Source organism: Budorcas taxicolor, chromosome 14 (genome assembly GCF_023091745.1).
Source record: "Budorcas taxicolor isolate Tak-1 chromosome 14, Takin1.1, whole genome shotgun sequence".
Taxonomy (NCBI): domain Eukaryota; kingdom Metazoa; phylum Chordata; class Mammalia; order Artiodactyla; family Bovidae; genus Budorcas; species Budorcas taxicolor.
The window spans coordinates 29,292,955-29,581,312 of NC_068923.1; the positions used below are offsets into that span (position 1 = coordinate 29,292,955).

The 288,358-nt window shown below is 42.7% G+C and overlaps 2 protein-coding genes across 2 annotated transcripts; both read right to left on the reverse strand.

Annotated features, from left to right (window-relative positions):
* Window positions 1-21,352: 21,352 nt before the first annotated feature.
* On the reverse strand, window positions 21,353-151,207 carry FER1L6 (fer-1 like family member 6). Its single transcript, XM_052651744.1, has 40 exons — window positions 151,125-151,207; window positions 146,500-146,620; window positions 142,932-142,986; window positions 142,331-142,462; window positions 137,979-138,041; window positions 136,058-136,136; window positions 134,322-134,478; window positions 133,561-133,747; window positions 132,141-132,333; window positions 128,073-128,425; window positions 124,123-124,231; window positions 123,070-123,253; window positions 117,191-117,311; window positions 115,659-115,759; window positions 110,349-110,439; window positions 107,281-107,400; window positions 105,531-105,683; window positions 98,388-98,565; window positions 94,711-94,835; window positions 86,845-86,979; window positions 83,044-83,193; window positions 73,564-73,674; window positions 73,137-73,298; window positions 71,619-71,799; window positions 69,960-70,186; window positions 65,891-66,013; window positions 63,103-63,142; window positions 61,467-61,579; window positions 60,312-60,443; window positions 59,268-59,393; window positions 54,490-54,617; window positions 49,921-50,091; window positions 46,631-46,791; window positions 43,870-44,012; window positions 40,494-40,582; window positions 39,938-40,036; window positions 35,958-36,199; window positions 34,067-34,230; window positions 23,270-23,370; window positions 21,353-21,536 (listed from the first exon to the last, which is right to left on the reverse strand). The coding sequence occupies exons 1-40, from the start codon at window positions 151,198-151,200 to the stop codon at window positions 21,353-21,355; spliced, it is 5,580 nt and encodes a 1,859-aa protein (XP_052507704.1). The 5' UTR covers window positions 151,201-151,207.
* Window positions 151,208-229,948: 78,741 nt separating this feature from the next.
* FAM91A1 (family with sequence similarity 91 member A1) lies at window positions 229,949-268,088 on the reverse strand. The gene is made up of 24 exons (XM_052651767.1): window positions 268,017-268,088; window positions 263,132-263,216; window positions 261,848-261,999; window positions 260,219-260,276; window positions 259,463-259,530; window positions 258,661-258,774; window positions 257,347-257,437; window positions 256,875-256,937; window positions 254,021-254,127; window positions 253,443-253,481; window positions 252,826-252,938; window positions 252,291-252,406; window positions 251,355-251,467; window positions 250,949-251,035; window positions 248,415-248,547; window positions 244,508-244,656; window positions 242,784-242,918; window positions 242,494-242,607; window positions 238,819-238,891; window positions 236,712-236,861; window positions 234,285-234,389; window positions 233,636-233,759; window positions 232,401-232,470; window positions 229,949-230,225 (listed from the first exon to the last, which is right to left on the reverse strand). Exons 1-24 carry the CDS (start codon window positions 268,086-268,088, stop codon window positions 230,040-230,042), a joined length of 2,517 nt encoding a protein of 838 aa, XP_052507727.1. The 3' UTR covers window positions 229,949-230,039.
* Between the last annotated feature and the right edge of the window lie 20,270 nt (window positions 268,089-288,358).

Here is a 288,358-nt window from a genome sequence, read left to right on the forward strand (position 1 = left end):
ATGAGTCAGCTCTTCGCATCAGGTGGCCAAAGTATTGGAGTTTCAGCTTCAGCATCAGTCCTTCCAATATATTTGCAGGGTTGATTTCCTTTAGAATTGGCTGGTTGGATCTCCTTGTAGTCCAAGGGACTCTCAAGAGTCTTCACCAACACCACAGTTCAAAAGCATCAGTTTTTTCGTTCTCAGCCCTCTTTATGGTGCAACTCTCACATCCATTCGTGACTACTGGAAAAACCATAGCTTAGACTATCCAGACCTTTGTCAGCAAAGCAATGTCTCTGCTTTTTAATACTCTGTCTAGATTTGTCATAGCTTTTCTTCCAAGGCAAAGCGTCTGCTTCCAATGCAGGAGACCCGGGTTCAACTCTTGGGTTGGGAAGATCCCCTGGAGAAGGAAATGGCAACCGACTCCAGTACTCTCGCCTGGAAAATCCCACGGACAGAGGAGCCTGGTAGGCTACAGTACATGGGGTCGAAAGGAGTTGGACACGACTGAGTGATTTCACTTTCTTTCGATTTCACTTTCTTCCAAGGAGCAAGCGTCTTTTAATTTCATGGCTGCAGTCTCCATCTGCAGTGATTCTGAAGTCCAAGAAAATAAAGTCTATCACTGTTTCCATTGTTTCCCCATATTTTTGCCATGAAGTAATGGGACTGGATACCATGACCTTAGCTTTTTGAATGTTGAATTTTAAGCCAGCTTTTTCATTCTCATCTTTCACCTTCATCAGGAGGCTCTTTAGTTCCTCTTCAGTTTCTGCCATAAGGGTGTTGCATGCATATCTGAAGTTATTGATATTTCTGCATATCTGAGGTTATTGACATTTCTCCCAGCAACCTTGATTCCAGCTTGTGCTTCATCCAGCCTAGCATTTGTCCTGAGGTACTGTGCATATAAGTTAAATAAGCAGAGTGACAATATACAGCCTTGACATATATCAAAATATACAGTTTGACAATACCTGCCTTTTAATTGGAGTGTCGAACCCAGTTTAACTTATTTATATGACTGGACTTCAGTCTGACATTTTGCTATTTGCTTCTTCTTTCTTGTATTTGCTTTTGTCCCTCTGTTGGAACTATACTAAATTAAGTTAAGGGCAGAAAGAAAGTGAAAGTGTTAGTCGCTCAGTTGTGTCTGACTCTTTGAGACCCCATGGACTACAGCCCGTCAGGCTCTTCTGTCCATGGAATCCTCCAGGCAAGAATACTGGAGTGGGTTGCCATTCCCTTCTCCAGGGGATCTTCCTGACCCAGGGATCAAACCCAGGTTTCCTACATTGCAAGAGCTATTCGGGAAGATCACCTTATCAAATCAGGGATTGAAATTATTGGAAGCCTCCGTCCTTGGGAGGGGTATTTCATTTCCCATTTACTGTTGCTTCTAGGATGCCTTTCTGTTTCCCAACTAAAATCTCTGCATAATTTTCAAAGCTCCTCCTCTTTGAAGGATGGTGAACCCATTTTATTTCCCTCTAGTCCTATGAGAATCCCAAGAAGTTCTACTCTCATGCCCAGCTTTGTTGTTGTGTTGTGCTTAGTCACTCAGTTGTGTCTGACTTTTTGTGATCCCATGGACTGTAGCCCACCAGGCTCCTCTGTCCATGGGGATTCTCCAGGCAAGAACACTGGAGTGGGTTGCCATGCCCTCCTCCAGGGGATCTTCCCAACCCAGAGATTGAGCCCAGATCTCCCTAATTGCAAGCAGACTCTTTACCATCTGAGCCACCAGGGAAGCCCAAGAATACTGGAGTGGGTAGCTTATCTCTTTTCCAGGGTATCTTCCCAACCCAGAAACTGAACCAGGGTCTCCTGCATTGGAGGCAGATTCCTAACCAGCTGAGTCACCCTGGAAGCCTTGGAATCAACAGTTGAACTTAGTAGTAAAGGAGTTCTAGGTTCTGGTGTCACTTCCCCTGGTTTTGCTGGACCTTAATCTTGTAAATTATCTTTACCTTCGTAGCTCTTTGATTCCTTCAAATAATCACTGTTTGGTGTAGATTTTCTTGTGGTCCTCAGTCGGATGGTTGGTCCTAGTCATTGATGATAGCAAAACTCACCATTAATATTTGTAGAAAAGCCAACTCAGAAATGTCAAGGCCTTATCTGGAAAATCTAAGCTATATAACTTATTGCTATAAGATTTGGGTGAGTCATTGCCCTGCCCTGAGATCTGGGTTCCACTACTGGCCAAACACTCAGAAACTTCTGTACTTCATGTGTTTTGGGGGCCTGGCAGGAGCTCACCTTGAAAAGGAATTATTGTTGTTTAATAATTTTTTCCTTTGTATGGAATGAAACTGCTTCATCAGTCATCATGTAATTAAGTTTCTGAGGCAATTAACAATTTTTATTATCTGGAAGGGTCAATTCATTTGACTTAATCAAAGTGTGGAGGGACAGCAAAACTTAATTCTGTTCTGTACCTATAGTGCTCCACAAATATTATTAGTTTCAATTTATTTTTGCATAATAAAGATTTACCCAAACCTCTAGTGACATTTTCAGGACATAATTTTAAGTGTCATCTGTTTTCTCATCAATTTGTTATGTTTTTGTTGTTTTCTCATAGTTGATTGATTTATAAGAGTTTGGTTTAAGGATACTTACACTGGAAATATACAAGTAATTAAGTAATTTTTTGTTTCAATCATCCCACTTGAACTATTTATCACTTTATAGACAGAAACTTAGGTTCTTTTTTAATTGAAAGGCGGGGGAGGGATGCATTACATAAGAAATCAATCAGTGAAAATGGAGCTCAGAAACAGAATGGGAGGGGAGCAGCTGGCTGGGAGGGTGAAGGAAGAGATTTTAAGAGACTTTGAAGTTCCCAACAGAATAAAGCTTAAGAGTTCTCATCACAAGGGAAAAATATTCTGTACTTGTGTGAGGTGATGGATGTTAGCTAGACTTATTGTGTGATCACTCTGCAATATAATCAAGTATCAAGTCATTACGTTGCATACCTGAAACTAACATACCTCAATTTTAATAAAAGAGAGAGAGGAAAAAAAAAAAGCAAAACAGGGCTTCGCTGGTAGTCCAGTGAGTTAAGAATTCACCTGCGAATGCAGGGAACGCAAGTTTGATCCTTTGGGAAAATCCCACATGCCCCAGGGCAGCTAAGTCTGTGTGCTGAAACTACTGAAGGCCCCTCATGCAGAATCTGTGCTCTACAACAAGAGAAGTCGCCGCAATGCGAAGGCAGCGCACTGAAATGAAGAGAAACTCCCGCTCAACACAACTGGAGAAAGCCTGCATGCAGCAACGAAGTCCCAGCACAGCCAAAAAAAAAAAAAAAAACAAAGCAAAACAAAAAAGAGACTTTGGGGACAAAACTTGCCATGGAAAATGCAATGGGCTGGGAGTTCGGAGACCTGAGTTCTAGTCTCTGGGCTTCTCTTGAACATCTGTGAAGCTTTGGGCAGGTCATTTCTGCCAATAGGAAACTCAAGAGGGTGAAACTCAGGAGGAGAACAGGTCTTAACAAGGTGGAGTGTCTCTTTCCTCAGCTAACTCTGAGGAGGATGCCCAAACAGTTGATATTTCATGCCTTCTGTGTGTGCACCCTAAAATCAATCTGCCAGTAACTCCCTATCTCTGGTCTTTGGTTTCATATTTGTAGAAATAAGGAAATTGAAACCAATCATCTTTAAAGCCTTTTCTAGACCCTAAAACTTAAAAGATTTTAGAAGAGATTTTCAGGTTTAACTCAGTTTTAGGGGCTCTGGGCACCTGATGAAACTGATGCACAATTTCATGAGCTTGTGTGCATTTGTATAGATGTGCATTTTTCTGAGGAGAGGGTTCTTAATGCTGTTATTCAATTTGGAGATATTCCATGAGTGTGAAATATCAAGAAACAAATAGATAATAATTAATCATACTAATTCATTTAATTACAATAATCTAACAAGTGACTTACTGACTATCTTTTATGTATTCACATGAATATGTAGATGAATAATACAATTTAGTTACTAAATCATCAACAACATTGTATTGTTTCTCCTGGAATGTGTTGAATTGGGTCAATGTTAGAAATTCTGGCATCTAGTCCTGTCTATGGTGCTTGGCTGTGACTCTGACCCTCAATTTCCTCAAATGGGAAATAGCCTTAAATATGTCTCACTTACTCCTTAGGGATGACAACTCAGTTGATAAACATAACACTATACATTAGGCACCTTGCTAAGTACAAGTGATTCAGCCATGACACTGACAACCTGTTCCCATGGAACATAAAGACCATTTGAGCTATGGATGTGATTTTCCTGGGGTAAATATGCTACCATGTGGGACTGAGAAGTGGGAAATATCAATAATCCTGTTATCCACCTCAGATTATGAACATGAAGAGATGTCTTTATACCTCCTCCTTTTCTTCTCTCTGTATTAAATTGAACCAAGGAAATAAAGAAACATTTAGACAAACCGTGGATATACCATGGGACTTCCCTTGTGGCTCAGCTAGTAAAGAATCTACCTGCAATGCGGGAGACCTGGGTTTTATCGTTGGGTTGGGAAGATCCCCTGGAGAAGAGAAAGGCTACTCACTCCAGTATTCTGGCCTGGAGAATTCCATGGACTGCTTCCTGAATAAAGAAACGTAACTGAAATGGTAACTGTGGGATTTCTCTAAAAGACAGCAAAGGGAGTTCTGCAAACTGATCTCTGGGCTCTTTGGAGATGGACTTCCTGGAGTCTTCTGGCAATAGAAAAGTGTTGAGAGCAAATGGTCGTACTTCCCACTCCAGATGATAGAATGAGCATTGGGGGAAAGTGCCCTCATTTCAAAAACACATAGAAATAATAAAACTATTTTTAAATATTTACATATAATTAATGAAAATTTAAAAGTATAATTATATGTATAATTGAATCAATTTACTGTACACCAGAAACTAACACATTGTAAATCAACTATACTTTGATTTTTAAAAACATAAATTTTTTAAAATGTGAAAAGGTAAAATTTTTAAAAAGAGTAAAATCATGTAATAGTATACTAAAATAAGGTAGAGAAATATTAAACACATCAGATACCAGGAAACAATGGAGGACTGGCCTCCAAGTTTTGAGCATATGTACTTTGGTGTTTTTTTAATGATAAAATGATGTTATGACTTATTTTATACAAATATGAAAACTAACAGGTTATTTCTTACATCAGATAATTGTGTAACAAGGATAATATATCATAAGAGTGTTAATGTACATGACTTCAGAATATTCTCAGGAAATTTCCAAAATACGTTGGCTGTCTAACATAAAACCAAGCTCTTTATTGAAGATATCTGTTGATTTACTTGATTGGCAGTGCCAAGGAATTCAGTGTATATTAAAAATGAAGAGAAAGTAGTTAGAGGATATGTACCTTTGAAACTGAAATTCTTTATCAGCAAGGGTGAAAGAGCACTGGATTTCCACAAGCCTTTCAGGTGATTCTCAGGCACATGAAATTTGAGAACCACCAGGCTTGAGCATTCTCCTGATAGACATCCTGGGAGGGCTTCTGATTTCTGACAACTCACTATTAACGTCTTCCTTCCTGCAAATACTTGGAATTTGACTCACCTAATTTTGCCCACTTTTGTCAGCACCTGAAGTGGGTTATATATCAGAGAATTAAGTAAACACATTTATTCTAGACTTTCTTGGAGTATGGGGACCATGAATTAGAATTCCATGTGTGTGTGTGTTTTTACAAAATCATACCCAAAATTCATGATCTGCACTCTCCAATTCTGCTTATTTTGTTTTTAATTTCCCTATTCTAAACTCCTTATTTGTACTACTTTTAAAATTTTTAACTGGAGGATAATTGCTTGACACTGTTGTGTTGGTCTCTGCCATAAAACAACGTGAATCAGTCACCTCCCTCCTACCCACCCCTATCCCACCCCTCTAGGTCATCACAGAGCACCAAGCTGAGCTCCCCAGGGACAATGTCTTAATCTAGAAGAATGAAATTACAATGATATTGAGTTTCAGATACCCACAAGGCAGGTGTGAGTGCGACAGGAGGGGCTGAGTTAAGATGTGATGTCCGGGGAGCTAGGTAACTTCCAGCAGTCACCTTGTTCCATGAGGGTGTTGCCTGCTTGTGAAGCAGGTCTAGTCCACGGGAACATGAGTCACCCTTGTCTTCCCTCAGCCTCAGTCCTCAAGGAGTGGAGGTTCCTCCGTCTGAGTGTGTCTGCCTATGTGTGCTAAATTATTTCTTTGCTCCAAGACAAAGCTTGAGATGAAATATGTCATAAATGTACATGGAGGGAATGAGACCCATCTGCTCTGTACTTAAGAGGGTTTATTTTCAGCCTCTTCAGTGCATGCCCCACAGAAGCTCTTTAGAGAAGATCTTTTCTCCTTGCTAGCTTGAGTGTTTACTGTCTGGTTTTTCTGAGCCCAGTTTCCTGGCTTAAGGACTTTTGTCAGTTTTAAAGTGTTTATTTTTCTCTTTGGTAAAAGGAGAAAAAAAAATGTGAATTTCTCTGTCAGTAGTGGAGAAGTAGTTGGAAGCTTTGCTTTTCAATCCTGGCAGACTTGTCTCATTACAGTCCCAGTTGTTCAGTTACTAAGTCATGTCTGACTCTTTGTGACCCCACAGACTGTGGCACACCAGGCTTCCCTGTCCTTCACATCAGGTGGCTTGAGTGTTGGAGCTTCAGCATCAGGCCTTCCAATGAATATTCAGGATTGATTTCTTTAAGGATTGACTAGTTTGATCTCCTTGCTGTCCAAGGAACTCGTGAGAGTCTTCTCCAGCACCGCAATTTGAAAGCATCAATTCTTTGGCACTCAGCCTTCTTTATGGTCTCACATCTGTACATGACTACTGGAAAAACCATGTGTGTGTGTGTGTGTGTGTGCGCGCGCGCGCACATGCACACGTGCAAGTTCAGTCATGTCTGACTCTGAGATCCCATGGACTGTAGCCCACCAGGCTCTGCTGTCTATGGGATTTTCTAGGCAAGAACACACTGGAGTGGGTTGCCATTCCCTTCTCCAGGGGATCTTCCTGACATAGGGATTCAACCTGCATCTCTTGCATCTCCTTCATTAGCAAGCAAGGTCTTTACCACTAGCGCCACCTGGGGAGCCCCATTTGACTATATGGACCTTTGGCTCAGTGCCAGAGCCCAGACCTAATAGGGGTGGGTAGAAGGTTGTCTGGGAGCCTGTAGGATCACTGCATACTCTACCTCTGAGACTCAGTCTCAGGTTATAAACTACCTTATTCATCAGCAGCCAGCTCCAAGCACTGAGATGATGGTGGTGACCAGGAAATGCCTTGTGGATACGTGAATGAATAAGTGAATGAACAAACACATTTCTAATTTTCTACTTGAATTGGTTTCTATGTTTCCTGGTACCTGAAGCAAAAAGTCAATCCTGTGTCGCTAGTTGCAAATATGTAAACAGTGACCTACTGTATATAGGGCAGTTCCGCATCCACTGTTTGTGATTGATGTCCCAGGGGGCACTCTGAAACTTGGGGGAAATGTGCTTTCCAACTCCACTCGTTGGATGAAGAGCCTGAGTCCTGGGAACATTTAAGAACATACATTCAGACTGTACCTGAATCGAGACCAAAGATCCATCTCTTTAGAATCTTCCCCTCAGTTAGGTGGGCAATAGATTAATTGTATCTTCAGCCATACTTGCTCAAAAGGTGAGAAATGCTGCTGAAATGGAGAGCATGACTTTGAATCCTGGTTTCGTCAGTGAATGTATTTGGTAACAAGACAGGGAAGGAATAGAATAATGTAGTCTGTGTTTTGGGAGAATTCAGATAAATACTTAGATTCATTATCATTGAGAAGGGGAAAGTCACGGAACAGAAGCTCCTTAAAAACTGCAGCACCACCACTGGATAATCCAAAGGTCATCCAGGGTAACTTTGGAACATATTTTTCATTTTCCTTACTCATTGTTCTACGTCAGTTGAAAAATACAACTTTGCCTCCCAGAGTATACACCCCATCTGGAGAAAATGAGCACATTTTAAACCACTTAAAAAAATAGGTTTTATTATTTAAATCACTGGTCTTTTCTTATTCCTTTTGTTTAACTATAATTTAGGTGTTTGCTTTTTTTTTCCTGAATCCCATGCTACAGATGTTTATTGTTGAAAGTTGGGGAAAAAACCATAGAAGCAGAAAGAACATACAATTCACCAGCAGTCCCAACACTGAGAGCAGTACTTTGAAACCGAGGGTAAGCATCAATTAGATCCATTAAATTTGTAACCTGTCCCACGGCCACCCTAGTCTCTGCCTCTGTCCACATATCTGTTCCTGCCCCACAGCTGGAGATGAAATGAGGACGGGTGAACTGTCCTAGGTCTGGTTTAAGGTTTTATTTAAAAGCTTCTGGGGCTGAGTAAGTGAATATGACTTTTTAGGAGGCTGAGTTCCTATAAATCAAACTGAGTTGAAAGAGTCCTGACCTTGGGGTTGTTACTGTTACTGTCATTACATTTCTACACATCAGGATGATAGGATCTGAAGAATCTCAGTACACAGAAGTGCATCAGTCACACGACAAGTGCACGTTGACCCCAGAGCCAGATAAAGTGTGTCTGGATCATAGGAGAGGCCCAAGCCAAGTGCACCGGGGCTTGGCAGAAGGAGAGGCAGCAGGACAAGAATGAGCAGAGCATGACATACTTTCGAGGCCACTTATTTTAAGAACTGACATCAATGCAAATTGACTTCTACTTCATGGCCTCTGTGGCTGCCTCTGCACGCCTGGATCCTAACTGCTAAGACTCCAGCTGAGCTGCCTGAGTCAAAGGAAGTAAAGAGCCACTGGGGGTTTCCTAAAAGCCCCAGGTGGACCCTCAGGAGTTGTAAGTGGTTCTGGTGAAGGAGCTCAGGAAAGCCGTAAAAATGATTCACCACCATCTGAATCATGGTGTTTTACTGAAAATCACTTGGCTTAGACTTAAGACATTTCATTAAATCATCATAAACATCACAAAGACTGATACAGGCAGAAAATTAGATAATTCTTTAGGGAGAACGTAGTCTATATCTAGTATACTAAAATATAATTATGTCACCAGCAGAAATTCTCTTTACTATATATTAGAAGGAGTGAAAACAATGTCAAAAACGCCACCACATCCGTTGACCTTCTAATAGCTACTCGTGACATCGTCCACATTTGTAGCTCTACTGCTGCGGAAAGTTGCTGGATTTCTAGAGCCATGGTTAAGAGTTCCCTGATAAACTCCAGGTTTGGAATAAAACAGCGCCAGACTCCCCAGCAAAGTCCCTATGTTCTACATGTGTGGTGACACCTCTAATTGTAGGTTTAAAAAAGTGGGAATAAGGAGAGAAGGTGCTTTAGAACCAGACAGAACTTCACTATAATTAACTTTGGAGCCTTAATTTTTTGACGTGTAAACTGCAAGTGTTCATACCCCCGTGCAGAAAGCATTGCTATTGTTCACCAACATCTAGTTCTCCTCTGTTTCTGAGCACAGGGTCCTTGTTGTTTTTCAGTCACTAAGTCACATCCAACTCTTTGCAACTCCATGGACTGCAGCACGCCAGACTCCTCTGTCCAGTACCATCTGCTGGAGTTTGCTCAAATCCAGGTGTGCTAGTGGTAAAGAACCCGCCTGCCAATGCAGGAGACATAAGACACCTGGGTTCAATCCCTGGATCAGGAAGATCCCCTGAAATTCCATGTTCAGGGAAGCCTGGTGGGCTATAGTCCCTGGATCACAAAGAGTTGGATATGACTGAACGATTGAGCCACGTTGTATTGTCAGTGTTGACATGGAGAAGAAAGTATTTTATTTTATTTACTTTTTGGTCATGCCACGTGGCATGTGGGATCTTAGTTCCCAGACTAGGGATCAAACTCACATCCCCTGCACTGGAAGTGCAGTGCCTTAACCAGTGAACCACCAGTGAAGTCCCAGTATACAGTATTTTAGACCCTTTATGATCCCTTTTATAAACCCAAAGAGTCGGACACAACTTAGCGACTGAACAACAACATGATCTTCTACCTCTGTCCCTGGAGAGGCCCACTACCCAAATGCCCAAACACAGACAATCCTATAAGATCTTACATATCGGAAAGATAAGATTCAGAGTTGCTGAGTAACTCATTCAAGGTCACACAGCTCCTGTCTATGCCCAAGTTTCATGTGCTATTATTATCTGAGTCTCCAAAACCCATTTTTCTTTCCACTAGTAAAACAATTCAGTGAAAAATAGAGTGCTTTTTTTTCAGATTGCCCTTTTTGAACTATGGAAAGCCAAGACACAGGTTTTCTCCAGATTTGGAAGAAACTACTGCTATGTTAAAGGAAAGCTGAACATAAGAGGCTTATTTGAAAATTCCTGAGGCAGAAATGTAAAAGGAAATGGCAGAGTCCTTTCATAGCCAGCTGCAAACACACCTCATCTACTATGCTTGAAAGGACTTTAATGAGTCAGGGAAGGGTGGAATGGATCTTACCTTTTTCCCTGAGATAATTGTTGCTTGAGAGACTGAACGACAAATGCAAACATCTTGTTCCAGAAAGAAAAGTGTCTGTGGCGCCTCCTTCTTTCCATACATTCATATAATCACCCCATCAGCTTTCAAATCTCTGTTGAAATGGTTTTCAAATTGAGCTGAATTAAAATACCAGTGTAATGCTCAGTGTGGTAGACAGAATAGTGCTTCTGTCTGCAAAAAAAGAAAAAGTCCAGTCATAATCCATAGAACCCATGAATATGTTATTTTACTTGGCAGTAGGGTATTTCAATGGAGATGAACTTGGGCAAACTCCCGGAGTAGTAGGAGACAGGGAGGCATGGCATGCTGCAGTCCACGGGGTCCCAAAGAGTATCAACAACAACAGGGACTTTGCTGATGTGATTAACTGAAGGACTTGGGGTAGGGAGATTATCTAGGATTATTGGGTGGGTCAGATGTAATCACACAGGTCCTTGAAAGCAAGAAAATTTCTTTCTACAAAAGAAATGCACAGAGGGATGTAAACTTGCTGGCTTTGAAGATGGAAGAAGGGGCCACAAATCAAGGAATGCAGCCTCTAGAACAGCAATCCCCAACCTTTTTGACACTAAGGACCAGTTTCATGAAAGACAGTTCTTCCATGGATGGGATGGAGGGGGATGGCTCAGGTGGCAACATCAGTGATGGGGAGTGATGGGGAACAGCAGATGAAGCTTCCGTCCTTTGCTCGCTATTGCTCACCTGCTGCTGTGCGACCTGGTTCCTAACAGTCACCTGACCCATACAGGTCCACAGTTTGGGGGTTTTGGAACCCTTACTCCGCTAAGTTGCTAAGTTGCTTCAGTTGTGTCCGACTATGTGCGACCCCATAGACGGCAGCCCACCAAGGCTCCCCCATCCCTGGGATTCTCCAGGCAAGAACACTGGAGTGCGTTGCCATTTTCTTCTCCAATGCATGAAAGTGAAAAGTGAAAGTGAAGTCGCTCAGTCGTGTCCAACTCCTAGCGACCCCATGGACTGTAGCCTACAAGGCTCCTCCATCCATGGGATTTTCCAGGCAAGAGTACTGGAGTGGGGTGCCATTGCCTTCTCCCTTACTCTAGAAGGTGTAAAAGGCAAAAAAACAGATTCTTCCTTAGGCACTCAGGAGGGAAGATGGGCACAATAAAGGACAGAAATGGTATGAATCTAAAAGAAGCAGAAAATAATAAAAAGAGGTGGCAAGAATACACAGAAAAACTATACAAAAAATATCTTCATGACTCAGATAACCATGGTGGTGTGATCACTCACCTAGAGCCAGACATCCTGGAATGTGAAGTCAAGGGGGCCTTAGAAAGCATCGCTACAAACAAAGCTAGTGGAGATGATGGCATCCCAGTTGAGCTATTTCAAATCCTGAAAGATGATGCTGTGAAAGTGTTGCACTCAATGTGCCAGCAAATTTGGAAAACTCAGCAGTGGCCACAGGACTGGAAAAGGTCAGTTTTCATTCCAATCCCAAAGAAAGGCAATGCCAAAGAATGTTCAAATACCACATAATTGCCATCATCTCACACGCTAGCAAAGTAATGCTGAAAATTCTCCAAGCCAGGCTTCAACAGTACATGAACTGTGAACTTCCAGATATTCAAATGGATTTAGAAAAGGCAGAGAAACCAGAGATCAATTGTCAACATCCACTGGATCATGGAAAAAGCAAGAGAGTTCCAGAAAAACATCTACTTCTGCTTTATTGACTATGCCAAAGTCTTTGACGGTGTGGATCACAATAAACTGTGGAAAATTCTGAAAGAGAGGGGAATACCAGATCAGCTGACCTGCCTCTTGAGAAACCTCTATGCAGGTCAGGAAGCAACAGTTAGAACTGGACATGGAACAACAGACTGGTTCCAAATTGGGAAAAGATTACATCAAGGCTGTATATTGTCACTCTGCTTATTTAACTTACAAGCAGAGTACATCATGTGAAATGCTGGGCTGGATGAAGAACAAGCTGGAATCAAGATTGCCAGGAGAAATATCAATAACCTCTGATATGTAGATGATACCACCCTTATGGGAGAAAGTGAAGAAGAACTAAAAAGCCTCTTGATGAGTGTGAAAGAGGAGAGTGAAAAAGTTGGCTTAAAACTCAACATTCAGAAAGCTAAGATCATGGCGTCTGGTCCCATCACTTCATGGCAAATAGATAGGGAAACAATGGAAACAGTAACAGATTTTATTTGGGCGGAGGCTCCAAAATCACTGCAGATGGTGACTGCAGCCATGAAATTAAAAGACACTTTCTTCTTTTATAGAAAAACTATCACCAATCTAGACAATATGTTAAAAAGCAGAGACATTACTTTGCCGACTAAGGTCCGTCTAGTCAAGGCTATGGTTTTTCCAGTGGTCATGTATGGATGTGAGAGTTGGACTGTGAAGAAGGATGAGCACCGAAGAATTGATGCTTTTGAACTGTGGTGTTGGAGAAGACTCTTGAGAGTCCCTTGGACTGCAAGGAGATCCAACCAGTCCATTCTGAAGGAGATCAGCCCTGGGATTTCGTTGGAGGGAATGATGCTGAAACAAACTCCAATACTTTGGCCACCTGATGCTAAAAACAGACTCATTGGAAAAGACCCTTATGCTGGGAAAGTTTGAAGGCAGGAGGAAAGGGGACGACAGAGAATGAGATGGTTGGATGGCATCACCAACTCAATGGACATGATTTTGAGCAAGTTCCGGGACTTGGTGATAGATAGGGAAGCCTGGCATGCTGCAATCCACGGGGTCACAAAGAGTCGAACGTGAGTTAGCGACTGAACTGAGCCCCTAGGCCTCCAGGAGGGAAGGTAACTCTGCTGACATCTTGCATTTAGCTCAGTGGACTAAATCTGATGGACTTCTGACCTACAAAACTGTATGATAAATTTGTGCTGTTTTAATCCACTGGGTTTGTTGTAATCTATTACAGAATGATCTCTGTTCGTTTCCAAGGCAAACCATTCAATATCACGGTAATCCAAGCCTATGCCCCAACCAGTAATGCTGAAGAAGCTGAAGTTGAATGGTTCTATGAAGACTTACAAGACCTTTTAGAACTAACACCTAAAAAAGATGTCCTTTTCATTATAGGGGACTGGAATGCAAAAGTAGGAAGTCAAGAAACACCTGGAGTAACAGGCAAATTTGGCCTTGGAATACGGAATGAAGCAGGGCAAAGACTAATAGAGTTTTGCCAAGAAAATCTACTGGTCATAGCAAACACCCTCTTCAAACAACACAAGAGAAGACTCTACACATGGACATCACCAGGTGGTCAACACCGAAATCAGATTGATTATATTTTTTGCAGCCAAAGATGGAGAAGCTCTATACAGTCAACAAAAACAAGACCAGGAGCTGACTGTGGCTCAGATCATGAACTGCTTATTGCCAAATTCAGACTTAAATTGAAGAAAGTAGGGAAAACCACTAGACCTAGATCAAATCCCTTATGATTATACAGTGGAAGTGAGAAATAGATTTAAGGGGCTAGATCTGATAGATAGAGTGCCTGATGAACTATGGACAGAGGTTCATGACATTGTCCAAGAGACAGGGAACAAGACCATCCCCGTGGAAAAGAAATGCAAAAAGCAAAATGGCTGTCTGGGGAGGCCTTACAAATAGCTGTGAAAAGAAGAGAAGTGAAAAGCAAAGGAGAAAAGAAAAGATATAAGCATCTGAATGCAGAGTTCCAAAGAATAGCAAGAAGAGATAAGAAAGCCTTCTTCAGCGATCAGTGCAAAGAAATAGAGGAAAACAACAGAATGGGAAAGACCACAGATCTCTTCAAGAAAATTAGAGACACCAAGGGGACATTTCATGCAAAGATGGGCTCAATAAAGGACAGAAATGGTATGGACCTAACCGAAGCAGAAGATATTAAGAAGAAGTGGCAAGAATACACAGAAGAACTATACAAAAAAGATCTTCACGACCCAGATAATCACAATGGTGTGATCACTCACCTAGAATCAGACATCCTGGAATGTGAAGTCAGGTGGGCCTTAGAAAGCATCACTACAAACAAAGCTAGTGGAGGTGATGGAATTCCAGTGGAGCTATTTCAAATCCTGAAAGATGATGCTGTGAAAATGCTGCACTCAATGTGCCAGCAAATTTGGAAAACTCAGCAGTGGCCACAGGACTGGAAAAGGTCAGTTTTCATTCCAATCCCAAAGAAAGGCAATGCCAAAGAATGCTCAAACCACCGCACAATTGCACTCATCTCACATGCTAGTAAAGTAATGCTCAAAATTCTCCAAGCCAGGCTTCAGCAATATGTGAACTGTGAACTTCCAGATGTTCAAGCTGGTTTTAGAAAAGGCAGAGGAACCAGAGATCAAATTGCCAACATCCGCTGGATCATGGAAAAAGCAAGAGAGTTCCAGAAAAACATCTATTTCTGCTTTATTGACTCTGCCAAAGCCTTTGACTGTGTGGATCACAATAAACTGTGGAAAATTCTGAAAGAGATGGGAATACCAGACCACCTGACCTGCCTCTTGAGAAACTTGTATGCAGGTCAGGAAGCAACAGTTAGAACTGGACATGGAACAACAGACTGGTTCCAAATAGGAAAAGGAGTACATCCAGGCTGTATATTGTCACCCTGCTTATTTAACTTATATGCAGAGTCCATCATGAGAAACTCTGGGCTGGAAGAAGTACAAGCTGGAATCAAGATTGCCGGGAGAAATATCAGTAACCTCAGATATGCAGATGGCATCACCCTTATGGCAGAAAGTGAAGAGGAATTAAAAAGCCTCTTGATGAAAGTGAAAGAGGAGAGTGAAAACATTGGCTTAAAGCTCAGTATTCAGAAAACAAAGATCATGGCATCTGGTCCCATCGCTTCATGGGAAATAGATGGGGAGACAGTGGAAACAGTGTCAGACTTTATTTTTCTGGGCTCCAAAATCACTGCAGACGGTGACTGCAGCCATGAAATTAAAAGACACTTACTCCTTGGAAGAAAAGTTATGACCAACCTAGATAGCATATTCAAAAGCAGAGACATTACTTGCCAACTAAGGTCCATCTAGTCAAGGCTATGGCTTTTCCTGTGGTCATGTATGGATGTGAGAGTTGGACTGTGAAGAAGGCTGAGGGCCGAAGAATTGATGCTTTTGAACTGTGGTGTTGGAGAAGACTCTTGAGTCCCTTGGACTGCAAGGAGATCCAACCAGTCCATTCTGAAGGAGATCATCCCTGGTATTTCTTTGGAGGGAATGATGCTGAAGCTGAAACTCCAGTACTTTGGTCACCTCATGTGAAGAGTTGACTCACTGGAAAAGACTCTGATGCTGGGAGGGATTGGGGGCAGGAGGAGAAGGGGACGACCGAGGATGAGATGGCTGGATGGCATCACCGACTCGATGGACATGAGTCTGAGTGAACTCCGGGAGTTGGTGATGGACAGGGAGGCCTGGTGTGCTGAGATTCATGGGGTCACAAAGAGTCAGACATAACTGAGTGACTGAACTGAACTGATTGATCACAGAATCAATACAAAAGAAATACACTTGGGAATATTATGGTTGAAAGTTTTTCAGTGCATGTGCCAGAACATTTCTGAAACATAAGTGATCATCTTTCCTCACTTCCAGGTCCAGTTAGACCCCACATCCTGCTGGTTCCACCTGTAGAGATAATATTTTTGACACTAGCTACTATCCTTCGAGGACTGGCTTCATGCCAGGCATGTGCTAGACATGTTATATACCTTTTCTCCAATCTTCACAACTCTTCCCAAGTAGGTAATCATTCCTTTATATCAGATGAGAGAACTCAATGAGACTCAGAGATCAAGTGACCTGCCAAGATAGAGAGGATTCAGTCAGGATTCAAGCCTTCCTTTCCTCCTTTGCAGTTATCTTGGGTGCCAGAGATAGGGGTGGTGGTTGGGGAACTTCACCAGTGTTCCAGAATCTGGCTCTTCCTGTCCATCCCCATGGCCATGGCTTTGACACTGGTCCTCCCACCAGGGTTTTGGCTCATGTCATGTGTCACGTGTCACATGCTCAGGCATGTCTGACTCTTTGCTGCGACCCCATGGACTAGTCTGCCAGCCTCCTCTGTTAATGGAATTTTCCAGGCAAGAATACTGGAGTGAGTTGCTATTTCCTCCTCCAGGGGATCTTCCCCAACCAGGGGTCGAACCCGTGTGTGTCTCCTGCATTGCAGGCGAATTCCTTTCCCACTGAGCCATCAAGAAAGCCCAGAGTTTTGGTTACTGCTTCCTGAAAAGTCCCCTGGCCTCTGGATCTCATCTTCATCGGTCCATCAGGAACTGCAGGGAGAGCAACTTCTCTAATACCTTGACTGGTTCTTGTCACTTCTCTGTTTAAACTCTTCCAGGGGTCCCCACTTTCTGCTGCAAAAAGTCCAACCTTCTTGCTTGGCATTCAAAGCTTTTCATAGTCAAATTCTGATTTAAATCCATCTGCTCCATGATACAGACCCATCAGTACCTGTTTTTCACTGAAATATGCCATGGTCTTTTCATCACCATATATGTGAACCTCCTTATAACACAGACAAGGAAAGTATAGATCAGAGATGTGAAGTAGATGCCTTAGGTCACACAGCCTGTATTAAGCAGAGTTAATACCAGACCCCCAACTCCCTATTAGACCACCCTGGAGCCATTAAAGTGATCATCTCAGATCCCTTCTCTTTCCTTCTTTGCCACAATTGTTGAGTGAAAATAACCATTCTCTCTTGTGGGAAGGATGACCTCTGATCTGTTCTCCACATGAAATAAAAATCTAGTCATTCTTTTCCACTTCTTAAAAATCCTCACTATCCAGTGCCTTAAAGTGAAGACTGAAGCCTTTAAGGATGTGACCCCTACATGACTTTTCAGCTCCGTCTCAGGACCCTCTGCTTCTCACTTGGTACCCACTGTCTTTTGCTTCCTCCCACCTCAGGGCCTTTGCACATGCTGCTTTCCTCTGCTAGTGTGTTCTTCCTCTCCATCTTTCTTCCTGACTGCCAGACTGGCTATGGGTCCTTGTTGAGATGCTCTTTCTGATCCCAGTACTTTGCTCCTATTAAATCTATCAGTCTGTATTTATCTGGTTTTATGTAATTATTTGATTAATCTCTTCTGTCTAGCAAACCCTATGCTCCTTTAGAGCAAAGATTTACTTTATCTAGAAGATTGTGTACTTTTGAGTCCCAAGAGCTGATCACAGCCATTGGAATGAGGATGGAACTCAATAGTTATCTGTTGAATGAATAAACACCAACTGGCCCCAGCTGTGACAAAGACAGTTCAATTTTCCAATTTCCATTCATGTGTCTTTTGAGGGAAAAGAGCAAGAAAGGCACAGGCCATTTCTATTACTGGAGAATTGGATATCATATCCCATGAGTTGTTTCATGATGTTGTTGCTGGTATTCCATTTTGCTTAGTTAGTTTGAGGGGAAAGATTTAAATGTTGTTTTTTAAAAAAACATAAGCAAAACCACTCTGAACCAGATTGAAGCAGTAAGAACAACTCTAATCAGTCAAATGAATAGATTTAAATTAATCGACCCTGAGGGGTGGGATGGGGGTTAAGGATGGGGAACACATGTACACCCATGGCTGATTCATGTCAATGTATGGCAAAATTTACAATATTGTAAATTAGCCTCCAATTAAAATAATTAATTTTTTTAATTAAAAAAATAAATTAATCCCATTGAAGAACACAAGTAGGGACTCATGACAGCTTCTTGGGAAATGGGTATTCTGCTTTAATTTTTTAAACTGTTTTAGTTTTTGGTTGTGCTGGGTCTTCACTGCTGTTTGTGGCTTTCTCTAGTTGCGGCGATCCGGGGCTCCTCTTCATTGCGGTGCACGGGCTTCTCATTGCAGTGGCTTCTCTTGTTGTGGAGCACAGGCCCTAAGCGCCCTTCAGTAGTTGTGGCCCGAGGGCTCTGAAGTGCGGGCTCAGAAGTGGTGCAGGGCTTTAACTGTTATGCGGCATCTGGCATCTTCCCGGACCAGGGATCAAGCCCTTGTCTCCTGCGTTGGCAGGCAGGTTCTTAACCACTGTCCCACCAGGGGAGTCCTAAATTTTTTAAATTCTTAAGCTGTAGTTCCCTAAGGCTAGCTGTGCACAGTTGGCCTAGAACATTATTTTGTTTTATTTATTTATTTTCTACACAGGATAGGCCATGAATGATAATCTATCTGTAAAACACCAGACAGAGCTGATTCCAAAATTACCCTCATTTACCATTGCTCCTCACACTTTTCTTATAGCACCATCTGATCTGAAAGTGTTTCAAATACTTTTGCTTTTCAGTATTCAATATGACCTCAAAGAAAATTTGAGCTGTATTTAACTTAGAAGAATTTTCCGTTTTTATTGTGGATTGAACAATGTGTATTGTTTCATCAAGTGTTGACTTGGCATTTCACTGTCCAGAATCCAGCAGAAAGCATAATACCTTCCTCCCAAATCTGTCCTAAAAATAAAGTTGTTCTTTTGCTTTTCAACATCACCGCAAACGTGTGTTGTGCTTCTCCCTAAACTTCATCCATGAAAATCACATTCCTTACTTAGTGCTCTTCTTAGACAAACCATAATCTAGAGATAAACAGTATCTTGAGGAGGTTCTGGATGCAAAATCCACGGCGACAAAAGGCTGTGTTTATCTTACCTCTGCTGTATCCCACTGCTCAGCACATAAGGGACACTCAATAAATAGTTTTAAATGAAAACCTTTAAATTTATAATTGTTCATTAAACATTTGATATTCAAAATAATGCATATTTATTTTAGAAGTCTTAGGAAAAATAGAGAAACAAGAAGGGAAAGAAAAAATACTGCTACTTAATGTGAAAGTGAAGTCACTCAGTCGTGTCCAACTCTTTAAGACCCCATGGACTGTAGCCTACCAGGCTCCTCTGTCCATGAGATTTTCCAGGCAAGAGTACTGGAGTGGGGTGCCATTGCCTTCTCCGACTGCTACTTAAAGATGGCCACTATTAACACTTTGGCATATTCCTCCAGACATTTAATTTATGCATATGTACATATTTTTCCTTTTAAATCACACTATAGTTTTTTTTTTTAATTTACAATATACTCAGTGTATATATTCCATGCCTTCAAGTAATTTGAGCTATATCATTATTGATGTCTGTTATTTCACAATAAGAATGATCCATAGTTTATGTAACTAATCACACCAGGAAACATCGTCAATGCTTTAAATGCTCTAGTTTTTAGCACGTCAGAAAAATAGGACTTATGTTTACTAAAGAGTGACTGTCTAGGGCCAGAATTCAGGGAGCAACACTAATACTTCAATCTTTGATGAATCAGGAACATTCTAAATGACTTTTCATGTGGAAGTAATATGCTTCATTTTACAGAAGTAACATATGTGTGAAGTGAAGTGAAAGTCGCTCAGTCGTGTCCGACTCTTTGCGATCCCATGGACTACAGAGTCCATAGAATTCTCCAGGCCAGAATAATGGAGTGGGTAGCCTTTCCCTTCTCCAGGGGATCTTCCCAACCCAGGGATCAAAGCCAAGTCTCCTGCATTGCAGGCAGATTCTACAAAGCTGAGCCATGTGTAAGACTATCCAAAGGAAACAGTAGGCCCAGTGCTTCTGGTGTCGGGAGGGGAGCCCCAATCCAGCTTCCTCCATACCGCCAAATGGCCCCTCAAGAAAGAAAGAAACAGCTGCTGTACTTATTCGTGTTTAAGGCCAAACATTCCAATTCCTTTGTTTCCTATTTCACCTGAGAACACTAGTCCCTCACTTCTGCTCCCTGCTTTAGATGGGATGGCAGATCTAGACTGTGTTACTTTGAAGATCAAATAATTAATTTAAGAAAAACAGACCCCATCTGACAAGTGTATTGGGTATTGTTTCTAAGACTGCTTTTGAAATTAATCTGTGCTTAAGAGTCATGACAGAACCTACCATATATGGTGGTAAGATTGAATAATGCGGATGATGGTTATTCACATCACGGTGTAGGGCTAGGGGGCACCATATTTGGTGGGGATTATATATCTGACTAAAGAGAATTCCTACTGGTCTCATGGAGCTCCCCATCCTATTCACACATACCCAGAATCATAGTTTAATTCCCACTTGGAAATTGCCATATGCTAAATAAATACGCATAAATACAAATGGATTTCTCCAGAACTCATTACTACTATTGAGCATGTTCTACAAGCATTTAATGGAAAACCAGCAACATCTCCTGTTTAGATGGGACCGTCAGTGATGAAGTATTTTAAGTGGTGTATGTAAAGTTTATTCCAAGCCAGCTTCTCAGCCTGAATAAGTGAATGTGTCCTGTAAACTGTAAGGATTAAAACAAGGTTAAGATATATGGGACAGGTTAAACATCTAGTAATTTGCTAAAATGCTTTTAGTTTAATTTGCAGTAAAAAAAAAAATTACTTAATACTTAAAAAAAAGTGTTTCCAATAATATCTGAGACCTAGAATTAAATTTCTCAGAATAAAACCAATTATGGAATATTCACCTAAGTCAATTTGAGGTCACCAGTGATTACTATAGGGTAAAGGAACCATTATTTCATGCTGCTCATGGGCAAAACCATGACTTAAGGCTTTTCAGTTGGAAAAAGGGTAGCAGGGGTTGGAGCAGGGAGGGCCTGTTCCTCTCCCATTTCCTCCAAGAAGAGCTGAGGTGTCCTTAGTTATAGGGAGTGGTGCTTAGGTCTTTGGGTTTACCCCCTTAGCGCCCAGTATGGTGCCTGTGCAGAGCACACATTCCTATCTATTTACAGAGGAGGAAGAAGAGGGGGTCAGCAGAAAGGGAAGGTCTGGATTCTCCACGACCCTCTACGGGCCCCCAACAATCCTGTGGCTGATGGCTCCCGGCAAGGTATAGATGAAGAGGACCAGGAAGATGATGAGGATGATCAGAATGAACCCGATGATGATGTACTTCTTGTAATTCCTCCAGATGAGGTGGTACAGGCACTTGAAGGGGCTCACGAACCAAGAGAAGGAGGTGTTCGGGCGGCTGAGAAGGAAGCAAGAGAAGATCAGGGAAGGTGCCAGGTTGTGAACACATACGAATTTCAAGATCTCAGGAAGGATTTCTGACTCTCAGTTTTGTGAGGACCCACAACGAGAGGCCTGAAAATGGGAGAAGACCGTGCTGTCTTCAAGCAGGAGCACGCTAACTTTTTATGTGATAATGATTCCTCATCATTTTAGAGTGGTCCTGAGGAGGGCAAGAGCTTAGTTAGAACCTAGCCAGAGAACTGAGAGCCCTCTGTCTGTCCTGCCCTGACCAGTTCAAGCCTCACCTCTTCCATGAAGCCCTCCCTGACTACCCCAGTCCACAATAATTCCTCTGGCTCTGAATCCCTGCCTCACTCATTGCTTGACCTACCCCCTTTTTGAACCTAACATGTGTTTTCCACACTGACTATTTTATGAATCTGTGTGCTCTCCCTAAACAGACTGAAGGCTTCTGGAAGGCAGAGTTTATATCTTATATTTCTCTGGTGTTCTTCAAAGTGTTTCCAACCATTATGTTCCCAACACTATGACAGATTAAATATAGGTGCAAAGAAAGGAACACCTACTCATCAGGAGACACTTGGGTCCAGGGAGGAACAAGATAGCTGCAATTTGAGAGAGTATTCTGTGTACATATTTCATATCTATCGATACATATGTTTACTTTTTTAACTTTTTGTTTTAGTTTTTCTGATTTGGACCATTTAAAAAGTCTTTGTTGACTTTGTTTCAATATTGGTTTTGTTTTATGTTCTGATTCTTTTACCACAAGCCATGTGGGGTCTTAGCTCCCCAACCAGGGATTAAACTCATACCCTCAACATTGGAAGGTGAAGTCTTAACCACTGGACCACCAGGGAAACCCTGTATGTTTACTTTTTAATTGATGTATAACCGTGATTTAAACTGAATATGGTAACCTTTGCTGCTAGTAATTCTACTTCTGGAAATTTATTTTAAGTGATAATTTATAAAGGGCAAACATTTTTATCATATTGTAATAATGGAAAAAGGTAGAAGTAAACTAAACATCCAACTATGGGATGGAAACCAACTTAAATATGGGTATCGAGTCTGTGAACGGTTCCACAGCCATTAAAAAAACTCCTCTGACAATTATGGCAACAAGGTAAAATTTTTCAGCCAAGGATAAGTGAAATATGAAGATAACTTTGTATGCATGATTAGAGAAAGACAAGGAAAAGAATTCTTGTGAAATTCACATTCCCATACAAAATTATTGAAAGAATATATGAAATTATTCTGGAATTGCCTATTTGGTAGTATTATGATAAAGTGTCCTTTTCATTTGCTGGATACTGTGTAAGATTTTTGGAATATTTTTCAATTATAGAACCATGCCAATAAAGAATCAGCCTGCAGTGCAGGAGACACGGGAGACCTGAGTTCGATCCCTGGGTTGGGAAGATCCCCTGGAAGAGGAAAATGGTAACCCACTCTAGTATTCTTGCCTGGAGAATCCCACAGACAGAGGAGCCTGGCGGGCTACGGTCCACGGGGTTGCAAAGAGTTTGACACAACTGGGTGACTAAGCACAAACAAACACAAAGAACCAAAAACTACACGAACTGGGTAGTACCCGTTGACTCCTCCTCACTCTCGCTTCTCCCAGAGGGATGTTTTGGAGCAATGCTTGCATCCTCTGATATGGGGACCACAGAGGGCCTTTCCCATGTCTGATCCCCTCACCCCCGTGACTTCACTCACTTGGGCTTGTCCAGGGGCTCTGGCTCCTTTCGGGCTTTTCCAACAGGATTTTTCTCGGCTTCCTCTGCCGTCACGAGGTGGAACTCGGCTTCAACCTTGCCCTGCACAGAGACACAACTCTTGTTTCCAGTCACAAAGAACTGCGGGGTGGGGGTTGGGGGGGCAAGGCCAACTTTCTAGAAGAAGTGTTTTCATGTGGGAGAACGCCAGGAAGGATTTCGGCTGCTTTATTATCGACGAAATATTATCTTTTTGGTCCCGGGAGAAGCCATTTTTATGATGGAAAATAAAAGTCCTGAAATAATGTTACTCGAGTTTTCTGAGGCAAGGGTTCCCATGTGTACGCATAGACACACAAATTTCATTTGTAATCATTTAGTATCTGTAGAAGCATTATGAATTATAGAAAATAGAAAAGGAGACTAATTACTTGAGTAGCAAACCCTTTCGAATGTACTACCATCTTTCTTCTCTGTTGATGGCTCTCAAGAGGAAGGACTATTTCACTTGTAATCATTTAATATCTGCAGAAGTAATATAAATTATAGAAAACAGAAAAGGGGACTAATTACTTGAGTAGCAAACCCTTTTGAATCTGCTACCATCGCTCTTCTCTGTCAATGACTCTCAAGCAGAGCTGGGTGTGTGTGGACCTACATTTGCCAAATGGCTTTTCTGTCATCCTTGCTTTTGTTGTGCCCTCTAAGTATTTTAGAATTATCCTTTTATTCTAGCACTCTCTTCCCTTCTCTCCCCTCAGTGAGAAACAGTCTCTTTGGTTTGAAAATTGTGAATCATATGCTTCTTCAGAGCACTGTGCCAAAGTTATTGGCAGGGATGTACGTCTTGGGGTATCAAAGGATGAGACAGGACTTCTGTAAAAGGTGAGCGTCATTCTTTCTTGTTCATTCACTACTTTTGGAGGCTCCTTGTATACCAGGCACTGTTCTAGGCCCTGGGGATTAATGATTAAGAAAAATAGGATCCTTGATCTACTAGAGCTTCTGTTTTTGGTGGAGGAGACCCTCTCTCCTGCTCCTTTGGTTTTGTGGATCAAGATTCAAGGTGAGGGACTTCCCTTGTGGTCCAGTGGTTAAGACTCCATGCTTTCAATGCAGGGGACACAGGTTTAATCCCTGGCCAGGGAATTAAAGTCCCACATGTTGTGTGGTGTGGCCAAAAAAACAAAATTAGAAAAGATTCAAGATGATAGGAGGGACACAGAAGTGGCAGGAGACTGGAGCAACATCAAGGAATTTTAGCACCGACGTTTGCTGTTAAGTTTGCCTTTCTGAATCCTGTGTAGATGGGGCATTACCTGACTTCTGAGGTTGATTTCCTACCCAGGAAAAAGGTCTAAGGTTCTAATGAACCAATGATCTAGCGTTAACTTATTTATTCTTTCTGAAAAAGCCTCGTATACATATGTACATATATTTCATTTTTCTTTATTTATTTTATTGTCTGTGCTGAGTCTTCATTGCTGCACACGCTTTCTCTCCAGTTGCGGTGAGCGGGGCTCACTGCTGCTCTCCAGTTGTGGCAGGCAGGGGTCTCATCGCGGTGGCTTCTCTTGTTGCGGAGCCCGGCTCTAGCTCACATGGGCTTCAGTAGGTGTGGTGCGTGGGCTCTAGAGCGCAGGCTCGACAGTTGTGACCCGCGGGCTTAGTTGCTCCACGGCTCGTGGGCTCTTCCCAGATCTGGGATCAAACCTGTGTCTCCTACTTTGGCAGGTGGATTCTTTACCACCAAGCCACCAGGGAAGCCCAAGCCAGGGCTTCTTAACAAACAGATTTAGTTGCTGGCAGCCACGAAAATGTAATCATGGGAGAAATTAGAGAGAAGTAGAGTATTTGGGGTGAGTTTGGATCCCTGGGTTGGGAAGAGCCCCTGGAGAAGAGAAAGGCTACCCACTCCAGTATTCTGGCCTGGAGAATTCCATGGACTGTATAGTCCATGGGGTCACAAAGAGTCAGACACCACTGAGTGACTTTCACTTTTTTTTTTCACTTTTTTGGAGCAGGCGCAGAGAGGTAGTGTCATGGCTGTCTGAATTAGTAAAGAAGCACAGTGGGCTTTTATTACAAGTGAAGTCATGAGTTCAAATCTAGGTAATCTCATCCATTCTTTAGACTAGTACTGTGACCCAACTCAGAAGGGATTAAATTCATATGACCCAGAAATATTCCTTAAAAATATGTGTATATGTACTCATTTCTATTGAGAAACTTTGGCTCCATCAGCAATGCCTTGCACATAAAGGGACTGAGGAAATGCTTGGAAAGAAAGAATATAAAGCTTTTGTCCATTCTTGTCACTCCTCTACACATCTATCAACAGTACAATAATAGTAATATAACTCTAACTGTAATTGCAACACTTTATTGAATGCTTGTTTCGTCCCAGATTTGTTTTTTTTTTTTTTGTCTATAATCTATCTATCATAGTGACTAGCAAAGTAGGTCTCCTTTATATTGATAGAGAAATAAAGCCATAAAAGTCAAATAACTTTCCCAAGGTCCCATAGGCAATTAGCTAACCAACTGGAATTTGAACCAAACTCTGTATGATTCCAAAGTTCATGCTCTTTCCTTTATAGCAGGGCTACCTTCCAATTACCAGATAATTGGACTAAAATTGTTATGGGACCCTTCCCAGCTCTAACATGAGATGATTCTATGATTGTCTTCATCATTGCCACCTAAAGGCGTTTGTCTTCTTGGGCCTTAGTTTCCTCATCTATCAAATGGCCAGAGGCTCTTTAAAGCAACTTGGCTCTAACTGCTAGTTTTCATGAAAGGCAGAGTTAGAGCTTAGGGTAACTGTGTAAGATTTCATGGCTGGAATAAACCCAAGAAGCCAGCTCCCAATGCATGGCAGAGAGGGCTTCCAATCTGCAAGATAAGACCCTCTGGCTGATTTCCAAAGGTTTTCCAGCAATGATCTGGGCTCCAGTGTGCAACACTTTTATATGCTAGGAGCCTCATTCAACTCCTCTATACTTGACAGAGTTTAAGAGTCACTAACCAACTGCTGGGCTCCAGAATGTTTGGAAGAGGGGACAAAATCCAATGGAGAACAAGTGAGTATGAGAGTGAAGGGATCATAGGTGCCTTTTTTTCTTCATTGCTTAACAATAAGCTTAGCTAGAGTGCTGTATAACTTGCATGGTGGTATATTATTCCATTTAAACCACTTGACTGCTTGGAAAAATAGATGACATTTTTATTCCCAGTTTATAGCCCAGGAAACGAAGGCTTGATGATGTTTGCTAACTTATGCCACAAAACTAGGATTTGTACCCAGGTCCTCTGACACACAAATCCCATCCTCCGCTATCTTGGAAGAACAGCTATGACAAACCTAGAGTATTAAAAAGCAGAGACATCACTTTGCCAACAAAGGTGCATATACAGTGCTGTGATTTTTCTAGTAGTCATGTATGGGTGTGAAAGTTGGGCCATAAAGAAGGCAGAGCACCAAAGAATTGATGCTTTCAAACTGTGGCACTGGAGAAGACTCTTGAGAGTCCCGTGGACAGCAAGGAGCTCAAACCAGTCAATCCTAAAGGAAAGAAACCATGAATATTCATGGGAAGAACTGATGCTGAAGCTCCAATACTTTGGTCACCTGATGTGAAGAGCCAGCTCATTGGAAAAGATACTGATGCTCGGAAAGATTGAAGGCAAAAGAAGGGGGCAACAGAGGGTGAGATGGTTGGATGGCATCACTGACCCAATGGATATGAGTTTGAGCAAACTCTGGGAGACAGTGATGAATAGAGAAGCCTGGTGTGCTGCAGTCCATGGGTTGCAAAGAGTTGGACACGACTGAGTAACTAAACAACAACATCTTCTGCTATTGTATGTGTCTAAGTGGTTTCATTCTGTGGAAGAAGTGAACCAGCCTATTTATTTAACAATCAATCAATATGCCTTTTCTGAAATGTTCAAGAAGAATCTCACAATCACCGCCATTCCCCAGCATTAGAATATATTTTTGACATTAAATGTTGAAAACACACACTTGCTATAAAGAGGAAAAATGTTGCACAGATGAGGCCAGATACAAAATAATACACTATGTGTGATTTCATTTAGCTAAAGAAGGCAACAGATCAATTAATGAGGTTAGAGGTCAGGATAGCGGTCAGGACAGCGGCATGAGGGGTCTGGGTCACTGGAGAGATTCTGCTTCTTTGTCTAGGTACCGATGGGAGTGTTCAGTGTGTGAAAATTCATGGTCGGTACGGCCTGGCGTGCTGCGATTCATGGGGTCACAAAGAGCCGGACACGACTGAGCGACTGAACTGAATTGAACTGAACTGAACACTTTTCTAGAATGTATATTACTCTTTTCTGTATGTAAATATATTATGTATTAATGAAATTGGCTTTAAAAAGAAAAGAAAAGCATGTTTTTCGCTTCCACCTAATGGCTGGCCTTCAGTAACAGGGACTAGTAGAGCAAGGCCTAGCATAACAAGCACAGGGATTGAGTGAGTAGGATTTGGTGCAGACAGATTTATATCTGAAGTCAGATTCTGCCACTTACTAGCTGTGTGACCTTGGGTGAGTTACCTGCCCATTCTGAGTCTCACTCATCTGGGGATGTTAATAGCATGTACCCCATAAAGTTGCTTTGAAAAATAAATAATATTTATACAGTGCTCACCCCAGTGCTTGGTGAATATCAAACTTTTAAAAAATCATAGTTCTTACTTTCAACACTACTTCATGGACAGAAATGCATAATTTAACGAGAAATATATTCTGCTTATTCAAAAAACCCTCAAAGAAGTCCCAAGGACCCATATTCTCACAGAAAAAATTTAAAGAAAAAAACAAAAAGGAGGCAGAGGATATGAAATGAGTTCTGCTCAAAGCATAGGAGTCATCAGCTAATATTATGAAGAGCCTCGACCCCGCTTCACTGCCCTGCCTGAGTGGGCATGAGGCATTTATCTGGCATCACAAAGGCAGCAGGGGGAAGGTGTTTACTGACGCAGTCTGATAAACACTGCTCCTCATTCCATATCTCTCCACACAGAGGCCATATGCGATTTCAATCATCAGTATTCAACCAAGCACCAAGGAGAGGTCTTAAGCTAATAATATCCTCCCAATGTAATTTTGAATCAGAGCTGGAAAAAGTGGACACTTTGAGAGACTATCTGTTACCCTAATGACATCTATGGATGGGAGAAATGATAAGGAAAGGCCCTGACAAGACTAATCTGTGGTGTCACGGCCATCGCTTACAGGCTTCACACTTCACTGAGCCCGGACGGTGGAAGCTGCGGGAGGCCGAAAAGTGATTCTGTTGAGGCTGGATATGCTGCTTTAGCGATCACGACTGCTTTCTAAACACAACTCTCCCTTGTATGAGATGAGGCATTCTCATACATTAATGGTGGGAATGTATGCTGGTTAAATCCTTTAGGAAGAGGAATACACATATACACATACATATATACATGAAAGTGAACGTCGCTCAGTCGTGTCCGACTCTTTGTGACCCCCATGGACTACACAGTCCATGGAATTCTCCAGGCCAGAATACTGGAGTGGATAACCTTTCCCTTCTCCAGGGGATCTTCCCAACCCAGGGGTCGAACCCAGGTCTCCCACATTGCAGGCGGATTCTTTACCAGCTGAGCCACAAGGGAGGCCCACATACACATATATATGTACGTGCACACATATGCACGTGTGTGTGACTGTGTGCATTACAGTACACGATCATACTCTGGACCTCGAACTCCATTTCTCGATAGCTAATTTAAGGAAAGAATTCAAAACTCAGAAAAAGCTTTCACACAAAACACACAGTCATTATTCTTTTGGATATTCAAATTGTCCTGTTTGTTATAATGAGATGTCTCAGGGTTACATTGCATTTATCTACCCCTGACCTGGAGTCAGCCATTTCCCCAAAGATATATGGATTCTGTTACTAGGAATTGGTATTTAGAAACAACTGTCAGGGTGCTAGGAATCTTGTTTGCTACTGGGTTAGAAAAAAATATTTTTAAATTCACGAGTCAATGATGATACAAAAAAAAGCAAGAGAAAAAAATCTCATTTACCACCACTAAGTATGAATCTTACACTAATTCTTGATTCAAAAACTTGATAGTGAATGGAGAGAATTAAACATTTATCTGATTTTTTTAGGGGATGTGGTGACTATAATATATCCATTTGATGAAAGAAAGCTCTTCTTAACACATAAATGCCAACTAATAAATGAAAAACAATGATATAGTTAGATAATATATGGATGGATCGATAGATAGATAGCCAGATAGATAGATGCTAGATAAAAATGGCTGGGGGCCTATTTGAAAATAAAATAGATCAAAAAGATAAGTAATAGCAACATATCAACTATGACTGAATCTTAGTTTTAAAAAACAGCATAAAATACATTTGAGGACAATAGGGTATCCTTTTTACAGAAGGAGAAATGAATATGATATGGGTATCAAGTTATATTAGGCAATATTATTAATTTATACGTGATGATGGCATTAGAGTTATGTAAGCGGATGTCCATATTCTCAGGAGATGCACATGGAAGTATTTAGGGGTAAAGTGTTAGAATGTCTACAACTTACTCCTAAGTGGTTCAGCCAATGTATGTGTGTGTGTATCTATACCTATACATATATATATATATATATATATGCACACACATATATATATTCTCATATACAGGCAAAATAATTATGGCAAAATTTCAACAAATGCTGAATCTAGATGGTGAGTATGTGGCTGATCCTTGTCCTGGTCAACTTTTCTGCACGCTTAAATTTTTTTAAATGAACATATGTTGAGGAAAAACACATGATTTAACTGTGGCATTTCTATTTTGAGAATATAAAGAGTTAATCATATTCATAATACTATGTAGAGGAATGCTTATTATAACACTGAATAAAACAAAATGAACAAGGCATTATTTTTAACATAGAATGATCAAGACTATATAAAATTAACCAAAATCTATATATATCGGGAATAACAATATGTATTAGCAATTGTTTTTTTGAGTAATGTGCATATGGGCACTATTTCTTCCTTTCTGCATTTTGGTGTCTTTTGAATTTTCTATAAATGCATATAATATAGTTTGTCTTAAAAATGATCTTCAGGTGAAAAATATCTCCCCTCTCTGCTCCTGTAGAATCTGAATTTGCCATGTACTCTTCAGATAGGTTGTCTGTCTACAGGTCTCCTCAGCTAAACTGTTAATTTCTGGATGGTAGGAATGTGTCTTATTGATTGCTGAGCCTTTAGCGCCTAGCATATGAGTATAGAGCCGTAGTAAATGCTGACAACTGTTTTTTCATACTAAACTGAGGGCAAAAATAATCTCTTTTAATTTTAGTTATCATGCTCTTGGGACTTACCTGGGCTACCTACCTGTAGACTCACAAGATTAACCTATAAAAGAAGCTTCCTGATCTTCATCTCCTAAAAGAGTGATTTCTTTGAAGGTTGCTTTTAGCAGGATGATTAGATGTATAATGCAGTGTGTTTCATGAAAAACATGTTCTATACATATTCCTGTTCCTTCACCAAAGGATGCCTGTGCTTTTGCAATTCCATTTGGAGCTGTTTTTCATTCACTATCCATATTCCACACTAGGAGCTGTGTGATCCAAGTCTCTCCATTACACCACTTGGGTGTACAGATAAGTGGCTTTAAAAATAAGCCCGGCAGGTGGCAGAGCCCATAAACAAACCCCTCCTGGCTGCTGGTAATTGGAATAAGAGGACAGTGATGTTCTGACTGCTGGCTTCAAGGCACAGGAGGGGAGTTCACGCAGAGCTGGAAATAGAGAATGTCTTTGCTAGAAACACATCTTGGAGGCACCCAGTCTAAACTACTCATTTTACAGGCATGGAAACTGTAAAAGTGAGTAGACAGAAATCTCAATTAAAATAGAGTGGAGAGATCAGAAAAGGGGGCTGTCATGCCCTATGCAGACAGAAGAGCCTAACAGGAAGAAGAAAGACCTCCTCTTCTCGCCTGGCCACAGCTCGTCCAATGAGAGACAGTCACGACTCAGCCAACGAAAAGCCATGGAGTCTTTGTTAACTGTAGCACTCCCAGCTGCCTTTTTCCCTCCATAAAACAGTTCTGTCCATTTTTTTGCTGGGGACTTGCACACGGCTAGTCATGGTTGCAGACCTCAAACTGCAACTCTTTGTTAATCCCAAATAACCTGCTTCTGCTGGAGAGATAGCTAGCAGTCTACTGTTGGAGCATGTATGAACACTTTATACTTTTTTGTGGTTAAATTTTATTCCATTATATGGATATACCTGATGGTGACATATTTAAAGCCACTTAAAACTCAAAATGGACTAACTATGTTTCAGGCATCCAAAATGGAACCAGGTGGTTTTATGGATGCAAGTTCCTAAATCATTGAGAACTTCACTCTTCTGAACTGTAGCAAATTCTAAGACACCACTCAGTTCAGTTCAGTCACTCAGTCATGTCTGACTCTTTGCGACCCCATGAATTGTAGCACGCCAGGCCTCCCTGTCCATCACCAACTCCCAAAGTTCACTCAGACTCATGTCCATCGAGTCAGTGATGCCATCCAGCCATCTCATCCTCTGTTGTTCCCTTCTCCTCCTGCCCCCAGTCCTTCCCAGCATCAGAGTCTTTTCCAATGAGTCAATTGTTCGCATGAGGCAGCCAAAGTATTGGAGTTTCAGCTTTAGTTTCAGTCCTTCCAATGAACACCCAGGACTGATCTCCTTTAGACACCACTGCTGCTGCTGCTGCTGCTGCTAAGTCGCTTCAGTCGTGTCCAACTCTGTGCGACCCCATAGACAGCAGTCCACCAGGCTCCCCCGTCCCTAGGATTCTCCAGGCAAGAACACTGGAGTGGGTTGCCATTTCCTTCTCCAATGCATGAAAGTGAAAAGTGAAAGTGAAGTCACTCAGTCGTGCCTGACTTCGCGACCCCACTCAGTTCAGTTCAGTTCAGTTCAGTCGCTCAGTCGTGTCTGACTTTTTGCGACCCCATGAATCGCAGCACGCCAGGCCTCCCTGTCCATCACCAACTCCAGGAGTTCACTCAGATTCACATCCATCGAGTCAGTGATGCCATCCAGCCATCTCATCCTCTGTTGTCCCGTTCTCCTCCTGCCCCCAATCCCTCCCAGCATCAAAGTCATTTCCAATGAGTCAACTCTTGGCATGAGGTGGCCAAAGTCCTGGAGTTTCAGCTTTAGCATCATTCCTTCCAAGGAAATCCCAGGGCTGATCTCCTTCACTAGCCATCTTCAAAACAGTATCTGCCATCAGCTGCTCCCTGCAACCTTGCAGTTTCAACGATTGCCCCTCCTTTTGCAACAATGTAATCATTTCAAACTCCAAACAATCCTTGCTTAAAAAGCACCCTTCTCGCCAGCTGGGTTTCTGATTGGTAACCAAAAAAAATCTGCTTAATTTTGTGGTGTTTTGCCTTTACCAGGCTCCCTCATTTTGTAGTGGAACAGAACACAACTCAAGTGCTTCTTGAATCTGCCTCTCTCTGGCTGTAGTCCTAACAAACCTCAAATAAATGCCTCTTTACTTCAATCAGGTCTGTGTTTCTGAAATTTTTATTAACATATCCAATTTGTTTATCCATTCATCAGTTGATAGACATTTGGATGGCTCCAATCTGAGGTATTATGAATAACACTGCTATGAACCTTCATTTCTGAACTCATCCATTCATCAATCAGTTCACTAACTGAGCATCTATTATGTGCTAAGCCATGAAGCTCGGAAGGGAGTGCAGAGGTTGCCATATAGTAAAACCTCAGTGCATACTTGAGGGGACAGGAAAGAAGGAGCCTGCTTGAATTCTCACTCTTCCGATCCCATCTCACAGAGGGGACTGAAGTGAGAATGGAGGGAAGAGAAAGCCTCCAAGAACACACACTAGAACTAGACCCTATGGAGTCAGGTCAGCAGCTGCCGTTTACCCAGTTAGGCTCAAAGAAATCCTTGTCTTGCCCCCACTGAGTCCGTAGAACAGAGACGGAGAACTCGGTCTCTACCCAGACCTGCGACCTGAAAGGTCCTGACTTGGGTTTGTTTTGACCTCTGGGCACTAGGAGCAGAAGGGAGAACACGCTCCCCCCAAGACAAGGACAGAAGCGAAAGGGGGCCATCCATGCAGTCCTGGTCCCCTTTCTCAGTTTCACTCAGCACGGGAGTCCTCCATCCTCCTTTACACAGGAGTGATGAGGGGGCTCAAAGAAAGGGTAAGAGAAACTTTCTTCCCACTACTCGTGAAATGTCTGAACTCCTACAGTATGTGCCATGCAGGATGGAGCAAGTTGGCAAGTTGGGAAAGGGGCGAATGGCTCTGCTTTCTGCCAGCATCCTCTGGAGCAAGTTTTAAGAGGATGGATCACTTTTTAAATTGAGTTTTTCGTTTGAAGGTGAAGGGATGAAGCATTTGCATTAAAATTGCACATTTGTCAGGAATGTATGCATAATTTCAAGAGATGTTGAAAAAAATTAATGCCAGAGGCATATGTTCAAGCCAAGAGGATGGAAACCCACCCCGACACAAATTGCTATTAAATCAAGCATGCTGAAATACAGAGGGCTTAATGCATTTATAAATTTTTCAGAATTCTTGCTTCTCAGAAGAACCTTTGCCCTAAAGGGCTCTCTGTCATTTCAAGTCATTTTTCTTGAAGTTTACAAAATGACTCATTTAAAGAGCATGGGTCCTCTGCCTGCCCCACCCCATCTTCTACGGCTCTCACTTACTGTGAGTTCTTTGCTTTTAGCAAAAGGCCACCAGCCCCGCACACGCTTTTGCTGGAATATGGAAATCTTGCTCTCCTCCCTTGCATCTTCAAATTTGGTGAGATCACAGGCTTTGGCGGACTTCGCTGCTCGGGGGAAACTATTGAGGTTCATCTCCAGGGAGCCTGTGAAGAGATGCCCTTAACAGGTTAGGGAAGGGCTTTAAAATCTGTCATTATCCTCATTCAGCCACCCATTCATCTATCCTCTCACTGGTCATTCAGTCAGGACCACAAGGGATCAATAGGTTGTGCTAGGTATCCAGGACACAAATATGGCCAAGACATGTTTGTTGCATTTAAAGCATTAATAATGTGGCAGCGCACCAGGACTTCCCTGGCAGTCCAGTGGTTGGGGCTTTGTCTTCCAGTGCAGAGGGTGTGGGTTCAATCCCTGGTCAGGGAGCTTAAGATCCCACATGCCTCGCGGCCCAAAAGTCAAAACATAAAACAGAAGCAATATCATAGCAAATTCTATAAGGACTTTAAAAAGTGGTCCACATTGAAAAAAAAAAGTATTAAATAAAAGAAAGTAGTGTGGCAGCAGGTAGAAGACCAGGGCAGAGCTACCGTATGTAACTTTCAAGTTCAGTTTTGATGTCATCTGCTGGGCCTCTTCTCTGTTCCCCGAGTATGATCTAGATTCTGCGTCTATCCTCTGAGCTTTTCCCTGCCTTAGCACTGATCAGCCTAGAAGAACCTCCTCCCCTCACCACCCCTCCCTCTCTGAGTCCATTAAACTCCTCCAGGTTGGGGACTAAGTCTTACTGTCCCGGTAGCTACTCTTCCAGTACCTTCGTGGGTTCTCAACAATGAATTTTCTCTTATAAGAAAATTTATATACAATCTTTAAGGGATTAGTTTCCACTCACAGTTGTTATAAAATATTTACCCTACTTCCCTATGTTGTATAATCCATCCTGGAGCCTATCTCACACTCAATGGTTCGTACCTCCCACACCCCCACCCCTGGGTTGCCCCTCCCCCTTCTCTCTCCCCATCGGTAACCACTAGTTTGTTCTCTGTATCTGTAAATCTGCTTCTATTTGGTTACATTCACTAGTTTTCAACAAATAAATATAAGTCATAATAAGAGAATGCCATGAGATGACATTATATTTCTCTCTTTGATAATCTTTCCTATTGCAAAAGTAATACTTGTTAACTGTGAACACTTAGAATGTGTACATGAGCAAAAAAAATAATTTTCATAATCCTACCTCCCAAAAGTTAACCACTGCCCTACTCAGTTCATATCCTCATGTCAGTCTTTCTGTCTCTTTGGCTGTCTCTGACTATCTCTTTCTGCTATACAAATAAACATACTTTTTACCACAAGAGGATTTTTTTTAAACATACTTTTTTCATTTAATGCACCTTGCCTAACTATCCAACTAGTTAAATATTCTTCTAATTTATTAATGGCTTCAGGGTTATTACTTATTGAACACTACTATGTATGAAACACTGTACTTCATTTTTAAATTAGATTATCAAATATATAGCTCCCAATACCCTCTGAAGTATATATTATTATTTCCATTTTACAACTGAGGAAAACTGAGGTACAGAGGAGACCAATAATTAGCTCAAAATTTAACAGCTTCTTGGCATTGGAGCAAAGATCAATTTAAGGTTACTTGAATACGTATCTTCTACCATAGGGATGTACCATAACTTACTGAGTCAATTACCTTATATTAAGGGCTATTTGGAATGTTTCAATATTTTGCTATCAAAATTATTAAACCACATCAAAATGATTATTTGTGGAGCAAACTCAGACTAAGCTCTCCAGAAGCTGGGATAAAACCCTCAGCATTAATATGACTTTGATAAAGCCTCCACCTTACCCAGAAAATCATCTGAGGACAGCCTTTCAAAATCCCAAACCTGGAGCACCAACACAGCTGGCGTCTTACACTCCGTCTTCTCTAATGAAAATATATGCTCCCTCTTGGAAATGACCATTTGCTTCTCTGCTGGGAGATACTGAAATGGAAATAGAAAGCGCCAGTTGAAGTTCCCCTCTCCGGTCAGGGAGTTGTAGTGCACGTCTGTCTCCTGCTTGTCATCTTCCAAACCCTTTAACCACCTGAATAAAGACAGAGAAAGAAGTAAACACTCTGAGCACACTGTTCATGCATCAGCATCACCAGAGTGATTGAAGTAGCTTCACTGTGGTCATGGATCACAGTTTTAAAATTATGATATAGTTAGATTCAGATGGAAACTTTCATTGAATCTGCAAGCAATAAATAGGGATCAAAGGGTCTGAAGCACTTTGAAAGAAGACTCTCGTTCTAAGTCAGGTTAAGGAATTGTCTTTGGTAGTTCTTGCGTAGATTTGAAGCCCCATGCAACGAAGAGGGAAAACTCAGGAAATGAGAAATGAAAGTTTAATATGAGTTTCTTCTCACCCCCATAAAGGAGACTTCTTTATGGGGGAGGGGGCATTTCCGCACCCACTATATTACACTACATTTTATTACATTACTCCATTCCATAGATAAGTTATCTAAACTCTCTGTGCCTTTGTTGCATCTGGAACATGGAAGCAATCACCGAATCTAGTTCATGGGCATTCTGAGGAATTACATGAGATAATATAGGTCCAGAGCTTTGTGTACTCCAAATGATCTATTATGTTATTTCCTCTTAGTATTATTTGGTCTTTCTCCTCTGTGCTGAGTATAAAGTAAGCTATTATAAATACATTTTCCTCTAGTACTTTATCCATGGCTAATTAACTCTTGAGAAAATAGGTACTTTTAATTCAAACTAATTGATAATGCCATACTACTTACTTTCTGAAAGCAAGTATCCCTTCCTCTACCCCAAACTACCCCAGAGCAGATAAAGATACTTCTCTTCTGAGAAGAGTGGTACCACTCAAGGTAAAGGCACAATTATTTAGATAAGGGTGCCTTATTTAGGTAGTGAAAGTCGTTCAGTCGTGTCTGACTCTTTGCGACCCCATGGACTATAGAGTCCATGGAATTCTCCAGGCCAGAATACTGGAGTGGGTAGCCTTTCCCTTCTCCAGGAGATCTTCCCAACCCATGGATCGAACCCAGGTCACCCACATTACAGGCGGATTCTTTACCAGCTGAGCCACAAGGGAAGCCCAAGAATATTGGAGTGGGTAGCCATCTCTTCTCCAGAGGATCTTCCCGACCCAGGAATCAAACCGGGGTCTCCTGCATTGCAGGCAGATTCTTTACCAGCTGAGTCACAAGGGAAGCCCTAGAATATTGGAGGAGGTAGCCTATCTCTTCTCCAGCAGATCTTCCCGACCCAGGAATCAAACTGGGATCTCCTGCATTGCAGGCAGATTCTTTACCAACTGAGCTGTGAGGGAAGCCCTAAGGATACTTTTATTTAGGTAAGAGTACCTTTATTTAGCTAAAGATGGTGCTTGGCCAGTCAAGGTATGTGTCGTATCTGTTATGAGGCAAGGGCTGAACCAGATGTTGGGGGTGATGGGGAGCAAGCAGAGGTGATCTTTGCCTTTGTGGAGGCATGGAGGGGAGAGGATGGAGGGAAATGAGTGGGGTGGAAGAAGTCACCAGTGAGGGATATGCAAAGCCCTATGGAAGAAGAAGTTAGGACACATTCTAAGACAGGAGAGAAGCTCAGTGTGACTAGAGAAGGCAAGGGGGAGAACTGATCCAGTGAGACGATGGGTGGCAGCTCATTATATGTGATATTTTAGGACTTATGAGAGACTTTAGATCCTTGTCCAGAGAAAATAGGATGTCATTAAAGGGTTTTAAGTACAGGACCAATGTGATCAGATTGTGATTTTAAAAGATAACTAATTTTTCAATGTGGAGAACAGATTATTGGAGGTAAGACTGAATATGGAGAGACCAATTCAGATAGTACTGACCCCAGCAAGAAATGATGGAGGGAAAGATGGTGATGGAGCTTTCCTGGTGGCTCAGTGGTAAAGAATCTGCCTGCCAAAGCAGGAGGTGTGGGTTTGATTCCTGGTCCAGGAAGATCTCACATGCCTTGGAGCAACCAAGCCTGGGCTCTAGAGCCCGGGAACCACATTTACTGCAGCCCACATGTCCTAGAGCCTGTGCTGTGCAACAAGAGAAGCCACAACAAGGAGAAGCCCATGCATCGCAACAAAGCAGCCCTGGCTTGCCGCAACTAGAGAAAAACCCACACAGCAATGAAGACCCAGCACAGCCAAAGATAAACAAATACATAAAATTATTAAAAAAAAAAAAAGATGATGATGTGGTGACGATGAAGAGAATGGATACTGCTGACAGCTAGTTGGCACCTAAAATGAATAAGACTTAATGGCATTCAGAAATGAGAGTGTCAATGACGAAGATGGCTTCTTTTTGGGGGAAGACAAAGAGATAAAACTGAAAAGAATTTATTGTTTCTGAGATGAGTTTTATCTGAGGGCATACTTTTTGTTGTTGTTGTTAAAAAATTGGTACACTTTATTACAATAATATTTATGCTTTATTGTTTGCATTTGAGAGTATACTGAATATTTTGTTTGAAAACAAGTAGTTTATTGATAAGACTTTGGATGAGAAGCTATCTATAGTTATTATAGATAAGTTCTATATGTTATTATGATTATTATTCTATTTTTATTTTTTAAATCATAGAATACCTTAGGTTATGCAATGTTTATTTCAAAAACCTCTAAGTAATTTCTTAACTTCCTCAGAGTTTGTGGAGAGAAAAATTATTGTTTCTTTGAAATCTTTCTGTCAAAAGAACCACAGTTCTTTTCTTATTTTTTAAATTGGAGTGTAATTGCTTTACAGTGTTGTGTTAGTTTCTGCTGTACAACCAAGGGAATCAGCTATGTGTACACGTATATCCCCTCCCTCTTGATTAGGGTACATGTTTAAGTCATATTGTTTCTGATTCTCTACCACCCCCTCTCCTGACTAGGGGCTAAGGGAAACCTACAAAGGCATTTGTGTCCTAGCCAAGATGTAAGACAGAGATACAAATTATTTAGTTTCCTAGGTCGGTAAATTTTTTTTAAATCAAACTAGCAAATGAAAAGGTAATAAATTTCAACTTTTGTGTTAGGCTGTGGCTCAGCTGGTGAAGAATCCACCTGCAATGTGGGAGACCTGGATTTGATCGCTGGGTTGGGAAGATCCCCTGGAGAAGGAAACAGCTACCCACTCCAGTATTCTGGCCTGGAGTATTCCTTGGACTGTGTAGCCCACGGGCGTTGCAAAGAATCAGACACAACTGAGCAATCTTCGCTTCACTGTGGGCTTCCCGGGTAGTGCTAGTGGTAAAGAACCTGCCTGCCAATGCAGGAGACATAAGAGCCTCAAGTTTGATCCCTGAATTGGGAAGATCTCTGGAGGAGGAAATGGCAACCCGTTCCAGTATTCTTGCCTAGAGAATCCCACGGAAAGAGGAGCCTGGTGGACTACAGTCCATAGGGTCGCAAAGAGTCAGACACACCTGATGCAATTTAGCATGCATGCTTATAATCTTAACACTTACTCTTTCATCAATAGCACTATAGCTCACTACTTCCTGCTGGTGTAAATGTATTTTGAACGTCATTCAAAAAGTTTAGGCATTCAACATTCAACAGGAAGAGACATTTATATAAACAAATTTTTCTCACAAAAATATTTCATGAGATAATCATTCTTAGTAAAATAACCAAATATTTGACAAAGAAAGTGACCTTTCTAACAAGGTGAGTAAGAAAGCCTCCTTTTGTGAGGTGTGGGTGGAGTGCCTTCATGAGGCATAGTTTGGTTGGGGGTTAAAGGGTGAACAGGAGAAGGAAAGGGTGGATGGAGTTTGCTGATGATCTTACCCTTTAACATAAATATCACTCGATTTTTGTCCTGTGAAGATATTCTCATCCTCCAAAATGACATCTTCTGTGTTCCAGATGGTTACTCTCAGTTCATACCTGGGATAAGGGAAGGGAGACATAGGTTGACGACCCTTCAGGTTGAGTCGATTGGTGTCTATGTGATTCTGGTATTGCTTTTGAGTCTATAAGCTTCCTCGACTTTACCAAGTTCAAAACATTAAGACTTAAGGTCTTCGTTCCATCAAAACCAAGTGTCCCAGCTGGAATCATCAAGAATATGAATTTCTCTGAGCAGACCCTCTGTCCATTAACCAACATTTTTCAGAAAGTGGAAGAATGTTGACACGCAGGGCTCTTACCATAAAACAGGGGCCACTATTTCCACCCCCACTGCTACTATTACCACCACCACTCTCCCCCTGATGTAACTGACCAGGTGGAAAGTCAGGCATGATTATCAGGTGTCAGCTGACTGACGTAATGTGTCAGACACCAGGTCTTTTAGTCTGCCACCACAGTCTCTTTCCTTGAAGATGAGGTTCCAACTACTTACCCTTTGGGTTTCCTTGGAGAAATGTCAACAGGAGGTCCAGGCGGAGGCATATCTTCAGGAAACATATCCACCCACATCTGCAGACGGCCCTTGTTAAGAAAAGAAGACTCTAGCTTTTTTGGGGAAAGTGTGGTTACCACATGGACACTGACCATTCACAGTTGTAACAGATCCCTTTACTAGGGTTGAGCCTCCGGTGGCTCAGATGGTAAAGAATCCGCCTGCAATGCAGGAAACGTAAGAGACTCGGGTTCGATCCCTGGATGAGGAAGATACCCTGGAGAAGGGAAGGGCAACCCACTCCAGTATCTGTGTCTGAAGAATTACATGAACAGAGGATCTTGGTGTGCCACAGTCCATGGGGTTGCAAAGAGTCAGACATGACTGAGATACTAACACTTTCACTTTACTAGGAATAGTTATTAGGTAAATATAATATAATAATATTATCCATACTGTATTTAGAATATTTGTTGACAAAGACAGAACTTACATTTTTATTAAAAATTTGAGCATATATCAAGAGAAGGGCAAACCTTATTGAGCACCTACTATGTGGTAGAGGCAGCCCTGTGCAATTGAAAGCATTGTCTCATTAATGCCTCCAATATCTCCACTAGGCAGAAATTCCTACTTGGCAGATGAGAAATGTCTTGCACATATTTACACAGGCAATATATAGCAGAGCCTGGATTCAAATCTTGTCTGCTGACTGTATAGCGACCTGGCTTTTCTTACTAACCCCTAAGGATTATGAGATTCTACTATCTGTCAGAAGTATCATGCTCCATTGCCTCCAATGTACCTTAACATCCACCAGCTCCACCAATGCTCACCCCTAGCCATAAGAAAGTAAGGTTCAGAGAAGTCAAAGAAATGATCCAAAGTCCTGTGGCTAATTAGTGATAGAATAGGACCTTCCATCCATTGCTCTGGACTCCATACACCAAAATTTACCCTGTTTCAAGGGATTTGAAGGTCCAGTGGATTCTGTGTTCAGCTCTGTTGTATGTACTCTACGTGCTCTGTCAGCGCAGGCAAGAAGGGGAGTGATCAGCAAAGGCTGGGATGGCCAGGGAAGGTTTCATATTAAGTGAGTGGGGCTGTCAACAGAGTGGGGAGGATTCGTAGGATTTGGGTGAAGGAGGAGCTTTGGCTAGGGGAACAAAAAGAGGATTTCCAGAGGAAGGGACAATGTAAGCAAAGAGCTAGTGTTTGGAAAGTGATGAACCAATTCTGGGCTTCCCTGATAGCTCAGTTGGTAAAGAATCCACCTGCAATGCAGGAGATCCCGGTTCAATTCCTGGGTCAGGAAGATCCACGGAGAAGGGATAGGCTACCCACTCCAGTTCAATGAAGGATTATATTCCTAGGGTCTCTAAAGAGACATTATGTGCTCAGTGGCTCAGTTGTGTCTGACTCTTCGCAACCCCTTGGACTATAGCCCACCAGGCTCCTCTGTCCATGGACTTTTCCAGGCAACAGACATTAACATTCACCTTTAACCAAGAAGCCACATCTGACAGGCAAAATGAGGGATGCTGCTGCTGCTGCTGCTAAGTCGTGTCCGACTCTGTGCGACCCCAGAGACAGCAGCCCACCAGGCTCCCCCGTCCCTGGGATTCTCTGGGCAAGAACACTGGAGTAGGCTGCCATTTCCTTCTCCAGTGCATGAAAGTGAAAAGTGAAAAGTGAAACTGAAGTCGCTTAGTCATGTCTGACTCGTAGCGACCCCACAGACTGCAGCCCACCAGGCTGTTCCGTCCATGGGCTTTGCCAGGCAAGAGTACTGGAGGGGGCTGCCATTGCCTTCTCCGAAAATGAGGGATACCAGTAACCAAAAGATTTCAAAGATCTCGGAGTAAATCTTGAGAAATAACCATAAGCTTCTACAGTTGATAAAAGTGCATTCTTTCCAGATACTCCCACACAAGCTAGTGTGATCAGCAAAGGCTGGGATGGTCAGGGAAATTTTTATATGAAGTTAGTGGGGCTGTCAACAGAGTGGGGAGGATTCTTAGGATTTGGGTGAAGGAGGAGCTTTGGCTAGGGGAATCTAGTGAGACTAGGTTTATATTCCACCATGCCTGGGATAGCAGGGAGGGTCTTCCTGCCCCATTATAGTCAAGCTCACTTGCTTTGCCCAGACAACACAGTGAGTGAATTCAGAGCTGGGACAGAACTAGGGACTCAAGCTGTCTGGGTTAAATCCTAGCTCTGTGTTGTGCTGTTCCTAGTTGCTCAGTCATGACCAACTCTTTGGAACTCCATGGACTGTAGCCTTCCAGGCTCCTTTGTCCATGGGGATTCTCCAGGGAAGAATACTAGAGTGGGTTGCCATGCCCTCCTCAACGGGATCTTCCCAACCCAGGGATTGAACCTAGGTCTCCTCCACTGTAGGTCAATTCGTTACTATCTGATCCGCCAGGGAAGCCCAAGAACACTGGAGTAGGTAGCTTATCCCTTTTCCAGGGGATCTTCCCAACCCAGGAATTAAATGGGGGTCTCCTGCATTGCAGGCAGATTGTTTACCAGCTGAGTAACTTTGTGCAAGTTACTTAAACTCTCCTAACCACAATTTCTTAAAAGTAAGGATCATAATAATTTCATCATGAAGCAATATTAGGAAATAAGGCTTAGGTGATCCCTACATCTCTGGTTGTCTAGGAAAACCTTTGTAGCAGCTTAATTATTAATAATGCCCTCTTTTATTCTCAGAATGGCCATAATATGGATAAATATATCCTTGGTTATCCTAACTGAGTGATATTATCTTCATAAGGGGTCTAGGACATTAAAAGTTTCTTAATAAAGGTATTTTCTTTTCCCTTCCAACTCATAACCCAGGTCTCTAGTTATCTTCCACACAGCTTGTTTTTGCTAATTCTTCAACGTAAGCCTCCATCTATTGCCCCTCTGGGAAAACTAGTGGGCTGTGTGGTTACTGATAGATTTTGGACAAGTTCTTGGGTACATCCAATGGGTTTTGAACTTTCTTAAATGCCAATATTCTTCTGAAAGAATTTGATTACTCAAATCATAAAAAGGAGAGAGCAATAAATCCAACTCTGATTTTAGGGCAGAGTTTCTCAATCTTAACCTTCACTTGGGGCTGAATAATTCTTTGTTGTGGGGGGCTGCCCAGTGCAAAATAGGATGTTTAGCAGCATCTCTGGCCTCTTCCCACTAGAAGCCAGTAGCACCCTCACCCACTTGAGACAACCAAAAATACTGATATTTCAGACATTGCTAAATGTCCAGGCTAGGAGGGAGAAAAATTGTCCCTGGTTGGGAACCGTTACTATATGGCACAAACAAGCTTAACTTTTAGGGCAAAAGTCTCATTTGTTGGGGATGAACATTTCTTGGCCACTACCTGCTCCATGCCAGGCTTATCCTTGTGGTACAGTGGCCGTGTTTCTATGTGCTCAGGAACCAGCTTACACCCAACCTCTGGAATATCCTCCCAAGAGTGTAAAACCCTGAGGGCCAAGTGCTCATACGACTCCACCGTCTCATCTGCATGGAAGAGAGAAAAATAAAGGGACTTGTCAGATGCATGTTCCTGTAAGGGGACAGTGATGAACTGTCAGATACATTTTCAAACACTCCCTTAAAGTGTTTGAAAGGTTTATTTAAACATACAAGTAGAGAGAAAATATACAGGTAGAGAGAAGAGATAGCGAAAAAGAAATAGGACAAATAAAATGGAAAGAGGTGGGAGTAGAGTGGTGGGAGGGGGAAAGAGAGTGAATCTATCTATGAAATAGAAATAGACTCACAGACGTAAAGATCAGGCTTGTGGTTGCCAAGGGGGAGAGGGCTAAGCGGGATGGACTGGGAGTTTGGGTTTGGTAGATGCAAGCCATTATGTTTAGAATAGGTCCTACTGTATAGCACAAGGGACTATAGCCAATCTTCTGGGATAAATTATAATGAAAAAGAATATTTTTAAAATGTGTATATGTGTATAACTGAGGAAAGACTTTGCTGTATAGCAGAGACCTGGCTTTTCTTACCAACTTTGCTATATAGCAGAGACTGGCACAATGCTGTAAATCAACTATACATCAATTAAAAAGATAAATTAATTAAGAAAAAAAGTTAAGAGATTGGGAAATGAGATTGGGTTGACCAGAGGACTCAGAGTACAGTCAGGGTCTTGGAGTACAGGACTCCCTTCACCCCTTGAATCAGACTCCTTCAGTCTGTGAATCACAAACTTGGCTTCAAGGGACAAGAGAGGGTAATTTTTCTGGAGACATATAGCTATTTGCTAACACTATAGTGGGAGAGGGCCCAGGGGATCAGAGTGCCCCTAAACAAGGTGCTGAAATAAACATAATATGTGCTCATTGATGTCTTATAACTCTTCTCATTATTGCTTGAGATCTCTCACTCCTACCAACAACTACTCAGGGAAAAGATTCTCTGATGTATCATTTTATTTTTAAAAAAGGTAACTCATGATAAAAACTATTGGTAGAAAAAACACTTGCCAAATAAGACAAAAATTGTTGAAAGAATAAAATCTTCTTGACAAACTTTAGAATGGCCAAATTTGACATAGGAAAGTTGAACCTGGTTTAACCAAAGAAATAAAAAGCTACCAAGAGAATCTTCCAACAGCAATAATTATAGTCAGTAAAAGTCGATAGAGATGAACAAGTAATCGATGAATTAAATCTTTGTCATAAAGTTTAATCAGTCAAGAACTGATCTTGATGAACATAATTTCAGGTTTTTGGTGGGCAAATAAATTGTTTAATCATGAAATGCAGAATAGTGACCAAGGGACTAAATTGGCTTAATAGAGTATATTGTGAAAAAGTATTTTTCTCACAGAAATTAATCTATATCGTTAATACACTAAACGTCAATAACTCTGCATGACAAAAACCTCTTAGAATTTCTTGGAGCCAAAACAAGGTAAAAAGGAATCTTAAAAGGAAATCATTAAAGTGGTGGGATCAACAGAGTGTCAAAACATCCTATAGCATGTACATTGGAGAAGGAAATGGCAACCCACTCCAGTATTCTGGCCTGGAGAATCCTGTGGACAGAGGAGCTTCGTGGGCTGCTATCCATGGGGTTGCACAGAGTTGGCCACGACTGAAGTGACTTAGCATGCATGCATGCACTGGAGAAGGAAATGGCAACCCACTCCAGTATTCCTGCCTGGAGAATCCCAGGGACAGAGGAGCCAGGTGGGCTGCCATCTATGGGGGCGCACAGAGTCAGACACAACTGAAGCGACTTAGCAGCAGCAGCAGCAGCAGCAGCATGTACATAATTTGGCTTTTTGCATCAGAAGCACTGCACCATATATAGGTAATCTTTAAGCATCAGATGGATAGGTGTGATAGTACAGGAATTGTTTTATATCCTTAAAGGGGATTTTTTTTTCTCATCCTAAATTTATGAAAGGGTTTCTGGGGTCCTCCTGATATGTTCTATGTTGCTCATATGGAAAAATCTATTTCTTGGTGTTGGAAAAGGAGAGTTGTTGGTGTAACACTTATGGGGGTAATTTGAGTTGTGTCCAAGTATTTATTCTATATAATATTCATTTTAAGGTATTGTCTATCTTCTGACACAACAATTCTGCTTCTCTGATATGTACTGTAGACTCATCAGAAATATGCAAAACTATGCGTAAGGAGGTTCATGCAAGCATTAAGTGACACCATAAAAATGGACACAAAGGAAATGTCACAGCCATAAAATAGAAGATTATCAAAGACAGTTTCAAAGAATAAAGGAGAATTGTCATAATCTATTGGAAGTAGAAAAGGCAGAGTACAAAACTATATATATGAAAACTCTCTCTCTCTCTCTCTATATATATATATATATATGGTATATTAACGTACCATATATATAGCATATTTAAAATTATGTAAAAATGTGGCATATTGCATGCGCACACACACACCCACACATACTGTGAAGAAATATACCACCATGCACCATCATTATCTCTGAATTTGGGGATTACAAGTGATCTCCATCCTCCTCAGTACTTTTCCATGCATTAACTTTACAGTAGATGACCATTTCCTTCAGTCATCAATACCACTGAAAGCAGGCTTTTCAAAAGAAGAACCACTTCAGCAGGATACATCGTGGGGAGTTACCCGTGTCCTCCTCGGTAAAGGTTGTTTTTCCAGAAAAGACCTGGTTTCCTATCTGTATTTTCCCAGGGCGGAAGTAGGGACCATCCAGCTTGCTGTCTTTGCAGAGCTTGGCGAGGATTTCGGTAGGTTTGGATGTGTTTCGCCAGGCATTGTATCCTTCTCTGAAAAGTGGACAAAGGACAGAGGGTGAGGTCTGGGCTTCCTCAGGAGCCGCCGCCCAAGATGTCTGTGAAAGGACCACCTAAGTATGACCTGCGTGGTATCCTTTAGCTTTTAACTTGACATTCTACATGCTTGGGGCTAGTGGTTTTGTTTTTGTTTATTTTGCTTTCTCTCTTTTCTGGTCAGTACCTCTGCATACGTGTGCCTGTATGAAAGGCAGAACTTCGGAATAGCTAGATAGAACATTTCTTTTCAGGTAGTTTCATATATATTTTTTAAAACAAATGCATCCGTTAAAAAACTGAAGTGAAATTCACATAACAAAATTGGCTATTAAAAGTTGACCAATTTGGTGGGATTTAGTATATTCATGGAGAAGGCAATGGCAACTCACTCCAGTACTCTTGCCTGGAAAATCCCATGGACAGAGGAGCCCCTTAGGCTGCAGTCCCTGGGGTTGCTGCGAGTCAGACACGATTGAGCGGCTTCATTTTCACTTTTCACTTTCAGACATTGGAGAAGGAAATGGCAACCCACTCCAGTGTTCTTGCCTGGAGAATCCCAGGGATGGGGGAGCCTGGTGGGCTGCCGTCTCTAGGGTTGCACAGAGTCAGACATGACTGAAGCGACTCAGCAGCAGCAGCAGCAGCAGTATATCCATAATGTTGTGCAAACACTACCTCTATCAAGTGCCAAAAAAAATTTTTATCACCACAAAAGAAAACTTGCTACCCTTTTAGCAGTCACTCCTCATTCCCTGTGCCCAGGCTAGCCTTTGGCAATCAGCAATGTGCTCTCTGTCTCTATGGATTTCTTTGCAGGTAGTTTTGGCTTAGTTTGTCCTGTCACTAGCAGGATAGCTATTTGGCTGCTACTTCTAAGAAAGTCAAGCTCATTCTTTTAGTTTCTCTGCTTCTTTCCTCCCTTCTCCTCCTCTTCCAAAATCATATTGTAGACTCACATCCCGGGCAGGAAGTCTTGAGGCGCCATTTCTCTAATCAGTCATTTCCTAGTGGTGAGTTTCCAGATCTTTCCAACCCCTTCTTTCCTTAAAAACAAGCTATTTGGTTAAAAAAAAATCATTAACTTGCAATGAGATGCTCCCTAGGAACCATGATTGAGATAAGCTTGGATATCTCTGCTCCCTGGGATGCGGGATTCATCAGAATTTAATCCATTTAAACATTGAAAAAAGCCAAAACATGGCTGTAAAACAGTTTTCCTACCTTGGTTCAGAAATATGAAGATCCTGAAAAAGATTCCAAGCCAGGCCCATACATAGACCTTCCCAGAAATAGGTGTTCTTGTCTATTTTTAAGACTTCAGTGAACAACTTACCTGACTAAACTATTTTGATACATGGCAATTCCACTGTCAGGAAGTTCATCTGAACAGAAGACACACTACGTTTATGTGTGGTTTCCTTTACTGACTTCACAGTGCACACAGCTAATCATTCTCTGAATGGTACCCTCTCAGGTACTTGAGAATGATATAAATACCCCAAAAGGCTTCTACATTCACTGAAGTCCTCAGACTGAAATGGCATGCTTGGCTCAGAGAACAGGCCAGCACTAGAGACTTGTCTGAAAATCATTCCATGGAGGAAATAGATGCTTTGGACTATGTTAATGAGAGTCTAAATTGGTCCACCCCTTCTGGAGAGACATCTGGATGTTATTATTAAAAGTTTTTAAAGTGTGCATTCCTTTCAATGGAATAAATCCATGTCTATGGATGAACACTGAATGAATTATCAGAAAGGTTTGCAATGGCTTTTGTATGGTAATGCTCATAGCAGCAATATTTCTAATAGAATAAGGAAGAAAAATGTAAATACCCTGAAATTCAAGAATGGAAACTGGTTATATAATTGTACAATAAATTTATATAAGAGAATACCAGAGAACTGTTAAAATAATGATTCTGAAGAATATTTAATATCATAGAATGCTTATGATATAACATATAAATGCAACAAGAAGCTTAGGAAATTGCATGGTTAGTATGAGTCCAACTCTGGGAGGAAATAACATAGATAAAGAGCCTCTCTGATGTCTCAATGGGTAAAGAATCTGCTCGCAAGGCAGGAGACAGGATACACAGGTTCGATCTCTGGGTTGGGAAGATACCCTGGAGGAGGAGGGCATGGCAACCCACTCCAGTATTCTTGCCTGGAGAAGCCCATGGACTCAGGAGCCTGTGAGCCCAAAGGGTCACAAAGAGTCAGACACAACTGAGTGACTATACACACATGCAGCATAGAAAAATACTGAAAGGAAATACATACACATCTTTAATGTAAGTTTTATCTGTGAGTGAAATAATTTGAGCATCATTTTGTACTTTCTGTATTTCCTAAATTTTCTACAAGGAATATATGTTACTTTATATTCGAAAATATTTCTAAAATTACACCATGGAAGCCTAATGGATGTTTTTATATAGCTGATATTTATAAGAATTTTCTCTTAAGATATCAAATAAGCCATACTTTAAAAAAGAGTAAACTCTGGGAGTTGGTGATGGCCAGGGAGACCTGGCGTGCTGTGGTTTGTGGGGTCGCAAAGAGTCGGACACGACTGAGCAACTGAACTGAGCTGAACTGAAAAAAAAGAAATCTAGTATACATTCTAAAATTAAGCAGAGCTCAAAAACCTTTTTAAAGAGAGAGACTTGGACCCACTTCTCCCTCATGTGTTAAGATGGGAATAACACCTCAATGGGTTTTGAGGAAAACTGAATTAGATATACCATGTGAAGTATATGGTATATTTTATGTACTTGTGAGTGTTGGTTGTAATTAACTAGAATATTGGCATTTGTGTTATGTTAATCATACTTCTAGCATCATTCCCCACTGAGAGCTCAGTCCACCAGGTCCAGCTAATCAACTGAACAAACACAATTCAACTCTTGACTCGAAGAATCTGCCCTGGGTTCCAAATTAGTGTTGCCTCCCCAGCCCCAAATACCCTCAAGTGCAGTGAGCAGTTTCCATGTCAGCAGTGAACCCTGCTGACATGAAGCCCATCTGAGATATTAAAACTGAGTCTTAGGGGGTCTTCCCAGTGCCTGGGCTGCAGCCTCAGGACACCAACAGTGACTCCACAGGAGGAAGAACTTACATCTCGTACTGACTCTGCAAGCCACAGATGGCTCGGTGTTTGCTGTAGAAGCGGTTCTCCAGGTCAATCCTGGTCTCACCAATGAGGTCGTCTGTCCCAATCAAGTCATGGTCGTAGATCAGCACGGAGAGCAAGGACTCCTTTGGGAACGTGGCCTGGATCTCAAATGACCTGCCATCCAAGCAGAGGCTTTAGGAATCAACAGCATTTGGTGCTGCAGAGAACTTTTTCCTCTTTCACTTTTAGCTTGCCTACAGTCCATTGTTGCTCACACACTAAGTCGTGGCCAACTCTTTGTGACCCCATGGACTGCAGCACGCCAGGCTCCCCTGTCCCTCACTATCTCCTGGAGCCTGCTCAAACTCATATCCATTGAGTCGGTGATGCAATCCAACCATCTCATCCTCTGCTGCCCCCTTCTCCTCCTGCCCTCAATCTTTCCCAGCATCAGGGTCTTTTCCAATGTGTTGGCTCTTTGCCTCAAGTGGTTAAGTATTGGCCTACAGTCCATAGGAACTCACTAAACATGGAGCAACCCAATTACTACTTAATGGATATTTATGTAGTTTAATTTTTCATTGAGATGCAAACAATTTCCAACCCTCTGGTCAATTTCCAGTACCCAATCATCTACTCTCTCATGGGTCACATCTTATAGTCTCAACTAGGGTGACAGCAAGAGGAAGAGCAAAGTCCCTAGATTTTGGTCTCAAACAGGACTGATTTCTAATCTTGATTTTGAATCAGCTACTTCCTGGTTGTAAAACATTGGGAAAGTTATTTCAACTCTTTTAGCCTCTTTACATGTACACGAGGATAAATATGTCTTCTTTATAATATAGCATAGTGGTTAAGTGGGATCTTGTTTATACAAAGCACAGATTTTACTTCCAGGCATTCAACTGGTGCCCAGTAAATTGCCATTTCCTCTCCCCTTCATTGTTGATTCGTCAGGGAATATCAGCTGGGTTTATTTGAGATGAAAATCCTATTGACGATGGAAAACCATGAAAACATAGATGTGTCTCTACAAGATTCTGAGCCCCTTGCGAACAGAGACCTGCCCTCCTCAATTCTGCATTGTTGGAGCCTGTACTTCAGCTGCAGAAAGCAGACACAGTAAATGTTTCCTTGACTTGTGCAGGATCTCAGAAATCACCACATCCAATCTCTTCCTTTTACAGCTAAGGAAACTGAAGTCCAGAGAACTCAGAGGACTGGCCTAAGATCACAGATCATGTCAAACTAAGATAAGTATCAGTTTCCTTCTCCTAATTCCATGCTCCTTCCATAATCCCACCCCAATGCAGTGTTGAGGGGAATAGGCATGATGTCGGATTTCCTGTATCAATGCGTTATCTGTTCTACTGAGCATTAGAGAAGGTAATTAAGAATTAAATTGGGAGTGTACGCCTGCATTTTAGGCAAATGTGTTCTTAAAACACCGATGTTTCTCCAGCTGTTCTGACTCTGCTCTGGGACAACACGGGGAGGGTTGGTCTGGGAGCAAGGGACAGAGAGGAGGCAGGGAGGAGAGGAGACTAGAGGGCTCGTTATTTCCCGAGTTGTCCTCAGGCCTGTCTGGGCTGTGGCCTTCAAGGTCAGGCCCACTTAGCCCAACTCTCACTCTCCAGAGTGGTAGGGAGAGCAATCACAGCATAGCCCAGAGCCAATTAACCCTCCCCAGAGAGAAAAATGCAGAGATGCTGGACAGCTCCTGTAACTGACTGAGGCAGCCCTAGCAGGCCAGGGATACAGCTGTGCAGAAAATGAGTTCATTTCTTCCACCTGAAGACACAGTATTGCCTCCCTGGGTTTCCAAAATTTGGATTTGAAGCTGTAATGGATATTCTAGAGGCATCTCACCAGAAAGGCCCCAGCCACCTCTGAGCCTGGCCATCACCAAGCTGCTGCCACCAAGGAAAGACTTATCAAGTGTTTAACTGCCCCTGGCAACCATGACAAAGGACAGAGGGCTCCAGTGTTCTGATCCGTCTTTCAGGATGGTGTGCTGTGCGCTCACTGGTTCACCTCTCCTGAATTTTCATTAGTGCTGTCCTTAGGAAAACTACCAAAGCAGCTTGCCGTGATTGGATCTCCAGTCACTCAGTGTGGGGTGGGGGGTCGGAGAATTAGACTTACACGAATGTGGGTGTCAATGTGATACGACCTCTAGATACAACGTTGGTGTGAGAAAAGAGAATGCATCACGAAATGGGTAGAACCTGAGCCTTTTAGAAACATTCAGTACTGTGAACCTTCAGAGAAAAGATGTCCCTTTGTTTCTTTGTCCCATTGTTCTTTATTCCTTCTTTTTTGATTCATTTGTTCATTTGACGTTTATGAGACATCATAATATGTGTGATGTGTTTCAGGAGCTGCGGTTATTAAAAAAATGAGGAACCTCCAACTCTTTAGACATGTACTCCCTCAGGATAATGGGGTCCCCTGAAATCCCACTGAAAAATGACTGAAGGATTGTTTGCCCATTATTTATTCATTTGTTTATTCTATAATTCTACAGATACTCAAAGAGCATCTGCTCTAGGCCATGCCCAGTCCAAGATACTAGGGTTACAGCACTGAACAGACTTGAATGAGCCTCCATTGGAATGGAGCTCACATTCTAGTGGGGAGATGGGAAACAACCATAAACACATAATAGACACACCAATTCATGCTAGAGGTTATGAAGAAAATTAAGGCAGGTCAGGGCCAGGACATCAGGGGAGGAGCCTGTGACATCCTCTTATAAAGGGCTCAAAGAGGGTTTCCCCATACCCCAGGCCAGGCACAAGAGCCCTGCATGGTCCCTGCTGGAACTTTGCAAGACTGAGCCAGCAGTATCTTTCCCTGAGTAACAATTAAATACACACCCAACAAAGCACCCACACCTGGAGGGCTTCTGGAAGAGGCTCTGAAATGTCAGAGGAAGGAAGGAATATCCCATCAGCCTCTCTTTTGTTTACCATGGCCATAAATGGAGGTTATACAACCAGTCTAATTCATGGCACTGTGGTGAGAGCAGCTCATAAAAAGCGACTACAAAGCACTTGGTAAAATGAAGTGCTGGTTGCATAAATGGCAGGTAATGATAAAGGTCATCTCCGGATCAGGGAAGCAAGGGTACATCTCCTTAGCAGATCGTTTTAATCATTCTCTTTAATCTGAACAAGCAAGATCGTTTATTGTCTTATTTCCTGGGGAGCAATAACATGTAAGAGGCTAGTTCTGATCAAATGTCAAAAGTTCCAAAGCGACCACAATTGTGTAAATGAATTTAAATGAGGCAGATAGAGATTTCATCCCATGGTCCTTAGGGCTCCGGGAATAAAGGAATTAGATACACTTGAGATGTGTACATTGCTAAAATGATCATCAAGGTGGAGAGGAAGGAAGCCAATGCGTTCTGAGTAGCTACTATGCAACGTCATAGACAATGCTGGGTGCTTGTCATACTTAATCTTCTAAAGGCATATGAGGGTCGATTGTCACTGTTATTGCTCTACAGATCAGAGAGCCATCTGTGTGATGTGGCAACGTGAAACCCGGGTGTGCTTGACTCCAGACTTAATGGCAGTCAGGCTCACAAACACAACCCTTTTAGAAGATAAATGGTGTGAGGGGGTTGCTGAAGGGCTTTCCTTGTGGCTCAGCTGGTAAAGAATCCGCCTGCCATGTGGGAGACCTGGGTTCGATCCCTGGGTTGGGAAGATCCCCTGGAGAAAGGAAAGACTACCCACGCCAGTATTCTGGCCTGGAGGAGGGTTGCTGAGAACTGGAGAATCCCTGGCTCACCTAAACATACACAAATGGAATGCCTTGTGAACACTTTGCAGGAAAACCGGGGGTGCAGTTCAACTTTTTGCCTGCAGTGTGCCGCGTGCTACATCACTTCAGTCCTGTCCGACTCATTGCGACCCTATGGACCATGGCCCACCAGGCCCCTCTGTCCATGGGATTCTCCAGGCAGGAACAGTGGAGTGGGCTCCCTTGCCCTCCTCCAGAGGATCTTCCCAACCCAGGGACTGAACCCAGGTCTCTGTCGTGTATCTCATTTGCAGGCAGGATCTTTACCACTAGCGCCACCTGGGAAGCCCCAGTGAACTGCAAAATGGTACAATGCAAAAACCCCTTTGGTAACAGACAAAGACTAAACATCTGGCCCCTTCTCTTCTACTTATGAGAGGTGTGAACCTGACCAAGTTTCTAAACTGCTCTGGGCCTTGATTATCTGGTCTGTAAAAAGGAACTCTCTTCAAGGCAGAAGGCTGAACTTGATGGCTGTTCAAGGGGCCTCTTACATTTGAGATCTGGGAAAATCGTTATTGGAAACCATGGGTGTGAAGATCATGCACAACCAAATTGCTAAAGAAACCAAGGAAAGAATCCGGGCCTTCCTCATGACTATTGGCTTGATTGGCTGTTATCATGAGCAGGAGCCAGCATTTAATCTGCACTGTGTACTCAGACCCACACCGCTCTCTACACACCAAGCCCACTCTCAAAGAAACACCACAGCAGCAAATGCAGAGAGGACAGTGCAATGACACTCAGATGGCCACTGACCTTCCAAATACTGGGTTCAGCTGTTTAGGGATGTATTTGTCCCGGTCTTTGATTTCAGTTTTGCCAAGCTTGATCACAATGTAGGGATCCGATTTGCCATCTGGATCAGCTGGACTAAGATTAAATGCCTGGAGAAGAGGAAAAAAAAATCCTTCAGTCCAGTGGTTCTCAACACTGTGCACAGGGACCGTCCGGGAATTTTAAAAAATACTGATGCCTGAATTCTATCCTAAAGAACTGATGCTTTTGAACTGTGGTGTTGGAGAGGACTCTTGAGAGTCCCTTGGACTGCAAGGAGATCCAACCAGTCCATCCTAAAGGAAATCAGTCCTGAATATTCACTGGAAGGACTGAGGCTGAAGCTGAAACCTCAATACTTTGGCCAATTGATGCAAAGAACTGACTCATTTGAAAAGACCCTGATGCTGGGAAAGATTGAGGGTGGGAGGAGAAGGGGGCAACAGAGGATGAGATGGTTGGATAGCATCACCGACTCAATGGACATGAGTTTGAGTAAACTCTGGGAGTTGGTGATGGACAGGGAGGCCTGACGTGATGCGATTCATGGGGTCACAAAGAGTCGGACAGGACTAAGTGACTGAACTGAACTGAATTGAGTTCTATCCCCAGATAATCAATTGTTCCTGGACTTTGAGATTTTTTAGATGCTTCCTAGATGATTCAGCCTAAGATCATGGCATCTGGTCCCATCACTTCATGGGAAATAGATGGGGAAGCAGTGGAAGCAGTGTCAGACTTAATTTTTTGGGGCTCCAAAATCACTGCGGATGGTGACTGCAGCCATGAAATTAAAAGACACTTACTCCTTGGAAGAAAAGTTATGACCAACCTAGAGAGCATATTCAAAAGCAGAAACATTACTTTGTCCACAAAGGTCTGTCTAGTCAAGGCTATGGTTTTTCCTGTGGTCATGTATGGATGTGAGAGTTGGACTGTGAAGAAGGCTGAGTGCCGAAGAATTGATGCTTTTGAACTGTGGTGTTGGAGAAGACTCTTGAGAGTCCCTTGGACTGCAAGGAGATCCAACCAGTCCATTCTGAGGGAGATCAGCCCTGGGATTTCTTTGGAAGGAATGATGCTAAAGCTGAAACTCCAGTACTCTGGCTACCTCATGAGAAGAGTTGACTCATTGGAAAAGACTCTGATGCTGGGAGGGATTGGGGGCAGGAGGAGAAGGGGACAACAGAGGATGAGATGGCTGGATGGCATCACTGACTCGATGGACACAAGTTTGGTTAAACTCCTGGAGTTGGTGATGGACAGGGAGGCCTGGCATGCTGCAATTCATGGGACCACGAAGAGTTGTACACGACTGAGTGACTGAACTGAACTGAGATGATTCAGCCAAGTTTAAGAACCACTGGTTTAGCCTTTCCACTCGATTGTCCGAAGTTTCCAGCTTTGCTCAAGTCCTGCTTTCTCTGGAGTTGTCTTCCCAGTGGAAAGCACTGGTTGGGACAGAGTAAAGAGGAATCTGCTGGACGAGGAGGCAAAAGGCATGAATCTGAGTTCCAGTTCTAAGTAGTCATGTGATCTTGGACAAAACAAGTCATCTCTTTGAGATTCATCTGTTAAATTATGGGCTAGACATAAAAGCTTCTCCTAAAACCAGTTGGTTTTGAAATGCATGAGCCCGTCAGTCTTGCATTGAGCACTGGTCAGCTAAGTAACAATCCGTTTCCATCAGGAGGACCAGGGTAGGGAGATGGTAAGGAAAGATATGGAAAAGAAGGAGAAAGTGTGGAGTTGAGAGCTGGATAAGAAACAGGCTTATTTTTAGGACTCTGTCCTACAGACAGAAAGGCATAAGCACACAAGGCTATATTTTCAAGGTTGTTCATTAGAATATTGTTTAAAAACTAAAAATGATGAACAACTTATATGACAATTACTTAGGAAGAAACTCAATTCAAAATTGGCCCTTCCCCATTTTCACATCACCAAACTTATTTTTGTTGAAGTATAGTTGATTACATCACCAATTTTAATTCTTTATGTGGCGGTTTACATTTATCTTGCTTATTTATCTGTCTGTGGTTATTTTTATACCCTCCTAATCCTCATATCATCTCCAACTAGTTATTATCTCCATGAAAGCAAGACTACTATCTGTCATGTTCATTACATTATCTCCAGGACTAAAGATAGGGTCTTCCCAATTTTGATGAGTGAATGAATGAATGGATACTATGTTAATTCAGTAAAACATTAGGTGGTTACTAAGAGGAATGAAAAAGACCTGTATGAAGTGATCTAGAAAAATGTCCATGGTACTTTACTAACAAAAGAAAGAAAATAGAAGATCACCATGTAATGCATGAAGTGGGACTCCATTAAATATATACCTGGATGTAGCTGTAGACAAGTGTAAATAGACAGAGTTGTGTTTGCATAGAGTATATATGCATAAGAAGGGTAAGCTATTTCTGGGGATGGAATTGCAGAATTGAGGGGATTTGATTTCTTTCTCCATGCAACTTTTAAGTAGTATAATTTTTTACTTCTTTGGTATTTTTATCAAATTAAGAGATTTCAATTATTTAGTTAGTTAAATCAGTGTGAGAAAGCAAACCACACACAATCACTGTTACTAGAAATGTCAAGGAAAAACACTGGCTGTCTGTAGTCTATCCTATACCCTAAAACTCAGGGCTGATGCTCTCTGACTCTTCATTTGTTCAAGACCTGCCTGTGCTCCAGTTTCAGTCCCAGTCCTCCTTCCTCCACGCTGTTTCCTGAGCAGGAACCTGATGTGCGTTCTAGAGGGTACCTGTATATAAATACAGATATATGCATACACATATACACGTACGTATGTATAAATATGAAAATGTGCTGCAGGTATTTGCTAAATGAATACACAGATCATAATCCTTCTCTAGTCTCTGTGGTCCAAGAGATTTCTCCCTCTCCTTCCTCCTATACAGATCCTATGTTCTATCTGATTCATGAAAAAGATGGCAGGGTTTTCTGTAGGGAGGAGAAATAGGTGTGGGCAGTAAGGTTTGAAAATGCTGTTAAAGAATCAAGCTGTTAAATCAGTTTCTTTGCTTCTGGAATTCTCAGAGCATTCAGCATGCTTATGAGCTTTATGTATCTCAGGGGTTGGACAAGGGAAATTAATTATTATATGCATAATATTTCCTCAAATTTATTTGAACACATGGTCTATTTCCTGAGGAATGCACATTAATTATCTCTCCCAAGACATGAGTGATCTCTCGAACAAAATTTTGAGATTTATCTAAATTCTCCTGTGGCTGAGTATTTAATATAGACCACTGGCATTGCCAGTAACACTCTACAAGTACTTATCATCTTTCCAACTAGACCATGACTTCCTTGAAGGCAAGGACTGTTTTATTTTTTTTCCCCATCACAACATCCTTAGCGATTAGAACATGCCTTGCACATGGTGGTCATGGTGATGATGGCAGTGCTACTAATAATGCGGGAAGCATGAGAACTTCATGATGGAAAGGGGACATTTCATTCTACCTTAGCAATAAAGAATAATCCATCTTTGTTTTATGTTTCATTTCAGTTTCTTAAAAATATTTTATGCAATGTAAGCAAAAAGTTAATACACAATAAGATGGCTATAAATCAACTCCAAGGTCAGGAGATCAATACAAATACATGAACCATGAAAGTCGAGCACATGGTCACTTTGATCAAGCACCAGATTTGGCCCCAAGCTTCCTGGCAATCAGGCTAAGAAGTTTCACAATGAAAGATCAGTGCCCTCACTGTCAGAAAGGAAGCCTAGGGCAGACAATAGTTTTCTTGGAAATATACTGGAAATGAAATGTCCGACTGCAGCAGAGCAGAGGCATAGCTGGGTAGGAGCGGGAGGCTTGAGCAGCGGCAGCTGCCCTGTTCTGCCCTGGTTCTCTTCACTGCTGACTTGCCTGGGAGCTTCCTGCTTCAATGCCACTTGGTTCTCTGCTCAGCTAGCAGCCAACCACAGAGAGCAAACAGAGCTACACAGAGTGGTCCTGGCAGCTTGGGAATATTTTTGCTGAGTGAGCCAGCAAACGTCCATGTAACCAAGCAAACTCTATCCGACTCTGCGACCCCATGGACTGCAGCCCACCAGGCTCCTCTGTCCGTGGGATTTCCCAGGCAAGAAAACCAGAGTAGGTTGCCATTTCCTTCTCCAGGGGATTTTCCCAACCCAGGGATCAAACCCATGTCATCTGCATTGCAGGCAGATCCTTTACCTGTTGAGCCATCAGGGAAGCCCAACCAAACTTTATACCCCTTATTAAGGACTGCGTTATGTTTTCTCAAAATTCCTGTGTCGAAGCTATAACCCCCAATGTGGTTGTATTTGGAGACAGGGCTTTTAGGGAGCTAATTAAGGTTAAACGAGGTCCTAAGGGTGGTGTCCTAAACTGGTAGAACCAGTGACCTTACGGGAAGAGGAAGACAACATATCTCCTCTCCTCTCTCTGTCTCTCTCCTTCTCTGTGTGTGTGGGTCTCTTTCTCCCTCACAAACATACACAGAGACACACACACACACAACACACACACAAAGGAAAGGCTTGTGAGGACACAGGAAGAGGGTGGCCATTTACAAGCCAGGAAGACACGCCTCACCAGAAGCCAGCTCTGGTGGCACCTTGATCACGGACCTCCAGCTTCCAGAACTGGAGAAAAGGAATGCTGTTTACGTCACCCAGTCTATAATACTTTGTAGCGGCAGCTCTTGGCGATCCCGACAACCCCTCAGAGTAAACGAGGATGGCTTACCGCAACAATGTACACCCTGATCAGGACTTTGACGGGGTGGTTGGGTGGAATCCCTTGCTGGATTCTCAGCTGCCCGCTGTCCTCGATGCTGGAATCCTCCGGGCTTTTGTAGATGCAGAAGGAGCCCTGGAACCACAAAGCACCACCCGTTGAAACAAGATGATATGCTCCACTGAAAACCGTATAGGGCATAGTGCTGGGAATGAACCACAGCCTGGGACCCAGCAGGACCTGCGGTAGCTCTACTGGTGCCCCTGGGTGTCCTTGGGCAGTTCATATAACCTGCCTGCATCTGCACTTCTTCACGGTACATCAGTGAATCAGTGTTGGTACAGCAACACCCTCCTCAGTGGGCTGTTACATGAGAAACAGGAATAGGAGCATCAGATGGGATCCTGAGTGCCTCTTACATGCGAGGTGCTGAACCAGCATTTTCTCCCATTATCTCATTCCATTCTGACTGCAGTATTTCTATTTTTAGATGCTACAGTCGAGGCTCAGGGAGGTCAAGTACTGCTCAAGATCACGAAGCTGGTTGGTATCACACTGAGGATTTAAAATTCAGATTGGCAAGCTGCAATGCCCATGTGATTTCCAACACTTCACTTTCATATAAAGGGCCCAGGCATGCAGTAGGTTCATAGAAAGTGTCACCTATTATTTTGTGAGGCTGACACCGTAAGTCTGCCAGTTGAAGGGCTTGTGTTGTTTGATCAGTTTAATCATTCAGCTGGTAGGTTTGTGTCAATCAAATGTTTGGGAGGCCAGGGGTGGGGAAAGAAGAGTACAACTCAGTGATCTTTTTAGGTAATGACTCTGGTTCCTCACGATCCAGAGATTGAGCTCCAATCTACTTGACTGGCCACAAATCAAATACTTTAAAAGACTAGGGCTTGGACTTGTGGAATTCTAGAAAGGGAGGGTCTTGCATAGAGATCAGGGATTTTCCTTACCCACATTGCACACCACAGTCCCACAGAATGAAGTCATATCTGATATTTATAGACAGGAGAGCCAAATACAAGAGTTAACTTTGGAACCTGCCTTAAATTTTCCTATCACTCGGTCTCCATCGAGGCCTTGGTCATCTTCCATAGACTTGCCTCTGAGCAGGTCAAAGGTTTTCACCCAGTCTTCAAAATTGTTGAATTCACTCTCAAGATCCCCATCATATATCTTTAGGAAGAAGGGAGGAGACAGTGCTTAGAGGAAGGAAAGCCCAGGATTGATTTAATGAAAAAATGCCAAGATTCTCCAAAACCAGTCTTCCTATACACCCCTTGGAAAAATCTAAGGGGGATTGTTAGTTTATCTTTAGCAAAATAAGAAATATGATTGACTTGACATTCCTAGAACTAGCTACCACTTTGAAATGTATAAAACATTTCTGATAAACTTTCAAATTCTAAGAAGTATAGCTAAACCAAAGTTTTTTTAAAATGTAATATATAAGTATAAATGTGGCTAACCTTTTTATAGCTAATTGATGTCACTGATTGTCAGATACAGACTGCCATATTTTGAGGATATTGAAATTAAAAACTGTTCATTAAACATTTCATTCTTAATGTACATAAAGTGATGGAATATTTGTTTTTATTATAATGCATATAGCTGTGAATTTTCCAAGTAGAAAATTACATGTATATTTTAGAAATGGAAAACTGAATTGAGTTTTTGGTTTAGTAATATAATTAGATCACTTCTTCAAATTTCCTATCAAAATAACTTAGCTAAATTCAGTATCTAAGTACATAATTTTCATACTCCCAATTTTCATATCCATCAATTTGCCTCTAGCTAACAACCTCTGGCTAATGTTAGTATCGGTCTGATGGAGCTGACTTTAGTAAGAGCTAAGACTCTTGCTATTTCGAGTCTGGGCACATCTGCATGATGATGTCAAGCCCCGAAGAGTGATCCCAGGGGAACTCACACATGTAAGTTACGTTGCTGGATCCAGGCTAGCCAATGTAAATTATGCCCCTTCTCAATATGGGCATGCAGAAAATGGAGAAAGAACAAGCTCTCCTGTCCTGGCTTGCATTCTCGTCAGTTTGTTGCTTTGAATCAGTGACGATAACAAAGACAAAGCAAGTTCGTTCAGACAAAGGCATTCTGAAGTTGACTGAAGGACTGAAAGAATCCCCTTCTGAGTTTCCCGCCCTAACCGTGGCCAAGATGGCTGTGTCCACACACCTGCAAGACGGCCAGGTTGGGAATTTCATCTTCTTTGGGTTTCTTCTTCAGTATTTTGTCTTTCTTCTTCTTCGGGCTGTCTATATTTACCGCTACCTCATCTGGTTTTGCCTCTGTGGATATTTAGTGGAAATGATTAGACTTCTTACGGCTCTTTAGATGAGAAGAGACAAGGTCAAGCTCCCTCTTTTCCTTTGCCCTGGCATGCGTCATGACCCTTCTTTTAAAAAAGGAATAGAGAGACTCCCCTGGTGGCCCAGTGGTTAAGCAGGGGGCACAGGTCCCATCCCTGGTTGGGGAACTAAGATTTCCCCATGTGCTATGGCACAGCAAAAAAAGAAGAAGAAATTGTAACATTTCATAGTAGGATTTCTGCCCTGAGTCCTACAGACCATGCACTGCAGGAGCGGAGGAGATTCCACTCAAGTAGCGGGGCAATGTCAGCAGATGCCTGGGGCTAGCAACGTGCAGGCCTTCCTGCGATATGTGAGAACTCATTATACTAGGCATAGAGAGGGTGAGTAATTTGCCCAGTCACCCAGCTAGTAAAGAACAGACCCAGGATAAAGTGACACTAAAACTTGAGATACATTCCCCCTTGAGAATTGTCTAGTTCAACAACCTCAGTCTCAGGACTTCTCTGGTGGGCCAATGTCTAAGACTGCTCTCCGGTGCAGGAGGCCTGGGTTTGATCCCTGGTTGGGGAACTAGATCCTGTATGCTACAACTTAAAAAACCAGCCCACATGCCAGAACGAAGACCAAAGATCCTGCATACTGCAACTGAGACCTGGTGCAGCCTAATAAATAAGTAAAAATAATAAGCATTAAAAAAATATCTTCAAACTCAAATAGGTTAATAGTCTTAAACAAAGTCACAAATGTACTTTGAGAGATTATTTGCTAATTTTTTAGGAGCAGGTTCTGGAGTAAAACCACCTGAGACAAACTTCTAGCTCTGACATTTTCTAGCCAGATAAACTTCGGCAAGTTACACAACCTCTTTGTACTTTTGTTTTACTATCTGCAAACCAAGATACTATTGTTTATGTCCTGGGGTTGGTCTTAGAATTAAATATGCTAATAGGAGTAGCCTGAGGAACTGAACTTGACTCTGGTCTTCTTACTTTTGTGTTACCTGAAACAGCACTTGGTGTTCCCCTTGTTTTAAGCCTTGCTGGCTTACATGAAGTTTGCGGTCATTTCAAATCCCAGGGCTCTTTCACTTGAGCTTCTGCCAAACCAGCTCTATCCAGTCCTTGTCAGCTGAGTTTTAGAACCTAAATCCAGGGCACCTCTATTAAAGCTTATCACTTGGTTTTGGCCTGCCATCCCAGTTTGTTCCTATTTTTACTCTGCTGGTTCTACATTAAGACTTTAGGGTAGAGATTTGAGCCAGTGGGTCGACTTCAGTACTGAACTGAACTCAGGAGACCTGGGCTCCTGGGATCTGCTTCCTGTCCAGCTCAAATCAGCGACACAGTCTCTGTAAAGTGCTGTCATCTTCCTAGGATTATTTCCTCACTTGGGAAAGGAGGGCGTTGGGCTCCAAGGTTGTTCTCATGGCTCCTGTTTTATCATTTTCTCACTCAAATGGCTTCATGCTGCATTTGCAAGTCCCCAGAACAGCCACTCACCCGTGTTGCTTTTTTGTTCCTTGGAATCGCTCTCCTTTTCCTTTGAGAAAAGAGGGGAACAAGATGATGACACTCTCACATCTCATTTATTAACCCAGATTGTTAACAGTTCTCAGTGGATTATCTCAGCCCTCAGCATTTTAAAAGAACATGCACACAGTCCTTGCTGCTGCTGCTAAGTCGCTTCAGTCGTGTCCAACTCTGTGGGATCCCATAGACGGCAGCCCACCAGGCTCCCCCGTCCCTGGGATTCTCCAGGCAAGAACACTGGAGTGGGTTGCCATTTCCTTCTCAAATGAGTGAAAGTGAAAAGAGAAAGTGAAGTCGTTCAGTCATGTCCGACTCTTCGCGACCCCATGGACTGCAGCCCACCAGGCTCCTCTGTCCATGGGATTTTCCAGGCAAGAGTACTGGAGTGGGTTGCCATTGCCTTCTCCGAAACAGTCCTTAGTAGCTCCCAAAGGAAGCCTTGCTGTAAAGGCCTAGGACTTGAGTGCAGGGAGATGCCCTGCCTTAGAGAAGAGGTGCCCACACATCCAGGACCAAGGCCACCAAGCTTGTCGACGTCCTTGTCCTCTAGGTGCAGTCTCCTCTCAGCCGCCGGAGAAGCAACCCCTGTCCCTGCTGTTCCTCCACATCCCTGGAGCATCATCCCGATCTGCAGCTGTGAGTTGCCCTGCTGACATTTTGGGCTGCTGGGTTTGTGCTGGAATTGCGGAGCTTAACAGAGAAAGAGGAAGGGGCTGCACACTCACCCAAAGAGCTAGCGCCCACTCCAGCAGAAGGAGGGGGCTTAGAGGCGGGGACTAACATTTGGTTGTTTATTTATTTAACTGTATATCAATATTTATGGATAGTCCTAGATGGAGAAACTATGGTCCATGTGTCTTTTTGAGTTAAGTTTTTCTTAGGGTATATGCCCCATAGTGGGACTTCAATGCAGTTTGCAGTTCTGGACCCTGATCATATGGTAGTTGTATGCTCAGTTTTTTTAAGGACCCTCCATACCATTGCATCACTGTTTACAATAGCCAGGACATGGTTAACTGTCCATCGACAGATGAATGGATAGAGAAGACATGGTACATATATACAACGGGATATGACTCAGTCATAAAAAGGAATGAAATTGAGTCAGTTGAAGTGATGTGGATGAACCTAGAATCTGTCATACAGAGTGAAGTAAGTCAGAAAGAGAAAAAATAATCATATATTAATGTATATATATGGGCTTCCTTGGTGGCTCAGATGGTAAAGAATCCACCTGCAATGCAGGAGATCTGGGTTCCACCACTGGATTAGGAAGATCCCCTCGAGAAGGGAATAACTACCGACTCCAGTGTTCTGGCCTAGAGATTTCCATGGGCTGTATAGTCCAAGGGGTTGCAGAGAGTTGGACACGACTATATATATATAAGACTTCTCTGCAGGCTCAGTGGTAAAGAGCCCGCCTGCCAATGCAGGAGATGCAGCTTTGGTCCCTGGGTCAGGAAGATCCCCTGAAGAAGGAAATGGCAATCCACTCCAGCATTCTTGCCTGGGAAAGCCCATGGACAGAGGAGTCTGGTGGGCTACAGTCCATAAGGTCGCAAGAGTCAGACATAACTTAGTGACAAAACAACATCAACCCATACAAAGGGAATCTAGAAAAATGGTACTGATGAACCTACTTGAAGGGCAGGAATACAGGCTCAGACATAGAAAATGGACTTGTAGACACAGTGCAGGACGTTGTGGGGGGACAAACTAACCTATGTACACTACCATATGTAAAGCAGAGATAGCTAGCAGGAAGCTGCTGTGTAACACAGGGAGCTCAGCTGGGTGCTTTGTGATAACCTACAGGGGTGGGATGGGGAGGGTGGGAGGGAGGTTCAAGAGCGAGGGAATATATGTATATATATAGCTGATTAAGCAAGTGTGAGCAAGCTCCAGGAGATGGTGAAGGACAGGGAAGCCTGGTGTGCTGCAGTCCATGGGGCTGCAAAGAGCTGGATGTGACTGAGCGACTGAATGAGAACATAGCTGATTGACGTTGTTGTATGGCAGAAACTAATACGACGTTGTAAGGCAATTATACTCTAATAAAAAAAAAGTGGGAAAAAAGGAAATACAGTCTTTCCAAATAAAGAATCAGAAGAGTTCCTATTCAATAGAAAATGATGATAACATCAGAATTACTTTCCTTTCCATTTCTACTCAAGGATGAGAAGTCTCATCAAACTCAGCCACTGAGCTTTTCCCTAAATCTCCAGACCCACTACCCACTGGTTCTCTGGCTTTATACCTCAATTCCTTTCTTATTCCCGGAGCATGAGGATCTGCTGATTATTGCCATTTGCTAAGGCCAAGATCCCAGCCTTTACTTTGATAGTTTCCCCTTTGAACTTAGAATCCAGCTGGAGAACACTTAAACTTGGGTGTCTCCAGGTGAACCTGAAGCCCCCTTCACTGATGCCCACCTGCCTAGAGACCCCATTTCTCCTGGCTGGACCTCCCTGAGGTGGGCAGATTCTCTGGATGCCAAGATAGACATCACATCCTGCCAGCATTTACAGCAGAACCTGTGTCCTAGGGCCAGCTCCAGCCAGACAGTAAGGAGTTTTCAGTTCTGGACCCTGGTCCTTCCAGGCGTGTACCCTTCAGCAGTTAATGGAACCACACCCAAGTAAAGCCTACCTAGAGTGGAACCGAAAAGAGGGAAAATCGCAGGATTTTAGAGGGGAGTGGCAAAGGGTATTGTGTGTTTATGGAGGCACGTGACTGTCACAGCCAAGAAAGAACCTGCCTTCTGTGCTGTCTTCAGGGAGGCATAGTATTTTGACCACCAGTCAATGACATTTTCAGCCGATTCATCAGCGATGGTCCTCTTTCTCCTTTTAGTAGACCTCCGAGAAGGTTTCCTGGGGTCCTGTCAAGGAATGAGGGATGGATTATTAGTTTGGCAGCAAGAATCTACATGCTGGTGGCTGAGCAGTTTACTAAGGAAGAGGATACATGGGTACCCTCAGGAGATGGATGGAGGCGCTGGCAGGTTTTGTTATTACAGCTCCCTGTTCTCCTTAATAAATAAAAGTTTAAAAATCTGTCACCCATTCATTTGGCATTTATTGAGTAGTTATGAGATTTATATCATGGTTGATATGGGAATCTAAGGGTTAGACACAATCCCCACCTTTGAGAAGTTTTGACTTGTATGGAAGGGACAAGCAATCTATATGATATAATGTGGTATAGTACAAAGTGAATGAACTTGTAAACACAATATAAACAAAAATAGAAATTTTGTGATTCTCGGTTTCCTCAGCTAGGAACAACGATACCTGCTCACTTCACTGCCATGAGGATTCAGTGGCATAATGGAGAAAATCCCCCTTAGCATCACATCTGATTGGAACTGGTGCAAATAAATGACACTGACAACACAAATGACTGTGAGATGGAGAGGCAGTGTGACGTATGCATGGCAGAAAGCAGGCATTTAGGGAGAAGACAGTTGTGTCATGACAGATTCATCATGACATTGTACACATCATTTGTTTGCTCTCATCTCCTGGCTACCTACGATGTGCCAGGCATTCTGTCTGGTACAGTGGACCCAAAGATATATATATATATATATTTTTTTTATTTTTCATTGAAAGATAATTGCTGTAAAGAATTTTGTTGTTTTCTGTCAAACCTCAACATGACAGAGATATTTTTTAAAATCATCTTTGAACTGGTGAAACCCACAGATTTATGGTGGCAAAAACACTTCAACTGAGATTTGTAACACCAAGCGGCAGGTACATTGCTGGTGGGACAGAGAGAAATCTGTGGGTTGTCAGAGAGTCACATTGAGCCTGGATGAGATGGGAAGAGCCCGAGAAAATATCGATTCATCTACCTCACTCTGCCTCTTATTTCAGTTTTTACCATTTGCTGGGCAGGCCCTCTCTTAGGACTTTCTCAAAACTGCTTTCTTCTTTGAATCAATTGGTAGGTACACAAAGATTTTGCATTCAAAATTATGACTTAAAAGATTACTCCTGCCCCCGTTTTATGGTCTTATATACTGGAGTAACAGGCAAATTTGGCCTTGGAATGCGGAATGAAGTAGGGCAAAGACTAATAGAGTTCTGCCAAGAAAATGCACTGGTCATAGCAAACACCCTCTTCCAACAACACAAGAGAAGACTCTACACATGGACATCACCAGATGGTCAACACCGAAATCAGACTGATTATATTCTTTGCAGCCAAAGATGGAGAAGTTCTATACAGTCAGCAAAAACAAGACTGGGAGCTGATGGTGGCTCAGATCATGAACTCCTTATTGCCAAATTCAGACTCAAATTGAAGAAAGTAGGGAAAACCACTAGACCATTCAGGTATGACCTAAATCAAATCCCTTATGATTATACAGTGGAAGTGAGAAATAGATTTAAGGGCCTAGATCTGATAGATAGAGTGCCTGATGAACTGTGGAATGAGGTTTGTGACATTGTACAGGAGACAGGGATCAAGACCATCCCCATGGAAAAGAAATGCAAAAAAGCAAAATGGCTGTCTGGGGAGGCCTTACAAATAGCTGTGAAAAGAAGAGAAGTGAAAAGCAAAGGAGAAAAGGAAAGATATAAGCATCTGAATGCAGAGTTCCAAAGAATAGCAAGAAGAGATAAGAAAGCCTTCTTCAGCGATCAATGCAAAGAAATAGAGGAAAACAACAGAAAGGGAAAGACTAGAGATCTCTTCAAGAAAATTAGAGACACCAAGGGGACATTTCATGCAAAGATGGGCTCAATAAAGGATAGAAATTGACCTAACCAAAGCAGAAGATATTAAGAAGAGGTGGCAGGAATACACAGAAGAACTGTACAAAAAAGATCTTCACGACCCAGATAATCACGATGGTGTGATCACTCATCTAGAGCCAGACATCTTGGAATGTGAAGTCAAGTGGGCCTTAGAAAGCATCACTATGAACAAAGCTAGTGGAGGTGATGGAATTCCAGTGGAGCTATTTCAAATCCTGAAAGGTGATGCTGTGAAAGTGCTGCACTCAATATGCCAGCTAATTTGGAAAACTCAGCAGTGGCCACAGGACTGGAAAAGGTCAGTTTTCATTCCAATCCCAAAGAAAGGCAATGCCAAAGAATGCTCAAACTACCAAACAATTGCACTCATCTCACACGCTAGTAAAGTAATGCTCAAAATTCTCCAAGCCAGGCTTCAACAATATGTGAACCGTGAACTTCCAGATGTTCAAGCTGGTTTTAGAAAAGGCAGAGGAACCAGAGATCAAATTGCCAACATCTGCTGGATCATGGAAAAAGCAAGAGAGTTCCAGAAAAACATCTATTTTTGCTTTATTGACTATGCCAAAGCCTTTGACTGTGTGGATCACAATAAACTGTGGAAAATTCTGAAAGAGATGGGAAATCTGAGAAATCTGTATGCAGGTCAGGAAGCAACAGTTAGAACTGGACATGGAACAACAGACTGGTTCCAAATAGGAAAAGGAGTGCATCAAGGCTGTATACTGTCACCCTGCTTATTTAAGTTCTATGCAGAGTACATCATGAGAAACGCTGGACTGGAAGAAACACAAGCTGGAATCAAGATTGCTGGGAGAAATATCAATAACCTCAGATATGCAGATGGCATCACCCTTATGGCAGAAAGTGAAGAGGAACTAAAAAGCCTGTTGATGAAAGTGAAAGAGGAGAGTGAAAAAGTTGGCTTAAAGCTCAACATTCAGAAAATGAAGATCATGGCATCCGGTCCCATCACTTCATGGGAAATAGACGGGGAAACAGTGGAAATAGTGTCAAACTTTATTTTTTGGGGCTCCACAATCACTGCAGATGGTGACTGCAAGCCATGAAATTAAAAGATGCTTACTCCTTGGAATAAAAGTTATAACCGACCTAGATAGCATATTCAAAAGCAGAAACACTACTTTGCCAACTAAGGTCCGTCTAGTCAAGGCTATGGTTTTTCCAGTGGTCATGTATGGATGTGAGAGTTGGACTGTGATGAAGGCTGAGTGCCGAAGAATTGATGCTTTTGAACTGTGGTTTGGAGAAGACTCTTGAGAGTCCCTTGGACTGCAAGGAGATCCAACCAGTCCATTCTGAAGGAGATCAGCCCTGGGATTTCTTTGGAAGGAATGATGCTGAAGCTGAAGCTCCAGTACTTTGGCCACCTCATGCGAAGAGTTGACTCATTGGAAAAGACTCTGATGCTGAGAGGGGTTGGGGGCAGGAGGAGAAGGGGACGACAGAGGATGAGATGGCTGGATGGCATCACCGACTCGATGGACGTGAGTCTGAGTGAACTCCTGGAGTTGGTGATGGACAGGGAGGCCTGGCGTGCTGCAATTCATGGGGTCACAAAGAGTCAGACACGACTGAGCGACTGAACTGAACTAATACTTATCCATCTCCCCTTCCAGAATCTCAGCCAACTGAAGATAAGTCTCATTTCTATTTAGAATCCAGAAGACGCATCTTTTTGGTCCCACGAGATGTTATACAAAGTAGGTTGTAGGTTCAAAATATTTGTGGAATAAGCCTAGATAAGGAAATCATTTTCTTTCCAAGCCAATGAGTAGAGAAGTATTACTGTTTAATTAAATACGATGTTACATTTGACTAACACTTTAATTCCCTATACACTGACTTATCTGATTCTACGGCAATGCTGTGAAGTGGGTATCAGTGTCCCCATTTTACAGATGAAGAAACTAATGCTCAGAAATGTGACGTTTCTTGCTGTGCTCACACAACTAATAGGTGGGAGGATTAGTATCTAGAACGTCGTCACCAAACTCTAATGTGCCTTGTAAATATGAAGACGGATGACATTCTGACCTTAGCTTTTCCATCTTTTGGTGGCTCCTGGGCTGCAGGTTTGTGTTCTGGCTCCAGCATAGGGGACGAGTCAGGGATGTCAATCAGGTTGGCTGCCTGAACCTGGGCTGAGTCAGGTACCACTGTGGGAGGCGGCTCAATATCCACAAAGACATGATCTTTTGGTTGCTCCTGAGTGGAGCTGAGGGTCTCAGAGGGCTCAGTGGCAACTGATGAATCTGAAATATCTGAAATGAAAAGACATTGGATCAGGCAACTGGGCTACAATCAATACAGGGCAATCATTTCAAGGATCCAGTACCAGCAATCAGAAAGATCAGGATTCAAATATGACAAGTTCCTAACAACTCTGAGCCTAACTTTCCATATTTATAAAAGGACAGTAAAAATATCCATGTCTTTGGGAAATAAATGAGATCATGATGTAAGGTGTCTGGGGCATAACTGGTCATCAACAAATGACTGTACTTATTATTGATCCCCCAGAGTAATTTTAAATAACTGTGGTTGTAGGAGTCAAGATTTTTATCAAGATTTAGTGAACAGATCCTATGTGTTGATTGCCCTCCCCCACTGTGTTAACCAGGGGAAACCTTAGAAACTCCAGAGGTCTGTGAACTCCCAAAGTATTGGCAGAACTTTGGCCACATGAGTCCATCTGCATAATAGGGAGCCTGATATAGACTGGTGTATACTTGAATAGGTTGGCACAGACTAGTGTAATCTGATGTAAACCAGTACTGCTCTCTGGAGCACACTCTGGAAGTACTTGATAAAATTACATGTATTCATCTCCTGGGAGCCAGTAATCTCACCCCTACACAGGATTCTCCCTCAGTGAACACACACAGGATGTTCATCACAACACTGCAGAAGTGGGGAGCTGGAGGCAGCCCAGTGGTCCAATATGCGGGGATAATGAAACCAACGTAGGGTGGATGCACCAGATCATGGTAACAAGTGAAAGTAACCATAGCAACACGGACAGATCTTAAAACAGCTTTGAGTGAGGAAAGTGGAAAACCAAGTGAATATTATAGTATCATATAATATATGTTAATCAAATAGATTTAGATTTTACAAAACTTCAGCAGTGGGGGGCATGCAGTGGGGAGACCAGGAATAAAGCATGGAGGGGCCGGTGAATATAATGAGACAGCAGTCTCGCAGAGACAAGTGATGACCGTACAGCAAGAACCACATCACCCAGTGAACTCAACCCTGCACCTGGATCCAAAACAGAAGAAATTCCAGTAACATCAAGCAAAGAAAATGTCAGGGAGTAGGGGCAGGAGGGGAGGAGGGCATGGCAGTGCACTCTGGTCTTCCTGCCTGGAAAACTCCATGGACAGAGGAGCCTGGCGGGCTACAGTCCATGGGGTTGCAAAGAGCTGGACACTACTGAAGAGACTTAGCATTCACGCAAGCAGGGGCAGAATGGAGCTCCGGTCACAAAGAGCCCTTCTTAGAAGAGTTGACCCTGATGTCAGGCTTCAGGTCAGAACCTGGCAGCTAAGGAGCAAAGGGGACCACAGGAGCAAATTCTTCAGAAAGATCCATTTGATCTTGGGGCATTTGTTTTGTGCTGGGGTCCCGAGCGGACATCTGCAAGTACCACAACTTTGTAGCCCACAGCTCCAAGATCTAGAATCTTCCTACCTTTCCCAACTTGGGCTCCGCCCACCTGTGAGGTGAGGCTGAGGGGCTCCCTGGATTTACACAAAAACTGTTTCAAGCAGTTGATGGTGTAAGTGCCCACCAGGGTGCTCCTCCCAAAGGCTCTCCAGTCCACCACGCAGATGCTCAGGGGCGGGTGCAGAAGCTCGTTCTCAGGCAGTTCCTGCAGGGAGAGACGAGGATGGAGTGGGGTATGACCTGAGCTGACCTGTCTGGGAGCAGGACCAAAGCCAACCAGACACCCATCCTTCCTCTGAGCCTGCCTTGCCCTATCCCTCCGGGTCATGCCTGCAGCTGGCCAGAGTCTGGAGCACTGTCTTCTCAAGTCAGGGAGTCATCACGCAACATATGAGGGATGGCACTAACAATTCAACCCACAAATAAACTGCAAAAATCACACACTCCTCAAGTCTCTATGGCAGTCGTCTTCAGTCCTCTTATTTTGTCATTATCTATCCAAACTCTCATCTCAGAGAAACATGGATCCAGGATATAAAACAGATGAGAGTTGAGCCACTTAAGATGGAACTGAGGGGCCAGTGCCCCATCTATTTCTTTACCCTGGTGACCTCCCCCACCCCAAGCTCAACAAAGCCTGGGGTGGAAGTTTTGCAAACACAGTACACATTCTTTCATTCTAGTTGTGACTCAGACAGTAAAGAATCTGCCTGAAATGCAGGAGACCTGGGTTTGATCCCTGGGTCAGAAAGATCCCCTGGAGAAGGGAACAGCTACCTACTCCAGTATTCTTTCCTGGAGAATCCCATGGACAGAGGAGCCTGGTGGGCTAGAGTCCATAGGATTGCAAAGAGTCAGATACAACCGAGCGACTAACACTTTGCTGATAGAAAATCTGTGTCTGTTGGAGCTGACTGGGTTGGACAAAGCAAACTTTGATTTCACAGTTAGTTCCAAATCAGAGCATAAAACAGTACTGAAATAAAGAAAAAGCACAGGTATCAAACATCACTTTAAAAGCATAAGTTCAAATGCAAACTGCTGAGATGCTATGTACAAATAATTTTTAAAACATCTGATGATAAGTTTTGTGACAGTATCTTCCAGGCCAGTGGTTCTCAAATGTTAGTGTGTATCAGAGTCTCCTACAGAGCTTGTTAAACCAGAGGTGTCTGGGCCCCAGCTCACCCCTAACAGACTGATTCAGTAGTCCTGGGGCAGGACCTGAGAATCTGCATTTATAATAAGTTCCTGGGTGATGGTGATGAATTGGGGGCCACACTTCAGGAACCACGGTCAACCTGCTTTGATTTACTAAATGATCTTCACTTGGAAGCTTTAAAAACAAAACAACAACAAAAGTTTGTCTTATCTCATTCTGACATTCTGGCTTTTCACTGAATTAGAATGTTCTTTCCTGTGAGTAGTGGACACCTGAAACTCTAAAACATCCCCCCGAATTCATGAAGGAGTGAGTTACATCTTAGGGAATGAAGGGAATGAGCATGTAGGGGCCTGGGGGTAGGAGAGGGGGACGCGCACCACTTCGAAAGCATCTGCCTGGACGTTGAAGTTTGGGTTGTTCTTGTAGCTCTGGATCACACAGGACTTGACGCCGCGTCCCGCACACTCGATGAGGACCTGGGGACGATCCACCGAGAGGAGCTGCACCTTCTTCATTTCTCGGACTCCCCAGAAGAGGACCTGAGGAGAAAACGGGTAAGACTGTCGCTCCCAGGCCCAGGGAGGAGTCAGAGGGTGTGACTCAGGGGTGGGAACGTCAGGTGCCCCAGCCTGGGAAGCTTGGTGCGCTCTTCCAGGAAGGGATGCTGCGCTCCTCGGGGGCTCCCTCTGAGCAGCTGTGTCCGCCCCCGGGACCCCACCAGGCCCCTCACACAACCCAGCCATGATCACAATGCACCAGTGCGCTTAGTCCCAAAGAACAGCCCAATCCTTCCCGGCCCCCTACCTCCACGCGGTATTTGCTCAGCACCGGCCGGATGCTGGCAGGAACAGGGTAGATCTGGGTGACGTCGGGCGGGTCGAAGGGAGGCAGCCCTTGCAGCCCAGACGCGGGGACCTGCCACACAGATCAAGGCTGGTTAGAAATCAGGAGAGGCAAGGAAAACGAAGGCTGCCGCACAATCTTGCCTCAAGGGGAAGACTGCCACTGTTTTAACCACAGGAATGTTTCCGGCTTAAAATGTAAATCAAGACAATGCATTTTTATCACAATTTCTTAATCGACAAACACATTCATTCATGAGGGTAATCCAACATTCAGTGAGCCCTTACAATGTGTCAGGAGTTAATAGGTTCATAAGCTTTCAGTGAGCTCACAGTAGAGAGGGGAGGGAAAAAAGACAAGTAGATGGAGCTTCACAACCACATCAAGTGGTACAGGAACTCCAGCTGTGGAATGGCAGAGGGACTCTGATAGGATTCCAACCTCTGAGACTTCACTACTCCCCTGGTATGCACTACAGGAGATTCAGTCAACCACACAGACACTACATCGTAATCAGTGAAACAGAAAATGAAGTCTTTTGAAGGCAGACCTCTGGGATGAAAGGTGTCATTTCCTGTGCCTTTGGAGTGAATGAAACTGCAGGAAGGCAATCACTGTGCTTCACTGAACTCTCACACAAAGGAATTCAAAAGTCTCCTATGGAAAGGGACTTCTCCCTGGGTGAGCTACTGTGCGTTACCTTCAAGACCGCACATCTTTTAAGAAGCCGCCACTGCCACTGGGGCTTCCCAGGTGGCGTTAGTGGTAAAGAACCTGCCTGCCAATGCAGGAGACCTAAGAGATGCGGGTTTGATCCCTGGGTCAGGAAGATCCCCTGGAGTAGGAAATGGCAACCCACTCCAGTATTCTTGCCTGGAGGATCTGATGGACAGAGGAGCCTGGCGGGATACAGTCCATGGGGTCACAAAGAAAGGGACATGACTGAAGCGACTTAGCACACAGTACACACTGAGCCATTCTACTCTGCAGTCCTTGGCACACAGTGTGTCTTCCCAGTAGGCTCAGTGCAGACTTTGGTGGACCGAGTCCAGAAACCAGGCTGCACTGTGTGACCCTGCATGAGTCCTTTTCCTTCTCTGGGCCTCAGATGTTGGGCCAGCTGACCCTTGCTTTGGAGCTGGAAGTTTTCCTCATGGGGGAGTTTGTCAGACTTGGCCAAGAGGAAGCCTTTGTTTACTGCATTTCCTTCTCAGACCCTCAAGTGATGCTCCAGCTTCAATGGATTCTTGATAAATGTTTATTGGCTGACTGACACATTAGCTCCGTATGCTCGAAAAAGTCTAATTGCTCATCAAAACCTGCAAAGTACAAACATATCACCATTTCTTTTTTGCAGACATATTCTAGCTGGCAACAGCAGATGCGGTTCAGTTAATTAGAAAGAAGCCCGGAAAAAGAAGACAGCAGTCACTGGGAATGCCAAATAGACTCAAGATAATGAAGCTGCAGAATGAGCCAGACCAGAAAAAGAAGCTTGGAAAAGATGAGGTGAACACTGCCTGGTGACGAGCTATCCAGGCTGCAAAACATCACCTCTTTGAGAAAGCTAATTGCTCCTGTGGTTCCAAAGATAAAGCCACAGAACAGCTGTGGTGGTGGCATAGGATGGTGCTGCTATATGCGCTTTAAAAAGTACCACGTGTCTGCTCATCTTGCGGCTGCTGAGATGTCAACCTGGGAAAGGCTCTAAAGAAGCTCATTCCAGAAGCACCTCAAAGATGCCCTTAAGAGTTTAAGCTACCCTGCTGGCTCAAATAGTAAAGAAACAGCCTGCAACGCAGGAGACACAGCTTCGATGCCTGGGTTGGGAAGATCCCATGGAGAAGGGAATGGTAACCCAATCCAGTATTTTTGCCTGGAGAATCCCATGGACATAGGAGCCTGGCGGGCTACAGTCCATGGGGTCACAAAGAGTCAGACACGACTGAGCAACTAAATCTGTGAAGGATCCCACAGCATGGTGGAGGTTGAGTGACTTTGCTCCCAGCTTTTTCAGAGTGAAATGGGTTGGCTGCGGGCCTATAAAACTACATAGTGTACGGTTACTCAGGAGGGTATGATAAGGAATTGTTATGAAGGCAAAGTACGAAGGATCAGGGTAAGTTGGTCCAAAAGCCTGACTGTTCTAATATCCTAGGACATATCTAACGTAACAGGACCTCGAAGGAGTTCCAGCAGCAGGACAGGACAGGGGACCCAGGCTCAGACTTTAAGGGGGTACCACACTTGGAGTCGTGTAGGACCCTAATCTTAGTTCCTGCCCATCTGAAAAATCACTGATGCTCAGAAGCCTTGGTCCTTTCTCTGTCTCCCCCAGCCCGTCATCCACACCTCCATTATCCTTCATTCAGTATAATAGCTGGATACCAGTCTTGAGCGTCATCACTTATTAGCTGTGGAATTTGAAATAGTCACACAGTGTCACTGAATCTCATTTCTGTTATATGTAAAGATAATGATATCTGATTCATGACTTGCTGTGAAGAATGGACGAGGCAGCATGCAAAGCACTTGGCAACATAGTAAGTTCCCTAGGAATGAGAGTAAACTGGAAATGGACAGATCTTTGCAACGATTAAGGCTCAACCTTCAATCATCTTAGCCTCCAACGGGACACAGGTGCTCAAGGACTGCTAGTTCCTGAAACTATCCCAGAAGCATATTTAAAGCCCCTTTCAGGTCTTGGCTTAAATGCCACTTTCTCAGGGAGCCTTCCCTGGATGCCTAAAGTGTTAACTCTGCTCGCTCCCACAACACCCACACCTGCTTCATATTTCACGTGCTTTCCCTTTCTCTTCAGCATTTACCACACTGCTGCTATGTTACAATTTACATAGTGTTGTCCATTATCTTCCCTTCCCTAGAATACAAGTCCCATGAGGTCAGCGAGTTTGTTTTATTCACTGATGAATTCTTAGGAACATTCTGGGACAAAATAGACACAGGATAATATTTACTTAAGTGCATGAATGAATGGGTGAAGTAGATCTTGCCTTCAAAAAAACTACAGATTAAGGGAGGCAAGCCTGTAAACAATGGACTTTATCAAAGCCGGGATTAAACCGAAAAAGAGGCAAAGTGACATCAGGTGGAAGAGGAGAAAACATTTGATTGAGGTGGGGGAGGGGGAAAGCTTCCTGGAGGAGGCCACTCTGGTCCTGAATGGCGGTGATGATCAGTTTTCTAAATAGTAAGTAGAGTGCAGGGGTCGGGATGGGCAGAGTAGGGAAACATTTTGGAACAGGATGACAGTGCGGCTAGAAACCGAGGACGTTTGCATGGTGAGGTCTGAGAATTCAGAACAGTCTGCTATAAAGAGGCCACAGCATGTGCAGAGTGACTGTGCTGACATGTGAGGCTGAAAAAGCAGTCTGAAGATAAATTAATTTGGGGAGAGCTTAAATGCCAAGCTATGGACACCTGACATTCTCCTAGGGGCTACATTTTCTTTTCATGAAATATTAAGAGTTGTCATGCAAAAAAAGAAAAAAATTGTACTCAAAAACATTGGCGAAATGTTGAATTTCAAAAAAGAATTTCAAAAGTTTCTTTGTAATTGACTTCTCAGAGTCTTTACTATGGTAATGGGCATTTCAAGGCCCCAAACGGGATATATAAAACAATGAATAATTTCTCAAACTTTCTTTTAACCACAGATACCCTGGAGGAGGTCATGGCAACCCACTGCAGTATTCTTGCCTGGAGAATCCCATGGACAGAGGAGCCTGGTGGGCTAGGGTACATAGGATCACAGAGTCAGACATGACTGAAGCAGTTTAGCAGCAGCAGCAGAGGAACTCATGTTCCAAAAATATAGTCTTCAGGAAAGTTTCTTGGAGGTGAGAAGCAAACAGACATTGATCATTTCTTAAGAGGAGAGTAGTATAGAGAATTGTCTTCTGGAAGGAATGTGGAGAATTGAGTGAACAAGGAAAGAGGAGTAGGTTAGAGTAGGTTAGACCAGGAAAGAGGCAGGTGGAACAATCCTGATGAAACGAGGGTCTATGGGAACAAGGGACGATCATCTGGCTAGAACACTTGGCCTAGCCATGGATATAGACCCAGAGTGAAGAACTACATTTGAATCTGAATTCTCAAGGCAGAGAGTGGGAGAATGGGGTGGGAGGGGGTGTGGGCCAGGACTGGGAGGACAGGGGGCAGCTAGCTGGGTAGGGGAGGAAAATGGAGATAAGGCATTCAGTCTGGGGCATCGAAGAACCCGGGTACCAAACCCTTCTTCTGAGACAGGGCAGCATTTCAGTAATGGAGAAGGAGAGGCTGAAGGTAAACCCTTGCAGATAGACGCTGAGAGCCACAGGTGACAATGAAGGAATTTTCCAGCTCCTGCCTGCTCAGCTTGTATGAGATCCACCAGCTGAGACAGTTGTGTTGATGCTCAAATTACTTTTTGGACAAGGAATCAGCTGAGAGGAAGTCCACATGAAACCCTAATGAATTGTGTCGCTTAGGCTGCTAGCCTCTGACAAGGCTGCCTCCATCCACCCTGCCGTCAGGAAGCATTAGTCCACCCGGCTCATCGCGGAGGGAGGGAAGGAGGATCAGAGGTGGGACCATGGCATTTGGAGAAAGCTCAAATGAAGGCTCTCTCCTTCAGAGAGCCTGTCGGGATCTGCTGGTCCAGCCCTCACTGATGGATTAGGGCAGGGGTCCCCAACATTTTTGGCACAAGGGACTGGTTTTGTTGTGGAAGACAATTTTACCATGGATTGGTGGTGGGGCGGGGGGGGAGTTGGGGATGATTCAAGTGCATTACTTTCATTGTGCACTTTATTTCTAATCTAATGCCACCGCTGACCTGACAGGAGGTACTAGTCTATGGTCTGGAAGATTGGGGACCCCTAGATTAAGGGACATCCTTCAGGAAGATTTGTGCAGTGAAAAGAGCAGTTGACTGAATCCAATCTAGCCAGACTTGAACCTCAGCTTTCTGCATGTAAAATGAGAGCATGACGCTAGAGCTGGTTTACTCACATCAGTCCTTCTTCTACCACTTAAAAAGCAGAGACATCACTTTGCTGACAAAGATCTGTATAGTCAAAGATACAGTTTTTCCAGTAGTTGTGTACAGATTTGAGAGGTGGACCATAAAGAAGGCTGAGCTCCAAAGAACTGATGTTTTCAAATTATGGTACTGGAGAAGACTCTTGAGAGTCCCTTGGACTGCAAGGAGATCAAACCACTCAATCCTAAAGGAAATCAACCCTGAATATTCATTGGAAAGACTAATGCTGAAGCTGAAACTCCAATACTTTGGCCACCTGATGCGAAAAGTCAACTCATTGGAAAATACCCTGATGCTAGGAAAAATTGAGGGCAGGAGAAGAAGGGGGTAACAAAGGATGAGATGGCTAGATAGCATGGACATGAATCTGAGAAAACTCCAGGAGATAGTGGAGGACAGAGAAGCCTGGTGTGCTGCAGTCCATGGGGTTGCAAAGAGTCGGACATGACTTAGCAACTAAACAACAATAGCTACCACTTTTATCAAGTGTGCTATTATCTACTAAACATTTTCATTAGATATCATTTCATTTTCAGAAAAGAAACTTCAGGTTCCTAAGTAAAAAAAAGCCATTAGCCATCAGTGGAAAGTAACTTTAAAAAGAAAACCAATGAAAACAAAACAATGTTATTGGAATAGGTCATGTGTAGCATTTCTTAAACTTTCTTTTCACTCTGTCTGGAGAGGCTGGTGTTCAAACAAGCAGACTCAGAGAAATGTTCCTGTAGATAATATTGATGTTTTTTTAGAGGCACTGAAACTGAAGCCTGTGCTTCCTTAAAAAAGACGGTTGCAAGTTGAAAGAGGGATTATAAGTAGCTAGAAGGATCAAAACAGGCAAAATTCCATTTGCAACAACATGGATAGATCTTGAGAGCGCAATGCTAAGTGAGGTAAGTCAAAGACAAAGACAAATACTGTATGACATCACTTATACATGGAATCTGAAAAGTAAAAAACCACATAAACAGAGAGTAGATTGGTAGATTGACAGGGGTGGGGAGGTGGGGAAAGTGCGCAAGGGTGGTCAAAGGGCACAAACTTGCAGTTGGAAGATGAGTAAGTTCTGGGAATCTAATGCACAGTGTGGTGACTATGGTTACAATACTGTGCTGTACACTTGAAAATTGCTATGAGAGTAGATCTTAAAAGTTCTCTCTCTCTCTCTCTCTCTCTCTCTCTCTCTCTCTTTCTCTCTGTTTCTCACACACTCACTCACACACACACACAAGGTTAACCACATGAAGTGATGGCTGTGTTCATTAACTTTATTGTGGTAATCATTTTACAATACATACATATATCAAATTACCATATTGTCAACCTTAAAGCTCAACATTCAGAAAACTAAGATCATGGCATCTGGTCCCATCACTTCATGGCAAATAGATGGGGAAACAGTGGAAACTGTGGGTGACTTTGTTTTTCTGGGCTCCAAAATCACTGCAGATGGTGATTGCAGCCATGAAATTAAAAGATGCTTACTCCTTGGAAGAAAAGTTATGACCGACCTAGATAGCATATTAAAAAGCAGAGACATTACTTTGTCCACAAAGATCTATCTAGTCAAGGCTATGGTTTTTCCAGTGGTCATGTATGGATGTGAGAGTTGGACTGTGAAGAAAGCTGAGCGCCAAAGAATTGATGATTTGAACTGTAGTGTTGGAAAAAACTCTTGAGAGTCCCTTGGATTGCAAGGAGATCCAACCAGTCCATCCTAAAGGAGATCAGTCCTGGGTGTTCATTGGAAGGACTGATGTTGAAACTGCAACTCCAGTACTTTGGCCACCTGATGCAAAGAGCTGACTCATTTGAAAAGACCCTGATGCTGGGAAAGATTGAGGGCAGGAGGAGAAGGGGACGACAGAGGATGAGATGGTTGGATGGCATCACCGACTCAATGGACATGGGTTTGGGTGGACTCCGGGAGTTGGTGATGGACAGGGAGGCCTGGCGTGCTGTGGTTCATGGGGTTGCAAAGAGTTGGACATGACTGAGCAACTGAACTGAACTGAAGTACCTTAAACTTATACAAAGTTATGTCAATTATATCTCAAAAAACCTGGGGTGGGGGGGGGAAGCAAAACTCCACCAATATCAATTCAATATTACTTAATACTTGACCCAATTTTGACCTAAAATCACTCATGGACAGCCTAAAATCACCTGGACCCTCCCTTGAGGAAAGACTGGACCAGCTGGTTTTGAAGGTCACTCTTTCAGTGCTAAGAGTTCATGTTTCTGTGCAGCACACATCTATCTGCTGAGAGCTGGTTCTATTCAACTTTCACCTGATTGGGCATCCTGGAATCCTAGAACCTAAGATTTGTAAGACAAAGATTTCACCAGTCCTCTTCTCCCCTCCTAGACTACAGTTGCTGCAGAACTGAAGCCGATGCCTGGGTTTCTGCCACTCTGGCCCTTTAAAAGTTCATCCTGCTTCAGTTCCCCAACAGATAGATTGTTCTTTCTCCAAGGCAGCCATTCCAGCATTAAAAAGTTCATCCTTAAATGGAGCCAAAACCAGACCACAATCAAAGTCTGATTAGCTGTACTTCAGAGCTCATCTCTAATAGTCTTAAGCAACTCCCAAGCTACACACGTGGGCAGTTTGGATTTGAGTACAGGTGTGTCTAACTCAGTAGCTGTTCCCTTCCTCTTATATTCTCCAGGCCCTCCAGCTCTTGGGGGAATTGGTATACATGAATTCTAGGCTCCAACCTGCCATATCAAGTAAGCCATTGCCTTTCTATCCAGCTCAGTTTCTTCACCCGAAATAGATGGGACTAGATATCCTGAAATATATGGGACTAGACTAGGTCCGTCTAGTAAAAGCTATGGTTTTTCCAGTAGTCATGTATGGATGTGAGAGTTGAACTATAAAGAAAGCCGAAGAATTGATGCTTTTGAATTGTGGTGTTGGAGAAGACTCTTGAGAGTCCCTTGGACTGCAAGGAGATCCAACCAGTCCATCCTAAAGGAAATCAGTCCTGAATATTCATTGGAAGGACTGATGCTGAAGCTGAACGTCCAATACTTTGGCCACTTGTGATATGAAGAACTGACCCTTGGAAAAGACCCTGATGCTGGGAAGGATTGAAGGCGGGAGGATAATGGGATGACAGAGGATGAGATGATTGGATGGCATCACTGACTCAATGAACATGGGTTTGAGTAAACTCCGGGAGCTGGTGATACGCAGGGAGGCCTGGTGTGCTGCAGTCCATGGGGTCGCAAAGAGTCGGACATGACTGAGCGACTGAACTGACTGAGATATCCTGCGTTACTATTCCATGGTATAATAATAATAATAAAATAGGTAGCATTTGCTGCATGTTGACTTCATGCCAGGCACTTTAGGGAGATTAGTTATCATCTCCAGTTTTGCAGGTTAAACAGAGACAGACTAAATGGCTAACCCAAGGTTGCACACTAGTAAGTGATGGGAACAAGATCCACACCCATGGGATCCACTTCTAACACCCTCCCTCTTACTCGCTTGCTGTGTCTTAGGATTGCTTGCTTCCTAGTTTCTGTACCAGGTGAGATTTTTCTAAAACTGGGATTTTTGGAAAACAGGCTTTCTAGAGAGGATTGATCTGATCCAAAGGGCAGGTGCCCTCTGCCCCCAGTGAATGGGATGGTCAGGGAGAGAAACCTCTCTGATGCAGGCCCACCAGGTCATTTCTTCCCAGGTCCTCTCTCTGTCCCATTTGGTCCTTGATGATTCAACCAGACTCAGCTTCCCTCCCCAAGTATCCTGCCTTTGCTTTCTGAGAAGTTCTTCCTAGATGTATGTTCCTAAACTCCCCAAAGTCATAGTAGGACAGATTAGGAACTCGAGGTCTTTGGGAAACTTTGTGATACAGTGTAAGGAGCAGAAGGCTTTAAAGGTCTTAAGTTCAGCTCTCAGTTCAACCACCAACTGATGAGGTAAGTCAATCGATTACATGAATCCTCAGTTTACCATCTGTAAAATGGGAATCATAATCCCTACCTCATCAGGATTGAGGGAGATTTCAGTGTGATGAGAGGGATGTGAGGCAACAACCACAACACGGGGCATGTGGGAGTGTCCACAAACGTTTGCTCCCTTCCCCTTTTATATGCTCTCATGGTTTGAATGGAGCACAGGGCTGCTCAAGCTTTGCTGGCCAAATCCACAAGGACCTTTTGTCCTGGGACTCTGACTTGTAGAACAGGGGCTCTGGGAATAGCTGGTCACCTGAGTCCTTAAATGGTATCTCCCAGGTCCCCAGAAGGAGCCATCTCCAGACACAGGACAGCAGGCAGGGCCCAGGCACAGACTGACGGATGTGCACCTCCTGTGAGGCTGCTTCTCTGGCCGGGTAGACTAGATGGATGGCTAGTGCAGCTGTCGCTTCCAGTCCACTTACCTGCAGGAGTTCAAACACAGCAAGGAGGTCCCCTCCAGAGAGGTTCCCACAAAAGATGGGGTGATAGCACAGCCTGGGGGGCTCGTAGTCCTGGTCAGCTAGCTTCACCACAGGAGCAGCCACAGTGGCACCCAGATATTCTGGCTTTCCCTAGGGCAGAAAAGATAAGAATTTTTGTCCCTGGTGGTCACCTACCTGGTGTCTCGGTGTGATTTTGTAATTAATCGTCACAAAACTGTCAGCCTCATGTCTCCCTCCTACTGCTGTCTCCATGTCTCGCTGTCTTCTTCTGCTAAGCCCCACTAGTCCTTTTCCATAGGCTCGGGGAGCAATGGAATCTATCTGGGCTCCCAGGGAAAACTCTAAGGTCATCTCAGGGGCTTCCTGGCTGAAGACCATCTTAGGGGCTATCTTTTTTCAGTGTATTGAGCTCAGTGGAATGAAGATAATCACCCAGGGTAGACTTGAAAGGGAAAAGGAAAATAAAGTGGCAGCACACATTCAGAAAGATCTCCAGGGCAGGGCACCATTGCGGCTGAGAACACAAGTTTGGAGCCCAGGCAAACATGAGCTGGAGACGCCAAATCTACTACTTTCTAGATCTCTGGTCTTGGACCCTTTACTCAGCCATTTTGATCCTCATGCTTAAAAACGGGTTAAAAGTACATTGTTTTGAGAGCAAAAGTAGGGTACTGCGCATGTTCCCTGCACACAACATCACCTAAGGGGGGGGAGGCAAACCACCTAAGGACAGAGTTACCCTCTCCCCATATAAGGAACAAGTTTGCTCCTCCTTCTCAGGGAGCAAGTCAGCAAGGGAACCTGTTGATTCTCACTCTCCCACTGCTGCAGCAGGGGCCCCAGTAAAGGGTTGGCTGAATTTCTTTTTTAAAAAAAGGTACATTGTTTATAGGGCCATGATGATTAATGTAATAATGTATGTGCTTTGCACAATAGCTGGTAAATAGTAAGTCCTCAGTGGCAATCCACTCCAGCATTCTTGCCTGCAGAATCCCCATGGACAGAGGAGCCTGGTGGGCTACAGTCCCTGGGGTCACAAAGAGCTGGACAGGCCTGAGTGACTAAGCACAGCACAGCACGTAGTAATATGATGGTGATTAAGATCAGCATGTTTAAGTAATAGAGCGATTCTGCCCAGTTGTTCTTGGCAGTAAAAGAGTATTAGAATGGCTTTGCTTGTAAGTTTCTTGAAGAACTACTTGATGGTGTATCTTCTGCCTTTTCCTAGTGCCTGCTCCCAGTTCTGGTTCCACCCCAAGCAGCCTGGGGCTGGAACCTGGGGCTGCTTTGCTGTTTATCTCAAGAACTGCTGTGATGTAAGCCCCAGGCAGGCAGGCAGGACTGCCTATTTTATTCACTGCTATGTCCCCTTGGCACAGGGCAGGCACTCATCCAAGCTCTTGTTGATCCAAAAGTGAAAGAGCTTTCACTCTTGGATAAATGACCTCCAAATCCAAGGACAGGGCCCATACTCTCTTTGGCTGAGGCTGGGTTTTAACACCTGTGCTGCTTCATGGCCTTTGGACTCATGAACCAGCATTTGCATTCCTGGCTGTAAAAGGAAGCTTGGTGAGGGGAAAAACAGAGGAAGCTGCCTGCTGATATCCAGTGGCACCATCAGACCTGTTCCGGGGATGAGTGGAGTTAGGGCAGCTGGATATGAAATGAATGATCTTCTGCATAATTATTTTGTTCATAATCCTAGCTCAGAAAAATTAACTTAAAACGAGCCCTGGAAACAAAAAGAGTAAACATAAACTCAAGCACCTGCATGCCAAATATAAACTAATCTCTTACAGAGCCGGCAGACTTGAATAAGGGCACAGGCACCGTGTATCGAGAGAAAGCTTGAGACTGGAAGCCAGGTCCTGCAGAGTCAGAATCTAAAATTTGATCATCACCATGGGACTGTGATGGCTGCAGCCCACGGGTGTGAGCAGAATCTTTTGCACGTCAACACATATCTCAAGGAAGAAAGTGCAAAACACAGTTCATATTTTCTTTCTCTGCTACATTTTCTTTTCCTCTAGATGTGAGAATGTAGGCTTGCTTTTCTGGACAGAGTTTGGCTTGGGGTGGGGCCCAGGAAGGCAATCAATGAACGGAGATCTAGAAGAGGGTCTGAAAAGCAGACAAAGGGAAACCCACTGTAGTCCAGTGGGTGGGTCTCAGTTTTTAATGATGACTGATTGCTGTTGTGTTTATTTGTATGTGTGCGTGTGTGCGTCCGTGCTAAGTTGTGGCCAACTCTTTGCAACCCCGTGGACTGTGGCCCGTCAGACTCCTCTCTTTGCCCATGGAAATTTTCCAGGCAAGAATACCGGAGTGGGTTGCCATTTCCTCCTCCAGGGGAGCTTCCTGACCCAGGGATTGAACCTGTACTTCCTGTGTCTCCTGCATTGCAGGCAGATTTAGTGATGAGCTACCTGGGCAGCCCTTGATTGTTGTTATTGGTTGTCAAATAAAAATACTTAAGATTGGAATCATATTCTTATGGACTCTATTAAAAAGGTGCTTATTTTGTGACCTTCTTTACAGAAAGTCTATATTCTAGGCACAGCAATAGAACACACATCTACTGGAGTAGGTTGCCGTACCCTCCTCCAGGGGATCTTCCTGACCTAGGGATTGAACCCACATCTCCTGAGGCTCCTGCATTGTAGGAGGATTCGTTACCACTGACCCACTGGGGAAGCCCATAAATATACCGCCTAGCCCAAACTTACAGATGGGGGAATGGAGTCCAGAGAGTGACAAGGAGAAGCTGTATATGTATGCCTAAAGGGAGACAGTCACAGTGGCCATTCCACTTGTGCAGGAAAGACTGGACACAGGAGGCTAAATTCAAGTTCTGGCTGTGCCTCCAGCCAGCTGTGACCTTGAAAAGGCATTTGACCTTTCTGGGCTTCTGTTTCCTCTTCTCCAAAGCCAGAAGGGGCTTCATGCTCTCCAGTTCTCCCATCCTAATTTCCTCCTGACCCTGGATGAAGGTCGGAGCTGCCAGGTTTCTCTGAGGAGGTGAGGAGGCTTTAGGAAGTTTTCTTGCAACAACTCTTGTACTTAATATATCTGTGCTTCTATAATCTCCGAAGGAGGTAAAGACATTAAAGAAAACATTAAAACAAGCCTTTGCCTTTCCCTTTAGACTTCTTAGTTTAAAAAAGAAAAAGATTTGTTTCAGTGATTAAAAAAAAATCCTCCAGTAAGCTTTAGAATCTGCCCAGCATTTCAGAACACAGACATCTTTGGAGAGGAAGCGGTCTGGCTAACATCATAACAGAAATGAGATGGGGATAAATGCATTGTTTCAGGGCTTGGAAGCAACAACCAAAATAAGAAGATCCAGTTACAAGACTGAATCGGTGACAATGCATCCATTTGCTTCCAGCCAGGGAGATCAGTAAAGACCTTCTGTTTTCAAAAGGCATGGACTTTTTTTTACCAGCAGCAATAGAATATAGAGCCCACTGGGGACTGGGGAAAACTGTGGGTGTCCTTAATAATTATATTCCTAAAGAAATGAATGTCGATTGAACTTTTGTGAATCAGATCCTATTTTAATTGTAATCTAAAGGGTACTCTAAGCAAAAATCAAAACAAAACAAAAACCCATTAGTAAAACAAATAATCGTCACCGATTTCCCTAGTTCTGTAAAATCAGTGTTTTTCCCAGGTGAGGACTGCATCCAGGCACCATCCCAGACCGCATAAAGAAAGGAAGGTGGCTGAAAACAGAGTGTTTTTGGTGAAGCCGGGTCGGCGCAGCCCTGAGACACTCACCACCGCATCACTGTCATACAGCTCCACCACCACTAAGGGCGGGGATTCTGCCAGCTCCTTCTGGTCTCCATGCAGCACCAGGTCATTGAACAGGAGCATCTGGTTCCAGGTCGGGGAGAGGGTCTCGGGAATGACCTGTAAGGTGGGGCCAAGAGAAAAGCCAAGGCTCATTCGATCAAGTTGGAGGGGGCTCGGGGAAGGGTAAAGAGGACACATCCTTAACAGCATTGCTCACCTGATCAACACTCAAGCAACAAAGGAAATTAACATACTACTAAGTACGGGATACTAGGCTTGCAGACTCCCTGCCCTGGAGGAGCTTACCTAAATTTCCTGAGTAGTACCCCACCTGATTGCCACCCTATTTGCAAGCACGAGTGTAAGAGTGAAAGTCACTCAGTTGTGTCTGACTTTTTTGCGACCCCATGGACTGTAGCCCACCAGGCTCCTCTGTCCTTGGAATTCTCCAGGCAAGAATACTGGAGTGGACTGCCATTTCCTTCTCCAGGGCGTCTTCTCTACCCAGAGATTGAACTTGGGTCCCTGCTTTGCAGGAGAACTCTTTACCGTCTGAGACACCAGGGAAGACGTTTGCAAGCGTAATTCCAGCTTAATCCTCGCAGTGGTGCTTCCATCATGACACCAGCTACCCTTCCTTGAGCATGTACTGTGCGTTGGCTGCGGTGCGTCACATACACTGTCTTGCTCAAACTTCCCAACAACTCTGGGAGGTGGAAACATAAACCAATGCTCACTTGTCCAGAGTGAGCACATGGCAGAACCAGGATTTAACCTGGATCCTTTGGCCCAAACTGCTAACTTCATCTATCCTCACCAAGTAGACGCTAATATTATCTCCATTTGGTTGTTCTTGTGCTGTCATGTCCAACTCTTTGTAACCCCATGTCCGCCAGGCTCCTCTGTCCATGGAATTTTCCAAGCCAGAAAACTGAAGTGGGTTGCCATTTCCTCCTGCAGGGAATCTTCCCGACTCAGGGATCAAACCTGTGTCTCTTGCATCTCCTGCATTGGCAGGCAGATACTTTTACCACTGTGCCACCTGGGAAGCCCAGTGAAAGGCTAAACTGAGGATGAAGGCGATTTAGTGATTCTTCATTTGTTAACAAATAAAATTGTGTCATCAAATACTCGAAAGCAGATTCTCAAGTTAATATTCCTGTGGAATTCTACTGCTGTTGGCTACTTAACCTGACTGTATTGAACTGACTAGGGTCTTCAAAATAATCCTTACCATTTTGCATGACATCATTCTTTCCTCCATAGCAAACTGTGACAGTGGAAATTAGCTGCACCCATTATGCAGATGGGAAACCAAAGGACAACCAAACTACATAATTTGTCCAGAACCACGAACATCTCACCAGAAGTGGCTCAGAGCTCCCTGCCAGGCCATTCAAGCAGTACCTTTAGAAGGTAGGGTGTGATGGACTTGCATCCTCTATTTTATTGGATGTTTGGAAACATGCCAGTGTCACAGAGCTAGAAGCTAGGCCTGCTTGCAGGATGCGTGGACTTTGCAACTAGGCAAAAACTGTTGCCTTCATACGTGAGTACTGGAAAGAGGCCACAGTCACGGCCTCCCAGGCAGTTCAGGCAAATGGACGATTTCACAGCGTAATGCAGACCACACAGCGGCTGCTGGGTCCTGAGGAAATTTCCACTGCGCGCCACTCTCTCTAGGAGGGATTAGAGAGAGCCTCTGGACTGAACTAACTAACTGCTCAGGCTCCAAGGTCCAAATAAAACTGTCATCTCAGAGTTTTACATCAAGAGCCATTTCAAGTCACGGCCTTAAATCGTTTGCACTGTGATCATGAAATAATATTTTTATGGCTCTTTTTTATGTGAGCCATAAAAATATTGTGCATTCCACAACTTCCTTCCTCACTTTTTTCCCTTTGGAGTATTTTATGTCTCTCACACAGTGAGGTTTTGAACATTACGTTCCAGAGAAAATCTTAATTCTTTGGACAGGAAAAGAATGGCTTCCACCAACTCACGAACAGACGTTACGGCGTTGCAATGCTAAGTTCCCCTGTGAAGGAGACTGACATCACAATAACCGTGTGTTTTCAGGTGGCTTTTGAAAATAAAAATGTGATCATTTTTGCAGGCTGCCCCCAAGAGAGTGATACCAAAGCAATTTATGATTCTCACTGCATCTTTCCTACAGAAATGTTCTGATGGCTTCCTTGGCACTTGGGGCTATAATTGCCACTTGGTAAGATTCCAGAGGCTAGCATTCAGTCTTTCATTCATTATATATCTATTCCTTCAAAGTGCTGGCATGGTGTCCAGTATCACATGGCATCCTGTGCTGAGCAGGTATTCGATAGCTACTTGCATGAACTGAGTGGGTATTGGCTTGTCCCATGAGTGAAAGGACATGTGGCCACCTTTGAGAGGTACTGAAAGGCTCAACTGAGCAAAAGTACATTCTCCCACTTTGTAACCAGGAAGGGTTAAATTTAAATTTACACTGGATCTGCTTCTCTGACTTTAACCCTTTTTTGTTATTATAAACATACATAATGGCTTGCTTCAGGGACATCACCTGAGCCCTGCACCTGGCAAGGACTCTAAGGAAATGAAACTAACACGTCCCCCTGCCTGAGGCTTGCCACTCTAGGGGATATTTGCAAGGATTGAATAGTCTCTTTACTTTGTTTCCTTGCCTCTCCCCATCTCTGATCCATAAAAGCACCTGGCAACCAGGCCCTGACAAGATGGTTATTTTGAGGTGATAGCTGCCATCTTCTCATCAGCTGGCTCATCGATTAAAGTCTCTTCCCTGCCTCAACCCGTCGTCTCTAGGATTCACTGGCCTGTCATGCAACGAGCAGAGCCAGCTTGGACTCCATAACAACATCTCTGCCAAGGTGAACACAACTCACCTCACTTTCTCAGGGCTTCCTTCAGAGGTTATGCTTTTTAAAAATTGGTTCAATGACATTGCTGGAGAGATTCGAGTAACACTGAAGTTTAACACAGAAGGAGAAGGGGACAACAGAGGATGAGATGGTTAGATGGCATCACTGACTCGATGGACATGAGTCTGAGAAAGCTCCGGGAGCTGGCGATGGACAGGGAAGCCTGGCGTGCTGAAGTCCATGGGGTTGCAAAGAGTTGGACATGACTGAGCAACTGAACTGAACTGAAGTTTAACTCTTTGAAGAAGGAGTGAGATGTCATGGATGGAGTGTGGCTTTTGTCTCAGAGACACCCCTAGAATGGAGCCCTGGTTTCACCATCCGCCTGTGTCCAACTTGACCAGGTGATTCAGCCCCTCTGAACCTTAGCCTCACTCACTTCAATGGAGTTAGTACCTACCTTGTAGAGTTGTTATGACCATAGTCTAAGATAAAGTGTATTAAGTGTCTGGCATACAGTAGGTACTCAGTAAGTGCTTACTGCCCACCCCAATCAACCCCAGCCACACACATTTATAAATGAGTGAATATTTATTGACTACCTACCGCATGCCAGTCTTGGTCACTGGGTAACTCGTGTCTAATAAGAGACCACCTGTTCCTCAGGACTCAGCGTCCACCTGATTGTTTGAAATCCCAGCTTCCACGCTCCCCACCTGCTAAGATCCCCGTCCTTCTCCTCCAAGCTCCATCTTAGCCACACAGTCTTCCTCCCCTTCCATCCCCAAAGTCTTTCTCTCTGGGAGCTGTCTCTCATTCATTCCCTTTACTCTATCACCACAAGATTTCCAAGTTCCATGTCCTTGGTGGTGTCTGGAATAGCTGGCTTCCCCTTCTGAATTATTTTATACCATTAAGTCACATATAAGGGGCTTCCCACGTGGCGCAGTGGTAAAAAATCAGCCTCCCAATGCAGGAGATGTAAGAGATGTGAGTTTGATCCCTGGGTTGGGAAGGTCACTTATAAAGGACTGGCTGCAGAACCCATCCTTCAGAGTCAGTTTTCCTGGACCAACACATTCAGGCACGTGCTTACAGGTGAATGGTGGACCAGCTCAGCTATGACTGTAGGGCCCCCCAGCTCAGCCTTCTCCACCCTGAAGAATGCAAGAGCTGGGCATGTCACACAAAGACTAATCCTACGGAGGCAGCACACACTGAAACAGGAGAGGGAATCTAGAACCCTTTCTTTTTTTTTTAGTTTTCTTTTTTTTAAATATAAATTTATTTATTTTAATTGGAGGCTAATTACTTTACAATATCGTATTGGTTTTGCCATACACTGACATGAATCTGCCACGGGTGTACCCGTGTTCCACATCCTGAACCCCTCTCCCACCTCCCTCCCCATTGCATCCCTCTGGGTCATCCCAGTGCACCAGCCCCAGGCATCTTGTCTCATGCATCGAACCTGGACTGGTGATTCATTTCACATATGATAATGTACATGTTTTGGTGACATTCTCCCAAATCATCCCACCCTCTCCCTCTCCCACAGAGTCCAAAAGACTATTCTATACATCTGTGTCTCTTTTGCTGTCTCACATTCAGGCTTATCATTATCATTCTAAATTCCATATATATGCATTATTATACTGTATTGGTCCAAAATGGAAGCAGAGTGGTTAAGCAAAATGACTTTGGAATTGGACCAACCTGGGTATCCATCTTGGCTCTACAGGTGTTAGTCACTCAGTCGTATCCAACTCTTTGCAATCCCATGGACTGTAGCCCACTAGGCTCCTCTGTCCATGGGATTCTCCAGGTAAGAATACTGGAATGGGTTGCCATGCCCTTCTCCAGGAGATCTTACCAACCCAGGGATCAAACCCAGGTCTCCCTCATTGCAGGCAGATTATTTACCAGTTGAGTTCCCAGCATAACTTGGCTCTACCAAGTTAATAACTAAAGAGTCTCCAAGCCTTACCTTCCCCATCTGCAGATAGAGGACACTAACAATATCCTAAACCTTTGGGCTGCAGTTAGATGTAAACAAAAATGCATATAAAAAGCTTAGCATTGTGCGTGGCACAGAAGTAGTTTTCAATAAATGACAGTTGTTATTATTATTATTAATAAAAATTAGGTACTTGGTTCAAAAGTGTTACGTAGGTAGAACAGGGAAAAGGAGTCCAAAATGGCGGTGGCTACAAGACAAGGAAGGGAAAAGCCCGTGAAAATGAAACAAAAGAAGGTCTGAGGACCGGAGTGAGGACCTCAGGTAAAACAAACAACACTCCTGGCTGGCCCAATTTACATGGGACAGGCCCAGGGAGAGATAAACAGATAAATAGAGGAGCCAAAGCTAGCTCGCTCTGTCTCTCTCTTGCACGCGCGCGTGTGGGTGCTCTTCTCCTCGTGTCTTTAGATCGACGTGCCCTCATGCCTCAAAGATGGATTTTCCTGCTATCTTCTAAATAAAATAGAGCTGTAACACTGAGCTGTAACACTGATTTGTCTAAGAGCTATAACATGGTCCATTCGAGACCTGAGAGCTATAACACGGTCTATCCAAGACCTGAGAGCTGCGACTCGCCGAGGGGGCTTTAATGTCCGTCACTCCAAATCTTTGTTGTGACGAGACAAAGAACCAAGGAACATACACATGTGCGACAGCAGTATGAAGGCCAAGTCCAGGATTCAACAGAAACTGTTTTCTCTTTCAAATGATTCTTTGGTAAATAAATGTCATCTGTCCCTTTGGGAAAAGAAGTGAAAGTGGCTCAGTCATGTCCAACTCTTTGCGACTCCATGGACTGTAGCCTACCAGGCTCCTCTGTCCTCAGGGATTCTCAGGCAATAATACTGGAGTGGGTAGACACTTCCTACTCCAGGGGATCTTCCTGACCCAGGATTTGAACCTGTGTCTCCTGCATTGCAGGCAGATTCTTTACTGTCTGAGCCACCAGGGAAGCCCTTTGAGATGTGAGTCTAAATCAAATGAAGAGACTGTACAGAGATGCAAAATAGAAGGAGAATTACACATCAGCTGAGGGAACTCACTCAAACCCACTGCCTACCCCCCTCCACCCTCTAGCCCTGAGATCACCTCTGAGGACCTGGAACTCCAGGCTGTGCAGGCAGAGAAGGCTTCCAGGGGGCCCCCTTTTGAGAATCTCCCTTGCTTCTGGTGGCAAGCCTCAATGGCGATATTAACAAGCAGTTACCCAGGAGCTGTTATAAACAAGACACTGTCCTGGATGATGCACCCTCTGGGAGGCAGATACAATACCACCATCCCTATTTTACGGAAACAAATACAGAAATGAAGAAACTGAGGACAAAGAGGATTTTGCTCAAGGTCACACAGCTCATAAATGGAAGGGCTCAGGCTTGAACCCAGGCACTAGGGCTCTCAGTTCAGTCGCTTGGTCGTGTCTGACTCTTTGCGACACCATGGACTGCAGTACGCCAGGCTTCCCTGTCCATCACCAACTCCCGGAGCTTGCTCAAACTCATGTCCTTTGAGTCAGTGATGCCATCCAACCATCTCATCCTCTGTCGTCCCCTTCTCCTCCTCCCTTTAATCAAGGGCTCTGGAGTCTATACTCCTAATCACTATACTACATAATGCCTCTCAAAACACAGGGAAGAGAAAGGAGTCTGAAATCTTCAGGTTTTCATGATTATTCACTAAATGAGGATGAAGTCAGCTTCCTTCTGAGGTCTCTCTTGACTTTCCTCCCAGGCAGAGCCAACCCTTCTCTCCAGTGGCTCTTGGGGTGCAGTACCATGGGGTTTAGCATAGTGTACCCAACTCACCTGCCAAAGAACTGCCCAGCCCCACACCCAGATCCTACACTGTGCGTGCTCAGAGTCTGGTGCCCCAGCTCCTCTGGGCCCAGCCTGGGAGCTGACACAGAGCAAGCGCTCCTCACTCCTCTGGAGCTGGTGAAACAGACAAGATGCTGGTTCATAGGATGATCTCAATCTGTGTTGTAAATCAAAACACATTCTCCCAGGTTACGGCCTCGATTTGGAGAGAAACGTCAGCCCTCTTAATCCAAGCCAATGGAATGGCCACTACTTATCAATCTCTTTGTACACTTAACTTTTTGATTCTTCTCAACAGTCCTATTTTAAGAGGATGAATGAAGGTTTAGTGAATAAAGGCAGCTGGAGAGCAGATAAAATAGAATATAAGCTCAGGGCTCTCTGTGTCCTAATTCTGTCTTAATTCCCAGAGTTAGGCAAAGCCTTTACTGAGCTCCCCTCCCTCAAAACAGTGAATCCTCAGAGAACAGAGTAAACCCTTAGAGGACATGATCTCATGAGAAAAGCAGCCTGTTGGACATGTGCTGATTAGGGCCTCTTTTCACATGTCAGGACTCAGTGCACAGGAAAGGAAGAAACCAGAGGAAACAGGTATAGATCCATCTCCTTGAATCCTCATCGCATCCATCAGGAAGCAGTATTTTCTAGAGACACTGAATTGCAGAGGGGTTAAAAGTGTGCCAAGACCCCCAGCTGGAAATACAAAGTCTAGGGCTTCCTGACCACAAAGCAGGAAAGCTTTCCTCCCCACTGAGACCCCTCAGTAGAGACTACAGCACAAGCCTCATGCCGATTGCGCTATTTTCTCGTTCATTTGTTTTCCCACTGTGATGCCCATCACTCCAGGAGCAGCTCAGGATGCCAGCTTCCTTCCGTCCTCATCCCTCTTTCCTCCCCCAATCTGCCTTTGCTTCAGGTACTTGACCTCTTGGCTTTAGGACAACAGATCATATTGGATCAGTAGACCTTCCCCATATCTGTCCTTCTTTGCATCCATGTTTTTGGGTCTAAAATACCTACACATCTAGAGACACAAGTATTTGCCATGTTCCCTGTTTTGTTTTTTTCTCTTTTCTTTCCTGGGGCCTGCTGTGGCTCAGCAGTGGGCTGCAAGGAGAAAGCAGGGGGCTTCCCTGGTTACCTTTGTGGTCTGGCAGTGGGAAAGGAACGTGACCTTAGCAAAAGGGTCTGAGAGTCCGTTGCTATCGGCTGCAATGAGGCCCCGGGCTTGGTACATGTGAGCTCTCAGCTGAAAGACGTGACGATCTGTGGACAAATAATGGGAAAGGGTGTGTATTAGCGGGCTTCTTAGGAACGGTGAGTGTGAGTGGGTGGGTGCCTGTGTGTGCTGTGTGTCTGTGAGTGCATCCAGAGACAGATGAGGGAGACCACGAGCACTGACAGCCGCGGAGACCGAAATGGTCACAGGGAAGATGCGGGAAGGGGTTGTGGTCGGGGGTACTCTGGCGACAGGCATTCTCCTTGCTGCTCTCACCACATTCTGGGATTTAATCTTCATAACAACTCGTGAAATATACATCAGTATCTTCATTTTCTACATGAGGGAAATGGCTCACAAAGAGGCTAAGATACATTTCCAAGATTGCACAGCTAATGCCAGAGCCCGGATTTCATTTCTGTCAGGTTACAAAGTCCAAATCTCTTTCTGAAATATCATGGTGTTTTGAATCTATATGCAAAATGGAAACAGATTCACAGATATATTAATAGAAAACAAACTTGTGGTTACCAAAGAGGAGAGGGGCAGAGGGAGGGACAATTAAGGGCCATGGGATGAACCAATACAAGCTACTAGGTATAAAATAGATAAGCAACAGGATATATTGTGCAGCACAAAGAATTATAGCCATATTATTTTATAATAACATAATGGAATATAATTCAGCAAAAATACTGAATCATTATTCTGTACACCTAATGATATAATATTGTAAATCAACTATACTTCAACTAAAAAATAAAGTACCATATTTTATCTCTTAGTAATTCTCCTGTTTCTACTGGTGTGTGTATGTGTGTGCGTGTATGTGTGTGTGTATAAGAAAGGGATGGTTCCACAAATTGTCTTTGCTTCCATAAACCCAATAAGGGAGGGGAATCTGGGGGAGAATGGATACATACATATGTGTGGCTGAATCCCTTTGCTGTCCACCTGAAACTATCACAGCATGGTTAATTGGCTATGTGTGAATGCATGCTAAGTTGCCTTAGTTGTGTCCGACTCTTTGTGAACCTATGGACTGTAGCTTACCAGGCTCCTGTCTCCATGGGATCCTCCAGGTAAGAATACTGGAGTGGGTTGCCATGCCCTCCTCCAGAGGATCTTCCTGACCCAAGGACCGAACTCATGTCTCTTACGTCTCCTGCACTGGCAGGCAAGTTCTTTACCACTAGTGCCACCTGGGAAGCCCAATAGTCCAGTATAAAATAAAAAGCTTTTACAAAATAAACTCAATAAAGTCTTGAGCCATCCATCCACCATTCAGCCAGCCAATAGCATTTTGAGTGCCTACAGTGTACCAGGTGCAGTTCTGGCCTCTGAGGGTTCTGAAGCAGCTTAAAGAGCCCCCACCCTTGGGGAGCTCCAGGGAGGAGGCAGATGATAAGCCAAGCACATCAATTCGTGACAGGGGCCGGGGCTGAGTGTCCTGCAGGAGATATGGGCAGAGGACACGGGAGGTGAAAGGCGGGAGTGAGCACAGCTGCTTGATGGGCTGGGCAGCAGAGAGAGCGCTGCGGGCAGGGGGCAGGCAGACCAGGGGATGGTGGGGAACCCCAAGGAGGAGGTGACTCAATCATATTCCTTGGTCCATGGACTTAGTGATCCTTGACACATGGCCTCTCTTGTTTTTTATATTCATCTGTTGCCTTTAACTCTCGTACACAACAGAGCTTCTTAAAAGGGACAGTAAACAAAGAAATGTTCAGCGGATGGTTTAGGAATTTCCTTAACGGGGTTATGTCAAGAGAGAGCCCAAGTGTGATTGGTGGCACATCTCTCAGCTGGGTGGGAATTTGAGAATGGCTCATCCCCTGAGAACGTCCGCCAGCTCCCCCCGAAGTGCCTAAACCCCAGAATGTCAGCAGAGCCCCCAGTGCAGCCACACAGACAGGGCCCTGCACAACTCCAGGAGGCGACATGGACTTAGACATGGACTTTTGTTTTCCTGAAACCTAGAGTCTTACCAGCTCTGCTCCTTAGACTAGTAAAGTGGCTTCCTCTTTGCTTTCATACGTGGTCCACCTCTGGGCTATGGCTCGTTTTCCACGTGTGGTCATTAAAGACACGTCTCACGGCCCCCTCAGGGGGCCAGGATCCGCTCTCACTCGGCTCGACATGCCCTCGTTAGTTTTCCCGCCGTGCCTTCCATGCGGCTGCTGCTAAGTCGTTTCAGTCATGTCTGATTCTGTGCGACCCCATAGACGGCAGCCCACCAGGCTCCCCCATCCCTGGGATTCTCTAGGCAAGAATACCGGAGTGGGTTGCCATTTTCTTCTCCAATGCATGAAAGTGCCTTCCATATGCAGGGGCACACTAATTATTGGTTGAATGGATATGTTCTGAAGCATTAAATGAATGAAGAGACCAAATTCTCCAGGAGGTGTGGAAGGCGGCCAGAGCCATCAATGTCAAGGTACAGCAGAGAGAGTTTATTAGGTCACCCCATGCAAAGAACATGCTTCAGAGGCTCAGAAAGCTTTGGGGAGAATCTCTCCTCTCCTCTGAATTGTGAATAGGTGGGACAGCAAATATGTCCAGGGTCATATATGTACAAAGTAAATATGTACTTTGGGTCTCTAGAGATAATGTCTATAAACATAAAAAGATAAGTTGATGTGGATGTTTTCACCCAAAGATGAAAACTCTCTAACGACAAGATGGGAAGCAATGGAAAGAAAGAAGAGTTTGGAGATAGTTTACTAGCTGGGAAAAGTGAAAATGTTACTCACTCAGTCATGTTCAGCTCTTTGCAACCCCATGAACTATAGCCTGCCATGCTCCTCTGTCCATGGGATTTTCCAGGCAAGAATACTGGAGTGGGTTGCTATTTCCTCCTCCAGGGGATCTTCCCAACCCAGGGGTTGAAACCCTGTCTCCTATGTCTTCTACGCTGGCAGCAGATTCCTTACTTCTGAGCCACCTGGGAAGCCCTTGCCACTGAACTGTACAGTTAAATATGATAAAAAAAAAAAGAGTGTGTTTTATATTATGTGACTTTCACCACAATAAAAAAATGGAAAAGAATTATGTGAAAATGTGAACATGATGGCACTCATTGAAAATATCTGTATAGAAGAGGGATTACATAGACCATGCTGAATTTATAAAAGTAGCCAAGCAAAGAACCAAAGAAACACGACTGACCCCAATGATATCAGTTCCTATTGGGGCATTACTGGAAAATGTAAATGCCTGCTCTTTTTGGGTCAAAATCCCAATGCCATGTAAAAGAAAATCTGCTTAAATTCTGCAGATCCTACGAACACAAGAATTTACTGATGTTTCTTTAAAAGACACCTTTTGCTTAAAATACAAACTCAATCTATATCGTCCACCTACAAAGAAACTCATTATACTCTATGCAATGAGAAAGATGTGTACTCTAGATATGCTTAATGACTTCATTCTTTTTAAATGGACATCGGAAGGTCAGAAAGAAAATTTAGATATTGTATTAAGAGAGGCAAATCAGTTGATCCTGTGCAAGCAACTCACGCATTTCACCTCTCCTTACTGCTTTCTTAGAAGCCCACCAGAGACAGCTCATGACCCTCTTGGCCCAGTGGGCATCATACCTTTGTAGAGCAGATTGGCTGGTGGCTGATGGGTGCCAGCCGCTTTGGAGGACATTTCTGCTTCATAGCCTGCTGGCAAGTTGTTCAAAATGGCGCTAGAGTGTTTGGTGGAGCCCAGCCACAGGTACACGTCAATTTTTGCTTGTACTGACCAACCAGCCGGCCGTTTTCCAGGAAGCTGGGAAAAGGTCACATGGAAGATTGCCTCATTAGTAGGAACCAAATGGGTCTCACTCTTTGAGCTCCTTCCCTGGGGCTCGTATTAAAATGAGACCAATGACCCTAGTTGGCACAACACACAATTTTAGAGAAGGACCCAGGTTTAATGGGCCCTGAAGCTTAAACAGGCCTTGCATGAAGCACTTCCAAGCCCTGAATCATTTAAACCTAACAGGTAAGTGTGGTTATTGCCTCTATTTTAGAGAGAAGAAAACTCGGGCTCAGAAAGGCTTACTATAATAAGTTCCTAATATAACATAGCTCTTTTTTTTTTTTAACTGAAAGAGTATTCATTTTACTGAAAATCTTCAATGTCTTACACACCAAACATCAATAGGCTTAGCAAAGCTTTTTGTATCCATCACTGGCTTATGCATCGTTCATGAAGAAAGTGTCCTGGATCCAATTAACTGACTAGCTGATCTGAATCTTTTGGGTTACTCAGGTAAGCCATTTCTAGTGGCTGAGATCACTCAGCTTTTCAGGGACAGAGCCAGGACTCAAATCAGGGGAGATGAAATCAGATCTGGGCTCTGGACCGTGAACCCACACAGACTGCCTCTCCCCACACTGAGCTGAAATCTCCCTTCCCAGAGCTTCCAACAGCCCAGTTTCAGCCGTAGCCTCTGCCTCTTTGCTTCATTCAGAAAAACTCAGACGCTCCTTCCATAGGTCAGGCCCCTGTGAGCTTGAAGGAACCTGCCTGCCTTATCACACCCTTTCTACCTGGCTGGTCACCTCTCCTTCCTTCACCCCTTCTTCACACAGTGTGATTTCAAATTCCCTCACTACCCTGTTTTCCCTCTTTGAACATACTCAGATTTGAACTTGTATGTTTATGTGTGTACTAGTTTGAGTGGTGTGTATACACAATATACATGTTGTAGATGGGTGCATGCATGCTCAACATGTGAAGGACACAGCTCAATGCAGAGTGGCTCCGTTATTTCTCCACCCCCGGGATTAGGGGATCCCTTGGGTCGGGAACCCCCTGGAGAAAGAAATGGCACCCCCCCTCTAGCATTCCTGCCTGTAGAATCCCATGGACAGAGGAGCCTGGTGGGCTACAGTCCCTGAGGTGGCAAAGAATCAGACAGGACTGAGTGACTAAACCATCACCAGCATCCCATCTAGGGAGTCCCAGGGCCCAGACTCGGCCGTCTTCAGTACTTCCGGCCAGGCCTGCATTCTGAAGTGGCCCCCTCTCCAGACTGTTGACTCTTCTAAGTGCCTCTTCTGTTTCTCAGGCGTTCCCATCAATACACAATTCCCCTTTCTTCTGCACCACTTCTTTTCCCTTGAGGGTCACAAAATCCCACTAGGAGAGGCTACCACTTGTTCTGACGATTTCCCAGGCACTTGTGGAAAGCCCGAGAACCCAAATTGCATCTGGTTGTTCGCCTGCCTTCCTACCTTTCTCTATGAGTTCCCCAGGAAGATTCTAAGCAACCCAGTTCAGCAACTGCCACCAGGTGTCATCAGACCTTGCAGAGGGAGCAGGGCCAGAAGGGCGTCTCAAAGACTGAGGAGACAGTCCTGGGTCTCTCTTCCAAGAGCTCACATCTAGACAAGGAGGCTGACCTGCATTCACCTACTCATATACAAAGTCAGGTGTAAGAGAGAAGATGCCATTGGACCAGAGAAGAAGCAGCGGGCATTTCCACCCTTTCTTCAAGACTCTCATATTCCATATCTTTGTAAGGTGACATTATCATAACTAGACTTAGCATAGTGACCATTTTGAAATGTACAGAAATATCAAATCATTACATTGTATAACAGAGGCTAGCATAGTATTGTTGGTCAATTATACTTTAAAAACAGAGAAAAAGAGATTAGGACTTCCCTGGTGGTGCAGTGGATAAGAATCTCCCTGCCAATGCAGGGGACACAGTTTTGATCCCTGGGCTGGGAAGATTCCACATGCCTCTGCATGAGCCACAACTACTGGTTAGTTAGCCACAACTAACTGCATCCTGTAACTCCTGAAGCCCACGTGCCTAAAGCCTGTGCTCCACAACACGAGAAACCACTTCATTGAGAAGCCTGTGCAAAGCAACGAAGACCCTGCACAGTCAAATAAATACATATGTACATAATAAAAAAAAAAAAAGAGAGAGACCAGATTTATGGTTACCAGAGGCAGGGGGTATGCAAGGGGGATTGGATGAAGGTGAAAGAGTAGAAACTTCCAGTTAAAGATAAATAAATACTAGGGATGTAATATACAACATGATGAATACAATGAACACTGATGTGTTACACATGAAAAAGTTAACAATCATAAGAATTCTCATCACAGAAAGAATTTTTTTTCTTTAATTCTGTATCTATATGAGGTGATGGATGTTGACTAAATTTATTATGATAATCATTTCAAGATATATGTAAGTCAAATCATTATGCTGTATGACTTAAACTTGTATAGTGCTCTATGTCAATTATAGCTCAATAAAACTGGAAGAAAAAAAAAAAGACTCACATATTCCAGTGGGTTTTAATAAGTACTTTGGGGTTGGATCATGGAGAAGACGTCCCAGGAAGAGGAAAGTGCCTGAACAAAGCTACAAGAGCAGGAACTAAGAGTGGTGCTAAGGGCTGACATTTACTGAGTGCTTGCTCTGTGCCAGGGATGGATCTGCTGAAAGCTTTCAGCAAAGAAAGAGCTGAAACAGAGAATGACACAGACGAGGCTGTAGAATCCTGCTGAGTATATGGAGGAGTTTATTCTTTAGGGAATAGGACGTCATTGTTTGTTCAGCTTTAAAAAGACAAATGAGGTCATTTTGCTGTTAGTAAAGAGAACCATAATTGCAACTCAGAATTTCTAAAATTATAAGACAAATAACTCTCCATTCATCACTTCTACAATAATAAGTGTTATTGCTGTTTGACTCTTTGCGACCCCATGGTCGGTAGCCCACCAGGCTCCTCTATCCATGGGATTTCCCAGGAAAGAATACTGGAGTGGGTTGTCATTTCCTTCTCCAGGGGATCTTCCTGACCCAGGGATCAAACATGCATCTCCTACAGAGCAAGTGGATTCTTTACCACTGAGCCACCAGGGAAGCCCACAGTAATAACGGTAATAGTTAAAATGTGGTAAGCACTTGTTCAATTCAACAAATAGCTATTGAGAGCCTATGGTTATTTTGTTGTCATAAAAGCAACAAAAAAATCTGCCATTTGGATCCATCACAGGCCTTCAATTCACAACAGCAGGATTTTTGTCATATCACAGTGATGTCCTCGATGCCTAAAAGAGTACTTTGTACTCAGGAAGCACTTAGTAAATATTTGTTGAATTTTCTGTTTCTTGGTCTAATGATAATATTTTACATGTGCTGAGCACTTACATTGACCCAGGCCCTGGTTGAATGTTCCTACACACAGAAGGTCCTATTCAGTTCAGCTCAGTTCAGTCACTCTGTCGTGTCCGACTCTTTGCGACCCCATGAATCACAGCATGCCAGACCTCCCTGTCCATTACCAACTCCTGGAGATTACCCAAACTCAGGTCCATTGAGTTGGTGATACCATCCAGCCATCTCATCCTCTGTCGTCCTCTTCTCCTCCTGCCCCCAATCCCTCCCAGCATCAGGGTCTTTTCCAAAGAGTCAACTCTTCGCATGAGGTGGCCAAAGTATTGGAGTTTCAGCTTCAGCATCAGTCCTTCCAATGAACACCCAGGACTGATCTCCTTTAGGATGGACTGGTTGGATCTCCTTGCAGTCCGGAAGGTCCTATTACTTGCATACTATTAACAAGCCATAGGCTATCATTTATCTTCATGATGACTATAAAACAAATTCTTTCATGCTGTGTATTTTAAAGATGAGGAAGTGGAGGTTCCGAAAGGTTAAGACAATTGTCCAACATCACAGAGCAAAGCAGGAATAGAATCAAGACTTAACCCTGCTCCACCTGGCTCCAGAGCCCATCCTCTTAGGCCTCCTCACATACTGATATGTGTATCCATGCATGTGAGCTGCCTGGAGATCTGGTAGAATGCAAATTCTGACTCCGAAGGTGTGGGGTAAGATTTAAGATCCTGCATTTCTCCCTATTAGTGCTGATCCTGCTGACCTATGGACCACTATTTCAATGAGTAGCAAGACTCTTCATTTACTATATTGCATTGCCCCAAGCCAGACTGATATCCCTTGCTTAAAACAAAAACACAGAACATCCTACACCTCCACTGCTCTGAAAACAACCTGTATGTGTGAATCATGGTTAGGACCTAATACTCAGCTAATATCTTGTGCTGTTATACAAGGACCATGGCCACGTGCCTAAACTTTGTAGGTTACACATCTTTTTAAAAATTCCCTGGTGGCTCAGTGGTAAAGAATCCACCTGGCAATCCAGGAGACATGGGGTTAGTCCCTGGTCTAGGAAGATCCCACGTGTCATGGAGCAACTGTGCCTGCACTCCACAACTACTGAGCCAGTGCTCTGGAGCCCAAGAGCCACAACTACCAGAACTACGGAAGGCCGTTGGTAGTGCCACAGAGCCCATGCCCTGCACCAAGAGAAGCCACCATGATGAGAAGGCGACGCACCAGAACTAGAGAGAAGCCCCATTCTCTGCAACTAGAGAAAAGCTCATGCGGCAACAAAGACTTCTCTGGTGGCTCAGACGGTCAAGACTTCACCTGCAGTGTGGGAGACCTGGGTCCGATTCCTGGGTTGGGAAGATCCCCTGGAGAAAGAAATAGCAACCCACTCCAGTATTCCCTGGTGGCTCAGAGGGTAAAGCATCTGCCTGCAATGCAGGAGACCTGGGTTTGGTCCCTGGGTCAGGCAGATCCCCTGGAGAAGGAAATGGCAACCCACTCCAGTACTCTTGCCTGGAAAAATCCCATGGACGGAGGAGCCTGGTAGACTACAGTCCATGGGATTGCAAAGAGTCGGACATGACTGAGCGACTTCACTTCACTTCACTTCCAGGATTCTTGCTTATATAACCCCAAGGACAAAGGAGCCTGGCAGGCTACAGTCCATGGAGTCGCAAAGAGTCAGACACAACTTAGCACAACAATGACCCAGCGAAGCCAAAAACTAACTAAATAAATTTTTAAAAATACACACATTGAACTTGCTTGCAAGACAATGCAGTCTCTCACTTAGGAATCCAAGTGGTAACTCACACAACATCATTGAGCACCTTCTGAGGTACTCATAGAAGCAACACCCCACGTTTAATCTCATGTGCATTTCCAGCCTTGGCTGTGTCTTCCCTGCTCCCCCTTCCCCAATCTCTGGTGAAATGCCAACTGGCTTACAAAGAAGGGTAAACATGGCCAGTCAGAAAAAGGGAAGAAAGATGGTCATTCACCCAAACTGTGTTGAAGTTAGCCCATCAGTATTAGTTAAGAGAAAAAATGTTTGCTTTGTAGAGACTTCACTCTGTGGCAGGACCCGGAAGGGTGTCGGCAGCCACCACTTTCTGCTGCATCCTGGGAAAAGCATCACCAGCTCAATGGACATGAATTCGAGCAAACTCCAGGAGATGATGAAGGACAGGGAATCCTGGCATGCTGCAGTCCATGGGGTCACAAAGAGTCCAACACAACTGAGAGGCTGAACAACAATAAAGGAAAAGCTAAATGGAAAGCTAGAGGCCTGAAAACAAGAGATGGGAATCAGGCTGTGGAGCAGAAGCCAGGATAGGGGTGGAAACGAGACTGAGAAGGGGTGGACTCAGCATTGACATGTGTCCCAGGGAGAAAAGAAAAAGAAGATTGGGCGCCCCCCTCTGGCAAGTGCATCCAGCTCCTCTCATAGGAAGAGCTTGCTTTGGGTAATGAGTGTCCTTTTCTGAGACTGAAGCTGGAGAACTCTGCTTCAGAACACAACTCTGGGTGGTGGATGGGGCTGAGCTCTGCAAATTCTGTTCCAGTATTTTTAATAGCGTTGTGAATATTAAATTAGGGAGAAAGAAAAATCCTGGAACAGGAACAACGGAACTCTGACTGCCTTTCCAGATTTACTATTCCCTAGCCATGTCTTCAGATGATGTAGTTTTGTTTCCCCTAGATTAATATTCCCCTAATCTGGGATCAGGGCTTCCCAGGTGGCTCAGTGGTAAAGAACCCACCTGCCAAGGCAAGAGATGCAAGAAATGCGGGTTTGATCCCTGGGTTGGGAAGATCCGCTGGAGAAGCAGATGACAACCCACTCTGGTATTCTTGCCTAGAAAATCCCATGGACAGAAGAGCCTGGAGGGCTACGTCCATGGGGTTGCAGAGAGTTGAACACAACTAAAGCGACTTGGGACGCATGCACACAAGCCTTTGAGACCACTCCTTCTCCATGTTTGCCCAAGGCCACTTCTGGGATAGAAATTTCTTTGTAGTAGAACTAAAATACCCAAGGTCTCCAGAAAAGGCTTAAATCTTGATTTAAAGACAGTAGATTCTATCCAGAGATTGTGCCTATAACCCACAAAGGGTGCAGGGACCCAAGATGAAAAGACTATCATATATCTACAATGTAAAGTCATCAGGAATCCTGAACTAGTTCTGTGGAATATCAGCCTCTCCTCTTGTAATTTTCTTTGCCATCTAATTTAAAGATATAGATGAACTTGTGAGATGATGCCATGGATACATTACCCAAGAGAAAAGGTAGAGAGGAAACTAACAGAAAAATGTTCATCCTTCCCAGTAATCAAAGAAGTAAAATTTAAAATAACCTTAGAGTACATCCACTAGATTAAAAAAAAAGGAAAAATGGAAAATATTAGGATGGTCTACTTAAACATAACTTGAATCAAGAAGGGGCAAGATGTTCTAGTTGCCCTCAGATTTTTGAAAGTCTTAGTGTTGAGTCATAAATCTGGACACATACTAGGAATTCTGTGTAACCCAGGAAAAACAGAGATTTCCTGTCTTTGAGTCAAAAATAGTACAGACTTACTTTGAGGAAATGAGTTTTGATCTTCCCGCAGTGTTGCCCCATCTGGTCCCTGATGGGGGAATAGAGCAGGTCCTTGGAGGCGATGCGGGCATACGCCACCCTCTTGTTGTTGCTCAGCATCCAGATGAAGACGTCAGGGATGGTGTGCTGTGGCTGTCAGGGCAGAACAGGTGGTTGTGATAGGTGGGTAATTACACGGGCATTTCCAGGGTTCTCCTATACCAAAACAACCCCCTTCTGCAAAGGCTCTGTGACTTAGACCGTCTGGGTACTGAAACACCTGTGCAACCAAGCAAGTTAAGTACGGCTTCTTTGAGAAAGTCTTAGGTCATGGAAATCCCATACACCAAACTGCTCATCACACTTTGACGATACACAAGTCAGACCCATGACCTGGCATCTTTGCTCTCCTACTTTTCTCCATCTGTAGAACAAACACTTTCTACACTTTCCCCACTTTCCCATGGAATTTTTTCTTTGCACTCTTGTAAGGACAATTTAGTTTCAAGCAGTGGACCTCCTAGGAGCCTGGTAACATTTCCAGAACATTCAGATGAAAAAACAAAAATCCGTGAATGTCCTTGGATGTCTTTCCATCTTCAGGAAGGAAAAACAATTTTACAAGGGACTTTATACCTAAAATATGATTGTTAAGTATTTTCACTCCATTTTAGGTGTTTGTTCAGGAGAAACTGCATTAAATTGCGTGGAAAATTAGACTTTAAAGCTGAGCTAATCAAGATAAGAATTGCAGGATTCCCTGCCAAGAGACCCATTACATAGTGAGTGTTTGAAACGCACATTTCTGAGCCAACATAGCTTCCAAAACTAAAGGGAGGTGTATTGTCATAAACTAGCTTTTGACATCCTTGGACTGTAAGCAGATGCTGTTTCTAACCCCGTAACCCTCGAGTGTAACTGGTACCCTTCCTCTCTTGACATGGAAACAAGGACACTCATGGGAAGGGTTTCAGCCACAGGGTTGGTTAGTCACAGCCCTGTTTCAAACGTTTTGGGTGCTTATTAAAATTCCTGCGTTCCAAAGTGACTGTCTCAGGGTTTTTTATGCTTCCAGGGAATGACTGATTTGCAACAAGAAAAACAACTTTCAAGAACAACAGAAGCCGTAAATCTGTACCTCTCCCCGAAACCTTCCCACAGGAAACCTGGTTTTTATAACAGAAGCAAATATGAGGACTTTGTAAAGCTCATTCTGGTTGTCGCCAGAAGATATTACTTACAACTAATTTTTCCCCCCTTTTCCTGCTCTTCTTTTTATTTATTTTTTCTTTTTTTAAGCTTAAACTTCTTTTGGTATTGGGGTATAGATGATTAACAATGGCTTACAACTAACTTTAAAATGAGAAAATTTGTTTTAACTTTTACTGAACATGAGCTTCAATCTCAGTTTTCTTAGTTAAAAATCTATCAAAGTTCTTGTGCTTATTTTGACTTTTCTTGAGCCTACTAAGAAGTGTGGTTTTTTCTGTTTGTTTTTGTTTTAGGAATGTGCTTTTTATTTCTGCTGACTGCTCAGGCTTCGTTAAAAAAAAAAATCCATAAAGTCATATATGTTTGACTTAATTTAAAAACCTCCCTTCTCACCCTTCAAACGAATACTGCCTCCTCAGCTCAGCAGAACTTGAGAGAAAACACAGCTCCATCTTTCATCCTTAGCAAACATTCAAACCCCCAGGAGGGCATATTCAGGTTAATCTTTCAAATGAGCTTTGGCTGTAGAGTTGATTACCTCATCCACAAGAAAGCGGATTTTTTCCACAAAGTTTTGGGCTGTCTGGATCATTTCTTCAAGAGATAACTTTTTCTTCTGCTGCTGAGTGAGCCCCTTGGCTTCCTTGGCTATCGCCTCCTAAAACAAAACAAGAGTCAGCGTAGATCTTTCTAGAAATCTGGTTAAGAAGCACAGTCAAAGTGCTTGTAAGCTCCACAATGAGCCGTCATGAGGGCAGTTTCAGAGTCTGAACACTGCCCATTAACAGAAGGAGGTGGCTCAGACAGTAAAGAATCCGCCTACAATGCAAGAGATCTGGTTTGATCCCTGGGTTGGGAAGATCCCCTGGAGGAGGGCATGGCAACCCACTCCAGTATTCTTGCCTGGACCCTGTGGACAGACTCTGGCGGGCTACAGTCCATGGGGTTGCAGAGTCAGACCTGACTGAGCCACTTTCACTTCAGGAATATGGAAAGAGGGAATATTATTTCACCTTCATTTGACAGATGAGAAGCTGAGGCCAAGAGAAGTCAGTGTCTGATGGGGTTCCTGGCTCATGGCAGGTGTTAAATAAATGTTTGTGGAGTGAACAGACGAGTCAATAAATTGGGGACAAGCACCAAGTACGTACAGCCTCGTGTTCCCTGCACCCAGGGCCTGGCGCCTAGGAAGCCCCTGATTAGAGGAACTGAATGCCTGCTGTGGACCAGGCGCTCCCAGGAGCCAAAGCCTCGGGGAGGGGAAGGACACAAGTTCCCCTTCCCTGAGGCTTTGACAGTCGGTGAGGTGAAAGCAGTACTTTCAAATAACTAAACCGTGTGAAACACCGAGAGACTAGAGGGGCCAAAGCCAGGTTTTATGAATAATGCTAAATATGATATTTTAGCTGAATCTTTAAAAATACATTGAATTCATCAGATGATAAGAAAATGGACAGTCCAGATGGAAGGAACAACTACATATGAAGATACATAGTCAGTAAGGGTTCAAAATCATTGCTGCTCAGATATATAGGAAGGAAGAAATGGGAGTTAAGATTGGGAGACTAGGCTGGGCCCAGATGCTGAGCAGCTCTGTATGTCATGCACAAAGGAATTTGGCCTTTATCTTTTGAACAACTGCATTGTTGTTCAGTCCCTGAGTCATGTCTGACTCTTTGTGACCTCATGCACCGTAACCCACCCCAGGCTCCTCTGTCCTCCACTATCTCACAGAGTCTGCTCAAATTCATGTTCATCAACATGGTGATGCTATCTAACCATCTCATCCTCTGCTGCCCCCTTCTCCTTTGGCCCTCAGTCTTTCCCAGCATCAGGGTCTTTTCCAGTGAGTCGGCTCTTTGCATCAGGTGGCCAAAGTATTGGAGCAATTGAGAGACCCCAGTGATGTTTTCTGGAGAAGGGAATGGCAACCCACTCCAGTGTTCTTGCCTGGAGAATCCCAGGGATGGCGGAGCCTGGTGGGCTGCTGTCTATGGGGTCGCACAGAGTCGGACACAACTGAAGCGACTTCGCAGCAGCAGCAGTGATATTTTCATGAAGAGTGATCTAAGCAGGTTTGTGTTTTGGAGACCATTCTGGAAGGTGGACTGGAGGAAGATGACTGCAATTGTCCAGGCCAGAGATGCTAAGGCACTCGGGTTAGGTAGTGATTCAGGGGATAAAGAATAGAGTAAGGGCCAGAGTCTTTAAAGGCCAGGCCGAGTCCCTGGCCTGGGGTCAAACTGACCATTTAGGGTGAGGTATAGGGTTCAAAGTTGATTCTTAGGCTTCTGACTGGAGCAACAGGGGAGGCTGGTTGCTCCCAGCCAATGCAGGATGGGGAACAAGCTTAGGTGGGAAGATAATGGGCTGAGCGGGGTATGCTGGGTCAGAGGGGCAAAGAGGCAGCAGTTGATGTGTCCGCTCAGAGGCTGGAAACACAGGCCTGGACATGGGGAAAGAGCAGAGCCACTACAAAGTGCTCCCATGATGGGCTTGTTCCGGACAAGGACTGCCGGACACAGAAAAAGAGAGCTCGGCGGGTGATACACAGGGGATGGATATTTCAGAGGCAGGGAGGGGCAGTCACAGGTGCTGAGGAAGAAATGGGTAGGAAGATTTTATATATGGTGGGAATCTGGTCTCCCTGGGAGTAGGCGAGAACACAAACCATTTATTATTCTGGAAAGAAGGATGAGTCAAGTGTTCAGAGACTCAGGCTTTAGTCTCTGGAGTATACTTAACTAGCTATGACTTAAAAAAAAAAAAAAGCGGTTCATCTCTCCAGGGCCCATTCACATCTTTAAAATGTCCCTGGCCAAACAGAGTCGGGTTTTTTTGTAAACTGGAGGATAACTGCTTTGCAATGTTGTATTAGTTTCTGCTATACAACAGTATAATCACCCGTATGTATACATTTATCTCTTCCCTCTTGAACCTCCCTCCCACCCCACCCCACCCCTCTAGGTCATCACAAAGCACCGACACTGAGGAATTTCATTTTGCAGAATTACCATGACTTCATACAAGATGCCCCCTGGTGCCACGGCTGGAACTGAAGTTTCAAGGAGAAATAATCAGGGTCTGATTTGGCCTAGCAATTCCCAGTTGTCACTCATTCAACAGGGACTGAGCGACTCCCAGGCACCCAGCACTGGGCAGGGTTCACAGGATGCAGAGAGGGACCAGCCACTGCCCAACCCTGCAGGGCTCACAGCTTTTCATACAGTTCGTAAAGGGAGGACATCGAGGAGAGGAAGCCTAGTTATTTCTTTTTGTCTCTCAGCTCAGGAGGCAGAAGGTTAGGTGCAAGAGTCCACAGCCTCTGACAAGACACAAATGCCAAAAAATGAACATGCCAAACATCAGAACAGAATGTAGCGCTGGTGGGCTTCTAGCTCATTCTTATAAACAATCAATACATGCTGGCTCTTCTCCAGCGTACTCATCTGTTTATTCCCTTTCCACTCATTCCTCTATATCACACAAACATTTAACCCTTAGAACCTTATCCTCATGTGGTCTATGACCTATGCTTCATCTACGAGGCTTATTTTTAAAGCACATGTTTTAGTGCTTCCCAAGTATAAATAGATTTTCACATACCAGCTCTTGCCAACAGAGCGTAAGTCGTTTCTTATCTAAATTGGTTTGGTTCAACATCTTGGGCTTCATTTCTGCTTCAGAGATAAAGGCACTAGAAGAGAAGAAAAACAATTTTCAAACCTACTTAGTGAAAATTCATTTCTATAATTCCAGAGATTTGCCAGTATATTTTCTACAATGCAATGGCAAAGTTGATGAAGCCACGGAGCCAAGGTTTTTTTTACTAGGATTAAGCAATGATGCACTAACGTTTCTTGTCTTTATTTAAAAGAGTTAGTTATTTATTTGGCTGTGCTGCGTCTTAGTTGTGGCATATGGGATCTAGTTCCCTGACTAGGGATCAAACCTGGGTGCCCTACATTGGGAGTTTGGAGTCTTAGCCACTGGACCACCAGGGAAGTCCCTGTACTGTTTCTGAGAGACAAATGAGAACGGGAATTGATGTCCAGGTCCTGCAATGATTTGGGGAATGCTTGTTTTTCCACTTTCTTTTGGTATATGCCTAATGAGATGGCTAAAACTCAGCAGTGGCCACAGGACTGGAAAAGGTCAGTTTTCATTCCAATCCCAAAGAAAGGCAATGTCAAAGAATGCTCAAACTACTGCACAATTGCATTCATCTCACACGCTAGCAAAGTAATGCTCAAAATTCTCCAAGCCAGGCTTCAGCAATATGTGAACCATGAACTTCCAGATGTTCAAGCTGGTTTTAGAAAAGGCAAAGGAACCAGAGATCAAATTGCCAACATCTGCTGGATCATGGAAAAAGCAAGAGAGTTCCAGAAAAACATCTATTTCTTCTTTATTGACTATGCCAAAGCCTTTGACTGTGTGGATCACAATAAACTGTGGAAAATTCTGAGAGAGATGGGAATACCAGACCACCTAACCTGCCTCTTGAGAAATCTGTACGCAGGTCAGGGAAGCAATAGTTAGAACTGGACATGGAACAACAGACTGGATCCAAATAGGAAAAGGAGTACGTCAAGGCTGTATACTGTCACCCCGCTTATTTAACTTCTATGCAGAGTACATCATGAGAAATGCTGGGTTGGAAGAAACACAAGCTGGAATCAAGATTGCCAGGAGAAATATCAATAACCTCAGAAATGCAGATGACACCACCCTTATGGCAGAAAGTGAAGAGGAACTAAAAAGCTTCTTGATGAAAGTGAAAGAGGAGAGTGGAAAAAGTTGGCTTAAAGCTCAACATTCAGAAAACTAAGATCATGCCATCCGGTCCCATCACTTCATGGGAAATAGATGGGGAAACAGTGGACACAGTGTCAGACTTTATTTTTTGGGGCTCCAAAATCACTGCAGATGGTGACTGCAGCCATGAAATTAAAAGACACTTACTCCTTGGAAGGAAAGTTATGACCAACTCAGACAGCATAATAAAAAGCAGAGACATTACTTTGCCAACAAAGGTCTGGCTAGTCAAGGCTATGGTTTTTCCAGTGGTCATGTATGGATGTGAGAATTGGACTATAAAGAAGGCTGAGCATTGAAGAATTGATGCTTTTGAACTGTGGTGTTGGAGAAGACCCTTGGACTGCAAGAAGATACAACCAGTCCATCCTAAAGGAGATCAATCCTGGGTGTTCATTGGAGGAACTGATGTTGAAGCTGAAACTCCAATACTTTGGCCACCTGATGAGAAGAGCTGAGTCATTTGAAAAGACCCTGATGCTGGGAGGGATTGGGGGCAGGAGGAAAAGGGGACAAGAGAGGATGAGATGGTTGGATGGCATCACCGACTCAATGGACATGGGTTTGGGTGGACTCCAGGAGTTGGTGATGGACAGGGAGGCCTGTGGTGCTGCGGTTCATGGGGTCGCAAAGAGTCAGACATGACTGAGCGACTGAACTGAACTGAACTGATACAAGTTCATAAGAGCAAACCCAAAATAATGCAGTTATTTTGCAATTCCTTTATTTTACAAATTTAACACACACCAAAAGGTTCCTAAAAAGTTGTATGTCAAGCAAATATTTTAGTTTCAAAACTGGGCTATGTCCTCATATTTTTAAAAATATACAAAGGACTGAACAGTAACACTTTGAGAGATGAAGTTAACGATGTGCTCAGTAGAAAAAGGTTATGAGTGCGATGAACTAGAAATGGCTTTAAAAGTGGGAAAATAAAATATTGCCTTCATCAGCAATAATTTAAATGTAAATTAAAATTGATGCCATTTTCACTTATTAAAAACTGGATAGTATTCAAGATTGAAAATATTCGAGAGGAAAAAGTCATTCTCCTCTATTACGATAGGAGAGTGTTAATTATTATAATGTTTAGGAGGTAATTTGACAGCACTTATCGATATATAAATGTCCATATAATTTGATCCAGAAATTATACTAGAATTCTATCCTTTAAAAATAACTGAAAGTTCTTGCAAAAAAGATGTTTATACAGTAATGTTTATTGTAGCACCATTTATAGTAGCAAAATAGATCAGAACAAAAATATCAGGGGCTAGTTAAATACTACATGATACATATCACATGACTGAACAGTGGGGTCAACTATTAGTTACCGCTGTAGAAAGATGCTGGTGATACATTGTTGAGTGAAAAAGCAAGCTGCTGAACAAAGTGTGCAATATTTGAAAAGAAATAGAGCATTCTTATGAATGTGTATGTTTGCAAATGCACAGGAAAAAAACCAGAAAGACCAATCAAATTCTGCTGTCTGAGTGGGACTGAAGAGAGAACTGAGAACATTTTTACCCTACCCATCCTGGGTTTTGTTGTTGTTGTGAGATGAGCATGTAGTACTTTTGTGATGAAAAGAATCAATTACAAAGGAACAAAACGGGGGTAATATGCCAAACCTCCCAGCTCAGGGTCCCACACAGAAGCTCTGCCTAGTGGCAGTTGAAGCTTTGCCAGAAATTCTCTAAATTTTAAAGAAGAATAAAAGGATTCTATTTTGAGGAAGGCGTCTTGTCACATGTCTATCTTTCTTTCCTAGAGGCAGAAGGAATCCATTCCACTCCCAGCACGGATCAGCTCTAAGAAACATGATGAACGCTTCTAATCTCTCTCCCTTCCACACAGGGGGAGAAATAGCTTATTTTCCCCTCAGAACGGGGGTAGATGACTTTGGCTCATGACTCTGATCATTCTTCATCTTTTAGACCCAGCCAACTGTGGGGTGTGGGCAGGCTCCTCACTTCCACATGGCAGGTGGTCTGGTCCTTCTAGGGGGAAGCCCCAAAGTCAAGCTGCTCAACTGCCAACAGGTTGGGGGGAACCACAAAGCCTCCTTGACCTCAGGTCCAAACTGCTTTCTTAAATTCCTATTTACCAAATATAAAATAAATGTCTGATCTCTGTCTGACCCTCATGTATATTTTTCAGTTGGTTTTAAACTTGCAGAAAAGAAAGGAATGATTATCGTATCAAGCAACCTCCTAGTAAAGAAAAATTTTCCAGCTATTAATTTGCCCATAATTTCTAAAAATGATCATGAAGCTTTTAAAAGATACTTCAGGGGAATTGCAGGTGGCACTTAGCTCACAGCAGGAGTAGCACAGATTCATATTGCTTCTGTGAAAAACAGAAGACAAATCAAGATAGAAAAAACACGTATTTATTTCTCCGCTTTCTTCCTTTTTTAAAAAAAGTAAAAATTCTCGGGTAGTTGAGAGATTAGGAAAGACAAAACTTGCAAAGCAGAACACAGGAATTTAGCTATCTGCTGTCTATTTGTTTTTTCTCTTTCCATCAAATGAAATGCCACTCCTTTTCCATTCATTCTACTGTGACAAATTTTCACTGTTGCTCAAGTATGGACTGATTCATTTCAAGAGTTAATCCAAGTTGTTTCCTTTAAGGGAGGCAGCCTCTAAGATGGTCCCCACCTCCTGCTATTCTTGCCATCATATGATTCCTCCCCTTTGAATATACATTAGTCCCAGGGATTGGTTTCAGACAGAACCCATCAAAACTGATAGGATGTCACATCCAAGATTAGATTATAAAAGACCATGATGTCCAGCTTGCTGGCATGTCCTCTCTGACTCCTCTGTCTCACACTCTGATGAAGTCAGTTGCCAGGTTGTGAGAGGTAGCGTGGAGAGACCCATATGGCAAGGAATTGAGGATGACCTCTAAACAATAGCTGGCAGGGAGCTGCAGTTCTCAATCCTCCTCAATCAAACAGTTTATAAAGAACTGAATTCTGCAAATGACTACATGAGTGATCTGGGAAGTGAGTCCTTCCAGGCTGAGCCCTGAGATAACTGTAGCCTTAGTCAATGCCTTGAGTGCAGCCTGGGATAGGTTCTGAGCAAAGGACCCGACTAAGCCACATCTACATTCTTGACCCAAGAAACTGTGAAATAATAAATATGTTTTAGTCACTTAAATTTGAGGGTTATTTGTTACTCTGCAATTGGTAATTAACATGCCCTATTCATTTTTTTACTATACTGTCTACCTGTTGGAGTAAGAGTCATTAATTGGTGCTTATTAATGTGGCATACAAATAATTCTGTTAAGTAGCATTTGATACAATTTATCCGTCTGACTGGGATCCCTGGTTGCTCAGCAGTAAAGAATCCACTTGCACTGCAGGAGATGCAGGCTCAATCTCTGGGTCAGGAAGATCCCCTGGAGAAGGAAACGGCAACCCACTCCAGGATTCTTGCCTGGGAAATCCCATGGACAGAGGAGCCTGATGGGCTGGTGTCTATAGGGTCACACAACTCAAGTACAACTTAACAACTAAACCACCACCACCACCATCCAGTTGCCAAATAGCTGTTGCATGTGTGCTAACTTGCTTCAGTTGTGTCCAACTCTCTGAACTAGCCCACCAGGCTCCTCTGTCCATGGGATTTCCCAGGCAAGCGTACTGAAGTAAGTTGCCATGCCCTCCTCTAAGGGATCTTCCTGAGCCAGGTTTTGAATCCACATCTCTTGTCTCCTGCATTGGCAGGCGGGTTCTTTCTTACTAGCGCCACCTGGGAAGCCCAAATAGTTGCTGAGCACCTACCAAATGCAGAGAAGCATGCCAGACACTAACACTGCTAGCAATTTTCTTGTTTCAAAAAGAATCTCTGCAGTAAGTCTTCCTTTTCTTCCCTTTTCCTTTTTTTCCTTTGCTTTATGTTTTAGTTAAGTATCAGAAAGCAATAGGGAGCCCATAGCAGCTAAATTACTGAACAAAATTAAGATGGATGTAACAATACTCAATGTTCATCTGACTGCATGTAATATTGACTATTTTCTAAGGTAAGTAAAAGCTGATTCCATACAGCTCAGCTCCCCAGATGCCATCTGTCTCTCCAGTACCTGCTTTGACTGATAAAGTCACTGAGCACCATCTTCATTTTCTCTTCTGGGGCTTCCTCTGAAATCTTAATCAGTTCTTTTACTTCCTCTATACCTTCTTCCTGAAAACAAACCACAGACGTGGAGGGATGAGAGATGGGAATGAAACTTTGTCGTGGAGACACTGATTCTAACATTCACAGAAATTATATTCAGCTCATATTTTGTTTTGAAATGGAAAGAGGCAAGAGAGGACACTGTCCATGAGTTACGTGAGCTGGAAAGGGATATGTGAGAGGAATCACAAAGGGAAGGTGCAAGATACCGAAGCAGCATGTTCCCTGGTTTTCTTTACCCCCAGGGGCTTGGGTGGGACAGCATACATTTATTGCATGTAGGTGCTATTTTAAATGGGCTTCCCAGGTGGCTCAGTGGTAAGAATCTGCCTGCCAATGCAGGAGACAGGAGTTTGACCCCTGGACCAGGAAGATCTCTGGAGGAGGAAATGGCAACCCATTTCAGTATTCTTGCCTGGAGAATCCCATGGACAGAGTCTGGTGGGCTACAGTCCATGGGATCCCACGGACTGGACACGACTTAGCAACGGAGTATGCGTGCACACTGTTTTGAATACTTTCACACATTCAATTCCTCAAATAATTCTGAAGGAAAGGAATAAGATATGATGGGAAAGGATAAGAGGAAACATCAAAAAGCTTCTCTGAGGAACTGCTCAAACCTGAGCTATGGAGGCTGACTGGGCTTCCTTGGAGAAACATGATGAGGAAAAGCAGCCCAGGCAGAGGGAAGAGCATGGAGGTGGCTAGGAGGCACAAAGGAGCCTGGTTTCTTTGAGACCTGAAAGGAGACCACTGTGCTTGGAATAAAGTAAGGAGGAGGAGCTTGTGAGAGACAGGGCCAGAGAGGTGGCAGGGCTTGACTTTGGAGGGAATTATCTACTTTGGTAAAGACTTAGGATTTTACACTAGCTGAAGTTAAGATCTATCAATTTTGTGAGAATGCTGTCCATCCCCTGACCTTTGCAGATGAGGAAAATTGTCTACCCTTAGGTTTTATGGGCCTTCCAGGTGGCGCTTGTGGTAAAGAGCCCACCTGCCAATGCAAGAGACTTAAGATAGGCGAGCTGTATCCCTGGGTGGGGAAGATCCCCTGGAGGAGGGCATGGCAACCCACTCCAGTATTCTTGCCTGGAGAATCCCATGGACAGAGGAGCCTGGTGGGCTACAGTCCACAGGGTCACAAGGAATTGGACATGACTGAAATGACTTAGCATGGATCATACTAGGTGCTATAACAGGTAGAAGCAGAGCAGGGATTTGAATTTGGAGAGCTTGATTTAAAGGTGAGGAATTTTGCAAAATGTATTCTCATTTCCCTGGGTTCACATGGCAGGAGCCATGAGTCATCCAAATGCAAAGGCCTCAATTCTTTGGTATTTAAATTGAGGCCAAGACCCTCTTCTGGGTGGGAAAAGATCCCCTTTGCCTCCAGCTTCCCAATATTTGAATCCAGCACCCATCAGAGTCACCTACCAGGAGGTCTGCCATCTTCTCCAGCATGTTGGACCAATGCAGCCTAAATGTCTGGTCTCCCCAAGAACTGACGAAGTAGACACAGGGCTTCTTGGCCTCAAATGGCAAATAGTTGTAATTCCTGGGAAAACACATTAGGTCTGGAAGTTAGTTGGCAATCACTGTTTTTCAGGCAATAGCAGTCACATGTTTGTGTTCCATACATCCTGAGTGGACTGGGGAAAGGATGGTGACAAAATAGTCACACTATTAATTCCACCCTTAGCCTCTATTTGGGGATCCATGAACGCTAAGCAATGAACAGTTTATATGGCTACAATGAAGAGGCAGTAACGGCTACCACTCTGACCCAGGGCAAAGCTTAGAATGATCACCAGAATGCAGGATTTAGTTGGCAAGCCCTCTTCAAGGAAAAATTCTCTTTCTCACTGAGAGAAGGGAGAAAAACTAACATTTTCCTTTCCCTTTAATTCTATATGCTAAGAACTGACTGTGTAAGGATCAACTGAGATAACAGAGGTGAATGTATTTTATAAACTGAAATTGCTAGAGAATTGTAAGAAGGTAATAACATTAATGAGGATAAAGTCATGTGCTTCAAACTCAACTCCAACATTCCATGGCTGCCATCCATCTATCCATCCATCCAGTGTTTGTTGTTGCTGGGCACTGGTGCCAATAATACATTGATCGGGGACCCACTTCACTAAGAAAGGACCAGAGAGATGGCAAAGTAGCTGGAAGGGGAGACATGGAGCCAAAGAGAATGGTTGATGGTGATGGTTGGATATGCTTAAATGATGGTGAGAAAAAGATAGTTCAGAGGATGAGACTGAAGACAGAAAAGAAGGGACTAACTGGTAGAATTCAGTTCCCAAGGATGTGGATGTGGACGCAGGTAAGATGGGAGAGATGCAGCCAAAGGCTGAAGTTCCCTGCTTAATGACAGCCACATTCTTACCCAGTTTTGCCCCCAGCCCCCTGTGATTTTCCCACAAACATCTGGGTGTGAAGAGAAACATGGAACGCAGGCAAGAGCACATTTCTTCTCAGGAGCATTGGTTGGACAGGGGCCCTATAAATGTGGACAGTGTTAGGAGTCATGAGCTTCTAGAGGCTGGGGTGGAGGGAAAGTGAAAGAGAGAGCTTTGTTTCCATTCCAAAAGCTACAGAGGACTTCAGCCTGCAAGAACGCATGGTTGATCTTTTTAGCTCTCCAACCTAAGTTTCTTCTAGAGGCTGTAAAGTTAGCAAAGATGCTCTGTGGTCTGTTCTGCAGAAAACAAACCAGCAGGCAACCATTCAGAAGAGAAGCCAAATAAGTCCTTGGCAGAAACTGAGGTTATGATTACAGCAGGGGAACAAAATAAAACTTAACAAATAAGGAAGGTCACAAACTGCTCTTTCCTTTATCTTGTTAAAAATGCTGGCACTGAGAAAAACAAATGTCGTATAATAAGGCTCATATGTGGAGTCTAGAACTGACAGAGATGAACGTATTTGCAAAGCAGAAATAGAGACACAAACGTAGAGAACAAACTCCTGGATACCGATGAGGGAAGCGGGGGTGGGATGAATCGGGAGACTGGGACTGCATATATACACTATTATGAACACAATAGGTAACTGATCAGAACTTACCATATAGCACAGGGAACTCTACTCAGTGCTCTGTGAGGACATAAGTGGGAAAGAAATCTTTATTTTTCCTTTTGAACTTTTTATTTTGTATTGGCGGCACTAGCGGTAGAGAACCCGCCTGCCAATGCAGGAGATGTAAGAGACAAGGGTTCGACCCCTGGGTCGGGAAGATCCCCTGGAGGAGGGCATGGCAACCCACTCCAGTATTCTTGCCTGGAGAGCTGCATGGACAGAGGAGCCTGGAGGCTACAGTCCATAGAGCTGCAGGAGTTGGACACGACTGAAATAACTTAGCACAAAGCCAATTAACAAAGTTGTGATAGTTTCAGGTGAACAGTGAAGGGCCTCAGTCATACATATACATGGATCCATTCTCCCCACAACCCCTCTCTCATCCGGGCTGCCACATCACATTGAGCAGCGTGGGAAAGAAATCTTAAAAAGAGGGCATATGTGTATATGTATAACTAATTTACTTTTCTACATGGAAGAAACTAACCCAACATTGTAAAGTAACTATGTGCATGTGAAGCCGCTTCAGTTGTGTCCAACTCGCTGTGACCCATGGACTGTAGCCCACCAGGCTTCGCTGTCCATGGGAGTCTCCAGGCAAAGTAATTATACTCAAATAAAAATAAAAAACAGATGATGGCACTGAGAATCCTGCAACTAAATAAATTCCTACTCGATGTTGTGCTCTGTCCCAAGGTTTCTTTGGTCTGGATGATTTTGTGCTAACGGTGTTCAGAGCCTCTGTGTCTTTGGCTCCCAGGTCCTCCAGGTCTTACTGGATCTACAGGGCTCAGGATGCGGTATTTTCTCCGGCAAACGACCGTGCAGATGGAGAGCAGCGGATGGGAGGGTACCACGTTGCCAGCGGGAAGAGAAGCCTAACAGTTTGAATGGCTGCCCTGATGTGCCATCAATCAGCCTTGTGAGTCTGGGCAAGGGTAGGCTGGAACCCTGAGAATCAAATGATGATCTGACTCTGGGCTTGTGCTCCAGTCTCATTCTTGCACTCCAGCCCCCGATGTAAATTACATGTAAATGCACATGCTTTAGGAAACTGGAAAGCCCGGAGCAAACCCAAGGTGATGTTTCAAGTGTCAGGCTAAACCACTCCTTATAAGGTGGTATTTCAATGGAGGCAACAGACAAATAAGTTGTATGTGTGTGTGCACACATGTGCATATGTGTGCTCATGGGTGTGGACACTGTGGGTGCACAGGCATGTGTGTGTGTGGGCATGCACAAGTGTGTTGGGGGTATATTCTATTATAGAATCTTCTAATTCAGATGCTGCCATTCTTGGCTTACCACTATGTGGATAGAGCTTCAATATAGTGACAGAAATATACAGAAAACCCCCAAACATCAGCATGACTTATTTTGGTCTCTTTGAGTGAGCTGGTTAGTACTAATGTGTGGCCCACTGAAGGATTCTGTAGAGCCCTCATCTCCCTTTAAGCCCTTCCCACACTACATCTCCTGATATTACCACCACTATCAGCAATGGGCTAGTCTAACAAGGTGGGGATGTTTTCACTGTCTGGTCCCAGAGAAAGGATGCAGAGTGCCACTGAGAGCCTCAGAAAAGCCTCCCAGAGCTGCAGATCCTGCTCAGTGACGTCCTAAGGTTTGACACTGGACAGAGAAACCATTAAAGGATGGGGAAGTTTAGGGTCCTTTTTGGTGCATGTAAGGGAGGATGGGCCATCAAGCATGGCTGCCAGGGGGCCAAAAAAGACCCCAAAGAAGGTGGTCCATGGGAGAGACAGGGTTTAGAAAATGTGCGGCCATGCCCAGAAATGAGAGGACACACACCCAGGGTTATTTTCACTTACGCCTTCCTACTTTGTCCCAGACAATCGCTTTCCATCCTTAAACTCATTCTCACTCTTTAGGGTGTCACTTTTGTTGTGACCTTTGCCAACTCTTCACCTCCTCCCCTTCCCACTCTCTACCCCCATGGTATCTGGTGCCCAACTCAGTTATAGCATTTCTTTAGCTCATTCAGAAACAGGTACGAGTATCTACTACATGCCCGGTGCAGAGATGAGCAGACACAAAGGTGAACAAGACACCGTCCTTTGCCCTCTGACTGCTCACCATCTAACAGAGAAACAGACGAATAAAAACAGCCGAATGCAGTGTGAACAGTGTTTGATGGAGCTGAGTGGAGAAGTCCAAATCAGCCTTGGGATTCAGGGAAGGGTACTTGAACTTACTCTTGAAAGGTGATGGCACCTAGCCATTCTGAGGATGGCGCTTATTGCCTGGCAGAGGCAAGAGCGTGTTCCAGGGTCCAGACAGCAAACAGCAGGATTCATCTGGGGAATGGCACTGGAGGACTGGTGGAATTTGGGGAATGGCCGGAGTTTATTGTAAAGAAGTGGATGGGGATCAAATCAACAAAATATGGCCCCTGAGATTAATCCTGAAAGGCACAGGCAGGACTTCCCTGGCGGTCCAATGGTCAGGAATCTGCCTGCCAATGAAGGGGGCACAGGTTTGATCCCTGGTCTGGGAAGATTCCACATGCCACTGGGCAACTGAGCCCATGTGCAACAACTACTGAGTCCACACTCTAGAAGCTTCGAGTCGCAACTAATGAAGCCCACACGCCCTCAAGCCTACACTCTGCAACAAGAGAAGCCACTGCAATGAGAAACCCGCGAACCTCAACTAGAGAGCAACCCCTGCTTGCTGCAACTAGAGACAGCCTGTGTACAGCAGCAAACAACCCAGCAATGCCCCAAATTAATTATTTATTTTTTAAAAACCACAAGCAGCCAATGGGTAATGTCAAACTGGGGGAGTGGGGAGTTCAGATGGATAGCTTGGTGATTTTCTTGATGCGGGTCCAAGCCAAGTAAGAGGTGTTTAAAATAACTTATGCCAAAGATACCAATTGACTAAATTAAAGAAATGGCAACAGGGCACACACTTGAGAACTAGAATTGACCAGACTTCCTCACTGATTGGATGTGGGTAGGAAGGGATAAGAGAACAATTGACAGACTTCCAATTTGTGGCTGAGAATGCAGTGAGTGGTAGGACCAGTCTCTGAAATGGGAAAGATAGGAAAAGGGGAAAAGCTGCCTGTGAAGACGATGAGTCTGATGACTAGCTCGGGGACACCCAAGTAGAGTTGTTTAGATCTGCTGTTCAGGAAGAAGGCCGTCTGGGGAAACAGGTGTGAGAGTTCTTATTATTCTAACAGTGGTCAGTAAGCCCTGGGTTCATGCCCAGAGAGACTGTCTAGATCGAGAAGCGTAGAGACTGATGAGAACTAGCGATGTGATTCCAATCCCTTCACATGTAATGAGCAATGTTCTCTTATGACAATCCCATGAGATCATATTTTTTTTACTCCTAGCACAAAGCTCAGAACACAGAAGACTCTCACTACATGCGGCTTTCCTTTCTCATAAGACACCTGGTTGACATCACTGTCTTCAGACAAAGTTCTATAATTTCACTTCTCTCTGCAGGTTGAAACGTCATGTGGGTTAAAGATCGTTAAGGGTGCACGTAGGAGCCCCAGCTGTTTTCTGAAATGGCCTTTTTTCATGGCTAAGAAGCATTTTTGAGTTATTCAGTTTGTGCCCAAAATAAGACGAGAAATGATGTAATAAATAATTCCACCAAGTTGAGTTTACATTGTGTTCAGATGACTACAATAACTGTTGATAGGATTTTGGATGGAAATTTTAACTTCTGACCTTCCTGTCTTGTTATGCTTCAAAGTTATAGGATAAAGGGAGCTTCAGATATGGTAATAAGAACCATTATCATCACTCTGTCCTTGAATGAATTAACTGGATGTGTCATTTGGAGAGTTGTCAACATGAGAATTCAGGAGAGTGGCATTTATCCTGTCAGTCTAGTCTGTACCTTGCACCCATAGCTAAGATAAAGAATGTTTCTAGTCTTAGGGAAGAACTGAATCAAACAGTCATGGAAATGCGTCATGTTCCCACAGTCAGAAATGCTGGCTACTCTCGCCTCCTGGGGCTCCTGTGCGGGTGTGCTCAGTCACTTCAGTCGTGTCCAACTCCCTGCGACCCCCTGGACTGTAACCCAGCAAGCTCCTCTCTCCATGAAATTCTCCAGGCAAGAATACTGGAGTGGGTTGCCATTCCCTTCTGCAGGGGATCTTCCCAACCCAGGGATCAAACCTGCATCTCCTGCATTGCATTTATTTCCTGAGCCATCAGGGAAGCTGTGTCTCCTACCTATTCCCTTCTGTCACGAGTGGCTTCTCTGGGTGAGTGGTGGAGACCAGGGGAATGGTGACATCATGGGCTGCGTCCCCTTCTCCTTCGTGCAGCAGTGGCAGAGCATCTTCTTCAGCTGAGTCCGCTGACTTCTTCCTACTCCTGTGATGCAACCCTCCATCAATCAGGTTCCCAAAATTACCTGTAGAGCCAGTAGCAAGGGGAGAAGGGCCAGATGTCAATAAGCAGAATTAGGCTGCTTGGCAGAAAGGATCCGAGCTTATGTCTTCCCAGGGCAGAGTAATAAGCTCTCAGTATGAAGGCAGGATGATGGTCAGATCAAAGAAATAAGATTAGCAATGATACGAAGCCATCATCAGGTTCCATCTTAATGTCTTTTTTTTTTTTTTTTTGTAAAAATGACTTAAGTTACAGATTAACTGGATTCCTTCTCCATTTTTTTCCTGCTCCAAAATTTCCCAAATGTAAATCAAGACCTTCTCTGATGGCATGCTCTTTCTTGGAGTGGTTTTCCCAGGTGCACATCAGTCCAGGAAGACTGCTGGGAGTTACAACAATAGCATCTATTATATGCATAGCATGTCATGTGCATTAATTCATTAAACTCTTGCCATAGCTTCATAAGGAATTATCACTATTTCCATTTTATAGATGAAGAAAGCAAGACCAAGAGAAATTAAGTAATCCTAGGGTCAGGGAACCAGGATTAGTAGTCCAAGTCTGTCTGGATGCAAACTATACTCTCAATCTTTTTATTTTAACTTATTTTTAATTGGAAGATAATTGCTTTACAATATTGGGTTAGTTTCTGCCATACGTCAACAAGAATCAGCCATCTTTATTTATATATATATTTTTAATTAAAACTATGAAAACAAATCTATCCCTTACATATTGACTCTAGAGTGGACAAGGAGTTATTCTTTTCTTCCTGAAGTGCAAACCTCCAACAGAATGCTACCACCTGCATGTAAGGCATTGATTCATTCATTTAAGAAAGAGGTATAAAGTTCACGCCACGTGCCAGGCACTGTGCTTGTCTGCACTTACCAATAGAAACTTCAAAGCTAATGGGTTTATCTCCGATCCTCCGGTCTATCATGGTAGCTTCAAAAAATGCTCCAAAGAGTAAAAATTCCTCATGTTTTTCTGGTACAATCTATAGAAAGAAAAAAAAATACATTAGACGGCCCTGGATCTTTTTATAGTAGTAGGAAACTGAATCAGTGAGGCCAACCTGGTCCAGGGTGATTTATAGAAACCTGAGTCTTGGTGGCAGCCTGACACGGTACATCACTTCCACTCTAATCAGACTGGCAGGAACCAGGACCTACACACTGCAAATCCCAGTTCAGCCATTCGCAATGATGTAGTTTCAACCTTACAATCAAATCTCCTTTCATTTTACAGGTAAGCTGGGTATATGTATCTTGTTAAGAGAGTGATGGTTCCAGAAACCAGGTGACACATCGCATTTCTGAGTGAGGAGGCTGAATGAGCTGGCGCTTTCATTCTGTGCGTTCTGGCTGTACCCTTGGATTTACTGAGCCCAACGGAAAGAGCAGTAAGGTTCACTGAAGGAAATACAGCAGCTGTAGTTTCAGAGGCTAAGAGCCCCATTCAATCAAGAGCTCTTAACTCTGTCTCTTTCTCTCTCTCTCTTTTTTTTCCGGCCATGAGGGATCTTGGTCCCCTCAATCAGGGATCGAAGCCAGGCGTCCTGCGTTGGGAGCACAGAGTCGTGAGCACTGGACAGCCAGGGCAGTCCCCTCCTCTCTTTCTGAGACTCTTCCTTCACACACAAGCCCCTTGTGCTGCTGGCATCAGCAGGAAATGTTGCTATTGACCAGAAAGTGTGGGACAGGGTGGCGCCAGGTGCTGACTCTTAGTCACAGCACGTGCCGCTCCCGCCTGCCGCCACTGCGTCCCTTAGCTGTAAGTCAGCCCCTTATCATGCCTCCCTGAGGCCAAGTTTACTTTCTGGGAGGAGGTTAGAAATCACTCAGAGACCCGAAGGGAATGGAGGCCATGGAGCCTGGAAGAGGGACCGCAGTTTTCAAGGCCAGGTGACCCCCTCTTTAAATCCCAACTCTGCTGCTTCCTAGCTGTAGACTGGGTAAGCCGTGTCCGCTATCCAGGTGCCATGTTCCTTGTCTGTGAAATGAGCATCATAGCAGGACCCACATGGGGAAGGAATGAGATCATCCATGTGCAGTACCTAGGATAAAGCCTACACACGCCAATGCCATAAGCGGAGTCACCGCAAGTATTTCAACAGGTTATAATTCATGTCTTAATCCCATCCACCCTTCAAAGTCCAACCCAAATGCCTCTTCTTCTGGAAGCCTCCCTTGATGCCCTGAGCTAGAAAAACAATGGTGGTAGTGTTTACAGAACTCTCATTGTGTGTCAGACATGGAGAGAGTAGCATGGAAACATACACATTAACAAGTGTAAAATAGATAACCAGTGGGAATTTGCTGTATGATACGGGGAGCTCAGCTGGTACTCTTGACAACCTGGAGGGGTGGGATGGAGTGGGAAGTGGAGGAAGGCTCAAGAGGAAGGGGACACATGTATACCTGTGGCTGATTCATGTTGATGTATGGCAGAAACCAACACAACATTGTAAAGCAATTCTCTTTCATTCAGAATTTCTGGATCACTATGCTGTACAACTGAAAATAACGTGGTATTGTAAATCAACTATACCTCAACAAATTTTTTCACTTTAAGTAAATAAACAAAAATTTTTTAAAAAAGAATTTGATCTGTATTATCTCATGTAATTCTTGTAACTATCCTATGAGAGGGATCTTTCTATTCTATCCATTTAAAGGTGAGAAACTGTAGTTTCATGAAAGAGTAAGATATCTGTTCATAGTTACTAAACATGACTAATAGTAATTGAGCACCTACTATGTGCCAGGCTCTTTTTCTAATAAGAACTTTGTTGTATTAATTCATTAAATCATCATTATAAGCCTATGAAGTAGAGGTTATTATTGGAAATAAACCCAAGGAGCTTAAATCACTTGCCCAAAGACTCAAACAGATACTTGTCCGGAGACTGGATGGTAACCACTGCACCATACTGCCACATCTTAAACCCAACTGTCCTATTTGGGAGCCCAATATTTTAATCCTTACACTGCGCTCACCCCAGGAGAAAATATGACTTTATCTTTACCTGCTTAAGGCACTTTATCACATTCTACTTCCTATACATTTATTTTGTAGGTCTTATCTCCCCTTCTATACCATAAATTTCATGCAGTCAGGCTCTATTTTTATTCCTACCAATGCTGAGGACTTAAAAATGAACACAGAGCAGGAATAGAGATGCAGATATAGAGAACGGACTTCTGGACACGGGAGAAGAGGAGGATGGGACAAAGTGAGCAAGTAGCACTGATATATATATATGTATATATATATATATACTACCATGTGCAGAATAGCCAGCAAGCAGGAAGCAGTTGCAGAGCACAGGGGGCTCAGCTCCGCGCTCTGTGATGACCTAGAGGGGTGGGATGGGCAAGAATGGGAGGGAGGCTCAAGAAGGAGGAGATATATGTATCCTTACAGCTGATTCACAACGTTGTACAGCAGAAACTAACACAACATTGTAAAGCAATTATATACCAAGAAAAAATAAAAATAAATTTAAAAAAAATGAACACAAAGGTTTGACAGAAGGGAGATAAGCTTTGATGGTGATGCTGACGATGAGTTTAAAAAGCCAGCATTATAGGACCTCATTTGTCCAGATTCACAATGAGAGCAAGGCTGCAGCAAGGGAGATTAGAGCTGGGGGAACCTGGAGAGCTAAACAAGATGATGCTACAAAAAATAGATATTATCATGTTAGTAAGGGCAAACTCTGAGCTGTTGAGGCTCTGGGGAAGGTAGAAACTCTAGTGTGGTAGTTTTAAATTACGTCCACAAATTCTTGGAAAATCCTCCCCTTAAAAGGTGAAGCCTCATTCATTCCCCAAGCCTGTTTCAATGTGGACTGGACATGTGGCTCATTACTAACAATTAGAATGTGGCATAAATGTCTGTGTGATTTCCATGGATTTGGGCAAAAGAGACATTGCAGTCTCTGCCTTGCTCTCTTTTGGGTCATCCACTCTGGCAGAAGCCAGGTTTATTAAATCCGAGCAGTAAAATTAAGCAGCTTTTCCGAAGCTAAGTTGACCTACATACTAAAAATCCTTCTATGTGTTCTAGTCTCTAGCAGGAATGGACAGCTCTGGGAGACCAGCCACCTCATCCCTTCCCCATCTGAAATTAGAGTCTGGCTGACCTGAGAAACACCCTCCCAGAGGCAGAATCAAGCTCTGATCTACCCACCAAAATATAAAATGCCTTCGTTTGCAGTGACAAGGTACTATTGCTGAACTTAAAGACTGAGAGCTTAGTCGTGGTTTATGTTTCCCTTGGGGTCCCAGATCTCTCACCCCTAACACAGAACTGGGCCAGAAGATGCTACTCTGCTGTTTGCCGAGTCACAAGCAATGATAGCCATTCCCTCCAGCGGTGACTTCCCCACAGGCGTGGGGCAGGGGAGCAGGTGTCTCGGTTTCTTGTGTCCCTGCTTGTCACCCACACTTCCTCCTCTTCATCCCTCATCCCACATTATCTCATCCAGAATGCATGCTGAGCTAACAAAGCTAAACACAATTAGGCCCCAGACAGAGTTCAGTCCGTCACCCGGCCACCCACTCCCAACAGCTCCTCCAGCGTGCTCTAATTTTATTTTACTTTGGTGTCCATGGGAATCTGTGTTTGGGGGGGATGCAGACGGAATGCAACATGAGCAGATGGCTATGATGTGAGCAGGAAAAGGCAGAGGATCAGCCCCGAAATACAGGGCTGAGCCAACACACATTTTGCAGGGGGCGCAACACCTCTGTCGGTCTCTGGGGGCCCATGGCAGATGCTGTCTCTGCCCTGGGCTCAGGGCACAGTCTCAGTGGAAGAGCGCTCAGACCTACCTCTGGGGGCACGTCAAAAGGCTCCACCTCGGCCTCTGTTGAGTTGGTTTTGTCTGAAGCCTGCTGGGCTTTGCCATCATCAGCTTTGTCACCCTTGTCTTTACTCGCGCCTTTGGAAGATTTGGCATCTTTGTCCTTCGGAGACAACTTGAGCTCCTTGAGCGCCTTGGAGAATTTAGACTCCTGTGCCCCTCCCGAGAGGATCTCCACAGCAATCTCCACCAAGATCCTGCCCCGGAATGACACGCCTTCTCCGAAGCCTTCATTCAGTTCCTGGTAGTCATCCATCAGACTGTGGTTCCTGGGTGAGCCATACAGGTTAATCCAGGCAGGTCCAAACGTGGGCAGGAAGCCTAGAAAGAGCCCAAGCTTTAGTTGCCAGGTTATGCTTTCAAGCTGGTTACTGCTTGATGAGAGTTGTACACATTTGTTTAGAAATGTATAAAGAAAAGACAAGAGAACATATTTACAGATATCCCATCATGGGGAGTTCCTTGGTGCCTTAGTGGTTAGGATTCTGGACTCCAGCTGCACTGGGTTTCTCTTCCAGTTCCTTCTGCCTCCAAGCTCCTTTCCAATGCCATATGCTCTCTCCTCTGCCCAGAACCCTCCTCTCTCTGCCTGATTCCTCTCCATGCCACAGCAGCCTGGCCCAGGTTCAATCCCTGGTTGGGAAACTGAGATCCTGCAAGCCATGAGGCTCGGTCAAAAAACAAAACAAAACAGAACATCCCGGACTTCCCTGGTGATACAGTGGATAGGAATCCACCTTGCAATGCAGGGGGCACTGGTTCGATCCCTGGCCTGGGAAGATTCCACATGCCACAGAACAGCTAAGCCCGTGCACCACCGCTATTGAGCCCGTGCGCTACAGCTACTGAAGACAACGTGCCTACAGCCTGTGCTCAGTGACAAGAGAAGCCACTGCGATGAGAAGGCCATGCACTGCAACTACAGAATAGCCCCTGCTCTCCCAAACGAGAGAAAAGCCCGCGCGCGGTAACCAAAATTAGAATAAAATTAAAGAAAGAAAGAACATGCCATCACAATTGGCATTCTGCTATGTTTCTTTCTAGTCTTTCTTCCATGCATATGTTTAGGCTTGTCCATAATTTCAGCAAGACTATGCTGACATGCATTTTCATTCATCAAACTTTTATGGACTCCTAACATGTGCCAGGCATCATTTTAGAGACGAAACGTAAAGCCCAGTGGAGATTAAATCAGGTACAAACATGAAACAAGTATTCACATTACAAATGCTGTGAAGGAGCTATATCTTGTGCTGCAAGGACGAAGAGCAGGCTGCTGTGGCATGGAGAGGAATCAGGCAGAGAGAGGAGGGTTCTGGGCAGAGGAGAGAGCATATGGCGTTGGAAAGGAGCTTGGAGGCGGAAGGAACTGGAAGAGAAAGCCAGTGTGGCTGGAGTCCAGAGAGGGAGTGGGTGAGAAGAGTGTGGAGAGGCGAGTGGGTCTGTCTTTATCCTAGAGATTATGGACTATTCTAGAGGAGTTTGAGGAAAGACGTGACCTACCCAGATGCGTGTTTTTAAATTCACTCTGATTGCTATGTGAAGGGTTATAAGAATGGACGTGAGTGCACTGGTTCGAGGACTCCTTCATCATTAAAATTCAAGACATGGATAGCTTGGACCAGGGTGATGGTAGTGGAGATGGAGAGAAGTAAATGTTCTGAAGTGTGCTCTAAACGTAGAACTGAAAAGACCTGGTGATCTTAACTTACTCTTAGCATAAGTTGCTTCCTTTCTTGATCCATAGCATCTGGGAAAATGTAAGTGTCTGTGCAAACATCTCTTTGGCAACCAAATGTTCCTTTTGTTTTCTTTTCTGCAGCATGTAAGATCTTCATTCCTGGACCAGGGATTGAACCTGGGACCCCTGCAGCGGAAGCTCAGAGTCTTAATCACTGGACCGCCAGGGAAATCCCTAGAATGTTCCATTTTGACTGGCAGTACAGGATGGTGGCCCTGAGCTTGACTTCCTGGGTTCAGATCTCAAGTCTCAGCTCTGCCAATTTCAAGCTGTGTGACCTTGGAGAAGTCTTTTAACTTTCTGATGCCTCAGTATCCTCAACTGTAAAATGGGGCTTCCCTGGTGGCTCAGAGGTTAAAGCATCTGCCTGCAATGCAGGAGACCTGGGTTCGATCCCTGGGTCGGGAAGATCCCCTGGAGGAGGGCATGGCAACCCACTCTAGTATTCTTGCCTGGAGAATCCCATGGACAGAGGAGCCTGGTGGGCTACAGTCCACGGGGTCGCAAAGAGTCGGACACGACTGAGCGAGCGATTTAACTTAATAGTACCTATCCCAGGATTATCTCTTGGGATAATCTAATCTATCAGGATTAAAAGAGATAATATTAAGTGCTTCACTGAAGTCTTTAGGAAATGCTCTAAAATATTAGCTGTTACTCTTAATAAGTGCATGTGTGCTAAATCTCTTCAGTCATGTCCAACTTTTTGTGGCCCTATGGACTATAGCCCTCCAGGCTCCTCTGTCCAAGGGATTTTCCAGGCAAGAACACTGGAGTGGGTTGCCAAAACCTCCTCCAGGAGATCTTCCTGACCTTGGAATCAATATGTATCATAATTTGCTTAACAGTTCTTGTTGATGAAAAGTTGCCATATGCTTTATTGTTATCAATAATTTTAATACCTGAAAGCTTCCTCTCTCCATCCCCTCACCCACTGCCCCACTTTTCCATGGACTAGATTCTATCCTGCCTTTGAATAAATTCTAAGAAGTAGTGATATTGTGTTAAAAGAGGTAGAAAGATTCTACAACCCATGATATCTACTTTTTACTATTGCTATACATCTTCCCGAACCCAACCAAGTGATTCCGAAAAGTTGTGCGTAAAACATTTTTATGTCTTGTTGAGAAATCCTATAGATGGGCAGAATGTGCTTTCTACATAAAGCAATCTAGGGCAAACATTTCCACAACATGGAAAGTTAAAAGGTATATATTTATTAAGGCCTTTCTATGATGACACTCTTGTGCAGGGCACAAAAATGTGTAAAACTTGTTCTCTGCATAAGCCAAGCCTTTTACAGTATAATGTGTGTACACACACATATACACAAATACATACATTAATTAACACAAATTTGTAGTGCAGAGAGAGATTCTCTTGAGATTTAAATAAAGGTAAGGTGGGTTGGGATATTTAGAGAATTATCAGCTATTAATTTAGATTTTGCTAATAGAGTAAGTCCCCTACATATGAACATGTAAGTTGCAAGCTTTCAAAAAGTTGCAAATGTGTGCCAACCCTTGTATGCCAGCTGTTGTACTGTACTACTGTACTTTTCAAGGCACTGTACTGTAAGATTAAAAATGTTTTATTTTTTTGTGCTTTTTTTAATGTATGTATGAGGTGTATAAAAAGTATTATCAACCTATTATAGTACAGTACTGTATAGTTGATTGTGTTAGCTGGGTACTCAGGCTAACTTTTTGGACTCACCAACAAATTGGACTTATGAACACACACTTGGAATGGAACTCATTTGTATGTAGGGGAATTACTGTGAAGAGCTTTATCCAGGATGAAAACTCTTTGGACTGACTCAGTGAATTAGCTGGGACTCTCCATTCTTGCCCTGGCTCTCTGCAGTCAGCTCATGCTCTTGAATTTCCAGTAGTTGAGGGAACCATTTTTTTTTTTTGAACCATTTAAACACAGTAAAACCATTCTAAGCTTGTGAGCCATACATAGATACATGTAGTTCAGATGTGGTCCATGGACCACAGTTTGCCAACCTCTGGTCCAATCTAATCTTCATTTTCTAGTTAGGAAGCATAAAGCCCAGAGAAAGGGAGCGACTTCCTCAAGAACACACAGCAGTGTTCCTGGAAGACCTGGGACAGGGAACAAGGCTCATGGTTCCTAGAGTCTGGCTCTGTCCACTACCCTAAACCAACCAAGTCACAGACCATGCAGAGATGGAAAGTGCCTAACACATCGCCTCCTCCTCTGATGAGGAGGAGCTCTAAATGAACCATTTCGAGACCCTACCTTGAAGTCAGACATGTGAGGCCTTACCTTTATCTCCATCCTGTTCATTGGAGATTTTCTTCAAGTCAATGAAGTGGGTTGCCAGCACTATATCATTCATGCTGCCTTCATCCCACACCTGGATTTTTACCCTCCGACACAACGGAGGGAACATTTCCTTGAAGACCACCTGTTCATGCCACACAGGATCGGCACAGTTCTTCTGCACCGTGGTTCGCCCCTAAACACAAAGCCAGGAGGCTGTGAACCACTGAAGGAAATGAAAGAGGCCTTGACCAACTAAAGAAAACTCCTCACACCAGCTGGAAGTATAAAGTAAGTTGCCAAATTAATGAACCTGTTTCCACAAGGCACCCTTGAAAATCAGTTACATCCCATGAATATAACCAGTGTCCTGCTCTGTGCCAGACACCGTGCTGGGCATCTGGGACAAAAGGAGGGTTGTCACAGGTCCTCCCCCAGAAAGTTCTCATCATCACACTGGGTTGAGGTGAAACTGACACCTGTGTTATGAAGGCGTTCCATGCATTTCCGGGAAGACAGCAGATACAATTAGACCCTGAGTTCGTGTCTTATAAAAGTAGGACCGGGGATTTCCCTAGTGGTCCAGTGGCTAAGACTCCATGCTCCTGATGCAGGGAATCAGGGTTCGATCCCCGGTCAGGGAACTAGATCCCACATGCTGCAACTGAAAGACCCTGTGTGCCACAATGAAGATGAAAGATCTCACGTGCCTCAATGAAGACCCAGCATGACCAAATAAAGAAATATCTTTTAAACTTAAGACCTGGTACAAATCCCTTCCCCAGTCTAGACCTCAGTTTCCTCATCATACAATGGAGGTGATATCCTATATGGGGGTTATATACGTCCTATATTTGCCAATGGGACCCAAGACAAGAGTAGTCCAAGGTTCACCCTCCCAAAGGGAGGAGCTGGGTAGAGACACATGTGTTAGCCGAAGCTTCTGAGTCCAACTAATCAGGATTAAGCTCTGACCATGTGCCCAGGCCCTGACACTTCCAGTGGCTCTTGAGCAGGGAACAGCTGGACACAAGGATGTCCAGGCTTACATACGATAAGGACAAGCTGGATAGATTGTGGAGCAGATTGAAAGGGAGGTGGTAATTCTCTGAGACTGGGGAATGGCTAATAGCTCAGAGAAGTAGACAGAGGTGAGGAAGGAGGCCTGCCTGCCTGGGTCCTGAATGGTGGTTCCCCCCGCCAGTTTTTCTCCATGAACCTTCCAGGAAGGTGAAGGTGAGAGGAAGTAGGTGACTCTCCTCTACTTTCCCGCTACATGCAAGGCCTTTTGGCGACAAGCTTTCTCTCCCCAGGCATGTCTTGATTTCGATTTTAATGTAATGTTCTTTACCCAGCAATGTCCTGGGGTAAAGAGCAGAATTCCGGCCCCAGGTCTGCCAGGATTGGAACAACGGACACTCACCATCTGCCCAGCAAAGGAGACCTCCACAAAGGGATCCACGAGGTCCTTACTGTCACCCACAAATGCTTTGGTGACATTCGCCATGATGCTGGAGTTCACCTTGGGCAGCCCTTCGGCTTTGTAGAGTCTCACGTAGAACCTGGCCCAGGGCCTCTCTGACGGAAACCCTTGAGGGATCAAGAGGTTCCTTGTGGGGGACAAAAATGAAACATAAAACAGCTGTTTCACTTGAACAAATAGAAAGAAAAGGTAGAGGCAATTTGGAGGCAAGAAAGGAGCAACCTGATACAGGAGAAAAGATCAGGCTGCATCGCTAAAATGAGTTTTCTTCCTGGTGTGAATGACAGTGCAGGGTATGAAGAGAATGAGCGCAGTAAACCCATTCAGGTCCCAGAATTACAGAATAAGCACTTAAAAGAGGTGCATTAAATCTTTCCATGTCGTAAGTCGGTGGCTGAAATTATTTTCCCTTCAAAGAAAAATCAGCTCAATTCAGATCCATAGGATAAGCTTGGGAATAGCTTATCTATTGTGGGTTAATATAGAAAGACAGGCTGTTCTTGTTCTAGAAGCTGCCCTCCCAAAGCATAGTGGTGCCTTTGGTAGGACACCTCATGGCACCCCTGACAGAGCAGAGTCTCGGGGGGACAGCCTCTTTAACTTGGCAACCCTCAGGAACCCGTGAGGAAAGGGAGAGGGGAAAGACACGGAAATGGGGACACGTCATTTCTCTTGCGTGGTCCTCCGCGGGCCTGTCTCACTTTTCTATTTGCTCCTCGGCATCGGAGGTTTTGGCGTTGGGCTTTAAGACATCTCCTTTTCCAGTCACGCTGATGTCACACTTCAGGTACCCCTTCGTGCCAGTCCTGATGTCGCCAGGATCCGTGAGCAGGGCCCACTTGTCACAGAACTGATGACCTGCAAGACATCCCGACAGCTCAGATACCCTGCACGGGTGCACCCAGGTGCTCCACCCCCTTCTCCTCCAACACAAACCTCCCCACCTCCGCTCCCCAGGAGGGGCTCGCTCATCACAGCTGATTCCACGTCTCATGCTGCCCATCTCTCCTCCTGCCCCTCCTCTCCTCTCTCCCCAACCACTTCTCTGTCTTTATCCCCAACCTGCCACAGGGATTTGGGAAGCCCTTAACCAAGTGGAAAATGCCTGGACTAGAGTCTAGCTTTGACCGGAGAGAAGGACATGAATGCAGTGTAGAAGCCATGCCTGAGGGACTACCCTGGGGGCCCAGTGGTTAAGACTCTGTGCTTTCACTGCAGGGACCACTGGTTGGAAAACCAGGATCCCATATGCTGCACGGTGTAGCCAAGAGAGAAGCCACACAATTTCACAGGCCACAAATGCACTCATGGATCTTTTTGCTTGGCCTACACAGTGAGCCCAAACTTCAAAAGCTCTCACAAAATCTAGACTTTAAGCTTATCTTAAAAAAAAAAAACCTGTTAGATCCGGCAATACATAGTCCACATTGCCACACGGTGGCAGGTAGGAAAGGAGCTGAGTAGATGCTATTCCTTCCATACGCATTACGTGCCCCCGCCTCCACTTCCCCCAGCCTCCCTCATTTCCCACTGCCTTAAACCAGTCCACTGCACTCAGTGATGCCCACTGCCTGGCCCCCTGGGGTCATGTGAGTTGGAATCACTGCTGAAGAGAAAGAACCTTTGATTATAAGATCTATGTTTGCTGTTGGTTTGTTACTGATTAACTCTGACCTTGGACAATCTGCTTAGCGCCTCTGAAAAATCAGGGATAATAGTAATAATTATTGCAAACCCATGTGTGACTTATCATAGTCATTGTTTTGTGCTAGGTCCCATGAAGTGCTTATACACATATGCTTCTGTGTATATTCACTTACATATATATTACTTAATCCTCCAACGACTCTATGGAGGAGGTGCTATCATAACCCAATTTTTACAAATAAAGAAACTGTAGCACAGAGAAGTCAAGTTATTAACCCAAGGTTGCACAGCTAAGAAAGAGCAGAGCAGAATTTGAAGCCAGGCAAACCTGGCCCCAGAGTCCACATTCTTAACTTCCACACTTCCTTCCCGTATCTCACAGCAATAAATTGGACAGACTTTGGGAAAATATTTTTAAAAACTGCTCAGAAGTATCTCTGGGTTGGGAAGATCCCCTGGAGGAGGGCATGGCAACCCACTCCAGTATTCTTGCCTGGAGAATCTCCACGGACAGAGGAGCCTGGCAGGCGACAGTCTATGGGGTTGCAAAGAGTCAGACATGACTGAGCGACTAAGCACACAGCATATGGACATACAAGACAGCTTTATCATTAGATTGAAAACTTGGAGGAAGAGATCCAAGAGTTATACACAGTTATACCACTTTGCTTAACTGATGCTCAATATATTGAATGAAAGGATAAGTGGATAAAGGGATAAATGAATTGACTCCTAGGTGTCAGAAGAAGAGAAGAAGAGCAAGAGAGACTGGGAGGCAATACTTTCTCACCAGGTTGGTTGTACACGGTCCCCAGGTCCACTTTGAAAGAGCCAATCAGTACACTTCCTATCAGCTTGTGGTGAAAGACCTGGGAGAGATGGAGCAGTGAGTCTGGCAACGTTAGATATTTCTTTGAGGCTAAATCTGTGTAAAGGGCTCATGACAAGTCCATCAAAGAGGATTCTAGGCCTTGAACCTTGTCTGGCCTTCACTCTTATCTGGGCACACTGACATTTGGTTATGGAACCTCAGGGATGGCTGTAAGCATGGCCAAAGAATCACAGCTGTATCTCACCCTCTAGCGGGATTTTAGCTAACTGTCCTTTGAGGGACATCCATCAAATCTCACCACCTAAAAGGTGTTTGTTTTTCGTTTGTTTATAGCCAAAATGAACTCTAGAGTAGCCCAATATTCAAACCTATCTCTGCGTTTAGAAACTCTACCCAATTTTTTTTTTTTGGCTTTGTCATGGGGTCTTAGCTGTGGCATGCAGGATCTTTCTTGCACCCTGAGGGATCTTCCATTTGTAGCACATGGGCTCTGTAGTTGTGGCACCTAGGCTCAGTAATTGCAGCACTCAGACTTAGTAGCTCCACAGCATATGGGATCTTAGTTCCCTGACCAGGCTTCAAACCCATGTCCCCTGTATTGCAAGGTAGATTCTTAACCACTGGGCCACCAGGGAAGTCCCAATTCTATCCATCTTTAAATGCCTAGAGCAAACGCTGCCTCCTTCAAGCAGCCCTCCCCGATCCTTCACAACTGAACATGTTCCCTTTCTCTCCTAAACTCCCACAATGCTTTGCTCACAACTTTCCCACCTCTACTGTCTTGAGAAGTTTTGGACATGTACAGTAGGCGGCACAAAAGAGGCTGTCATCCTCAATATTTTGTCTGATAAGTCAGTAGACTGCTGGCTGTTTACAGCAGAACATTTTTCATTCTAAGTGCAATTAAGATAAAAAAAGTTCTACAGGAAGCTGGCAGAGCTGGGCCTGAGTCCAGAAGCCATAAAACTCCTGAAGAATCAGGACTAGTTTAAACTTCAACCCAGAAAAGAGAAAACTGAAAGTGTGGATGAAGGGCAATAGTAACTCAGGTGTCTACCACTCTTGAAAATACTGCCATCTAAAAGCAGGTATAGAATCCCTTTGCAGTTCTCAAGCTGCAGGAAGAGAGATTTAAGCTTACTGTAAGGATAATTTTTATAACAGAACTCTCCAGCAATGGAATGGGCCTCTCTAGAAGTAGTGACCTCCCCATCACTGGATATAATCAAGTAGTGCCCAAGAACCCCATGTCATATGTCATGGAAGTGGTGGAGAAGGATTTCTGTACTGGCTGGAAGTTGGACTACATGGCCTCTGAGCTTCCTTCTAACCATAAAATTCTATGAGATCCCTGATTCAAGGACAGTTTTCTACCTTCTTCTTCCAAGTTAGAGAAACAGAGATAGGCAATACCAGCTTTGATCCTCTGCTAAAAATCCACTTGACCCACAGAAAGTCATGACCCTTCTCTATGATGCTGCATAAAACCTAGCTATTAACTGTTCCTCTGAACTCTAGACAGTCCCCTCAGAGCCTGCAATAAAGCTGATCCCACAAACAGGTGGTTGTCTGAGTGATGCAATGAGACAATATCTGGGCAATGTCCCAGGTCCCAAAATATCTTCTCACCACCTGTCAGCATGCCTGAAATTCACATGTGAAGAATGTTTGGCACCTCGTGACTTCTCATTCTTCAAGAGTCACATTCTTCAAGTACCCCCAAGCAAGATTCCATTATTACCTAAATCTTCATGCAGAACTTATGTATAATATAATATAATATAGATTGAATGGGTGAAGAAGATAAGCAAGGAAGTCTTCAAGACTTCCCAAAGCCTAGAATCTCTTCCACCTCCATCACCACCAATGATATACTTACTGAGATTTTGATGATCTTGTCAAAAAGATGTAATTGGGGCCCAGTGAAGTCGAAGACAAAGTACTGTAAAACATAAAGTTCATTCTGCATGTAAGAACTTTCATGTAAGAACTCTATTCTTCAATACTTCTAGTTCTGCATTGTTCTAATGAATTGCTGCAAGGTTCCCAATGGCATAACTCTATCATCAATGAATTGACTTATTTAATTTGTTTGATTTGTTTTCACTGAAACCTGTTTAATTTGTTTTCTTTTTTTTTTCAAATAGGAAAAAAAAACACCAATTACATCTTTTCACAACCTATATGTAAGCTTTCCTCTAAAATGGACATGAGAATTGGAATTATTGGATCATAGCTTGTGTGCATGTAAATTTTTAGTAGCTAGCATAATTTTTTTCCCAAAGGAGCTAAAGCATTTTACATTCCCACTGGCAGCATATGAAAATAGCCATTTCTCCATTCCCTTGCTAACCCTTGAATTGTCTGTTTTCTTATATATTCATTTTTATTGCTTATATATAATGATGACTGAAAATATATCTCATTGTGGTTTTAATTTAGAGTAAACTTGATTAAAATTTCATTTTCTTGGGATTTTTCAGCTTCAAACATCCTTGTAAAATTCCCAAGACTGACCAGGAAAATAATAAAAAGAAATTACGGGGAAGGAAGATTTCTAATTTGAAAAAAGTGATTGAATTTTAGAGTTGAAGAAAATATATAGACTAGTCTCCATATTCTACATATAAAGATTGAAGATGAAAAAATTTAAAAGACACGCCTGGAGTCATACAGCTAGTTATTGCTGAACCAGGGACCAAAGTTGAGTTCTCCTAAAGTTATCATAAAAGGAATTCAAGCACTAGATGTTTCACCATCGGAATTTTGTCAAGTTCCCAAAGTGAGGTAGGATGTTCCTCATGTAGAAAGCTGGAGTAGTGCTTTGTTACAGACTGTGTGTTTTAAGGAAAGAAGGTGGTAGCCGAGTCAGAACTAGAAAGTTTTTTCATGGATTGTTTGGTATTTGAGCTGCAAGACGGGGAAATGACACAAAGACCTTAGAGATGAACAGGACAGCAGTGGGGAAGGGAGAAGTGATCACTAACAGCTCGCTTTTAAAGGCAGAACAGAAAAGCCAAACATGGAAGAAAAACCAAAGACGTCATCATATACTAGAATAAGAAACCTTCAAAATGGCAGTCCTGCAATATCAATGAAAAGCTATATTGAAGTTATATTATGTTCAGTGTCTCCTGTTTAAGAGGACAGGAAGCTATGTATAACATTTCAGGAAATTTTTCACATATATGTTCAAACTTTTGAAGAGTTTTGGTGTTCAGAAAATCTTTTCTGCAAAACTCATTTACATGAAGTTCTTCATTCTCTGGTATATGAGATGCTGTGGGTTCCTTTGGACCAGTAAATTAGTTCTAACATTTATTGCCTTCCACCGAGTTTCACATGTTTCAGACTCAACTGTCTCACATAGGGTCCCTGGACCTCTGAAGCCACACACGTTTTTCTAGCTGGGAAAGATTCCCCAGCCTATACTAACTGATTCCTTCAACATCTGATGAACTTTAGGCTCGAAAATTAGAGTCCAAATCTGTAACAAAGATTTTTAATTCAACTTTTATGTTTTCACTTGATTTCCCAAAGATTATGTTTAGCCCAATGCAATGTCACTTAGATGCAGGACTTGTTTGCATATGTAGCTCAGTCAGTAAAGAATCTGCCTGCAGTGCAGGAGATCTGGGTTCGATCCCTGGGTTGGGAAGATCCCCTGGAGAAGGAAATGGCAACCCACTCCAGCATCCTTGCCTGGAAAATCTCATGGACACAGGAGCCTGGTGGGCTGCAGTCCATGGGGTCGCAAAGAGTCAGGCACGACTGAGCGACTAACACTAACACTAACACTCATTAACAAATCTGTAGAGCTTTGCAGCTTTAAAGCACTTCCACACGTGTTATTTCATATCGCATTCACACAGAAAGATGTTATGGAGGTGGAGAGAAGAACAGGAAGAACACTGCCACTTTAACTCATGGTAAAAGGCGCTAAGGCAGGAATGATAAAGAGGAAAGGAGTTAGCAGCTCAAATGTTCTGGAGGTGGGGAGTAAAACAGGAAGGAGACTCTGCCACTTTAACTAACAGTTAAAAGCCCTAAGGCAGGAGTGATAAAGAGGAAAGGAGTTAGTCAATAGCTCAAATGGGATTTGGGAAATTTCTGTTGATTTTATTATGCATACTCCCCCTGACTTCCTTTTCAATTTCCACTCTCATTAAAAAATTAATTAAGAGTTGACTGCACTTTTTAACAGTTCATGGTGTTGACGTGTCTGGGAGGAACAAGCACTCTTGCACACAGTTGGAATGTAAATCATTACCTCTTTGGAGGGCAATGTGGTGATATCAAATTTTAAATGCTTATACTCTTCACCCCAATTATGCCATTTAAATATCATTATAAGTAGTATCCAAAGGCTGAAAAAAATTTTTAATATCCATCAATGAGGGACTGGCTGGTTTAGTAAATTATAAGAAGTCTATGCAATGGAAAACTCTACAGCAAAGAAGGGAAAGTAAGGTTGAACTAGATGTCTTGATACAGAATAATCTCTAGGATACATCATTTTGTGAAAAGGTCAAGGTCCAGGACAGTGTGCGTAGAACACTACCATTTGGCTACAATATTCGTTCACTTGGAATATTTCTGGAAAGATATACACCTGGAATATTTCTGGAAAGATACACAAATGCCTGGAGAGAAAGTCTGCCTCCAGGGAGGAGGACTTAGAGATCAAAGATCAGGGGAAACACATATACTGTATATATTTTCTCATAAATCATTTTATATTTTTCACATCTTTGACAGTTTTTAAAAACTATGTAATCTTTTTATTTAGAAATGAGAAATTAGTGTGTATAAACTTAGATCTATGTCTGTCTTTGATGTTTTCCTTTACAATTTTTATGCTGCTTAGAAAAATACCATTGCTTTACTTTCCAAATCAGTATGACTATGTCAAAATTAATAATTAAATTTTCAGTGTTTCTGCTCTGCAACTGAATGTTTATCTTCTTACTGCTGCTGCTGCTAAGTCGCTTCAGTCGTGTCAAACTCTGTGTGACTCCATAGACGGCAGCCCACCAGGCTCCCGTCCCTGGGATTCTCCAGGCAAGAACACTGGAGTGGGTTGCCATTTCTTTCTCCAATGCATGAAAGTGAAAAGTGAAAGTGAAGTTGCTCCAGTCTTGTCTGACTCTTTGCAACCCCATGGACTGCAGCCTACCAGGCTCTTCCATCCATGGCATTTTCCAGGCAAGAGTACTGGAGTGGGGTGCCATTGCCTTCATACTCAGAACTTATGATGGATGAAGATGAGTTTATAAGAAATTGGTACAACCAATATGGAAAACAGTATGAAGGTTCCTCAAAAAATTAAAAACAGAACTACCATAGGATCCAGCCATTCTACTTCTGAGTGTTTATCTGAATCAAATACAAATTCAAAAGGATATGTGCCTCCCTATGTTCAGTACTATTTATAATAGCCAAGATATGGAAGAAACTTTGTCCATCAACAGATGAATGGACAAAGAAGATGCGATATGTATACACGATGGAATATTTCTCAACCATAAAAACAACAATGAAATACTGCCATTTGCGACAGCATGGACAGACCTGGAGGGTAACATTCTGAGTGAAATAAATCAGATAGAGAAAGATAAATACCAGATGATTTCACTTACATGTGGAATCTAAAAAACAAAACAAATGAGCTAACGTAACTGAACAGAAACAGACTCATGGATACAGAGAACAAACTGATGGTTGCTAGAGGGGAGGGGTGTTGAGGGGATGAGTCAAAGGGAGCAAGAGGTGTGAACTACCAGTTATAAAGTAAATAAGTCATGGAGATGTAAATTAGAGCACAGAAAATATAGTCAAGAGTTTTATAATAACTTTGTGTGGTGGCAGATGGTAACCAGATTTACCACGGTGATCATTTCATAATGTATTTAAAAAACTGCATTACTAAGTTGTACATCTAAGACTAATATAATATTGTAAGTCAGTTATACTCTAATAAATATTTTTTAAGTAACCAGAAAATGGGTCTATTGAAAACAGCAATGAATTTAAAATCAGCAGGAATTCCTTGCCTCGACTGTCCATTGTCTGTTAAGTTTTGTTTGTAAGGAGGCTCAGCGAGCTTGCCTTGGGCTTAGATGAGGGATGGGAAGCAGTCAGGAGGAGCACAGATTTTCTGTTTGGCTGAAGAATGCTGCCATATGCTGAAGAGCATGTTGGTGGAGAGGAAGCTGGTGACCCATGACTTACTTCGTTGTAAAATGGGCTGTTGGTTCCTTCCTTCACTGTGCTTTGCTTCTTCTCATCCCCGACCTCGATGATCACAACCGGATCTATGTTCTCACCCACCAGCTGGCGGGCCTCCGTGATGGTTATGGCAATCTACAACACAAAGCAGCGTGCGCACACCCTGGGCCTGGCTGCTCAGTCACACAGGAAGAGCTGGGGGAGGGCTTCCCTGGTGACTCAGTGGTAAAGAATCCGCCTGCCGATGCAGGAGACACAGCTTCGATCCCTGGTCTGGGGAGATTCCTGCCGAGGAGCAACTAAGCCCACGCACCGCAACTACTGAGCCTTGCTCTAGAGCCTGGGAGCCACCGCTACTGAAGCCCGTGGGACGCAAGTACTGAAGCCCTTACACCCTAGAGCCCGTGCTCCACAACAGGAGAAGTCGCTGCAATGAAAGGCTCATGCACCTCGCCTGGAGAGTAGCCCCCGCTCACCGCAGCTAGAGAACAGCCTGTACAGCAGCGAAGACCTAGCACAGACAACACTGAATGAATAAATAAAACTATTTTTAAAAAAATAAGGAGAGCTGGCGGAGGCTGGGTAGGAAGGACTCATCACTTACTTGGTAATTTTGGGATCTGACCTCCCCATCGTGGATCTTAGTCAACAGTTTTGATCTATTGAAAGAAAGTTTAACACATATGTTTCATTAAGTATAAACCTACCTGTGGAATCTAGAAAAATGAATCTATTTCCAGGGCAGGAATAGAGATGCAGATGTAGAGAATGGACGGATTGACTGAGCAACTTCACTTTCTTTAGAATTACCTGGTGGCTCAGACGGTAAAGAGTTTGCCTGCAAGGCAGGAGACCTGAGTTCGATCCCTGGGTTGGGAAGATCCCCTGGAGAAGGAAATGGCAACCCACTCCAGTATTCTTGCCTGGAGAATCCCATGGATGGAGGAGCCTGGCGGGCTACAGTCCATAGCATCGCAAAGAGTCAGACACGACTGAGCGACTTCACCTTCCCTTTCACAGGGATGGGGTAGGCAGGGTGGGACAAACTGAGAGTAGCGCGGACACAGCTACCGCGTGCGCAAGAGCTAGCGGGAGCTGCCACATGGCACCGAGAGCTCAGCTCCGTGCTGACCTGGGGGTGGGGGTGGGGGTGGGGGTGGGGGTGGGGGTGCGGGTGGGGGTGGGGGTGGGGGTGCGGGTGGGGGTGGGGGAGGGGGGAGGGGGGAGGGGGGAGGGGGGAGGGGGGAGGGGGGAGGGGGGAGGGGGGAGGGGGCCCACAGGGAGGGGACATACGCAAACACATGGCTGACTCACTTCATTGCACAGCAGAAACTAATACACAGTTGTAAAACAATTATACTGCAAAAAAGGTAATAAATGCCTCTTCAAAAAAATGTAATTACTATTCTCTAAAAAAATAAATAAATAAAAGAACCTACCTTAAATCCATAAGCCACGCTAATATTTTCCCAGGTATTTCTAAGTGCTTTTATTTATACCAGATATTCTCTCTCCCTTTCTGGAGTAGGTAAGTGTAAATGGACACGTGACTTAACCTCTCTACGACTCAGTTTTCCCATCTTAAAAAATGGAGCTAATAATAACCCATATACATGGAGTGATTACTTCAATTAAAAGATGTAATATATATAAAGATTTAACAGCATATGGCAAAATTAAACATCAACTCTTATTGTGAGTATGATTATCAGTAACATTTATTTCTTATTTTACAGAACGAGAACCTGAGATGCCCCAGCAAATCAGTGGCAGACCTGGGTCTAAATAAAAATCTTCTTTATCTGCTGTCTGGTCCTATCCAGATGACCACTTTGCCATTTCTCGTCTATACAGCAATTCTGGGTTTCATGATTGCTTTTAGGGGGAAAAAATTGGTAAAAAAATAAAAATAAAAAACAAAGAAGATTGCAGGGAACAACCAGCCATCTTAGTGAGATTTCACTTTCAGGGGACTTCATTTGTCTGGACTGTCACAAGTAATTGAAAACAGATGTGCAATGCCTGGGCATTTAGAGATTGGATAATAATAGAAAGATATAAAAAAATCCTTGTTGTCACAGAAGCACAATGGGTGGGGAAAAAAACAGAGCTCGAGTTTCTATAGAATTTTATTCTCTTGCCTTCTAGCAACACTGCATCTGATTTCATTCTGTTTCTGCTCATTGTAACTGACTCTAGTAGAGAATAAACTAGTTAAGAATCTCAAGGCTTTGGAGTCAGACTGATCTGAATTAGAATATTTGTTTTCCCCAGTTTTGTGACATTAACCTTAATTTCTTCATCTAAAAATAGAAATAATTTCTACTGCATAGGGTTGCTCTATGGATTAAAAGAAATATTGCATGTAGGAAAAGATAGATATCAAAGGGTATCTGTTCTTTAATAAAATGGCAAACCTGTACCGAGCATTTACTATGTGAAAACTCTGTGCTAGTCTCAGGGAGAAAACATGAAGAAGCCATCATCTTGGTCCTTGCAGAGCTAGCGATCTATCCAAGGGAGAGAGGACCAGAATATATAGACAGAACTGTTAAGCACAAAATGTGTCATAGGGAAAGAACGTAACAGAAGATCAGAGAAGAGAAATATGCGTGAGAGCCAAACTAAGCAATAAAGATGTCACTACAGAGGTCAAGTTTGAATTGAGCACTGGTGGATGGGTAGAATTTTAACTGATGGAAAATTCACTGACCAAGGAGAAAGGAAAAGGCTATTACTTCTTCTCTTTCACCCGCCTTTCTCCACCAATGCAGTACTATTATCCTAGTAAAATAAATGTCAAAGGATCCATTAAAGGATATTAAAAATAATTGAAATCCTGATTCTGGAGTTTGAAGGGGGTAGGTGTCAAGGTGCAGTGTAGGGGGGAAGGAGATATTACAGTGAGTATGAGCATACAAATTTCATGCCTTCTTTTAAGAGTCAATCTCTGAGCTATCACCTTTTCTGATTTGCATCTCTCTCTGCCCCTCTACCCCACCCTTACACACATATACTGTGCATCCTGTCACAGCCCAGTAATAACAACTCAGGATCTTCCTGCCACCCAGGGAAGCACTAATTTGCTCTACTGATAGTAATAATCCTGAGTGGAAAAGGAAAGGATGGCATGAGGAATTATCATAAATAAGAAATGGACACAAATCAAAGGGTATCTAGCCCCAGTTTTTGGCTTCCCCATATCCAGACTGTCTACTCTGGAAATTGTAGTCTGCTCTTGCTGTGACATGGGCTGGACTTGTGACTTGCACTGGCCAAAAGAATGCAGCAGAAGTGACTTTTGCCAATTTCAAGCCTAGGTTCAAGAGATCTTGTGTATACTTCCATTCTTTCTTTCAGAACTCTGGCATTAGCCCCACTGGAAAAAGTTTGGGGGGAATTCCCTGGTGGTCCAGTGGTTAGGACTCCCCACTTTCCCTGCAGGGGGTGTGGGTTCAGTACCTGGTCAGGGAATTAATATCCCACAAACTGTGTGGCAAAAAAAAAAAAAAAAGCCTAGCTTGCTAGAGGATGCAATACTATAGTGAGAAAAGCCCCATAGCTCCAGGTAAAGAAATCCTAGGCCAGCGAACAACGGACGAACCCTCAAACTAAAATCAACAGAGCTGCCTAATGATGAGAGGAACATGAGTGATGTACTTGTGACAACCTGGAACCAGTAAAAACTAACCAACTAACCCGTAGACTCATGAGCAATAACGAATTCTTACCTTAAGCCTTGGGGTTATTTGTTACACACCGATAGCTAACTAATAGAGCAGATTGCGTGCAGAAGGTCAGTTTGTTCTGACTTTTTGTTGGGTAGTAAAAGAATCACTTTCTCATTTGGGACAAACACAAAGCTAAGACATCTAGCATCTCGATGACTTAAAGAACAGGTGAGGGACAGCTCCTGATTCTGTCTCCTGCTGCTGTTGTCATTCCTGAACAATGAGGGACATGAAGATTTAAAACTAGAAGCTGGTAGAGCCGGGGCCCTCACCAGCACTGCCGTAGAGAAAGTGAAGGGGACACAGCACGCTGTCTTCCTGCCTCAGACCTTCAGCTCCTTGTAGACAGGGACTGGTGTTACTCTCCCAGAGCCTGCAGGGTACCTGGCACAAGGGAGGTGCTCAGTAGGTGTAGGCTGATTGCCTGTGTCAACACTGTACCTTCTCTTTGGAGGAGATGAGGGGACAGGAGTGATGGAAGTATTGTCATAAATCAAATCTCCTCCCAGGCCTTCCTGGTGAGAAGGTCCCTCCTGTGGTGTTTCCACTTCAGCTTGACCATCTAGAGAAGCAAACAAAGGGAAAAGTCTATTAAATCTGCCACACCGTGGTGGTCTGAGCCTCGACTCTGTGTCCAGCGCTATGCCAGTCACCACAGACACACAAGGAGACCAGAAGACAGTCCTTGACCTCATGGACCTTAACATTTTATTGGCAGAAAGGCCAGACACATGTTATGCATCTTCTGTTTCCAAAAAAAAGGGTAGATTTGTATGCCTGGTGTTGTGGGGTTATGGCTTATGAATTTAAAGATGCGCTTTCAAGTCACAACCTTGCCACATTTAGACTTTAGACAACTAATTTATTCCCTCTCCGTCTCATTAGCAAAATGTCATATGCATAAAAATTACCTGTGACGCTGTTAAAATGCAGATTCTGATTCAGTAGGTCCAGGGTAGGGCCCAAGACTCTGCATTTCTAAAAGCAAGGTCCCTGGTGAGGCCATTCCTGCTGTTCGAGGGCTAGTTTTGAGAAGCAAGGTGTCATAGCTTGAATAATGTTCCCCAAAGAGAACAGATCCTGGTCCGTTTTCATAAATGTAATTTTATACTGAACCTCAATATACAACACAAGTCTGTTGACACCAAGCTGTTCTATGTGCCATGGGGTGGAATGCAGGGCAGTGACCTTCTCCCAGGCTCATCATCACCCTCTTCAGCAACCCCTGAAGCCATTTCTTAGAACCCTGGGCTCTATGGGAAACTGGTAAGCTTCTAAACCCCTTCCAGCTTTGATATATATTGATTCTCTGATTTGAATTAGTGAACCAACAAAACAGAACTGAGTCAGAAGACAGTCCAGCCTGCAGAGACCCTAGAGTTAAGCCAGTACCCAACTGTGCGACTTGAAGTGTGATGATAAACTTTATTGCTCCCCGTCTGGACCACAGGGCCTCGGGAATGAGGAGCAACTGTTACAGGGTCAGGTATCCAGCGAACATTCTTAGGAACCTTAACATGCCAGAATCTGGGCTATGTTAGATGTACAAGATGGAGAAATTAGCAAAGCATGGACTCCTCTCTATGGGGGTTTATATGCAGGAGGGTGAGACCGCCCTGGAGGTGGGAAGGCAGTCAGCTGAAGCTTCATCCATAGCCAACATTCATTCACTCACCCACTCCCTCATCCATTCATTCACTCCCTCATTCATTCAGTCACTGAAATACTGTGTCCTCTCCAATCAAGTAACCAAGCAGCATCCACTGTAACCTTCTTTAAAAAAAATAAATAAAAGATTATGTTTCTCTTTTGAAAACCCCTCTTTTGAAAAACTGCACTTAGAATATGTCTGAAGTCCACACAGGACTCTAATTCCCTACCTACCTGACTGCCATCTCCTCCTGGCTCACCTGCTCCTCTGGTCCCGCCCTCTTTGCTTTCTAGTTACTCACTCCCATCCCTTCTAACAAGCCGCCTCCTGCTTGGAGTTTTTCTTCACAGGCTGCTCCACCTGAGTTGCTCTCCCTGCCCTGGTGGGCTTCCACTCATCCTCAATGTTGTCACTTAAATATTTCCCCCCCAGGAAGCCCCTCTCGAACCACACTAAAAGAAATCCCCCAATAGACTCCACTTAAGCACATGGTCTGTTTTCTTTCCAGCGCTTTTCTCCCCTTGTAATGCAGTTTCCTCATCAGGGCTCCCACGGGTAACAGATGGCCCAACCAGGACAGGATGTTCTGAGGACTTTTTACAAAGGTGTGGGTGTAGAAAAACCACAAAGGGTTGTAGAGCTATCTGGAGCTCACGGCAGCCAAGCTGCTACCACTTGGAGACCCTCCAGATGAGGAGAGAGAATAGTTACTAGAACCTGAGAAGAGAGGAGTTTGGGTCCCGTGGGCTTCCCTAGAAGGAGGGACGACCATCCTCCAGTTGGGGGACACGCCCTGACCTCCCTCTCCTCCTTCCCCCAGACCTCGTGCTGGGGTGCACCACTGGGGAAGCGACCTGGGTCGTGCATCCAGTGGGGTCAGCCTCCTAGGACAGAGAACAGATGAACAAGGGCGGAGAATAGATCTGGAGGGACAAACGGAAGAGTCCCCCACAGGACTGTCCTCCCTCTAAACTATCCAGTGTCACCACTGTATACCCAGAATCTGGCACAACACCTGACACTTAGAAGACATGCTGTTAATATTTGTTGAATGAATGATGATCGTGGAAGGTACCCGATAACTACTCATTGGGTAACTAATTAATGGGTACGTGCTTATGTTACAAGCTCAGTTGTGTCCCAGCTCTTTGAGACCCATGGATTGCAGCCTGCCAGGTTCCTCTGTCCATGGGTTTTCACAGGCAAGAATACTGGAGAGGGCAGCCGTTTCCTCCTCCAGGGGATCTTCTGACCCAGGGATCGGATCCACGTCTCACGTCTCCTCCATTGGCAGGCAGGTTCTCTACCACTGAGCCACCTGGAAGCCCTAATGATGGATGGGTCATGGTAACTGGTATTTTACAAAATTAGGGCATAGCCATTAGGTCTCAAAGTACACAGATGTAAGAGCCATAGACTTTGAGAATCTCTAAACACTTCACCCAGAGGAGCCCTAACTTCCCCAGTCATGCCAAGAAGGAAAGACCAACTCGTACTCAGTTCCATAGACTCTGTTTTGTCAATCTGCAGGGTCAGGCCCTGGCCAGCAGGATGGAAACTATTTACTTTCCAGGAGAGGCCTGATTCCTCTTTGCCCTGTTTGCTTTGTGGGCTGAAGACTCGAATTAGAATGAGCCATGGGAACCAGGTCCTCTGAAACACCGGTGGTCAGCTGCCCTAAATCTCCTCCAGCTTATTCTTTCCCTGCTGCGCAGTCAGTGAGGGCTCCTCACTGGAGGCTGACCCGCGGGGGAGGAAGCCTGAGCTCTGGTGTGAGAACCCAGCCTCAGAAGCCAGTTTCTCCATCTATTGCTTGTGTAACCTTGAGCAAGCACTTCCCCTCTCTGAACCTCTTCTAAAATGGGGGCAAAAGAATCTACATTTCAGAGTCATGAATAATGTATGTCAAGTCAAAAGCAGAAGGGGCTTATTCAATGTGTCAGAGATATTATTTTTCATAAGGTCCTTGAAGAAAGGAAATGTTTGTTTTTCAACCTTGTACCTCCAGGACTACTGCAGGGTCCTACTTAGGGTGTAATTTCAAGGACATCAGGAAGGACCCTGGAGTCTTTTCCACCCACTCCCTGATACCTTCTATTTCACCCAATAGATAAGTACTTCTCTTGAGCTTTAAACCTTGTCTCCACTTAAAATGTGATGCCTCTCCTGTCCCATCCAAGGATGACTTAATCATTATTATTATTAGCACTTCAGTATTCCATATTTTTCTTTAGTAAGATTGGGTTTTACATGGGAGTGAGGAGTGGAGTTGGGGTTGGGGAAGGCAGAGATAAGGCACCTACAGGAGACAGCAGTGAAGGTTAATGGTGGATCCCTCCAAGGAGACAAGGAGGGTGAAAATAAAGCAGACCCATGTTGGTTTAGAAACAGTCCAGAAAGCTGGCTTTGAACTGGCTGTTGTCAGGGCCACCCAGCAGAACTCTCCAGGCATCACCCTAGACCTGTCCACTGGAAGGAGTTGATCCTCATTGATTCAATACACTTGACCATCTCCCTGATTCGGGGCCTGGCCTCCACCACCATGGGTCACATTGTAACTTGGGATTTTCTGCTTTTGGAAAAGGAAGTAGCCCATTCTAACTGTAGAATATCCGAGAATCTGGATTTGCATCCCTATGCCGTTGCTTCCTGGCTCTGTGCCCACCCCCCAGCCCCCACCTCAAGGCCGGCCGTCAAGGGTCTGTGCAGCCCACTGAGCCCTGTGATTAGAAGGATTTCACTGTCCTTGGCTTAATGCTCTGCAATCACCATCCATAAGTTCTTGACAATGGCTTTGCGTTTTGGTTTTTCCACTGAGCCCTGCCATCCTGCAGCTGGTCTTTTCCACACTTCAAGTCCTCTTGCTGCATCTCTGCGACCTCATTTGTGAAACTGGGATGACCGCACCTTCTGGCAGGATGATGGAGGGGTTAAATGAGTCCATGGATGGAAAGCCTCCCCCAGAGCAGCTGCTGCCCTCCCGCTGATTTTCATCATCTCACTTGCTTCTCCCCATGACCCCCACGGTCAGCTGAGCCCACACTCCAAACACTTATCAAAGGGAGAAGCTGGGACTTGGAGGTGCTGAGTGATTTATCCTGGGGCACAGAGAAAGTCAGAGCAGAGCCCAGAGCCTGAGCTCTTCTGTCACTGCCTCCTTGTGGGGCGGGGAGGAGGGGTGCCTTTCATGGCCCAGCAGATGTCCACCCACCCACTTGGCTCAGCGACCAGATGACCCAGCACTGACGGGGATTGCCGTGGGTGCACACTTGGGGTTGGCAGGATTTGAAGACCCAGACACAGTTCCCACTCACTCCCACGGAGAGTGAACCCCCTTTTCAGGCAAGTAGGGGTCAACTCTGGAGACCCGCAGGCCCCAGGGTAGTGGTCCCTCCCCAACTCCCAAAAGCCTCACCTTGGGCACCTTTGTTGGCTAGGATTAACCCCTTCTCTGCTTTATTCTTCTTCTTCTTCAGCTTGAGCCCAAACATCCCTTTTCTGGAAAAAAAAAAAAGGAAGAAAAACTAAAAAATACAGTAATAGTAACTTTGGCTCATTCAGACACGTTAAGAGAAAATAAACACACACACACACTGAGTTTTTCTGGAAGCTGACCATCCTCCTCATCCACCCTGGAAGGGCATTAAAAGACAAGTGTCAAGGGAATTCCCAGTGGTTCAGTGGTTAAGACTCAGCACTGTCACTGCTGGGGCCCAGGTTCAATCCTTGGGGGAACTAAGATCCAACAAGCTGTGCAGCACAACCAAAAAAATAAAACCCACAAGTGTCAGGATGACCCAACACACTCTCCAGATAGGTCTGCTTTTGCAGAAACCATGAAATACCACCTGAACAGAAATCAAGAGATCCACCAAGAACCACAGTTAAAAGATAGCACTAGCTATTTTTACCTCCATTTCTCTTTTCTCACCTATGCCAGGCACTCAGAACAAATGATATCATTTAATCAACACAGCAACCCTCACCTACCCATCTTACAGATGAACAACCAAGGCTCAGAGAGAGTAGATAATGTTTCCAAGGTCACACAGCCCCTAAGTATCAGAGCTACCCCTGGAGCCGGGTCTGCGTGATGTCAGAGCCCAGACTCTAACCACTGAGAAGCCTGAGCCTGCTGATTCCCCTAAGCAGAATAAAACACCCTTTCCACAGCCAAGCTCTCAGACCATTTCCAAGGGCAAGCAGCCCTGGGATTTATTGAGGTCACGCCACAAGTACACAGCTCAGCTGACATATGGTATATGCCCAGAATGTCAGCCACTATCATTATTATTATTATTAGCCAAGAGCAGGAATCCATTTGGGGGCCTCCTTCTCAACTCAAGGCTTTCCTGGTGGCTCAGCCATTAAAGAATCTTCCTGCAATGAGGGAGACTCGGGTTCAATCCCTGGGTCAGGAAGATCCCCTGGAGAAGAGAATGGCTACCCACTCAATTATCCTTGCCTAAGAATTCCATGGAGAGAGGAGTCTGACAGACTACAGTCCACGGGGTCACAAAGAGTCAGACACAACTAAGTGACTAACACTTTCACTTTTCTCAGCCCAGGAAAGGGCCCAGTCTGCTGTCTACAGCTGATATCAGGAACATCCTGACTCTCTGCTGGCCTCCTGAGAGAACCCCTCTCTGGAGCTGCATGGAAGGGTGGCAAGTCAGAAAAAGTCCTAGCCTTGCATCGGGCAGGCTGGTGGGGTGGCCCATAGAGGGGGGAAGAAGAGGAGCAGGGACAGAAGGGAGGAGAGAGCAGCAAAGCTCACACCCTTTCAAGGAGCCTCTTGCAGTCCTGGAGCAATACAAGGACAGTGAAGGAACCGAGGAAGCTTTCCCTTTCGCTGACATATTTAGGACTCATGACGGGGTGAACTGCAGTAGCCAAGTTTAGGGCCTCCACAGCCAGACTCCCTGGCTTCTAAACCCATCTCTGCCTCCTTGAACAGGTCACTTAACCTCTCTATACTCCTGGGTCCTCATGTGTAAATGAAATAACAGACGTAAAGCATTTAGCCCAGTACCTGCAACATACTAGTTGCTCAGTAAATGTTAGTTATTCTCATTATTTGAAATGATAGAGTTAGGACCAATGAGAAGAAGCAACTAGGAGACAGATGTCCCCTCCATTCACTTATGTGCTTATTTATTCTTTTTCATCCTGCTTTGATCCAGATGAGGAATTAAGGAGCCTTCCTTGTTGGCGCTATCTGAACAGTGAATGAACTGCATTGGGTGGGAGTGAGTTCCCTGTTCCTGGGTGTTTGCAAGCAGATACCTGAGAGCCACTAGTGATGGATGCTGTAGGGAGGACAAACATCGAAAGTCAGTGGGGGAGGGGGACTGGCCTAAGGGACCTGGTTGGGGTGGGGGGGCGGTGAGCCTTTGAGACCCTGAAATACAGTAAAATGGAAACAGTAGGCTCCAGAACCACCCAGACATGGGTGGATTGGACAAGTCACGGCAGTTCTTGGAGCCAGTTTCCCCCAGGGTACAATGGAGATAAATAACAAGGTACATTCTTCACAGGATTGTTCTAAGAATAAAAAGGAGTAAGTAAGCAAAATACCTAGGACAGTGTCCAGGATATAAAGAGTATTAAAATGTACCCTTTTTCGAGGTAGTATTTTTCCCACTTTGATTTGCCATCAGCTGTGATAAGGACACCCTTTTACATCTCCCAGGAATCTTAGCTACACCAGGGAAATCTCTCTTTCCTGAAACTCTTGGAGAAAATTTCCAATAATAGTTTCACCTTTCCTGTTTTCAAAGGAGAGTTACCCAGCAGAGGTACCATGGCCAGCGCTTTCCAAACCCTGAATTGCCACTGTGGTCCCCAAGGGCTCACTGCCTGTGATCATTTCATGGAGGCAGAAGCAATGTTCCTGGGAACCTGGCCAGCGAGCTCTCAGATGACTTGAGTAGACTGAGCTGTTTCCATTTGGTAACAGGAAGTTGCTACCAATAAATAAGAGTGCCTACCAGAGGGAGACTGAATACACCTTTAGGGAGCAGAAGTGTTCATCACGGATGGCCTCAGCATTCTGAACTCTCCCACGGGGCAGCTGGGGACTGAGGCATCGGGGCACACTTTAGGCTGCTATCGTGGGCATGGGAGGAGGGAGAGGTGTCCCACCTCTTAGAATAGGCAATCCATGTGGCAGACTTCACTGTTGTCTTATTTTAAATACATTGCCACAGTCTCCCCAACCTTGAGCAACTGCCAACCTGACAGAGCAGTCAGCAGCCATTAACACTGAGACAAGACTCTCCACCAGAAAAAAAGATTACCACTCACTGGATGCTCAGCATCTTTTTTCAGCAATAAACTATTATTTTTAGCAATAAAGTATTTTTTAATTAAGGTACATGCACTTTTTAAGACATAATGCTTTTGCACACTACAGTATAGTATAAACACCCCCCAAACCCCACTTTGTTTTTTGGCTGCGCCACGCAGCTGGCTGGATTTTATTTACTTGACCAGGGATTGAACGCAGACTCTTGGAAGTGAGAGTCATGAGTCCTAACTACTGGACACCAGAGAATTCCCTGAACACCTTTTAGCTGCATTAGAAAACTGAAAAATCCGTGCAGCTCATTTAATTATCATATCCAATTTAGGGCTTTCCTGGTGGCTCAGTGGTAAAGAATCTGCCTGAGACAGGCACCCCTACCCCTTAAAACCAAAAGCTCTTAACTCTGTTGTCTATTAGACACACCTAGGAGGTTTGAAATATGCCAACATCCGGAACCACCCTCAGAGATTTTTAATTGATTTGGGGGAAGAATCAGTTTTGAGAAGATCACAGCTCAGAACCCCTGCAGAGGAAGTCAGAGCACTTCTAGTAATGCCCAAGGAATTGACAACCCACTCTGCTTTCTGGAGGGGGGCTGATGTTTGTTTCACAAACACACAAGGTTGTTTGCCTGGAACCCTGAGTCATTCCTCAAGGATACTCCAGCATGATGCCCGGTGTGAAAAGGCTTCTTGATGAAAGTTGATTTCTCCTCCTCAGCCACATGACATCCACAGTAGAGAGAGGACACAGCTTGCCAAACCAGAAAGATCAAGTCATTGGCAGATCAGGCAGCAGAGGGTAAGCTGGAGACACAGAACCCAGCTCAGGCCCCAGCTTGACCCCACCTGTTAGCTCCAGAATCTGGGGCTGGATGCTTAACTCAGATGAGCTTGTTTCATTCACATATAACACAATATTTCTTATCTAACCACAGGGTGATGTTTAAAAAGGACACAATGCTTAGACAAAGCAAAATGTGCTATGAAATGAAGTGAAAGTTGCTCAATCATGTCCAACTCTTTGCAACCCCATGTACTGTAGAGTCCATGGAATTCTCTAGGCCAGAATACTGGAGCGGGTAGCCTTTCCCTTTTCCAAGGGATATTTCCAATCCAGGGGTTGAACTCAGGTCTCCAGCATTGCAGGCGGATTCTTTACCAGCTTAGCCATAAGGGAAGCCCAGAAATAAGGAATTGCATAACCTATCCCTTCTCCAGTGGATCTTCCCGACCCAGGAATCGAACTAGGGTCTCCTGTATTGCAGGCGGATTCTTTACCAACTGAGCTATCAGGGAAGCCCCAAATGTGCTATAGATTATTATTATTTTCTTGATGACAAGAAAACATGCTACAATATTCCCCTGAGTTAAAAATTTTTTAAACATTCTTTGACACTCACCATGTTCCATGAAATACCAGGTTATACACATTAGATCTTTGGATCCCCAAAATATACCGTGCATGAGACAGATGCTATTATTACCCATTTTTACAAACAAGAGGTTGTCAGGGGCCTCGAGGGGTGGGATTCAGGGAGGGAGACTCAAGAGGAAGGGGGTATATGTATACATAGAGTTGACGCATGTTGTAGTAGAGCAGAAACTGACACAACATTGTAAAGCAAGTATACTTCAATTTAAGAGATATATTTATAACACAAATAAAATTAAATTAAAAAAAAAAGGATGCCAGTGGTTTCCAGTCAATATATTGGGATCAGCCAGTAACTCAGGAAGAATTGCCTGGTAAGTCTTCAAAGCAGCTGCCATCACCCACCCACCTCCATTGTGCCAAGGTTTCCATCACGGGAACCCCACCACGTACACTTCTAAAAAAGGATGCCAGTCTCTGGCTTAGGGTCTATTGAATCTCCCCCAAGGGCCACCCAAAGATAAGTCAAGAGATGCACAGAAATGTCTATACCCACCTGGCCTCCTCAGGGTGAAAGCTACCATGACTCCGATACCTGCGTCCAAACAACGAGAGCATTAAACAGTGTGTGTGTGTAACACGCTTCTGCTCATCTGTTCAAGGTGGTGTCTCTCCACGTGGACCCCAGGGCTCACGCAGGCAGGGAGGCAGCCAGCACAGCGCACAGAAAGAGGAGCCGGGCAACTGGGGTTTGGGTCTCATCTATGTCACTTTCTGACTGTGTCTCTGGGGCCGGCCATGGGACTTTGAGCTCCAGGCTCCTCTTCTGCAGGAAGTGGCGATAAAGTTCACTTTGCTTTTCTCATGGGGGTGCTGTGTGTGTGACCTCCTTGAACCCTCACGCTGCACTGTTAAAAGTTCTACAGATAACTACTTTGCGGTCATGTCCACAGCTCAGGGGAGCCAGGATTAGGAAATGGCTCACAACCATGGTCTCTATGTGGTTTTCCACTCGTCACCAGATCCCTCTTCTAGAATCATCTTTTCTACCTTCAGTGCAGAATAGAAGCAGCTCAGGCCAAGAGGCCAAACACTAAGTTAATTGCATCAATGGGTGTGACCAGTCCAGGCCCTTCTCACTCTTCTTCCCATCTAAGAGGACTCAGGTCCTCTGCACCTCACCCACCAAACACAATCATAACATCCAGTGTAGAAAAAATTATTTTTTGATTTGTGAGTTTCTGTATATGACAACCATTGAAAATGTTTTCAAATATATATATATATTTGAAAAATATACTACATTTAATATATTAATGTTCGACAAATTTCCTTTATCAAAGAATGGATTTGCAGGTAATCAGGTCTATCTTAAAAAACAAAACAAAATCAAGCTTCATCACCATTTTGAGGTTATCATAGAGCCTTGAGTAAGTTTCTAGCTGCCTGTTGGAAATACCTTCTTGGGTACATGCTCTCTGTATACTCATCTTACTTCTAAGACTGGCATAGATTTATTAAAGGCAAGCCAGCAAACACAGAAATAGCTATAATGTGGGTTTTGACAGAAGACTGTGAAAATATAAATTCACATGACATCCTGCCTTGTCGAGACTGAAACTTTTCTTCCCCTCTCTCTGTGATCTGCCCATTACTATTCTCCTGATCATATCCTATTTGTTCAGAGCAATGATGATCAATTTCAGTGGTACATCAGGTTCTTGTTGAAGGGCCTTCTAAAACTCCTTCACACACTGTGGTCAGATCCCATCCCAGAGAGCCTGATTTCATTGGTCAGAGTGGGGCCAAGGCACAGTATTCTTTTAAGTTCCCCAGGTGATTCTGAAGTGCAGCAGGGTTTCAAACTCCTATGGCTAAGTTATCAGTACCGATGAGCTGTGTTCTCAGAGACAAGGTTTGTATTTTTTAAGGAAGTTCAAAGGTAATTTTTTAACCAGCAAGAACAATACCATTTAGGAAATTCTGGGTACTTAGTGAATTTATTTGGGTAGGCTGGGTGAATTTTATTGTCCAACCTCAACTCCTCTTCCACTCAAACTTCACCCCAACAATTAGCCCATAGAATTGATTGTCTTCTCTAATTCTGCACGGGATCAGCTCAGTCTTGATGGAATTGAGTCCTTCAGTTTAAGAGAGAAGGGTCAGTCCTCTATTAGGTCTGAGGTGTCCCAGGCAATGAACTGAGTAGATGCAGTGTGTTCGTGCCTGCTAAGATGCTTCAGTCATGTCAAACTCTTTGCAACCCCATGGACTCTAGCCCACCAGGCTCCTTTGTCCCTGGGATTCTCCAGGCAAGAATTCTGGAATGGGTTGCCACGCCCTCTTTCAGGGGATCTTCCTGAGCCGTGGATCGAATTCTGTGTCTCAGGTCTCCTGCATTGGAAGGCAGGTTCTTTACCACTAGCGCCACCTGGGAAGCCTGATAGATGGAGAACTGATTCCCAGTCTGGTGGGAAACACTCCATTTTTGCCTACTATAATATGGAATCTCCCACCTTGTTGAGGTAAACGGACGTTTCTCTCATTTTGTATATTCCAGCCCCATCAGCCATCACAATGAGATTCAGATATCACCAGCTCAGCATATTGTCACTAAAAACCTTGCTATTTCACCTGCCAGAGTCTAGGAAATGCCCCTCCAAGGATGCTAATGAATCCTCCCTCCTGTGGTTTCTCTGAGCCAAGGGTGACTCTGGAATAATCTGGAGTCACATTGGGTAGAACCATCCCGGGTTAAGCCAGTCTCTAACAGTCCTTCAGAAACCCTTGCCAAAAACTCAAGGGCAAAGTGGTAGGAGGTGCTGTTGTAGGTCTGTTCCAGGAAAATGGAGACTTCTTCCTCGATGCCTCTCACCCACCCTGCAGCACAGCAAGAGCATCCACTACTGAGGCCATCTTCCAAGGGCTGGAGGAACCTTTTTAACCCATGGCCACTAGCCTCCATCCTCTCCTGTTCTTCCACCTCTCTAGCTAAGGTCAGTGTATGACCGGGTTGGCTGGAGAGCAAGGAAAATAGAGAAACAAATTGGCAGGTCATGTCATTGACTCAGTATACTTAGGGCTGCTGGACTCCCCTGGCCCCAAGCTTTCTCTTTCCTGGATCCCTAAGAAAATGTTCATTTTTATTTCATCCTCTTTATATGCTGGTTAATCAGAGCCCTGATCTCTGTTCTCCTAAAGATAAAAGGATCTATCTCTAAGTCCCAAATAGACTTATTTAGAACAAGCATCTCTCTCTCCCTATGTCCCAGCATAAATCAGTCTTCAAGCTTCCACCCTTTTGAGACTTCCATCTTTTCTTTACTCCCTAAAATTTCCCTTTCTCATCTATCCCCTGAGTATCTTTTGGCACAATGATAACAGCATAGCATCCACTGGTTGGCATGTTTCTCTCCAGTCATGTTAAAGGTTTCTGTTCCTATGAGGTCTTCCCCTCTTTTGAGTCAGCTTTTCTGCAAAACATTTGTATTCTGCTTTCTGCTCCTACTACAGGAAGTAAGTCACTGAGGCAGAGATTCTTATCCCTGCATGCATCTGGGTGGGTGAGTCCCTCTGAGTCACAGTGAAGTATATGAAAATCGATCTGGATTCCACTCCATTCAGCTTCCTCCGATCTACCTTTGCCAGCTGTAAAGGTGATATGTTGATCCCAATTTGCCACATGGGTCTATTTCTCAATGGTTTTGAACATAACAGGGAAAGAGAAAGATACAGTTATAACCTTAAGAAAACCAACAGACTGACATATAAAGATTTTGTTATAGGTGAGAATCATTCATAATGGGTAAAGAGAGGATCTCTAAAATTCCTTTTGAGTCTCATTTTATTGGTGTAATGGACAACAAAGACAGAAGGATGGGTGCTATATTAAATTAAATAATTAAATTAAGTCCTCCCTTTGTAGGATTCTCCGAGCCTTTAATATGCTGACCTTCATCATGACTTTCCAAAGAGAGTGATAGAGTATTCAGATTTTCCTACATGAATTGGACCACATCTTTATCATAAAACATCTAATAATAAACAGCACCATTTGGGACACCCAGAGAAAGGAACTCTGGCAACCTGTAGTGCTCTTTTCTCTTTTGAAATTTTTATGAGATGAGCAGTTACCACGTAAGAGCCTTTGAGGAAGAAGAGAACCCAGAGCATCCCTCGCTCACATTCCCTCCTTGCAGCCACCCTGCTCCGACTCTCATACAGACCTCACTCTAACTTAGCCTTTCTGGGTCCATTCTTTCTCCTTCCTGCAAACTAGTCTCCATTCTGAAGCCATCTTTGCAAACTAGAAGAGCATAGAACTTCCTTAATATGGTAAAGAATATCTACCTAAATCCTAGAGTTAATATCACATCAATGATAAATATTAAAAGACTTTCTCTAAGATTTTAAAACAAGGATGCAAAGATGTTTGCTGTCAAGACATAGAGAACAGACTTGTGAACACAGCAGTGGAGGAAGAGGGTGGCACAGATTGAGAGAGTAGTGTTAAAACATATACACTACCATATACAAAATAGCCAGCCAGTGGGAAGTTTCTATACAACACAGAGAGCTCAACTCTGTGCACTGTGATAACCTAGAGGGGGGGGATGGGGTGGGGTAGGAGGGAGGTTCAAGAGGGAGGGGACATATGTATACTTATGGCTGACTCACGTTGTTGTATGGCAGAAATCAACACACCTTTTAAGGCAATTATCCTCCAATTAAAAAAAAAGATGTCTGCTATCAGCCCTTCTGTCCAACACTGTACTTGACGCCCTCCCTTAACAGTTCAATAAAGTTTGATTCGTTGAATTAATAAGTGGAGAAATCCCTTGAAGTCCAGTGGTTAGGACTCCTTGCTTTCAAGGCTGAGGACCTGGGCAGGGAACTAAGACCCCACAAACCACGTAGCCAGTCAAAAAATAAATAAATAAAGTTTGATTCATTGAATTAATAAGTGAGTTCAGTAGGTCATCTAGAAACAAGGTCAATTTTTAAAAAATCTATTGTACATTCCTATATCAATAACAAGGGGATTCTCTCATAGCTCAGTTGGTAAAGAATCTGCCTGCAATGCAGGAGACTTGGGTTTGATTCCGGCATGGGAAAGATCCCCTGGAGAAGGAAACAGCAACCCACTCCAGTATTCTTGCCTAGAAAACCCCATGGACAGAGGAGTCTGGAGAGTTACAGTTCATGGGGTCGCTAGAGTTGGACACAACTTAGCAAGTAAACCACCACCACCACCATACCAACAACAAAGTATTAACTAAAATTATAAATAAAAGATATCATAAGAGCATCAAAAGATTTAAAAACCTGGGAATAAACCTAAGAAATATGAGCAAGATTTCTATACCAGAAACTACAAAATAACATCAGTGAAGGGATACTCCGTGCTCATAGATGTAAAAATGCAGTATTGGAAAGATGTAAAACCTCCCTAACTTAATAGAGATTACTATTTACTCTATCCACTTGTGAAATTTTTCAAGTCATATATTTATAATTTGTGTGTGTGTTTTATGTGTATATGTCAAGCGTCAGGAAGATCATCTGGTGAAGGAAATGAAAACCCACTCCAGTACTCTTGCCTGGAAAATCCCATGGACAGAGGATCCTGGTGGGCTACTCTTCATAGGACTGCACAGTTGGACACAACTTAGCAGCTAAAGAACAACAATATGCTTCAACAAAATGCTTCACTTTTTAAAAACATAGATTTTGGGATCCAAAGTCTTGGCTTTGATTATCAGCTCAGCCACCTGCTAACTATTGAAACTTGAACAAATCTTTAAGCTTTCTGCACCTCCGTTTCTTTTTCTTTTTAGATCCTTCTTTTTTTTTTTTTTGATGTGGACCATTTTTAAAGTCATTATTGAATTTGTTACAACATTGCTTCTGATTTTTGTTTGTTTGTTTGCCTTGGTTTTTGGGCCCTGAGGCAGGTGGGGTCTCGGCTCCCCAGCCAGGGATCAAACGCACATCCCTTGCACTGAAAGGTGAGGTGTTAGCCCCTGGACTGCCAGGGAAGTCTCTGCACCTGTTTCTTCATCTATAAATTAGAGGATAAGTTATGCCTCTCTTAGATAGCTGTCATGAAAATCAAATGATATAAAACAGACAACATTCTATTTGTAAACACTGAAGTGCTATATCGTATGGCTATTGCTGTTTAGTGGCTAAATTGTGTCTGACTCTTTGCAATCCTATGGACTGTAACCCACCAGGCTCCTTTGTCCCTGAGATTTCCTAGACAAGAATACTGGAGTGGGTTGCCATCTCCTTCTCCAGGGGATCTTCCCGACCCAGGGATAGAACCCACATCTCCTGCACTGACAGACAAATTCTTTACCACTGAACCACCAGGGAAGCCCACCACATCCTGAACATGTTAATTAAAAGAAAAAACTGGATTGATGTTCTACGAATGTTCCTTAGGGCTCTCCACATTATAGGCTCAGCCCATTAATCCAGTATTTGACTTCCCATACTCTGTTCTCCAATCCAGTGGACAGCTCCTCCTAAACTCTTCACACGCTTCTGTCCATGAACCTGATCTCACTCCAGGGCCTCCACTGAAGGTAACTTCTCCCATCTCTACTGTCAACACCCACATCTTTCTTCTAGGAAAGTTCGGCTACCTCCTTTTATGCGAACAGTTCTTAGTTTTGTAAGGAGGAATTAAGTCACTCTTTCCTCTGGATTCCACTGGCACTTTGTCCTTATTTCTATAATATGGAATCACTTATTATAGAGATCATAAGAGTTACTTGAAAATGTCATTCTCTTTTATTAGAAGCTGAACTTTTGAAGGCAGTAACCAAGCCTATTTTATGTCTGTACCTCCATAATGCCTGGCATAGGCTCAATGACTGTAGGACAGATAGACAGAGAGATGAGCAGATAGAGCACACACAGAGAAAGGGCCACAAGAATTCACTGGAAGCTTTCTGTCTCTGTTTAAAAATGTGAAGTATCAGGGGCTTCCCTGGTGGTCCAGTGGTTAAGAATCCACCTTGCAATGCACGGGACGCTAGCTCTTCCCTGATCTGGGAAGATCCCATGTGCCACAGGGCAGCTAAGCCCGTGCACCATAACTACTGAGTCCACACCCTAGAGCCCACGCTCCAGAAGAGAAGCCACCATGGCGAGAAGCCCTTGTACCACAATGAAGAGTAGCCCCTGCTCGTCACAACTAGAGAAAGCCTGTGTGCAGCAGCAAAGACCCATCCCAGGCACAAAAGTTAAAAATAGAATTTTTAAAATGTATCATATCAGACAGAAAAGAGTTAAGACCATAATCAGAGCAGAGCATAATCAGAGAAGAGAGTAATCTCAAAAGTCAGTGGCTAGGCATCACTGACTCAATGGATGTGAGTCTGAGTGAAGTCCGGGAGTTGGTGATGGACAGGGAGGCCTGGCGTGCTGCAATTCATGGGGTGGCAAAGAGTCGGACACAACTGAGCAACTGAACTGAACTGAACTGAACTGAACTGAAGCCTTATCCTAATACTCACCTTGGAGCTGGGGAGAAAGAGGAAATTACTCATGATGGTAGCTGATAAACCATTTGTTCTCTGTTAAATGGTGCATCACCCCTGGCTGTCACCCAGCCTTGGTCTTCATCCATTTCTTTTTTTTTCCACTTTTTTTTTTTTTTACTTTACAGTACTGTAGTGGTTTTGCCATACACTGACATGAATCAACCACGGGTGTAAACATGAACCCCTCTCCCACCTCCCACCCCATATCATCTCTCTGGATCATCCTCATGCACCAGCCCCAAGCATCCTGTATCCTGCATCAAACATAGACTGATGATTCATTTCTTACATGATAGGATACATGTTTCAGTGCCATTCTCCCAAATCATCCCACCCTCTCCCTCAGAGTCCAAAAGTTCACTCTACACATCTGTGTCTCTTTTGTAGTCTCGCATACAGGGTCATCATTACCATCTTTCTAAGTTCCATATATATGTGTTAGTATACTGTATTGGTGTTTTTCTTTCTGGCTTACTTCATTCTGTATAATCGGCTCCAGTTTCATCCATCTCATCAGAACTGATTCAAATGTATTCTTTTTAATGGCTGAGTAATACTCCATTGTGTATATGTACCACAGCTTTCTTATCCATTCATCTGCTGATGGACATCTAGGTTGTTTCCATATCCTGGCTATTATAAACAGTGCTGCGATGAGCACTGGGATACATGTGTCTCTTTCTATTCTGATTTCCTCTGTGTGTATGCCCAGCAGTGGGATTGTTGGGTCACAAGGCAGTTCTATTTGCAATTTTTTAAGGAATCTCCACACTGTTCTCCATAGTGGCTGTACTAGTTTGCATTCCCACCAACAGTGCAAGAGTGTTCCCTTTTCTCCACACCCTCTCCAGCATTTATTGCTTGCATCACTCCCTTTTTCAACGCATCTCTTTTTTTCTCTCTATCATGCCTGAATATTTTTTATCAGTTGGTCCTTTCTCTACTACCGGTCCCTTGGGAGTGATTGAAGGTGATTGAACAAAAGGTCATGGGTTTTGTTTGTGGCCCAGGCCCTGTGGTAGGCGCTGGTGTACAAAGATAAATCCAATAGTGTCCTTGCCTTAGAGGCACTGAAGTGTGGCTGGAACTGCAGATGCCTGGGGGGTTCATGATGAGGATGACTGAATCTAGATTGTTGACCAATGCCCAATACCAAGACTAGAAAGTCATGAAGAAGGCCAGTGCTGGCCCAGGGTGTGGCTGAAGCTGGAAGCCCATCCCAGTTTAGCGGCCGTGGTCTGTAATGGGTAAGCATCCAAATACAAACCAGAGTGTTACAGTCTCAGGAAGTCCTGGGACATCCTTTATCACAGATTCCTTTTCAGTAGAAATACAGTTGAGAGTGATGGAAGCAAAATCTATGACTGTAAGTAAACTGATCTCTTTGCTTAATATTTAAGAACAGACTTCCCTGGTGGCAGTGGATAAGAATCCTCCCGCCAACACAGGAGACACGGGTTTGATCCCAGGTCCGGGAGGATTCCACATGCCGTGGAGCCACTGAGCCTGAGCATCACAGCTACTGAGCCTGTGCTCTAAAGCTGCAACTGCTGAGCCCCTGTGCCACAAGTACCGAAGCCCACGCACCTAAAACCTGTGCTCCGTGACAAGAGAGGCCACTGCGGTAAGAAGCCTGCGCACTGCAACCAGAGGGTAGGCCCTGATCTCTGCAACTAGAGAAAGTCTGCATGCAGCAATGAAGAACTGTTGTAACCATAAATAAGTAAATAAAGCAGTGTGTACATGTCAAAAACATTTTTTTAAAGGTACAAAAATATTTAAAAGCAAAACTGTGCTTTATGCTCCCAGGGAAACAAGAGTAGGAAGGCTTGTCTCTACCAAAGACAAATTGATCACTCTTCAAACCTACTAAAGCAATGACTTTGAATGATAAAAGACAATGTGACTTATTTGTAACCTATAAAGAAAGCTGAGTGCAGAAGAATTGATGCTTTTGAACTGTGGTGTTGGAAAAGACTCTTGAGAGTCCCTTGGGCTGCAAGGAGATCCACACAGTCCATCCTAAAGGAGATCAGTTCTGGATGTTCATTGGAAGGACTGATGATGAAGCTGAAACTCCAATATTTTGGCCACCTCATGCGAAGAGTTGACTCATTTGAAAAGACCCTGATGTTGGAAAACATTGAAGGCAGGAGGAGAAGGGGACGACAGAGGATGAGATGGTTAGACGGCATCACTGACTCAATGGACATGAGTTTGGATAAACTCCGGAGTTGGTGATGGACAGGGAGGTCTGGCGTGCTGCAATTCATGAGGTCACAAAGAGTTGGACATGATTGAGCAACTGAGCTGAACTGAACTGAAGCTGGTAAAGCCACTCATTCCCTTATGAATTGCTTATATGTATGTCCGTCCTCCCCATTAGGCAAGGTTGGGGCACACGTGTGCTTTGCATATATTAGGTCCTCAAGAGGTATTTGTTTAATAGAATATTTAATAAATAAGACTTTCAGCTGACAAGCCAACCCTAGCCTCAAAGACTACAGTGATGAGGAGTTTACTAGTTCACAAATTGATGACTACAAATACTTCCAAAACACACAAGGGGGAGACGAAAATTTATATGCATTTTTCCAGGACAGAATAGTTCAGAGTGACTTATAACAGGACTATGCAGTTTCAGTCAGGAAGAGATGAAATAATAAAGCCATTTTCACTTCTATCTTTGGGCAGAATGACTACAGTAAAGATGCTGAGTGAAAGGAGGGATTGGAAAAAGAATTCTAGATATTTGGTTGGAGGGGTTATTAATGATCTCAAGCCAGGGTGTCTACCCAGGGGGTCAAGGTAGGAGGAAGTAAAGAAAGATCAAGACAGCCCAATCTGCCATCTTCCCTCCACCCCTTCAATCTGAAGGGCTTCATAGTCACCTGTTTTCTGTGTTAATGAGTTTAAGGAATGCATAAATAAACTTTTCAAGTTTGAAAACTGTTCTTCAAGACTAGCCTACTTATTTGACAAATAGAGAAACTAAGACCCAGGGAAAAAAGCTAAGACCTACGAACCAGATCAAGGTCATATTTGCTTATTGAAATTCCTGGGGCTTCTGGGTGCTCATTTATTCCCATATTTACCCCCCAGGAATACAAAGACTTCAGCAAGTGTGGACTTCCACAGCCCTTCCTCTCCAAACACAGGTGGGGCAAAAGCTGATAACAGACCACACCTACATTAAGTAGGTGACTAAGGAAGGAGAACTTCCTGCACAGCCTGGGGAGCTCTATTCAGAGCTCCGTGGTGACCTGAACGGGAAGGAAACCCAATAAAGAGGGGATGTATGTGTACGGAGAGCTGATTCACTCCGCCGCACAGCAAAACTAACACAACATTGTAAAGCAACTATACTCCAATAAAAATTAACTTAAATAAATGAAAAAAGTGGCCTTTATTCTTCCACAGAGCTCTCCTTCAAAACTCCTGTGCATTACAGAAAATATTCCAAGGGGTCAACTACGATAACCTAACCACTTTCCTCTGTCTACTTATAAAAGTCAAATGAAAAGAATTTCACAACTGATAAGAGCAAAAGCAAATCAAGGCTGAAAATGAAAGGCTACAGTACTTCAGATACGACCTCCATAGGATCCCATCTCCTTTACATGCTTGAATTCTTTAATGGCTTCTGCAACCATGAATGAGAAGGGAAAATCTACTTCACTCAGCTGAGGAGTTCCCAAAGTAAGGACTTTAATTACAGCAGTCGAGTGAAGCTCTCTTGTCAGTTAAAACTTGAAATATAGTGAGGCAAGTCAATGCAATGACTCTCAAACATCTTCCAGTCAGCCAGACCCCGAACAGATCACAGAGGAAAAAAAATCCCCACCAGAAATTCATTGCTTCTGTTTTCACAGATATCCTGCATAGAAGGAAATGAACCTGAAGGGTCATCTATCAACTCAAGCAACCAGACATAACACTGAAGGCATTTTGGAGAGGTTTTGTAGAACAGCTCGTCTCGAGGGAGTCTTGTATATGAGATTTACAGGGTCTCAGGAACAACAGAATGCCATCAACTGTCTCTCCGGCACTCAGCCAAGACGTTCTTGAGGGCTCTGCTGGGTTTCCTTTGAAATTACTTTTGCAAAAGCTGAAGTTTGAGCTTCTTGGCTGGGAAGGAAAAAACCCTCTCCAGGAGTAACTGTCCTTGGGGTTTGAGCCTCAGTCAGAGTCCCAAACTGGCAGGGGCATCCCAGTCCTGTCCCTCCCAGTCTCCACCTGGAAACCCTAATAGAAGAAGTCTAAACCCTAATAGAAGAGGTATAAAGTTATATTGAGTCCTTGACCCCAGACTCGATACTCTCAGTAAGGACTTTCCCATATAAACAATGATGAAAAACTCATTTACTTCCAGTCCTCTCTAGGAGCGATATCAGAAGTGGAGAAGATTATACTGAACTCATATGTGCTTGCCCAGTTGCCAAGTTGTGTCTGTTTGTGACCCCATGTACTGTTACCCACCAGGCGCTTCTGTCCATGGGATTTCCCAGGCAAGAATATTGGAGTGGGTTACCATTTACTACTCCAGGGGATCTTCCCAACCCAGGGATCATTGCATTGACAGGTGAGTTCTTTACCACCGAGCTACCAGGAAAGCCTCTACTTACTCCTGCTTAAAATCCCAGTTTACACAGTAATGAATATCACAAGCATAAAACAAAGTTGCAGTGGAGCCCAGACCCGAGGAGGTACATGGGGACTCTGGGTCCTACCTGGACCACACTCTTCCCTCCCCCCAGCACTTTGTCACATGTGGGACCCTAACAGAAGCTCTGTGAGGGGACAGAGCATGGCAATCTTTCCATGGCATCCTGGGAAGAACACAGGCTCACATCTAACCTTGGCCTCTGCTTTATAATCCATGCAACCTGAAGCAAATGACATAACTCCTCTATGCCTCCATTTCCTCATCTGTGAAATAGATATTAAAAAATATCTACTTCACAAAGTAACAAGGATTGAGTTTATATATGAAAAGCCCTTAGATCAGCTCCTGGCAAATAAAAGAAAATAGCTACTATGATTCTTAATTCAAGTCAAGAAAATTGAGGCTCAGAGAGGTTAGGCAATCTCTCAAAGTCAGCCGGCTACAAACTGGCCAAGCTGGGGACAGAGTTGAGTCTCCCACAGCCAGCTGAATGCTTTTGCTTCTAGACCATGCTGGGATTAATCCATTGTACAGTGTTTAATTTATTCAGTAGAGTCATCCATTTCATTATTGAGTGTCATTATTCAAAGTGCTCTGGGGAAATCTTAATAGCTGCTGTTCATTCAACTTGTGAAAGACTGAAGGCAGGAGGAGAAGGGGACAGCAGAGGATGAGATGTTGGATGGCATCACCAACTCGATGGTCATGAGTTTCAGCAAGTTCCAGGAGCTGTTGATGAACCAGGAAGCCTAGCATGGCTGCGGTCCATGGGGTCACAGAGTCGGACATGACTGAGCAACTGAACTGAATGGCTTATGCAAGTAGGATAAGTCAGGCATTGGCTTAAGGTCCTGCATACAGTTTTTTCATTTAGTTGTGCAATAACCATCTGACAGCAGTGTTCAATCCCTTTTACAAATGTGAAAACTAAAGTATAAGAGGTTAAGTAACCCACCTAAGATCCCACACCTCTAAGCTGCAACCAAGCTCCATCCAACCTCCACTCTGTATGTCCTCCCAAATACCAATTAGAGCCACAGGTTTAACAAAAGGGCAATCCTCCCTTCCCAGGTGCTAAACCCCACAACTCAGAGAGGTGTGGAAACTTGCCTACAGCCACACAGTATCCATTGCTGAAGCCCAGCCTCTTTGCATTCTGAGACCTCACCCATCTTGACTCAGGTCTCTAAGCCCAGAGGAGCCACATCCCAGAGGGCTCCCAACAGCCCAGACTGCAACTGAGTCCTGCTCAGTCATAAGGAAAAGAGCAGCTGGTCTCACCTTGACCACTGAGGGCTTCCAACCTTGCCTAGAAGTACTCTTGCTCACTATCTTCTTGGACTCAACGCAGGGCCAGAGGCACAGTGTCCAGAACTGGTCTTGGGAGAAGAAAGGCTCCCCTCTAGCATGCAGTAGGTCACTAGACTGCCTCTGGAGGGGCGGGCATCTCCCTGGAAATGCCCTTTCTGCTGTGTCCACCTGGTAGCTCCCTATCTGAAACCCAGTGCCTGCTGCTTGGCTTGGCTGCAAGAGCCCAAGACACTGATCCGCAAACACAGCAGCTCAGAGCAGATCCTGAGGGGAGGGGCCACTGGCTTTATTCCAAGTCAGGTAGCCACAGGTGGATCGAGACTCAAAGAAACCCCAGCTCCAGACAGTGCCAAAGCCTTGGATACTTTCTCGCCACCATCCAGCCATCCAAGTTGGGTTTTTGGTCATTTTCACCAACCTCTACTCCTTTGTAATATGTTTTTTCACTTTCAGTTCAGTTCAGTGGCTCAGTCGTGTCAGACTCTTTGTGACCCCATGGACTGCAGCACGCTAGGCCTACCTGTCTATCACCAACTCCTGGAGCTTGCTCAAACTCATGTCCATCGAGTTGGTGATGACATCCAAACCATCTCATCCACTGTCACCCCCTTTTCCCACATGCTACGACACATACCCCCACAAGGAAAGTGTTTTCACTTTACTTGAGGCCAGTTCTAGATACTTTAACAAGTATTATCCCATTTAAGTCCAACAACAACCCTCATAGGTAGGTACAGTTATTGCACCCAATTTATGAATGGTGAAACTGAGTCACAGAGGGACTGGTAAGTGCTGGGGTTTGAACCAAGGCCACCTGTCCTGAATATTCATCAGAAGGACTGACGCTGAAGCTGAAGCTCCAGTACTTTGGCCACCTGACGCGAAGAGCCGACTCATTGGAAAAGACCCAGATGCTGGGAAAGATTGAGGGCAGGAGGAGAAGGGGGTGACAGAGGATGAGCCGGTTGGATGGCATCACTGACACTGACTCAATGGACTTGAGTCTGAGCAAACTCCAGGAGATGGAGAAGGACAGGGAGGCCTAGCAGGCTACAGCCCATGGGGTCACAAAGATTCAGACACAGCTTAGTGACTGCACAACACCACCTCCCCTCAGAGCCTGTGCTCTCAGGCTCTCCAGCCTGCTGTCTCCTCTCCCGCATTTCATCGGAACTTGTAGTATGATGTTATTTCACGAAGTCAAGTTTAGAAAGGAGAAAAATAAATTTAAATGAGGCATTTTGGTGGGTCAAATGTCTCAGAAATCATGGCCTGTAGTGGGCTGAATGGTGGTGCCCCAAAAGATATATGCACATTCTGAAAACTGTGAGTGTGCCCTTATTTGCAAAAAAAAAAAAAGAGGAATATTTGAAGATGTAATTAAGATTACCCCATGCTGTGTTGTGCTAAGTCTCTTCAGTCCTGTCCGACTCTTTGGGACCATATGGACCATAGCGCACCGAGCTCCTCTGTCCATGGGATTCTCCAGGCAAGAATATTGGAGTGGGTTGCCATGCCCTTCTCCAGGGGATCTTCCTGACCCAGGGATTGAACCCACGTCTCTTGCATCTTCTGCACTGGCAGGCGGGTTCTTTACCACCAGTGTCACCAGAGAGTGGGGACCAAATCCAATGACAAGTGTCCCTGCAGGAAGCAGAAAAGGAGAAGACACACCGAGAAGGCCACGTGAAGACGGAGACACTGCAGTGATGTGGCCACAAGCCAAGGAACACCTAGAGATACCAGAAGCGGGAAGAGGAAGGATTCTCCCAGAGCCTTCAGAGGGAGCATGGTCCTCTCAGCACCTTGAATTCAGACTTCCGGCCTCCGGACCTGGGAGAGGACACTTTTCTGTTGTTCTAAACCTCCCAGTCTGTGGTCATTTGTATGGCAACCTCAAGGAACTGACCCACTACCCTTTGTTACTGCCTCTGGCACTTTCAAAAAAAAATTTATTTATTTGGGTTGTACTGGGTCTTAGTTGTAGTATGTGGGATCTAGTTTCCTGATCAGAGATGGAACCCAGGCCCCCTGTGTTGGGAGCTCAGAATCTTACCCACTGGGAAGTCCCCTCTTGCACTTCTTGATGGTGCCACAGGAAAGGAGAAAAAAGTTGGGTTCTTTCTACTGATCCCTCATGGGGAAGGCTAGGAGGTTGATGCCTATGGACCAGGCAGTGATGTAAGAGTCTCTGAGAGACAGGACAGGAAGACACGGGATAGGGAGAAGGTTTTGCAAGTGAGGACTGAATCATTTACATAGTAACTCACAAGGCAACCTCATTCAAGAGCCCCAGCTGAGCCCTCACTGTCCCCAAAGAAATGGTCTGTGGCTCAGGGGTTCACAGATGGGGAACATGTTTCCTGATGCACGCCTTCTTCCCTTTTTGATCATTGTGAACTTAACCCCAATCAGAAGCAAATATGTCAGAGATCCCCTGAGCTCCAGCCTCAGGTGTTATAGATGGGGAAAGTGATGACTAAAAAGGTGATGTGGTCTGAGGTCACACAGCCAATCATGGAACCATCAGAGCTGGAACCTCGCCTCCTGATCCCTGATCCTTTCAAGGGAGCAAAACCTCCTCCCCTTGTCTGATCTGTTCTTCACAAAAGAAGATCTGTAGCAGCTCTTACCTGAGCTCAATAGTCCCAGGGGCCCTCAAGGGTTCTCTAGCTAAAACTCACATTTCTCCTCCTAGAATTTAAGTTCATTCCTCCTTATTTGCAGAATGACAGTCTTGCCATGCAGCTGTTATGTCTGACTCAGATACAAGTACACATCATAACAACAGAAGTCAGCTGGCTACACAGTCATAAAGGTTTGTTGATTGTTCATCACAGGGAAAAACCCAGAGCTTTATTTCTCTGCTTTATCTCTGCTGCTTTCTCTCTCTGCTCTGACCATCTTCCTTTGGTAACTTGACTGGAACATGCCCCTCCCTCAGGGTTTCTGCACATGGCCTTCTCTGTGCCTGGAATCCATATGCCCTCACACACCTCTTCACCCTATTGACTCCATCCTGCCCCTTAGAAGGATGCCACTTAACACCCCAGATACTCCCCCATCTCCTCCTCCTCAGCAGGTCCTCGTGTTTCTCATGCTTTTTCTTTTCAACACTTATCATAGACTGTCATTTTATTTTTACATAATTTTTTTTTCACCAGCATCCCTTAGACCAAAAGTTCCATTAAGGTAGAAACTCTCTCTAGTTGATTCCTGCACCCAGCACATCTAATACATTCATTAGTTCATTCAACAAACATTTGAATGCTGGAAATGCTGAGCTCGTGCAAAGCAATGTAGAAAGAAAGAACAGACAAAACTGTGAGTTCTCAGGAAACAGAACCAAACAGATGAGCTATAGTCAGCTCCTTAAGAAATTACCCAATCACACTTCACCCCCACTATCCGCTTCCCTCATTCCTGTGCTTGCCCCTGAAACATTTTAGCCCCAACAGATTCTTCTCCAAAAGGGGGAAAGGATGAGTTGGTAAAACTCAAAGGGTTCAATAATGTAACTAATAGACAACTCTAGGAAATGAACTTCAGAGGAGTGATGCTGTAAATTCATCTAAAAAGAAGACTGGGAATTGTCTTAATTCAGTTGGCTTCAGAATTATTTTAGAAATTCTCAAAAGAAAGGCTATATTGCAAAACAAGAAGGTTACAAAACTCTCCTCCAGCCTTCCCCACTCTGGGAAGAATAATGCCCTTTGCACGAAGCTGCTATGTCAATTCCAAATCCAAGTGCAGATCATATCAACAGAAATCATCCTCCACCCTCCCCCATGCTTTGCCTCCTGCCATGTGGCCTTCTGCCAGAGGGAATAAATTTCAGTGTCTACAATCATTATCCCACATACCATCTCAGTCATGGAGTGTTTCCTTGGAGAACTCTCAAAAGTTGTTATCATGATTCAGCAAACATTTACTTATTACCTATTAGATGCCCAGCACTGCAGTGGGCCTATGGGAAATACAGAGCAATCTGGGAAAGACAATGCATTGTGGTCAAGGAGCACAATGGCTTTTTAACAGCTAATACATTTGAAAAGTCTTCAGTCACTCCATCGTAATATTATTTTCTATTTCTAGAGTGCTTCATAGATTACAAAGAACTTTTACATGCGGCTATGTGTCACAGCAGTTGTGTGACATAGAAAGGTTTCCCTCTTCATTGATAGATTAACCATTTAGTTTCTGAGCCTGGAATGACTTACTCAAGTTTGCACAGTTAAAAATGGCCAAAACTGGAAACCACGGTAGTCATGAAAAAGTGCCACTCAGGTCTCTGGCTGCATGAAGCATAGTTCACTGACAGTCCTAGCTCCTGTACCTCTGATTCACTGCTGTGTCACACTGAGATCATGCTACCCAGCAAATGAATAAGCCCTGCAAGTGAGCTAGTCCTATAAAACATGGTACTCTTCTAATGGATGACTTGAGTCACAAGAGTCCCTATTGGCCTGGAGGAAAATTTTTTTGGAAGATTCTTCCTGTCCAATTCCCCTTCCTTCCTGCTCTTCATCACAGGAGTCAGGTTTGCATCATAGTCTGAAAACTTTCTGCCTTCTGGTACTCCTTCCCCTTTACCCCTCCCATGCATCAGTGCTAAGTTGCTTCCAGTCGTGTCCGACTTCTTGCAACCCAGGGACTGTAGCCTGCCAGGCTCCTCTGTCCATGGGATTCTCCAGGCAAGAATACTGGAGTGGGTTGCCATGCCCTCCTCCAGGTTGTCTTCTTGATCAGGGATGAAACCTGTGTCTCTTACGTCTCCTGCATTGGCAGGCAATGCTCTTTGCCACTAGCGCCACCTGGGAAGCACTATCTTTCCCATAAATTTCCCAAATAACGGGGTTTTTTGGACACACCAAGTGATGTGCAGGATCTTAGTTCCCTGACCAGGGTTTGAACACCAGTCCCCTGCAGTGGAAGCTCAGAGTCCTAACCACTGGACCACCAGAGAATTCCTTCTCCAAATTAATTTTGATCACACCAATGCCATCTTGGAATCTGCTCTTTGGAGGACCCACTCTAATAGACTCTAAATCTAGGTTTTATCATTCAGAACTGGCCCTTCCCCAAATAGAGAGATTTCATTTTGAAATACATTTGGAAAATTCTGGAGTGGCCCATTTTACAAGATTTAGATCCAAAAATAATACACTTAGATGAAATAAGATTCCTCAAAAGCACAAAAGAACTACAGAGTAGCTCTCAATTTGATTTAACAGCAAAACTTTTAAGTCAGTTTCCCTGAATTGATGACTGAAATATTGGAACTCAAATCACAGTTTGAGAAATCCTTCTAATAAGTAGAGACCCTCCAACAAATGGACACCAATTGACTTCTCCGTCAGCATTGTTCAGTTCAGTTCAGTCACTCAGTCATGTCTGACTCTTTGCAACCCCATGAACCACAGCATGTCAGACCTCCCTGTCCATCACCAACTCCCAGAGTTCACCCAAACCCATGTGCATCGAGTTGGTGATGCCATCCAACCATCTCATCCTCTGTCGTCCCCTTCTCCTCCTGCCCTCAATCTTTCCCAGCATGAGTGTCTTTTCAAATGAGTTAGCTCTTCGCATCAGGTGACCAAAGTACTGGAGTTTCAGCTTCAACATCAATCCTTCCAATGAACACCCAGGACTGATCTCCTTTAGGATGGACTGGTGGGATCTGCTTTCAGTCCAAGGGACTCTCAAGTGTCTTCTCCAACACCACAGTTCAAAAGCATCAATTCTGCTACTTTATAGTCCAGCTCTCACATCCATGCATGACCACTGGAAAAACAATAGCCTTGACTAGACAGACCTTTGTTGGCAAAGTAATGTCTCTGCTTTTGAATATGCTGTCTAGGTTGGTCATAACTTTCCTTCCAAGGAGTAAGAGTCTTTTAATTTCATGGCTGCAATCAGCACTATTAAAAAGCCTCAAAATGATGGTTTGATATTCGCTTTTTTTGCTGTGCCCAAATGGATGACAAAAAGTGGGAGGAAAAAGCAAGGGACCCAGGAAAACCTCAAGCAATGTAATCTTCCCAGGAAGAGTAGGAAATTCATTATCCTTTATATTAAAGCTTTGCTCCTATGCTTAGCAAATGGTGTGATTTTGATTTCTTAAAATAGGTGTCATCTTTAAGAGATGGGTGAACTGAGTAAAATAAGAAACATAAGCAGTGGATTCTTTTTTTATAACTTTCTTTTTTCTTTTTAAAATTAGAATATAATTGCTTTGCAATGTTGTGTTAGTTTCTGCTGTACAACGAAGTGAATCATCTATATGTGTGCATATATCTCCTCCCTGTTGAGCCCCCTTCCCACCCCACCCTCCGGCATCCCACCCCTCTAGGTCATCACGGAGCACAGAGGTGAGCTGCTTCTGCTGGCGGCAGCTTACCACTAGCTATTTACACACAGTACGGTAAACACGTCAATGCCACTCTCCCGATTCGTCCCACCCTCCCCTCCCTCAACTGTGTCCACATGTTAGTTCTGCACATGCGTGCCTCTGTTTCTAACCTGGAAATCAATTCATTTGTACCATTTTTCTAGATTCCACATATATGTGTTAATATGCAATTCTAAACTGTCTAAAGATCTTAATACTGGACCTATTATTGTGGGTATTACCCTGTTGTTTTAATTGATATCAAATGTTTCCACTCAGTGTTGAAAGTTGGTAATCGTACCTCAACTCCCTTGTGGCTCAGCTGATAAAGAATCCGCCTGCAATGTGGGAGACCTGGGTTTGATCCCTGGGTTGGGAAGATTCCCTGGAGAAGGGAAAGGCTACCCACTCCAGTATTCTGGCCTGGAGAATTCCAAGGACTGTATAGCCCATTGGGTCACAAAGACTCAGACATGACTGAGCGACTTTCACTTCACCGCTTCATGATTCAACAACTGAACGAAAAGGAGATGAATCCACTGTTACAAACTGTGCTACAGTTTTTCTGTAAACTTCCTGGAGATGCAGCCACTCAGTACACTGGAAGCTTAGTAGGAAAAGATGTTGATTTCTATGCACCAAGCAGGTGTTCCCTGTGTAAACAGTTAGGTGAGAGTCGTCTAACAGGGCACATTAGAGTCACTGAGGGGCGAGAGAGCTAACAAGAGTCTACCTGGGATTCCGTCTTCTTGAATTCTACGCGTGTTCCTTCTTCTCCCTTCTTGAGAGGTACAGTAATGAAAAGAAAATGTTCTTGGCAAGACAGAAAGGGGAAACCAACTAACTGCTTTTGATTACCTGTCATTGAAATAGGAAACAGAAACATGAGTTTGAAACCTATGAGTCAACAGAAGTCACCCTAATTTTTCACAGGGAAATTAGCTCAGGGTAGCAGGAATCCACTGAGGCAGAGAGGGAGTAGATGAGTCTACAAAGTGAAGCAGCAAGAAAGAGCCAGAGGAAACCTCCTAATGTCCTGGGGCTGATGGGAACCCTGAACAGCGCAACAGTTCCCGAGCAATGCTTGCATCCCTAAAGGGGTGTCCGGGCGGGGGGCGCTCTGTCAACATTGCTGCTCACCCACAAGGCTGCTTGCTGGAATCGACTCCACATGTAATAATCGTGTTAAGAATAAGAATAAAAATAATGGCAGGACTTCTCTGGTAGTCCAGGGGTTAAGAAACCACCTGCCAATGCAAGTGACATGGGTTCAGTCCCTGGTCCAGGAAGATCCCAAATGCCTCAGGGCAACTACTGAGCCTGCGCCGCCTAGAGCCTGTGCTCCGCAACAAGAGAAGCCGGTGCAATGAGAAGCCCGTGTGCTGCAGCTAAACAAAGGCCATGCGCAACCAAAAATAACAAATTTAATTTCAAAAGTAATAATGGCGGGACTTCCCTGGTGGTCCAGAGGTTAAGAATCTGGCTTGCAGTGCAGGGGAAGCCTGTTCAATACTTGGTCAGGGAACTAAGATCCCACATGCCATGAAGCAAGTAAGCCCCTGCACCCAGACTAGAGACCATGTGCTGCAATGAAAGATCCCACGTGACACAATGAATGAAGATCCTGTGGGCCAATGCAGCAGAAAAAATAAATATTTAAAAGAAAACAATTTTAATAATAATGGCAGTTATGAATTTGAGCATTTTGATATGCCAGGAACTGTGGCAAACATCTTTATACTCGTATCTCATTTCATCCTCAGAACAACTCTGTAAAGTATCTACCACTGTCTCTATTTTACAGATAAAGAAACAGATTATCAGAGAGCTTAAGCTGATTTGCCCAGGATCCGCCATCCTGAAGATAGCCAAGACTTGACTCTGAACTTCCGCCCTAAAGGTCCACACTTCCCTGCTTCCCTATCCCATATTCGATATATCCATAAGACATGTTCCACCCCTGGGGGTAACCTGCATGCTACTGTGTTCTGTGCGATTAAAAAAACCCAAGTCACAGTTAGACTGCACAGCAGAGCGGAATCATAACCAAAACTAGCTAGAGGACAAGTGCCTTTCTGGAGAATACTATTATGTTGTAAGAGACCCAGGAGAAATATACCATCCTCTTTATAGACTGCTGTACAGTGAAAAATGGATGACTCTAACTCCATGTAACTGTAAAATTCTCATAGATTGAAAGCGCATTTGAGAACAGTTACTATCACCATTGGTTTCTTCCCAAGCATACTGAAAAGCTCTTAGAGGAGAGACAAGATACATTTCACTTTTCTTGCCCCCATCATCCTATCCCTTGTAGGCATCCAATTAATATTATATAGAAAGTTTTGAAACTCTGATAGATTATCTGTGTCTGCAAGAGGCAAGACAAACGAGAATAGTAGTGTGTGTATTTGCTGACTCAACTGCTGAATATTCCCAGGAAGCTGACTTTCTAAAGCTTGAACACTACACATCTGTTTTATTAACAGTCACTCTCTTCTCCTAACAATGGGAAGACCAGAAAATGTGAGGCAGTTGGGTCCAAGTGAATGGATGTCCTGTCACTAGGACCCTCATTTTGCTTAGAAAATTCACTGCTGTTTATTGAAAAGATCAGGCTGCAATCAGCTATTATTTAAAAATATCAGTGCACTTTCCAGACTCAAAGGGCAACATCATAATTAACTAAGTTGATAATACTAAGAGGCTTTGAGCCTCTATGGTGAAAAAGCAGGGCACCATATTATGGGCTCGAAACTAGCTGGTCTTCATCTCTTCCCCAGGACCTGGCCTTGTCATCGGACTTGGGGAGTGTGGGCCAGCTTCTGAGCTTCTGTCCTTGAAACAACTGGGAGGGTTCAGAGCAGTTTTGAAGCATGTGGGCAGTTGGCTTGGGACATCCCAACTGGCATGCATCCTAGTATAACATCAGGCCACTGGTGACATGGCCACTGGCTCCTTCCAACCAAGTGGCTAATCTTCTTCCCATCCTCATACACGGGTCTATTGCTTTCTTTCCACACACTCAACTGGCATTGCAGGTTCTTTAAGGGATGCTTGCCAAGTAACATACAAACTGTCTAGAAGTCTCTAACCCAAAATGTCTCTGCCTTGATGAAACATTTTGACATTTGACTTTTTTTTTTTTTTATCAGCTGGCTTGGGGGATTTTTTTCACCTCATCATCTTCTCTATTATTCTTTTACTGTCTCCCTTTACTGAATTCTCATCTCTACAGATATGAGAGTAGAAGACGTTTGTGTGCTAAGCCGGTTCAGTTGTGTCCGACTCTTTGAGACCCTGTAGACTGTACCCCGCCAGGATCTTCTGTCCACGGGATCCTCCAGGCAAGAATACTGGAGTGGGTTGTCATGCCCTCCTCCAGGGTACCTTCCTGACCGAGGGATTGAATCCAAATCTCATTATGTTTCCTGCTGATACCACTCGCACCTGTTTAAATTGGTGCAAAGCAAAGAGATAATTTCATAACTGGTTTGCTGCTCTCCTGGTGTCATCTGGGAAACAAGAGTTCAAATCCCTGGATGAAACTGTTTTCCTTGTGGGTTTAATTACCATATGCTTCCCATCTCCCATCACCATGGATACATGCCAGGGGTCATGTTGACCAGATGTCCATGAATCTGCACTTGCCCGAGCCCACAGGTCTGTTTATCACCAGCAGCGTCTACACTCAGCCTCCTCTCACAGAAAACAGTGACTTTCCTAGGACCCATTTCTGGAGCTTCAGTGATCAGTAGGACCAGTCCAGAACCTGCTAGGTCTTTGCCAAAGTTCTAGGATATGTTTGCCAGTGTTAAAGTTGGGAAATGATGTTTACCTTCCTGCTTTTCTAACATAATTACAAGAGGTTAGATAGGAACCTGGAAAGTCTCATTCCAGAAAGAAAGAAACTGCTAAAAAGAAACTGATGGGGGCATGTGGAAAGGACACAGGCGCCAACCTGAAGGGGCTTTCTCTGGAAAAATAGGAGACAATTTGAGTATCAAAATCAATAACAGGAATGGATTATAACACATTAGATAACAATCTGAAAACCCATATTAATACTGAAAAGGGGAAGGGCTAGACGAAGAAGAGAGAGGGGAAATCTCTTTTTATACTCAGAGTAATAACAGAAAGTAAGATTTTCATCCTAGCACACATGCTCAGTTGCTCAGTCGTGTCCAACTCTTTGAGACCCCATGGACTGTAGCCTGCCAGGCTGCTCTGTTCATAGAGTTCTCCAGTCAAGAATACTGGAGTGGGTTACCATCCCTTCTCCAGGGGGCCTTCCTGACTCAGGGATCAAGCCCACGTCTCCTGCATTGCGGGTAGATTCTTTACAGTATGAGCCACCAGAGAAGTCTTTTCATCCTTAGAGTGAGCACTAGCTAAGAATCATCAGTGAAGGCTAAAACCTCTTTCCACGTCCCCTAAATTTATGCTTATCCCACCAGCCTGCTGAATGTGCCCTGTTTCTGTAACTAGGAAACAGTTCACTACTCTCCTCTCCATAACTGCCCACACTTAATGGGTTAAGTCCCTGCTCTATTGAGATGGCAAGAATCTCTAAGGGGAGAAAAAGACAGTAATATGTCATAGCACACAATGAATTGTTGAGGATGCCATGTGAAATTTGTGGATGGAAACTGCCGTCCTAGGTGCTCTTCAAATTCATCCTTAAAAACAATTGTCTCTGCCGCTCCTCAGACAGGCCTTTTCCAGTGGTGGCCTCTGGAACTGGATTTGACAGTTGGCAAAGGGATTCACAAAGGATTTTTAACCCAAATCCTGCTCTAATAACTGTCTTTTGTCTTTGTAACACAAGATTTATTTTCTCACAGCAGGTGTGTACACAACAAAGGAATGTCAATGGAACCAAGAGAGGTCTAGACACACTACCCACAGATCAGACCCACAGTAAACACCTCTCTCAATCACATGAAGAGGAAGTGGATGAAAAGGGAGCTGATTCTTGGGAATAATTTCCTACAAGCCTCTTTGTTAGGAAGGAGGTCAGCCTGGGGTCAAACTCGTGCACTGACCATGTGTGCAAAGTGTAGGTGGGGCTTTTGCTACACAAAGCTCTGGTTATTCAGGAGAACAGCGACTCAGGAAGTTCACAAATTCCCAGATTAAATGCTCATTAACAAATCATTTTCTGGGACTTCGCTGTGGTCAGGGGTTAGGAATCCTGCCTGCCAGTGCAGCAGGTCCCGGTTCAATCCCTGGCGGGAGAATTAAGGTTCCACATGCCAACTAAGTGCCTCAACTAGAAAGCCTGTGCATCACAGCTAGAGACAAGCCCAGGCACCACAACAGATCTGTTTGCCACAACTGAGACCCGAAAAAGTCAGAACTAAAATTTAAAAACTTAAAAAATTAAAACAATCTTAAAAAAAAACAACTTCCTCATAGAATGCATTTGAAAAGAGATGGGGAAAATGCCAACAAGGCCTCAGGATCCTCAATGAGGGTGACCAGCAGAGCAAGAACCAAGACAACTGTGGGGGTGTTAAGGGTGGGTATTGCCTGAGAACTGTCTCCCACGTCAGCCTCAGGGAGGAAGCTCAGTCCACACCTCTTCACAAAGGCAGAATGAGACAGGACTTCAGTCTGGCTCATTGAAGGACCGTCTCAGATTGCTAAGTGAGACTAGTAAGAAGGGCATCTGTTTGTTGAGGTGAGTCTTACCACTTTCCTGGCACTCTTACACATGGACCACTGCGGCTTGTTCCAAGTGACCTCTGAAGTGGGTACAATGTCCTTTCTGTTTTAAAGATGAGAAAACTGAGGGGGCCTAGAGATCTGCCTGGTGGGGATCACTCGGACAGTAAATGGTGGAAAGGGAATTCAAACCCAGGCAGCCAGGCCTTCATGGAGTCCATGAGCTTAGTCACCACACCCTCCAGTCAAAGTCATGAGTGTCCCTCACTCACTGTGAAGCTCTGCCCCCTTCTCTGACTTCAAGGCCCTGCTCAAATGAATGGCTTCTTCCTCTCCATCAGAGGACACATATAAATACAAACACAAATATAAATATAAGCGTAATACAATCTCTTATGGCATTGTTAGTTCATTTATTCTTTTTTAAAAAATACTTTATTTTAGGAGTTGTTCAAATGTCCTTTTTTATGTTACTTTGTGTTGTGAGTTTTTTTTAAATTATTAATTATTTATTTGACTGCACTAGGTCTTGGCTGTGGCACACAAGATTTTTGATCTTTAGCTGTGGCATGCAAACATTAGTTGTAGCATGTGGGACCTAGTTTCCTGCCTAGGGATTGAACTCAAACCCTCTGCATTAGGAGCTCAGAGCCTTAGCTGCTGGATCACCAGGGAAGTCTCTTCATTGATTCTTTATAGATACCAAGGGTATACAAGACACAAAATATAAAACCAGGGAGGGAAGGAAATATGGTTATAAAAATATAAAAGGTCAGCACATGGGATCCTTATAGTGATGGAACAGTTCTGTATCTTAACTGTGGTGTTGGATCCCAACCCAACACAGGTGATACAACTGTATAGAGCCAAACACACACTTCTACACACACACACACACACACACACACACACAAATGAGTACAAGTAAAACTTGGGAAGGCTGAGTACAATCAGTGGATTGTTTCAAAGTTGATACACTACTTGTGATACTGTACTATAGTTTTGCAAGATGTTACCTTCGGGGAAACTGGGTAAAGTGTGCATGAGATCTCTCTGTATTATTTCCCATAATTGCATGTTATCTTCACTTCTCAACAGCCTACAATTGTCTCAATAAAAATTTCAATTTAAAAAAAAAGAAGGAAAATAACGCCACCTAGTAGGATACATATATGCACAGGCCTGAGGATAGGAATGACTCAGTGTGTACATGTTTATCTTGCCCACTAGACTGTGGTATCAGTGAGGGTGGGGACCATGTCTTTTATAAAATCACAGCCCTAGGAAGAAATGGCTAAGTAGGTAGAGTTCCCTTTCTTGCACACCCTCTCTCTCTAGTTCTCACACTTGACTGTATTTGAAGCTACCTGACCCTCATCCCAAAGATGTCTGATGTTTTCCCTTCCCTGAATATCATCCATCAAGGGCATCTCTCAATACTATGTTTATAATCAAAATGTAAATGAGAGAGGCAGCCTGGGGTAGTACAATTGCAGAGTGGAAGTAAGACCACAAGCCCTAGAAAGTGAGGCCCTGCCTCTATATTTACCAATTTAACCCTTCTCTGAATCAGACTCCCTTCCAAGAAAAGTATTATTTTCTCACCTGTCTCTCACTATTGATATGAACTCTAGCAGATAAGGAGGGCTGGCATCCTGGAGAGAATGTAAGATTCTGGAACCAGAAGAATTGAATTTGATTCTCAGTTCTACTACTTACTGGCTATGTGTTGGTGGATAATTCATGTGACCTCTCCAATGTTCATCATCTTCAGTTATGCTAAAGCCCATTGTCCTTCCCTCGTGTGTATATGGAAACACTCTGAAACCCCAGAGCATCAAATAAAGGCCTGTGTAGCTCTGCCTAGTTCACCACCATTTCCTTAATATTGATATTTTTGCATGTGCATGGTACAGAATGGATACTTAATAAATAGAGTTGGATGAATGGGTGGAAGAATTAAATCATGGGCCTCCAGTGAAACTATTCTTTATTTCAACCAACTCCTAATACCTCACAAGCTAAGAACCTGGAGCCTTTCCAGAAGATCTCTATCCTTAATTTCTTCATAGTTCATCTTTTAAAGCCATTTCCTAAGGCCACTGGACATGACTTAGTGACTAAACAACAAAAAGGCCACTGGTGAGTCCCAAACTCACAGCCATTCATTGGTATTAAAACACCCTCCGTTTCCCTTAGAAACACCCTGTCTGGGTGTGTATCACTGTCTCTAGATTGCTGTTTTAAAACATGAATCAGTTGAAATAGATGATGGCTACCAGAAGAAAACCTGAGAAAGAGTCTTGTTCTACTGATGTCTTTCAACAACTGATGTGAGATACATGTGAAAGAATCCTATTTCCTTTTCTTTTTCCTCATATTCCAGTTGTATCAGTTGGATTTCTTAGTGGCAAATTACAGAAACACTCCCTGGCTAGATTAACTAGAAAAGGAATGTGTTAAAGGATATGAGACAGTTTCAAATTCTCAAAAGTGAGAAGCGAAAGTGAAGTCACTCAGTCGTGTCCAACTCTTTGCGGCCCCATGGACTGTAGCCCACCAGGCTCCTCCATCCATGGGATTTTCCAGGCAATAATACTTGAGTGGGTTGCCATTTCCTTCTCCAGGGGATCTTCCTGGAGATCGAACCCAGTCTCCCAGATTGCAGGCAGACTGTTTACCATCTGTATTAATCCTTTGGGAAAACCAAGTGAACTCTGAGTGGTAAGGATTCAATGATAGAAGCCACATTTCCTTATTCAAATATCTGAAGGGCAACCTAGTTTTTATTGGAGAAACTGAATTTTTGGCTTTGACTGTAATAAGCATCCTATGTTTTGAAAATCTTCACACCGGCTTTTGTGGGAAGCCCCAGATTCTCAGGGAAACTGGGAAAACTTTGAAGACTACAAAGCCAGGAGCAATGCCTCACACATCACAGACAGACCCTGGGTAGACCCCACCTCTGGGTACAGATACTTCAGTTTATCCACCACACTGGAAACCAGAGGTACTGCCAGAACCTCTGGTACTGCTCTCTCTGTGAAAATGGATTTTGGGGACTTCCCTGGTCCAGTGGCTAAGACTCTGCACTCCCAATGCAAGGGACCCAGGTTCAATCTCTGGTCTGAAAATAAAAATCTCACATACTACAGTGAAGACCTGGTGCAGCCAAAATAAATATGTAAATAAGAAAATAGGCTATTTGCCCTTCCCCACACCAAAATCATTCTATGTTCCACCTGTTTATTTGTGTCACCTGCTTTCAGTTCAAAAATCTCAAGTGCACACATCTGACTGGTGCAGCTGGAGTCTAATGTCAGCATCCTAGCTGCAAGGGAAGCAGGTTTATTATGGGTTTTACCTTGGGAAGAATTTACAGATGGGAAAAGAAGATTAAAGGTGTAGAGCAGTCGAAAAGAAAAACAGTCTCATTCCACCAACAATAAATAACTTCAATAAATCACCACCAGGCAGCAGTGATATTGGTTAATCCAAATACGACTTTTTGCTCTAAAAAATTGAACATGTTGAAATATTCATCAGTGAATTCATCTGTATCCTTTGTATGCAAAGGTGAGCATTTAATGAGAATTTATGGAGAAATTTTGACGAGAAGACTTTTTTTTCAAATTCCATTAGAAGGTAATTTACAAATCAATGACACTTTGATTCATATTCAAGGATTAATAGAGAAAGTAATATTCCTCTCTAACCCTTATCATCATTTGTAGCAATTACATAAGTAAAGCCCTGCATTATTCACAGCATGAACTTTGCATACCTTTCCAGAAAGGGAAAAAGAAGCAGTGAGAAGAAATCTCATCAGACAACAACTTTAGAAACAGGGATATATAGAGGTGTAAGACAGCAGGCAGTAAAGCTTCATAAAGAACAAATCGTGTCAAACTAAAGTAACTCAGCTCTTTTGCCAAAGTAACTGCAGAATGTGGAGAAGAAGCAATAAATGTGATCTATGTTTATTTTGTCAGCGTTTGGGATTCTGCCTTGAATAATGCAGGCATTAGTAAAGTAAAATAGTATCAGCCAGCCCACCCATCTACCAACCAGAAGTACAACTTGTGAAAAAACATTAAAATAAGATCTCTACGGAAACAAACGGTGCTTCCACAAAAGCCGGTGTGAAGATTTTCAAAACATAGGATGCTTATTACAGTCAAAGCCAAAAATTCAGTTTCTCCAATAAAAACTAGGTTGCCCTTCAGATATTTGAATAAAGAAATGTGACGTCTATCATTGAATCCTTACCACTCAAAGTTCACTTGGTTTTCCCAAAGGATTAATACAGATTTTATTTCTGCTAACCAGTTCCAGAAGAGACCTAGAATTTTTTTCATCAATCCTCTTATCTCACGAATAACTAGACTCATTGTTATGATGACTAGCTCAATCTTTCAGCCAAGCCATGAGTTGAATCTTTTATTTTCCCCAAAATGAGATTAGTTGTTAAAGTCTCATTATTGATGTCTGACTCACTTCTGTGATATAAAACTAAGCTCCCAAGAAGCTTGTCTTTTTCACTGCCTGCCATTTACTGATTATCCATTGACTCTAGGCAAATTGCAAAACTTCTCCAGACTCTCGCTTTCTTACCAGACATTTCCTCACCAGCTTTGGAATAAACCTTGGGGGCAAATTTCTCCATCACTGCGTTGGAGTGATGACAGCCAAGAGCCACTACTCTTGGCTCAGAGAGTAGAAACTCACTGTGCAGCAGCCCCTCCCCAGGACAGGAGAAGACACGGCCGGAGGAGAACAAAGAGGGCAAGACAGGATGCGGGGGCAAGAGATCACAGCTGCTGTATTTTTGGAAACCAGAGCCAGGACATATGATTCAGAAGAAAAGAAGAGCTTTGGATGAGTCAGTCTGGGTTCAAAGTTGACTCTACCACCTTTTTTTTTTTTAATATGGACCATTTTTCAAGTCTGTATTGATTTAGTTACAATATTGTGCTTCTATATTTTGTTTTGGTTTTTCTGACCACAAGGCATGTGGATTCTTAGCTTCCCAAGCAGGGATCAAACCCACATCCCCCTGCACTGGAACATACTAAGTTGCTTCAGTTGTGTCTGACTCTCTGTGACTCTATGGACTGAAGCCCTCCAGGCTCCTCTGTCCATGGGATTCTCCAGGCAAGAATACTGGAGTGGGTAGCCATGCCCTCCTCCAGGGGATCTTCCCAGCCCAGAGATCAAACTTGTCTCTTATGTCTCCTGCGTTGGCAGGTGGGTGCTTTACTGATAGAGCCACCTGGTTACTCAGCCTTAAAAAAGAATGAAATCCTGTCACATCCCACAACCTAGATGAACCTTGAGGACATTATACTGAGTGAAATAAACCAGTCACAAAAAGACAAATGCTATGTGGTTCCACTCACATGAGGGATCAAAAGTAATCAACATGTTGATGTAGGGCAAAAACCATACCAATATTGTACAGTAATTATCCTCCCATTAAAATAAATAAACACAAAATTGTTAGAGTAGTCAAACTCAGAATAGTGATTATCAGGGCAGGGGAGGAGGAAACTGGGAGCTGGTGTTTAATGGGTACAGAGTTTGTTTCAAAAGATGAAAAAGTTCTGGAGATTGTTTGCTCAAAAATGTGCATATACTTAATACCCCCTGAATACTCTTAAAAATGGTTAAGATGGTAAATATTATAGTATGTCTTTTCTATTTTAAATTCTACTTTACTTTTTAAGAAAACAGTCCCTCATTGGCAGACACCTAACCTGATCTGTCTTTTGTCTCCAGTACCTAGAAGAGTCCCTGGCATTTGAATTTGTTGAATGAGTAAACAAATGAATACTACATTGCTTAAAACTTTATTATGAAATCACAAAGTCCCAGAGTAGGAAGAGACCCCAAAAGTCAAATCAGCGTGTCTTCCTGTATAAAGCATGAATTCCCTACCCGACAGCAGCTAGGTGGTCATTCAGACTCACCACGAGTGCTCCTTGCTCAATCCTGTCTCCCAGACAGAGCCGCCATGCCACCATCTCTCCTCCCCTCTCTGGGGGCCACAGAACCAGTCTAGTCTTGTTCTTCATGACAACCCAGTGTTACCCTCCGAATCCTCGATTTTGAAGTGGATTACAACTCTCGGGGGCCAGACAGTGTGCCCATCCATTTACAGAAAGCTGCAGAGTCACAGAAGGATCCAAGAGCTGGCCGGAGCGCACCCACTCTGAACTGCAGTTCCCACTGGCCACCCTGCGTCCCCCATGGACTGACCGCCCCTGCTGCCCTGACTTTGCCCCATGCCGCACACTGAAGAGGCACTCATGAAGTATTTGTTGAATGAAAAGAATCTATTCACCCAACCGCCTTTAAGCAGAGCTCTCTAAGAGGTAACCTCAGTGATGAAGGTCCAGCTATTTTTAAGGACTCCAAAGCAAGGTCACTTCACTCACTTTCTCTGAAACTGCTTTCAACATTCAGTGACTGTTTCACGTAAAAGCATTCACCCTTCGGCTGTCTGCTTTCTGGACTGTTCTATGATTGTGCCATGAGTTTGAAGTCCCATCAACCCAGCTAAGCCTCGAGTTTCCACAACTTCTCTTGCCCCATAATAGCCCCTGATACAAATACAGATTAAATTTTAAAAACCTTTGACCTCAGCCAGATTCTCATTTCTAGAAATTTATCCTGAGGATGAAATCATACAACGTTGCCAATGAACAAAGTTGAATACACAAGGATGTTTATTATGGAATGATTATGTTAGCCAAAAATGGGAAATAACTCAAATATTTATCAGCTGGAGGCTAATTAAATAAATGTATTTTGTATATACAGTGGAGTACCAGGTATTCATTTACAATGACAGGGCAATATGTACTCATTGAATTGAAAAAGAACCACCATACAAGACACAAGCACCAACTTGATTAGTTCAAGAAGAAAATGCAAGAAAAGGATTTAACTCTCACAGAATCTTGGTACGATATGAGAAAAGAAACCATAAAAGTCACAGTGCTTTTTAATATTAAACACTTCTTTTCAATCACCCACTGGATAATGGAATTTTCAGTGCATGTTGATAATATTCAGAGGAAAAGTAGGTTACAGAATGGCATGTATAACACAATGCAGTCTATGTTTTTAAAAATGCATCTCAGCATAGAAAGATGCCTGAAGAGATTTTTCATCAAAAAGATGAGTATTAATCTCTGGGAGGTAGGATTGGGCTAATTTTACTTTCATCTTTATACCTTTTAGGAGAAGGCAATGGCACCCCACTCCAGTACTCCTGCCTGGAAAATCCCATGGACGGAGGAGCCTGGTGGGCTGCAGTCCATGGGGTCGCTAAGAGTCAGACACAACTGAGCGACTTCACTTTCACTTTTCACTTTCATGCATTGGAGAAGGAAATGGCAACCCACTCCAGTGTTCTTGCCTGGAGAATCCCAGGGACGGGGGAGCCTGGTGGGCTGCTGTCTATGGGGTCGCACAGAGTCGGACACGACTGAAGCGACTTAGCAGCAGCAGCAGCAGCAGCAGTTATACCTTCTACTGTGTCGTTTTATATTTTAATAAAAGTTGTGCATTATGTTTACAATCAGCAAAAATTGTAAGGTTCTTTTCATTTGGGGGAAAAAGACTATCTGGAACAAGAAGGCTCTTATCAAATACTAGTTAAATGGAAACTGACTCATAGTCTTCTGGTACAAGCAGGATTATACAAATGGCATGGATAGAGGAAGACCTAAAAGGCCTTCCTGACTGCTAAATTGCACCGAAATGCCCTAGTCTGCCGCCTGAGTCAACACCACGGAAACATCATTTCTACTGATGTCGTGAGGACTCACCATAAGTGAAATCCTCCACAGTTTTCACAGGCTTGTGCTTTCCACATCTCATTCAACCTTCAAAACTAGATTTGTGACCAGTTTCCCAAACTGAACTCCCTAAATGTCTGTCTGGCCACCATTAGGCAACATTTCCAGCTTGGGGATGCACAGTTGTTTGCTGGATGGATGAGCAGGTAGTTGGATGGATGGGTGGATGGATGGATAACAGGAATGAATTCTTTTCGCTGTTTTACAGACAAGAAAACAGAGAAGTGGAGGTGAAGCAACATCCCTAGGGTGATACTGTTCAGTTCAGTTCAGTTTAGTTGCTCAGTCGTGTCCGACTCTTTGTGACCCCATGAATCGCAGCACGCCAGGCCTCCCTGTCCATCACCAACTCCCAGAGTTCACTCAGGCTCACGTCCATTGAGTCCGTGATGCGATCGAGCCATCCCATCCTCTGTCGTCCCCTTTTCCTCCTGCCCCCAATCCCTCCCAGCATCAGAGTCTTTTCCAATGGGTCAACTCTTCGCATGAGGTGGCCAAAGTACTGGAGTTTCAGCCTTAGCATCATTCCTTCCAAAGAAATCCCAGTTAGTCAATTATTAACTTGAGGGTTGGAATCATTCCTGCACATGGTTTCTGTATCAGTTCTCTTTTATCAAAAGCCACTCCCACCCCAAATCGTTCTTTAGGAGGAAACTCTCCACTATCACTGACAGACATATATCTGATAATCAGGGGTGACACTCAAAATGGCATGGGTATTGACCTGTTGAAGTGGCACTGGTGCAGGACCCTGGAGACCTCCTGCTTTGATAAGCATTAACCCATTAATTGCTGGATGTCAGTGGATCCTGGGTGTCAGGACATTCACTGGGTTCAAGATAGGAGCCCACTCAGCCACTGGTTTAGAACTATTTCATTATTTTACCAACAAATACAGCCAAACACATGCATAATGGTTGGATATGAACCCTGCCAAAAACCCTCCATGACACTACAGTGTTACTCCCTAAGTGAGAAGCTCTACTCTCTCTCCACGCACAGCATGGCCCTTGCTCTGAGCACTATTTATAACTCCACTTGAAGTTTTCATCCTGACACATCCAATTTGCATGCACAAATGAAATCAAATGTCATTATCCTCTTCTGAAAATTTTCCTGAGCCTGGCCATAGCAGAGGATCAGGGCAGGTCTATAGAGGGAAAGAATGATTATAATGGGAGAGAGGATGAGATAAAATCTCAAAAAAAGAACTTCCCAGGCCAGTGGTTAAGACTCCACTTTAGGGCTGCACAGCTTGAGTCCTTGGTTGGGGAACTGAGATCCCACATGCCATGCAGCATGGCCAAAAAAATAAAATAAAATCTCAAAAAGTACAAGACAGCCCCATGGAAGACCAGTCCTTGCTTGAGCGCAGCTCTCCCTGGACACACATATGCTGTATATGTGCAATTTTGTTCCAGGCACCAGGTAAGATTCTGGAAGACAGACTGTCCCTGATCTCAGTCTTCTCAGAGTTCCAGAAAGTAGCAAGAGAGACATTGGACGTAGCTGTTGTATAAATGGAAAGTGAGAGCGGACAAGAGCACTGTGGGAATTCAGAGGAGAGAGAGTTTCTTTCCCCCAGAGGAAATCTAGGAGGGCTGCCTGAGGAAGGTGACCCCCACCTGGGTCTTCTTGAGAAACTGTGGCAGTAACGCTTGAGAAGGAAGGGAAATGTGCCATCAGAGATCAACTCAGGCCAGTCTGGAAGCAAACATTATCGTGCAAGGCATTTATCAGGAAAAGATGCAGACAGACATTGCATGTGCTCTGCTGAACTTGTCCTCTCAGACCGGTCATGCTTTCTCACCTCCCAGCTTTTACCCCTGCTGTGTCTTCCACCTGGAACATTCTCTCACCTTCTCCACATTCAAGAATGTTGTCTACCATTCACCCTCCACTTCTCAGCTTAGATGCACTTTTTCTGAAAAGCCTTCCTTGATCCTCCAAAATGGATAAATTTCTCTTCCCACCTGAGTTCCTACTAGTGTCATAATTTCACAGCACCCACATCATAGTCATCTATTTTGCTATTCATCAATACCACTTCTCTGTAAGTGCTCTGAGAGAAGATCTGGGTGATCCATGTGTGTGGACCCAGAACCTAGTAAAGAGCTGTACTCGTAACAGATATATTTAATAAATGATTGAGTTTTCAAAAATGATTCAGCAGCCCATTTGTATACCATTACCCCAACCCTGTCCCCAAGCAGAGCTGAAGATGTGTCCAGCTAATTTCTACCAAGTTGCTTTGTAGATGAAACGATACTTATGTGCTTAGACCCCTTTTCATCAGCCCACCCCTTTTCACCGGCCCCAAGCAAAATGAAGGGCCAAGGCTTGTTCTGAAACACACGACTAACTTCCCCAAGGCCCTTGTGGCCATAGGGGTGCAGACTGAGCCCCAGCAAAACTCCCCAGGCAGGTCCAAGAATGAGACCATAGGACTAAAAAGACCCCACTGCTTATTTACAAACTGAGAGAAGAGACTTTGAGGCAAGAGATGGCCAGAGCAAGAAAAGAAACCCCAAGTTTAAGCTGGCTTTATAGGTTAGTACAATTATATCAGGAAAGGGCCTGGTTTCCGAAAATACAAAGCATTTAATATTAACCCTTTATAGCTCCCCAGTGGCTCAGACTGTAAAGAATCTGCATGCAGTGCGGGAGATCCGGGTTCGATCCCTGGGTCAGGAAGATCCCCTGGCGAAGGAAATGGCAACCCACTCCAGTATTCTTGCCTGGAGAATTCCATGGATGGAGGGGCCATGAGATCACAAAGAGTCGAACAGGACTGAGCAGCTAACACTTTTACTTTCACTTTTCACCTTGTGGCTCAGTTGGGAGAGCTAAAAGAATTTTTTTAATGTTCATAATATTAACGATGGCTATCTCCAGTGATATTGTGAGTGATTTTTAAAATCCTCTTAGCTTCTATATTTTCCAAGTTTTCTACAATGAATGTGATATATTTTCTCATCAGAAGGGGAAAATTCTGTCTCTTAGGTGCATGTATGTACTCAGCCCTGTCCGACTCTTTGTGACCCCATGGACTGTAGCCCATCAGTCTCCTCTGTCCATGGAATTCTCCAGGCAAGAATACTGGAGTGGGTGGCCATTCCCTTCTTCAGGAGATCTTCCTGACCAGGGATCAAACCCATGTCTCCTGCAATGGCAGGTGGATTCTTTACCACTTGAGCTGCCTGGGAAGCCCTTTAAGTGCAGGGTCAGGCCCAGCCATCCTTTCTGGCCCGTGAACTTTCCCTCCTAAGCTTTAAGTCTCAGTTAATCTTCAAGGATTTTTGAAGGGAGGCCCTCCTTTCCCAGCTCCCGGCCCTTCGGCTCTGGCCACAACCAGAAACCTTGCTAGCAAAAGGAAATATATTACTTGGCTTTGGATGGCTTCTCCATTCTTCCTCTTCTTGGTGGCTCCTCTGGGCTAGGAACTGGCAAAATCCTGATGTCTGGCTTTATCCAGATCCTGGGCACAGGCTTCTGAGTTTCACAGTCATCTGGTAGGTGAGGCTGTTTGGGGTGTGGCTGAATCAACACTCACTGGCGTACACGGCTATTCTCGAGCATCATGTTACCCAGTGTAATCAAAGGTGCAAAATGAAACTGTTCCACAAAGAGTGGACCCATCCGTCAGACATACCTAGCAGCATGTGTCTTAATTCCCTTCAATGACAGAACCAAAGGCTAAGTGCCTTCAAGCCTCAAACTCATATTCTTCTAAGAATAATGTTTTAAGACCATGGTGGCTCAAGTGCTAAAGAATCTGCCTGCCAACCCTGGAGATGCAGGTTCTATCCCTGGCTTGGGAAGATCCCCTGGGGGAGGAGATGGAACCCACTCCAGTACTCTTGCCTGGAGAATCCCATGGACAGAGGAGCCTAGTGGGCTGCAATCCATGGGGCTGCAAAGAGTTGGACATGGCTGAGTATACACACACACATATACCATCTCATTGCAAGGACAACATGTTATTACGATCACTCAGGGAATTCCCCAGTGGTCCAGTGTTTAGGACTTATCACTCTTACTGCTGAGATCCCTGGTTGGGGAACTAAAATCCCATAAGCTGCTCAGTAAGGCAAAAAAATAAATAAACCACTGAGTTCTCCGAGAGAAGGCTGTTTCTTCAACAATAAAATGTTTTATTACCAACACTGACCACTAACCCATGTGACTACTGAGAATTTGAAATGTGGCGAGTGCAACTGTGTACACTTTAAAAAATTAATTTAAATTTAAATGGCTACATGTGGCTTAATGGCCACTGCAGTTTAGGATCCCAAAATGTTAGACCTGGAAAGAACCCAATAAATCATCTGGACCTGTGATTTCCAACTTTTGCATTTGGGAGACCCATTCCTAATATTAAAGATGCATTCAGACCTTCCTCATATTAACAGAATGTGTAGTATCTTTTGTTAAAAACATTGTAATAACCCAAGTGAACAAAAGTTCAAGAACATTTTAAATTACATTTTAATTTAAAAAATCATGATGATCAAAATCAGTAAATATTCAATAACGGTTTTAATGGCATTTTAATTAAGAAAAGCATAGTGGCCAAAATTAGTAAAATTACAGTAATATTTTAAATTGCATTTCATAATTTACAACAGCATCCTTATACACATGTAATAGATATATGTAAGGCATGGTTTTGTTCAGCCTTCAGACTTGTCTAATGTATGGATTTCCAGATCTTCTGTAATAATTCTATAGCTTGTGATGACCATTTCTGAGAGTGCACAATTCAATGTGCAAACCAGTGGTTTTATGTAGCCCTAGTTTGAAAGAGAGAGAGAGAAGATGGAGCCCAAAAAAGAAGACCTGCCCAAATCACATAGCTAATAACCAATAGCATTGGCCAGACAACTGTTATTTTCATTGTCACAAAGTCAGAAGAAAGGGAACTCACCAGGAAAATTGCTGCTGCTGTTGTTAAGTCACTTCAGTCGTGTCTGACTCTTTTGTGACCCCAAGGACTGTAGCCCACCAGGTTCCTCTGTCCATGGAATTTTCCAGCAAGAATGCTGGAGTGGGTTGCCATTTCCTTCTCCAGGGGATCTTCCCAATCCAGGGATTGAATCACGTCCCCTACACTGGCACATGGATTCTTTACCACTGAGCTACCAAGCAAGCCCCACTGGGCAAATACAGCTGGCCAAATTGAAAACAACTCTCTTCTTTTCCTTCTTTGAAGATTTTGAGGAATTAAAGAAGCAGACATTTGCAATACCAAAGAGAAATCAACTGATGAATAATTACCTAAGTATGCCTAAGAAGGCAATGGCAACCCACTCCAGTACTCTTGCCTGGCAAATCCCATGGACAGAGGAGCCTGGTAGGCTGTAGTCCATGGGGTTGCTAGGAGTCTGACACGACTGAGAGACTTCACTTTCACTTTCATGCATTGGAGAAGGAAATGGCAACCCACTCCAGTGTTCTTGCCTGGAGAATCCCAGGGACGGGGGAGCCTGGTGGGCTGCCGTCTCTGGGGTCGCACAGAGTCAGACACGACTGAAGCAACTTAGCAGCAGCAGCAGCAGCAGCAGCATGCCTAAGAAAGGAATATGAGAAAAAACAGAACTAGCCTATAACTTTGAGATTTCTATGAAGCTTTTACAAATTCTCCAGTCTTTGTAGGGCTTGTTAGCACCTATGGGTATCTTCCCAGACACAAGCAATAAAACAAAAAATATCTTAAAAATAAACCAGGTTTATGAACTCCTTTCATGGCATCCAGTCCCATCACTTCATGGCAAATAGATGGGGAAACAGTGGAGACTGGTAGACTTTGTTTTTTGGGCTCCAAAATCACTGCAGATGGTGACTGCAGCCATGAAATTAAAAGACAGACACTTACACTTTGGAAGAAAAGTTATGACCAACCTAGATAGCATGTTAAAAAGCAGAGACATTACTTTGTCAACAAAAGTCCATCTAGTCAAATCTATGGTTTTTCCAGTGGTCATGTATGGATGTGAGAGTTGGACTGTAAAGAAAGCTGAGCACCGAAGAACTGGTGCTTTTGAACCGTGGTGTTGGAGAAGACTCTTGAGAGTCCCTTGGACTGCAAGGAGGTCCAACCAGTCCATCCTAAAGGAAATCAGTCCTGAATGTTCATTGGAAAGACTGATGTTGAAGCTGAAACTCCAATACTTTGGCCACCTGATGCAAAGAACTGACTCACTGGAAAAGACCTGATGCTGAGAAAGATTGAAGGCAGGAGGAGAAGGGGATGACAGAGGATGAGATGGCTGGATGGCATCACTGACTCAATGAGCATGAGTTTGAGTAAACTCTGGGAGTTGGTGATGAACAGGGAGCCCTGGCATGCTGCAGTCCATGGAGTTGCAAAGAGTCGGACACGACTGAACAACTGAACTAACTGACTGATGAGCTCCTTTCAGTGACAGCAAGCAGGACACAGAAGGAAGAGCCAATGTGTTCTTGGCTTACAACAGCCAAGTTACAATGGCTGCACAGTTCACCAGGAAGAGTCTCAAATTCAGAGCTCTGGCATCCATTCTCTTCCCATTTTGATTACAACATGCTGCCTCCAACACCATGCACTCCACCTCTCTTCCAGATCACTGAGGTTGGCAGGAAAATCTGTCAAAGTCAGTTCATAGCATTTAGTGTAATCAGGTTTTCAAACCGACAGACTTTTCCTTTTAGATTCACATTGCATTTCTTTTTTTTAACTTGACCGTAGTAACTATGACCTTGGACTGAATCAAGATGCTAACACTTATAAACTATAAAGTTTGGTGACCTGCTTTACCTCTCTCACTCAGTTGTCTCATCTGTAAAATGCAGATAAAAATTCACTGAATAGCCATGTTAAAAAAAAATTAAAGGTGATTCTCATAAATCCCTTAGAAGAGGGGCTGGTAGAAAAAGTCAGTGCTCCCTCTGAGATAGTAAGTGCTTTAATTAATCATGCTTGTACACTTGTGCATCCCATGTGAGACTATCAATTTCATGAAGGCAAAACTTTGCCTTATTTCCCAGCCACCCAGCATTCCCATGGGTACAAAGCTAAGTCCAGCACAGGTGTGTACAGTGATTACAAATGTCAGCTTTGGCATCAAACATACCAGAGAATGAAGGCTATAACCTGGCTCCAGTACTCATGAGGCTTTTTTTTTTTTAAACACTGACAAGTTTCTTAATGTCCCTGGTTCTCAGTTTCCTCATCTGTTAAATGGGTTTAATAGACTAACTGGTAGCCTATGACAATTAAAGGACCTTGATACCTGATGAGAACTCCACCCAAACTGGCTATTGTGAGCATATTAATGTGTCATTCCTGCTCCCTTCCAGGTGCAGTACCATGTAACATTCGTGCTAGAAGTGGCTGATCCACAAGAATTGAGGTGTTGATTTTCAGTGAACTCCCTTATTTGCTTAATCTGGGCCACAGCTACCCACTGCCAGGAGAAGCCAGAGGCAAAACACCATAAACCCAGGGTGTGGGGCCGTTTCAGACATAGCACAGCACGCATGCCAGCTGTTCCCTCAGGAAGGGAAAGCTTTCCCTGTAATTCTCAACAGCCTATCTGTGGAAGTGCATGGAAATTCAGAATAGCTGCACACCAGAGACGTCACCTAGTACAGATGATAGGTTACTGCTGAGAGCGTCAGAGCCCCAAGTTTGAGAATTTGACCTCACCAGTAACTAGCTGTGTGCCCCTGGGGAGGTCACTTCACTGCCCTGGACCTCAGATTCCTTTTCTCCCAAAAGAAGGGCCTCAATGGCCATCAGCAAGGGTCATGGCAGCCCATCTCTTTCAGCATCCTAGGACAAGCCAATCACCCATGGTGCCTGGAGCCAGCATGAGGAGCCCCGCCCGTAGCAAAGGTCATGAGGAAGGAGCTGGCATACTCAAAGATGGGATCGAGCCTCAGGGTCCCCCAGAAATTCTCGAGCATCTACCCCAAAACTAGAGTCTGCCCGCTTTTCTGTGTTATGCTTTCCACCTACTCTTCTGACATTAACAGGGGGCTGTCCCCCCACCACCTTTTTCTGGAAAAAGTTAATTTAGAGCTTTTAGATAATAAATCTCCTGGGCATAATAAGAGTGTTTCAATCCAAAAACCCCTCTGATGGCTTTCTAGCCTGCCTACAGGACTCTTACAGCTGCGCATGTGATTGTTTGCGGCCTCTGAACCACGAGAGGCACAGGAAGCTTAAAACATCCTAGGAATATAGGGGCTTCTGAGGAGTCAAAATCATTAGAATAGGACTGATTAAGGGTTTCATTTGTTGAGTCAATACTTGCTGCCAAGTTTTCATATCTCTTATTTGTTGATATAGTTGGTATATAGAAGAAACAAGTAGCAACATAGATCTTTGAGTTAAGTACGTTCTTTGTTATAACCCACTGCACGTTTGTTCTACAGGGATGTAACTTAATTTAGTACTTTGAGGGTGATGCAGATTAAAGAAAAAAAAAACACTTCAAGGGAAAAAGAGTTTTCTGGTTGATAGACATTTATCTAGGAAGAGAGCCATAAAAATGTTAACAGGCCTCTTGGCCAGAAGATAATGTAAACCACCTGAGACCTTTTGTATACAGGAAGGTATGCAAAAAGAAAGCCTGGTCTCAACAAGGGTCAGGACTGCTACCCCTGCATAACTCTGCATATTCCATTATTTCTTTATGTACAACTTGGGGTATATAAGCTGCTTTTGAAAATAAAGTTGTAGGTCTGGCACTGATGCTTGGCTCCCCCATGTTGTTCTTTTCTCGTTTTTCTGGCTGAATTCCCATCTGGAGCATGGAGGCTCACTGAGTCTACTTATTTGCCCTGGCTTCTAAGACCCACGTAAGAGGGAGCCCAAGGCAGGGCACCCTCCGCTATTCAAGTGGGCACCGGTGGCCTACATAGACGGTGCAAGTTCCTTGTCTTGGAACTTTATTGGTTTTCCAAGTTATTCAGCCTCTTTTTCTCCACTAATTTTCCTACTACACTATTCTTTCCTAATCTCTCTTTATATTTCTAAATAAATAAGTCTCTCCTCGCCGACTCTGTCCCCACTTCGAATTACCCTGGATCCAGCAGGGCTGGACCCCGGCACCATGGAATGCAAAGCCCAAAAGACCTGGGTTTGAATTCCAAGCTGTTCAACTTTGATCAAGCCTCTTAAGGTGTCTTCCCAACTTTCCTGCTGGCTCAGATGGTAACAAATCAGACTTCTGTGTGGGAGACCCAGATTGGATGCCTGAGTTGGGAAGATCCCCCGGAGGAGGGCATGGCAACCCACTCCGGTATTCTTACCTGGAGAATCCCATGGACAGAGGAGCCTATAGCAGAATCTTAGCCACCTGACCACCAGGGAAGTCTCTAATTTCTTAATTTCACAATACCAATTAGTTTTGTTTATGAGGAACTTCGCATAGTTTATCTCATGGACTCTTGTGACACCATCATCATCATCGTTGTTGTTATAGAAGGGCCAATACCATCATATCTCCATTTTTCAACACCTGGAGTCCTGCATGACTGAGTGACTTACCTGCAACCTCAATCCCCACTAAGCCAGGAATTCATAGGACCTGGACTTCAAGTTAAGGCTTCTGACTGAAGCCCAGGATTATTCCACTCCACCATCAACTTCATGAGTTAATTCAGCCTTGTTCTCACTGTCATTGACATGACTAGTCTTAAGACATCTTCCTTTTTTAAAGCAATGGCCTTTCTATAAAAGAAGAATTTGAAAAACAGTATTTTTCTAATGTTTAACCTAAACTTCTGAGTCTATCCAGTCACATATCATCTAACTTCACCATTTAAGCAAATTGTAGATGACCTCTGTTTTAAATTCAAACACCTCAAAAAAGATTATTCTAAGTTCAGATGAATAGGCGCACTGTTTTTATATAGCCTTTTGGTTTCAGGAGGCTTGGCTAACTCAAGTGAATGGTGAAGATTATTTTAAGGACTCCCACTGAATGAAATTATATAGAACAAAATAATGAAAGTTGACATGGCCTCGTGGAAAATGCAGCAGAAGAGTGGTTCTTGACCTAAAGTAACTCCAGAAATGCTGGAAGTAAAAGATCTTGGACCATCTCCCTGGTGTTCTACCATCTTCCTTCTACCATGATCCCCCCCTTTTCCCTAGGGGTCTGCCATTTTACCCGTCTACCCCATGGTCCTTATGCCACAGATGGGATGCTTTACTTTCTCATTCAAATTTCCTATAGAAATTACCCTCCTGGCTCAGTTAATTACTATTATTCCCATTTGGAAGAGTCTCTTTGACACAAGGGCACATCTTAGACCACTGATGTATCTACTGCTGCTGGGTCAGATGTAGCTTGAGATATCAAATGCAGCTGCCTTGAATTGAGCTCTCAACTCAAGATAGTGGGTGGGTCCATTTTGCTTAGAAGTGGCTGTAAATGGACTTCCCTAGTGGTCCAGTGTCTAAAACTCCATGTTCCCAATGCAAGGTGCCCAGGTTTGATCCCTGGTCAGGACACTAGATCCCATATTCTGCAACTAAAAGAGCCCACACACGTCAATGAAGATCCCATCTGCTGCAACTAAGATCAAGTGCAGTCAAAGAAATAAAATTTTTTTAAAACAAGAAGTGTCTCTAAGACTCAGCATGTTCCGTGATTGTCACTACTCGCAGAAACAGAGGAAGTCTCTCCTCTCCAGAGGCTGCTATTGTTTCACAAAAAGTAAAAAAAAAAAAAAAATCATTCTTTTAAATAATAATTTTTCATGTTTCCTTATGTTTTTAAAATCCTAACTGATGTGGAATCCCAGAACTGGCTAAAATTACACCAATAAAAATCACTTCCATGATAATCTTGTCCTTTCGTACACAGCCTGTGCTTGTAAATAAATTAGCATGCCCATCCTCATTTCAATTAGCATGCCCATCCCCGTATCCCCAGATCACTTCCTGGGGACACACTCCTTTATAGTGATGGTTGCTCTTTCAGGCTCTCTGCTTCTCTGATTGCTGTAGCATCCTGAGTTGACAGGACAGTTATCATTGTCACCACGTGGCAGAAGAAAAGCCAAAGTTTAAAGGGAATGATTGGCCCTAGGCCACAAAACTAATTAGTGGTCTGTCTGTGACTTAGACCTCAGTCTCCTAAATCAACCTCTCAACAAATGGAAAGAAACCTTTATTTTTAGCCAAATATGAATATTTTTTGACTGTTCATATATCTCGCTAGCCCTGTTTTAGTCGAGGTTCAGACCCTCATCAGTTTTCACCCTGAATCTCTGTAGTATCCTCATGTCACTGAGTTCAAGCTCACCCTACTTGCTGCATGACAGGCCAATTAACTGAGAGATGGGGTGTTGAGACAGGGCCTCCCCTCCCTTTACTAGGGGTAAAGGACCCACCTGCTGATGCAAGAGACATAAGAGACACAGATCCTTGGGAAGATCCCCTGGAAGACAGCATGACAACCCACTCCAGTATACTTGCCTAGAGAATCCCATGGACAGAGCAGCCTGGCAGTCTACAGGAATACAACTTTGGAAAGTCTCAAAATAACCATCTTATCAGGGTCTGGAGGCCAAGTTCTTTTATAGAACACAGATGGGGGAAGTGAGGAAACAAAGTAAAAAGCCCAGTAATAGATGGGGAAACAATGGAAACAGTGACAAACTATTTTCTTGGGCTCCAAAAGCACTGCAGATGGTGACTGCAATCATGAATTTAGAAGATGCTTGCTCCTTGGAAGAAGAGCTATGGCAAACCTAGACAGCGTAATAAAAACCAGAGACATTACTTTTCCAACAAAGGTTTGTATAGTCAAAGCTGGACCATAAAAAAGGCTGAGCACCAAAGAATTGATATTTTTGAACTGTGGCATTGGAGAACACTCTTGAGAGTCCCTTGGACTGCAAGGAGATCAAACCAGTCAATCCTAAAGGAAATCAATCCTGAATATTCATTGGAAGAACTGATGCTGAAGCTGAAGCTCCAAAATTTTGGCCTCCTGATGTGAAGAGCAACTGATTAAAAAAAAACACACACACACAAACCCTGATGCTGGGAAAGATTGAAGGCAGGAGAAGGAGATGACTGAGGATGAGATGGTTGGATGGCATCACCAACTCGATGGACATGAGTTTGAGCAAGCTCCAGAAAATGGTGAAGGACAAGGAAGTCTGACATGCTGCAGTCCCTGGAGTCACAAAGAGTCAGACACAACTGAGTGACTAAACAACAACAACAAATTTTGCAAATATCCTCTAGAATGGCAAGTCTGGGGAGGGGGTGTGTTAGTTTCTTTCTTGCTGTAGATATCCACAGGTGGACAGGGTCCTGAACTAAGGCACTTTGGTTTTAATATTCAGCCAGAGGGTCTGGTTCCCTGAGGCAGGTCATTATGTATGATTATAATAACAAAAGCAACAAAAAGCAAATCAAAGAACAGATGCAACCTGGAGTGAGAATTGGATCTTCCCTGCAACACTCTTAACTCATTCTCTGTCCTCAACTCAACATTCTGTTCCATTCTTTCCTCTAGGGAATCTTGTTGCTTTATAGAACAGAGTTTTCAACAAATCATCTCTATAATCACAGACTCCCCACAGCACACAGAATGGGGTCTGAACTCCTACAAGCAGATTCAGTTCTCAGGCTGTACAGCCCTATCCAGTTTTTTGTCTTATTGCCCCAGACTTGCAACCACTCATACCCACATACATTCCAGCAGTGTTCCTTCCCCAAGCACAGCTTGTATCCTTCTCCCTCTCTGTCTCTATGTCAGTCACCCTCTGCAGACAGATTTAGATAGGTTTGGATCCCATAATGTTACCGTGGTTGTTGTTTTATCTAATTCATTGGCGACATTTAAGAATGTAGGGACTCCCCTGGTGGTCCAGTGGTTAAGAATCCGCCTTGCAATGCGGGGGACGCAAGTTTGATCCCTGGTCAGGGAACTAAGATCCCATATGCTGCAGAGTAACTAAGCCCACAAGCCGCAACTAGAGTCTGCTCCACAATGAAAGATACCATGTGCCACAACTGAGACCGAAGGCAGCCAAATAAATAAATAACTAGATTTGGTGTTGGTGTTTAGTCACCAAGTTCTGTCCGACTCACTGCCACCCCATTGACTGTAGTCAACCAGGCTCCTCTGTCCATGGGGTTCTCCAGGTAAGAATACTAGAGTGGGTTGCCATTTCCTCCTCCAGGGGGTCTTCCCAACCCAGGAATTGAACTCATGTCTTTCCAAATAAATAAAATATTTTTAAAAAAGAGAAAGACTTCCAGATTTTGTTGAACCCAGAGCTTAGGAAATGGGTGGGATTAGAGGCATAAACTTGAAAGTCATCAGTACATAGACGGTGTTGAAAGCTGTCATTTTCTACCTAATACGGGTACTATTGCTACACAGTGAGAACCACAAATATAACTTCGGTTTTTAGAAAGGTAAAGCAAATCAGGGTAATACTCAAAAGCAAAATGGGGAAGGGGGAAAGACATCAAGATAAAAGAAAAAAAGACAGAAATTTTAAAATGAGAAACTCACAAGCTTTCAGGCAAAAAAGTTACAAATCACTAGCAGGAAAACATCCTTCCGAAATATTTCCAGATTCAAAGCACAAAGGCAGATTCCTTGCAGGGGAGTCAAATCAGCACAGTTTCAGAGCTCTGTGACTCACACAACATGTAACCACAATAACAAACAAACAAAATTCCATGTGTTCTACCTGATTTTACCTTTCTGCAGGGCGGAAGTAAGGAAGAAGCCAGGCTTTCTCAGATGTGCCAGTTAGCAGCACATATTGGATTGGACAAAAGATTCATTTAGGTTTCTGCATAAGTTGTTATGAGCTTTTCAGTCAACACAGTAAAATACCTCAGTACCTTTGCTCCGAAAGGGACTTAAAATCCTACTTGGAAGGAATAGCACACGAAGGTGAGTGTGTTGTTAGAATTGGAATCTGGAGGCCTTTGAGCTGAGCATGTGCCCCTCTTCTACCCAACAGCCCCTCAGCTTACTGTGGTACCCCTGGCTGGCATCCCTCATTTGCCATCTCCCAGGATGATGCTCTGTACCACCACCCCTTGCATCCCCCCTCCCAGGACAGTACTTGCTTCTTCTAGTGTGGTTGCTTCCAGAACAAGCCCTCTTTTTATTTGGCCCCCTAGGACCCTAATTATGGTTTTTCCAGTCATATACAGATGTCAGAGTTGGACTATAAAGAAGGCTGAGCACCAAAGAATTGATGCTTTTGAACTATGGTGTTGGAGAAGACTCTTGAGAGTCCCTTGGACTGCAAGGAAATCCAATCAGTCCATTCTAAAGGAGATCAACCCTGAATATTCATTGGAAGGACTGATACTGAAGCTAAAACTCCAATACTTTGGCCATCTGATGCAAAGAGCCGACTCACTGGAAAAGACCCTGATGCTGGGAAAGATTGAGGGCAGAAGAAGAAGGGGACAACACAGGACGAGACGGTTGGATGGCATCATTGACACAATGGAGATAAGTTTGAGCACACTCCTGGAGCTAGTGGAGGACAGAGGAGCCTGGTGTGCTGCAGTCTGTGGGGTCGCAAAGAGTCGGACATGACTGGGCGACTGAGCAGCCCCCACTCTGTGGACTGTGCCCCCAGGAGCCTGCGTGTGTGTTCTATAATCCTGCCCTACTTTGAACCAGGCATGGAGAAGACTAAGAATCCATCCTTATTCTCATCTGTTTGTTTTGATCTTCTCGTCTCTGTTTTCCAGCACCTAACAATAATGATGTTTTTCCTAAATTTAATCCTGCATATCTTATTACATTGAGCTGAGCAGTGGGCAAGATCAGAGGTAATATATCCTTAAGATTGATTTCATGAGTGAAAGGAATGATTTTTCAAGGTTCCTCCTTCAACCCCATCAGGCCTCTGCTCAAATCCTTAGTTGCTCAGAGACATCATCTCTGGCTACTCACTTTGGTGAAAACCCAGCCCCCTGCACGCCCTCCTTTGGTATTCTCCATTAGCATAGGGCACTCTCTGATCCACAATATACTTATCTCATTTGTTTGTTTATTGTTTGTTTGTTGAGAGGCAGTACAGCGCAGTGGCAAAATCCCAGGCTCCAGAACCTAGAGGATCCTGGCTCTTACCACCTACTAGCTGTGTGATCTTGGGCAAGCTACTTAACCTGTCTGAGCCTCAGCTGCCTCAGCTGCCTCATCTGTCAATTAAGTTATTAACTCATGGGGTTGTTGTGAAGAGAAAATGAGTTCACGTGTGTAAGACATACAGAAACCGTGATCTAATCCTTAGACCAATATTGAACTTTCACCAGTTGTGTCAAGGCTGCCCTTCACAGCCAAAGGACCCAGGTCAGACACATATATTTCAGTAGAGTCTGATCTACACTTGGTCTTGGTGGCAATGCAATGATGGGAAGAAGGACAACACAATAAGTGCAGCCTGTCGCACAGAAGCTGTTGACTGACACTGGTGTCCACAGAGAAGCATCATGCAATGAGGGAGAGAGTCTGGGGAGCCCAAGTGACGACCAACAGTGCGAGCTTCCCACAGAGCTGGGAATGCAGAAGAAATTTACAAATGCCCAAGGCAGGAGAGATGTGAGGGTAAACCTCCATTGTTCCAAAGACATTTTTATTTTTTATCTTTTTGAAAATCAGGGCTGCACAGAAGCTCTGTGCTTGCTTATTTATACCTTTATTTAGTTTGGCTGCACTGGGTCTTCGTTGCCCTGTTCCGGCTTTCTCTAGTTGCAGTGAGCAGGGTCTACTCTCTAGTTGTGCTGTTTGGGCTTGTCACTGCGGTGACTTCTCTTGTGGAGCACAGGCTCTAGAGCATGGGCTTCAGTAGTCACAGCTCACAGGCTTATCTTCCTGGACCAGGGATTGAACCCATGTCCCCTGCATCGGCAGGTGGATTCCTAACCTCTGCACCACCAGGGAAGCCCCAAATACATATTTAAGTGTGTGTGTGAACAGTGTGTTTCCCTGGTGGTGCTGAAATTATTTTAGATGAGATTATATATTATATTGTATATAGCATACAATATTATATACATAGTACAGGAGGCAGAGATCAAGACCATCCCTAAGAAAAAGAAATGCAAAAAAGGCAAAATGGTTGTCTGAGGAGGCCCTACAAACAGCTGTGAGAAGAAAAGCAAAAGGCAAAGGAGAAAAGGAAAGATTTATCCATTTGAATGCAGAGTTCCAAAAAATAAAAAGGAGAGATTAAAAAAAAAAACGCCTTCCTTAGTGATCAATGCAAAGAAATAGAGGAAAACAATAGAATAGGAAAGACTAGAAATGTTTTCAAGAAAATTAGAGATACCAAGGGAACATTTCAAGAGGCAGGTTAGGTGGTCTGGTATTCCAGATGGGCTCAATAAAGGATAGAAATGGTATGGACCTAACAGCAGCAGAAGATATTAAGCAGAGGTGGCACGAGTACACAGAAACATTATAAAAGAAGATCTTCACGACCCAGATAACCATGACGGTGTGACAACTCACCTAGAGCCACACATCCTGGAACATGAAGTCAAGTGGGCCTTAGGAAGCATCACTATGAACAAAGCTAGTGGAGGTGATGGAATTCCAGTTGAGCTATTTCAAATCCTAAAAGATGATGCTATGAAAGTGCTGCACTCAATATGTCAGCAAACTGGGAAAACTCAGCAGTGGCCACAGGACTGGAAAAGGTTAGTTTTCATTCCAGTCCAAAGAAAGGCAATGCCAAAGAATACTCAAACTACCACACAATTGCACTCATCTCACATGGTAGCAAAGTAATGCTCAAAATTCTGCAAGCCAGGCTTCAATAGTATGTGAATTGTGAATTTGCAGATGTTCAAGCTGGATTTAGAAAAGGCAGAGGAACCAGAGATCAAATTGCCAAAATCCTTTGGATCATCAAAATAGCAAAAGAGTTCCAGAAAAAACATCTATTTCTGCTTTATTGACTATGCCTTTGACTGTGTGGATCACAATAAACTGTGGAAATTCTGAAAGACATGGGAATACCAGACCACCTGACCTGCCTCTTAAGAAACCTGTATGCAGGTCAGGAAGCAACAGTTAGAACTGGACATGGAACAACAGACTGGTTCCAAATAGGAAAAGGAGTACATCAAGGCTGTATATTGTCACCCTGCTTATTTAACTTATATGCAGAGTACATCATGAGAAATGCTGGGCTGGATGAAGCATAAGCTGGAATCTAGATTGCCTGGAGAAATACTAATAACGTTAGATATGCAGATGACACCACCCTTATGGCAGAAAGCAAAGAACTAAAAAGCCTCTTGATGAAAGTGAAAGAGGAGTGAAAAATCTGGCTTAAAACTAAACATTCAGAAAACGAAGATCATGGCATCTGGTCCCATCACTTCATGGGAAATAGATGGGGAAACAGTGGAAACAGTGTCAGACTTTATTTTGGGGGGCTCCAAAATCACTGCAGATAGTGATTGCAGCCATGAAATTAAAAGATGCTTGCTCCCTGGAAGAAAAGTTATGACCAACCTAGACAGCATATTAAAAAGCAGAGACATTACTTTGCCAACAAAAGTCCATCTAGTCAAAGCTATGGTTTTTCCAGTGGTCATGTATGGATATGAGAGTTGGACTGTGAAGAAGGCTGAGCGCCGAAGAATTGATGCTTTTGAACTGTGGTGTTGGAGAAGACTCTTGAGAGTCCCTTGGACTGCAAGAAGATCCAACCAGTCTATCCTAAAGGAAATCAGTTGTGAATATTCATTGGAAGAACTGATGCTGAAGCTGAAACTCCAATACTTTGGCTACCTGATGCAAAGAACTGACTCATTTGAAAAGACCCTGATGCTGGGAAAGATTGAAGGCAGGAGGAGAAGGGGATGACAGAGGATGAGATGGTTGGATGGTATCACCACCTCGATGGACTTGAGTTTGAGTAAGCTCCGGTAGTTGGTGATCGACAGGGAGGCTTGGTGTGCTGCTGTTCATGGGGTCCCAAAGAGTCGGACACGACTGAGCAACCGAACTGACTGATATATTATATAATGTACAGTAAAATGTATTATACATTATATAATAAACTTGTATATATAATGAACTACATACACAATAAGTCTATATAACAATACAGATTTCATTATATAATGAAATGTACAATAAAATTATTACAACTCTCTTTCTCCCTTGATCCTCTGATTACAACAAAGGGTAAATTTCATTTTGGAGCTACTGTATCTTTATGCCCAAGGCTTGGCAAATCTCACTTTTTAACATAGAGAGAGAGGCCTCAAGATCAGAGCCGGACACAGGGCACAGAATATAACTAGAATTTAATATCATTGTTTTGTTTTCCTCATTTTTATTTTTAGTTACCTTCTTTTTACAACATGGCCTTCCATTTTTATTAGTAACAAAGTTTCCTTTTAAAACAGATATAGTTACATGTAAAAGTTTTATAGAAAATGAATAGGAAAAAAAAGTATTTGGACAAAGCCAAAAAAAAAAGTAATTTATTTAATGTTCAGATTGTTCTTGCTACGTGCCAAGCACCATGCCAAATGTTTCACAAACATTAGCTCGTTTATCTCTGGGATGAGCCTAATGGGTGAAGTAACTCGCAGTGACACAGCTAGTGCAGGCAAGGCTTGAATTGAAGACCTCAGGGTGGGGTCCTGAGGCGTGGCTCCCACCCTCTGCCTCTCCCTGAAGCTCTGTCCCTGGGACAGAGGTCAGTAAACACTGCAGGGGAGGGTAGTGGCTCTCTGGGAGGTGGTAGGTTAATGATGAAAACCATCTGTCCTGTATTTAACTTCATTGTTGTTTATTAGTTACTCAGTCGTGTCCAACTCTTTGGGACCCCATGGACTGTAACCTGCCAGACTCCTCTGTCCATGGGATTCTCCAGACAAGAATACTGGAGTGGGTTGCCATGTCCTCCTCCAGGGGATATTTCCAACACAGGGAAACGGGGTCTCTGCATTGCAGGCAGATTCTTTCACATTTGCGCCACAAGTGGTGAAATTCAGGTCTTGATCAACTGTCCTGTATTTCACTCCCATCCAAAGACTGCTCCAGGCTCTCCTTATGACTTTGACTCCAGGAACTCAGCATACCCTTGGCCATGCACGGGTTAAAAAGTGGATTTGGGAGCAGAATGCTACCAGTGAGTCTCCTGACTTCCCCTGCTCTGATTCTCAGCAGTCTTGACACAGCTAGCTTCTTCCTGTCTTTCCTCTTTCCTGTTCTGGAGCATATCATGTTTCACCCCGCCCCTTCTCCCAGCTGGTTTTAATTTTCTCTAAGACTTGTTCTCTGGGAAAGTGACACAAGATAGCTCAGAAATCTTAAACCTGATTTCTTAAAGAAGATGCTCCATTTTATTTTAAAAATAATAAAATAAAACAATTAGAGAACTTCCCTAGTGGTATAGTGAGTAGGAATCCACCTTCCAAAGCAAGGGACACAGGTTCAATCCCTGGATCAGGAAGATTCCTTATGCCTCCGAACATCCCAACTACTGAGTCTGTGCTCTTCAACTACCGAAGCCCACACAGCCTAGAGCCTGGCCCCACAACAAGAGAAGCCGCTGCAGTGAGGAAGCCTGTGCACCATCACACCCCGCTTGTCACATCAGCAACAAAGACCCAGCGCAGCCAAAAATTAATTAATTAAAATATTAAAAATAAAATTTAAAAGGTAGCAAAAATGTGTTCATAAAAAAAATAAAAAATTAGAGCATCAAATTCTTTACAATACCAAAAAGATTTATGAAGATCTAGCTTACTCTCTCACCTGTACTTATAATGAAAAATGTGCTTAAGCAAAATAATAATAATTTGTGGGCCTCTATTATGGCTGGTAATTCTTTTTCGTGATGGCAACAACTTTTATAGGGAAGAATCAATCTCACTAGAGATAATAATTTCATTTTCTTTGCAGGGACAGGTAAAGAAAACAAAATTACAGGAGGCTTTTTTTTTTCACATGCATATGCTAGAGGATTTTTTGCATAATATGTGATGGTGCTTCCTGTCATTGGAACAACCTGATGAAAATGCTAATTCAGAGCCTGAGCGACTTAGGCTGAAACAACATGAGGCTGCCAGTGAGAACACTCACAGAACAGGGCCAGAAACTGCCTGTCACAGCAGCAGGATGACAATGGCTCTTATCGTGCCTCCATTCCAAAGTGCTCTGCTGTTTCTCCCCACTTCATCTCATTTGATGCCAGACACGTCCAGCTGCTGGTGGCTGAACTCCCAAGCGTCCTGCTGAAACCCACGCGAGCCAGAGAACTCGGGTGTGTGAACCCAGGATCTTTGCCAGTTGATACAAACAGCATCAATCAGAGAAAATTATAGTGCTATTTTGGGAGCTCAGAGGAAATGAGACAGGGAAAAATATGCTAAATAGACAGAGGTTGGATAAAATCATGGCAGTGAACAAAAAGAAGGCTAGCAATTGCAAACAAGTCCAATAAATCAACTGTAATTAAAAATTATATGAATGAATGACTCGGGTGAGGGTATGCCCAGTTGCTTTCACATACATTATATCATTTTGTCCCTCACTAAGCGTTTCTATGTGCCAAGTGTGGTAGGGGTCAGGGCTACGAAGCAGAGAAGGAAGAATTGGTCCACACCTGAGAAGAAAGTCTTACAATGATGAGAAACTCTATCACACATCATGCACAAAATCCCCTAGCATTTGTGTATAATATATAAAAGATTATATATATGCATACATAAGATTATACATTAATATAAAAGATTATGTATAGATACATAGGAATATAAAATCTTATATATATATATATATATTCCCTTTGAGTGAAGAGAGGGCCACTGGAGGGCTTTGAGAAGCAGAGAGACAAGATTTGACCTACGATTTTCATGGACAGCTCTGGATTCTGAATGGAGACCAGACTATAGAGAGCATGGGGGGACAGCAGTGAGACTTCCTGAAACAGACAGGGGACACACTAGCTTGGGTCAGTACGGTAGTGACAGAGGTGGGGCATAGAGGCCTGCATCACTTGGGCTCACCCGGCAGGCGACAGGGAACAACTCTCCCTCCCTGTCTGAATCATTGACTAACCCTCCAATGGCGCTTTCTGAAGAGCTGTGCTCCTGATGTCTTCCTATTATGCCTCTCTTGAAATGTCTGACAACTCTTTGGTGACTTCCTGCCTTGTGAAACCAATAGCTCAGAATTTGTTTTGTAGCCCTGCTGGTGAAAGATAGAGAAAAATGATTACCTCTATCTCCTGAAATTAAGCAGACAATGACTCCTACTAGAGTACAGAAATAAAGATAAATACCAATTCAAGTCAACAGACTTACTTCTTTATTGCACAGACATGCCAGCAAGTCCACACAGCAGTGCTTAGGGAAAGAAGCAGTGTGCTGACTGGGGGCCATGTCCCCAGTCATATGCAGGAAGCAGAGATCACTTCTGGGAATGGAAAACATGTGGTACTTAGAATGTGTTTTCATTATGTAAAGAAATGAACCTCGGTTATGATGTATAAAATCCCTGGGAAAAAATTCTAGAAAGAGTGCAACTGAACAGATGTCCCATCTAGCAACTGGCCTGCTTTGAGTCATTGCCCCAGAGCGCATGCTACGTAAGTTTTTATTTATCATTACTCTTCTTTTTTGATCCTTTCCTCAAAGCCCAAATCACTAATTGGCTCTTCTGACCACACTTGGGACTCTTAAGTGCCAGGATTTTAACAAGGCAGCAAAGTTCACCCAATCCCTTTAATCTAGGCAGCAAGTTTTCCTCTTTAAAAATTTCTATTAAGTCACCCTCTCATATATTTTCCCTCTGTGCTGGCACTTTATTCTTTTCCAATAAACAGAGAGAGGGGGACAAGGGGGAGGTGGGGGAGAATGGAACTTTCAGATACAATGTTGAGTGAATGAAGCCAGACACACAAAAAGTACCTGTGATATGATTCTGTTATACAAAGTATGAAAATAGACATGAAAGAATGGAAGCTGTTAGAATTTAGACTCACGGTTTGCTCTTTGTGGGGAGTAGTGACAGGTAGGGAACAAAAGGGGTTATATGAGTACTGGTGATATGTCCTGTATATTAATCATGGTGCTAGTTATGAGGATCAGTCCATTTGGAAGAAATTCATTAATCTGCACACTTGTGATGTGTTAGCTTTTTGTTTTGTTTGTTTGACTGTTTCCTTGTGGTGCACAGCATCTTTGTGGCCACTTGCAGCATCTTCCTCGCAGCCTGTGGGCTCTTAGCTGTGACTTGTGAACTCGTGTGGGATCTAGTTCCCTGACCAGGGATCAAACCTGTACCCTCCACACTGGGAGCACTCAGTCTTAACCACTGGACCACCTGGGAAGTCCCAGCTTGTGAATAAACACTTTGTACCACATTAAAACTTTTTTTAAAAAGGAAAATACTAGCCATCTTCACAAGTATGAGCCCCACCGGGGCTTCGCCGGTGGCTCAGACAGTAAGAGATACGGAAGACCCAGGTTCTATCCCTGGGTCAGGAAGATCCCCTGGACAAGGGATTGACAACCCACTCCAGTAATCTTGCCTGGAGAATTCCATGGACAGAGGAGCCTGGCAGACTACAGTCCATGGGGTTGCAAAAAGTTGGACATGACTGAGTGACTAACATACAGCCATCTTCACAAAAACAACTGCATCCAAATACTGTGAGAAATAGTTGACACTCAACGTATAAAGTGCATCCCCCATGGACCAGGCAGTTCCGAGCACACTGTGGGTAAATTAGCTCATTTTTATCCTCAGAAAACTACTCTGCGAGGCAAATACTAAGGTTATTCCCATTTTACAGATAAAGAAACTGAAGCTTGGATAAGTAACTTGCCTAGCATCACACAACTTGCCCAGAACACCCTGAACTTTGGATTTGAACCCAGGTTATCGGAACTCCAGAGCTCATCCTCTTAAGAGCTGCACCTTATGTCAGAGAAGCGAGGGCACTGAAGCTAGAACGGGGACTGGGATTCCTAGCTCATGTCGCCCCACATGACCCCAGACTAGCATCTTTCGCCTGGGCTTTAACGCCCCTGTAAAGAAAACAGGTGGAGCTGATCATTCTCTTGCGGAGCCGCACAGCACAGTCCAGGATTTTATCATTCCTGTCCCCTGCCCACTGCACACCGGTAGTAAGCCAGTGATTGTCACAGTTAAGGCAGCACCACACTTGTCCTCCTGTGTGGTTCCTAAGAGGATGGTGCCCTGCCCTGGCTGAAAACCATTGTGCCACATGGCTACTGTAACAAAACACCAGCCTTGTGTGGATATGGATAATGGGAGAAGTTGCACTTGCGGTATATAGGAGGTATATAGGACATCTCTGTACCAGCGACTCAACTTTGCTGTGAGCCTAAAACTACTAATAAATTCTATTAAAAACAAAACAAAAACCTAGGGACTTCTCTGGAGGTCCAGTAGTTAAGAATTTGTGCTTCCACTGAAGGGGGCATGGGTTCGATCACCGATTGGGGAACTAAGATCCTCATGCTGCACGGCGCAATCAAAAAAACAAAACCAAAAACTAAGGCTACAAGCAAAAATATGGATCATGCGACAGACACACTGATGAGCGAAAGAAGCCAAACACGAAAGAGTACAAACTTCATGATTTCATGCATGTGAAGTTCAAGGCCACAGAAAAGTAAGGTGATAGAGGTCAGAATACTGGTTACCGCTGCAGGGGACGGAATTAGCTTGGAAGGAGCAAGAGAATTCCCTAGGGCTTTGGGAACGTTTATTTTGGATCACACACACACTCAAATTTGAGTCTTCGGATTTCATGAAGAGGGCAGAGATGGAGAAGTGTCGAGGGGCTATTCCATAAAGACAGCCTCGCTGGAGCAATGATTTAGGGCTGGTAGAATCTACACTGAGTCACTAGCCAAGGTTCTTTTAGTCTATCTTCTCTGTAACTTCTCAGTAGAAGCATATTTTATATCGATTCTAGGAAGACAATTTATTTTGTCAATTTCCTTAGCCTTTGAAATGGATTGAGTGAGCTCAGTTGGTACAAGTTAATTTGGAGGACTGTTAACAGAGGGTATGTAATTATCTGCTCAGGTTTCAAGTTACTCGAATCCCAAACATGGGCTTTCAGAGAGTCCCATAGTTTTTCCTGTTTATATTCAATCCAGAGATGCTGGTGAGGCGTCAGAAGTGGCTGGAGGATCTGTTTGAGCTGTGACCCATTCATGCCCCTGCAGTTCACACAGGTCTGGAAATTTGATTACTGCTCAGCTTCTAAAGAGAAATGATGTGTGACTGAAAGGCTGAATTCATGAGTCTTTTTTTGTGAAGGAGAGCAGTTTGGCAGGTGACACTGCCGCTGCAGAGGTAACGGCAGTAGCAGACTGTTGAGCGGTGTGTGTTTGGCAGGACTCCCTGAAAGTGATGATGCTCTGTCCAACTTCTAGATATCAGGAGCTCTCACTTTTTACCTTGTGCGGTCCTGGCATCAATCTTTGAAGTTAAGTCTTATTATTTCCATTTTTTGGATAAGGAAAGTAAAGCTCAGAATGATTAAGCAAACTTTACAAGTTCACTTAGCCAGTATCCTGAAAACCAGTGTCCCAGCCTCTGTTTTTAGAAAGCATGGTTCTAACAAGTGTCCTGACACACATCGGGGGAAACACAGAAGGGAAGGTCGCAGGAAGATGGAGGACTGGGATGATGCAGTTACAAGCCAGGAAATTGCCCAGAGCCACCAGAAACAGGAAAGACAAGAATGGATCCTGCCCTGGAAGCTTGGGAGGGAGCATGGTCCTACTGATACCTCAATTTAGAACTTCTGGCTTCCAGATCCATAAGAGAATTTTTTTTTAAAAGTATGGTTCTGAGAACCATTACATCCTGGCTCCTAGTGGGGGCTGTTCCCCACTGTGTCATCCACAGCAGGAAAACTCAAGATGAGTGACGGCTGGACTGAAAAACTATTACAAGATGGAAAGAAATGCTCCAGCATGTAGACACAATTGTGAGTGATCCCCATAGTCTGAAGAACTCATTGAGTTTATGAGCTTCATTAAGTCCAATGAACAGTGAGACTCAAGAGTCTAAGTACTTTCATGGAATGGGAAACTTTACTTATCTAACTCCTTATAGTATACCAGCCCTTTTCAAGTGAAAGGACTATTCATCTGCTCGCACAGTAAGGAGCAAAGGAATATTCCTAAGAATAAAAACATAAATTGGGCAAGGAAGGAGGAAACGTATTAGGTATCTTCATGTTGACCTTTCTGTTCACACTGTCTATTTAAATCTTTAACGCATCATGGTGGCTCAGAGGCAGAGAATCTACCTGCAATGCAGGCAACTGGGGTTCCATCCCTGGGTTGGGAAGATCCCCTGGAGAAGGAAATGGCAACCCACTCCAGTATTCTTGTCTGGAGAATTCCACGGACAGAGCAGCCTGGTGGGCTACAGTCCATAGGGTCACAAAATAATCGGACACAACTTAATGACTAAACAACAAAAAAAGGGAAAAGGTACATCTCTATTTTACAGAGAAGGAAGTCAAAGTTCAGACAAGTGGTAGAACTTGCCCAAAGCCACATTCCAGGGAAATGATTGAACTGGTATAACGGAGAGAAGTCAGACAGCACTGTGTGCAAATTCAACCCCAGTAATTCCTTGATCAGTGACATTGGATAACTTATCTCACTTATTTGCGCTTTGGTGTTCCAGTCTAATAAATAATTTATTATTTAGGATGTTTTGGGTTACATGGAATACAAAAATCAAAATGCCTTATAAGGTAAGGAAATTTTGGGACCTTCCTGGTGGTCACACAGTTAAGAATCCACCTCGCAATGCAGGGATTTGGATTCCATCCCTGGTTGGGGAACTAAGATCCCATAAGGTGCATGGTGTGGCCAAAACAATTAATTAATTAATTTTTTAAAAAATAAGGAAACTTTATTATCTCATCAGGTAAGAAGTTCCAAGGTGAAATAGCAGGCTTAACTAATTCAGTGAATCAGTGACATCATTAGAGATCCAGGTTCTTCCCAATTCCCTGCTCTGCCATCTTCCAAAAGTTAGCTTTGTCCTCCAGTCTAGTCTGCCCTTGTGATGGTCTCGAGCTTGCTGCCACTGCTCCAGGTGTCACATTTAGACAGGACAAAATCCAGAGGAATGAAAGAGGTCAGTTCTTTATATATGTTTCTTTCAATCAGCAAAGAAGCCTTTCCCAGAATCCCTACCGCAGTAGATTTGTTCTCAAATCCCATTGTCAAGAATTGAACCATATACCACATCTAAACCAATCACTCTCAAGGAGAATGGAACTATTATGGCTCACTTAGACCAATCAGGATTAACTTCTGAAGTAAATCCACCTAAGGAGTAGATTCCCAAACAAAATCAGGTCATTCAATGCCAGCAAAGAACAAGTTTATTGCATAGGGTAACATGATGTCTTCTAAATAGGCTTGCCAGGTGAAACACAAGATACCCAGTTAAATTTGAGTTTTTGAGTAAATGGAACATACACTTTTACCAACAACTTATTATTTATTTAAAATCAAACTTAACCAGACATTTTGTATTTTCATGTGCTAAATCTGGCAAACCTACTTCCAGAATTACCAAGATTAAGAGGAGAGAAACATATGGGATATAAAATTTCATCTTCTCATAGAAGTGGCCCTGGGTCTTGGTTTAAATTTGGTGAAAAGAATAACGGGGCTTTTGGACTTCCTTGGTGGTCCAGTGGTTAAGACTCCACATTGCAGGGGACACAGGTTCAATCCCTAGTGGGGGAACTAAGATCCCATATGCCACGCTTCGAGACAAAAAAAAAAGAATAAGAGGGCTTTTATAAAACCCCAAAAATGTGAAGCAGGAACACTTATGCACAACGGTATGTCTTATAGATTGTTATCTCTGTTCTTTCTTCATTCTTATCTTAATTCAAAGAAAAACTTTCACTCACAGTAATAGTTTTTCTTTGGAAGGAATCAGATCTTTCACTTGAGTCATTTCCTGGGGCTAAGGCACTTCGGCTGTGTCCAACTCTTTGGGAGCCTACTGACTGTGGGCCACCAGGCTGCTCTGCCCATGGACTTGGTAGCCATTCCCTTCTGCAGGGGATCCTCCCAACTACAGGCAGATCCTGTACCATCTGAGCCACTGGGGGGGCCCAGTCTGACCTGGTGTTCAGCTGGCTTCTTTACCACTAGTGCCATTGGGAAGCTCTGTGTAATGAAACCTCCATAACAAAACGCAAGGACTGGTTTGGGGCGGCAAACATGTGCAGATGTGGAGACAGTGGTACAAAGAGAAACAAGACTTGTCTCGCCTGAATCAAGATTCCTAAACATACACTTCACTGCCTCAGAGAGCCTGGAGTCCTTGGGTCATGTGTCTTGTGAAGCGCTTCTTGGGCTTCTATCCATTCAAGATTTGGAAAGATCATCACCATGACAACAAGGGTCAGTGCTGGTGTTCCTACTTTGTTTTCTTGAAGAGCCTTAGTGAGAGTGAGAGTCACTCCATGGTGCCCGACTCTTTGCGACCCCACGGACTATACAGTTCATGGAATCCTCCAGGCCAGAATACCGGAGTGGGTAGCCTATCCCTTCTCCAGGGGATCTTCCCAGCCCAGGAATCGAACTGGGGTCTCCTGCGTTACAGGCGGATTCTTTACCAGCTGAGCTATCAGGGAAGCCCTAAGGAGCCTTAGACAAACACTAAATGCCTGATTTTCTTTTCAATTCGCTATTTTATATTCTTCTGGTCAGCCTCTTCTATGGTTGAACCACAAATATCAAGTTTTTAAATTTTCTTTCTTGTAGCTGCTGTGATCAAATCCAGACAAATAAAAATTCAGCAAGAATGTTTGGAGTACTGTAGATGAACAACAACTGGCAAGATGTTTAAACTTAGAAACTGTCCAAAACACTTTTATATAATTTAAATTTGTTGAAAACCTCTGAAGGATGAAGCAGCAATTATAAATATGTCTCTTAAAGACCAGAGGTTTTATTAAGCACACAAAGCAAATGATGAAACAGGAAAAAAAAAGTAAAAAAAAATTAGTTTCTTGTTGTACCAAATGTCCAGTTTCATTATTTAGATACAACTGAAGAGATTGACAATGGGTAGAATATAGTCACAATTATTATCTCTTACACTAGGCTTGTTTTATGATTTTAACATCTGAATTCTTCTCCACAGACCTAGATTATCCATCAACCAGAGAAGTTTACATTTCAGAGGGATAGGAGATGAACTCTGAAAGGAAACAATTTGACAAGAGAATTGTTATCTCTTTAGAGAAAATGTCAGAGAAAATAAAGAAGAAAATGATTTAAAACAAAAAAAAACATGGTTGAGCTTAATTATAAGAACTTTGTCTCAAGTTGATTAATTCATAAAGTAGGTTCTTTGTGTAGCCTGCCTGGGTCCTTGCAGGAATCATGCAAGGACAAAGAAAGAATATAGAACATAGGATCTGAAGACACAAAATACTTCTCAATCCAAGCCGTTTACTTCATTTTCCCTGTAATTAAAGACGATTCCTGGGACCTCTGTGTCAGTCCAGTGGTTAAGACTCTGCTTCCAAATCAGGGGGTGCGAGTTTAATCCTTGGTTGGGGAACTAAGATCCCACATGCCATTTGGCCAAAAAAAAAAAAAAAGATATGATTCTCTTCTCCAAGAGACTCATACTTCCGATGTCATACTTTCCCTTTTCAGAGACAGGACTTATCATCTTTTTTGCTTTCACAGTAATCCACAGCGTTTGAATCAAGTCAACACCTGTATTTTGACCACCAGTCATGAGTCATACCCACCATGAGCCCACACAGTCTTCGAATGAATAAGATTCATTTCAGGCTTACCTTCTGAGAGCTCAAAGAGCAATCTACCCACACTGTTTCTAGCTACCGCGGGATGTCAAGATTTAAAGGCGCAAGCCTCACCCAAAATCTTTGCCCTTAATCGAGTGATGCGAACACAAAAGCAACAAAGATTCTACTGACATTCAGAATACTTAGGTGACTCAGCTTATTTCCAGATGACCAGAGGCATTCAGCTTTCTCCTGATTGCAGAAAGCAATGTTCTTTTTATCCTTTTGTTATAGTATTGTATTGTTATAGTATTGTTTGCTCTACAAACGCAGAGAACTTGCCATTACTTTAAAATGCTTAACACTGTCTTGCTCCTGTGTCCATCCTTTGCATAGGATATACACTCCGGCACTCCCCATCTGGCAAACTCCTATTCTCTTTTTTTCTTTTTTTACTGTTTCCTAAAGAGCCTCAGAACCAGCATTAGGTGTTGTATTTATTTATTGGGCTTGAGGCATGTGAGATCTTAGTTTCTGAACCAGGGATCCAACCCGCGTCCCCTGCATTGGAAGCACAGAGTCTTACCCACTGGACTGCCAGGGAAGCCCCACTTCAATTAAATTGTCACAGCAGCCTGTCATAAACCCCACCCTGACTCTCTTCTTTCCTCTCAGCACAACACCCTCCTCTGTGCTCTGCACCTCTTTCTAAGTAGCCGTAGGATACCACCCTTCCTCGTTGTATTATGGTCAGCTCTGTGTGTACTTTCTCTTCTTGGCTGAATGCCTTTGGGAGCACACAGCCCCATTCATCTCAGGGTCCTCTGCACATGTCATGGATAATGACCTTGTTTTTTATTAGTGGTCTTGCATTTATGTAATTCTCTACCTCTGGAAATTTAAGAAGTGTGTCTTGTCCAATTATTGCACACATAACCTAAGGATAATTGCTCCATTTCTGGAAAAACCAAACCTGTATTTCTATCTATCCTCAGAAAAAAGACCTTGGTTTTCCCGGGCTAATAAGAGAATAATTCATTTAATAAGAATTCTTTGAATGCCTTCACTGTGTCTAATGAGAGTAGTCAAGAAAATTAGAAACCCTTCCCTCACAATAGGAATAGTTATTGCTATTCCTGATATTTAACAATACAGTCATTAGTATTGTGTCAGATGTCCCCTGGCCCCAATCTAATCTGCTCACATTTGCCTACTAGAAGCCAGCGGCTCATCCTCGGCTTTCCCACTCATACCGTTTTTGCAGGAGCACGGGCTTTGCTGGGGCTCTCTCACCATTTCCTCCCTTGCTCCCAGCTGTGTGGTTTTGAAACGGAGCAGGACTCTATGGTCCTTGCCCCCGACCGTGTCCTCGGCCTGCCTTTTGTCCGTGGAAAACTCTAGTCAAAGAAATTTAACCAGAGAAATGAGAAATACAGAAATAAAGGAAAACAGTAAAAGGAGAATAAATAACAATAATTTAGACCTTTAGTTCTTTCTCAAGGACTATAGATAATATTCTGAGCCATATCCTGTGAGCTGTCTTACCGACACGAAAACACCAGGTGGAGAAATTAATTACATGCTGACCAGCCTGTACCCAGGACATGAGCTGCCACAGTTCCGGGAACTGGCCTCAAAGAAACGGGAACAAAGGGCCCTGGAACTGAAGAGTAACTGTACCTTAAACAACCAAGATGATGCTGGTCAGACCACTGATGACCAATGTGAAGATGACTGTCAGAGAGGACGGCTGTTTCTGCATGTAGCCCCCCTCACCCTGTCCGTAAGAGCTCTCACCCTCTGCTTGTCGGCAGGGAGAGGGGGGCGGGAATCGGCCTTTGGACAAGATGTCTGCCACCCTCCCCATCCCTAGTTGCCAGCATCTGAAATAAAGCACTTGAGAACTGGCCACAAAGAAATGGAAACATGTGGACCCTGAAACTGAAGATTAACTGTACCTGAGAACAAATTGCCAACATCCACTGGATCATCGAAAAAGCAAGAGAGTTCCAGAAAAATCTATTTCTGTTTTATTGACTGCCAAAGCCTTTGACTGTGTGGATCACAATAAACTGTGGAAAATTCTAAGAGAGATGGGAATACCAGACCACCTGATCTGCCTCTTGAGAAACGTATATGCAGATCAGGAAGCAACAGTTAGAACTGGACATGGAACAACAGACTGGTTCCAAATAGGAAAAGGAGTACGTCAAGGCTGTATATTGTCACCCTGCTTATTTAACTTATATGCAGAGTACATCATGAGAAACGCTGGGCTGGAAGAAGCACAAGCTGGAATCAAGTTTGCCGGGAGAAATATCAATAACCTCAGATATGCAGATAACACCACCCTTATGGCAGAAAGTGAAGAGGAACTAAAAAGCCTCTTGATGAAAGTGAAAGAGGAGAGTGAAAAAGTTGACTTAAAGCTCAACGTTCAGATCATGGCATCTGGTCCCATCACTTCATGGCAAGTAGAAGGGGAAACAGTGGAAACAGTGTCAGACTTTATTTTGAGGGGCTCCAAAATCACTGCAGATGGTGATTGCAACCATGAAATTAAAGAATGCTTACTCCTTGGAAGGAAAGTTATGACCAATCTGGATACCATATTAAAAAGCAGAGACATTACTTGGCCAACAAAGGTCCGTCTAGTCAAGGTTATGGTTTTTCCAGTAGTCATGTATGGATGTGAGCATTGGACAGTGAAGAAAGCTGAGTGCTGAAGAATTGATGCTTTTAAACTATGGTGTTGGAAAAGACTCTTAAGAGTCCCTTGGACTGCAAGATCCAACTGGAGATCAGTCCTGGGTGTTCATTGGAAGCACTGATGTTGAAGCTGAATCTCCAATACTTTTGCCACCTCATGTGAAGAGTTGACTCATTGGAAAAGACCCTGATGCTGGGAGGGATTGGGGGCAGGAGGAGAAGGGGACGACAGAGGATGAGATGGCTTGATGGCATCACCAACTCAATGCACATGGGTTTGGGTGGACTCTGGGAGTTGGTGATGGACAGGGAGGCCTGGTGTGCTGCAATTCGTGGGGTCGCAAAGAGTCGGACACGACTGAGCGACTGAAATGAACTGAACTGAACTGAAACAACCAAGATGATGCTGGTCAGACCGCTGATGACCAATCTGAAGATGACTGTTAGAGATAGATGACTGCTTTTTCTGCATGTTGGTCCTTTCCACCAACCCAGCCTGTTTATTGGCTTTCGAGGGGCAAACATCCGGAACTTCCCCCCACCCCCGGCCCCACCCCACAATCTTTTGGTAACAGATCTCCCACATTATCTTCCAAGCTTCACTGAGTTCTTATTGCTCTCTTCCGACACTCTTATGAGGACTCACATTTATCAACCAAATGGACCTAACTTAAGGATGTAAACATGCCACCATTACACAACCACTAAGATTCAGACCTAGAAGGTCTCAGAAAAGCAATGAGATAGCATCCAAAGACCATAGATGGGGTTTCATTTCCCCTCATTGTTCAGTATTTTTTACATATTTTCCCTTCGGGAGGGGTGCCCTCCCCAACAGACCTCCCATGCTGTTTCATCAGCCAGAATTAGGTCACACAGCCACTTAAGGACCACTGCAGGACAATCAACCAGGAGGAGTAGGTCCTGACATCCTCAAAGTAGTTATCCAAGCGAACTCAGTCCTTTAACGGGGCTGGAGGCAGTGGGTGATGAGGGGGGCTGTAAATGAATTCCGCTTACTCTGTTGTCCTCATGAAGTGAAGTCCCTCAGAGAAAGGAGGATTAAAAAGTGAGACACTGCCACCCACTGGAAGAGAGAAGCCTGCAGGCAAACAAAGGAGCTACTGAAACCCACTCCAGCCCTCAGCTGCCTGGACCCTGAGCTTTACACACAACTCCCACTCTTTGCCCACAGGGACCCGGACAGTGATTTTTGAAATACCAGCAATAAAAACACAGAGAGATGAAGTTACGAAAAGTTTAATTGGGCAGCTGTTCCCTTTGGGCATTCTAAATTTTCAGTGGTTTTCAAAAGATAGCAGGAAAGGCCTAAATGTGGGTTTCAACTTGATTGTCCTGCCCGGCATTCAGCAGATGCCTGCCCGGAAAACGAAAGCCATTCATATATTTTTTTTCCTCATGAGCAAAACATATGAAAGCAGACTGCTGCCGTTCTCGCTCATGGTCCCCAACCTTTCTAGCACCATGTGCTGCTTTCGCGGAAGACAGGTTTTCCAAGGACCAGGGAGTGAGTTGTGTTTGGTAGGGGAGTGGGGGGGAGGAGGGGGAAGGGATGGTTTCAGGATGATTCCAGCACATTACATTTATTGCGCACTTTATTTCTATTATTGTTACATCAGCTCCACCTCAGATCATCAGGTATTAGAATGTAGAGGTTGGGGCCCTCTGATATATCTAACACAATTTACCCTAGCTCCATTTACCCCAGTCCCATCATTTTTTTTTTTTTTTTTGACATGCATGCCAGGCATGCCTCTACCAGTTAGCCTTTGCACAGACTATTTCTTCTCCCTGAACACTCTTCCCTAGATGTTTGGCCCACAATTTAAGCCTTTGCTTAAATGTCATCCTCTCATTAAGATCTTCTCCGACCAGCTACTGATAAATAGTAATTCCAATTCCTAATATTTCCCATCCTTTTTACTATTTTTTCCTTAGCAATTACCACCTTCTAACCTGCTATGCAATTTGTTTACTGTCTCCACTAACTAAAATGTACACTCCACGAAGACCAGAATTTCTTATTCACTGATCCATCCCTTTCCTAAACTAGTACCATGTCTGCCATTTAGTAAATCTACAGTAAGTGATGAATGTACACATGAAAGAATATTTACCCTCTAAACGATAGTGAGCTAAGAGTGCTTCACTCTGTGTAATCATAGCTCTTGTAACTTTTTGGGGATTTTAGTCCTATTTTATTTACTCTTCCAAATTAAATCTATTATTTTCATTCAGAAAAGAAATTTAAGGTTAATCAGTATCTTTGCTTAGCATTCCTCTCATAAACAGACATTCCTTGTGAAAAATTTTTTAATTTTTTTAAGATTGATCTAATGATAAACTTGGTCTTTTTGTATTTGAAAATGTCTTTTCCACACTTGTTCTTGAAAGATAGTTTTGCTGGATTCGCAACAGTTAGGTCCACAGTCATTTTCTCTAAGTACTTTAATGATGTAATTGAATTGTTTTCTGAGTTCATTACTGATTAACACTATCGATAAATACCATGCGCTGGATTGCTGTGTCTCTGGATTCCCATCTTTCATCTGTTGCAGATCATTCCTGGCCATTTTCTCTTTGGAACTGATCTCACTTCATCTTTTTGTATTATCTCACAAGATAAAAGGACAGCAAGAGTACACTATGAAAAATAAATACCCTTAAATTCAGTAATACAGAGGAAACAGACCAATTTTGTGAATGATATAAACTACCAAAACTCACTCAAGAAGACATAATGTGAATACACCTATTTTAGAAATTTAATTTGGAGCTCAAAACATTTCCAAAATAAAAAACAGAGAAAGAAAATCTACAAAACAGTGACCCAACAAAAATCAAAGAAGTTACAGAGATTTGTTAGGTCAGTTCTCCTCCATCTGATCTAGAGTCAATATAATTTTGATTAAAATCTTTGCAGGCTTGTGTGTAGATGTTGAAAAGCTGATTCTAAAATTTATATGGAAAGGCAAAGGAACTATAAGAGCCAAAATCAATTCAAAAAAAAAAACAACCCTGCAAATTTGGATGACTTAACAGTATCCAATTTCAGCATGGTATTAAAAGGACAAACACAATGATCAATGAAACAGACTTGAGTGCTCAGAAATAGACCCAGACCAAAAAAAAATGTCAACTGATTTCTTAAAACCACTTTATTGAAGTACAATTTACATCATAAAATTTACTTGAGTGTACAGTGCATTTTTTTGAAAACTTGAGTTGAACCACCATCAATCACCACAACCCTCTTTTATAGCATTTCTAGCACTCCAAGAAGATGCTTCATGCCCATCCGCAGCCACTTCTCATGTCCCCCGCAGGCAACTACTGATCTGCTTTTGTCTCTACAGGTCTATCAACCGATTTTCTTGTTTCAATATTTATTTGGCTGCGCTGAGTCTTAGCTGTGGCATGTGGGATCTAGTTCCCTGATGAGGGATTAAACCCAGGGCCTCTGCTTCGGGAGCATGGAGTCTTAGCCACTGAACCACCAGAGGAGTGCCCATCGACTGGTTCTTGCAAAGGTGTTATGGTGATGCAGCAAAGAAAGGATAAACATGTGCCTCATACATTAAAATCAGCTCAAATGGGTCAAAGACCTAAACATAAAACTATGCACTTTGAGAAGAAAATGAAAATGCTCCATCTTGGGTTTGGTGCTGAATTTTTAGATAACAGCATCAACAGCACAATCCATTAAAAAAAAAAAAAAACAAAGAAACCACTAACAAATCAGACGCTGTCAAAATTTAAAACTTCTGTTCTTTACCTTTAAAGACACTATTAAGAGAATGAATAGACAAGACAGACTGGGAGAAAACACCTGCAAAGCATGCATCTGATAAAAGACTTGTACTCATTCACTGAACTCTTAAAACTCAGTACACCTAATTTTTAAAATATGAGGAACAGATCTGAACAGATACTTCACCAGAGAAGATACATGTATGGCAAATAAGCATATGAAAAGACGCCCAACATAATTTTTCACTGGGAAAATGAATTATTTCAACCACTATAAGACACCATTGCAATGGGAACCTTTATTCATTGCTGGCAGTAATGTAAAATGTCACAGTCGCTTTGGCAAGTTTGGCAGTTTCTTATAAAGTTAAATACACACTTACCAATGACTCAGCAATCCCATTCCTAGGTATTTACCCAAGCAAAATGAACTGTTTATATTAAAATATGCACATGAATTTTAAATGACATTGATATGTCCATACAATCAAGTACTCAGCAATAGAAACAGAGCTATTGATTCACACAACACACATGAATTTAAAACGCATTTTGTTATACACAAGTGGCTAGGCTTAAAAGGTTACAAACTGTACAATTCCATGAATTTATATGACATTCTTGGAAAAGCAAAATTATAGGAACAGGTAAGTGGTTGTGAGGTGTAGGGTAAGGGGTTGAGTACAAAGGGGAATTTTTAGGGTGACAGACATTCTGGATAGTACAGGGATGGTGGGTGAACACATGCCATGCATTTGTCAAAGACCTGGTAGAGTGAATTATATTATGTGGGAAAAATGTAAAACTTTCTGGAGAAAATGAAAACTCTGCACTTTGGGTTTGTGATGTCAAGGGATCCCAGATGGAATGCAGTGTGTGACAAATGAATCTGTTTTGCAAATATATAACTTCAATGAAGCGAACAATGAGTGTGACAAATGAATGTTTTGCAAATGTATCTTATAACTTCAATGAAAGGAACAATGAGCTGTACTAAGTTACTTTGGAAAATGTTTTGAGTGGGTACTATTTAAGCTTAATGGAGAAGGCAATGGCACCCCACTCCAGTACTCTTGCCTGGAAAATCCCGTGGGTGGAGGAGCCTGGTAGGGTGCAGTCCATGGGGTCACTAAGAGTCGGACATGACTAAGCAACTTCACTTTCACTCTTCACTTTCATGCATTGGAGAAGGAAATGGCAACCCACTCCAGTGTTCTTGCTTGGAGAATCCCAGGGACGGTGGAGCCTGGTGGGCTGCTGTCTATGGGATCGCACAGAGTCCGACACGACTGAAGTGACTCAGCAGCAGCATCTAAGGTTAAAGACAAAAAAAAAGTACTTAAAGGAACACTATACCCTAGTTGGTCAATCTGTTTCTCACAGGGGTACAACATAGTTATTCTGAAACCACTGTATAAGATTTCCAGGGTTCAACAAATAAGCAGATAAATTGTATATAAAAGGAGCCAGGTTTCTCAGAATGAAACTTGCGGTGCTGAATGAGAATCAGTTTAACTGAATATGCCAGATCTAAACACAGACATGTGTGCCCATATACTGGTCAGTATACATATTTATACCCCTTAGGTCATTTCACCGAAAAGGCAAAGGCAAGCACACCTAAACCCCCATCTTGCTTTCTAAATGCCATTCTGCAAGAAAGGAACCAAGGCTCCTTGGGGAAATAGCTAATTCTAGGGCTGGCATCCAGGTAACACCTACAGTGCTAGAAAGTAAGATTAGTCTTAAAAAAAAAAAGTTACAGAATTTAGAGGCCAGCTTCAAAGAGCTCCCAATAGGCAAAGCTAAACAATTTGCACAACAAAATAACAGGTATACTGAACTTTGACTCAAAAGTATAAAATAAATAATCATGTTTATGTACTAATATAAACAAATGACCAAATAAAGGAAAGGAACAAATCTTTTTAGTATAAATTTAATTGGAGGCTAATTACTTTACAATACTGTATTGGTTTTGCCATACATCAACATGAATCCGCCACGGGTGTACATGTTCTCCATCCTGAACTCCCCCTCCCACCTCCTTCCCCATCCCATCCCTCTGGGTCATCCCAGTGCACCAGGACCAAGCATCGAGCCTGGACTGGAGATTCGTTTCACATATGAAAATATCCATGTTTCAATGCCATTCTCCCAAATCATCCCACCCTCTCCCTCTCCCACAGAGTCCAAAAGCCTGTTCTAGACATCTGTGTCTCTTTTGCTATCTTGCATACAGGGTTATCGTTACCATCTTTCTAAATTCCATATGTATGCATTAGTATACTGTATTGGTGTTTTTCTTTCTGGCTTACTTCACTCTGTATAATAGGCTCCAGTTTCATCCACCTCATTAGAACTGATTCAAATGTATTCTTTTTAACGGCTGAGTAATACTCCAGTGTGTGTGTGTGTGTGCGCGTGTGTGTGTAGAACAAATCTTTAAAAGAAAATTTGTAAAAAATATAGATACCACTCCTTCCCTTTGAGTGTGGGCTAGGTTGAGTAACTCACTTTCAAAAAAAAAAGAGTATGGCAAGTGAAAAAACCTGCAGACACCATCACTGTGACCAGTGAAGAGACGTCACTGGTAACGTCTATTGACTATGCGACCCCTGATATGAGGCACTGTGGAAGGGCGCATAGCACCTGTGCCACCCTCCCCAACAAACTACAGCCTCCAATCTGATAAACACCAGATGAGCCCACTGTGAGGGCCAGCCCACCAAATAACCAAATAGTGCTCTTCACAGCCACAAGGTCAGGAAAGACTGAGAAACTGTCAACAGACTGGAGGAGATGCAGGCAGTGATGACTAAATAAATGCACCATGGAACCTTGGACACAGTCCTGGAACAGAAGAGAACATCAGAGGAAAAATGGGTGAAAATCAAACATAATCCATATTTTAGTAAATAGTATGGTACCAATGTTAATTTCTGAGTTTTGACAAATGCGTCATAGTTTATATAAGGTGTTAACATTAGGGGAAGTCTGTGGAAGGGTATAGGAATATCTCCAGATTACCTTTGCAATTTTTCTGCTAATTTGAAATTATTGTAAAATTGGTTTGTTGTTGTTGCTTTCGTTTTTTCTTTTAAAGTATAAAAGCCTCAGCACTGAAAGCATGCTTGTATTTTAAATTATGAAAGGGACTTAACAGAAGATTATACACATTTTCACAGCAACTTGATCAATACCACAGTTTATTTGTAAACATATTATAGTGTCAATAATCAAATTGACAACACTTTATACATTTCATTGTATAATATTAACATCATACCAGAAAAAAATCCACTGTACTCAGTTACAGTTTTGGTATTTTAAAATCGTTAAATACAAACTGTATTTGAAACACTGAACATAAAAGAGAAACACAAATGGCAGAGAAAAGTGGAAACAGGTAAAAGAAAGAACTATTCCTGAAAAAAAAAACAAAACAGAATTATCTGATTACAATTTTAAAAGAAAAAAAGGAATCAAGGAAGTAAGATGATCTTAACAACATAAAGTTACATTTCTTCAGACCTATGTGAAAGGTGAAATTGTACCATTCTAAATTCTATGTCTTTTTTTTATATTTCTTTTTTCTCTTGGTTTCTGAAGTTTGCCAATGGTTTAAGCTACATTAAGGACAAAAAAAGAGAGGAGGGAGCACAAAGCCAAATGAAATTTAAATGTCTGCAGAAAAACTGGATAAAAATTCTTTCATAAATTTTCTTTGGCAAATAATAAATTCTATATTTTACCTTTTTTGTTGAATAGGATCAACACATAAGATTTAAGCAATGCATCTCGACATGAGTTAAATGAATGAATGAAACAAAACCAAATCCACAAAGTAAAGCGTAAAAGTGGCTTTCACATTTTGCTAACAGCTCTAAAAATGCAGATTCTCCGTCTCTAAAAGTACGAGGGCCTTCAGCTGGAAGGAGACTCTCTTCACACACGAGAGACCAGAGGTGGCCACATGCTTTCTCTTGTACTTTCCCTAAAATTCATGATCAGTATTAGGTTCCATTTCTTCCTCTATTATCCCTCAAAGGAAATATAGCAGCAAATCACCCCCATATTTTAAGTTTTAAATTCACCAACAACAGGGTTCACTACCAACTACAGACATTCAATGCTTTATTAGTGTACATGTCATCACCATAGGCTTAGCTTGTTAACACAGAAATAAATAAAATAACTACAGTTAATCTGAACAAAGCAAATGAGATTAAAGAGCCCTGATCAAATGAAATACTTACAACAATCAGGTGAAAAACTATAAAAGTTACATACATACCTAATAGCACTAGGAATGTACAGTATCAATTATTGGAAAAATAAATGAGTGATTCACAGTTATAAGAAATTATTTTAATATTAGTATTTTTCCTTTTATAGACAAACATTTATAACATACACTTGGTTTCCACCTCATATAAGACAAAGGAGAATACTAAACGTTACTGCATTTACCCCAAACCCAGCAGTGACTGTGCCACAGGTCATCTGCTTCGAAACATTGAATAGGCAGGACATGGCACTGAATCATGGCTATACTAACAGTTTTAAGAAAGACAGATATTTCCAGAAGTATGTTAAATACACAAATGTCAGTTCCATAAATAACAACAATTATCAGCAAAAATGTTCAGGTTTAACCTTCCCAAATTTTCTAATGCTTTAAATATTTTAGATATATGCTGTTTGACCAGTTAGTTTGGTTACAGTTTTAAACTAGCAAACCGTTATTCTATGAGAAGAGCTAAACTATAATACTGCACAAACTTCCCAAGGAAGGTAACTCGAAAAATCTAAAAAGTGATTCCAATTATTCTAATTAACATTTGAGATACTAAAAGAATCAAGGACTCAGGAAAAACATTTTGAAATTACTCAATTTTTCTTTATCATTTTGTCTAAAACTAGTCACATAAATTTAAGATCCAAATTGCCTAACAATGTGTCCTCACAGCAGGTTTGTCACTAAAATGTTTTGATCAGAAGACATAGCCTCAATGCCTCTAAGTGTAATTCTAAGCTAAAATCAAAATCCTTGGTTAGAAACCTCAAATCCAATTCCGTAACAACTCACGGGTAAATGAGTCAGGGAGAAAACATGCAGCGGCCACAGCTACAAGAGTGGAAAATAAATTCTATTTTTCCATAACGACTCCATGAAAATATAAAGCCTCAAATGAGCAACAACGCAAGTCCACATATAAACATTGTTTAAAAATAGAATGTTTCCCAAGCTTCTTATGAGATGTCAATGTATAGTCATAGTCTGCGTTAAGATCTTCTAAGTCAACATTAAGCCATACCTAACTATGCTGATTTGCATACCTTTAACAATGTTCAATTGATATACATAATTTACAAACATCCACAGCAATTCGTAATGCCCCATCAGATCATCTCTCAATAATGGATGTTAACAGTTTTATAGTTTTTCTACTTTAAATACCAAGAAGCCTTTTCAGAAGAAGAGTTCCACCTCTTCCCATGATCCCTTAAAGAGTAGGTAACAAAATATAAAATTAAACAAGATTTATGTTTGATAAACTAACATATAAAATTACCATTGCAATATTCATAGTGACTGCTTATAAACATAACAGTCATCATAAAGCCTATAAAGTATATCCTCAGTTTTATAAAAGAAACGCAGATTGTCTCAAGGTAAAAAATACAGTGCAGGCTGCTAAAAAGCTCTGTTGCAATAGGAGGTGCAGGAATGAGGAAAACTTCTGAAAACATGAACAAGTTCCCCAAAGTTTAACATCAGTTAAGCATGAATTGCACTGCAGCAGCAGGAAGCTTTTTAGTGGCTGGCACTATAAAGCTAACGTTAAGAAAGAAAAAAGTCAGAAAGGGTGGGCAACAAATGATGTGACCAAATTATTGCAAATGGAGATTAGCAATAAGAAGTGACGAGGGTGATCGTCCACTCCACTCCGTTAAGATACCATCTTTAAATACTAAGTTCTTTGCAGGAAGGGGGACTCCCATGTCAGCACAGGATGACTGTGAAAGCAAACTCGGGAAACTGGCCTCAGTGTGAACATCCAGTGTTGAAGCACCTTCCTAGAGAGAGTGAGAAACAAGACAAAAAAAATCCTATTCAACACTTTACCAAACCACTTAATTCAGCTAATGGTTACCTAAGAAATGTTTATGGAATGCAGAGCACTGTAGGAGATGCAAAGATGTACCTCACGAACCCCAAATAATCAAGGACTGGTGTTAACAAATGCAGAAATGACAAATACACTCAGATGACGGTAAGTACTTTGAAATAAAAGAAGTAACAGGCTATGAGAATAAGAAACATTTCTTAGATAATCTACAAAAACCCTCATGCAATATTTAAGCACTAGAACAACCCATCCACCCCCAGGGCTCTCAGATTCACACACTCAGCACAGACCTCTTGGAACTCCAGGATCCAATCTCCTCCTATCCAACATCTATCTTTGGATCTTTCACCATAAATTTCACATTTGACATGTCCATAACCAAACTTAAATCTTCCCCCACCAGGTCCTTCCCCTACTCCATGCATCAAGCTAGTCAAGAAGTATGAAAATTACCTTCATTCTTCCCTTCCTTACCACAGCCTCGATCTTTCCTCACATTTATTTAATCACCACATTCCCTCAATATACCTCCAGCATGTATCCCAAAGGAGTTTACTTGATTCATTCACCACAGCCAAGGCCACCAGTCTCCACTGAAGTGCAGTCCTCACACCACAGTGAGGTGCAGGAGTGTGAAAATTTGTAAAATCTTTATCTATTTATTGCATCCAATAAAATTTCTGTTTTTGTGTGTTTTATAATATACACAATTTATTATATTACAGGTAAAGCAGTAATAAACAAACCTTTCCTGCAGATACATTTTTTTTAATGAAAAAGGTGTTCATCTATCAATATCTCTCACTACAGTTACTACAACAGTCTCCAAACTTATTTCTAAGCTTCTGTTTTTAATCTATTCTCTAAACAGTAACTAATCTTTTTAAAAAAGTCAATTAGAAATGTCATTCCCTGTTGTAAGTCTTTAATACTAAGAGTCTCTCTTTGCAGTAAGCATAAAACACATTTTTTCACATACTCTAGAAGGCCCTCCGCTCCTCATCCACATCACCTCTTGCCCCTACCCCACTTTCACGAGGCTTCTGCCACACTGGTCCTCTCGTTTCCTTGCAGGCTGAGTGCCTTCCTGACACAGGACTGACATACCTACTAACCTCGGCCTGGAATACTTTTTCCTATTCTTTAGATTTCAGCTTATATATCACCTCTACCTTTTTAAATTTGGTCTGCCTTTAGATTCTATCAAATCTGAAGGGGTTTGGCTCCTTTAAGGCACACATATTGAAATCGGTAACTACTTGTATATTTCAGGGTTTCCTTGACTAGCTCTCACACAACACTTAAGCTCCATTAGTGTCTTAGCATACTGCTTCCCCAGCACCTTGTAAAGACTATGACTCAAGTATTTACTGAGAGAATGAATGAAGCCAAATTCCAAAATACTAATTTCATAATGTTGGAACAGATATTTCAAACAAAAAATATTCCATTCTAAAAGCTTATCTGCAAATCAAGTCTACGGTATCCATTCTTTCCTTGGGGGTAAGACAGAAGGTCTAGAGCACTGGCTTTCACTACCGTAACAGTCAGTCCCATCTCATTAATCACTGCCCTGGGGAATCACTGCAGTTATTAATGGAAGTGTACTGACTCAAGAGGGGACTTCCCTAGTGGCTCACTGGTAAAGAACCTGCCAGCCAATGCAGAAATCACAGGTAAAATTCCTGGGTCAGGATGATCCCCAAGAGCAGGAAATGGCAACCCACTCTAGTATTCTTGCCTGGGAAATCTCTTGGAGAGAGGAGCCTGACGGGCTACAGTCCTTGGGGTCACAAAGAGTTGGACATGACTTAGCAACTAAACAACTGACCCAAGAACCAGAACCTAACATGGTACATGGCCCATGGCAGATGCTCAAAACACTTCTGTTAAATGAAGCACCCGCATTAGAACAAACAGTTCAAGCCGCCTAAAGACCTGGCCAGTGAAACCATGTATAAGTCAGTTAACTTTCTGAATTTCAGTATCTTCATTTATACATTAAAATTACAACTTATTTCATGTCTTACTGCTGCGGAGACTCAGCACAAACACTGAAGTGTTTTGGACACTATAAAAGCTCTATGCAAATACACCCTGGGTGTTTTTTGGTTTTTGTTACCTGAAATGAGTGAACAAAGTTAAGGACTTGTAGAGACAGTTTTCTACTGGAATGTAAGAGGTTTTGAAGGCTGAAAAAAAGGGGAAAAGTTTAAAACAAATATAATAAGAACTAATATCTTATAAGAGTTTAATTTCAATAAACATGTTAATGTATGTATATACATCTCAATTAATCACATAATTTTTTAAAAACAATTGCAATGGTTCTCATCAATGAAATTTCTGCTTGTTTTAATAATATGGAGTAAAGATGAACTAAAAAGACCATTTCAAAATAAAACATCATGTACAACCGAAATTAGAAAAGTACTGTTAAAAGGAAAAGTTTAAACTACTACCAAATATAAATGTTAAATGCAAGAACACTTTAAAAATAAAAATGTAGGAACACATTTTCAATTGTAAATTGGTAACATATGTAAGCTGGTAACCATTATAGTGGCAATCATTAAAGCTATATAGTATTTTTACCTTTTTATTCATGTATATTATTTTATTTTCAAGATAGTTATTAAAATTATCTGTCAATTAAATACCTTAAATTTTCTTATACAGACTACATTAGGCCAATTAAATTATTTATTCTCCAACTTTGTTTTCCTAATTAACAATGTCAAGGATGTCTGTAGATAACACCTTTCTCTAAGCCACCCACCATGATCATCAGATTTAGTGATACTCTTCTCTGCTAATCAGACTCAGGACCCTTACCATGCTGCCTCTCAGCAGCTGCTCCTAACCAATCGGAGTGAGCATACAAGATAAAACCTACTTGTCATGACTGATGAGTAACATATGTTCATTTAGAAAATGTGGCAACTGAAGAAAATTTAGAAAGTCAGCCACAATTCTACTTTAGGAGATAATCATTACTAACATAACTTGAGTTGTGTATATTAAGAGAGAACTGCACAGGAGATATTTCTATATTTACATATTAAAAAAAGCTAGGTGCACACAGTCATAGAAGTATGCCCATTTAATCCATACTCTCACCAAATCTGAGTAATTCAGTATCATTAACCAAAACGTGTCCAAAATATCTGCATGTGCCTAATTTCTGAGGGACTGAACTTTAATTTTAAAATACACAGCAAAACTTTTAAATGAGCCATCTTTATTCAATCAATGAACAAGCATGTGTGAAATAAGAGAGAGTAAGGTACAGCAACTAATACTGAGAGCTTAAAAAGTCTCATTCATGAAAAGAGGACAGCAAACAGAAACCCTCACCTCTCTTTTCTGCAAAGGCCGTGGGTAGCAATTTTTCTGCAGACTTTCTGGTTTAATTCAGAACTAAACAGTGGAATCCCAAAGCACAGCTCCAGAGGAACCCAATCTGCTTCTGTTGTGGCAACTACAAAAGGGTACACAAAGTTATTAATCATGTATATTTCATGTATTATGACTGACCAGGGTTTAACTGGTCAGTCTGATCTCTGGTCAGAGATCCAGAGATTTTCATAGATTCCTCCTGCTTCCACTGACACCCACGTGGGTTTAGCAGGGGAGAGGACTCAGAGGGGTGTCAGTGAATCTCTGAAAAGGGAAATAATGTTTTTTGAGTATGTACATGCTTCTGGGAAGAAGGCACACAGCTCTCATCAGACACTCAAAGTGGATTTTTACACCAGAAAAAAAAAATCTAATTCAAAACATCTACAAGATGAGAAAATTAACATAGGAAAAGTGAAACATTTTTTATTTTCATGTCACATTTTATAATATTTTAATTATTCTAAATATATAAAAGTGTTTCCTAGAAAATACTTATGAAAAGGTCCATTACAATAAGAGCAAATGATATGCAAACAGTATCATTTGCAAAAGGATTAAATCTCAGAAATTAGTCAGAGATTGCAAATAATTTTTAAAGCCTTACCAGAGTTTTGCTTTGCAGCTGAATCTAGAGTTGCTTCCTCAATGACCATTTCAAATGACTCTGTGCTCCCATTCACATCTGAGCCTGAAGCCAAATCAGGTTCTCCTTATAAGTGAAGGGCAAACACAATAAATATTAGGACTCTAGAAGTTGGTATACATTGTTGATAAGTCAGTCCTAACAGAAATAACAATGGAATGTAGTGAATGGTCTTTAGCCTAAAGAAGTTGTTAAGTGGGGGACAATTTTGTCCCACAAGAAATATTTGGCAATTTTGACAAGGTTTGGTCACCATGAACGGGGACAAGGATGTTACTGATATCTAAGGATCCTAAACATCCTACAATGCACAGGACGGTCGCCCAGAACAAAGAATTACCCAGCTCAAAACATTAATAGTATTGAGGTTGTGAAGCTTTGGCCTAAAAAAACAAGATTCACAAGGCAGAACACAAGTTTAGACCTTCACTTCACTACTAAAGTCATTTCTGTCCCCATGGAAACATGCAGTCTGATTACATCATTCCCTTTCAAAATATTTTGACTCCCTATATCTTTCAGCATAATACATCCTGAGATCCTCTAGATCTTACCTATTACTTCTCTACTCTCTTCTACTGCTACTGCTGCTAAGTCACTTCAGTCGTGTCCGACTCTGTGCGACCCTCGTAGATGGCAGCCCACCAGGCTCCCCCGTCCCTGGGATTCTCTAGGCAAGAACACTGGAGTGGGTTGCCATTTCCTTCTCCAATGCATGAAAGTGAAAAGTGAAAGTGAAGTCGCTCAGTTATATCCGACTCTTAGTGACCCCATGGACTGCAGCCTACCAGGCTCCTCCGCCCATGGGATTTTCCAGGCAAGAGTACTGGAGTGGGGTGCCATTGCCTTTTCTGTACTCTCGTCTACAACAGCCCATCAAACTCTTCTGGCCAAGATAAGCTACTCACTTGCCTGATCCCCTCTGCCTAAAGCTGCTACCCTCCAAATAAACAACAATCATCTATGTGTAGATAACACCTCATTTTTCAAAATTCAGTTCAAACTTTACCCTCTCTAAGACGGTCTGATAGCTCAGCTGGGCTGAGATAAGCCTTCCCGTCCTGCTTTAGCACTTGAAGCAGACCCCTGTATCTTAGTCTCTTAACATTACACAGTAGGCTGACTCAGTTGCTTGTTTCTCCCCCAGGGTTTTTTACTCCTTGAGAGAGTGAAGTCGCTCATTCGTGTCCAATTCTTTGCGACCCCATGGACTGTAGCCCACCAGGCTCCTCCGTCCATGGAATTTTCCAGGCAAGAATACTGGAGTGGGTTGCCATTTCCTTCTCCTTAGGTCTTAGTAATAGCAATATCTCCAGCACCTAAGCAGGTATTTTGTAAATGTGCACAGATGAATGAAATAAAACATGACAGCTCTAGTAACATTCTTTGAAATGACTAATCCACAGCCCTCTTCTCTAAAAATGCTCCTGGCAGTCAACTGTTAAAAGTTACCCAACTCCTCTGGCCAAAGGTATATGAACCAGGAGTGAATACCTAGTTCAATTCACTAGATGGCTAGCAATTAATCATATTCTCTCAGCATTTCAAAGGAAGAGGTTCAGTGAATATAATCGACGATACAGAGATCTGAATTAAAAAATTCCCTAGAGTTGTGGACCAAAGGTGACACCATGGCAACCAAAGCCACATACAAGCCAAAATTATGCCAGAGCAGAAAACAATTAGTAATGAGAAGGTGATTTGAAAATGAATCTTTAAAAAGAAAGGTATCTAAGGAAAATTAGCTATTGTCAGTATGCAAGATGGGTTGGAGACAGAAAGAAGAATGAGGCCAGGAAGACTAAGCGGGAAATAGTTGCAATAAAACGTGTAAAATATTAAGACTCAGACTAGAATGGTAGTTACAGAGAATTAAAGAGAGAGGGAAAGAAATGAATATAAGACATTTCTAAAGACTAACTCACAGAACTAACTAGGCTGAGTGGGAAAGGAGAAGGATGAGACAAAAACATAATTTTTAAGGCCTGCATAACTGAGACAATGGTGCCTCCGACAGAGGAAAGCTGAAGGGAAAACTATTCATCCGGGTTTGAAAATAATTTTACAAAGAGACTAAAGTTTTGAAACCATTACCCCATAAAGGAACTTAAAGCCTATAAACAGAAATATGACAGTAAAGGGCTAAAACACAATAACCATTCTGTATTCCAACCCCAGGTCATCACTTCTTTACTTATGCACTTAGTATTTTCTTCATTTGAATAACTGATAATTGTCCCAATGACGTCACAGAGTATTTTCAGTGGAAAAACTTTAAGTATTAAATAAGTCAACATCCCTACAAAGTCCCCATGCTTTTTAAATATTAAGTTTGTGATACACTCAATGCCAGTTATCTTAACTCAAAGGACACAACTATTGGCTAACCTCTCTCATCAGAAGCATCACTGAGTTTTCTGTTTGCAAGCTGGCTAGAAGCATTCAACATGGTGACATATCCACAAAAATGCTGCAAGTCCACCTTGTTCCTCAATGTCTGCAATGCTTTGTGAACACCCATATTGACACGAGTAAACTCTAAGAACAAAGAGTTGACATCAATTATGAGTCAATAGTTTTACAACAAAACACCCAAAACTTTCCTTTTGTTAACATCAAACAATTCTCAGAACTACTTTTATATTTTATCAAAATTGATTCCAATGAATAAATATCTGTAAATGTAAAAGGATGCTGTACATTTACAACATACTTTATAGACCTCAGAAGGCAACTGCTGTAACAAAACAATTTACCCTCTAAGTAAACAAACATGGCCTGTCAATGGCAAATTTTCTAGGCTTCTCTTTGTACTTCCATTCTGCCTTAAGTACTTACTTAGTGGGGTTCTACCAGGAAATTCCATATTAAATCACATTTTTTATTTTTTAAGAAAAGTAAAAGTATTCTTATTGAAACTAAAGCTAACAATGTACTTGAAATTATATCCCTAATAAATTATTTAAGTATCAGCTCAAGTTCTCATAAGTATGTGAACTTACAAAAGCGAAAGATGCTCTATAGCCAAATACGAGTATTTCTCTTTTTTAGAATTTTCACAATAATCTCCAAAGGCAAGAGAGTAACTGATCAGTTCTTGAGATTTTATGATTTTTAAGATCCTGTTGTCACTATCCTGTAACTTCTGAACAATTAATTTGTCCACAGAATGTATAAAGTACTAGAGGATTAACTAGCAAAGTTTAGTTGCAGAGAAATACTTATTTCTGAATAGGGGCTCTATTTTGGAGGAGAAAACTCTCCTCTTCAAATTTTGTACACATTTATTTCACAACAGCCAAAAGAGAGTACTTAATTTCAAATGTGAAGCATTTAAAGCCTGCTCATGTGAAAAGGAAAAAAATACTTATGTAAATCTTCTTCTTTTTTCCCTGCTTTAGGGAAGGAGGGACAATGGTGACTAACATTTTGGAAGAAAAGTTCTTATATGAATTAACAAAAGTTAAATTACTTGAATGATTCATTGCTCTCTAAAATTCCAAGCAATATGACTCTAAGAACAAGAAAAATAGATTCTAGAATGACAATTTTGAATGGAGCAGGAAACATAGGTGCTGAAGATACTTTCTTAATAATTAACAGAGGAGAGATGTTTTACATTAAACAAAAGGAAGAATGAATTTGCTTTTATAGAAATTCCCTGAGCATCTTTCATCAAATGTATTACAGCTCACAATTCTAGAAAGGAGTAACATTAAAGAGACCTTTTCACCCTTCAACCTAGAATCAGCTTAATTTAGCTCAGACTCTACAATTCACTCAAGTCCTCTCTAGCAGGAAAAATAAAATTTAAAAACAATTTTAAATTATTTATTCATTTTAAATTAGGTTTTGTTTAAAATGTTTTCTTATTTTCTCTAAGGACTCTAGATTGGGAACTTGTAATACTATAGAACAAACAAATCAAAACACACTGACCATTAATAAAAAAAAATTCAATTTGTTTTTGCTAAAAACAAATGCTGAAACAGGAAATAATACACAAGTTCTCTGTAAACTATAAGTTAATTTACAAATGTTCATTAATGTCCATAGAAACCCCACAAAAATAATTAAATAAAAGGACTGTAATAACATCGGGGGAAAAAAAAATCAACTTTCTAAGCATAAAATCCTCCCTGTGACTTGTATTCTCTGCCAACCTACAAACAAATAAACAATAAAAGGAAACTAAAAGGCTAAACATACAGAAAAGCTGGTCTTCCATCTAAGTAGCTGCCTACTTAGCTTCTTCATCTGCAGGACAGACTAGTATTCCTTCTAGTCCTAGGTCCTAAATGAGTCTAACCCTATTAGTTCTTTGTGGGAAAAGGCATGTGACAGAAAACTACCTTTCCCAATACTCTTTAAAAGCAGAATGATTTTAAGACCCTAGAACTTAAAAAGTTTAAGAATTTACTTCTTGCTATGCTTCCACTGATTGACAAGACTAATTATAAAGAAGCCAAATGGATACAATTTGAAAGTAAGGTACCTCCTTGTAGTTCTGTCTCATCAAATGGGAAAGGTATGTGGACAGTTTCTCCTATCCCATGCAAACCATGTCCCTAAACATGAAAAAACACAAGTTGAAAGGTATATGTGAAACCTGTATTTCCAACAGTAGATACTCAAAATGATAATTAAAACTGTGCCTCATGATGGTGTATTCCACCTTAATACTCCATCGAAATGCTCTCAATAATTCTCTGCTTTTCTCTAGCAAGTAAACATAATCTTAAATCTTTATTAACCTATTAAGGCAATGTGTCTAAAGTGAGGGTACGGGTTAGTGAAAAAACTGGTCAATCAGGTGTCTGCTGAGTGAAGCCTGAATGAGATCCTGTGCATTCATGAGGGTTAGCTGTAGTGCTGAGAAAGAAAAGTGGCGGAGGATCCCTGAGTTCCCTGGCACGCTGTGGATTAGGAGTGCAAATCTCAAAACCCTGCACTGAAGGACACATATTCAAAATGACTTGCTGCAGCACTGTAACTGTATACAATCAGAGACAACCAAAATGCCTGTCAGCAGGGGGCTGATGAAATAAATCAATGTGCATAGTTTCAAGGCAGCTGCAAAAAAAGGACGCTCTCTACGAAATCAAATACAAAGGTCTCCAGTTGCTAAGTGGAAAAAGCATGGGGCATATCTGTATGTAATTGTTTGCATGTGTATAAATAAATTCTAGAAGGGTACAGCAGAAACAAATGTGGTTGTCTAATTTGGAGGAGAGTCAGGGAGTGGGGACTGGACAGAGTGTTAAGAGGGCAGTGATACTCTTCTCTGTGTATCTTTTAATAGTGTTTTATTTTTGAAATGTGAACTTACTATCAATTCAAAAGTAAAATTGAAAAAAATCTATGAATCTAACCCACCTCAGTCCCATGTTACAAACAATTGATTTCTCACATTCAAATAATTACAGTTGCGAATGATAAGCATAAGGTATTTCACTTTATGCTTATATAGAATCATTTTAATAGAAAAGTTAACACTGGGGATCTATACATTCTTTCCCTTTAAAGAAGATCCACACATTAATCAAATTCAAGATACTGTGATGTAAAAGAAAAAAACAATTTCAGGGGGAACAAAATCATATTCATTTACTTGGTTCATATAACAACTTGAATATGCTTCTAATATCTTGCTTCTATTCTACTGATACATTTATGATTCCAATCCTAAACAAGACGGTTATTTACAAGAACATAGTTTTAATCAAAAATCTTAATTTTGCTGTTTTAAGTTCCAGTAAAGGTAAATTTTTCCATAAAATTTAATAAAAGAGACATTCTTTTTTAGAAAAGGCACAACTCCTTAACAAACAGTTTAAAACTCCTCTCACTCTGCTTCCACCACTCACTGCCACTGTAGTGAACATTTTTTTGAGATGTTCTGATGTACTAAACACAGAGCATTTTATGTTGAATCTCCCATCTCAGTCATTCTTTTCAACAATCATATAAAGGTAAGACCTTTTATTATCTCTAATTTGCAGGTGAAGTCACTGAAGTTGAAGGAAGTTAGTTAACTTATCCAATTTAGCCAATACGTGGTGGACTCCAGATGTGAACCTGGGCGGTGTGACCCCTCAGTTCACGTCCAGCCCCATCCTACTCCGTTACCTCCGCCACCCCCCTACACTTCATGTCTGCCCTCCTGGCTAATGCATCCTCTCACGGTTTCTACTACTGCCCATGTGCTGATGCTGACACTCAAGTCAATCTCTCTCGTTTGAGCTCTGATTTGAATCTCAGAATATTTTCAATTACCTCCTAGATATTTCTACCACCCAAATGTCCCACAGGCCCCAAACACGCCACGCTCATCTGCTCCCATAAACCAGCTCTTCCTCCTGTGTTCTCAAATGTGATGCCACCATTCTTCCACCCTCACAAGCCAGGTTCCTGAGGAATCCCTCTTCCTCTTTCCACCTCCTTCTCAGATACCTGATCAGTTCTATTTATTTTGTATTTGTAATAATTCTTCCTTTTCATTCTTATTATAGCTAGACTGTCCTCATCTCTTATCTGGCCTCCAAGACTGCACGCTAATCCTATCTTCTCCCACCCAGTCATTCTCAACAGTCTTCAGGCTGATCTTCTAAATCGCAACTGACCATGTTAATCCCTTGCTCAGCACCCTTCACTGGCTACCATGGATCTAAAGGGAAAGTCTAAGCACTATGATAGGACAATTAAGGTGCACTGCCCTCCAGGGCAGGGCCTGCCTACTGCTCCAGACGTGTCTCTGATCACCATCCATCACACTGCAGCCCACCCCTCAAAATGACGTAACAGCTCACAAGTCCGAGAACATGCTACCGCTTCATATTCCTATTCATTTATTCAACAAACACTCACTGAGCAACTTCTGCGAGCCAGGCACTATTCCAAGCACTAGGGAACTAGTTATGAAGAAAGAAGAAAAAACTCTCTACCCGAAGATTTATTCATGCTAACCGTACCTCTCTGCCTGGCCTCACTCTCCTCTAAATCAGTCTTTTATACCTAGCCCAGGTCTCATTTTCTCCAAGGAGCTTTCCCTAAGCCTCTGTCCTTGCCCCTAAGCTAGAAGGTATTTCTCTTTAACACTTCCCCTAAAATTCTCTCTAACCCTCAGTTAAAAACTGGAAGCAACTGCTTACACAACCTTTCCCATCAGAATTAAGTTCCCTGAAGACAGGGACCATGTCTCATTTGTAAACCCACATTAATTAGTACAGAATATGGCAAGTACAACTGCCAGTTCAATGAATTAATGCGATCTTTATAAAGAAACTATCATGTACCAGAAAAAGTGCTGTATTCTTCACACACGCACCTCATTTCATTTTCTCAACAATTCTAAAGCTAAAAATGCTTCCTTTGGCATTAGCTCTTACTATTATTTTTGTTGTTACACAGTAGATATTACCATCCTCATTCTGCAGATGGGGGAAACTAAGTTTAAGAAGAGTATCTCTAAAATGTTACATACCACTTCACACCAGCTAGGGTGGTTATAATGAAAAAATCAGGTAATACCAAGGGCTGGAGGGAATGTAAAATCACTTTGGAAAACAGCCCAGCAGTTCCTTACAGACAACACATAAAGCGACCACATGACTCCACATTTCCATTCCTAAGGATATACCCCGAAGAAGTGACAACATGGCCACTTAGACAACAGGAAAGCAGCCTGTATATGATTCCATGTATCTGAAATGCCCCAAACAGGCCTTCTACAGAGACAGCAAGTGTCGGGGGTGGGGGGTTGGTGCAGTCAGAGCGGCACAGGGGAAAAGGAAAATGCTGTAGCACTGAGTGTAGACATCTGTGAATACACTAAACACCACTGAATCACACAGTTCAACTGGGGAATATGGTATGTGAAGCACATCTAAATTTTAAAGCAACTATTAAAAAAAAAAACAGGGCCACACTGGTAGCAAAAGCTGAGGCTGGAACTCAAAGCTGAGTCTGCCTTCAAAGCCCACATCGTTTCCACCACTCTCAATCTGCGAGACAAAGGCCAGGATGAAAATCCCGATCTCTGGTTCTTTATGTGTCAGTTTGACAAATGTCTAATTACTGACGTCTGACTGTGACTCAGCAGAGAGTCAAACAAATCACAATCTTTGAAACTAAAATCCAAAACTGATTGTTTGAAATAAGGTAACTGTACCTGAATCAAAACCGCTGAATGTGTCAGGGCATCGTTCAACATCGTGAGCACATTTGACGTAGGAACCACCCCAGGATCATGACCCCAAGATGTGATTAATAATCGATCATAACCCTAGGGACAAGAAATAAATAATACATACCAGGGCATTTAGGAATTTTAAAAACTTAAGTTTAAACTTTAAGTTATCTAGAATAGTGCTTACCAGGTTCTATCTTCCTCAAAAATGATTTTTAAAAAACCCACAAAAACATACAAAAATGATTTTTAAAAAACCCACAAAAACATACCTGGAACATATCTGGCAGTTTTCGAAGTCTTGTCCCTTTGGACAGAAGAAGAGATGGTGGGCCTTGCCTGGTGACGTGGTAGATGTACAGTTTAAACCAGACAGAACTGACTTCTGGGATAGCTGGTCCAATGTGCTAAAGTCACAGAGCAGGAAAAGTAAAGGTGTAAATACTTACCTAACGAAGCCACATTTCACAAGGGACTAAGTATACTCTTACAGCTAATGCCTCATGGAAGTGCTTAAACTGTTCTTAGCCTTACGAAGATAAATGTTAAATGATCCATTCAAGCAGTTTCATATATATACTGGAATTGAGAAGGCAGTTTTTGTCACTGCAGTTAAGAGAATGGACTCTGGAGCAGTCAGGTTCTGTCTGAAACTTGGCTTCATCCCCTCAGCCGTATCGCCACAGGTTACTTAAGGTCTCTTGTGCCTCCTTTTGCTCGTTTGTCGTTTTTAACACGGTAACAAAATACCTCTTCAGGACATTGCTAAAAGTTTAAACCAGTACCTGGCAGCACATGATAAGCACTATCAAAGTGTTAATTATTTCCACTAACAATTTTTCTCAAAAGAGAGATTATCTATCCTTGCATCCATCTTACCACTCATTCCATTCATGGATTCCTACTATGCCCAGAGGCTGTGTTAAACAGTAGAAGGAAGTATGTATGTGTGGCAGAGGGGAGGGGACACAAAGAATTATAAAACAAAGATCAGTAAATGTAAATCTATACCCACTCCCACTGAACAGAGGACAAAACTGGGCTAAGTGGGGAGTGTGCTCATGAAGCAGCTAGATTTGCAAAGGCAACAGAAGCATCCATGTACCAGAATCCCTTCCTGTTTCCTACACCATGAAACCCAGCACACCGAGGAAACCAGGCAGGACGTAGCACAATCCTCGCGCTTTGAAAATGGTACATGTCACATGGTACATGCCTTGCTAAGTATGCAAATATATGAAACTGATTTATTTTCAAAAATAAAAGACCAGAAGTCACCTTCACAATTTTAAAGGTAACTAGAGTTCTATCTTGCAAGTATAACCTTTTCTTGTCAGCTTATTCAGCATCACAGCCCCACTTCCTAAACACTTCGTTTCTTCCTCATTAAAGTTATCTTATCCTTCAAGGCAATCCAAGTTTCCTTCTTAGAGGATTCAAAAACATTCTCTTTGAAATTCTGCTTTCAAGAAGAAAACTGTAATCAAATGTGTCATTAATCACTGGACAACAGTGGTTGGTGGTTTAGTCACTTCAGTCGTGTCCAACTCTTCATGACCCCATGGACTGTAGCTCACCAAGCTCTTCTATCCATGGGATTCTCCAGGCAAGAATACTGGAGTGGGTTGTCATTTCCTTCCCTACGGGCACTAGATTATATATATATATACACACACTATATATACACACACACACACACACACACACGTATATATATATACGTGTATATATACACACACGTATACGCGTATATATATATACACACACACGTGTATGTGTGTGTGTATATATATATAAAAAGTACCAATTAATACCTCACAAATTGAACATCTTACAACAGCAATACGTACAAAACTGTTCTCTGAGCTGATGATTTTAGTATCTGCTGCCTACAACTTGAGAATCAATACATGAGACTGTTAAACCTCCCCTTCAAGTTGCCATGAGGAAGAAGAAAATAGTGGCAGAGCAGGCTTCCCAGTGGGTCTTTCTTTACCTGAGGGGTGCAGCTGCTGACAGGCCGGATTTCGTTGGTGAGAGGAGCCATGGAAACAAGCAATGTGTAATTTTTGTTTAGAACTCTGCTGCAGGTTGCAGGGTCCAACCCAAGAAGGCTTTCACAGCGCAAGAGATCCAGAGGAAAACCTGAATTGTGATCAACCACATACACAGAATGAAAGACTGACAACATGAAACAAAAATGTCGAAGATGAAAATATTGAGAATTGCCTTCAATTTTTTAAATAAAAATTAAATTTTAAAAAAATAAGGTAGAATATTTTTTTAAAAGCACTTTATTTCCTAGGAGGTCAACTAAGACTTTCTAAGATTTAAAGCTAAAAGTCTTTATTCTGATCCAGAAAGATAACTGTCTACTGGTGTTTCTTCGAGCTAACCTTTCACTTTAAATACGTTTGCTTACTCCATCATGGCAGTGCCATCTTGTGAAAGCCAAAGTGCCATGGGAAAGCTGTTTCCTTCCCTCTCCCAATTTTCAATCTCTATAAAAACTTCACAGCCAAATTCTGAACTGACCAGAGGGGCAAGAATTCCTATTTAGAAACACATGCCCTAAACTGGGGTCCATAAAGCATGAGCTAAGCAGGCAAATGATGTTAAGTGTTCCCACTTTTAATCCTTCTGGAAAATTCCAATTCTATTGCTTCTAAAAAGAGTTCATTGAAACTTCAGAAGATCAAGTTAGTCCTCTAAGCAAAAATGAATCTAACAAAGGATATGGCTTGCTAAAAGAGCCTAGAAGCCCTGAGTACAATTGGCACCCAAGATCTTGGTCTTTAATACCATTCACCACTAAAAGAAACCAGGCTCCTAGGGGAGGAGGCTGATTCCAAGGCTGGAGCAGAAACACAAAGATAGCTCTGTCAGAAAATAAGGAATTACTCCCCACCAAATTTAAAAAAAAAAAAAAGATAGAGGCACAGCATGACAAGAGGAGTCCCATTGGCAAAATCTGAGACAATGTAGCAAAAAAATAATGGGACAATAATGACTGGTTATAAATCATTGAAAAGACAAAAACTGATAAATCCATACTGAGAATAAAAGAGAAAACTTGGTCCCAAACGTTAAATGAGGAAGAAATGGAGGAGTTGGGGGAAAAAAAGTTCAATTCGCAGCCATCACAGACAAGAATGGTTCAGACAAGGACCAACAGAGAATGCTAACTCTAGGAGGAAACACTGACAGAGCAGGGAATTTGCATGGTCGTAAAGTGTCTCCCTCTACAGACTGCTTATTAGCTGTGGGGGGAATAATACAGAAGAAACCATAATTTTCTGACCCCTCTGGTCACTTCAGAATTTGGCTGTGAAGGTTTTATAGAGATTGAAAATTGGGGGAGGGAAGGAAACAGCTCTCCCCTGGCATTTTGGCTTTCATAAGATGGCACTGCCCTGATGGAGAGGAAGTAAGGTCAAGCAAACAATGCAGAAGTCAGAAAACACACTACCTGGGTGGTCAAAATTCCTAATATCACAAGGACAGATGCTTAACCACAGTTTGTTTAGCAAGCGTTTTGTTTTGCATGATCGGGGCGGGGGCGGTGGGGGGGGGGGGGGCGGGACAAGCAGTCCACCTAACCACATATGCGGCAAAGGGATTCTGGAGGGTGTTTGTGTTTGGCCTCTCACAAATAAGGGGAGTGCCTATGATCTTAACTAAGTTAGACCACACATTGTTTTCGTTTTTCAAGCAGTGCACCTCAAGCTGTCTAAAACCAGAAGATTACTAAGAAATCAGTCTTGTCACAGTATCAGAGGTTTGCTTCTCTGATAGCATGACAAGGCTTTTTGCTTTACAATGAATATCAAGAACTACATAATATACTCAAACTACAAATTGATAATGACATAAAAAGAAAATTCTTTCTACTCAAAAATAGATGCTTAAACACCAATACTACAGAGTTTCTTGTTTAAAAAGGAGTAAGACTGAGTTATCCCGTCTGGCACCTACAAAAAGCTACTCTGTTAACATGAAGGGTATTAAGCCTTAATGCCCTAATAAAAAGTTAATTCTTTATCTGGAATGAATGGCCTTTTTTTCTATGAATCTGAAACGGTACTAGTTATACACCATTATTAGAAACATTGAAAACTGTCACTTAAATCATCTTGTGTGGTTCTAATGAGTAGCCCCAGTTAAGAAAGGATGGTTAGAAGAAACAAACTTCATAAACAATCGCCGATCTGGTCTCAAGGGGAGGGAGGAGTTACTTACATTTTAACTTTGGAGCCACATGAGTTATTCTAAGCAATTAAAGCTCCAGAAACAGTCAACTACTAAATCTGCTTTAAAGGTTAAATTTATACTTTACTTTCACACAGAATAAGTTTAGGTTTACCAGTTCGTTGATGATACATAGACTATTTATTATTCATGCGAAAAAGTTGAGCGCAACCCCTTAAGCAATAGACTGTTCAGGAATAAATCAATAAAAACCTCAGTGTTCAAGAGAAGATAATGTAAGGGACAGCACAAAGGGAAAATATTCAAGAGACATGGATTCAAGCCCCAGCTCTTCCATTTACTAATCATATGAGCTTTAATGACTAAATGCACAAGAGAGTTAACCAAGAAAAGCTTGAATTTCTTTATCTATAAAATGAGTTACCCCTGGGTGGTCACTAGCACACTGTAACATTCTTGGATTCTATGATGGGCAGGAGGACACTTCAAATATTCTAACCCATTATCTCTGAAAATCACTTAAAAGTCCAAGAAATACCAGGGTTTGTATATCCAGAGATATATTCAAGACTGTGGCCTTCACTGCTAGGTCACATGATTTAATATTTGGTAACAAAAAAATGATTACTATCAACAAATGTTTATCAAAAAGAGCCTTAGTCTCTTGGTATTTGGTGACTTAACACTCAGTTTCAACCGTTTATGAATAACCTCCAGCATGGAATCATCTATAATCCTGCTAAAGCATGACTCTGAACCAAACACTCTGAGCTGAGGCAGTGGGTCACCAGGTGTTGAGTGTCTAGCCTCACTCAGCTCAACTACCCAGGGTTTTTGCTCCCCCCTCCACAACTCTTGTGAAGTGACAAATGATTCCATCCTAAGTGTTTCTAACTGAGCTGAAAAGAAAGCCAGATGCTGGTGAAAGAAGTAGAATGAAACTGGTATGACTAAGAAAATGATGGTTCCTGGCCAGAAAACAGAACTTTTAGGTAAATGAAAGAATGAGTGAAATCAAATGTGCTGGTGGTGCCAAAATTCACAAGGCCTCCAAAAGGCAACTCCCATGAATGTCCAAGGACTACAGGATGCAGTTACATTCACAGTGTAATGTTCTTACACTGGTGCCCAAGCTGATGCATCTTTTTAAAAGCACATTCCTGGGGCTACTCCTCAATTCAGGAGCTACTACATCAACTCAACTCAAGTCTGGGAACCCCTTTCTATCACAAAACTGAGAAGGAACACCAAGGCAGCAAGTAAAATACTTCAGTAAATATTACAGCAGCATTTGAACACAAAGGCCCTGTTTCTTATCTTTATAAAATGAATTCTTCATTCTTGATGCTTCATGCTTCCTAAATAAATTGTCATTTGTGCACCTCTCAAAACAGATGCCTGTTTCACATCTGTAGATAGGTATCTACAGATGCCTACATCCCATCCAGCTACTTAAACAAATTAACACTCCCACTCTTCTTGCAGATAGCTAAACAAATTTAGACACTACAAATGTGAATGGCACACAAGAGAAGAGAGAAAGTAATATAAGAAATGGCTGACGAGTAAAGAAATTCACAGAACAAGAAATGTTTTAAAATAAGTGATGATGAAATAAGTGAGCATGACTTGTTTAATTTCTTAGAAGAAGTTCCATAAGATCATGTCTTCAAAATCGAGTATATTTATCATACCATAATTGGGTTGGTCTGGCTGTGCAGTCTGAGCAACTAGATCTTTATTATGACGCAGGAACAGTATTGTGTTCCTCAGAGTGAGCGCATGGTCAAAGTACCTCTGTGCTTCCCCTTCACCAGTGCTCTGAACCTGAAACAAGAGAATGTACGGGTTGCAACAAAAACCACTCCCATGCCATTCATGCTAGTTTACAACCATAAAGTAGAAATATTTAGACATTATTAAAAAATCAGCCTTTTCATACTGTGAAATTAGTTTTCTGCTTGCTCCTTGGAAGAAAAGCTATGACCAACCTAGACAGTATATTAAAAACCAGAGACACTACTTTGCCAACAAAGGTCCATCTAGTCAAAGCTATGGTTTTTCCAAGTCATGTACAGATGTGAGAGTTGGACTATAAAGAAAGCCAAGCACTGAAGAATTGCTGCTTTTGAACTGTGGTGCTGGAGAAGACTCTTGAGAGTCTCTTGGACTGCAAGGAGATCCAACCAGTCAATCCTAAAGGAAATCAGTACTGAATATTCCTTAGAAGGACTGATGCTGAAGCTAAAACACCAATACTTTGGCCACCTGATGTGAAGAACTGTTTCACTGGAAAAGACCCTGATGCTGGGAAAGATTGAAGGCAGGAGAAGGGGATGACAGAGGATGAGATGGTTGCAATGGCATTACCGACTCGATGGACATGCGTTTGAGCAGGCTCCAGGAGTTGGTGATGGACAGGGAAGCCTGGCGTGCTACAGTCCACAGGGTCACAAAGAGTCAGTCACAACTAAGCGACTGAACTGAACTGAAAAATCAGCCAATCAGAAATTTGCCCAGGCAATACTGAAACACATATTAACCTCAATCTTGGCTGAGTTTACATTTGACTACACTTTGGAAGGTGACAGAAATTACCCCAACAAGTAAAACAACTTCAGCAACAAAGTAATGCCAAATCATAACATTATATGTTCCATATATGATTCAAACAGGGTGCTCAAAGAACTCTAAGATCTGTATATTCTGCTTTGTCTCGAAAAGTAGTCTAATCCATGGTCACCAATGATGCCACTATTTCATCACCCTGTTCACAACTCTGCAAGGGACAACAGAGCATGTGACTCAATACAGCTGTTCCGTATCGCTGAACACAGAGCTTTAAACCACTCAACAAGGAGTCACTGAGCCCCTGTTCTGTGCTATGACCACTTTAGGATGTAAGGACAGAGGAGTGGACGGAACTCCTGCCTTCACTGGGTTTGCATTTTAATGCATGCTCTTCTGACAGTGAGTCAGTCACCTGTTTAATATGTAAAAGCACACACATTCCAGAAGCAGCAGGGAAAATAGAAGGCCAGGTCTACAGGGGGAAATAACTAATTATATTTGTATAACATTAACAAGATCAGCCAATTAAGTTTGATCAAGATGAAGCTTCTTAAAAAACAGCTAAGAAACTACTTTTAAAAACTAAACTTCAGACTGAAGGGCTTTTCTAAGAATGTCTATGCGGTAAAAAAGAAAATAGATATATAAAGCGTAAAAGAGATCTTCCAATTTGCTGTACTTGACAAAAGACCAGCTGAGGTGAGAAAAATAAAAATCTGGAAAACATGTTAGTATGTGCTAGAATGTAAAAACTTTACTGGAAAAGATGATACACAATAAGAAATGGGGCTAAACAAGATATTAAAGGCATTGAGAAAATAGTGAAAATATAAAGATAAAAGTTAAGGACATAAATTCATAACAAGGATCATCTCAGGCACTAAAAAAGTAAAATCCTATGGAGAAGGTGGGGAGGAAAAGATGCCATTGGTGGTTTTGGGGGTTTGTTTCTTTTTTTTTTGAGATATAAAGTACAAAATTACCAAACATTCTCTAAACATACATGAGTTCATCACCAAAGCAAGGAAGGTACCGAAATTATTAGTCAAGGAAGAGATTAGACACACAAACTACTTGCTTAAAGAAGCACAGAGGACAGAATAAAATACTTAGGGAATGAAACATACCGAAAAGGCGATCAAGATTTAGAGTTAAGGAAAACTAGGCTGTACTCACGGGGAAAAGATGATTAAAAACAAATATGGCTGAAGTCTTCAAGATGCTAAAATGGATAGTGAGAGTGGACATAAATACGATACCCAGGGACATTGTTCCAGACTAAGTGGAACAAAAATTTCAAATAAAATTGCTTAAGAGTAGATTTTTAAAGTTATGATGAAAAGAAAATAAATAAATAAAGGCTATTTCAGAAAAGTGCATAAAAACTGCACATAGACTTTATGATTTCTGTACCCCATTTCTTCATTAAGTCAAATTATGCTAAGAGCTTAGATGAGATAAATGACTCTTTTAAAATCACAAAATTCATTCATCCACTCAATATGTTTAAAAATAAATGACTACCACAGTATTAGGGTGGGAATGAGGTAGGAATGAGCAAGAATATACCAAAAATCTACATAACCAACAACTGATGCTTTATCAAGCAAGAAAAGAGTCCAAACACCCTGACATCCCATAAGCTACCTAGATTTACCTTTTCTAGTTCAATAAGAAAGCTGTCCAGAGACTCATCGGAGAGTTTGCCAACTTCAAACATCGTGACTGCATGGCTTTTCAAATTCTGCAATAAAGAAACAAAAACAAAACTGAAATGTACTTTATTTATTAATATGTTCTAGCTTTCCCTCTGAACGCTAAGCATCTTATCTTGATACTATGCTTTCCAATATATTTAACCTCAAGTGTGCATAAAGAGTTGATTCTTCTAATTACAAAAGCAGCCCTCACTAAAAAGCTGCCACACTCCTCTGAAGAATATAAAACAAAGCTGGCTGCATTTTCAGGAATAAATTTAGTACTAAAAAAAAGATATAAGAACACTGAATTATTATGTATCTAACTGTTGAACATTTTCATATTTCAATAAGAGTTTGACTTACTGGTGAAAGGTTTCCCATCATTAAAAAGGCAGTAAGTGTTGAGTCAAATAGGAACGCGATACGCTTTGTGTATCCTGTAGACAGATTCAAACTGTTTATACTGGCTGTATCTGCTGGGGGGATAAAAATCATAGTTTAAAAATCAATAAAATGAAAACTGTTCATTACTTATCATTTGGAGTGAGAATGTATTTCATTTCAGGTTTATTTAATAATCAAAAGTACATAATATAGGCAATACTGTAAGTCATAAGAGGTCCCAATTCTACCTTATCTCCACCATAGAGAAAGAAAAAAATAATTTTTTTAAGCCATTCACTTGTGCAGTAAATTTTCTGAAAGTCAATAATAAACCAAGACTTGATCACTGTCAGATCAAATGACTACCTAGCTTAACCTCTGTAGACAAGTTGCCGGGCCCAGGGAACAGAGCTACCAAGGGCAGGAATAGAAGCCACCTGATTGTGCCCTTCTCTCCCCACACAAGCACGTGCAAGCCCCTCGTCCACTATGCTTTGTCCCCCTCGGTACCTAGAGGCCTTCCTGCGATGGTCTTCCTGCATTCGCCAGCTGGCACTCTCTTAGTCGTTCTCAGCCCCAACACCATCTTCTCCACAAAGGCTCCCTAAGCCCCTCTGGGCAGGAGGGCTCTTCCTCTTTGCTCCCCACAAACACCACAGTGCCTCTCACGCCGCGGTGGTTCTTACGGCTACATTCTCCAGACTCAGTTTTTAGAAGGAAACTATTGTATTTCCTATCAATTTTATACCCCTAAGATCTAGCAGCATATGGCTAAGTACTCAAAGATACATACTGAGTGAGGAAAATCCAGACCAAATCACAAATTAACCATTAAGCCTAGAGAGTTAGCTTTATGAGTGTATGTGCAGACACATGGCTTATTTACAGACAGGCTCCTGCTGAGTCACAGCTAACCTGGGTCTTCTTGACTGTTTGTATCCGTGTCAGTAGCCGATGAAGCTTCCTGTACAGGGCTCCTACTTTCCCCACCATCCCACGACAGGAGCATCTTCTGTGGATCTAAAGTACTCCTATTGATGAAGAAAACAGTCACTTCTGAAAAACCACATAGATGACCATATACAAAAACAGCCACCGAAGTCAGTACTGAGGTTACAAACATGCACCTAAATCCACTCTTACACTCAGGCCCCAAACTGGGATGTAGCCCTAAAATATTCTGCACCCACAGCAAAGGTTCTTAACTAAACCCATGGACAGGCTTCAGAGAATCTGAGAACATTTTAAATTTATATGTAACATATAGTATGAGCTTTTCTCTAGGGCAAGTGTCATAGTTTTCACCAGATTCTAAAAAAAATTCCAAAACATACAAGATTAAACACCACTAATACACAGGGTTCAATCTGCTGAATAAATAAAATTTTGTACATAAAATTGTATTTTTTTCCCCAAAACAAAAAATTCTCATACTAAATAAATGAGTTACTTTAATCTGTTTACGGATGGAACATTCTTCCACGATGAATGAAGCTGGTCCAAATTTATTACTTGTCCTTTCTTGTGGGCAAACCCCAATCGGCAGTACATTGATACAGCATTCTAAAAGGAATATAAAGGAAACAAGTATCTGAAATAAACCAGACGTCAGAATGTCTGTAGACAAAAAAAACTATTATGGACTACATTTATAGAGATCCTCAAATATCTTTATCCCATAGCCAGAAAAAAATATTTCAGTAGGCCTGGTCTTCCCCTAAAATCTCCACATAGACAGGAGAGGGAAAGCTTCCAACCTCTGGCTTGGCCCTCCCTAGATACACCCCGCCAGAAGCAGGAGTTGTTGCTTTAACTGACGTCACTGCAAGACACTGTGACTTCATTACAAGGCACTGGTCAGGCTGCTCCCTGCTGGGCAGAGACAGGTGAGGACAGCTTTCACTCCCTGGGGTGGGATACTGCTTCAGGGTTCTGGTCTTGCTCTGCTCTACTTCCTCTGACAGCTAATAAGCATCTCACTGCTTCTGCTTCTCAATATCAAGACAAAAATCTATAATCCATTCAGTGCTCGTAACACAAGTGAAAAAGAGTAGGAAAATTACATACCTTAACCAGAGACAGGTCTATCTCAAGAACATTTGCAAGCTGGAAAATAAAATTAAAAATTATTTTACATCCTAAGAATTACCAGTATATCATAATAAAGAGTTACAGATAACTTCTCCATCATCAGCAAAATTTAAATTATTAATAATGGAAATACTGAATAAATTTGGTAAGCAGAATTTTCTTCTTTCCATATCTTTAAGATACTTAGAGTAGTACAAATCCAGGCAGTGACCCTAACAACTTAGCATGAATTATAATTACTTGAGCTACTTTAATTAGAATTTTAATTAGAATTACTTAGCTTTAATTTTCTCATTTAAAATGAAAAAATTCTAGATCGTTTACAATGCTTTTACTATAAAGTCATATAAAGTTATTCAACCAAATTATAACTATATACATATGCAGGAAGTAACTTAAGAATAGTAACTTAAGTATATTAATAGTCTAAGATCTAACCATGTATGGATTTTTAAAATATTTTAGTTATATCATTAAATAATTTTCTCCACTTTACACGAACTTATTTTATAATCTTGAGGCTAAACTCTTTCATAAGATGCTGTCACACTTACCTCTGCAACATTAGTATGCTCATCTATTGACACAAATATCTTATAGAGCAGAGTTTCAAAATAATCACCTTGCACTCGATTCATTACAAAACCTTCAAGAGGAGGAACTAAAATGAACAAAATAGATGTTTCTCAGCGATTTAATTTTATAAAAGAAGAAAGTTCAATTCAAATATCTATTCAAAAAGAGACCTCCAACTTAGGAAATGAATTCAGCTTTTGACTCATTGTATCAACTCCACTGCAAGTTTTTCTAAAACTCCCAAAGTAAAGGTCATATACAAATGCTATCTACACTTAGTAGACTCTGATGGCACAGCATAAATCCATAAAAGTAATTTCACCCCCAGGGACCGCTCAGCATTACTCAGGCAGAGAAGTGCATACAGGCGGGGACTCAGTAGAAAGGCAAGGGGGACTGTGGTTGCTTCAGAATGGGGAAGCCTGCCAAGGGTATGCTTTTGATCGGTCTTAGGCAGCAGGATGCCTGGTCTGAAGCAGAGAAACAAGGGCTGTGAGCTGCCACGCTATACAAAACTAGGGGGACAGAAAGTATCAGCTCGTTGTCCTCCTCCCATCATCCCTGTTCCATCCTGACAAAAGGAGAAACTCCTATGTGTGACTGCCACGTTTATCATTGATGTAATCTGCTCTTTGGGGGCTTTCTATTCTGTATCCTCCTTAATGGGGAAGAGGGTCAAAACCTTTGTCAGCACAAGAGGCTGCCCAGTCACTACTCTCCACCTGGCAGTGTGTACTCACTTCTCTCCATCTCTTTGGTCCAGACGCCCTCCTCCAATTTACTAGGCTACTCTTCCCAACCATAATGAGGAGGCACCGTGCTTGCCTTTGCCAGTCTCCCCTGTGGGCACACTTTCCTTGAAAGCATTCGGGAAGATGTGTGCCTAGATCACAGGAGGATTTGGTGTTCCTGTGTCCTCTGACCCTAACACTACCTCACTGCACCCAAAACCTATAAGTATTCCCAAGAGAGAGCTGCAAGACAAAACTCAAGTGAGCAAAATGAAGACACTGTGAAGAACCACAATGTACACATCAGAGTAGGCTACCCAAGTCACAGCTCTGTCTCATGGCATTTTCTGGTTTGGTGCTACCCATATTTCTAATCACCCAAGAACTGCTAAGGATCAAAAGTTTCCTTTTAGAAATATTTCAGCAATATTTCACCATTTTTTCAATATAATTAACTCTTTTCCTACACTATCAACTAGGTGAATAAGAAGTGCCAAAACTTACTGAATGCTTACTAAATGCCAGACTATACTTCTAGCTGCTTTATATATACAAATTCACTTAATCCTCTTAATATCAAGAGTTGTTAAAAACTATACCCTATCTTAGAGATGAAGAAATCAAGGCACTAAGAGGTTAGAAATACGCAATTTACATTTGGGCAAAAAGAATGAGAAATTCTTTATCTCTACATAAAGAGATATAGAATAGTCTTCAAAATATATTAAGTTAAAAAAGCAAAGCATGCATTGGATATACCATCTATGTTAAGAATAAAATCACACAAAAAAGGATATATATATTTTTGTGCATAGTATGTTTTTGGGAGAGTATATAGGCAACTTAGTAGTAGTGGCCAAGAGAAACTGAGTAACTCAGGGCAGGCATCAGAAGCAGGTGTTTTTATACTCTTTTGTAAGTTTAGGATTTTATAATCCTAATTATTGCCTACTCAAAAAGACATTAATAAAAATAAAGAAAAATACCTGAAAATAGCAAAGAAAATTATTTTTTAAAAAAATAAAGGACAAGGAAGGCCTGGGCATAAACACATGTAAATACAAACAAAACATAAAGGTCAGGACATACTGGCGCATGACCACTTGATGTGAGGGAGTGTTTCTGTAATAAACCCCATCACTCAGTGGTTAACAGTAAGGTTCCTGAAATTTTTTGACTCTTTATATATTTGATTATACAAATATCTTAGAATGCAGATGATATCACAAACAAGAATAGCTAAAAGATATGATGGAAAACACATTTACAACACATAACCTTAATGTAACAAGTGCTTCTACAAATTGGTAAGAAATCTAACCTATAGAAAAAAAGCTCTACTGTGTTCAAAGATGTTAACCACATTACCAAAACAAATAAATAAGGAAATGATCTAAATAATCAGCAACAGAGTAATGGTTTAGTAAACTGAAACACTGCTGTTCTTGTTCGTTTGTTTAGTTGCCAAGTGGTGTCTCTTTTGCAACCCCACAGACTGTAGACAACCAGGCTCCTCTGTCCATGGGATTTCCCAGGCAAGAATACTGGAGCAGGTTACCATTTCCTTCTCCAATCAAACCTGTGTCTCTCGCACTGGCAGGAGGATTTTTTACCACTGAGCCACTTGGGAAGCCCCAAACTGAAATATACAAGGGTCTTAATATTGATTTAACTTGGGGAGGGAGTGAAGAAGGGAGGAAGAGATAAGCCAAAAAAGACAGTCATTACATGAGAAAATAAGACACAGATATGTCTGGTAAAAACGAACAACATACAACTCTATGATATTACTGAATACATGTAGAAACTTACGCAGTGAACAAGGTTTAAAAGGTGACAAATTTATAAAGACAGATTTGATTTAGGATTTTAAGAAATTTACCTTGGATTTCTATTTTAATACAGTGTTTACACCATAAGATAAAAATAAAAAGTAAAATCACCACAGTGTGCTGTAACGTAATGAGGAAGAAATGGTTTTCTTTGAAAAATTCTAACACAAAGATCCCAGGATGATATGTGTCTAACTTATTAGGGTGATACAGTGCCCAGCACCTAGCAGTCATTCAAAAAACATTGAGAAATATTACCACATACTCACCTGCTATGCAACTGTCATCAGAGATTGGTACATCCAGATAAACAAATCCTTTGTTATATAAACCTATAGAAGCAAAAGTATCTCGTTTTAGATGAAACAGTAAACATTAGTAGTTAAAAAAATAAAATAAAAACTTTATTCTTGATTTTCCATAAAGATTCTTACAACTTAATGGTATGTGAAAAAGACAAGACAGAAGGAAAAAATTATTATCAAAGCTTTCAAAATCTTGGTTTCCCTCAAATGCTCAGAACTGCAAAATGTTTCTTATGATTCATTCACATAAATTTCTAATCTGTGTGACTAATTACAGCCACACTGGAAAACAATGGACAAAGGCCACATTTCAAACAATACCACGCCTTAGGAAACATTACTATTCTTATCTAATTGATAAATAATTGCTGCTAATTGTTGATGGCTTAAAATAAGTTTTTATGTTGACAGAAGACCATTTCTACTAACCACTTACTATGGACTACATTGTAATCTAGTGATCCAGAGAGTTGAGGGCCTGCATCAATGATCTTATCAATAGCGCATTTCTCAGGCAAAGTGCATATCTAGGAAAAGCAAAATATTTTCAATTAAGTTCTGTCCAAATTAACTAATTGATAAGTCTCCTCAAATCTATTGACGTTTAAACCAATGATTATATGTCATTAATTATATGAACTACCTGTTATATTCATTCTTTACTCTAGAATTCAAACAGAAAAGGCTATGCACATAACCATCAACTAAGGTGCCAACGTATGCTACCAACAGAACTCACAAAACAAAGTAATTTTAAGTGCTAATACTTGCTGATAAGTGACATGTTCACTAATAAATACTAATATTCATTCACCCTTTTTGAACTGGAATCTGATCCACATACTGATTCTGAATCTCTCAAATCAAAAGCTAATTCACATGCCACAGGATTATCATCAGTGACAAGACCACTATCTTATGAAACAATCTGATATCTTAATTGGAAGTAAATGCACTGAAGCAGAATTTCTAAGCCTTGCTCTCACTGGATTTATTCTGTCCTTGGAAGTAAAATAAAATGCAAATTAAAAAGAAGTCCACATGCTCACTTAATTCCTTCAACCACAGGGATATGACTGGTCTCTAGGCACCTCATCTACTGCTCCACCTCCTTCCTCTAAATCAACATCTCTTCTTAAACGTATACAGCTTGTAACAAATGTGGTCTGACCACTGCGAACAGCATTTCCCTTGATCTTGACCTTAGTGCTCTATCAAGCACCTAACACTTGAGTATAGCATTTCAACAGTGATTTAAGAGCACAGCAAACTGTCCGATTTAAAACCCTGGACTTTACTGTGACTGGAGTCATTACTTCACTTCTCTGTGTTCATTTTCCTCACATGAGAAATAGGCTACAAACAACCCCACACCATTGGGGTTGTTATGTGAGTCAAATGAGACAGTATAAAAGGCACCTGGAACAGTGCCTGGCACCCTGAGCACACACCAAGCACTCAAAAGTGTTATCAATGTTACCGCTGGTGGTTGCAGCATCATGTCAACTGTACATGAAACGTCCATCTAATTAAATCCCCAGATGACCGTACAAGAACCACACAAGTCTCCCTCATTAATAAAGAGTATTTTCGACACGTACCGATAATCTCGCCTACTGAGATCATTTACAATTTTGAATTTAAGTTTAATTTCCTTCAGGAACACTAAATAGTGTCACGTTTCAAAAAGACTTCTGCAACTATAGTTAAATATAATTTTTAAAAATAAAAATGTTTTAATGATACCTACCTTGATGTCATCTTCCGTGATATATGCAGCCTGCACCACCCACCAGGCCTCTATGGCAATTTCCACTGGCTTTACTGGTAAAAGATCACGCGCCGTTTTCCTTCTGAAAAATTTCTGCAATGGTTCAAATATCTGAGAATTTGCAATCAATCTAAAATTACTATTTTCTTTTTTATTAATCATACTATAACAAGATCATTTCTAACAGGCTGCTGCTGCTAAGTCACTTCAGTCGTGTCCGACTCTGTGTGACCCCATAGATGGCAGCCCACTAGGCTCTCCCATCCCTGGGATTCTCCAGGCAAGAACACTGGAGTGGGCTGCCATTTCCTTCTCTAACAGGCTAAATACCTTTTAAAATTCTCACGTTTTAAAATTTAACATATTTTAGATATACTGAATGGAGAAAGTCATTCTTAAATTATTTCAAAATAAATTACTTCAAAACACTATCATTAAATCTGAATCTAAATCCAGATATCCAAAAGAAACCCAGGTGAAAATGTGTATCAATTTCACTCATAAACTGAACCCTGGGGGTGGAACGACTTAGGTTAGAAGATCAATGGAGCAGATTTTTAAAAATAAATGGAAGTGTCCTATGCCTTAAAGATTTTAAATTCAATAAGCACTTAAGCTATAACCTAGAGACACTGATGAGTTGTTGTTGTATTATTTCTATATTAAGCATACTTTATTTGATCCAAAAAAAATCACAATTCATTATTTCTACTACTTAAAAATTTAACAAGACTGTGTGATAAGAGGGACAAGAAAGGAGAAAGAGAAACAACTAGCTTACTTTTGATGATCTGCACTGATTCATCAGATCAATGTATTGGTTTCTTCCTATGCCAAGAAGCCTTAGACCTAAAAGAAAGAGTCTTTCTTTTAAAATCATTTAATACATCTTGAAAAGTCAGTACACACACAAGTTTACTAGGAAAAAACCTTCTGACTTCCGTTTTTCTTTTGATTATTACTGACAATTAGGATCAAATTAAAAAGAAGTCTTCAAACGAAATACAGAAGAACCAATTGGGAGAGATAAATTCATGCTGACACTTTTGACAATGCTAAATGAGGAAAAGATTTCAAAGCAGAAGTCCTCCGAATTCCAGGAAGTCAAAATGTACTTCTCAGCAAAAGTTTCTTCTTAACACAACAGAACTGTCACATTTCAAATAGACACACTTCATTAAAATAAGTATAATTTTAAAAAGCAGCGAATTTTGTTAGTAAAAACCATGTACTGTGCTGCAAAAATACTGTGAGTGAATTTTCTTCCTCATTTAGTATACACCATAGCCCAAGTATGAAAAGGAACTTGACTCTCTAGAAAAAGACTAGTCCCATTTGTCTGATTCTTCCACTCCAAAATATCCCTCTCTTAGACATTTAAAACTAAATCTCATACTTGACTTAAACCACCTGATAAAATTATCAAGAATCTTGCTTATGTTCTCATCCTTCACGCTAAAATGCACACCTTACAACACAGACAAGAGCACACATGCGCACAGACACTAACCATTACCTGGCTCAGAGCAATACTTACAGTCAGCAGCAGTGAAATTGGGCAATGAATCATAACTTTTCTCACTGTTCATGATGTCCTTTTAAAAAGAAAAAAAAAAGTAAATGATAAATGCAAATGTCCTTACACAAAACACTGAGATCAGAGTCTGGCAACCCAGTGCACACAGGTCACACAGTGGCACAGACCACGTGGTCTCTTGTCTAAGAACTGAAGGTCAGGCTCTCAGCTCTGGGTTCCTCACAGCGCTATGAAGCCTAGACAGTTGCCCTGCAACCTCTGCCCTGCAGAGGCTATGCAAGGAATACCTCCCTTCGAGCTCAGGATTGCGACTCTCCACACTTCAAACCTGATCCTAGACTCCTACCCCAGGGCAAGAGAGAATCCCAAGGGAAGGCCTGACAGTGGGTCACAGCGCTGCCAACAAAGACCTAACGACTAAGGAGTCTTTGCTCCTCCAAGTCACAACCAGCAACTCAGACACAGTCAGTATCTGGCTTCTTCCAACCCTCATCTGTTTCTCCAGTAATAAACCAGCTGTTTACTGTGGGGATAAGACCCGTTTTCAACCCAGGAGTTATACCCAGTGGTTTAAGAATAGAAACCAGAGAACAGCAAGCATATGGATGCAACTGAGAGCTGGAAACTGGGACAAAATCTCGCTCTGTTATCTCCCCTAAACCTGTGGACAACACCAGGAAAATAATCAGAGAGACAGCAACAACTATTCTACACACTGCTCAGCTGCCACCTTCTTTATGCTGCACTGGTTCCAGGGAAAGGGACTGACAGAAACTCAGCTGCCAGGCCTCAACCTTTACTTTGTATTTCCTCCAAAACAGGGACACACAGGAGACACGGGGCGGTAGCAGTGCCTTGAAAAGGGGGCTTAAGAAGACAAGTAGGGGGAGCTCCTGTGAAGGCAGCCTTATCCTGCAGGCGCCCAGCTTCTTCAGTTCTATGTGCCCTCTGCTCTTCAAGGGGCTAGTGAGCCCAGAGGAGCAGCACTCAAACAGAATTAAATCATCAATGAATACCAGATAAATACTGCCCATCTTTACATAAAGCTCCCTTAAAAGCAGTATATGAACTAGTACTTAAGGCTATTCAACACAAGCCTAAACACTGCCTTTGGAAAAAGGCTAACATCTAAAAGTTAATAATCACAGAAAGATTAGCAGCCACGACCAGTAATATATTTCTAGTCTTCTGACACATGCATTATATAATGTTGAGTCTATATCATCAATGATTCTTTCTACAGTTAGCAAATAGCTAAATACATTAAGCTTCAAAGCTTAATGTTCAATTCTGTCAGCCACATTCTCAACCTTAACCATGCATTAAAAGCAATGAATTTTATACAAACAGTGCTAACATAAATGACTGATTAACCTACAACAGCACAAGGGGTCAACAACATCTTCAAGAACACAGAATAAGAACAGATACCTTCCCACTGTGAAAACACTACTAAGCACAACTACTTGTAGCACAACAGTTACCTTGTAAATGACTGTCCTTTTTACACTATCAGTTCAGAAACAATGTCCACTGTGGCTGGGTGCCACAAAGCTGGTCATCATCCACAAAGTGTCCGTGACGTGAAGTCTCATCCCTCCCCTAGATTCATACATCCTGCAAACTCACCTCCATGATCCCAGTATAATATGAGAATGGTGTTATCCTTAGGCCTTTTACCATGATGTCTGATAAATGGTAAGGGTACAGCATGAGATGGTCTCGACTGTACTTCAACAGTTCCTCATAGTACTTGCGTTCATCTTTCTTGACATGCTTAACTGGGAGGGAGACAAAGGGAAATTCTCCAGTTTTATTTGATGTCTTACTAGTAAATGCAATGTTAAATTCTTTACAAGCTCGTATTAATTAAAAATATGTAAACTGAACGAGAACAAATAAAACAACCTAAGCTGGAACAAAGAAACAATTAGAGCACAAGAAACAGACGTCACAGAATGTAAGTAAAGTGCATAACGGGACAGCTAAGTACAAAAGGAATTCTTAACAAATCAGAAAGCAAAGAAGCGAGCATGGACTGTCTCCCCCACCCAAAACATAAGCTATAAACTGTCCAATCCCTTACTATGATACTTTACAAAATAGCCAATCTGAATGGCAGCTTTCTGTGAAATCAAGTTTATTTTAAAAAATTATCTGCTGGTCTTTGTGCTTTAAATGTAAAAAGACCTCTGAGTTCCACAGAATACACACTTCACATAGAAAACCTCTCTCTGAAATACTATGTTTAAAATAAGAGCAACAAATGGGAGGGAAGATCAGCAGGGCAACAGAATAATCTGACAAATTAAAGGCAAACATTATGGGGAGGGACGTGGGAGGGGGGTTCAGGATTGGGAACACGTGTACACACGTGGCGGACTCATGTTAATGTATGGCAAAACCAATACAGTATTGTAAAGTAAAGTAAAACTTTTTTTAAAAAAGGCAAACATTAAAAAAGAGAAGTTAAAAAAAAAGGAACCAATTATGTTTAAAATTTGTTCCAATTATTATAGAAAGAGGCTTCATTAAAGTTACATTATTTGGAAAATTTACAGAAAACAAAACAAAACAAAAAACTCAAAGTCAAAAATCAAGAAGAAATGCAATTCTTTCTGGCATATTTTCTCACATAAAGTAAAAAAGAGGTCATCTGAATCAAAATTAGTATTCTGCAGGAAAAATAAATCTATAAACAAGACTCTAAAAAATAATTTTCATTGGACTTAAAAGGAAAAATCTACTTGCTAATGCAAATTATTGTTACGTGTAATGGGTCATTATAGAATTCCACAAAGTCTGTACATGAAATGATTTCAGTACTATGAAATATGGTGAAAAGATAGATTTATGAAAATAATAACTCAGTAACAGTCAATTCTATCTCAATGTAAAAATGGCTCTACTTACCTAAGTTGTTTCTATATCGTAACTGATTGCGGATACTGTACAAGACAACCTGCTTCTCATATTCTCTCTGTGAATTTCCAAGACTCTAAAATAAAAATTCAAATAAGATTTAAAATAACTAAACCAACAGTACTCTCCGTCCTTAAAATTTCAATACCATGCCCCCTAATTTTATCCTGGAATCTCTACGTTCAAGAACGGAGTAAAGGTTTTCTTAAATTATATCATACAAGCTTTTCTGCAATGGTATTAGAGCAAAAAAACCAATGTGTTCATCTTCAATCTGCCTTTCTAAAAGGATTTACTGACACTATCTAAAGTATTTTTTATATATGTGTATGTGTGTGTGTGTATATATATATATATATCTCTACAGAGCAGTCAGAAAGCATAACTGCACTTAAGTTAACAAAAAACTAAATTTTACTAATAAAAAATTTCCTTCTTGCCGGTTTCCAATTTGTGTGAATGGGGATGGATGGTTTCTTGCACCTACATTTTTTAAAATTTAAGAATGGCCACTAAGAACAGATCCCTGTCTGACAACTACTTACAGGTGAAGGCTATGATTATTAAAAATTAAGATTTCTGAGGAATATATATTTCAAATGTACCTCTAAATAAGATTATTTCTTAAAAACTTCATCTAATGGTCTCATTAGAAAACATTTAGACAATTCTAGAAAATAGAGTTGTCTAAATTTCCAATATATTTTTTAATGAGCAAAATACTTTCTAGCTGTGAGCTTAGTGTTTTAAGTTCAAAATTGGTTTTTCATGAAAGCAAAGTGTAAGCTGGTCTGATTAGAGTTAACATTACATTCAATGTGAGACCATAAACTACATTTAATATGTGTCTGCTATTCCCCTTCTAATTATTAGCCATGATCGTTCCAATATACTATAAAAAACATCTTAGAGATTAATGGAATATTCATTGGAAGAACTGATGCTGAAGCTGAAACTCCAACACTTTGGTCACCTGATACAAAGAACTGACTCACTGGAAAAGACCCTGATGCTGGGAAAGATTGAAGGCAGGAGAAGAAGGGGACGACAGAGGCTGAGATAGTTGGATGGAATCACCAACTTGATGGACATGAGTTTGAGCAAGCTCCGGGAATTGGTGATGCTTAGGGAGGCCTGGTGTGGTGCAATCCATGGGGTCGTAAAGAGTCGGACACGACTGAGCTACTGAACTGAAGAGATTAATGACAGAAAAGATTAGAGGATTCAGTGACTATACTTCTTACTCGTAGGTTTTTGAGAGCCAAGATAAATGTCCACATACACACTTTCATTTAAGACCATCTTCATTAGGCAGGTGAAACACATCTAACTGGTACATAACTGGAACTATTGGTGGGTACCATTTTAAGAAAAAAGGGGCATAATGTGAGAAAACTAAAATGCTGAAATGTATGTGCTTACGTTATTTTCATCCACTTTAACATTACAGGTAGTTAGAAGTTCAAGTTTATCACAGAGAAACTGCTCTCCTGTCTCTGATGCAGCCCCAAAGCCGAGCTCAGGACTGAAGATATTTAGGGGATTCAAAATACCAGGCTTTCTGTAAAACTTTTAAAGGATCTCCTCTAGCTCTACTGCTAAATAAAAGTCTCTTTCTCAAGGAACACAAAACACACACACACACACACACACACACACACTCACTCACTCACTCACTCACACAGCAGACAATCTGCTAAAATCTTAACAACTCTCAAACTTGAGGATTTGCTCTTCTGTTTCAAAATAAGTCCCTTAATTTATCCTAACTTACAACCATTTTCCTCCTTTAAAATTCTGTTCCTGGTTAACTCCAGGATAAAAAGTGTAAATCAAACCACTTACATAAAATATAAGGGCCCTGTTATTTGTAAGCTAATTAGAGAACAGAGCTATTAAACATCTAAGTCTTTGCCATAGTCATTAAGTGATGACTGGTTCTAATCAATACATGTGTGCTCGCACAAATAACTAAAAGCTACATTAAAAGCTGATTCTATTCTTCACTACCCTGGTATATAAAATATTAACTGCTATGTTCACAAAGATTCTTTGCCTTCTCTTCCACTCCTACCCCAAATTTCCCACCATTCACATTTTAAAACACTGTTGCCTCTATAGGAGGCAACTAAAGAAAGGTCATTTTACTCTGAGACAGTGCTGACCCTGCAGAAATTCCAACCAGGTCTGACAAATGAAGCTGGGCTGCATATAAAAGGAACTGTAACAGATGGAGTGCCACAGAAACTGGCTGCAAAACATCCACTGTGCATCAGATTAGCATAAACGCATTTTTTTCTAAAGCTTTTGCTCCACAAATCCTGTCCCAATATGCACCCCCCTCAAAGAAGTACATAGTATTTTTTTTTAATTGACCCTCCTTGGATCACACAGAACCACACCATAAAATCTCCCTTCAGATAAAACAACTATGAATTGTTTTGAACAATGAATACTGGTAAACCTATAGTTTTACCAGTAATCCTCAAATCCTCAAAAATCCCCCCCAAATCCTCAAACAATGGTGTGATCCACAACTTTTTAATATATTCTTGGAAGTCAAGTATAGCTCACAACAAATAAAAAAACCTTTCATCTTATTTACATTTTTTAAAATTAAATAATTTTTAAAAATTAAAAAAAAAATCTGAATCACCTTCCCCCAGCTTTCAGAAATCAATCACTTCCAAATTAAATGCCTCAAAACTTAATGGAAACTCTTATCAAAGTACTTAGTATCTGTTAACACACACACACACACACAAACCCAAATTCTTTTTACACAAGGATCATTCCCCACTTTTAAACTGACTTTAGCTCCAGGAAAAAAATCTCAAACTGATGCTATCATTCCTTCACTCCAAAAATATTTACTGGAAGACAACTACAGCCCTATACACAAGAAATACAGTGCTGGGGGTCAACTACTCTAGATTCAGGTCGGGGAAACCTTCCTGGAGGAGTTAATATCTGGATTCAAGAAGCAACAAGTAATCTACAGCAACAAGTGGTAAAAGGGCTGGGTTTGCATTTTAGAAACCTCACCCCAGTAGAGTATGAGGAATGGATAGGAGGGTCTTTTTCTGAAGGCAAGAGACCAGAGAGAAGGCTGATGTAGTAAACCAAGGTAGAGCCTGACCTAGGAAAACAGAGCAAGGCTAAGTCCATGAAATAACTTGTACAGAGGGGTTTTGCGACACCTTCGACAAGTGGAAGCTTATCCTAAGCGAAAATATCAATTCTTTTAATTGATGTTACCAAAAGAAGTTTTAATTTAATGTCATGTTTGTACAGATTATAACACTGTCTGGAGATTATTTTTAATAGTTGTGACTAAGGTTTAGAAAGGCTTTGCCAACACTAATTAAGATCGATTATTTGTTGGGCATAATGGAATCATCCATCTCTTGTCTATCAAGCTACATTTATTTTTGTGAAAGGAAGAGTAAACATGGAAACAAAGGCTTACTGGTTCTTCCAGTTGTCTTGCCATATGCCACAAAACTCTAAAGACAGTGTCCATCAAGGCCCTCATTCAAGCTTAACAAGAGAAGCTGATTCCTCCAGCTTTAGAGCTTTCTTCTTCCTGTTCAAGATTAATGTCACAAGGGCGGCCACTGCCACCCAAGAATACGGAGTTCCTTAAATTTATCTTTCCACTTGTGTTTTTGATATCTTGAAGTGAAAGCATTTTCTCTGCCACATGATACACTGCCAGAACCTTAAATTATTCATTGCCTGGAACTAAGACCCCAAGCTGAGAGCTGCGGCAAAGTAACAATCTGTATACCATCACCACCACCATCCCAAAACCTCCAAATATGCCAGTGTTCAGAACCAATGGAAAATAGAATTTCACTCCCAACCAAGTAATGCAGTGGGAACTTAAAGGTCAACCAATGGCCAGAGAAAAACAGTGCTTTCTATACAGCACTCATCACTCCCTTCATAAGCTTCACCACCACTCCCCGTATCATGTATTTACTCATTTGTTTACTGTCTTTCTTTTCTCAAATGTAAGCTCCATGAAGATAGGGCTTTCCTTGTGTTGACTGCTGCAAATTACCTGCACCTCAAACAAGGCATAGTACACAGCAGGTGTTCAATAGATATCCGCAAAACTGAGTAAAAATGACTCTCAAGCATTTGAGAACTACTTCTGAAGGAAAAAAAAGACCAAACCTCCTTGTCACTCTCTTGTTGCAACATCTCTAATAAACCCACCTCGTCGGGAGGCTAAAGCCCAACAAAAGAAAGTAGGAAAGCTCTGCAAAATCCGGCCCTGACAGCTCCCACCCCCAAACACTAACCAAGCCCCACCTCCAGATTGTGAAAGCACGCTTTCGCTCATCTAAGCTTTTCAAAATGACTTTCTCGTTGGAAAATCTTTAATCCCCCTCTTTTCTAGCTATCTCTTATTTGTCTTATAAAACGCATTTTAAATGCCTCTCTTACACATTCTCCTGATGCTCCATTGCCAGTTTCTGAGTCCCTCCTCTGTGCGCGCCCCTACACTATGATGCTGGTTCGTGTGAGCAGCTATCAGCCTGTAACGCAGTCATTTGTTTCTCGTCCCTTTGCCACCATCCCCAAGTTCTGAAGATCAGGAGCTGTGTTTCAAATTTGTTTCGAAGGTGTCTAGCCTAGTGGCTGGTGAAACGAAGACCGCGTGCGAAGGCGCCAGGCGAGTCCTGTGGTTTCCATCCCATTTCGCAACAGCCCCATCCTGCCCCTCTGGCCCCAGGGCCACCCCCTCCCCAGCCGCGGGTGTGGGATCGGTTAAATCCAGACCCTTAGCGGGGGCAAGGCCGGGAGTGAGCCCAGAGGCGCGCAAGCAGGTGGCAGCGGGGCGGGACCAGGTCCGCAGCTTCCGTACCTGCCTCACGTTGGCCGGCAGCTTGCTCCAGGGGTAGTTGTGCCGGATGTGGAACTCCACGTCTATGTTCATGATGCCGGGAGCCTGGGCGGGCGGCAGCGGCCGGGATCGCCGCTGGAACGACGCCTCCCGCCTGCCCGCCCTCGGCCCGTCCAGGGAGCCCGCGGGAGGCCCCGCGCCTCACACTGCGGACGGCCCGGGCTGCGCCATGGCCTGGGCTCCCGACAGCTCGGCGCGGCCCGGGCCACGGGGCACGGGAGCAGCGGAGAGGGGCTGCCGGACACCTCGGCGGCTCCAAGTTTCTTCCTAGTTTCGGGCTGGCCGGAAACGGCTTAGGGTGTGCGTCACTTCCGCTCGCCGGAGCGGGGCCGAGGGGCGGGGCCGGGGCTGGCCTGCTGCTCAGGTCCCTGCATGCGAGTGGAACAGGCAGGTGGAGCCGGTGGTACCCGGATAGTGACTCCCTGTCCGCGCGCCCGGTATCCCTCTGTTAGTCTCTGGATAAATCAATTGGGTTTGTAGTGCCAGTGCTGGATGACCCACTTTCCCCAAATGTGAGCCCGGATGGCCCTGGAGCAGGCGGCTACAGGCATTCGGGTGGGATACCTAGAAGGAATGACTTGGGATGGGGGCCATAGTCGATTTTAAAAAGTGCAAGAGCGGTGAGGTTCCCGGGGGCCCCCCAATAGCCAGCCCTGAACCGAGGCCAGGGGGAAGGGCTCCAAGCTCATAAAGGAATGGGTAAGTCAGCTGTCCCCACAGTGGAGTGGTAGAGCAAAGGGCTAGTGATCCTTCATCTCCACCTGGTAGCTGCATCTTGTGCAAGAGAAACAACTGGGCTCTCCTTCAAAGGGCCAAATGCTCGTTTTGCTTTGTGGACTGCCCTGCAGCTTGCAGGATCTTAGTTCCCCAACCAGGGATTGAACCTGGGTCCTCAGCAGTGAATGGCAGAGTCCTAACCACTGGACCACCAAGCAGTTCCCGCAAAGGTCCAGATTCTTACATTGCAGGACTTCAGGGAACTGAATGTTAAACAGCTGATGCTGATGTGGGAGAGGCCCGGAGGGAATCTAAGATAAACATTCTTGCATACAGCTGCTCTGCTCCTTACAAATGTCTCCAGAGTTACTTTTTTTTTTTTTTCAGAGTTACTTTTAAGAAGCAAAAATTCAGCCTATCTTAATTTCAGTTCTATTAGGAAGATCTTTGCGAACACTTTCATCCAGAATTTGTTACACTGGCTTGGCAATTTCATGACCTTTGCTACTGGCAAGTAGCCACAGACCAGTTCAGTATTTTTGTGACTACATTTCAGTTTTAAACAATGGTTTTAAAAAATATTCTATTACACACATGCCAGATATACAACTAGGAAAGTTTTATGATGCCTAGGGCACAGCTCAGCAGCTGGCTAGTCCAACACATAGGAGGGACCTCATTATGTCTGATGAGTTGAAACAAATGGGCTTCCCAGGTGGCGTAGTGGTAAAGAATCAGCCTGCCACTGCAGGAGATGCAGAAGACACAGGCTCCATCCTTGAGTCAGGAAGATCCCCTGGAGGAGGAAGTAGCAACCCACCCCAGTATTCTTGCCTGGAGAATACTATGGACAGAGAAGACTGGCGGGCTGCAGTCCATAGGGTCACAAAGAGTCAAGAGTCGGACATGACTGAAGCAATTGAGCATGCAGGCATGAAGTGGGTCTTCTTAATTGCAGCACATGGGATCTTTTTTTAGTTGCAGCATGTGACTCTTGGTTGCCAGTGGCATATGGGATCTAGTTCCCCAACCAGAGATCAAACCCAGGCCCCCTGCATTGGGAACTCGGACTCAGCCACTGGACCATTAGGGAAGTCCCCATGGAGCCTTGGTAAACAGTAATGTCCATCCTTTTAGGTCCTTGACCCAGGCCTCCGGTCATTTCTGCTTCAGTAGGACTTTGCTCTTCAAGTTTCAGAGAGGTCAGAAACTGCAGAGTGTTGGAAGCCCCATCCCAGAAGCTACCATTCAAATTAACCTTATGGGTAAAAAATATGTTTAAAATTACAAGTGCAATGAGATTCAGTCTCCTCTGACTTTCCCAATGTGGACTAAGGAAAATTACTCAGGTGTCTTGAGCAGCTGCCCTTCAGAAAGACTACAGAACTATTTCATTCCTACAACAAAAATAAGGAAGCAGAAACAACCTGGAAGTAGGGAGTTATCTGGGGGTCTAATTTCACGGTCTCCAGAATGTTACTCCCTGTGTCCGACAGATTAATGACTCCCAAAATGTCCATATCTCAATCCCTGGAAGCTGAGAATATGTTAACCTCACGGAAGGGACTTTGCTGATGTGATTAAGCAAAGGATCTTGAGATGGGAGGTTATCCCAGATTATCCGAGCAGGCTCAATGTAATCCCAGGGTCCTTAGGAGAGGGAGGTGGGAAAGCCAGGGTCAGAGATGAAGGTGTGACAGCTGAAGCAGAGGATGTAGTGACACAGAGCCACAGGGCCTTCTTGGATCTGGAAAAGAAAAACAGATTCTCTGGCAAAGCTTCCAAAAAGATCCTAGGCCTGCCAACTCATTTTGGACTTCTAATCTCCAGAACTCTTAAGATCATGCATTTGTGTTGTTTTATGCCACTACATTTGCAATAATTTGTTACCACATCCATAGGAAATTAATATCCTCCCACACCAATCAAGTACTCCAACACTCAAATAGCTGATGCATCGAATTTCATAATTAAATCTTTTTTTTTGAAGTATAAATACCCTTGGAACGTCCCAGGTGGCACAGTGGTAAAGAATCTGCCTGCCAATGTAGGAGATGCAAGAGACTGCGAGTTCAGTCCCTGGGTCGGGAAGAGCCCCTGGAGGATGCAATGGCAATCCACTCAAGTATTCTTGTCTGAAGAATCCCATGGACGAAGGAGCCTGGTGGGCTACAGATCATAGGTGCAAAGAATCAGACGTGACTGAGTACACAGGCACACATACATACTGTTAGTGGGAATAAAACCTCTTTAGCCTTATCGTTTTTTATTATGGACAAGCTATCACACCTTTTAAAATATATATATATATTTACTTGTCTATTTACTTATTTATTGTCAGCTTCGAGTCTTTGTTGCCACGTGTCAGCTTTGCTCTAGTTGTGATGTGCAGGCTCAGTAGTTGTGGCACATGGACTTAGTTGCCCCACGGCCTGTGGGAGCTTTGTTCCCTGACCAGAGATCGAACCCACGTCCCCTGCACTGGAGAGTGGATTCGTAATCCCTGAACCACCAAGGAAGTCCCTGTCACATGTTTTTCTGAGAGGCAGTCTGAAAGAGAAAGAGCCCGAGGATTAAATGAGGCCAGGGAACCACCAGTAGAGGAGGACAAAGTAGCTAAAGAAAGGAAAGAGGATATCACTGTGAACATTTTCTGCTTCACAGTTTTGTCTGAGCCTGGCCTTGGCCATGGTTTTGCCTCCTGAATGTGCTTTGTTCTGTTCCATGAACCAAGGCATCACCTCTGGCCTAGCTTGTTCCCACCCCACGGCTTTTGCCCTTGCTGTTCCCTTGGCCTTGAATGCCTTTCCCCAGACCTCTGTTCAGCAGTTTCCCTTCATTCCACCCGCTGTCACTTAGAGTGACCTTCGCCAACCTCTCTGTTCAACCTAGCCACTTCTCCCCCTTCTCCCTCCAACGTATTATCTCGGTTTATTTCTTTGATGCAAAGAATTGCTATTTTGACATTATTTTGTGTGATTTCTTGTTTAGTGTCTGTCTCCCCAGCAAGAATATAATCTCTGTGAAAGAAAGAAGCTTGTCTGTCTTGTTCATCAGTCTATCCCCAATATGTAGATTCATGCTTCACACATAAGAAGCACTCAATAAATGTCACTGAATACACTGAATGAGTGAATAAGTTATGTGACATCTGAGCTCTCCCATATCACCTTTTCGGTTAAGTCTTCCCCCAACCACGCTGTTTAAGATTGGAACACTGCTGATGAGCCCATTTGCGGGGCAGGAATAGAGATGCAGGTATAGAGAACCGACTTGTAGACACAATGAGGGAAGGAGAGAGTGGGACAAATTGAGAGAGCAGGATTGATGATCATGTGAAAAATAGACAGCTAGTAGGAGGCTGCTGTATAACATAGGGAGCTCTGCTCGGTGCTCTGCGATAAGCTGGGGGAGGAGGGATGGGGATGGAGGTGGGAGGGACACTCAAGAGGAAGGGGATCTATGTATACTTACAGCTCATTCACGTTGTACAGCAGAAACCAACACAACATTGTAAAGTATTTAATTATCTTCCAATCAAAAATAAATTAAAAAATAAACAAGCAGAGGCTGAAAAGACCTAGACCCTATGAGTGGTTACTCAACCAAAATAAATAGATAACAACCAATCTCCAGTCCTCCTCAGCCACATTTTACATTATTTTTCTCCATAACATTTATTATCATTTAATATATTTAATAAGTTTTTAAAATTGTCTCCTCAATTAGAACTTGAAGCACCCCAGAGGTGGGAGCTTCTATCTGCTTTGTTCTCAGCCGTGTCCTCAGGCTTAGAACAGCACTTAGTATTGAATAAATGAATAAATATGGCCTAGGGAGTAGAAATCCCATTAAAAAAAAATTGGGGGATTCTCTCGAAAATGTGGTAAATCCCAGAGCATTAGACCCCCATTCCCACACCAGTCAGTGAAGCTGAGGACAGGCTTCCCGGCTGAGACAGAATGTAGGCTTTCTTCATCACCCCTGCCCCTGATAGGAAGCTGTCAGTTGCGAAAACCATCCCGCTTGTACGTTATCTCAGGATAGAGAAGTACTTCTCTAACCTTGTCTCTGTTGCAAGTGGTAAGTGAAGGAAATGAACGCTAGAATTAAAAGCCCAGCTGTCCATCCTCATCTGCACTATAGACTTCAGAAACACCAAGACATTTAGAATTTCCTAAAGATGCCATGCCACTTACTCCTTTTGGGTCTTTGCATGCAGACTATCCCTGTCTAGAATGCTTTTCCTCCTTCTCTGCCTGAAAACCTTCTCGTCCTGACACTGTGAATGGAACACTGGAGAATCAGGAGGTGAGGACGGAGATGTAGGAAGAAGCACCATCATATGAGACCATTGTTCTCTGCATTGAAGAGTTTCTAGCATTCTCTTCTACAAGTGATGGAAAACAAGAGCTGTCTGTTTTAGAGAGAAGCACGGAGATCCTTTGCCACATACCCTGTGAAAGATTAATATTATATGTTTATATATAAAAAATAGAATATTATATTTCTGCCATCTGCAGTCTGTGTTTAGAATATTTGTGGTCTGACGTGGCCATGAATACTGTTCCAGCATCAAGCCACATCATCTCAACTCCAAGGGCTGAACCATTGTAATCATTAAGGTGCCCGCTAGGGGCTGATCTCACACAACATTTCTACACCTACAACCTCCAATTTCTATACTTCCCCATTTCTGACCGTTGACTTTTATGCAAACCATTTTCTCAGGCCTTAAAGTTCCTGCAATTCTTTCTCTAATTTGTCTCCAGTATCTGATAGCACCAAATACTTCCTTGGAAATTGATGGACTTCGGATTGCTGAGCAGTGGTCCAATTGAGGTTTGTACAGTCTCAAGGTCACCACTGAGCCTCAGGTTTTGTGTTCCTTGATACCTCGGGTAGACATGGTAAAGTCAGTCAGCTACAAGGCACGGTTTATCCTTCATTGAAAATACTTTCACAATATCCATGATGAGGAATAAAATCACATTTCAAGTGAATAGAATTTCTGAATTTCTCAGTAGGCATTCAACTTTTTTTTTTTTTTTAAGAGTTTGGACCGTGTGTACTCAGTCATGTCTGACTCTTTGTGATCCCATGGATTATAGCCCGCCAGGCTCCTCTGTCCATGGGATTTCCCAGGCAAGAGTACTTGAGTGGGTTGCCATTTCCTACTCCAGGGGATCTTCCTGACTCAGGGATCGAACATGTGTTTCTTGCGTCTCCTGCATTGGCAGGTGGATTCTTTACCACTGTACCACCTGGGAAGCCCCAAAGAGGTTGGACTAGCTGCAAAAATAACTCTAGAGGTAAAAGTGACAAGATCATAAAGCCGATAGAAATGAGGAAGCATCTAGAGAGTTTCCTCTCATTTTTTTCCCCTTCATCTGATAGCAAATTAAGTAAGTGGATAAGATACAGAATAAAAATTTTAATGTCATTTTTTAATGGAGGGAGAATGTAGTTTTATGAGCATGAAAAATCACCTGAGAAATCTTTTAAATTTACCAACATCCAGACCTCATGCCAGAGCAATTGTATCAGAATTCCTCAGCTGGAGCCCAGGAAATGCATGTTTTTAAAAAATATTCCCTGGTGACTCAAAGCACAATGTTGACAACCACTTCTCAGGCCTCTTTGGGCCTCAGGCACTCAATAAGCACATGTTAGAGTAAATTTGTCAAATGAAGAGGCTAACAAAGATGACATCTAATGTCCATTCTAACTCTACAGTTCAGTAATCCCATGCCCAATCATAATACAATATTTTCATACACAAAATAATCCCCCCATTCTAGACTTTTCCATACAAGAAATAAGCAAGCATCTATTCAACATACCCACTCCAGTATTCTTGCCTGGAAAATCTCATGGACAGAGAAGCCTGGTGGGCTACAGTCCATGGGGTCACAAAGAGTGGGACACAACTCAGCAAGTGAATAAACAAGATCAGGGAAATAATTTCTCTACCCCTTGTTAGCCATTGGGAGAGCCATGAGATAAATGAAGAATTTCTTGCTATTGGACTAATATGGAAATTATCTGAGTTTGTGTTACATATATGGTATGTGTCCATCTCAAATCTTTTTTGCTTATTTGGGTATATTGTCACAATGGCTTAGAACTTGGTTGAAATGGAATATTTTTGTTTCCTTCTGCACGGTGTCACTCAAACTTTACACCTTGAGCGACACGGAATCTAAACTGTCCAACGAGAAATACAAATTTGTCTACTAGTATGATCTGTGATCAAGGATCAAATTAAGTATAATATGACTGTTTCATGACCTCTGTAAATGAGATCTCAGTGTGAGATAGGATACTTTCTTGGCTCCCATTATAGCTGATCCCAGGAAAAATGGATATCGGTTCTTTCTTGGCCCAGGTCTATGCAAGCATTTGTTCTCTCACTTTACAGAAGCAAATTCTCTTTCTTTAAAAATTTGCAAAGATTGAATTCAATGTCATTAGTGACCATAACGTCTTAGAATTTGTAAAGCCTCAATGCATAGTAATTTCTTTCTTTATTTTTCTTTTGGAAGATACTACTGAATCAGGTATCTGGTGAAAGTTAGGCCTAGGAAAGCAAAATTCAGGAAAAAAAATTAATCAAAAAGTCAAGATCATCCATTTGCCTTTGAGGAAATAAGGATGATTACAAAGAAAGTCAAGATTCATTTTCTGAAATTTTTAAAAATGGAATTTTTGAGTCCAAATAAGATAACAGTCTTGAAAAACAAGTTTCGTTGAGAAAGAGTCTCCTGACTTATTTTTATTTTAGTTCCTACTGGCATATCTTGAGGAGAAATGGAATAGGAAGACGAAATATTCCAGGTGGAGGGTCGCTGAATAGAAACCGTAACCCATGTCAGATGGCGGCATTTAAACAGAAAGAGACCAAATCAGGAGTAATATATACCTGAAATTAGCATAAATAAATCATAAATCAACTATAATTTTTTTAAAGAAGAGTATCTTAACTGGTAGATTTAAGACCCTACCCCCTGCACACATACTACCCAGTAGGGTGAGAGTGTCAGGATGAACTGATCCACCTTCAAAAATAAAGCAGCTACAGTGTTTGTCGATATGAATGGTCATGTATGAACCTTCTCAACCCCAAAATAACTGCCAGCTTTAATTTGAGCTCACTTATTTCTGCACAGAAGAGATAAGCAGCAAGACTGAACTGGAAGGCTAGTCCCTCACTTAATTGGATGGAATATAAAGAATACAAAGATGGGAAACAGATAACATGTGGGTCCAGGGGAAGGAAGTGGCTCTTCTGATTACAGCTTCTGGAGTCAATCATGGAGGAGGTGGCTTTTGCTGGGCTTTGATGCTTGAATAGATCTGAAGGGATTGGAAGGACGGTTTCGGCTGGCAGAGAAGGCTGTGGGAGACGCCATGGAGGCCAAGGCACAGTAAAATAAAAAGAATTAGATGATGCTATTGCTAGACTCTGGTGTCTAGTAAGATTTGATGATTTAATGACCAGAAAGCCCCACCTGAGAGATGATTTGTCCTTTCATAGCTCTTCAATGTTTTATGATGTATTATTACATCGTGAACATAGTATTGATCATCGTCCTGAAAATCCTAACAACCATATTCAAATACAGAGGATGGGCCTAATTTATAGTCTATACCATTTTTACACAGAACACCCTCCCTCACACACACACACAAATTCTTGATGTGACCAAACAAGTCAAGGAAAGAAACAGGTACTGGCTTAAATATTTTAAAAGATTGAGTTCACTTGTCATTTCTTGCCAAATGTACAGCCACAGGATTCTAGAAAATGAGAAGCTGGTTGTTCATTTTATACGTAAACCACAAAGTTAAAGATTTACCACCTATTGCATTAAAAACCAATAGCTGGTACAAGCTGGCACTGTGTATTTGTTTCTGATATGAGAAATGAGACACACCTGCTATTAACAAATAATGACATGATACTGTGGAAGAATACCCAGGAAAAACATGCCAGGGCAACTTAGTCACATCATTTTATCATGTTGGTCATGATTCCTAGGCTTCTCGCTGAGAGACTTCAGAATTCTCTAGGCCAGGAGTTCTCAACTCGGGGCAATGTTGCCTCCAGGGGACACTGGACAATGTCTGGAGACATGTTTGGTTGTCACAACTGAAGAAGATAATACTGGCATCTAGTGGGTGAAAGCCTGAAATGCTGCCCTAAAATGTACAGGACAGCTTCTCACATACACACAATAACTAACGCTCAGCATAACAATAGTGCCAAGGCTGAGCAGTCTCTTTGGCATGAAAATGAGTACTCTAAAAGCACTCATCCCCAAACTTCTGACTCCAAATCCTAGGTCAGTTCTGCAGCTTTTTGGTGCAATCACTGTACAGGAATCCACATCCACCCTAAATTGCACAGTCGTCAGGTAGAGAGTAGTGGCCTGAATTCAGATCCTCATTTGACTGTTTACTGACTAAACTCCCATTGTTTAACCCTTTTGGGGCTTAAGTCCCCTATCTGTAAAACTGGGAAAATAATAGTAACTATCTCATAAAGTTGATATGATGTGTAAGTAAACAAACAAATGGAAAATTTTTAGAACAGAGTCTTACCCAGAATGCTAAATAATTGTAAAATTTTGTATTATTAGTATCAATTTTACCATCATCATTACTTGGAACAAGGCAAAATATAGAGATTTGTATTTATCTAATTTCCAAAAATGCAGTCATTTGAATAAGAATTTTATTATTTCCAATATCATCCAAACTACTGTTTAGATTTTTAACTACTTAAAATAGTTTAAAGTAATTAAACCTTAACTACTGTTTAGAGTTTTCTTTAAATCATCACACTTCATACTCTTTATAAACTTTTCCTGTCCTTTGCTGTTTGATGTCTTAACTGTACTGTATTTTCCTAATGCACATAAAATAATGCCATGCTATCGCAGCAAACTGGGGTAGGATATGGCAACCCACTCCAGCATTCCTGCCTGGAGAATCTCATGGATAGAGGAGCCTGGTAGATTACAGTCCATGGGGTCGTAAAGAGTCGAACACGAATGAATGACTAACACATACATCAAAGCAAAGATTTTGCGTTTGACATGAAATCATCAATATATCCCATTGGTAAACATGCCGCAATTAGATGGCCAACCCCCTTCTGGTGGACTTTTGTCATTCATTTGGCTGGTCTGCTTCTAAACATTTTATTAATCTTGCTGGAGGCAGAGTCCACCTGCCATCAAGGATGTTACAAATGCCAAGATGCCTTTTCCCAGCTGCCTTTGCAGCTGAGGCATGAGCATGTGACCTCAGCCTCACCAATCAGACATACTCATGCCAGAGTGTGAATCCGGAGCTGGTGACCAGAAGGAGCAGGCATGTGTCAATCTTTCAGTCTCAACAAGATGAGTTTCAGCGGCTGTAGTGACATGCTGCCCTGGCAGGCCTAGGGGGCAGAGATTCTCTCACTGGCCCAAGACGACCCAGTATTGAGTAAATTCCCAGAATTACATATTCAAATGCAGGAGGGACTAGGCAAATAAATGACCAACAAGAGCTAGGTCAAAGGGAAGGGGGTACCGTGCAATCTTGAGGTCTCACAACTTCTTCTAACTTGAGCATCCACTACTGCATTCTAGCTATTTGTGGAGGTAGAAGCCCTGTACTACCAGATATGATTCTTCAAGTGAAACAGGAACTCTGAATTTTACGTGAAACTGATGGCCAACCAATGCACACACACAAATAGACACTCACCATGTAGGGCAGTGATCCCCAATCTTTTTGGCCCCAGGGACCTGTTTTGTGGAAGAAAAAATTTTGATGGACAGAGAGAGGGTGGTGGAAGGGTGGGACGGTTCAGGTGGTAACGTATGTGATGGGGCTTTTGCTTGCTCACCCACCGCTCACCTCCTGCTGTGTGGCCCAGTTCTTAACAGACCATGGACTGGTACTAGTCTGCAGTCCAGGGATTGGGGACCCCTAATATAAGTCATCATTGATGGGCATGTGCCTATGAGCTGGCTTCAGTCCTCAGGCCACCTACACACAAATTTCAGGCTATTCCTAAGTCCTCTCACTTCTCACCTCGCCCACCGTGGAAGGTTTAATGGAGAGGGAGATTTAAGCAGCCTCTCTCTATCCCTGTAGTATTTGTAAGACTTCAAGTAGCTGATAATATTAAGTTATAATGTCATTAATAATGATAATAATAATATTAAGCAATATCACTTAATATTATTAAGTGATAATAACCTTATTTAATATAAAATATAATAATAATATCAAGTGATTTACTCAATAATATTATTAAGTAGTAATAATAAATAACTATAATATCCTAGGTGGCACAGTGGTAAAGAATCCGCCTCCAATGCAGGAGACATGGGTTTGATCCCTGGGTTGGGAAGATCCTAGGAAGAAGGAAATGGCAACCACTCCAGTATTCTTGCCTGGAGAATCCCAAGAATAAAGGAGCCTGGCAGGGTATAGTCCATAGGGTCTCAAAGAGTTGGACATGTCTAAGCACATTTGCAGGCAACTGTAATACTAGTAAGACAGCAAGACTTCCATATTTTCTACTAGCCTTCGACATAGATGCCTTGCTCCCTGAATACAACACAGTTCCCTGTCTCTGTACTTTTGCTCACGCTGTTTCATCTTCCTTGACCAGCCTGTCTTTGCCTGACTACATTTCCTTCTAAACCCTATTCAAGGCTCACTTCCTTCTGGAAGCATCTCCTGATTTCCTCTCTTGCTTCCTCCTCCTCCACACAGCCATCTGAGGTTAGGTACCCCATAATACACGGAGATAATATTCCAAACATGTTTTTAAAATGTCTTCATCCCAAATCTTGAGAAAACAGGTGGACAAGGCTTCCACACTAACCCTTTATCAGGGGGTCCAGTCTACAAGCAGGAAAACAGAGAAAGCCAGTGGCATAATTCAGTTTGAGTCCAAAGGCCTGAGCACCAGGAGCTCTGAAGTCCCAGGGTGGGAGGAGATGAAGGAGAGCAGGAATAAAGTCTTCCTCTGCCTTTTCCATTCAATTAGGGTCTCCAAGATTGGGTGGTACCTGCCTTCATTGGTGGGAGTGGATCTTTTCTGCTTGGTCTGCTGAACAGAATGATGATCTCTTCCTGAAACACCCGCACAGACACACCCAGATAGAATGTTCACCAGCTACCTGGGCATCCCCTTCCCCAGTTAAGCTGACAGATAAAATTAACCAGTGTGTGTGCTGCATGCTAAGTTGCTTTAGTTGTGTTCAACTCCCTGAGACCCCATGGACCACACCACACAAGGCTACTCTATCCAAGGGATTCTCCAGGCAAGAATACTGGAGTCGGTTGCCATTTCTTCCTCCAGGAGATCTTCCCGACCCAGGGTTTGAGCCCAAGTCTCTTATGTCTCCTGCACTGGCAGGCGGGTTCTTTACCACTAGCACCACCTGAGAACCAGCACACTTAGCAATCCAAGGTGTATGGACTTCTGGCCATGCTCTCCATCCTATTTCCTCTGGCCTCTCCCACCCACTCTGGCCTTTCAGGAACCTAGATTCTCTTCAGATCCCACAGGACTATCTTGCCTTTGATGGTTGCTCTAGACAAATCTGCACCAAATTAAAACCTCTGCGGTGTGTAGAATATTAACTATAGGCGTTTTATTCTTGTGGTTGTTGAGTGATGTTCACAAGTCTAAACAATACAGTTAATTTTTCTACAAGAAAGTTATTGTGTATTTTTTCAACCAAATTAAAAAATGTTCCTTTTAACGGTCTCTCTCATGCTAAGTAGTTTTCAACACTTGCCCCAGTAGAGTTTCTCTCCACCTCCAGAATCTCCCTGATGATACTGAATCAACAAGTGAGCATTTTTATATAGAAAAGGAGTCTCCATCCGTATGGGATTTTTTGCATTTTTTAGGGGGAAAAATTGCCTTTTGTAATTTTTTCCATTTGTCATTTTCTGTATCCACTTACTACGTAACGATTCTTTGTGTGTTTGCTTGTTTTCTCAGCTATTTATTAGAGATCTGGGTACATAGCACCCAGCTAGACACTTCACTCACTGATACTTTAAAAGGCCTCCTGTTTTCTAGCCATTGACCATGTATCCCAAAAGTCAACTGCCAAATCTCCAATTTTTCCTTCTCCAGGGGCTGAAAAATTTAAGAATGGAATTAAAAGGTGGATTTAAAAACATAAATTGTGGGAAATGAAATAAGTCACTGTCTTTAAATCATGAATTAAACTCCTAGTAATGCTCAATGCCATTTGTTACTTTAAGAACCCTGTCTCTGAAAATAGTCTTAATTATCAGGAAAGATAAAGCAGCCTGGTAATCTGTTAAAATATGACACATAACCTTCATCACTTCACCCTTTGGCAACTACATTTTCAATAGCATATTGGTCAGCAGGTGATTTATTAACTTCCTGTTTTAGTAACTATTTTTCTGTTATCAGTATGTATGACTTACATTACAATTTACTGCAGCCTTTCTTTAAAGACAGTTTGGGAATATTCATGAGGTCTGAAAAAAAGATTGTTACAGAACTGCAGAAGTTAGTCTACATTTTGCCATGTGTGGTTCATCAAATAACGCTTAATCAGACTCCTGAGAGGAGCCCACACATGCTGTGGTCCTTGGGAGAGCAAAGGCCTCAGAAAAAATAACTTTCAGTGTGTACCTTCTTTATAGAGAGTTCAGGCCTTGAAGTCTGCCAGTAATAGAGAGCCAAAGCGTGGGGGTGTTCAAAAGGCTTGGAACTCTTATCTCAGGCATCTTAGTCATAGTGTACCCTTAAAAAGTAGAATATATGAGTCAGGCTTTAAGATGCCATAAGGCACTAGGAATTTGAAATTTGGGATTTTGCATCTTGCTACTGACTCTGCTTTGCCCAGAATCATGAAATGAAAAGTCAGAAATAATAGTATTCTTTTGCACATTAACACAGGCAATGTTAGCCTTGGGGAAATTTTTGGAACAACAATATCGAAAAAACTTTTTATTGATGTTAGTACATTGTAATAAAAGAGGTCTGGATAAATGGTCCTAGGTGGAGTCATAGAATCCAAGTCATCTTAAAACAGAAGGAACTTTACAGGGTATTTGGTCTAACCCTCTTCACTCTAGAATTATAAGTAATGGAAGCACATAAAGAGAAAGGGACGTGGGTATGGTCATCGGCTAATTACAGAAACATGAGATGGTGTGGAGCGTCTTGGGCTGAGGTGGCCAGGGAGACCCCAACGTCCTGCAGTGACCTTGTACACTGCGACCTTATCTAACTCATGGCAATCAGGCAGACTCTGACTCTAATCAGATCTCTTTACACAAATGAGATTAACTTTACTAATTCCAAAAAATTAATTAAATAAAATTTGCTTATTGTTAATTTTGGAATGAAAAAAATAAAGCCATCTGAGAAGAGATTGTTTCTGTTCATGTGATAAGTATATTCCTGAAAACCTGCAGGGTTAGTGTTTACCATCAAATACAGTTTAGATGGGTTTCCCTGGTAGCTCAGCTGGTAAAGAATACACCTGCAATGTAGAAGACCCCCACCTGCAATGTGGAAGACCCCGGGTTGATTTCTAGGTTGGGAAGATCCCCTGGAGGAGGGCATGGCAACCCACTCCAGAATTGTTGCCTGGAGAATCCCCATGGACAGAGAAGCCTGGTGGGCTACAGTCCATGGGGGTCACAAAGAGTCAGACACGACCGAGTGACTAAGCACAGCACGTAATTTAGATACTTTGCTTGATTCATGACTCCCAGGGGTACTAAGCTCAGTTAACTGCTTTTCTCCTCGAAGCACTCTCTTATCCTGCCTTCTAGACACCACATTCTTCCAGTTTTCCTCTGCTCTGACTCACGGCTCCTTCACTGCCTTGTGCTTTCTCTCTGTCCAGCAGGTAAGCGATGGCACAGGGAAGGCTCAGTCCTGGGCCTTCGTTTATCTCTCCTCTTCTTCATCCTCACACTCTGAGTAATCGCCACCCAGCTTGTGACTTCACGCATGCCAACGACTCCTGAAGTTTTCTCTAACCCAGGTAGCACTCATGCCCAACTGCCAGTCTGCCATCACCCCTTAGATGTCTAATAAGCATCTCACAACTTGACATGACCAAAGCCAAAAATTTTGATCTCCTGCTGGGAGATCTCTTCCTTCCACCCTAGCCTTTCTCACCTCAGTTACTGGCACCACCTTCTATCCAGGGGCTTAAGCCTCAAATCTGGACGAGATATCCTCAACTTTCCTTCGTCCTCTGTCTGCACATCCAGTCCATCAGCAAATTCTCTTGGCTCCACCTCCAAATCGGCGCCTGCCTCTAAACCCCACCTCTAAACCCCACCTCTGCATCCAGGCCACCTGCGTCACTCACCTACTCAGCTGCAAAAACCTCTTTGCCTGGCTCTTCTGCTCCTCCTCCCTGAGTTCCATCACGTACACGGCAAGGGCCATCTTTCAAACACTAAATCAGTCTCTCTTATCTTACTCTTATCTTAAATTCTTTAGTGATTTTGCAGTTCTCTCTGAGTAAATTCCAAATCCCTCACCACAGCCCTCAAGGCTCTGCTCCATCTGACCTACTTCTCCCTTCTCTCAGCCCTTTCTCCTGACCTTTAGGGACGTTTTTCTTTTTTTTAATAAATTAATTTATTTATTTTAACTGGAGGCTAATTAGTTTACAATATTTTAGTGGTTTTTGCCATACATTGACATGAATCAGCCATGGGTGTACATGTGTTCCCTGTCCTGAACCCTCCTCCCACCTCCCTCCCCATCCCATCCCTCAGGGTCATCCCAGTGCACCAGCCCTGAGCACCCTGTCTCATGCATCAAACCTTGACTGGTGATCTGTTTCACATATGTTAATATACATGTTTCAATGCTATTCTTGCAAATATCCCACCCTCGCCTTCTCCCACAGAGTCTGACTGTAAAGAAAGACTGTTCTTTACATCTGTGTCTCTTTTGCTGTCTCGCATATAGGGTCATCATTACCATCTTTCTAAATTCTATATATATGTGTTAGTATACTGTATTGGTGTTTCTTTTTGACTTCACTCTGTATAATAGGCTCCAGTTTCATCCACCTCATTAGAACTGATTCAAATACATTCTTCTTAATGGCTGAGCAGCAGCAGCAATATTCTATTGTGTGCATGTACCTCAGCTTTCTTATCCATTCCTCTGCTGATGGACATCTAGGTTGCTTCCATGTCCTGGCTATTGTAAACAGTGCTGTGATGAACATTGGGGTACACGTGTCTCTTTCAGTTCTGGTTTCCTCCATGTGTATGCCCAGCAGTGGGATCGCTGGGTCATAAGGCAGTTCTATTTCCAGTTTTTAAAGGAATCTCCACACTGTTCTCCATAATGGCTGTACTAGTTTGTATTCCCACTAACAGTGTAAGAGGGTTCCTTTTCTCCACACCCTCTCCAGCATTTATTGCTTGTAGACTTTTTTTTTAAATTTTTATTTTTACTTTATTTTACTTTACAATACTGTATTGGTTTTGCCATACATTGACATGAATCCACCACGGGTGTACATGCGTTCCCAAACATGAACCCCCCTCCCACCTCCCTCCCCACAACATCTCTCTGGGTCATCCCCATGCACCAGCCCCAAGCATGCTGTATCCTGCATTGGACATAGACTGGCGATTCGTTTCTTACATGATAGTATACATGTTTCAATGCCATTCTCCCAAATTATCCCACCCTCTCCCTCTCCCTCTGAGTCCAAAAGTTTGCTATACACATCTGTGTCTTTTTTGCTGTCTTGCATACAGGGTCATCATTGCCATCTTTCCAAGTTCCATATATATGCGTTAGTATACTGTATTGGTGTTTTTCTTTCTGGCTTACTTCACTCTGTATAATCGGCTCCAGTTTCATCCATCTCATTAGAACTGATTCAAATGTATTCTTTTTAATGGCTGAGTAATACTCCATTGTGTATATGTACCCCAGCTTTCTTATCCATTCATCTGCTGATGGACATCTAGGTTGTTCCCATGTCCTGGCTATTATAAACAGTGCTGCAGTGAACATTGGGGTACATGTGTCTCTTTCAATTCTGGTTTCCTTGGTGTGTATGCCCAGCAGTGGGATTGCTGGGTCATAAGGCAGTTCTATTTGCAATTTTTGCAAAAATTGCTTGTAGACTTTTGGATAGCATCCATTCTGACTGGCGTGAAATGGTACCTCATTGTGGTTTTGATTTGTGGTTCTCTGATAATGAGTGATGTTGAGCATCTTTTCATGCGTTTGTTAGCCATCTGTATGTCTTCTTTGGAGAAATGTCTGTTTAGTTCTTTGGCCCATTTTTTGATAGAGTTGTTTATTTTTCTGGAATTGAGCTGCAGGAGCTGCTTGTATATTTTTGAGATTAATTCTTTGTCGGTTGCTTTGTTTGCTATTATTTTCTCCCATTCTGAAGGCTATCTTTTCACCTTGCTTATAGTTTCCTTAATTGTGCAAAAGCTTTTAAGTTTAATTAGGTCCTATTTGTTTATTTTTGCTTCTATTCCTTTACTCTGGGAGGTGGGTCATAGAGGATGCTGCTGTGATTTATGTCAGAGAGTGTTTTGCCTATGTTTCCCTCTACGAGTTTTTTAGTTTCTGGTCTTACATTTAGATCTTTAATCCATTTTGAGTTTATTTTTGTGTATGGTGTTAGAAAGTGTTCAAGTTTCATTCTTTTACAAATGGTTGACCAGTTTTCCCAGGACCACTTGTTGAAGAGATTGTCTTTTCTCCATTGTATATTCTTGCCTCCTTTGTCAAATATAAGGTGTCCATAGGTGTGTGGATTTATCTCTGGGCTTTCTATTTTGTTCCATTGATCTGTATTTCTGTCTTTGTGCCAGTACCATACTGTCTTGATGACTGTAGCTTGGTCGTATAGTCTGAAGTCAGGCAGGTTGATTCCTCCAGTTCCATTTTTCTTTGTCAAGAGTGCTTTGGCTATTCGAGGTTTTTTTGTATTTCCATACATGTTATGAAATTATTTGTTCTAGTTCTTTGAAAAATACCATTGGTAGCTTGATAGGGATTGCACTGAATCTATGGATTGCTTTGGGTAGTATACTCAACTGTACCAAAGCCTTTCAGCCTCGAGGCCTCTTTTGGCCTGAAATCACCTCCCCTTGTCCTCCAAACGCTGTGTCTGCTTTTCAGGGCTCAGCACCCAGTCTTCCCCTCACACTGGCTCTCCTTCCTGTCCCTGACAGTGGTTCCCCAACTGCTCACTTTCATCTCACCCTGTGTCTTCCCCACAGCCTTGCACTTTTCAGTCTGTAAATGACACTGTTTGTGTCACTGTCCAGTCTTTATGTTTCCCCAATAGAGTGTGATGGAGAAGGCAATGGCACCCTACTCCAGTACTCTTGCCTGGAAAATCCCATGGACGGAGGAGCCTGGTGGGCTGCAGTCCATGGGGTTGCTAAGAGTTAGACACAACTGAGCGACTTCACTTTCACTTTTCACTTTCATGCATTGGAAAAGGAAATGGTAACCCACTCCAGTGTTCTTGCCTGGAGAATCCCAGGGACTGGGAAGCCTGGTGGGCTGCCGTCTGTGGGGTCACACAGAGTCGGACACAACTGAAGCAACTTAGCAGCAATAGAGTGTGAATTCCACCAGGGCCCAGAGTTGGTCTCATCACCACCAACCTCCAGTGTTGAGCAGAACACTGGACACACAATAGATACTCAGTATCCACTGTGTCCCCATTGCACATGTGCTCAGTCATATTTTATGTCTGGAAGTAAATGTAGAGAGGAAGTCCAACTCTTCTTTTAACTTAGTTAAAACCCAAGAAGTGGAGATGGTAATTCTGATAGTTGTATCAGAGACCACCTAAAACTCAAGTCTTTGTTCTCCCAGAGTTATGGGGTTTTTTAATATTTATTTAAAATATTTATTCATTTTAAATATTTATTTTATTTATGGTTTAAGTCTTAGTTCTGGCATGTAGCATCATTTTGTTTCGGTGTGCAGACTCTGTCTTGTGGCATGAAGGGCAGGCTTTTCTCTAGTTCTGGCTTGAAGGCTCCAGAGCACATGGACTCAGTAGTTGCCCCACAACATGTGGGATCTTAGTTCCCCCACCAGGGATCGAACCTACGTCCTCTGCATTATAAGGTAGATTCTCAATCACTGCACCACTGGAGGAATCCCTGTGTTATTCTGTTCTGTTCGTTTTGCCACAAAATGCTACATTAAATCAAGGTGTTTTCTCTCAGGTAGATGTTTTATTTCTTCAACCAGAACACAAGCATCCGGCAGGGCAGTGGTGGGGGCTGTGTCCTAAGGTTTTCACATGCCCTGCACCTTAGCATCATGTCTTACATGAGGCAAATATGCAATATGTCCTTGTTAACCAATCAGTGAGTTAAGAAGGTAATTTTTTCTGTGAGATTTTTAATTTTATGCTTGAAAGATGAAATGTGTTACTTGCAGGGTTTTTACTGCTGAAAAAATATTGAAGTATGAAAATACAGTTGTTTTCAGAAACCATAGTCGTTTCCTGCAGATTTCAGTCCTATTGTCTTAATATAGCAATGTTTATTAACATCTACATTTATGATTTAGTTTAGAGAAAAAATATAAACAAATATGACAAAATATTAACATTTTTGCTTTTGTTTATGTGGAAGAAGTCATCAGTCCAAAAATCAACTATAGTTTTTGGGTCCTAATGAAATGACACTAAATAAAGAATATACTATTAATTCTCCCTGCAGAAATAGATGTTAGGCAAGTGTTCAACTTGACTATTACATTTAGAAAATCAGCATCTGTGTATTTCTCTTATTTTGAATACTGTATGGCTACGAAATTATCTGAAATACTTGTGGTCTTATTATCACATGAGCTTTTCCCAAGGTATTTCTAAATGGATGTTTTAGTGAATACAAATTTTCCAGCCAAATGTATTTGCTGTGAGGATTGTAGCAACTGATGAGGTTCTTTTGTTTGTTTTCTAAGATATTGCATTAATTTCCTGGGGCTGCCATGACAGAGTACCGCAAACTGAGCAGCTTGAAACAACAGAAATATACTCTCCCAGAATTCTGGACTCTAGACGCTGAAAATCAGCATGTTGGCAGGGCTGCTCTCCTTCTGAAACCTGTAGGTAAGAATCCCTCCCTGCCTCTTCCTGGAGTCCAGTGGTGGCCACCAGTCCCTCGTGCTCCTTGGCTTGAAGCTCAGTCACCCCAGCCTCTGTCCGTGTCATCGCAGGGCCTTGTCCTGTGTGATGGAGTCTTCACGTGGCATTTCCCTCTTCCTACAAGGACACCATTTACAGTGGGTTCCAGACCATCCTAATGACCTCCTCTTAGCTTGGTTACATCTGCAAAGACCCTATTTTCTTTCCTTTTTAAAAAGAGGTGTTTATTTATTATTTATTTATGGCTGCTCTGGGTCTTCTTCAGTTGAGTGGCGGGGGTGTGGCGTGCTGGGAGGGGGGCGCTACTCCATTGTTGAGGTGTAATGGTGGCTACACCTCAGTCGTGTCCAACTCTTTTCGACCCCATGAATCGCAGCATGCCAGGCCTCC

Coding starts and splice junctions, on each gene's coding strand:
- FER1L6 (XM_052651744.1), bottom strand. CDS start 151,200: ATGTTTGGGCTCAAGCTGAAGAAGAAGAAGAATAAAGCAGAGAAGGGG. Junction 115,760..117,190: donor AGAAGATGGCAGACCTCCTG/GTAGGTGACTCT, acceptor GTTTGTTTTCAG/GAAGAAGGTATAGAGGAAGT. Junction 60,444..61,466: donor CCAACCTGGCCGTCTTGCAG/GTGTGTGGACAC, acceptor TTCTTCCTAAAG/ATATATGATGGGGATCTTGA.
- FAM91A1 (XM_052651767.1), bottom strand. CDS start 268,088: ATGAACATAGACGTGGAGTTCCACATCCGGCACAACTACCCCTGGAGC. Junction 263,217..268,016: donor TGCCGGCCAACGTGAGGCAG/GTACGGAAGCTG, acceptor TTTTTATTTTAG/AGTCTTGGAAATTCACAGAG. Junction 234,390..236,711: donor TGATGCTTCTGATGAGAGAG/GTTAGCCAATAG, acceptor TTCACTTATAAG/GAGAACCTGATTTGGCTTCA.